The following is a 235,000-nucleotide window of genomic DNA, read 5'->3' on the forward strand; positions in this document are numbered from 1 at the left end:
CTCAGACAAATTAAATTATGATGGGGACTAGTAGTTGAAAAATGCTAGTTGACATCCTGGCCACTGCTGGGCAGACTTTGACATTGAGCGTGTGTGTGTGTGTGTGTAAAAAAAAAATTCCCCTTGTGGGATTATAAACTGTATATTTAAAAATAACAGATTTTTTATATTTGATCCTTAAGATTTCAACAATGTGCTACTGAGGCAGTTTTACTGTTCTGGATTGCTTTACATCCATCCATTACTGTACCTACACCAAAACTAAAACAAACAACAGACAATGACAAGATTTACTTTCAGATCAAAATGCTGTTTTCTGTGCAGTTGAAAAGCAGCTGAGGAACAACACAACAGCAGCTTAAAAATCATCTGTACACATTATTACTGTAAACTACTGACCACATTAACAGCTGGTAGTTACATTCAACAGTCATTCATTATCAAAGCTGCACTCACATGGCTAACTGAAGTTTCACTTTGACTCCCTGTTACATCACTTCCTTCTGCACATTTTATTCACAGAAACAGAAACAACTCTTCTGATTTACTGACTTTTAGCGAAGACACCGCTTCCAGTTTTCATCATTTCCATCAGTGGATTTTATAAAATGTTTCCATCCATCCTGAGGAAAAGCAAAATATTTTTACTTCAAACATTCAATGACTACATGAATAAATATATTAGGACAATGCTGTGACTCTTTCTTGTTGATGTATCACTTTTGACACTTGTCATCTCTAAACCGGGCAATTCTGGAGTCGATTATTTGTAGAGATTGCTTTAGTTTGGAAGATGGACACTGGATTAATGTGTGGCACATCAGGAGAATTCTTCAATGACAACAAAACATGGAAGAGGTGCCTTCTTTTTATGGACCCTGGATATTTCAAAAGTCCACATTAAATTTTTACAGAAATCAAACACATCATTAGGAACACTCTGATCAATCTTTAGTCTCTGCTAATCGATATTTAAATATTTCTTCACAGCTAAAAAATAAAAATTCATATCAACAACATCAAACAGTTTAAAAATATCAATGCTTCTGACTTTGAAAAAACAAACTTCAATATGTTTTTTTTTTTTAAGAAATCCACCCTTGAAGGGATGAGAGACTGACAAACTGACAGTTCTGCTTCCACCTTACAGAAGCCCCGCCCAACCACACACTGAGCCCGCCATCAGACCAAATCAAAATCCCCACCGTGATGACAAATAAGCCCTGCCCAACCCACTTTCGGAGCTGATCTGAATGCTTCAAACAGTGCACAATAGTTCATTTATTTATTATTACATGCATCTGCTGATTGAAGTTTTGTTCTGGTGAACTCGGCCTGCGTGATGATAAGGACTCATAATTAGAATACTGAGTAGATGGATTGTGCGAGAGCTGTCATTGACTTTATGTCCAGGCTTCCATCATTCAAATAATCATGTGCAGGAGGTGAAGATGTTGAGCTGAATGGAAAAGGAGAGTATGTGTGTGGCAGCACATACTCACTCCAGCCATTAATAAATATTAATAACATTAATAAATCTATACGAAGTGAAATCAAATTTGGAAGAGGCGTCATTAGGTGGAATGATGCCTCATTTGATTTATACCATCTCGGTCGCCACTTTCACCTGACTCAAGCTTGTATGTGTGGCTAACAGATTACATACAGGTGATCACATTCTCCCACCAGGTCAAACTGTCGTCCGAGTGTCGGCTGACAGTCGGCTCTTAACTCTGAAATAAAAACTTGTGTTGTCTTTTATGTAAAACTAGTCGATGTGAAGAGAAAACTTTTGTTTGTAGGTGATACTCTGCCGACACTACATCTTCATCTCCTGGTTCCCAACAGATGAACAACTTATTGACATCCAATAACAATAAACACAATAAAATAATTTATAACACCTGTTGAAATTCTCGGTGATAAATAGAATATACAAAGAAAACAGCTCACAGCTGTTTGTTGCAGATTTACAGTATATCTAGATGTATTAACAATATTACTGTAGTTTTTACAGTATTAGTATTTATTAACAGTATTACAGTATAGAGTCTGAGTGTACGGCACACACATGCAGAAGAGCTGCAACACACTTTCACAATAAAACAGTTTCTTTCTGTTTAAGCGAACATGGCCTCTCCTGCAGGCTGTTTATAATAAATATTACTGTACTGTAAATTAAGTACTATACTGCAGTAATCCTGGATCAGCTCCAAACAGATTATAAAGACTGTTAAACTCTGAAGAGCTGCAGGTTAAATAATTAAACATTCTTCATCAACACTCCTGTTAGTGTTGTGTGAAAAGCTACCTGTCTGTGTGCATCACTTCCTGTTTGCTGCAGGACTTCCTGTTTCTCTGCAGGATTTGCTGTTTGAACTGATGATAAATCTGTCAGCTATTTGTTGTTGTTCTTTTAAAATGAAACAATGTTCTGATTTAAAGAGTCCACTTTAACCACCTGACAGCATCACTGACGTGACACAGGCTTCAGGTGAACTAAAAGTGTTGCTGTCGCACAGGTTGTACTCACCATATCCAGGCGTTGACATGACAACAAAACCCAGGATACTTTCAAGTCCTTTGAAACTTGATATTTAGGTGAAAATGGAAGACAGAATTCTCTCCAAAATCTGCTTTGTTAGTAACAACGTGCTGTTCACTGATTGGTCATACAGCTGCTGTGATTGATTATTGCATCTGTTTGTCTGTCAGCAAGACGACATCTTCTTTTCTTCAGCTGATAAACAATCATGTCAGACTACACTTTGATTTCTTCTTCTTGTGTTTCACTTCCTGTACCTCAGCAGCAGTTTCTTGTCCACAGAAAAAAAAACACTTTCCTCCCTTTACCTTTCTCTGTCCTGGAGTAGTCTCCACTGATGATGTCAGATGAGCTGACTCTGCCTCCCTGGTAATGTAAGAGGACGAGTCACCGCCTACAGACTCTGCTTCCACAATGACATCAGATAAGAAGAGTCAGCCTCCATGATGATGTAGAAATAGTGGACTCCACCTCCATGATGATGTCAATAAAGCAGACTCCACCTCCACGATGATGTCAAAACAGCAGACTCCGCCTCCTGGATGGACTGTTTGCTGGAAAAAATATATATAAATATAAACCTACAAATTGACCAACCATAAGCTTTACTCAGTTGACTCTGAACTCCTTCTGTAGATTAAGGTCATATCATATGACTGTACACTCAAAGTAAAAACAATGGAGCTGTAGGTGATCAATAGCGAACACATCAAAAGCTCAGTAATAGCCACTGAATGGCCCATGTTGTTAAACTGCTGAGTTCCTGTTTGTCAATTTTGAACAAAACTCAATCAGTTAATATTATGTCAAGTTCTATGTAAAAATAATCAAATAGCCCACCAACAAATTCTCTGTTCCCACAGCTGTGTTCCCAGTTTAATGGTAGCCAAACAGATTTCCTGTACAAACAAGAGCCTGACTGGTGTGTTTGTTGTTTTTTCTTAGGCCAGTGCAATTCAGATTTAAGAGAATTAAACTATTGGAGTAAGAAGGCAGATGCTGAATATCTCTTCCGTTGCCTAGAAAGAAAGACCTTTTCTATGTGGATAACATGCTGGTGTTGCATATGCATATATATATATATATATATATATATATATATATATATATATATATATATATATATATATATATATATATATATATATATATATATATCCCTCGAATCACTACATCACTGTTGGAAATTATGCAGTTTTACAGGACAAACCTTTCTACTGCAACGGGAAAACTATCTTCTCTGTATAACACAAAGTCAGTTAAACTGTAGGGATCTGTCCATTCAGGAAACACAAGTGATTGTGAATTAGTTTCACCTGCTATGAAAGTGACAACATGTGCAGTGGAGACTCTGATCCGAGTCATTTAATATTTAGTATCTGTCAATACCGAGTCCCCCCAAATTTCCCCTCTTATACTATGGCGGCATGTAAAGCAGTTCTACCAGGCTAGTAAAAACTTACAGTGCTCAATTAAAAAGGTCCGGGCGAAAAAGTTAATTAACCTACATTCTGCACTAAATTGTGTAGAACAGCCGCACAACAACTACTACAGACAAAAAAATAAATAAAGGCTTTACGAATATTATATGCCATGAATAAAAATACACACAAAGGAATTTTGGAAGATATAATAGGAGATTGTATTCTCAGTCTGACGTTCATAAAGTAATAACAGAAGATTTGTTTAAAATATTGTGTCTACCTACACTGGCTAGTGAAGAAAAATGAAACATCCAATTTTAAATTTAAATTTATTCATTTTATTATCCTGTGGTGAATGTTTCTGATATGTTTCTTCTGTTATAAATTCTGGTTTACCACAAGTTAACCTCATATGTTCCACTTCTTATTCTTCTTGAAGAATAATCTGGACTATGTGTCTTAACTCAGCCTGATAACTTTCGGCTACACCTGTGACTTACAGAAGCCATTTATCTTAAAGATACTGAGTTATGTTTAAATTATAATATTGATTGTTTGGACGTCGTGGAAATTACATACAAAAGTACATTTCTAAAGGAAACCACACATGTATATAAAGAAAAACGTTTGTGTGTGTGTGTGTGTGTGTGTGTGTATGTGTGTTAGTTACCTGGATCAGGTGTAGCTGTTGGCCTCATTGTTTCTTTTTCCAGTTGAATCTCTGTCAGACTGAAGATGGACGTTGCTGAAACAATGACAGTGACTTTGTGATATCATAGTACAATGTGACGTTACTGATTAAAACAGATGTCAAAGGTCATGTTTAAACTCACTGTCAGGAAGTGACATCACTCTGTTTCCAAGGTTACTGAAGTAAGGATGATTCAGTGACATGTCTGCTGAGATCCTCTTCTTCCCCTCAAACTAAAGTTTTAATAAAGTTTCAAATAAAACTTTATTGTCAAGTTTCTGCTTTATTAACAATAAATAAATGAAATTATGATGTCATTTCTCATTATCTTTATTATTAATAGAACGTTAGAGTTCCAACCCATAATTATTAAGAGCTACTGGAGTGAAATATTTTCTTCATAATATTTTGAACTGGACAGAAAACACTAAGACAAAACTGATGAAATATTTACTGACCTGCAGGAACTTTGACAACAGCTCCACTCCTTCACTGCTGAGCCTGAATAACACACACACACACACAGTTACATGTGTAGTATACTTGTGTACCTGTGTGTAGTAAAGTTGTGTACCTGTGTGTAGTACAGTTGTGTACCTGGGAGTGTGATTACTCAGTCTCTCTGCGCTGTACTGAGGGTAGTTGTAAGTCACAAACTCTTCATTTGAATTGATCCCCGGCCAGCTTTGCTCTGTGGGGGTTCCTGCTCACAAAACACACAACAAACAAACACAAAATCAAATCGGATGCATTAAGTACACAGAAAATACACAATATCCAATAATAATGAATGAAGCTAATCTCAGTGATGATCAGAAGCTGATTGGTTCTCACCCAGCAGTTTAAAGATGAAGTGAAGCTCCTCCTCCACTGTGGAACCAGGAAACAGAGGTCGACCAGTCACCATCTCATAGAAGATACAACCAACACCCCTACAGACATACAAGTAGAGACACAATTGAACCCTAACCTTCACCACAGAAGTAAATGGTCATGGAGTCAACCTTTAATAGTAGTAGGACTACAGAAATACTACAGTAATACTACAGTACTGACCACATGTCGATGTGAGTGGAGTAGTCAGTGCTGCCCAGCAGGATGTCAGGTGGTCGATACCACAGCGTCACCACCTCGTTAGAGTACGTCTTGGTCGGGATTGACTTGGCTCGAGCCAAACCTGAAACACACACACACACACACACACACACACACACACACACACACACACACACCAACCACACCTGAGTAACATCATTAGACTATATTACATTAAACTCCTTTACATTACATTATAGCATATTACACTGTACCAGTCTCATTGTTTGAGACTTGCTGTCTCTCTTTGTTTTGGGCTGATTTTCAAATTGGAACGTAAACATTGAGGAAAGTTATATAAGGTAGACATGATAGCAAACTCCTACTGAGCTTTTTCGGAATCTGATGGCAGTGGGAAAGAAAGAGTTCTTTAGTCTGGTGAGATTGGACTTCACACTTCTGTACCTCCGGCCTGAGGTGGAGTCTTTGAGAATGAAGGCAGCTCTCCTGTGGACTCTGCAGTAGTAGATGCTCTGCCCTGTTGATCTTCTCAGCAGTCTTTATTGCTCTCTGCAGGTGTCTAAATTCCATAGCAGTAGTGCTGCTGGATCTCGGGTGACATGCCAAACGTCCGCAGCCTCCACAGAAAATACAGCCGCTTGTGGGCCTCTTTACTGGCTGTGTGGTGTTGAGTGACCAGGTGAGGTCATTACTGATGTGGACGCCCAGGTATTTAAAGCTGATCACTGTTTCTACATCAAGCTCCCAGATGTACAGTGGCCAATGACGTCTCCTCTTCTTCCTCATGTCCACCATATTCTCTTTTGTCTTGGCCGTGTTGAGGGTGAGATTGTTGTCTTATACCATGACACCAGACTGGCCATTTCCCTCCTGTATTTTGACTGATTGATTGATTTTATTGTTTTACGTCAATACCACACAGCTCAGTCGGACAAGAGGTAAGATCAGTGCAGGTTAATTGGACACAACATGCCAGCAGTGCAGCATAACATAATGTGCTGTTCAGGTCATTTGATGAAAATGCCTGTATTTTTTCATATCACAATATATATCCCACGGTAAAAAAAACTTCAGTTTTTTCCAATATCGTGCAGCCTTAGTGCATACCTGTGGAGTGCCAGTGTTTCTGATGATGCTGAATGAAGTCCTATTTCCAATCCTGACAGACCAGGGCCTGCCAGTCAAAGAGTCTAGGAGCCAGTCACAGAAGGTGGGGTGCAGAGCAAGTGTCACGATTGTGGGTGAGTTTGTGGTGGGTGACTGTATAGAAGGAGGAGGTGTAGACCACAAAGAGCATCCTGATGTAGGAGTCTTTATTTTCCAGGTGGAAGCGACAGCAGCGATAGCATCTGCGGTGGACATGTTGGGCCACCTCTGATCACCTGCGTTAAGGGTGGGTAGACTGACTACTGATGAGGAGTGGAAGCTGCTCATTCTGAATGTGTCCCTTACTCACTAGCCCCATTCACACTGCCGTTTGGATGCAGGAATCCTGTGCCAATTCTCTGCCTCTGTGTGAATGTCTGGGAGGCGGCGAGGGGTGAAATTTCGCTCCGGTGCTGATCAGCCTGTGGTGGAGGTATCAGAGGCACAGTACTGGTGAAACGACTGTGAATGGATACGCCGGCAGCATATCGAGGATGTGTCGGTCTGACAGTCTTATAACGGCACAGGTCCTTCACTCAACTAAATACAGAGAAACGTGAGCGACGTTACAGAACCAAACAACAGTAACGTAGTAACTGTAACTGTCTTTGGCAACTTGTGAGGAAAAAAATGCTGCAGTTATACATGAGGAAGTGTCTGTCCTCCTGTCTGTCCTCCTACCTGTCCTTCTGTCTGTTTTGCTGACTCTTTGTCAAATTTCTGCCTGAAAAACAGTGTCCGTCACCGGCAGAAAACTTAAACTCACAAGTGTTTGTCTCCTTCACTGTTGTGTTGTTGTAGTAAATGTTGTTCTGGTGACGGTCAGCCCTCCAGACCGAGACTTCTGTGAACTTTTCCCCAGAAAACAGCCTACCTCCATGCAAGTAACAGAGTCAGCCAGCATCCAGTTTACCGATGGTGATTATGCAATTATGTAATTTAGAGCAAAAAACATAACTTTGTAACTTGTTTGGTGGGTCAGGAACTCAATCACTACACTTTAGCATCCATATGATTATAAGCTATCAGAAAGTTTATATTGACAGGAGGACATCGGGGAAACATATTGAAAAGACACAGATGACATCATCATGGCGTGGACAATCACACCTCTTTAGGAGATGCAGCACCGGTTTTCTGTGTCAATTACACAGTGGTTATGCTGCAGCGATAATGGGGCTTCTCTGTGTGAAAGGGGCTACTGAGAACTTGATTCCCCCTTCGATTGCAAGCCAGACACTCTGGTCTGTTTGGCCCTGTTGTGTTTGCTTGGCTGCCAAACATCATTCTAGTGAGGAAACTGCATTTATTCTTGAACCCCTTGAAACCCAAAACCTTAAGCTTGACATTTTATTTCACTGGGGCTTGGAGGAGGACATTTCAGTTTGATTATCAAATGAATGGGCATTTGTTTATTGTTTTACTGTCCAAGTAGTGGACATTGGGAATTCCCCTTCGATTTACAGGTTTTTTGTTTATATTTTTATCTAGGTCAGGCTGCCTGTAATAATTTTTATGCCATGACACTACACTACACGTCACTACTTTACATTAAAGAAAATTACTCATTCTCAAGTAGTTATAAGCAAAAGCTGAAACTTTCTTCAACAAATGACTCATTTTCGTCTTCTATCATCGTGTGTGGGTGAACTGTGACTGCAAGTTTTTCCGCCAGTGGCACAAGATCTGCAGTGACTCTGCTGTTGTAGTGGTAGACATCTGGGGACTGGTGGCAAATGTCTGGCTCCATGTTAATATGTGTCTGTTGAAACCAGGTGGAAACAGGAAGTGCACTCACCAAAGTCTGCCAGTTTGAGCTCTCCTCGCTCGTTGATCAGCAGGTTCTGTGGTTTCAAGTCTCGATGGAGAACTTTTCGCCGATGACAGTATGACAAACCACGCAGCAACTGGAAAAGAAAGAGCTGGGGAGAGAGAAACCACATGTCACTGAAAAATGACAGGAAGTGGACAAACACAGATTCCAAAAATGTAAATGAAGGAGGATTCATTGATTTTTTTTATTCTTATGTAGCGAACAGGAACAAGTGAGCAACAGGTGTCAGGCAGTAACAGATACATGAATATTGTTCTCACTTTGACGTTGTGAACATGGATTATGTTTCCACAGTCGTCAAGATACTGTTTCAGATCCTTGTCCTGAAATGCAAACAAAATGTTTTAAAGGATCAATACACCAAATAATAAGTACCGTGTGTGTGTATGTGTGTGTGTGGGTGTGTGTGTCTCACCAGATACTCAAATACCAGTGTGAGGGATTTCTGCGTGTGAATGATGTCATGCAACGTGACGATGTTGGCGTGTTTAAGATCCTTCAAAAGTGACACTGAGGGAGAAAACACACATTAATAAACTCACACACAATGATACACATACTGTAGTACTACTGCTGATGCTGCAGTTAAATATCTCCTAACACATGGTGCTGTATCTCCATTCTCACAAGAGCCTCATGTAAAGACACTTGAGCTGTAATGACTTCGGCTCCTTAACAAACCTCAATCTTCAAATATCATCTATGAATATATTATTAGATGCAAAGTGAATGTCGCCATTGTGGGGTAAATGAAGCCCCTCTACCCTAAACAACAAGCTAGCTGTCTTTCAACAGTATGTTTTCCTGACATGTCACCTCCCCATTCAGACACCTGTAACTATTGTACGTCTGTAACTGCACCTTCTCTGATAGCAGTACACGGAGCTCCTTCTTCATGTTCCAGTCGAATTTCCTTCAGAGCCACAAGGTTATCAGTCAGTTTACTGCGACCTTTATACACTGTAGCATAGGTCCCCTACAGACAGACAGGGAGACAGACAGGTGGAGAGGGAGACAGGTGAGAGAGATATTCATTATCAGCATCTTATCCAGTTGTAAGTCCTGCTGGTCCAGGACCACAGCAGTGGACAAAGATAGTGATGTCACACCTCACTGTCAGTCCCTAGATAGTGAGGTGTGGAATCATCAGGCTTGTCCTCACCTCTCCCAGTTTGTCCAGTTTGACGTATGTCTCCAGTTTCCCAAAACCAATCTCTGACTGCAGACAGACAGGTAGACAGACAGAGGAGGATTAATATATCACAACAAACCTATGAAGCTCCTAAATAACAGAATACAATAGAAAACAGACGTACCAGAGACACTCTGCGTAGTCGCCTGCTGATTGGCTGCTCAAAGAGCGCTGGACCCATAAGATTAAACTTCTCCAGGTAACCATCTGGAAGACGAATGTCCGCCGGTAATGAGAGACGTTTGTTAATGTCCTGAAAGACGACAGAGACAGATACACAGAATGCAGAATATTACAATACAGAAAAGATAAAGTAGAATAAAGAACTATGTGATTGTTATGATTGTTGTTTTCCCTTAATGATTGCATTGAAACTACTTTCTCTATATCTTAACTCTACAAGTGATATCTCTAAAAATGTTCACAGCTGTGCAAAACTTTTTAGTAATAACAATAACAATAATAATCATCATCATCATCAAGATGAAATAACTGCTGTCGTATCAACTGATTAATGAAGTCTGCACTGTGATGAGGCAGAAGTGAAACTTTTGTTTCTTCAAATAAAACATAATTGAGGCTTTAAAATTTTACTCAAGCTGCTTGACTCTCTGGGTTTACAAGAAGCAGGTCATCAGTGATGCTTAGAACAAGGCAAGTATAAAAGTTTCCACAGAACAAACTCAATGCAACAAAAGTGATTTCCTCTGAATTTTCCAACTGGCACAAATACAACGAAGAAGCTTCTGAAAGAAAATCTAATTTCTCGAGATTTTGGCGTCGTTGGTTGTGTCTATTGCAACATAGCTCCACATGGTGAGGATCAGCTGCTGTCAGTGTGCAGCTGAACATCAGGTGAACAGCACCAGGTGTTCTGCATTGGTAAATACTGCTCACACCTGCAAAGACCAAAATAGGCTCAATAACAAGCTTCAATAAACAGAAAGTGTTCAGAGGACAGACATCACCTATAAAACACCTGAAACACCTCAGACACCTGAAACGCCTGGGAAATCTGAACCACCTGAAACACCGGGTGGAACAGCTGGGACCTGAAACACTTTGGAGACCTGCAAGATGGAGTCTGTTGTGCTTTACTGCTGGTGTAAGTAACTGTAACAAAAATGTGTGTGTGTGTGTGTGTGTGTGTGTGTGTGTGTGTGTGTGTGTGTACCTCAGTAGAGATCTTCTTGTTTCTCAGTCTCACTCTGACTGGACTCTGAACACCATCTGAAGAAGAAGCTGGATCACTTTCACCATCTGAACTCATCTTCACGTCCTCGTGGACGATCTCTGAAAACACACACACACACACACACAGCCACACTAATGACAGCAGACAGTGTGGTATTTATACGTATATGTGAAGTATTAATACCTAGTCATGCGGTTTCGTTGAGATATCGTGTTATTTGTGCGTGTATGTGAAATATTAGTACCTAGCCGTGCGGTGTGGTTCAGGTAGGAGCTCAGGCTCCGTCCAAGGCCTCGAGGTTTTCTCAGCGAGCTGCTGTACGACTGAAGGAGAGACTGAACTGAAGACGACGAACCTCGAACCTTCAAACTTCCAGAAGAACCACGTAGAGACACCACCTCTGATGGGAGGATGACCCAGGTGTGACGAAGAGACGAGAACAGATGAGGGGGAGATGAAAATTCACATTTAGGAGGAGGAGAAGGTTTCACAGGTTAATCAGCTGAACGCTACGCCTGTATGACTCATCACTTGATATTAGCTGACAGCTCACTGTGTCACAGGTAGATGTGACTCCTATAGCTGAAGTAAATCTGTGGTTAGCAATGTCACTTCAGGGTTTACTCAGGTTTTCAGTGTTATGAAGCTGGTTCACTTCTAACCATGGGAGATCGCCATGGTAACCGATGATGCACATCTGACCAACTCAGGCGCAGGTCATCTTCCAGATAACACCTATAAATCCACCTTCTGACTAATCAGTCTTCTGGGAAAGGACATCATCAGCTTGTTCTTCAGCTTTTTGATCATCTATATGAAAGCTCACCTGAGGCGGCTTCTTCAGTCGTATGGTGTCAGTGTGACAAGCGACTGTGTTCAGTCTGCAGTATGTGTTTAGCTCATATTACAGTTTATATATTCTGCCCTGCTGTTTGCAGACATGTCCACGTGTTCCTGAAGCCTGAAACTCCTCCCTTTGGGTTTACTTATTGAGTTGATAATCAGCCACAGGTGACTGTTGTGTGTTTCTTTGTCCCAGTTCAGGGTCTGCATCCTTCGAAGGAGCATTAAAAGGCCAATTACATCACAACGCCGCGTGAAGGCTGTTCCAATTCGAAGGCTCCTCCAGATGCTCTTTCTTTTCCCTGTTTTTGGAGGATGCACCGCTATGATCCTTCGTGGCCCCACGTATCCCAAGATTCTTTGGGCACTCAAAAAAGAAGAAAGAAAGAAAATGGCGGCATCACATGGTGTAGATCGTCACTTTTGTGGGCCTAGGCGGTAGGGCGGTCAACGAATATTCTAAATTCAAATTTATATTCTAAAATTTTTAAAAAACGATGATTTGATTTGACAGGTCAGGGAAAGGTCACAGGAGTTGCACAGCGTCACTCACTGCTGAAAGTGAGACGTGACAAAAACCGTGGCAGAGAGAAAGACAAATTGGCAGAAAGTTCAGAGCCCAACTCGGCAGCAGAGAGAGTGGTTTGGACTCCAAGAAACCTAAAAAGCCCTGTTTGGAAATACTTCTGATTTTGGTCAGTAGATGGCAAAAATGCAGAGCCTCAAGATAAAGTTGAACGCAAGCTGTGTAAGCTACAGTTAGCTTAGCATTCCACCACTAGCAACATGAGGGCACATCTCAAAAATGTGCACCCAAATGAGCATGCCATGATGTCTGGCACTCCAACTAAACAGCCACGTCTCCACTCATATTTTTCACTGCCCGCCACAAGCTCTTTGTCTGCAGCATGACAAGAGGCTGCATGAAGAAACTTGCTTCGTTAATATGCAAGGACGTGAGGCCGATCAGTATCGCTGATGGTACAGATTTCAGAGAGTTTTGTCAAGATTTGGAACCTGGGTTTCAATTTTCCGGTAATTACCAGACTTTGACTGGTACAATCTAAGTCCGGTATTTTTTGACTCCGCCGATCAAAATGTCCGGTGAAAATATTCCCTCCAAGCACTGATTAATTATCACTCCGTCCGTCAGAAATTACAAGTGAGGACGAGTTGGCTGTAGCTACAGCCCCGCTCATCGATGCCACTTGTGCATAACAAGACGCCATCGCTGTAATGACAGCGCTCCGCAGTTATGGAGGCTTGAACTTCTCAACAGCCTGCTAAGATCTCATCAGAGATTTCAGCAAACTCTACCACGAGTGGGTTTAACTGGCCAAGACAGCCTGTGTGATCTCCGTCTCCAGTGTGCCTGCAGAGAGAGGTTTCTCTCTGCAGAACCGAAGGACTCGCCTTCGAAGGCCGCAACGGTCGGGTCCTTTGAAGGATGCAGACCCTGAATTGATACACAGCATGTATCTTACCTGAGTCGCTGTGTGATGTCACTTCCTGGTTGATTGTGTCACTCAGCATCCTGTCCCCTCCCCCGGCCCCACCCCTCCCCAGAGTGAGTGACAGCTGCCGTTTGATCTTCCTCATCCTCTCCATCAGGGGGGGACGAGGGGGCAGAGGGGGATGTGATGCTGAGGAGGGCAGAGCAGCCAGCCTGGAGACCCCACCTGGACAGGTAAATAGGAAATGAAAACTAGAAATTCGTTTATCATCATCATCATTATTATCATCATTACCACCAGCATCATGTTAACTAACATGTTAATGCCTGATTCACACACAGGTTATCTACCTGACAGCTAACATATTAACACCTGACTGACACACAGGTTGTCTACCTGACAGCTAACATGTTAACACCTGACTGACAGTTGTATTCCATCACTGCCTGGTGTTTTGTGTTTAGGAGCTGGCAGCTAGTAACTAGTGTTGCCTGTGGTCTTGTCCTAGCGCCTTGATACCGTCTATGTTCTGAGTTTTCTCACCCCATGTTCCGTCAGTGTGAGGACGGGACCCGTCTATTTCCTGCAGTCTGATAAACAGCAGCGGAGGCGGAACGGGTTTATCTCTGCAGCAGCAGCTGCCCCGTCAACAGCTCCGTCACTTTGTCATAAAACGGTTTCTCGTTTTCACATTAAGCTCGGCAGTGTGTGTTACTCACCCGGAGGATTAGTCCCGGCCTGTCCCGGGTTATCTTTGGCTCGGTTCAGTGTGACAGAGTCTCGGGTCTTTCTGGCTCCCAGTAATCTGCAGCCATGTTGCTGCTCCGCTCCGCTCAGCTCCTCCGTTGCGTCATGACGGAGACGCTCACCGTCCTGACACTGACGTCACGCCGCCTCCGGCACGTTTCCCCGCCCCCTCGGATATAAACCACACGCACACTATCGTCCAGGTGATGTGTGTGTAGGCCTCGTGATGGTCGTGCATGCTGAGTAATCATGGCTCAGACACACCTGTCACCTGTCACAGTTCTGGTGTCATCACATCCACAGACAGAAGAACAGAACAGGTTCTGTGGCTGGTTAGTTCCCACGGTCACTGCCATGATGACACACACACAGACACACAATGAGAAAATTGGTCAGACTTCATGTTTCAGGCCCACTAGGTAAAGTTTTAAAGGCTGAGTATTTTGTTAATATTTGTGGCTATGAAAGTCAGAAATGTGTATTCAACATGTGATCGGTGAGAGACACAAAGTGAGGGAAAATACAAACACCAGCAGAAACTAGTGACACGGCCATGACCTCGGACTGTTTTAAAAACCATGCTGCTCTTATGTTTCATATTTTCTAGGATTATTGGTTTTATGTTTTGTAAGTTATTTTTGCCCCTTCAGTTGTTGTGGAGCTGCAGATCAAAAGACTCTGAGGACAAAAGACATTTCTCTTTACATATGTGTAATATATGTTCCATACATGTTACAGACATGTTACATATGTGTTCGGGTTCCATAGAGAGTGAAGACTCTTCATCCTCATACATCTCGTTCCTGTGAAGGAGCAGCTGTGTGACATGCAGGTAAAACAGGAGACAAAACATCAACTAATAAAAACACCTGAGTTGTTATAGTCACAGGATGTAGATTTATTTACAACATTTAATATAGAGAGATATAAATGTGATGGCAAGGACATCATGACAGAATAAAAATCTTGACGAGCTCATTGAGGTGGGTACAGAATTCTATGAAAACAGTCTGGTCCAACAGCCAATCAGAAGAGTCTTTACTCTGATTTGTTGGAGTTGAAAATCTTGGCCAGCAGAGAGACGTTTGATTGGCTCTTCTGCTGTATAAGGAGGGACTTCGCCAGGTGCTTCTGGGTAACAGAGTCATTCTTCTTTTTTTTCTTTATCTGAATTTCGTCCTCCGTCTGACGCTGAGTGAAGTCCCACGTCCTCTCGTCCACCTGACAGAGATAAACACAGTTAAACCTCAGAGCGATTCCAATTGTTTTCATGCAACAGGTGGACTCAGGTGAGTCAGTCACCCCAGTCAAACTCCCTTTTCAGGGCGGGAATAACTCGGCGATATTCCACCTTGCTGTCTGCATGGAATCGACCGCATCGACTAATTTGATGAAGTACCTGACCGTGCACGGAATCAATTTAAGAGCAGAAAGTTGCTCCGTGTTTGACTGCAAGAAGAGCGGACCGCAGCCATCCTCCTCTCAGCATTTAAGTCCGCCTGTGGGCGTTACAGAGCTCGAGCAGCATGATTCAAAATCTCCACCACCTGACTCCGGTGTGTAACGCTAACTGAAGATATTAGTGTGTAGCAGAAGTAGCTATATAGAGATTGACAGCTTGTAAAGATGTGATCGTCATTGGGTCGGCTGGTTAAACAGCTCACCTAACATTCACTGTTATGTTTATCTTCTCCTCACTGTAGACACCATCAGCCAGGAGCGGGCTTGTGTATGGATTTATACATTTTCATTATGACCCCCCAGAGTATTGCCTGTTCTGCTGACCACTTAGCATATGGCCCTATGACCCTGCACATCGCTCACTGCCCATTGGAATGTGAGGTCTGCCCCACCAAGACTCAATTACTATGATGCAATACTGATTGTCTTTACAAGGCCAAAGCCAGGGTGAACACATTCACTACATTCATTCAGATTTCACACATTCACTACAGAGGCATTAAGGCCAGAGATAGCAAGGCAGCCATAACAATAACACAAGGGCAGACATGCAGGGAGACAGGACAAGGACTTTCTCTCTCTCTCTCACTTTGTTTCTTGCTTTTTCCTCTAACAGAGTGATGTCACCAGGAGATCAGGTTTCATGTGCCAAGAAACTGGGACCAGTTTGCGCATCCCCGAAGGGAGGGCTAAAGTCTAAACCACAGGTGATCCCCACCTTTTTTACCTACTGGACCAATTGAAGCTATTCAACTTATCTATTCGTTAGACCAATGCCAATTCACATTTGTTTCAACTGGAACCATATAATGCATTGTAGACTGAAATTGTGCATCTTTTTTCTGGGAGATTGGTGGTAGTTAACTGCTTTACTGCTTAGGGCTCTGCTGCCTGTGTTTTTTCAAACAGAAAGGATCCTTGGTCGACCAAGCTATTGCTTTTGCTTAATCATACAATTCTTAATAAATAGTAGGGCTGGGACTTTAACGCGTTAATTAAGATTAATTAATTACACAAAAATTAACACGTTAAAAAAATTAACGCATTTTAATCGCAGTTATTTTTGCACCGCAGAACGTTTCTCACTGGATGAATTTCAGGCGTACCGATTATACTGGAGTACAATTAGTAAACGAGTTAAAAAGCCGCTGACACTGATTACTGCCCATGGATCTATAAAGTTTTAATGTAGCCTGAATGCAGCTCAAACTGACCCAGTGCCTCAGCATTGCGACCAAGCTTTGATAAACACACCGGATGTGCGCCGGTTTACAGTATCCTCCCGTAGGTTAGCCGGTCGCTACTGGAGCTTAATTGAAAAAAAAATAAATTAATTAAAAAGCGCTTGTCGCAGTGGAGCTGAGAATAGCAGAGTTTCCTCCGCTGCAGTTGAACAGCTGACATGTGGTCAAGACAGAGGTAGCCTACACCAACCTATCACCGTCTCACGGTGCAAAACTTCAACCTCAGAGCTCTCTGTCTTCAGACTGTCCTGACCTGTCCCTGAACATCACACAGGGAAAACATAGAGCTGCCTGTGTTTTATTAATATTTACATCAGGCTGAGTTCAACAAATCAGTTTAATCGGTTAAAAGTAAACTAACAAACTAGTGTAGAGTCCTGGATAAGTAATGTTCAGCTTAAATTTTCCCCTTAAATTTAGGTTCTCAGGAAAATCGCATCTCATCAGGTAATCGTTAATCGATCGATAAGGTCCATCAACTAACGTTTAATGAATTAATCGATAATTTGCATCCCTAGTCTGTTGGTCTTGGTTAAGTAACACCTTGAAAAAAAAATAAACAATGTTTTGTTGCTTAAGCTTAGGTATTCAGTCATTATTCAATGGTATACTAAAACCCATATGAAAAAAACTGCTTCTCACTGTTCTCAGGTAAAATATTTATATGCGATTAAAAATGCGATTAATTTTGATTAATTAATTACAAAGCCTCTAATTAATTAGATTAATTTTTTTAATCGAGTCCCGGCCCTAATAAATAGTTGACCGAACATCGTAGTCCGTCTTGTCTTATAGTCTGTTTATTCTCAAATCTAAAACAAACTAACACACCTGACACTTGTCTGTGTCCTGAGAAAGCAGACATGTTGATTTTTCTGAAGAAAAGCTGCCAAGTGAAAAGGTCCTCAGTATGTAGCAGTGAGAAATAGACGCTGACTTGTCACTTGTTTGCAAGTGTTCTTTTGCACTGGAAATTATTTGTTCATATTTTATGTAAGAAAACTTCTCTGAGTGGAAAAATACCAAAGCTGAAGAGTAAACTCAAGATTTGTGCTGTAATGTGTTATGTAATTTTCTTTTTGTTAGAATTGATATTATAAAATTGGTATTGAAAAAAGTAGCATTCAGGAACCGGTATGGAAGTGAAAGTATCATATTGGTACCAGTATCAAAATGTTTGATTGATGCCCAGCCCTATCCACAACAGAGGAAAAGTGTCTGTCTTCCTGTCTCTTCATCACATTTCTGACCAAAATGTTCAGTGTGAACAAACAAAGGCGGCGTGAGAGTGAGCCTTCTTTGCAGCAATAATGTGAAGTCTCTGTGTGAAAAGGGCTGGTGTGTAGTTTTTACCTGTTGGCCGTCTCTCCGTCTCTTCTTCCTCAGCTTGTCCAGGTGAGTACTTTTGTCCACATTGTTCAGGTAGAAGTTTGTTTCTCTCTTCGCCTGAGACACCTCAGTTCTGAGTCTCTGCTGCAGGACAGTCTGTTCATAGGCCAGCCGCTCACTTAGGTGAGTCCACTGGAACCTGTGCAGGTACTACAAAGACAGACAGGTAGAGAGACAGACAGGGGAGCCAGGTCACACAAAAGCCAGTCCAGTGTGGTCCAGTGTGGTCCAGTGTGGTCCAGTGCGGTTCAGCAGCCTTAACCAGTTTGGTTTTACAGCTCATCTGCAGTAACAAGAAGGTGAAGGTGGACTGTACCTTGATGGACCAGAGGTCGTGGAAGAATCGTTGGCGTTTCCTAGTTCCCATCGGCGTGTTGTGGAGAGATGCTGCTACTCTCTTGGCCACTCGTTTATCTCTGAACTCCACCCATCCTTCAGTGAAATCACACCTACTCAAACCAGACCTCCCCTTCCTTTTCCTCACCTGACCATCTGAGGACAAGAGGATATATTCAATACCACTTCCAGGGTGCATTTCACTAAACGAGGTCAAGCATCTGAAGTTTTCCTTCTCCATGAGACCAGCAGCTGAGCATCATGTGTTTTTTAGCATTTAATACGACGGAAATAAAGTCAAAATAATTCAATGTGATTTGATCACATTCAGCAGATCGTCTTTAGAGCTCATCAAACCCTGCGTGTTGCCACTCTACGTCCAGGTGTGATATATGTTATTTATTGTGCGTATACCTTCAGGCTGCAGGAAGATTCGTCCAATCTCTCCGTACACTGACATCAGGTTCCTCAGGTGTTTGGGGCGGAACCTCGGAGGAATGTGACCCAGGTAGATGATACCTGGAACACACTTCCTGTCTGGACAGGAAGTCACCCCTTCCTGTTTGTTCGTCTTCTTCTTCTTTATCCTGGCACTATCTGTATCGTCATCGTCCTCCTCCTCCTGCTCCTCCTCTTCCTCCTCCTCCTCCTCTCTCTCAGCCGCAGTCTTCATCTCCTCTTCCTCCTCTTCTCTTCTCTCCATCTCTCTGTAATCAGTAGGAACATTTTCCTTCAGATGACAGATTGACAAATGTATGTGGACAGGAGTGATTCCTGGCTCAGAGATGTAAACATGTTTATGACAAACGTTAGACACATCTGTTACTGACATCTGTTACTGAAACAAACTGACTACAGATCAGTTTATTGTGCGACAACAGGAAATATATTTAAATCATAAAGAACTAAAATGTTCATACACATTTTATATATTTACAGTGCAGTCCAAAGACTTCACTCAAAGTCTCTAACATTGTCACATAAACCTGTAAACACTGAGAATGTTTGAGAATTCACAGAGTAAATTAAATGTTTTTCTGATCAGCGTCTCTTCACGACAGAAACTAACATCTGGACCGGATCTTTAATGTGAATGCACATTATCAGGATTCAGTCCCGGGTCACGTGAGCCTGCAGCAGTCACAGATGATTCTGTCCTCAGCTCTGATTGGCCCTCTTCAGGTGCGATGCTGCGACATGTTTTGAAGTTGAGGCTTTGATAAGTGGTGGGATCAATGTTCAGTTACAGATATTAAAACACTAACTGTTGTTTGTGTCGTGTGGTCTGATCGCTACTGAGCATGTGCAGTTCATCGGAGGTCAGGGAGAAGCGAGATGTCTCACTCCTCAGCAACTTCATTTATTAGCTCTGGATAAAGCCATGTGTTTAATTCAGAATATTATTAAGACTTTTAAAACAACTTCAACGTCTTCTGGATGTGGTCTGATGAGGTTAATGATATGCTGTTTTCTGCTGCTCACCATTTTTCAAGTGTGTTTGTGATGATAAATGAGACACACAAGAAAATAAACACAAAGGCAGAGTGGTCCACTGGTAGTGTGAACACAGTTAACAGCTGATTATTAGTAGGTTAACCTGTTTAAACAAAACCTGCATACAGATGTTAATGGCCTGTAAATGGTCTGTAAGGGGGCAGAGCTGGAACTGTAAAACTCCACAGAAACTGGATCAGATGTATTAAAATGATCACATCATCAGACCAGTCCAATCAGCAGCCGACAAACCAGAATCTCACAGTTGAATGAATGATGAAAAAAGTGTTTTCACTGATGATGACTCTGTCACATACGTGTTATAAATATTCTAACATATTGATAAATTCTTGTCACTCTGTTGGAGAACTGGCAAGACCAGAGGACCAGTGAAGTTGAAGCTGCACACATTCAGCAACAGCTGTGACAAAACAAGCTTCAAAGATAAAAAGACGATTGAGATCAATATCCTGATTATCGATCGATAAACTACTGATGAACAGCGTTTGAGGGTTAGTTATTATCAATACCTTCGTGTTTAGTCTGACCGCTGATGAGACATTTATTGAATAATTACCTCCGGGTTTCTTTCTTCCACAATAAAATGTTTCTTTCTTTGGAAGAATGTCAGATTAAAGCTCACCTTCACTTTAAAAGCTTCATCGACATGAAACACAGCTTCTTCACGCTCTCACGTGCGGAACTCTGTCGCGTCTTTGTGACGAAACACAGCATCCGGCTGCTGCACAACCTCCGGTTATATCGTCAAAATAAGAGTTGAGAGAAAACCCAGTGAGCCCTTCTCTGCTGAGTTTGAAACTGATGTTTAAAGCACCAACAGTATAAGAGTAATGACTGAGAGCTCGCCGCTCTGCCTGGACTCTTTTCTGTCTTTGTGTTGCTGAAACAAACAAACTTCTTCTTTGGAGGGTCACTGTGGAATTATGAAATCTGATCTGATTTGAAATAAAATCAGATAATTATGTTATTATGGCATAACTGACATATCGGTTACAACAAGTCTGCTCATTTATCACTTTTGATTTCATATCAAATCAAAACACATTATTACTATATGTAACACATTTTAAAATGTTATTCCCATTATTCATATTTCCTTACATTTATATGAGACGCTGTCAAATTGATGATTACTAAGTACGAATCCAAATGACTGTAGAGACTAGAGTTTCAGAGACGTCAAACAATCAGTATTATCAACACAGCGCGAAGACTGACTGAACTCTTATTTTGAAAAGCTATCCCGGAACAATGTAGGTTTTGATTTTGGTCAAGCTGCTCTGAGGTGAAAAGCATGCTGGGATAGCTGTCATGGCGGGATGTTTAGAAGGGTGAGCTTACAGTAAGCTTAACAGTGGCGATGAGGCCAGTGTCCAGTCTGAGACTGAGCCCCAGCGTCAAAGTCAAACTGGTTTCTGCTGGTTTCCGGTTCACTTCAGACCTGCGGGGCCTCGAACCGCTGCAGCTCAGCAAAGGTACCGTTTACATTCACCGGCTCTTCCACCGAACTCCGTTTAAAACACCGCGACTTTCAGCTGTCAGCTGACAGGAAACCGAAACTTTTTCCTGATTTATAAATTGAGTTCCATCGACTAAAATATACAAACAAACAAACACATTGAATTATTCTGATACTGTTCAACTGCTGTTCAGCCGTCGTAATGTTTCAAAAACAAACAATAAGAGTAAATGATCACCAGGCGATGATCAGTCGACCGCAGGTGTGTAAATAACAGGTTACCACAATCTGCACAAAAGGTACAGCTTGACAGGTGGGGCTACATGGTTATAACGGAGAGCACACGACTGACCCAAAGAGTGTCATCAGCGAGAATATCACAACAGAGGAGTTCATGTTCAGATCAGAAGAAACACGAGAATGAATTTCCGCTGACCGTCGTCACTGCAGGTGACTGACATGATGTAGTTTACTGACATGAGGCAGGTCACTGACATGATGTAGTTTACTGACATGAGGCAGGTCACTGACATGATGTAGTTTACTGACATGTATGCAGGTCACTGACATGATGTAGGTCACACTTCTGCTGACAGTTTGTGGTTTGTAGCTGTGTCTTGATGGCCATCATAACATATTGCATGTAATTGTCTGTCTGACCTTCATGACAACACCTGACTGGAGAAAAGCTCCAGCTGATGACTTGATCACCTGCAGTGAGAGCACTTCTTCACTCTGTTGTTCAGTGTTGATGTTACTGTGGGTGAAATGTTCTGCTGCAGAGGCCAGTCTGTGCCAGCTGGAGGCGCTGGAGGTGCTGCAGGCTGTGAGGAGAGTGGGAGGAGGTGATGAAGGAGGAGGAGGAACGTCAGCCTCTCTGACAGCTCTTGAGCTTCTGCAGAAGGAGGACGAGGAGCTGAGGAGCATCGTGACTTTCTCCTCTCAGCTGGATGCCGCGCTCGGAGGAGGACTTCCTGTCGGAAAAATGATAGAAATCTGTGGAGCACCAGGAGTTGGAAAGACACAACTGTGGTCAGATACACACACACACACATACACACACACACATACACACAGCTCTGTCACAGTGAAGTAACAGTAACAGTAACTTTTTCTGAAGAAACTTTTAAACAAGCCCATCAAATGCCTTTAAGTGAATATTTTCAATTCTTTATTTATTCATGAAGCATATCTGTGTGTGTGTGTGTGTGTGTGTGTGTGTGCGTGTGCGTGTGCGTGTGTGTGTGTGTGTGTATGTGACATGATGTGTAATGTTTTCAAGTTTTTTTCAGCTTTAGTTAGGTGAAGGGTCCAGTGACGGGTCTAGTTCACCTGTCACAGATGTAGCAGCGGCAAGCTTTTTAAAAGCACTGTTAGTTTGAGGAAACTTGTGGATTTCTCTAGTTTAAACATTATCGAGATCTACACATCATGTAGAAACAGAGGTCAAGCAGTTTTTACACATTTTTAAGCAGAATTAATACCTTTTATACTTTTAAGCCACCCACTGTGTTTGTTTGTGTTTCTGTCCATGTGAATCATGTTTTCTATTTTTGTAATGAGGCTGAATATTATTACTGTCGTTATCAGTTGGTGATTTGTTAATTTGGGAGCACCACCCTGTCCCTATACACCTATGTACACCTCCCAAAGGATATTGTTGCAGGACGCCTTAACCATAACTGTGACATTTGTTTTTGTTTCAGTTTTTTTTATTAGGGACAAATTACATAGCACAGTACAGAAATACAGGTGTTGCGCTATTGTTTTTTATTTTAACATAACAGGAACAATGAACATTGTCTCTGCATTAGGAATAGTAAATAACCTGTCAAAAAAAAAGCATGGTAAATATCTTCCAACAAATAAGACAATACAATAGACTATCGTGTGGACACAGTCTGGTTGTAAGTAAAGGATTAAAGTACACTCTGCTAAAGAAAAGGAAAAGATAGGTAAAATAACACGCAAAAAATAAATAAATAAATAAAATAAATACGGACCTAATCCAATGAGACAGATAAGTGATTAGTGGAGAAATGAAATTAAAAAGCATAAAGGGGGGGTTAGACCGAAAGAAAAGTTGGCATTGAATTAAAATTTAAGAGTTTATGAAAGAATTCCATTCCCAGAAAAGTTTATTGGGACAGCCTTTCACTGTACAACGCATCTCCTCCACTTTGAGAAAGAACATAACATATTTGAGCCAGAGAGATATAGATGGGGGTTTAGGAGACTTCCAGAGGAGTCAAATGTGATGTCTTGCCAAAAGAGAAGTAAAGGATAAAACTTCTGATTGTAAGGAGTTAATACCAAGTTGTACCGGTGAGACCCCAAATATAGCAATAAGGGGTCTGTCTTTATTTGGGTTCCTAGAGCCTTTGTCAAAATTGTGAAGACATCAGCCCAGAATTTGTGTAACGTGGGACAGAAAAAAAAAATAGGACTTAAATTACAGGCAGAGGCATGGCATCTATCACACTGGTCTAGAATATTAGGGTATATTTCATATACAGATTGATTTGCTGAAATGGGTTCTGTGCAATACTGTGAACTGTATAAGCTGAAGCCTGGCACAAGGAGTAGTTGAGCGTACACAGTGTGCAACCTTATTCCAAAATTGATCTGTCAGATGTTTTCCAAGCTAACGCTCCCAAGCGTTTTTGGTTTTGACAATTGAATGAGTGTCAAGAGCCATGAGCATGTCATACATTTTGGATTTTTGCCATTTCTGAAGGGGTTACAATATCAGGAGGTTGTCCCATGGTTGATTAACAGGTAGGGAGAGGTAACAAGGAAAAAGAGAAGAAGCACAATGTCTAATCTGAAAATAGAGAAACAGATGGGATGTAGATAAGTTGAAATCTGAAGAAAGGGGTGAAAAAGTTGCAAAAGTTCCGTCTTTAAAGAGGTCTCTGAAAAACTTAACGCCTCGACCTTGCCATAAATTGCAGGAAGTATTCATAAGAGATGGAGGGAATAGATAATTATCCATTAAAGGCATCAGAGTGGATGCAAACAGAACGTTAAAGTGGCGCCTAAACTGGATCCAGATCTTTAGGGTAGAGAGTACCAGAGGATTCTTTGTGAAACTGGAAGGACTGATAGGCAATGAAGAGGTAAGTAAGGCAGGAAGTGAAGAGGATACACAGGACTGTGTCTCAAGCTTACACCATAAGAGCTGTGTAGATTGAAGCCAGTAAGTCAATTTGTGTATGTGTGCTGACCAATAATATAAAAGAGAGTTTGGTAAGGCAAGACCACCTTCAAAAGTACATTTTTCCAATAAGGACTTCTTCACTCTGGGGGTTTTACCGCCCCACAAGAAGGAAGTAATTGTCTGATCTAAAGATTTAAAAGCATGTTTGGGCAAAAATAAAGGAATGCACCGAAACAAAAAAAGGAATCTGGGCATGACATTCATTTTCACCACGTTAATTCTACCTACCAGTGTCAAAGGGAGAGGGTTCCACCTCTTGAAATCTACCCCAACCTGGGCAAGCAATGGAGAAAAGTTTGCAGAATAGAGAGAGGGTAAGGTGCGGGTCACATTGATCCCCAAATACTTAAACCCTGAGGGGCTGAGCTTGATGGGAATATCAGACTGTTTAACTGTGACATTTCTAATTCTACAATTCCATTTAATCCAGTTATCTTCCTTCTCTCACTACTGCAGTTCTCTTTTTATAACTGTATTAAAGTAATGAGTAAATACTTACATTGTATGCAGTGGACTGAGTTTAATCAGGCAGGTTTCCTCATGTTTCTCACAATACACTACGAGCAGGGTCATTTAAGTTACATGACCCTTTAGAATTTTTTACCACCTAAATTCCTTGATTAAACTATAAACTAGCACAACAATTACAATTACCAACATAACATAAGCCACCATGTTCTGAACAGACAGACTTAGAAATACTAACAAAAAGTAATATTTTAGTTTTAGAACATAAATAGCAAACGTTTGTTGATCTGGTCATTATTCGTTTTTATACAATTGAGAGTCTGCACAGGGTATTTTAATTTGAAGATTACCGGATGCTCTGTGCCGTTCCTGTGTCTCTGACCTCCTGCGCGATCTGCTCTGCAGCTTGTTGCGGCTTCTGTAAAAAATGGACCAGCCAGCCAAAATGCAAAGCAGCCATGCACAGCTTGACGACACTGTGCGGCCACCTGTGATTTGTAACACACTATCTGCCTCTAGCGGATGAAGAGTGATGGCAGGTTAACAAGGGGGATGCTTATTTGTAATTTTGCTAACAAGGGGGGTGGCATCCCCCTCATATCACATACTGGTCATTATTTTTATTATATAAAAAGTCAGAACTGAACAAAGTCAAGTGAAACCTCACACACTGACAGGTGGCATCAGCGCAGCAGTGACTGGTCCTCACAGATTACTGATGATGAGGCGCTTCTTATTAAGAGAATAACTCCCCCTAATTGGACGATTTAACGTGCTGAAATTGTTTCTTTTAAAAATGTTTCATGACTTTTACTTGTAATGGAGTATTTAACTTGTAATGGAGTATTTCAACATTCCGGTACTCTTACTTAATCCGAGTGCTTTGTGATGTCACAGTAAGGTTATAATAAAGAAACGAGGAGGGCGGCAGCAGTAGACCAATCAGAGTCAATGACCGACTGATCAGTAAAAGTTAATGATTGACAACATCATCTCTCAGCCTGCAGCTGGCGGTGGACGTTCAGGTGCCTCCTTGTTTTGGGGGAGTCGGAGGTCAGATGGTCTACATCGACACTGAGGGCAGCTTCCTGCTTCAGAGAGTCGTGGACATCGCAACTGCCGGCGTCCGACACTGCTCCCTATTGGCTGAGGATGACGAGCAACGAGTTGCTATGGAGACATTCACTGTGGAAACCATCCTGTCCAACATGTTCCTGGTAATGATTACTAGTTTTCATGGCTACAGACCTCTCACAGGTATTACAGTGATTTTGAGTGGTTGTCTGTCTCTCAGGTGCGTTGCCATGACTATGTGGAGCTCTTGGCTGAACTCCGACTGCTCCCTGGCTTCCTGTCTGCCAACCCAAGGGTCCGCCTCCTGGTGATTGACAGCTTGGCATTTGTCTTCCGACGGCACTTTGATGACCTGTCACAGAGGACTCGCCTCCTTAACAACCTTGCCCAACAGCTCATCAGTATGGCAACCAGACACGAAATGGCTGTGGTGATAACCAACCAGATGACCACCCGTCTGCGGGGTGGCCAATCACAGCTGGTCCCCGCCCTAGGGGAGAGTTGGGGCCACGCCCCCACCATCAGGCTGCTACTACATTGGGTGGGGCACCGGCGGATGGCTGCCATCTTTAAATCTCCAGGTCACATGGACTCGACCATCCAATACCAGATTACCTCTGAGGGGTTCAGAGACGCTGACCAATGCGAGCAGCTGCAGAGCAAACGGCCCCGAAGACACACCAACCAACCAGCTGCCAGCCAGGGAGTCAGCAGCTGCTGATTGGTCAGAGACTGTCAGTCCATCAGAGGATGAGCTGAGTTTGTTTTTTAAAACTTTTATCTTCAGTTTAAAACATAAAGTTAACATGTTTCAATAATAAAGTGCAAGTTATTCAACTGCTCAGTCTGACCAAATTCATCAATGATCACTACAGATCAGATTATTAAACATTTGATCAGTCTGATCATTATGCTCAGATTATTGATCCATCGCCTTGCGCTTCCCTTCACAGACTCGTTATAGTCATCAGACCTGATTAGTCCATGTTTTGTTGTTTTTGAAACAATGACAATAAACATCTGTTCAATTCTATTCTATTCTATTCTATTCTTGTCAAAACTGAGACTTGTTTCATGATGAAGGTAACAGACTGAAATACCTAAATGAGCATTCACAGAATATTTACAGTGTGTTTACAGTATAGTAAAGATGAATGGGATGAGTCCACAGACTGTCTGTCTTTATGTTGAGGACAGATTGATGATTATGTCAATGGTCATAAACATCTTTGTGGGATTTTGATGTTTCCAAAGACGTGAACTTGATCTGATCTTGACTTGGACAGATCACTGTCTCACCTGGAGAACCCTGGAAGCAATGTGAGGATCATGTTCTTTGATTTCTCCAGTGATTTCAACACCATACAGCCTGCAGACGTCTGGGATACAATCTGGGTCTTGCAGCGGTAAACCAACACCTCACATCCTGGATCCTGGATTACCTCACTAACTGGCCACAGTATGTGAGGACTCTGGACTACACGTCGGACACAGTAATCTGCAGTACGGTGACCCACAGGGAACAGTCCTGGCCCCTTTCCTGTTCACCCTGTACACCCCAGACTTCTACCACCAATCACCCCACTGCCGTCTACAAAAGTTCTCTGACGACTCTGCTATCGTCGGCCTCATCAGGGATGATGGAGCCTACAGAGAGCTCATTCAGGACTTGGTAGACTGGTGTCAGTGGAACCACCTCCAGCTCAATGCCAGGAAGACCAAAGGGTTAGGGTGGACTGATCACACTGCAGCTACATCTAAGAAAGGTCAGAACAGAGTCCACCTGCTGAGGAAGCTCAGGTCCTTTGGACTGCAGGGGTACCTCCTGACTTCTTTCTATGACTCTGTGGTGGCATTTGCCATTTTCTATGGAGTAGTCTGCTGGAGCAGCAGCATCTCAGCAGCAGACAAGAGGAGACTGGATAAACTCAAATCAAAAATCAAGAAGGCCCGGTCCATCCTGGGATCTTCTGGTGCAGGTGGTGAGAGAGAGCAGGATGATGGACAAGCTGTCATCGCTGCTGGTGAAGGAGTCCAGCCTGCAGGTCCAAATGTGTGAAAGGAGAGGTACCGCAAGTCCAAGTGTATGAAGGAGAGGTACCACAGGTCCAAGCGTGTGGACTGTAGAACCAGCTCTGCGCCCAGTGGACCTCACCCTGCGCTCTGCACTCTGCAGTGCCTCTATACAAAACTCATTTCTGGTTTACACTATCTGGTCAATTTTCTTAACACCCATATTTAATATTTGTATTTGTAAATAAAAATTCACTGCTGTTAGTTTTGTACAATATCATGTGTATATGTATATATAAGTCTATTCTACTTGGTACCTTTTTATGATTTGGTTTAATTTTTTTGCTGCTGTTATTGTTTTTTGTAATATTCTGTCCTTTAGCTGCTGTGATAAACACATTTCCCCGTTTGTGGGACAATAAAGGAATTCTGATACTCAACATGATGTGTGTGTGAGATTCTGCAGAAACTGTCTCACTGCAGAGATTCAAAGTGAATTTCAACATCAGGAGGAAAACACTGAACACCTGTCTGACACCTCGACAGGTAAACAGACAGACAGGTATACTGTTCAGACAGGCACACAGAGACAGGTAGACACAGTGGCCAGCAGAGGTCATCAAAGGAACGATGATCAGAGATGTTGTCTGACAGTGATGATCCACTGAGTGAATTCTAAGAACTGAAATGACATCGATGAGTCCTCTCTCACTCATGCACACACACACACACGTTGATGTGGGTGTTTTAATTAAACACAGAGAGAGAGAGAGAGAGAGAGAGGCTGCCGAAGTCCTCCACTGATTGGAGGAGCAGCTGTAGGTGCAGCGGAGTGTCACGTCTGACCGACTCAGAGCAGAGAGCAGACCTGCGGAGCTGAACGGCTTCAGGACTCACATCGGACCGGGACGAGACGGGATCCCGCTCCGGTAAGTTCTTTTCTGAACTAATCAAACATCAGACAATGAAACCAGTTCAAACAGCGGGTTTATCACAGCAGGGCTGATGGATGAAACCAGTTTGTGGTGCCAGAGAGAAGAATGAGTCATATAAATAATTTCTCACTGAATTCTTTATTTTTAAGATGTTCTTCAACCAAACAATCGATTGTTTAAGAGAAGAAATCATCTGCAGATAAATCAATAATAATAATCACAGTTTACTTTTGGTATTTTTACTTGATTTTGAACATTTTCTCCATGTTGTGTATTTAAAGTTTGTGAGAAGATTATCTGATATGACGCTACAAATATCGTTATTCATGTTTTAATATATGTAATATGTTTATACTATATTTAATATAAATGTATTTAATATTGCACTGTAGAGAGTGAGACAATTTCTGCAGCAGGAAGGCAGTTTCTGTAGAGAGAGAGACAGTTTCAGGTGATGATCAGGTGGTTTGATCAGGTGACATGAAATATGAGACTGTTTCTCTGCTAGAGCTAATCAGCTGCTTTCTCTGATGTGATGTCACTGGATTCACCAAAATCAAACTCTCCACTGATTGATTGACTGATTGAATTCTCTTCAGGTGTCCACAGCAGAATGAAAAGTCTCCCATGAACATCGCCTCAGCATGACATCATCAGGCCGCACCTCCTCCTCTCTCCCCCTCTACCACCACCATCACCCTCATCATCATCATGTCTCACTCTGGATCGGACAGACAGCCCATCAGTCCTCATTGTGGCCTTGTCTCCTGTTCTCTGTTTTGCTCTGGATGACTGGACAGGTTGTTCAGGTGAGTGCTTCCCACCAGCACTTCCATCCCCACTCCATAAAGATACCTGGTGACATCACTCTGGGGGGGCTGTTCCCGATCCACGCCCGTGGCCCACACGGTCTGCCCTGTGGTGAGCTGAAGAAGGAGAAGGGGATCCATCGTATGGAGGCCATGTTGTATGCTTTGGACCAGATCAACAGTGACCCTGAGCTACTGCCCAACATCACACTGGGAGCCCGCATCCTTGACACCTGCTCCAGAGACACCTACGCCCTGGAGCAGTCGCTTACCTTTGTACAGGCGCTGATCCAGAAAGACACGTCTGACATCCGCTGCTCCAATGGAGAGCCCCCCATCATCCGCAAACCGGAGAGGGTGGTAGGAGTGATCGGAGCGTCAGCCAGCTCAGTGTCCATCATGGTGGCCAACATCCTGAGACTGTTTGAGGTAAATAATGTACACCTAATGCACAGGTAACATGCTGCATATACAAATGACATTCATATAATATACCTGGGATAGACCAGTAATGCAGTCCTGTAAATATACAGGTAATACAGCTGTTGATATACAGGTAATACAGATGTTGATATACAGGTAAATCAGCTGTTGATATACAGGTAATACACATGTTGATATACAGATAAAACAGCTGCTGATATACAGGTAATACAGATGTTGATATATGGATAATACAGATGTTGATATACAGGTAATACAGCTGTTGATATACAGGTAATACAGATGTTAATATACAGGTAATTCAGCTGTTGATATACAGGTAGTACAGATGTTGATATACAGGTAATACAGCTGTTGATATACAGGTAATACAGATGTTAATATACAGGTAATTCAGCTGTTGATATACAGGTAATACAGATGTTAATATACAGGTAATACAGATGTTAATATACAGGTATACAGCTGTTTAAATACAGGTAATACAGCTGTTGAAATACAGGTAATACAGATGTTTATATACAGGTAATACAGCTGTTGATATACAGGTAATACAGATGTTTATATACAGGTAATACAGCTGTTGATATACAGGTAATACACCTGTTAATATACAGGCAATACAGCTGTTGATACACAGGTAATACAGCTGCTAATATACAGGTAATACAGATCTTGATATACAGGTAATACTACTGTTGATATACAGGTAATACAGCTGTTGATATACAGGTAATACAGCTGTTGATATACAGGTAATACAGCTGTTGATATACAGGTAATACACCTGTTAATATACAGGCAATACAGCTGTTGATACACAGGTAATACAGATCTTGATATACAGGTAATACTACTGTTGATATACAGGTAATACAGCTGTTGATATACAGGTAATACAGCTGTTGATATACAGGTAATACTACTGTTAATATACAGGTAATACAGCTGTTGATATACAGGCAATACAGCTGTTGATACACAGGTAATACAGCTGCTAATATACAGGTAATACAGATCTTGATATACAGGTAATACTACTGTTGATATACAGGTAATACAGCTGTTGATATACAGGTAATACAGCTGTTGATATACAGGTAATACACCTGTTAATATACAGGTAATACAGCTGTTGATATAGAGGTAATACACCTGTTAATATACAGGCAATACAGCTGTTGATACACAGGTAATACAGCTGCTAATATACAGGTAATACAGATCTTGATATACAGGTAATACTACTGTTGATATACAGGTAATACAGCTGTTGATATACAGGTAATACAGCTGTTGATATACAGGTAATACTACTGTTAATATACAGGTAATACAGCTGTTGATATACAGGTAACAGCTGTTGATAAACAGATAAAACAGCTGCTGATATACAGGTAATACAGATGTTGATATACGGATAATACAGATGTTGATATACAGGTAATACAGCTGTTGATATACAGGTAATACAGATGTTAATATACAGGTAATACAGATCTTGATATACAGGTAATACTACTGTTGATATACAGGTAATACAGCTGTTGATATACAGGTAATACAGCTGTTGATATACAGGTAATACACCTGTTAATATACAGGCAATACAGCTGTTGATACACAGGTAATACAGATCTTGATATACAGGTAATACTACTGTTGATATACAGGTAATACAGCTGTTGATATACAGGTAATACAGCTGTTGATATACAGGTAATACTACTGTTAATATACAGGTAATACAGCTGTTGATATACAGGCAATACAGCTGTTGATACACAGGTAATACAGCTGCTAATATACAGGTAATACAGATCTTGATATACAGGTAATACTACTGTTGATATACAGGTAATACAGCTGTTGATATACAGGTAATACAGCTGTTGATATACAGGTAATACACCTGTTAATATACAGGCAATACAGCTGTTGATACACAGGTAATACAGCTGCTAATATACAGGTAATACAGATCTTGATATACAGGCAATACTACTGTTGATATACAGGTAATACAGCTGTTGATATACAGGTAATACAGCTGTTGATATACAGGCAATACAGATGTTAATATACAGGCAATACAGCTGTTGATACACAGGTAATACAGCTGCTAATATACAGGTAATACAGATCTTGATATACGGGTAATACTACTGTTGATATACAGGTAATACAGCTGTTGATATACAGGTAATACAGCTGTTGATATACAGGTAATACACCTGTTAATATACAGGCAATACAGCTGTTGATACACAGGTAATACAGCTGCTAATATACAGGTAATACAGATCTTGATATACAGGTAATACTACTGTTGATATACAGGTAATACAGCTGTTGATATACAGGTAATACAGCTGTTGATATACAGGTAATACTACTGTTAATATACAGGTAATACAGCTGTTGATATACAGGTAACAGCTGTTGATATACAGGTAATACAGCTGTTGACATACAGGTAATACAGCTGTTGACATACAGGTAATACAGCTGTTGACAAACAGGTAATACAGATGTTTATATACAGGTAATACAGCTGTTGATATACAGGCAATACAGATGTTAATATACAGGTAATACAGCTGTTGACATACAGGTAATACAGCTGTTGACATACAGGTAATACAGCTGTTGATATACAGGTAATACAGATGTTAATAGACAGGTAATACAGATGTTAATATACAGGTAATACAGCTGTTTATATACAGGTAATACAGCTGTTGATATATTGGTGGACCTAAAAACAGGCAGGTGGACAGACAGGATGAAGCCGTCTGGTTTGTGGATTAATGTTTTAAAGAGTTTGTTCCTGATGACTGACTGTCTCTGATGAAAGCTTTTAATGACTGTGTGTGTAAATCACTAGGTCACAGATGCATCATGGGAAGTTTAGCGTTTGTTGCTGGGGTGATCCCTGCTGATCAATTTATGATCACAGAGTGAACTGTTGGTCTGTGTCAGACAGGTGAACAAAGGTGAGTCTACAGCTGCAGGAGGGGTCTCTGGGGGAAGCAGCTTTTTTATGTAGCGTGACATCACTCAAAATGAGCCAATCACGTGCAGGAGCTGCAATCCATCAGATCCGCTCCTCCTCCTAATTCACACCTGTTTTCTCACCTGCTGTCAGACAGCTGACCAATCACTGAGTGAGCTCAGTGTGATGTCACACATGAGTGTTAAAAGTTCTTGATAAAACCTGAACACACGGCGAGCTGATGGTTGCATTTGTTTCGCTCCACTGAAGCGTCATGATGATGATGATGATGATGATGATGATGACTGTTATAACAAGGTCTGCTTTTAGGAGGTCGTTAATGTGGATTCCTTCATTAATCTACACACACACACACACACACACACACACACACACACACACACACACACACACACACACACACACCATGTGTTAATGTGATTATTATTCAGTTTATTGAAGCTCTGACACACATTTTGCTGAGGCTGTTATACAACACTAATCCTGTGTGTGTGTGTGTGTGTGTGTGTGTGTGTGTGTCAGTACTTCCAGTTGAACCAGTGCTGTGATCTGATCTGGACCCGGTGTCCAGTTTATTAGGGACACTCAGTCCGAAGCGACCATCCTGTAATGAATCCTGTTTCTATCAATTGTCTATATCAGTGAGGTGGTCTGATTAATAGGAACACATCTCTGTGGACGAATGATGGACACTAACTTTTCATGCATATCATTTGGTAACCGTGACAACCTGTGAGTGACACATAGGGTTGATGATTCAGATCCCTCAGGTGAGCTATGCATCAACAGCTCCAGAACTCAGCGATAATAACCGGTACGACTTCTTCTCTCGGGTGGTTCCTCCGGACTCGTACCAAGCTCAGGCCATGCTGGACATCGTCAAAGCTCTGGGCTGGAACTACGTATCCACGCTCGCCTCCGAGGGAAACTATGGAGAGAGTGGAGTTGACGCCTTCATGCAGATCTCCAGAGAGGCGGGTACGTAACAGTTCTACGTTCTCTTGTTTGGTTCTTTGAACTTTGTCTCTCTGTTCTAGATTTTATCTGTGGATGTTTGTCAAAAGGCTCAAAGAGTTCCTAAAAGTCTTTTCTCTTTCCTTTGTTGCCAAATATTAAGTATAAAGTATAATAATATATAATGTAGTATAAAGTTTAATGGAAACCTCACAACATAGAGTCACATGTCAGCAGGAACATTGTCGCACATCTTCTGCTTCTTTCAGTAAAACAAATTTGAACTGTAAACTATGAAGATGTACTATTAAAAATAATTTCTGATCCTGTTACACTGTAAAAACATTGTAATGTCAAACAGTATTGAACAGGTTTATTTGAGTCTCCAGTCATAAAGCTTGAGAATTTCATATTCCAGTAAAAAATCAAAAGAAAATGTGAATGCATGCTGTTGTTATCATTACTGGTGTGTGGTTGGGTGGTGGATATGAGCTCAGGTGGAAACACTTTTGTCGTTTGTCATTAAACCTGTCTGTCTCTACTTGTACCTGTCTGTCTCTCTCAGGTGGGGTGTGTATTGCTCAGTCAGTGAAGATTCCCCGTGAGCCAACAGCTGGAGAGTTTGATAAGATCATCAAACGACTGATGGAGACGAGTAACGCCAGAGGAGTAATCATCTTTGCCAACGAGGACGACATTAAGTAAAAACACTAACCGACCACAGATCAGCTGGACTCCGTCTCATTGGGCCAGCTTTTAGAACTTGTTTCAGTTCTCTCTTTTAACTTTGTCCCTTGACTTCTCCCCTCTCTTTCTGGTAGGCGTGTCCTTGAGGCAGCAGAGCGTGCTAACCTGACAGGTCATTTCCTGTTTGTGGGGTCAGACAGCTGGGGAGCCAAGAGTTCACCTATTGCAGAACTGGAGGACGTTGCCGAGGGTGCTGTCACCATCCTACCTAAACGAGCATCAATAGATGGTATAAAAAAAAAAAAATACTACTCACTGACTACTCCACTACCCCACTACTCGCTACTATACTTACTGTACCATTCTATAATACTTAGCTTTCCTGCTAGATGCTACCAGAGAGCCTGTCATTAAGCTGGTCAGGTTGTGTGTGTGTTTCAGGGTTCGATCAGTACTTCACGTCTCGTTCTCTGGAGAACAACCGCAGGAACATCTGGTTCAATGAGTTCTGGGAAGATGATTTCAGGTGTAAACTGACCAGACCTGGAATCAAACTTGACCCTGACAAGAAGAAATGTACAGGTACACTCACACCTGAGGGGTGGGGGGGCAGCAGAATAGTGGTTGGAACGAGTAAACAGTGACCTGTGTGTGTGTCTGCAGGTGAGGAGAGAATTGGTCGGGACTCGTCCTACGAGCAGGAGGGGAAGGTTCAGTTTGTGATCGATGCAGTTTATGCTGTGGCTTACGCACTGCACAGCATGCACCTGGATCTGTGTCCCGGCAGCTTTGGAGTCTGCAGCAACATGGACCCTGTGGAGGGACGCCTCCTGCTGGACTACATCAGAGCAGTAAACTTCAACGGTAAGAAAACACAAATCTACATCAGAACAACACCTGTAACAGAGAGACAAGCTTGCTGATGAGTGTCTGCTAGAGTTCGAGCTCACGTGAGAGGAGAGTTTTAGTACAAGGACCATTACTGTGTGCTCCAGTTAAACAGAGACAGACTGACCGGATGACTTCCTTTCAGACAGACAAAAGTTTGGGATGAGGAGACATTCTCGGAGTAGCACAACAAAGTACAGCAGCTTCATCCTGTTAGACTTCAAATTCATATTTTATAAAGATGACACACTGCAGCAGCTGGAAGACTGGGAGGATTGAATCTGTAAGAGCCAGAGCTGCACGCCATGAGACCTGTCTGTCTGCCTGCCTGTCTCTCTCTACCTGAATCCTCTCAGTCTTCTGAATTTTTAATCAGCTCAAGAGAAGTGTCTTCTTATTCAGGATGTTGGCCTGATCAGGCAAAAATCTGGACCTGGATATCAGGACTGACACCTGCAGCCCTACACCTGGTAGTCAGGTGATCCTTGAGGTGACGGCTTGTTGGCTTTAAGGTCTTAGTCTCAAACTAAGTGTCTGACAGCTTCAACAGACAAATGTCTCAGAACATCTCCTCCAGTTCTCACCGTGAACTCAGAACAACAAACCAACAAGTGCAGCAACTTACTCCACTGAATATAAAGCATCCAATCATTTTCTCTTCCTGTGTTCTGAAGAAGGCCTCAATCAACCAATTTTGCTGAATAACATTAAGACATACATCCATCAATAAAACTTAAGTGGCACAGCGCTAAGCTTAGACAGTTAGCTAGCTGGCTCGTGCTTGGTTTCTATGGTTACTGTGGTGACAACCCTGTGGCTAGAATTTATTCCTGCTGAGGAGAGATTTAGTGTATCCCTGCTATCCCGTCACTACACGCCCGTGTTTGAATGTTCAAATCAAGCTCTGCCCTACACTATGTTCCACCTACTTCTTGTTTCACTCAGAAATATGTCATCAAATACTGAAGCTCGATACTCTTCAACGTTATGATGGATCTCCTTCTGGCGAGTGATGCTGCATGCTGACTTCCTATTAAGACTGTAGAACGCTTTCTGATTGGGTTCTTTAAGACTTCTGTCATGTTCTGACTGATGGAACACAAGTTGTCCTGTGTGGTTTAGGTTCTATGTTCTATTTGTTCTGTGTGGTTCAGGTTCTGGTGTGAGCAGCAGTTTGGTTTTCACAGCGGCTTTTTCTTTATTCAGAGAAATAATACGTTAAAAATAAGTTAATGCACTTTACATGTTTCCTCTAAGGACTCTGTGTGTGTGTGTGTGTGTGTGTGTGTGTGTGTGTGTGTGTGTGTGTGTGTGTGTGTGTGAGTGAGACTGTCTTAATAATTAAAGTGAGCAGCTGCTGGAGAAACTTGGCTGGATGAAGAGGAAACATCTGTGTGACCAGTCTGTCTGTCTGTCTGTGTGTCCTACAGGAAGTGCAGGTACCACTGTTCTGTTCAATGAGAACGGAGATGCTCCCGGTCGCTACGACATCTTCCAGTTCCAGATGACCAATCACAGTCATCCCGGTTACCGTGTCATTGGCCAATGGACCAATAATCTGAGACTCAACGTAAGAAACTGATTGAATCAAACGGACAACATCTGCAATTTTAATTCTGACTTACTCTCTTTATACTTGTGTGTGTCTCTCTCTCTCTCTCTCTCTCTCTCTCTCTCTCTCTCTCTCTCTCTCTCTCTCTCTCTCTCTCTCTCTCTCTCTCTCTCTCTCTCTCTCTCTCTCTCTCTCTCTCTCTCTCTGTCAGGTGGAGGAGATGCAGTGGTCAGGAGGAGATAAATCTCTTCCTGACTCCATCTGTAGTTTTCCTTGTAAACCAGGAGAGAGGAAGAAGATGGTGAAAGGAGTTCCGTGCTGTTGGCACTGTGAGGTAACGAGTTGTTTACAATAACACAACACGCTTACAACTACAATAACTATAACTGTATAATAATTATAACTCAGGTTTTATTGACTGGTTGCAACTCTTCAGCGTGAATGACAGAAGACATAAAACACAAAGAATGAAAAGTGCTCCCGAAGGAGGAATCCTACTCTGAACATAAAACTGTACCTATGAAACTTAAACAGAAAATAAAATCACTCCAAAGAGGTCAGCACACAGGCTATGAAAATCACTACTCTGAACACTACAAAAGGTACAACAAAAAGCGCTCTATGAGGAGGAAAACAAAAGGCTATCAAACAGCAAATCTATGAAATCAAACACTAACCAGAAAATTACGAAATCAAAATCACTCATCCAAAGAGGAACAATACAGAAAATAAAACTTGACAATACTTAACTGAGACAATGGCAAGACTGTGAAACAGGGCTTCAGTACACGACAGAGGACGAAATACTTTGGTGACGCAGACAGGGGAAGACAAAGACTTTATACACATGGGGGAGGGGAACACAGGTGAAAACAATCAAGGATTAGGGATGACATCAGACCAGGGACACAAGAGGAAGGGCAAGTGACCTGAAATGAGAGGAGAGTTACTTTTCAAAATAGAACATGAAATTCACAAGACAAAAACCCAAGACAGGACGTCCCTCACCGCGATGTGACACTCATTATATAACAACTGTATAAGAATTATAACTACAAACAGCCCTCAGACAAAACAGCACCGAGGTCTGTTAAGCCCAATAAGCCCAAATGTAACGCAACATTTGAAGCACGACCAACAGAAAACTGGTCTAAGGTCAAAGGTAACAGTCTGTTTCCAGTTATTTAAAGCTCATTATTCAGACAGACAGGTTGACAGAGGCGGGTTCACAGCAAGCCTCGGGTTCCGTAGGGCTTGGGTCAGGCTGCAGACCTCTAGAACAGATGTTTCCAGCTGTCAGCAGGCCCATTACATCGGCCCCTGATCTGTTTGATTGTTGAGAGTCAACAGATTCATCCAATGAGACAAATCAATGTTAAAGTTTATTTGACTGGCTACTGACTGCAAAACTGAATGTTGATTCTATAGAATGATGACATCATCAGTATTTTGATTGGTTCATTATAAAACTAATTCACACTGTAATACTATGCCACCAACCTGATCTGTCTGTCTCTCTGACCTTTCTGCAGCTCTGCGATGGGTACCAGTACCAGCTTGATGAGTTTAACTGTGAGACCTGTCCATCAGACATGCGTCCCGCCCCCAACAGAACCACCTGTCGCCCAACTCCAATCATCAAACTGGAGTGGAACTCCCCCTGGGCCCTAGTACCCGCCTCCCTTGCCTTGCTTGGTATACTAGCAACAAGTGGCGTGGTGATCACCTTCATCCGCTTCAATGACACACCAATTGTAAGGGCTTCGGGGAGGGAGCTCAGCTACGTACTACTAACAGGTATGTACTCCTACTCAGTCACTATGATGAGCGTTGTGGTCTGGACCAGATAACCAGTGGTGAGTCCAGTGCTTCACCTGCAGGATCTGGATCTAACCCCTAACCCTAAGAGAAAAACAGGCAAAGGAGGAGCACTCACAGATGAAAAGTCTAAAATGTAGGTTGGAGTTTACAACAGGCAAAAACTAATAGGCTGGAACAATGTGGCTGGTAAAGGGGGTACAAACATACTGATAATCGGGCTGATTTTGCTCAGATTTTACCCCTTCCTGACCACGTCAGATTATCTTCTGTCTTTTAAGATTATCCTATATTATTATCCTGTGGTCTGAGGTGTGTTAAGAGTCAATTTATCCCGATAATTTACCCGGAAACGGGTCGCGGCCGACAGTTGTAAATGTTGAACTTGTTGCACTGGTTACTGTAGATCACGTTTGATCATGCGACATTTCTGGCTCGGAGGACTAGATTCTAGATCGGCCATGAGACAGATAATCTTTATGTGTGTGGTGTCCTGTGCTGAGAATATCAGAGCACACCACACACACTGTACGATCGAAGCTGATTTTTGAATCTTCATGTGTGGGGGCTCTACAGATAAAAAAAATTTCTTAAGATTTATAATGTGCCCCCCTTTAGGCACACATATAATCTGGTGAAGAATTGGGGAATGGGCTGGTACAAATCCTGAGCTGAGGAGGGAATCAGAAAAAGGTGATCAGGTGGGAGTGGCTTAGGTGACAGAAAATGGTGGGAACACCAAATTTACTGCAGGATAGATAAAGTGGCTGGATATGAGATGATGGGAGATTTCCCAGGAATCTGTCTTCATCGAAGGTTATCCAAAGCGTTGACACCAGAGAGTCGGGATGGTAGGTAGACCTTGACCTGGCCAGGATCCATCTGGATGTTGCTGGCAGCCACCCTAAACCACAAACAAAATGAGTTTCACACTTCTGTGTTTTGAAGTGGTTCTCCTCCAGTCTGTGAAGAACATGTTGCTCATTCTACATGTGTTCCTATCTGGCTTCAGGGCCACTCTTCTACTAATCCCACCCCAACTGTTTTCTGATGATATAATTGAGGTCCCAGTGCTTGTTGAAGGGGCTGTAAAGCCTTCACATATCAACTTATTAACTTATTACATTACTATCAATATCTTGAGAATCAGATCAGGATATTGATCACATATCCAGCAGCAGATGGTCCATGTCAGACTTGTTCACACAATTCTCTATATGGTTTGGGTGGCTACAGACTGCTCTATAATGATGACCGTTTTTGTGTGATATCACTACTATATGTATTTTGATGTTTACGCAACATCAAAAAGAGTACAGAGTAATGTTCAGGCAAGCAGAGAAGAATACAAATCAGCTACAGTGAATGAACAAAGATCCTATAGTAGAAAGGAAAATGCAGCTTTGTGGATCTGTGTCCATGCAGCAGCAATGTGGATGAGTCATATTGAAGTGTGAGACCGAGCAGGGAAATGTTCTAGTCAGATGTTCTGCAGAACTTTGACAATGACCAGTTTAAAGCAATGTCCTGGAGTGCATTTGAGTGTGTGATACAACAGATGAAACCAGCACTGCCATTGAGGATTACATGGTGTCAACATCCCCATTCACTTGCTGTGAATTCACCCCAGATAGCTGTCTGCTCTGTTCACACATGTGGCTCCCCCGAGCTGAGGACTTGGCAGCTGGCAGAGTAAAGACCGCAGTAGACATTTGTGTTCCCACATACAGGTCTTCCTGGTAAACTCCAGTTTCCACTTGGCCCACCATGGCTGTATTAATGCCACAATACAGCCACAGCACTTGTAGTTGAATGTATGTGTTTGCACCAGCTGCACAGGCAGTTATATGCCCTGCTCTGCAGATAATTTATGCAGAGCCTGTTTTGACAGAAGTGGACCGAAGTCCACGTCAGTCTGCACAGAGCCGATCGAGCCACATGGGACGTAACACAGCCGAAAGGCTTAGTGCATCCAGTCAGTTTTCAAAACAAAACAACCTGTCCCAACTGGGGCTCTTGAGCGAAGTCGCGATTCCTCTTTGGGGCTGACTGAGAAGGGCTGGTTACAAGCGTGATGCAGAGGCAAGGGTGGGGACCACACCTTGTTGAAAATCTTCTTGAAAATCTAGCCTTTCAGACTGGACCCCTAAGAGAACTTAGCACTGTAGCACCTGAGCCACAGCCAACCATGATACACTGTCTGTCTCATAGCATATCCAGATATCCAGGTGACTAGCTACCTCCCTAATGGAATCAGTTTTCAGATGGACTGGATCTTCATGCTTCACTATGAGCTACAGGACATAGACAGATCCTGACTTCAACAGGATAAAAAGTTCATATTTCACCATGAAAACATAGCTCGCTTTCTCTAGTGTGTATCTGGTTATCTGATGATAATCAACAGTCAAGACAACATCATCAGCACTGAGGATGACATCACCTGTTTCTTTCTTTGCAGGTATCTTCCTGATCTACCTGATCACCTTCCTCATGATTGCAGAGCCAGGTGTGGTGGTTTGTGCCTTCCGGCGCCTGCTGCTAGGCCTTGGTATGGCCATCACCTACTCCGCCATGTTGACCAAAACCAACCGCATCTACCGCATCTTTGAACAAGGCAAGAGGTCGGTGACTCCGCCAAAATTCATCAGCCCCACCTCCCAGCTCATTATCACCTTCGTCCTCATTTCTGTCCAGGTGAGAATTTCAGATCACCTCCTGCTTATGTTTCAACAGTTTGTCACATGATTCAAGTTTATCTGTTTGTGTGTGTGTGTGTGTGTGTGTGTGTTAGGTCCTCGGTGTGTTTGTGTGGTTTGCCGTCGTCCCTCCTCACACCATCATTGATTATGAGGAACTCCGCCCTCCGAACCCCAACCTTGCCCGAGGCATCCTGAAGTGTGACATGTCTGACCTGTCAATCATCTGCTGCCTCAGCTACAGCATCGTACTCATGGTAACATATTGATCCAATATCGGTCCTGTAATGTTGTCATGATTTTGGTTTAGTTATTTCCTGTCTTATTTTGTAGTGTTTTTTTGTGACTGTCTATTTCCTGCTCACTTGTGTTCACAGTGTTCTGTTTCCCCCAGTGTTTATATGCTCTTGTGTTCATTTGTGTTCTTGTGTTCCTGTGTTTCTCCCTGGCCAGATTTTCCATCCTAACCCCCACCTTTCTCACATCAGCCACATCAGCCCTACCCTGTTCCGAGCTTGTCAGCTCCCTGCCTTCTCTCACTGCTTTCCTCTACTAATGTGTTTCTCAGCCTCTCTCTACCAGAACCTCATCCCCTCCTTAGTTTTGTTTGTTTAAGTTAGTTCAGTCTTTGTTTTTTTCCCCTTGCTTGCCTTTTTTTCCCTGGTTTTTATTTTTGCACTTAAGTATTTTGGATATCACCTCATTAAAGTTTGCATTTTATGTTAAACCATTTTATTTGTTTCCACTCATTGATCTGTCATTGATCTTTTATTGATCTGTTATTGATCATCTCATGTTGAATGTGTGAACGTCCCTCTTTATGTCACACTGATTGACCAATAAAGAGTATTAATTGTCTTGTTGCTATGTGACCTGCATAATTCTTGTTCCTAGGTAACATGTACGGTGTACGCGGTGAAGAGTCGTGGTGTTCCAGAGACGTTTAATGAAGCCAAACCAATTGGTTTCACCATGTACACCACCTGTATCATCTGGCTAGCCTTTGTACCAATCTTCTTTGGTACAGCCCAGTCCACCGAGAAGGTAAAAAACAGGACAAACCAGTACAGACTAGGTATCATGACTGACTCAACGGGGCATTGAAGATTAAAAGACAAAAGACCGAAAATGTACTTAAACGGGTGTGGGAGACTGACAGGCCGATGTAAGCAGCTCATAGACAGGCCTGGTCATGGTTAAGACCCTAACCCTAACCCTAACCCTATTTTATTTTGTAGGTTCTCTCCTGGTATGTCATGTATTACTTTCCACTTCCTATCTTTGTTTTCCCACCCTTTATCCTGCTCACCTGTGGTAACAGTGTACTTTTTCATTCATGAAATATGGGGGTTAATTCTGTCAGGTCCCTAAGCTAAACTGGAGCCAGTGTTTAGCACAGCAACCAGAAGCTAATTCTCTTTCTTAGAGAAAGTGAAAGAGAGAGTGAAATCTCCGTCTTGATATGAAATCAATGAGGAGTCCACATGAACAGTGTCCATGTGTTTCAGTTGAGACACCTGTCTGTACCGAGACTCACTGAGACAAATGAGGCATCTGTCCTAATTGAGACATCTGTCCATACTGAGACACCTGCTCATCTCTTCCTCTTCTCCTTTTTTCAGTCAACAGACAAAACTGTATCACAGCTTACAGACAGTGGTGAGAAAGACATGCAGGTCCTGAGACAGACAGACAGGTTAGGAAAGACTGAGTTTAGTTTCATCTGAGGAGAGAAGAATAAACTGACAGAAATCAGGCCGGCACATCAAACTAAAGCTGCTTTAGTGTTTGTGGTTCAGTGTGAGTTCAGGGAGGGACAGAGAGTCTTTAACTGAGAGATAAACAACTGCAGAATTAGACACAAAGTGGAGCAGCTGGATTAAACAGATTATAATCCAACACAGGATGTAATTATAGAATAATAACTGTTCAAACCAAAGTTACACAGAGCTTCTAAAAACAGATAAAAGAGACAATAAAGCTTTAAATAACATGACATAAACCAGCAATGTCAGACAGAAACAGACAGAAACACAGGCAGTAGAAAACACACACTGTGAATGTGAATGTCTAGTGTGGTTCTAGTGGTGAGGTTCTCTATAAGTGAATGTCTGTGGTTCTAGTAGTGAGGTTCTCTGTCAGCGAATGTCTGTGGTTCTACCACTGAGGTTCTCAGTCAGTGAATGTCTGTGGTTCTAGTACTGAGGTTCTCAGTCAGTGAATGTCTGTGGTTCTAGTACTGAGGTTCTCTGTCAGTGAATGTCTGTGGTTCTAGTGGTGAGGTTCTCTATAAGTGAATGTCTGTGGTTCTAGTACTGAGGTTCTCTGTCAGTGGATGCCTCTGGTTCTAGTGGTCGGGTTCTCTGTCTGTGAACTAGAGCAGCCAAAATAAAATACAACAGGGAGAACTACACCACCCAGAGGTGGAAGAGGATGTAACACCTCCACACCGAAATGGTGAATATAGTCTCCATAATTATATACAACAACAAGACAACAGTACATTTAGCCCATGTGCGGAGCACCATTTTACAAAGGAAAAAAAAAAATACAGCAATTCTGTAAAAATTGAAACACACACACACCCAAACACAATCAACCAGACACAACAGATCAAACACACATGCATTCATACTCAAAACATGCACACTGAACTCACACAGTCAAACGCTAACACTCTCACACAAAAAAACACCATGACATTCGGTTAATTCTAAACATAGAAATGAAAACAGGGACTATGGTACCCTCGACAGAGCGTCAACTGGATTCCAAGAACAAGGGCAAGCGTCTCCTTTCCGATGGTGGAATACCACTGCTGGTGGTGGTTAAACGTCTTAGAGAAGTAGCAGACGGGGTGATGGACATTTTCCAGCACCATCTTGCACAACGACAGCACCCGCCAGGCAACCGCCAGGTTTTGCTAATTCCGGTGCAGCCAACACAGGGGCAGAAATTAACAGTGCCTTGATGTTTTCAAAAGCCTTTTGGCACTGCTCAGTCCACTGTTACGGTACTTATGGGATTAGCAAGTCTGTCCGTGGTGCCACTACAGAGGAAAAGTTTTCACAAAACCCACGGTAGTAGCCCACCATACCAAAGAATCTCTGGAGCTCTTTGCAATCAGCAGGGGCAGGAAAGTTGCAATTTGCAGGCAATTTTGCATACAGTGGATGCACCTGACCCCCTCCCATGACTCGGCCTAAGTATGTAACAGTCACTTTACCAAATTTGCACTTCGCCAAATTGATGGCAAGGTTGGCAGAGGAAAAACATTGAAACAGCTGGCCACAACGCACTTCAGAGAACAACCTTATCTTACTAGGCATCACAACCTGGCATACCTGACAGTACAGTATTAATTAACCACTGGAATGTTGCGGGATCATTTCACATTCCAAAGGCCATTACACAATAGGAAAGAAAATCATCTGGTGTAACAAATACAGAGATCTCCTTAGCCCTTCTCATAAGCGGTATCTGCTACTAGCCTTTTAGCAAGTCAAACTTGCTCACATAAACAGCTGATTCCACGCAGTCAATGCAATCATCCAGTCTAAGCAATGGATAACTGTCAGGTTTACCTACTGGATTAACATGCCTGTAGTCAGTGCAGGAACGTAACATACCGTCGGACTTCCCAACAAGAATATATGGCAAGGGGCGCCGCTTGGCTCGGTTGGTGGCGCGTGCGACCCATGTGCTGAGGCTCTGTAGCGTACCCGGGGCCCCTGGCCCGGGTCCCTTTGCTGCGTGTCACTCCCCCTCTCTTGCCCTGTTTCCTGTCACACTCTTCAGTTGTCCTGTCAATGAAGCCAGAAAAGGCCAAAAAAAAAAAAAAAAAAAAGAATACATGGCAAACTCCATGCACTTGTGCTGGTTTCAGCAATGTTATTCAACAGCACGTCCTCAACTTCTTTCTTTAACACGGACTGTTTCACCAGATTGATGCGGTATGGGTGTTGTTTAATTGGGACTGAATTCCCAACATCAATGTCATGTTCGATAACCTGAGTCTGTCATGGCACATCACCAAAAAGTTCAGGAAATTGATGAACCACTTCCAGGATATAAGCCCTCTCAGAGACATAAAGGTGACGAAGGTGATCTCCTAAAACCTCACCATTCCCCTCCACTAAAGCAGACATCAGCACCACACCATCAGTGGACAGTGACGGATCTGACACCGGCACAGCCAGAATCGAATCCAAACAGTCAGAGGTTGAGCCTTGCTCAAATTACGGCTTCAGCAACATGACACAGACGCCTCTGCTGCGCCGGTCAGGATTGGCAATCATGTAATCACGATCAGAAACTTTGTGCTTTATCTTTTATGGACCAGTATATCGAGCTTGCAAAGCAGATCCGATGGGATCACAAGAACTTGATCACCCACTTTGAAATGATGGACAACAGCCTTACGGTCATACCACACCATCATTCTACCTTGGGCTCGCTCGAGATTTTCTCGAGCCAGGTCATGAGCCCGGTGCAGATGAGAATGGAAATCTGAAAGATAACTTAAGATGTCCGTTGCAGGGGAGTCACTTAAAAACTGATCTTTCAAGAGGGCCAAAGGACCTTGCGGAGTGTGTGCAAAAACAAAATCAGCGGGACTAAACCCAAGTAACTCCTGTGTCACTTCTCGATAAGCAAACGGTAACCAGGGAACAGCATCTAACCAAGCTTTACCAGACTCCAAGCAATATGCACACAACATGCTCTTCAGCGTTTGGTGATAACGCTCCAGCACACCCTGGCTTTCAGGATGATATGCACTGGACACATTGTGCTGTATACAAAACTGTTTCAGCACGTGAGTGAACACATGAGATATGAAGTTTGACCCATGGTCAGTCTGGACAATCTTAGGCAGACCGAACAGTGAGAAGAATTTAAGTGGTTCTCTCAGCACCACCTTGGCCAAAATCGTCCTCAGAGGGACAGCCTCTGGGAAACGGGTAGTGGCACACATCATCGTTAAAAGATATCGATATCCACCTGTTGAGCACAAAAGCAGGCCAGCAATATCAACAAGGACATGATCAGGGCTGGCCTGGCTGGTTGGGCTTGCCAGTAAGCTGACAAACACGACCGGTTTACAGAAACAATTCACATCCCGCTTAACGCCTGGCCAGAAACAAAAACATCATGAGCCACACTCAAAATCTCTATACCCAGATGGCACAATAATTTGTTCTACAGAGTTACAGTGGTCTGGAACATTATAAGGTCTCCAATTCCTCATCAAGATGCCATCTTGGAAAAGCAAGCACTGTGGCTCCTTATTCAGATCAACATGAGGCAAGCTGAAACACTGAGGCAAGGGACACATCAACTTTTTGAGCATCAATTAGTTTCTCACGAGACAGGCGCACAGTCTCCCTATTCACATTACTCGATATCTCAGACCCAGCACATGAAGCACTGGTAGAAGACTTAGGCATCTTCTTAAAATCATCAGGGGCGACAAGAAAGCAATCAGACAAATCACAGAAAAAATTGGAAGAATCCAGATCAACAAGAGAAGGCAAGAACTCTTTCCTCTCAGAGGAGCTGGAATGATTTGCGGATACCTCATCACTACTTGAGGCTTCAATTCAATTCGATGGAGAGGAACCACAGCTGAGCCCATCTCAAAGCCACAAACAAGAACACTGGTTCCGGTCTTTGACTCTTCGGACACCAGTAGAACTGGTGAATATGCGCACTGGGACGATATGTTCACCACCAGGCAAGGCCACAAAACCATCACTGAGAAAAGGCTCGTACCCAGACTTGGGACCGCAGCTTCACGCAGGGTGTTAACCTGAGGCTCATTATCAACACAGCCATAGGTATACAATTCTAAAACTCTTCTACCAACATTAATTCATGCATCTTTGCCTGACTATTCACCTCCTTCGCAGAGCACCAGCGATCAAAAAGCGTTTCTTTCTTGCATGCAAACTCCATATAGGTTTGATGCTCAGTTTTCTTATAATGCCTAAAGCACTGCCAGTATGCCTCTGGAACAAGCTGCTAGCAGCGGAGAATAGATACCTTAACTTGGTTGTAGTCTGCACTTTGTTCCACAGACAGTGCAGCATACACCTCCAAGCACGGCCAGTTAAAACAGACTGAAGCAACAGTGGCCATACATCCCTAGGCTACTTAAGAGTCAATGCCACCTTCTCAAAGTTCAGAAAATACTTTTCTACATCCTTCTCAACAAATGGTAAGAGACAGATGTTCATTGTGATGTCAAACGAGCCAGATTGAGCTAAATCGAAATTGTCCTCTCTCACCTTAATGTCTAGATGTCTCAACTCAAGATGATTTTCAGCACCCTTTAAACACAACAATTCTCTTTCATTATCAAGTTCCTTCTCTCAAATAGAGAGCTCTTTCAGCCGGATAGCTTCTGTCATATCTACAGGTGGCAACTTACCTTTTCAAACAAGAAAAGGAAGCATTATCAACTTAACTGTGTGTTTTAAACGTTTTTCCAAGCTACTAAGATCAATGTCAAACGCAGTTGCTACCTCCAACAGTTGATCCTTCATGAGGTGGTGGAATGCCTCCACCGATGGAATTTCAATGAAATATTCTGCCACTGATGTCATGGTGACAATCAATCAACAAACAAACAAACAAACTTGAATGGCTGCATCTAGAATGCAAAACACTAACGAGTGGTCATGAAATCCCCCCCAAATGACCACAGCTTTCTCAAAAGGCCCTTTAACCACATCACAACATTTAACAGGAGAATCAAAGATTTAGACCAACGAATATGGGTAAAACCCACAAAATCACAGCAGCCCAAAGCTTAATCCAAATACAGATCAGCCTGTTACAACACTGCACTCACAGTGCACAAGACTACAACTAAAGTGACATCTAGCGAGCACCTGTTGACTGGATGTTTCGCAATTACACCTCAACCTCGTGTCATGACTCCTGTTTTTTTTCTTCTTGTATTTGTTTTTTGGTTTCTTGTATTTGATTTACGTCATTGTATCATGTCTTGTGTTGTGTTTTTGTTTTTCCATGTCTTGGGTCATGTGTCCTTTAAGTTCTCCTATGTTCTCCCTCTGGCTCCCTCTGTCTGTTGTCTTGTTCCCTCCTGGTCTGCTCCTCTGTGCTCCTCCCCCTCATTATCACACCTGGCTTCCTTCCTCCTCTCTCCTCACCTGTTCCTCGTCATGTCATTATTGTCTGTGTATTTAGTCTCTGTGTTCTCCTCACTCCTTGCCCGGTCATTGTTTTCTGTTATCTGTTAGTCATTGCCTGTCCATGCCCCTGTCCCATTTGGTATGTCTTGGTTTTGAGTTTTCCATGTTTAAGTTGAACTTTGATTTGTACTTTGTCTAGCTGTTTTCTTTTGCTACTTTGTCTTGTTCTTGGTTGTTACTTTGCCTTTTGCCTGCTTTTGTTTTTGTAATCAGCTTTTTAATAAAGCTCGCCTTTTGTTTTCCTTATCTTGCCTCCCGTGTGTACTGCATTTGGGTCCACCTTCCCTTCCATAGTTTTCCCTTTTAAACCCCAACCTGACACCTCGAGCAAAACAAAAAAGCTAAACTCACCCTCTCTCTAGTCTTCTGTGGCTTCCCTACCCGGAATTAGCGTTTAGCTTGTGAGGGCACAGCAGACCAATTACACAGCCAACTGCAACCCACCGATAAAGAACCAAATAAGGATTACCACCAATAAAATAATAAACTAAAATAACAACGTGACGGAGTCTGTTTTCTGCCCAGCGGCTACTAATTGACGTGCAATCACTAACACCCAGCAAAACTTGAGGTACTCACCAAAAGTCATAATTAAAGCCTACAGCTTCGTACTTCATCAAAAAAGTTCAACAAAGGACAAGTTCCAATTAAGTTACAACCAGGTATCTTAACTGCAACATAACAATGACAAAAGTCACCAGAAGTTCGTGACTAGGGGTATTTATTCACAAAATGATATTTAACGGGGAATTTAAAGGAAATCAAGAATGTGAAAACATAACAAAAGCAGGAAAACAGCAGGTGCAACAGTTGGCGTGGAGGCACCTCTGGGATGAGAGAGAGCCCGAACACTGCAGGAAGACCTGCTCTTATAGGCAGTGGCTCCACCCCGTGGTTGAGATTCACACCTGGGAGATTCACACACATTAGGGATAGGCAGAGAACTAGAGCAGCCAAAAGAAAATACAAACAGGATGTAACAAGTGAATGTTTGTGGTTCTAGTAGTGAGGTTCCCTATCAGTGAATGTCTCTGGTTCTAGTGATGAGGTTCTCTGTCAGTGAATGTCTCTGGTTCTAGTACTGAGGTTCTCTGTAAATGAATGTCTGTGGTTCTGGTGGTTAAGTTCTGTCAGTGAATGTCTGTAGTTCTACTGGTGAGGTTCTCTGTGTCTCTCTGTCTCTGCAGATGTTCATCCAGACAGCCACTCTGACTGTTTCCATGTCGCTTAGTGCGTTCGTGTCTCTCGGGATGCTCTACATGCCAAAGGTCTATGTCATCATTTTTCACCCAGAAAGGAACGTCCAAAAGAGGAAGAGAAGCTTCAAGGTGTCTGTGTGCCGGTTTTGATAGATGCTCTGTTGCCTGTTCAGGTAGTTGCTGTGCTGCCTGTTCTGATATTGATGTGTTTTTGTGTTGCAGGCTGTTGCCCAGGCTGCCAGATTGTCTCAAAAATCATCAAATGAGAAACAGAATGGAGAGACAAAGATTGAGCCTGACAGATCGCAGTAGCACTGCAGTAAAATTACAAATTACAGGTAATGAAACATCACACTACAGACACACTATTCAACCCACAGCAGTTACACTTTTAGCCTCATCTTCAACCTGTCATCATCTTCAGCCAGTTATCATCTTCAGCCAGTTATCATCTTCAGCCAGTTATCATCAACCTGTGATCATCTTCAACCGGTTATCATCAACATGTGATCATCTTCAACGAGTTATCATCAACATGTGATCATCTTCAACGAGTTATCATCAACATGTGATCATCTTCAACGAGTTATCATCAGTCTTTCATCATCTTCAACGAGTTATCATCAACCTGTGATCATTTTCAACCAGTTATTATCAACATGTGATCATTTTCAACCAGTTATCATCAACCTGTGATCATCTTCAACCAGTTATCATCAGTCTGTCATCATCTTCAACCAGTTATCATCAGTCTTTCATCATCTTCAACCAGTTATCATCAACATGTGATCATCTTCAACCAGTTATTATCAACCTGTGATCATCTTCAACCAGTTATCATCAACCTGTGATCATCTTCAGCCAGTTATCATCAACCTGTGATCATCTTCAACCAGTTATCATCAGTCTTTCATCATCTTCAACCAGTTATCATCAACCTGTGATCATCTTCAACCAGTTATCATCAACCCGTGATCATCTTCAACCAGTTATCATCAGTCTGTAAACAGGGTTGGAATCTGAGCTGGATGGAGATGATTCCTGACAGGTGGAAGATATTTCTGGAGGAAGTGCTGAATATTTCAGCTGCGTGTTAAAGATTCATGTTAACAGCTTAGCTGCTGAGGGCTCTGGAGCAAGGCACTAACACGACAGGCGACTGTTCAATTCCCTGCAGAAGGAAATAAACTCTATTTCTTCTTTTGCTGTTTCGTCTGTGTAACACGCTGCCTCATTCCTCAACCACATCAGAAACAATATCCTGTCTGATCAATCCAACCCATCAGCCAATCAGATCTCATCTCTGAGAAAGCAAGTTGTGGTCAGAGGAAACAGTGTGTGTATGAAATTTCACAGAGGGGGCCACAGGGGGAACAGTGATAACAACAGTGAAAGATTGCTGACAATTAACATATTTAATCAATCGATGATTAATTATTTAACACATCTTTATGATCTTTCTGCTGAATTGTCCTGATCGGTCTCACTGATACTTAATGGTCAATACTTAATGATCAGTAATATTGTATTTGTATCTATAGGGGCAGTTTGTGATCAATAATGAGGACCCTACCCCTCACTGATGTTTTTATTCTCACCTCTCATGCAGCTGCTGACCAGTTCCTGTCCAGAGCCTGATGTCATCGTCTCCATGAAGGTCACCAGCTAGACACTCCTCTCAAACATACACACACACTGACACACACACACACACACACACACACACACACACACACACATACACACACACACACACACACACACTGACCAACAATACATTCATGTGTGTCAGGTCATTTCAAAACAAGACTCTCCGCAGGGCTTTGTTGTGAAAATCAGGGTTTCTGGGGTTCAGACAGGAAGTCCTCAGCAGGAAGTGTTGAATCAAATCAAATCAAATCAAATCAAATCAGTTTTATTTATACAGCCCAAAATCACAATCACATTGCCTCAAATGGCTTTGCAATCTGTACAATGAACGACATCCTCTGTCCTTAGACTTCAAACTTCACACTGATGGAAAAAAAAAAAAACTTTTAACAGGGTAAAAACAAAATGATGGAAGAAACCTCAGGAGGAGCCACAGAGGAGGGATCCTTCTCTGGACAGACAGACAAACATGCAATAGATGTTGCATGTACAGAACAGAACAACAGAATCACAGTTTACAAGTTGCATTGACAGAATATTTGATACAAAAGATAATATATGTAAAATTTGTGGATCAAGGCGACACCAAGTGGCGCCCGAGCCACTTCTGTGACTGCAGCTGCTCGTCTTTCATTTATTTATTGTTTGGCTCATGTTGAAGCGTCGTCTCTCTTCTTCGTCTCTTCAGTCTCGTTAAGCCACAAATTAATATTTCAGACATGAGGTGATGAAATATTCGTTTGCAGCTGCTTCAGGATCAGTTCGTGTTTCTGACTGATGCTGCAACTGTTTCAGATTTTATTTAACATGCACATGTTATTTAATTGGATTCATTGTCAATAATAATGATAATTATAATAATCATTTTATATACTGTATATATTAAAGAAAAAATATTCATATATTTCAACATACAGCCAGTCGGAGGATATCAGTCTGTCAGTCATGTGATCCAAACCTCTACAGGAAGAAATGCTAAAGTGTAAACTGATTTTCAAAGTAAAGTGTTATGAGTTATGTGGTTTTTAAGACAAATCCAGATTCTGCAATATCTTCAACACAATCGATAACTTTGACCACTCAAAGCCTCTCCTTTGTGGTTGGTTAGAAACCATCAGGTTGACTTTGACTTAATTTGTTTCTAACACAAACTGATCCAGTTCAGTTTGACTCAACGGGTCAGTTTAGTTGCTGTTGTGAACCACAATGTTCTAATGATTCTGTCACAGCTTACTTTCAGTCTGAAATGTTATTAAAGTCTGGATGATTGTTCTGTTGTCTTCTCTTTCCAGCTATCAAAAAGCAACTTTTATCTCCTTGTTTTTTATTTTTTGTGTCAGGTTCAGCAAACAAACTCTTAAAAAATTAGATTTGTTTTCTGACAAGGTTTAAATTACTGAAAATTCCTCAACCTCACTGAGAACAAACAGTGTCTGATATTAAAGCGAAACTCTCACCAAAATGCAACTTAGGCTTTTTTTTGTGAATGTATATGAGTAAAACCTTTGTGTAAAAGCATAATTACAACGAAAGAGGCACTTTTAAGATTGACCGTATTTTCGTTTTCAGGTCAAACTCATTTTCAATGGGAGTGCTATGGGCACTTTAAAGCTAGCATCAAAATTGCTATTTTTAAAACACTGAGAAGGCTCGACACAACATGAAACTTTGCTGGTAGTATCACCAGGGTCTCTACACATGAACACCAGCATTGAGAACATTATTTGTGTATACAGAGTTTACTAAAAAGAAAGTTTTTGAACAACTCAAGTTGTTTGCTCTGTCAATCCCGAGTATGTCTGGGCTGCCATGACGACGGCTAGTGGGACAAGCTACTGCTAACATGAGTTGTTCAAAAACTTTATTTTTAGTAACTCTGTGTACACAAACAGTGTTCTCAATGCTGGTGTTCATGTGTAGAGACCCTGGTGATGCTACCAGCAAAGTTTCATGTTGTGTCCAGACTTCTCAGTGTTTTAAAAATAGCAATTTTGATGCTAGCTTTAAAGTGCTCCTAGGTTGCATTTTTGCAAGAGTTTTGCTTTAAATGAAGAAGAAACAGTGTCTGATATTAACTCAGTAGAATGTGAGTTAGGATGGACAACTGTGTTTCCAGCATTTCCAACTATTAATGAGATCAGGAATCGATTTATCAAATATTTCAATTAAGTTAATTAAAGGAAATGTCCACATACTTTATATGCTGTATATATGTTTAATGTATTTATTGTGTATTTATACTTCTGATGTGAGTCTTTGATTCTGCTCTGAGAATAAAAAACTTTATATTAAATTGGATTAAACTTGGATGTTTCATTAAACTCTCTCCTTCATACAGACTATACAACACATATACACCACATATACAACATAAATACAACACATATACAACACATATAAAACATAAAAACAACAAATACCGAACTGAAAAATCAATCAATGACTGAAATCAAATTATTGATTTTTTTTCTAATAACGTGCCATGATATACGGATTATTACATCACTGTAAGAATTGATTTCAGGTCAGTTTGATCTATTGATCAGCCTCAGTCCTCTTGTAGTCACTGTGACGAGCTAGCAGTCTGATTGAACTGTCAGTTTCTGCCCCCTGTAGGCCAACAACAGAAAGTACACACAGACCACAAACACGATCACTTTGATGCACCAATCAGAGACAAACGTGAGAGCAAAAACAGACTGTGATTTCTTCTTCTTTTAATTGTTATTCTTGTATTTTAAAACCATTTGAACCAACATATCATCACTGATTCACAGTCTGTCACATCACCTTGTTAGTTACCTTGTTGCTATAGTTACCTCGTTAGTTAGCCATGTTTAAATAAAGTTTTGAATTAGTATTGTAAACACGTTTTATGAGAATGCTTCTCCGGCTTCATGAGAAACAGACATATCTCCAACAATATCAGATTAGTACTTGATTTAATTGATTATTCAGATTTATGCTTTGATGAAAGTTTCATTTTTACAAAGCTTTCAACACAATCGAACATAAATTCATGTTCCATGCCTTAGAAAAGTTTGGCTTTGGTTCATATTTTAGCATATTTAACGCAGATGGATCATTAATGACATATCAGGAATTTATCTCAAACTATAGTATCATGGGGGCCTTAGCTCAGTTGGTAGCACGCGCGACCCATGTGCCGAGGCTCTGCAGCGGCTATTAATGAATTTAATATTGTTATAAATGCAATCCCTGATGGAGTAATTACGTTATTCAAAAGTACAGCAGGACAGAATCCAACATTATTGCACATTGATCCAACCAAACTTGAAACTGGTCAAAACTGTTTCTCTTCAACATGCAATAGTAATCGACGTATACACTCGTTATTTCAACAAGATGTCATATCAATTCCATATGTGGTAACTTATTGGAACACCTTTATTATTAACCCTGACTGGAAAAATATTTGGAACTTGCCAGCTAGATATAGGATAAATAATAAAGATTTCACAGACCACATTTTTCCTTTTGTTTTGAACATATATTGTTTGGCTTCTTTGATTATCCATCTGCAAATAATAATAATAATAATAATAATAATAATAATAATAATAATAATAATTATAATTTATATCATCAATCTCATTATACTTTTAGCCAAATGGCATATCCACAAATGTCGATACACTAATCGGAAACCTCTCTTTTCTATCTTTGAAAATGAGGCCAAACAATATATTAAAACAATTAAACATTCCCTTAATATGAAAGGCATTAAGACTTTTGATTTATGTGCTCTCTTTAATGTATTTATGTAATTGTAATATGATAATCTGAAATATTGCCTCTGAATGTACGTAACCCCCTGGCGACTGTCTGTACTGTACTGCATTGTATTTCTTAATAAAGATTTATGAGAGAGAGAGACAGAGAGAGACAGAGAGAGAGAGAGAGAGAGACAGAGAGACAGAGAGACAGAGAGAGAGACAGAGAGAGAGAGAGAGAGACAGAGAGACAGAGAGAGAGACAGAGAGAGAGACAGAGAGAGAGAGAGAGAGAGAGAGAGAGACAGAGAGAGAGACAGAGAGAGAGACAGAGAGACAGAGAGAGAGACAGAGAGAGAGACAGAGAGAGAGACAGAGAGAGAGAGAGAGAGACAGAGAGACAGAGACAGACAGAGAGAGAGAGAGAGAGACAGACAGAGAGAGAGAGAGAGAGAGAGAGAGAGAGAGAGAGAGAGAGAGAGAGAGAGAGAGAGAGAGAGAGAGAGAGAGAGAGAGAACGCTTCTTCCGGTGCTCAATTGTTCCTGTCTGAGCAGACTCGACTTTTTCTGTCTGTAAGATCCAACATGGCGGCGTCTACAGCTTCACGTGAGCTCTTCACGGACGGAGTCAGAGCGGTTCTGCACACCTGGCCTGTTCTACAGGTAAATACACTGACAGGCTCAGGATTGTGCTACCAGACTAATGTTGATAGGGTAACGCTAACAGACTAAGGCTAACATGCTGAGGCCGGTAGGCTAACGCTAACAGGCTAATGCTGGTAGGCTAAGGCTATCAAAGCTAACTTCAAAGCGGTGCTGGGTAGAACACGCCTCCGGTCCGGATCCTCTGAGGTCCAGCTCCAAACCCTGATGCTCATATAAACGTAGACGTTTGCGCGTCCGCCATATTAGATGTGGCAGGTTAACCCTGCAAACAAGTGGACGTGAAAACTGTATAAAAAGCACTAAAGTTTACATTTAACTGGTTTCGATGAATCGTTTTTATGTCTGTCCAGAGGAAATGAAGGCTGCGACATGAAGACAGCTCACTGTCAGCACATTTATATGTATAATAATAGTTTCCTGCAAGTTTACTTTTATTTATGTTTGTATTTATTTTACATAAAATGTTGTTATATACAATATATAACTTGAGTATACTTTTCTGTCATGGAGTTTATTGTTTCACTGCCAGTTGCAGTGTCTAATTTTGATCTGCAGCCTTTGTTAGGGTTTGTCTAAATGTCATTATTAGAACTTCGATAAATATAAATCACTGAATATAAAAAGACTAATAAAAAACAATTAATGTCAACATTAATGCTATTTATTCAGAAAACTCCCAGTTTTCACACCTGCTTGTATTTGTTTACCGGGCAGACCTGCCACATCCAACATGACGTCGACGTTCATTCCATCAAGTCGATGCAGCGTCTACGTATGTTTGTCGACACAAACCTCGGCACACTTTGTGTCCATGTTGAACATTTCTCCTCCAGGTGTAATATTAACATTATAATATTGACATTATTACAATATTAACACTATAAAATTTGTCAGCACCAGTCAGTACACAAGCCAACGTGTGATGAGATGCAGATTTTAGCTCAAATCGACTGTAAGTCACTTAATTCTGAGCCGATGTTGATGAAGTTCGGTCCGTTTGAATTCAGTTCCTGTGGTGATGTAATGAGCTCAGAACCACACTGGGACATGCAGCTCCATCCTGTGAACAGGAAGCATCAAGTGGAACTTATTAGTTGTTGTGATTTTCTACAATAGTTGTAGATTTCTGTACATTATTATTAAACCCACCTGGTTCCTCATTATTTTATTAATAATCAAATCAACTCTTTGATAAAAACGAACAGACAAATGTTTTGAACTGACTGCTTTAACAATCTGTTCTATTTTAAAGCCTTGTTATTAACTATCTGTGGTTTTAAGCCCTCGATGTGTCTCGCAGACTGCTCGCCCCTCAGGTGCAGCGCTGCCTCGTGTCCGGACGAGGAAACGGAATCTTTAGATGACGCACACGACAGAATCAATGTTTTACTGTGTGAACATGCTGTTAAGAAAACTTTCTATGTGTTTTCTGCTACACTGGAACAAAAAACTTAACAGATCAAAAGCAAGTTTTTATGTATTGAATGACGCTGACGGTGAAATCAGAATCGGAAACAGGCGAATTTATTGAACCGAGGGGGGAAAACGGTTTGTTGTTCTACAGGGTATCAGAAGTATTGAAAAGGTATTAAATTCAGTGTTGTCAGAATAAGGCCTTCTGAGTGCCACGTTACATTTAATTTACAAAGGTCTTACAATTTTAGGACCATCATAAACAACTCATTAAAACTGGTGATCATAGACTACAAAGTGTTTGTGGGATTAATATGTGTGACAACAGCTCAGGCCTGTTTGAGTCACGTCACTGCTGGTGTCGTTGTCGCCGTTGTGTTTTGGTTGAGCCGCCTGCAGCTGAAGAAGTCGCAGCTGGTGAATTTGCAAGCTTGTTGTGGGTCGACACAACTCTTGGGACAGAGGGCTAATGGATCCTGAAAGTCTTCTCAGACCACCATTCATACATGTCAAATTATGAAGTTTGGACTCTGATATCACAGCTGCTCTTGATGGAGGAAACAAAACAGTGTTCATTATTAGACAATTGACAGACAATATCAAGGAGTTCAGAAGCTTTGTCAACATGTGGAGAGTTTTATTATGGTCACCCCATGAACTCCTCTTCATCCTCCTAAATATGTATTTGTATGTTTTAAATCATCACCTTGTTTTACTTGATAGTGTTCATACTGTTTTCAGAGTGGTCGTGAGCATAGTTTAAATTTCAGTGCAGATATGTGCGAATATGTGACAGTTCCTGTTTGGTTGAAGCTAACAACTGATCAACTGCTCAGAGTTGAACTCACTGTGTATTTACTTGTTTTGTTTTTTAATTCCCAGATTGCCGTGGACAACGGGTTTGGTGGGTTGTACGGGCAGCAGAAAGCAGATTGGATGGTTGATGTGGTCCAGCAGTATTTCCATGACAATGGTTGGTACCTATGGTAACTTGTCAGCTATGAATACATTATTTCCTTGAAGATTTACATGGTGTGTACTGCAGTACTGACCTTAAAGGAATACGCCACCCCTAGGTGAAATTGAGTCACTCCACGCAGTCCCTAGAGTTGGATGAGTGAGCGAAAGCGTTTTTTAGCCGACCCAGCCATTGTCCTAATCTAGAAATGCCGCGGTTAGCTTTAGCTTAGCATAGTCGCTGTAATCCGGCGTGTCCAGCTAGCATGTCATTGCAAAAGTGAATCAAATAACTCAAGATTTGTTTTGTAATTATTTCTCGTGACCTATACATTCATATCAAGTACACATATAAATGCAAATTAACACGAAGGGATTTACTAGACCAATTTATATCTGGAACTATTTGCGGCCGCAGCACAGGCAAAGCACCGCTACCACGCGCAAAGACCTGAAACCTGAGACCAGCACCTGAAAACCCTCAACTTCCGTCAATACACTGACAGCACGCAGCACCACAACTTCCAGCGTTAGTGTTAAAATGGTTATTTGCTGTGTGAAGGGCTGCGATAACAAGCAGAGGACGTACACGAACATAATGTTCAGTCTAATGTATGTAGAGCTTCACATAAAAAATAATAATGCATTTTTTTGTACTTACTCTGTGGACAGTTGTCCATTGGGTCCACTCGGTGTGTTGTTTCTTTTCCAGTTCACTTTATCGCGCCGAAAAAAAAAAACTGAGGACTGCAGGATGGATCATTGCTGAGAAGTCGTCGGTAGCAGTGACACAAGTGCGGTCACGCTCCTCTTCGGGAGCGTTGCTCACCATCGACGGCAGTATTTTATCCCACTCTGCACAGCACAAACACTCCATTTCAGTCGGCATGGGTTGGCACACTCCACAGTCACACCACCAGTTCGTGTTTGCTCTCGTTCTCTCGTCCGACTCGCCTTGACTCGTCGCAACGTCCTCTCTTCCCCGATCCAAAGCACGCAACTCCTCTTCAGTGAACTCAGGTTCGAACAGGTAGGGTCTCGGATTTTGGTAGTCAAAGTCATCTTCGTCTGTCGTGTAATCTTCCATATTCATCGGACTCGAGAAAGCACACCTGTCAGTGTCAGCCTAGAGGCAGAGAACGTAGTAGCCACGCTGGTGTATTGACGGAAGTTGAGGCTTTTCAGATGCCGAGTGGTGTCTTTGCGCGTGGTAGCGGTGCTTTGCCTGTGCTGCGGCCGCAAATAGTTCCAGATATAAATTGGTCTAGTAAATCCCTTCGTGTTAATTTGCATTTATATGTGTACTCGATATGAATGTATAGGTCACGAGAAATAATTACAAAACAAATCTTGAGTTATTTGATTCACTTTTGCAACGACATGCTAGCTGGACACGCCGGATTACAGCGACTATGCTAAGCTAAAGCTAACCGCGGCGTTTCTAGATTAGGACAATGGCTGGGTCGGCTAAAAAACGCTTTCGCTCACTCATCCAACTCTAGGGACTGCGTGGAGTGACTCAATTTCACCTAGGGGTGGCGTATTCCTTTAAGACCGCTTTGCATATATGCAGAATGCAAGTAATAGACACAATATACAGCTAAGAGGAAGTACTCTGAAGTTAATGGTGATGTGTGTGTGTGTGTGTGATCAGCTGACCTGCAGCAGTATGAGGTGGAGGACTTCATCGCTCAGCTGATGGATCAGGAATTTGACACAGTGGTGGATGATGGGAGTTTACCTCAGGTACACATACACACACACACTCTCTCTTCCTGTACCTGGGCAGGTGTATGATGATGTCAAATGTTTACCTCCTGTACCTGTGCAGGTGTCTGTCAGTCTGCTGCAGGTGTTCAGTCAGTGGCAGCAGGGGGCACTGCAGCAGCTCAAACATACCATCAACTCTCTGACACAGAAGACAAGTCAGAGGGCAAAGGTCACAGCTCCAGCCACACAGTCTGATGATGACAGTGATGATGAAACACAGGTACGTCTCAGGTCTTGTGTTCTTGTGCCTGATGTTTGTAAACAAACAGTCGATGGAGCTGAAACTGATTGTGAGCTGTTCAACACACCAGCCTCTTCAGTGGCCAGCAGCAGTGTCTCTGGGCTGGTAGGGGGACACGACAGCCTGTAGCCCTTTTCACACAGAGATGCTGCATTATCGCTGCAGCAAGCCAGTGCCATGGGACCTAAAGAGGCATGACGGTACACGTCATGACGATGACCTCTGTGTTTTTTTTCAAGATTTGTAATGTCGTTAATCCTGTTAATTTACACATGAACCTGCTGACAGTTTATAATCATAAGGATGCTGTTATAATGTGTAGTGATTGAGATCCTGACCCACCAGACATCCTGGTAAGTGTCAATGTTAGCGCCGGAGAGAAATTTCACCCCTGCCGCCTCCAAGACTTTCATACAGAGGCGAAGAATTGGATCAGGATCCCTGCATCCAAATAGCAGTGTGAATGGAGCAACTCCCTCTTGAGGATAGTAATCCTGAGAGGAACAACAGCAGTTCAGGACAGAAGTCTTTGTATTTACCTGGAAACTACAGCTCAATTACCACTGTATCAGAACCAGAGCTGCTGTGAGCTCTGTGCAACTTGTGTAGAGAAGACAGCCAATCAGAGGAGTAGGAATAGTACTAAGTAGGAGTAGTCTTGGTGGAAATTCAGTGTCTGTTTATTTCAGCAGGTGTTTAAATGAAACCGAAATAACGGAATTGTTTGTGCTTAGGTGATGGACTGCGAGTCATCCAGTCCATCAGTCAGCAGGACAGAACCTCGTCCTCCTTGTCAAGATGAAGAGGACGGCTGGACGGTGGTCCAGAAGAAGAAGTGATGAAGAGCACAGAGCGCAGAATGAACTGTTGACCTTTGACCCTCAACATGGGACTGTAAACAACTTTTCTAGTGGATGATGAACTGTTACCGTCGTCGTGGCGATCTGAGTGCAGAGGGGATGCCATCTTTCCAGAGGAGTCTGTTTTTATATTAAATGTGTTGAAGCTGCTGTGGTTTCCTGTCTGATCACTTTTATTAATCGCTGACAGTTTAACAGACGATTCAGTTATTGGTGAAGGCTGAGTCACCTCGAATTTCACTTTGATGAACTGTTCCTTTAATTGTGGATAACTGATCAATAATGAATTACCAATTGACCCTCTACGACGACGTTCAAGTGTCTCAACAGCAGCAGGCCGGGCCTCCTCTTCTGCCCAAGTTGCTGGTTTGATTCCCGACCTCCAGTCAAAGGAAACGTCTCAGACAAGTTTTCATTCATCTTTATTTTCACACAAGAAGATATTTTCACATGTAAAAAAAAAAAAAAAAACTCTTGATGTCACTGGTGATGTCACTATGACAGGCAGAAGGGGTCACGGTCATTTTCAAGGCACTATTTATTATATGAACATAGAAACAGGTGAGCGATCAGAGGTGCTCTGAGGACAACTCACTTTCACTTTGAGTTACAGAGCTCAGTGCTGTGATCAGTGTCAGTTAGAGGGTCAGCTACAGTATGCTTGTCTATCATCATCAGGGAGGTTTGGGAGTCTGTGATCAATAATCACTAGTCCCAATCACGCAGTTCGCAAATTCTCCGCTGATGGTGATTCACACAGAGTGTAGCATCTCCACCTTAAAGGCAAACCTCCATGAATTCACACAGAAAGCCGGTGCCGCGGCTCCTAAAGAGGCGTGACGGTGATGATGATGACGTCGGTGTGTCTTCAAAGTGTTCCTTGGTGTCCTCCTGTCAATCTGACTCCTTCACTCGCAGGATGGGAGGCTGTTTTCTGGGGTAAAGTTCCCTGAAGTCTTGGTCGGGAGGGCTGATCGTCGCAGTGATTTATTTTCATCACAAACATGCGGTGAGTTAAAGTTTTTTACCGGTGACAGACGCTGTTTTTAGGGCAGAAATGTGACGAAGAGTCGGTAGGACGGGCGGGAGGAAAGACACTTCTCTACGTATATCTGTGGTATTTTTTCCTCATAAGTTGCCAAAGACAGTTACTGTTGTTTGGTCATGTAACGTTAATGTTGCTTTGTGGGACATTTCTCTGTATTAAGTTGAGTGAAGGACCTGGGTAGTTAACTGACAGTCCGATCAACACGCCCCCTCTCCGTGCCACCGGCTTATCCATTCACACTGGTTCAGTGCTCCAATAATGCGGCCCTGATACTACCTCCAGAGGCGGTTTGGTGCAGGAGCCCCGTATCCAAACGGCAGTGTGAATGGGGCTACTGAGGGAAAGCAGGAAGTGAATCAGAAAAACACAAAATGTGTAAAATTGACAATAATCTGAAATGAGTACATAGAAAGAAAATAAGTAGTTAGACCAGAAACTGAAATTAAAGTTAAACTGAAAGAAACTAACGGACACATCATGGGATCTGTTGGAGGTCAAAGGTCACCAGGAAGGTAGTGAATGGGACTCAATCCAAACGTCTGTTTGTTTAGAATTCTATGTTACAAGCTCGGAGCTGTTTGTCGTTCTGTCGACCTGAACAGTGTTTCATTTCACAAAAATAGACTTGCGTGTATTTTACACACAGAAGCTTCTGAAACATACAAACAATCAATCAGTTGATGGATCTGCACAGACAGTCGAGGTGATAAATTCCTACTACACTTGAACTCAACACTGACATAATGAGACACTTCTAACACTCCTCAACCACGGTGTGTGTATCAGTGTGTGTTTATGTGTGAAGCCATGCATGCTGCAGACACTGCGCGGCCGTCGCTCTGCGTTCAGGCTGAAGCTCCAACATGGTCAACAGGAAGTCACTGAACTGAGCCGCCTGATCCAGCGGCCACTCATACTTCTCCAGAAGGACCTCGAACAGACCCCAAGGCTTCAAACTGGAGATGTGACGCAGCTCACCTGAGACAGGTACACACAGGTGAGACGGAGGTGAGCTGAATCCTTAGAGTCAAACTTAGCCAACTGGCTCCCATAGTTCATAGCAGGCTCTGCCCCCTTTTATCTTTATTTATGTTTCCAAAAGCAATTTATCAGAAAGGGACACATTTTTTATAAAAGTGAGTTTGAAGCTGCCTGTTCACACTGACAGGGCAAATGTGTATACAATAAAAGCATTGAAATGAAATCAATGCTTTCAATAATTCTTTGTCATTTGAAGTTTGTTTTTGAGAAGGAAAAAAAAAAAATCAAATAAAAATTGTAAATTAAGTTTGGTGTGAAAAAATGTACTACCACTTCCAGGGTGCATTTCACTGACAGAGAGCTTCACATTATTTAGCTTCAGCTTGCCTCACACCTGAGGGTCATGGGTATTGTAGTTTTTATAGAGTCCTGAGTTTATTTACATAACACTGTCTCACCTCTCCTGTTGAAGTACTCTCTGGAGTACCTGCCAGACAGAGCGAAGGGCAGAGGAATCGGACCAAGCAGCTCGATGATGTGAGCAATGTGATCTGAACAGAGTAAAAATATACAATGAAGTAGTATAGTACTAACATACTGCAGTAGTGTGTGCACAAAGTGCAGTACCTTCATCTCTGGTGTAATCTTCTCCTGAGTGAGGTTCAAACAGGTAATCTCCTGTCGCCAACTCAAACGCCTTTAAAAAAATTAAAACACACACAAAAAATTATTAGATCAATCAGTAGTGAACACATCAACAGATACGCCAGTAAATCAGTGTGTCAGTCACTAAACCAAACAAAGCATCAGAACGTCAAGCGATACGGGGTGAGGACAACTTCACTTCTTCATTAGCTCAACTCTACAACTCTTCCCTTGTAACATCTTCACCTCATGACAAACAAAAATGTGACAAGGTGAAGTGAAGGAGAGAAGGGGACACAAGAAGTGATGAAGAAGGGGAGAGGTAAAAAAGAAATGAAGCCATGATGAGTGAAGATGCGCTAAGGTGAAGCGCCTCGTCACTGCCGGAGTGATGTTGCACGCCATCGCTCCTTCCAAATTACCTTGTCACTGCTTAGTCGCGCAACAAGGTGACGTGGGAAGCATTGCGTCTTCAACTAGTTCCCTCGCAAGCTAAAGATGCGTCATGTCAGGCAACTGAGAGGTGACAAGTTGAAGACGGTCTAGTGTGTGTGTGTGTGTGTGTGTGTGTGTGTGTGTGTGTGTGTGTGTGTGTGTGTGTGTGTGTCAGTACCATGCAGGCAGTGCTCCAGATATCAGCAGGTGGTCCATACTCTGCTCCAATCAGAACCTCCAGAGCTCTGTACTGTCTGGTCTGAATGTCCTCAGTGAAGTGTTTGTGCTGGACAAAAGACAGAAAGAGAGAGAGGAGCCGTCTGATTGGTCTGTTCGTACTGACAGAGGAAGAGGAGGAGATGATGAAGCTGCCTCACCACCCAGCATGCATTTCCCAGATCAGCAATCTTCACTCTAAGTTTGTGTGCGTTGAGCGGATCGAGAGGACTGAGGACAAAGTCTGAAGCGCTGAAGACTGAAACACCAACAGGACAGAACACATGTCACATGATGCTGTCACATCCTGCTGTCTGTATTTTTATTTCAACACACTTATAAACATGCGTAGAAGTAACTGATTATATCTACTCAGTTGATGCTGGTACTTCAACAAGAATTTTTTCAAGTCTGTAATTTTACTCATAAATCGGCATTACATCGTGTAATCTACTCAGTTACTTTTCAAAGATTGACTACTGAGTACAATTTTAATTAATATCTGGCAGCAGACGAGACTGAATGCCACACACACACACACCATCTCGTCCGCTCGAATATCCCGACTGAGTAGAAAGTGCTGACTCAGATGTTGCTGACATCACAGAGCTGGAAAATCCTGATAGGCCGGAGGCGGGGCTGGAGAAGCGACCAGGGGCGTGGCCATTACACCTGTCCTCCAACCAGGAGCCGGTGGACTCTGGGCTCGCTTTGCTGTTAGCTGTGGAGCGGGAAGTGTTGCCATTGACGACCAGAGGACCTGAGAGCAGGAGGAGTTTAAATAAAGTTAATTTTAGTACACCGCACGTACACACACGCACACGATCTGTCATCATACAGTTTATAATTTAAACATAATGTATGCAATTAAACTACAAAGCAAATGAACACAGACTCATTTCATCATGGTTGTGTGTGTGTTGCTGTGTCTTAGTTCAGGGTCTGCATCCTCTGACGGACCCGGCCTTTGCGGTCTTTGAAGACGAGTCCTTCAGACTGTCTTTTTCGGGCTCAAAATGAATCTTGGGATATGTGAGGCCGCAAAGGATAGTAGCAGTGCATCCTCCAAAAACAGGGAGAAGAAGGAGCATCTGGAGGAGCTTTCAGACTGGGACAGACTTCACGCAGCACTGTGACGTAATTGGCCTTCAAATACTCCTCTGAAGGATGCAGACCTGAACTGAGACTCAGCGTGTGTGTGTGTGTGTGTGTGTGTGTGTGTGTGTGTGTGTGTGTGTGTGTGTGTGTGTGTGTGTGTGCTCACAGTTACTGTCAGTGTCGTCAGGTTGTAACAGTCCGTCTTCCTCCTCCATCCTCTGAACACATGACAAATGTGTTACATACAAAATAGAGATCCCAGTTTTCGACAGAAAACTGGGTTGAAATTGCATGAAAAAATACAATAATATATATCACCAGAAAAAGATTCTTGCCTATCCCATCAGGGCTTTTGTATTTTTGTCTTTACCCAAAGTTTTACTGTAGAACTACAAACGTGTCTGTTTACTACAGGTTAACACACATCAGACATCACACATCACCACTACTACAGTACCTGTATATCCACCAGCCTCTCCTCCAACAGTCTCTGCTGACGCTTCGCTTTCCTCTTCAACTTCTTCTTCTTATTCTTAGACAGCTTACCCGCCTACACACACACACACACACACACACACGAGAGAGAGAGAGAGCGAGAGAGAGAGAGAGAGAATCACAAAGTGAAGTTTCTACATCAACACTATAACACTGTTGTTTAAGTGCTCTCACACACACTTTGTGTTAGTGACACTACACACACCAGTCTATACCTGACAGCACAGGTAGAGGAAACATACAGGTCATTCCATATCAACTCAGGTTCTACCTGTGTGTGGTACCTGTTAGGAAAATATTAACCTTCGTTTTAAAATCATTCACATATTTTATTTCAGTTTTAAATTATGAATTTAATTTAATTATTTTTTCTGGTGTCATCATTGTCTGAAACATGTTTCAACAGGAGCAGACTTATTAAAGCAGTTCGACATCGTGAAGATCAAGTTTGGCTGCGTTGATGCCGTCAGTAATTTATATAGTGGTAAGTTCAGAAAAGTTTGAAATAATGAAATGATGTGTATTGAGCCAAAAGTCCACAGGATGACATCATCGATATGCAAAAAACTATTACCAGCTGTACATGAGGCGGTGACAAACTCAGCTCAACGGGTATCCAACAGATAGAAAACCATTCTATAACATCTTTTGTACATTTCTTATCTGCCTGCAATACATATTAACAATTTCACATGAAGAAGTTTGAATAAAAATAATCATTGTTGATTTACTCTCCATCAAAGACTCAGTGCCGAGTTGACAGAACTACATTAATACGACACAGAATCAACATCTGGATAAACACAGTGAAAACTAGTGGAGATACTAATGTTTGAAATTAAAAACTGCATTTTACTGTATTTAATGTGACAACTGTAAACATCCAGCAACAAATATTCAACACATTGATCCTCATGTAGATGTAGATCCTCAGTGTCTCAGGACAATGTTCAACACAGTCCAGTGTAAAACAAGATGTTGGTGATGCCGACTATACACAGAATCACTGACACAATGGGCTCCGGATCAAAAATAAGTCAAAGTTAATCCTCCAGCTGTAAAAGTGCTGCTGGAGGACAGAGGTCCATCAATTTTACAGAAGTCTGAACAAAGAAAACCAACAACTGATGTTAAATCAAACCACCTGACCTGTTTCATTTAATTTTATCCATCGGCTCATTTGATGAGCTTTTTTACTACAGGTTAAAGACACCTGACAAGTTCAGTAACCAGTGAGAACACAGCAGGCATCACAACTGGAAACTTACCTGTAGATCCCTGGGAGCCATGCTAACTAGAAAGAGAGAGACATGGAGGCAGACAGACAGGGAGAGAGACAGGAAGAAAACATCAGAAATAAAAACAAAGAGACAGAGACAGACAGGAGACAGGTAAGAAATGCAGAAAGAATGAACAGAGACAGGATCTTGTCCGTCTCAACAGAGTGGAAACCACAACCCGACCCTAAAACCCCAACACAGCTCCCAGTAACTCTGTTCAAGTTATGACTGACGATCATTACCTAACACCTAATGATAGCCAACTAATGATCATTAATGATCATTAACTAATCACTACCAACTAACAATCATTAACTGATAACTAGTGTTCATTAAGTAATGACTAACGATCATACATCACAGATCGATCTCACCACAGCTCTCTGATCACTGTTGATCAAACATATAAATCTATTTCCATTTTCCATCACAACTGCTGCCCTGGATCTGCTGGCCTGGTTCTACTCGGTTGGACTCAGGTGCTTAGTCAGTTATAAGCGCATTTTTTATTTTCTATAACTTCTCTTCACAATAAAAGCCGCCCCAATTTTCAGTCATTTAAAAGCTTTTATTATGAAGCAGCATTCCAAGAAAAGTTGTGTTTCAGCAACAGAACATGACTCCAGAACCAGCTGACGGTGAACATGTGAACCAGTGAAATACAGCAGAAGTCCTGAGAGCTGAACACACTGACTTTAAAAACCTCTTTTTCTCTCAGGTTTCCTGCACAGACATGAGTGCAGTATCAATTTTAGGGGGAGACGGTGCTTGTCATGGGTTGGCTCGACCTCGAGATGAAACTGCAGCTCACTTGCAGGCAGAGCGGCCATGGTTTGGACCTGCTCCAGAGCAGGACCATTGTCGGTATTGCTCAGCTCAATTTGGTTCAGTAAAACTGCTGATGGAAACGCAGCTCGGTTTGACTCGGAGCGGCCAAAAGTGCCGGTGGAAAACTGATCAGACATTTAATATCACACCTGGTTTCTCTTTTCCTCTGACCAATCATATGGCTTGCTCCTCACCTGATGACCCCGAGGGGGGTGGAGCCCCAGCCCTCTGCCAGATGGTCGCCTCAGCCGCCAATCTCCTGATGTAAATCTCATCGACATCCAATAAGATGTTCTCAGGTTTGATGTCAGTGTGGATGATCTTACACTTTGTGTGGAGGTAGTCGAGTCCCTGCAGCACCTGCAAGACCAGACAAGTCAGCGCCAACAAGTCTGAGTCTAAACTTAACTGCAGGTCTCATCAAAAGTCCCTGTGTGTACACAGAAATGTGTGTGAGAGTGTGTGTGTGTGTATCTGTGTGTTACCTGTCTGATGATGGTCTTGACACAGACCAGAGGAAGTCCCATATAGTTTGACTTTATGATCCATTTTAACAACTGATGACCCAAAACCTCCAGAACCATACAGACATCTGAGAGAGGCTGAGGAAACTACAGACAGACAGACAGACAGACAGACAGACAGACAGACAGGCAGGCAGGCAGGCAGGCAGGCAGGCAGGCAGGCTGGCGATAGTGAAGGATACGGACTCCATTGACTCCAGAGATCTTGAAGTCGTCAATCAGTTGGACAACAGTTTCTCTGTAGGGGTCAGACGGGTCACTGTCTCTCACCTGAACACAAACAGATTTGTTAGGTGGGTTCTGAAGATCTGCTTTAATCAATATCACCATGTTGCAGACGTGGGAGACCCAGAGGAGATTCAGAACTAGAGTCTCTAGCGTATCAGTCTTATCAATTCCTTACAGCCCTGTGGCAAATGGTCCATGGCCTGGTACCAGTCCATGGCCTGTCTGCATCAGGCAGGCTCAGAACCTGGAGTTGCAGATTCGCAGACTGAGTGTGTAAATGAGACTTACACATCGCAGCAGTTTGATCTCATCCAGAGCCGTCTCGGTGTAATGTGGAGCGCTCTTGACCACTTTCAACGCCACAAAACGCTTTTTCCTGAATACAGACGGATCCACGTGAGCCAACAGAACAGTAACAGAATCTGATAATAATAAAACACTGATAGAAGTGTGTCATGTGTCATACTGCAGGTCCCAGCAGAGCCAGACTGTAGAGAAATGTCCCCAGCCCAGTTTTCTGACCACATGGTACCTCCCATTGAACAGATCACCGATCGTCACTGGGTAGTAACCACCTGGAACACGAACAGAACAAACTGTAGAGCAGGTACCGGGAGATTCTGCAAATATTACTGTGAGAACAGGTACAGGCGAGGTATCAGAAAGCTGTCCAAAAAACACACCTTCAGGATTGTGTTCAACTGTCACAACAGCAGGTGAACTTGTTAATTATGTAGCCAATCAAAACCAGCGTGCACCAAACGGTATCGCAACGACCAGGTGCAGTGTGTAAATAAGAACCAAAAAATATTAATGAATAATCAATGCTGATCAATCAACCTGCATCTTCTTTGTCTCACCTTTGCAGTAATCTGAGGGGTCTTCCTGCTCTTCATCGTCAGAGCCAAGCAGCTGTGGAGGAGGCGGTGTTAACTCCGTAGGGGGTGGACTCATAGTTGGAGGAGGTGTGGTCAACTGAGGGGTAGCTGATGACATCATTGGAAGCAGGCCAATGGGAGGGGGTAGAGAGTCGAGGGAGCAGGGGACAGAGACGGTAGAGGAGCAGAGGTGGGAGGAGACACTGGAGGTGAAGGTCATCGAGGTCAATAAGAAGGGGTCAGGGTGGGAGGGGCTTAATGGAGGACTGGGAGGAGCTTTGTCAGGTTGCTGAGCAGAAACTGGCAGTAATCCGGAGGCATTGTGGGTAATATTGTGTGGTATGGCTGGAGGGGATTCAAAGTGATCTGATTGACTGTCAGGAAGACTGATACTTTGAAGAGTTCTGTGAGCCAATCTGGAGGAATTCTGGGTAACATTTAGGTAAACATTTGGCGGTGACTGGCTGGGACTGTGGGCTGCATGGTGAGATGTAGTGAAAATCTGAGGAGTCACTGGGACTGTCTGGGTTGGATGGGGCAGCGGGGCAGACTGGAGGGTACTTTCAGGAGGTATCAGGGCGGCTACAGGTAAATCTGCTGCATCTAGATCGGGTGGTGTGGTGTCAGGGGTCTTCTGAGGAGGAGGGGGTGAGCGGGTTGGGGGGATACTCTGGAGGGGGGGTGGGGCGGGTTCAGACAGTGAGGTGGTGGTCTGGAGGTGTGTCTGACAGGTAGTGGAGTCATGAGGGTTGTTGATACATGGTCCTGATGATGGAGGGGATGGTGTTTCAGGACTACTGGGGGGGGGCAGCCGGGTGGTGTGGTGGGCGTTGTTGTTGGCGTTCAGACTCTGAAGGTCACACGGAGCATCAAGCCTGAAACCCAGGGACACAAGATGACATCAAACCAAGCTCACTCAGTGATAGGTCACATGGTTTGAGCTGTTCTGTCAACTCCCTTTTTTCATTCTTCCATTTCTGTCACTTAACGTAAGCAGCTGACATCATCAATAGATCAGTCTGATCAGTTCTGATCGATCGAAAGTGTTAAAAAATGAGCATCATGTGAAGTTTGAGTATTTAAACATCGCCTCCGACAGTCGGACCGTCTTCAGCGTGGACAGTCATTCATCCTTCTGACAACGTCATGTCATTGTCCGTAACTGCTTATCCCTTTCCATGGGGTTACGGGGTGTTGCTGCTGGAGCCAATCCCAGCTTTGTCTCAGGGCGAGGGCAGGGTACTCCCTGGACAAGTCGCCAGCTCATCGCAGGGCCCTCACTGATGAGCAATGTGGGGTTCAGTATCTTGCTCAAGGACACTTCGACATGCAGCTCAGCCCCGCCCGGAGCCGGGATTTGAACTAGCGACCTTTCGATCACTAGTCGACCTGCTCTACCCGCTGAGCTACAGCCGCCCCCTTCTGAAAACGATGAAACTTAAAAGTGTGATGTCATGGCGACGTCACTGAAACTTTACTGATTAAAAGTTGAACCTGGCTAATTTCTGTGGCAACGCAGTTCATTGGCCAATCAGATAGGAGACTTGTACAACACACCAACACATCGTGTGGAGGTGTGTGTGTGTTTTACAATGGGTTAGTTTAAGTCTCAACACCTGGTGACGTCATTCTGACAATGTACACAGTCTGGTGTGTTTTTGCATCAAACAGCCAACATGGATCACATAACTGTGACACACACACACACACCAGTCTATTTCAGTGCAGCTCAGGCAACAATGTCTGTGACTCAGAGATGTCATGTAGCAGCTGTGTGTGTGTGTGTGTGTGTGTGTGTGTGTGTGTGTGTGCACGTGCGTGTGTGTGTGTGTGTGTGTGTGTTGTGGGATCATGATTCAGTCTCTGGTTCTATTATTGGAGCTGACTCTCTCCGGCCGAGTACCAATCCTGTTTCTGTCAGCAGACACCAGAACAGTTTCCAGAACCTCCGTTTCCTGGTTTGGAACCTGACAGTTCAACAACAACAACAACAACAACAACAACAACAATAATAATAATGAGGATGATGATTATGATAATAGTAAAAACCTACAGTTTCCTCATCAGCCACAGGAGAAGAGATGAGAACAGAAAAGGGATGGAACCCAGTGGAACTGTACGGGTTCTTTACAGCTCCTTGGGTCTGAGGTACCAGTTTAAACACCAGCACAATATATAATCCATGAATTTGATCAGTTAATCAAACATATTAAATCCAATGAAAACTAAAACATCTCAAATGTGTTGCTGTTTATACAAAATTAACAGTGAAGACACTGAAAGTCGTCTTTGTGACTCTCGTCTCCTTTATTCTGATATGTGATGAAACGGTAGAGTGCATACCTCAGCCGAGGCAGTCCCCTTCAACTGAACTGGACCCCAGATCTGTGTATTATTATATACTAAACTTCCTCTTTGTGAGGAACCATTCCAGGGTCATCTTTTTATCTAGATATCAAGGCGCCGACAAGACACGGTAGAGATTCTGTGTTGTGAGCATGAACCGGTTCTGTAAGCTGTGGAACTGAAAGAGGTGATTCTGATATTGAATCAGAGCTTTGAACTCTAATATTACGACAGTCTGAACACACAGTCTACATTCAGCTCTCCTCAATATCTGATCCACTTCATAAATCACTTCTATCTGGTTCTGATCCGTAAACAGCAGCTTAAAGTAATATTATCAAACCACCAAGTACAACATCCACAGAACCAAGACCATGATGATCAACAGAATCTGAACCAAGTCCTGGATGGAAAAAAACACGGAAGAACTGATGCAGAGATGATCGTTCAAACTGATCTGGAGTCAGTGAGAGAGAGTGAGTGTGTGGTGTGTGTGTGTGTGTGTGTGTGTGTGTGTGCGTGTGTGTGTGTGTGTGTGTGTGTGTATGTGTGTCTCACCGGTTCTCCTCTGGTCGAACTCTCCGGTGTTTTTTGCCTCTCCGTCGGTGTTTCTTGCTGGCGGAGGCGGTGTTTCCACTTCCGGCACCGACCGCTGCTGACAGGGGATAGTCAGAGTCAGAACCCGTCTCAGAACCCGTCTGAGGCTCACAGCTCGGCTTGCACAGTTTACTGATTTGATCCACAGTAACTCCAGACTCTAGAGCACCGAGGGTCTACTGGGACTTACAAACATTACTGGGCTTCATTCCGGACCAGACTTCATCACAGATCACACACCAATGAAAACAACAGAACCACCAACAGAACCACCCAGAAAACATTTACACAAACTTCATTTACAGTACCGAACTGGACCTGTTCGAACAGTCTGAGGCAGCGACCTCAGCTGATGTTCAGATTGTTGAGTGGAATCTGGCTGAAGCAGAACCTCTTCTCGGTGCCAGCAGCAGTCACAGGCTGGTACCGTTAGCTAACGCTAGCTAGTTTAGCATGTTAGCCCTGCAGTCACTGAATGGAGACACGAGCTGCATCGATAACACTAACAGCTGAATCGGAACTCCGGCCCGGCTCAGGGGTACTTTACCTATCAGCATCCTGACTCCCGGTCCTCAAACCGAACCGGGTCGGAGCGGTCCTGGCCGGCTGAGCCCACGGTATTCTGGAACTAGCTCGTAAGTCTCCGTTACCCGACAGAAGTCCACCAGGAACCGACGGTTAAACCTGGAGAAGGTCGAAGGATGTTCAGATAGTTCAGAACCTGATCCAGGTCAGAACAGGTCAGAACAGGTCAGTGCGAAGCAGCGTGGTGTCAGTTAGCCTGTTAGCTTCGTTCGATAACAGCTGACGGTCTGTTAGCACTATTAGCCCGGTTAGCTCCGGCTGCAGATCGGCGGCTTTCACTGCAGTCCGCCACTGTCTGTACCGGGTCTGTACCGGGTCAGCACTGGGTCTGTATCGCGTCCACGCTTATTCTGGGTGTGTTTTCTCTGCTGCTTCAGTCCGACCGTTCATGGTCTCAACAGCTGCTTGCAGGGTGACACCAGACACCGGTGTTTGCGCATGCGCAGTGACTGGCCACGCTGAGCCTGGACCCAAACTGGGCACAGTGGCGGATCTCCAGAATTTAAAGACGGTGGGGGGTTCTCTTCTGTTACATGACTCACTGTGGACGTGTGACCGTTCTGTTAATGAGACAGCAGTCAGAATTAAAGCTGCAGTCTGGAGTTTCAACAAAAAAGTGGTCTTTGTCAGAAGTTTGAATGATACAGCTCCCAGGTCAGTCCTCCTTCCTCTCTGCCTTCTAAGCCCCTAACCATAACCCAACCCACAGAGGAGGAGCCTGCTGTGCACGAGCAGGCTTGTAACCATGGTAACAGAGGACGCCAGATAACCAAGATGTCACATTCAAATTAACAACAACATGAGCCCTGATTGTTCTATTTCTGATCAATACAACTAAATTACAGTGACGAGCGTCTCATGCAGATCACTGTGAATATCCAGAGTAACAATCAATATTCCTCACATCGCTGTAGACGAGTTACCAGGTAATCATTCAGGAAATCATTATCACCATGGTGCCTTTCTGAAGCATGAGGAACGTTATTTCTCCAAACCAGTTCAACCAATACCAATCCACACCTGCAAACTTGTCGCTTTTCTGCTACAATTGCCGTTTTGGTCGATTGAGTCATTAATGTGAATCATGTGGAACAGGAGAGTTTTTTGGGGGTGGGGACGGAGGCTGCCCTGCACACTAGAATTGCAAAACATTATTGGATAATTCTTATAATGACCTGGAAGCAGTTGGCAGTAGAGATGTTCAAAGGAGAAGACCTGAAGTATAGGCCAGTGGACCAAAGGATGTGCCACAACATCATATCGGCCGGAACCAAAGACAAAGCTCTGAGGAAGCAGGCAACCCTAAAGGAGATGGAACGAAGGAGGGAGTGTGACTGCCAGCCATCCTCAAGTGCTGCTGCAGCAAGAAGAGCGAAGGCAGAAGAGGAGGCGCTGGCCAGAAAGCGGCATGCAGCCAAACAACACAAGAGAACTTGTGAAACACTCGTCTAGGCTAAGAGACCAAAAAAAAAAGTTTTTCATGTCTGTCTTTTGTTCTTTTGTTATTTTTTATTTCAGTGTCATGCGTCCTGGTATGACGCCCAACACTTCCTTGAGTTCCAGGCATTTCCATGAGTTGTAAATAAAATCATTTTAAAAATATTAAATGTGTCATCCTCCTTAAGCCTCAAGGATGTTTTGACATTGATTTTTGTATGCTGATTTTTGTTTAGCTACGCTCAGAAATTTGTAATTTGTATATTAAAATCCCCCCGTGACACTGTCACCTTTTTTACTCTGAGGAGTTTGCATATCTGCACTTCTGAGCGTCCTGAACACAAACTGACGTTATTATAACTGTCCGCTCACTTAAAGACACTTTTGCTAACCAGTAGCCATAAACACAGAGCTAAACACTGGACAGTGGCGGTTCTAGACAAATTTTACTGGGGGGGCCAAGGTGGGGCCAGTGTTTAATCAGAAGGGGTATATTAAAAAAAGGGAAACAAATGATATTTAAACATTAAATACTTTAATTTTGCTTTACTTTAAAATCATACAAAACTTTATTTTGTACATTAAGAGTGCATTGATTGAAACAATGAGGTAGGGCCATCAAAAAATAGAAATTAAATACAGTAGGACAATGCTGCAGAAGGTGAGCATGGACCCCCGACCCTTCATACCAGTCTGGCCTAGAGCTCCGCCTCCTGTCCTCCATCAGAGTGGTTGAGAATATATTCAGCTTGGGCTGCACTGCTACATCGTTCTTGGACTTGCTGATATCTGTGGAAAGATGCACAGTAAACATTGGGCACAACTACAAATAACATTTATTTTACTGTTGTATGTACTTATTCTAAAATGTAGGGAAAGTATTTGTTTATTTTTTTAACAAAAGAATCACATATCAACGATGCAAAAAAGAATTCATTTCAGAAAGCACCATTTTATGGACACACTGTACTATGATGTACAGAGGCTTTGTCCTCGCTGCAGCGGCCCTGGGTTCGAATCCCAGCCTGAGGACCATTTGCTGCATGTCACTCCACCTGTCTCTCGTCCTGTTTCCTGAGCCTGTTCTATCAATAAAGTCACATAAAGGCCAAAAAAATACTAAAAAAAATATTTTTTAATTTTATTATTCAGTCGGCTCAGGGGGGCCAGGGACATTTTTACAGTGGCACGGGCCCATTTAGGGTAACCGCCATCTTAGCCTTGTGGTTAAAACACAGAGTGAAACATATATCCAGCAGGTTCTTACCTGTCCAGCAGAAAAGTCCTGACAGACCCGCAGCTCCTCCACCTCAGATATTTATCCTTGTTTTCTCTCTGACTCGGTCCAACTCTTTGTCTTTACTCTGCTTTTCTTCGTCAGTCTTCTTATTTCTTCTCTGTGACGTGGGCGATGGTGGGACATGATTCTGCTCTGTTGTTGTTGCCATTGTTCACAGTTTGAGCGGGAACGTATCTAACCAGGTGACAGCAGGCACTGCGCCTGCATGGGGGAGGGGGCTGCCCACTTTTTTAACAGCTCCAGTTCCGGAAGTGAATTTGCCATTCATTCACTCTGTTGACATTTCATAAAATCCTTATATAAAGAGCTTTAAGCCCGAAACCAAGCCAATAAACTATGAGATGAATTGTGACCATAAAACATTTAATTCAGCGCAAATTTTTTTTGAAAACTGAGAAAAAAAGCAAAGGTACAAGACTGTGTACATAATTATCTTAAGAGTAAAGGGACTACTCATTCCATAAACCATTGTGAATGTAACAGCAACGTCTTGTGATTGGTGGAGCGCGCTGTTACCATGGAGATGTTTACCAAATCCAAAACTGTCATTTTCGGGTGAACCCTTTTGACACTCTTCTCCTCATCGCTAAAAAAAACGCAGTAGGTCAGAGAGTGACATCATGGTCGCTCTGTGGTAAACGATCATAGAGTTCAGTGGTAGCAGTAACTAGCAAACATGAAATTCACGGGTTCCGCCAATCAGATACGTCCCTGTGACACTATAGGATTGTGGGTAGTGTAGTACTTTTCCATGACATCATGAATAAAACATGTTTTTCTTAAAACAAGGTTGATATCATACAGACTTGTGACTTCTACAGGATCATATACCATCATTTCACAATCTCATAGCTCGTGGTAAGTCTACTTTGGATGGTTACGACATTATGGCCTATAATCAAAATCTATTCAGAATATGAATGGCATTTTCACTATTACAGCTGCTGGGTGGAACCACAGACCGCTGACCTGTATCTGATTCTGTTGTCAGATCATGACAGTTTCAGCAAATATAACAAAACAATAGTTACAGACTTCAGGTTTAACTGACGGCAGTCAGAGCAACGCTGTCGTTCTCTCTGATGTGTGTAGAAAAAGGTTGGTAGGTTAAACTGACTGTGATCTGGACTCAGAGCAGCAGCTGACAAACAGAACCAAACATCAAATACATTCTAGGCTGACAGTCATTCAGGTAAATGGAGAACAGGTGGGTCGGTGCTGGATACTGTACAGTATGTATGTTCAATATCAGTATGGCAGCAGTGTAATGTGACAGCTGTGGTCTTCGGAGCACACAGCTCAACAGTCTGATCACCTTCAGGATGAATCTGGTTCTGCTGGGTCTGGACCAGAGGCTGTGACACCAGGTTTCAGGATGTCCCGGGGTGGGTGTCAAAGTTTCTCTGACCAGAGTTCTTGAATGAAATCATCATCAGGCAGAAAACTGTTAAAATTATAATTTTATTTTTACATGATAAAAACTGTTTGGCCTCCTGCCTCTTACAATAAAAACACATTTCCATTGCAGACTGACTTGTCTTCTTCTTCATCATCATCATCATCATCATCATCATCATCATCATCATCATCATCATCATCATCATCAGACAGGTATTTACAGGCACATTTACACTGTTAGCAAACTGTACACCGTCAGCAGGAACGCTTCATTACGACTGATCCTGGATGCTTTTATACAAACCCTTTAAAGTTTTTATTCCCTTGTAGAAAAAAACGTTTCAGTAACAAACATAGCTCGACCAATCAGAGCTGAGAATCTGTTTCATCGTGTCCCAGATTAGAAAACTGTACAGAGATCAGGAGGTCAAAGGTCAGAGCTTCTTCCTCCATTTACATAGATCATCAGTGACACAGCAGAGTCAGAGCTCCGCCTCTCACCTTTATTTCAAAAACAAAACAAATACTGCCTGAAGAAGCACCAGAAATCTTCATCATCATCATCATCATCATCATCACATGCATGCAGAATTCTAATCTGATCAGAGAACTACAACTACAGGTCAAACACAGGCTCAGAAAACACACAAGGCAAAAACACTGAGGAGACGTTCAGATCAAACAGCAATAACCAGAAATATTAGAAGACAAAGAGGAAAAGATGAGTCAGCAGGAACATCATTCACCAACGTCTCCATTTAGAATAAAACCTGTCAACTGCAGCAGAAATGACAGCTGACAGCCTGAAGATTATTGCCTGATGGGCTCAGTCTCACTTAGAGTCCATTTAGACTGAATAACATACAGCAAGAGCCCAGGAAGTATCCAGTCCAGAATCAAGGAAGTGTCTTGTCAGGACAAACAACCATTCTGATAATGATCATTGCTGTATTTTACATCACAGGGTGATGTCCACACTGTCAACTCAGATATTTGTGACAGTGCAGCTGACAGTATGTGACATGCTTACTGTTGGCAGTCAAAGGTTTGTTTCTGTGAACAGCATCATTATGAAGGACAGCACGCAGGAAGCATCTTAGTGTTTACACACCTGAACTCAGCTGATGTGACGCTACATGTAGCACTTAGCATGCTTGCAGTTTGTAACTGTTCATTCAGTGGTTTTTAGTGGTTTATTTAGCATAATACTTTTAACACAAGGTTAAACAAAGAGCTAGCATATACCACTAGCTGTAGTTAGACAACCACAGACAGCTAGTCTTAAAGAACTACCACATTTTACAACTGTGTAATTTCAGACATTTGCCTGCAACAAACATCTGGTAAAGAACAGACAGCATAAATTTCAAAAAGCTACTATCTGATGTCATGCTATAAAGCAAGCTGTGTGTAGCTGTCTTTGTTCAAGGATATCGTGCACTGTAGCTAGCACAACATTCTGTACAAACACCTAGAGTGTCTGTAATGCTGTTTCTAGCTAGCATAGTAGCTGCAAACATGTTATGAAGTCTTTAAATTTTGAATTTCCCAGATAATTCTTGACACAACAGCAGATTACACAACAAACTCTACTAAGGTACGTGAGTGAGCAGCTGAGACTTATTTTCAACCTAGCATGATGTTATGCTAGTTGTTCTGCATTATAGCATGTTAGCTGTTAGCATGTAGGCCTCTGTATATGTAGTGATACTGTTAGAGTTAAGTCATATGTACATAAGTCGCTGTTGTTTTCCCTCCATAGTCCAGAGTTAAGATTTAAATTTATGTATCTTCCCATGATGCACTGGGACACATGATCAATATGGCTGCTGTCAGAACAGACAGACAGCGCCACCTAGCTGCAAGAGTGAAGGCACAGCTGGGATAAATAGGTTTAAATAGGACTTACAGTATGTACACATAAGTTAGTAACTACCTAACTAACACACACACACACACACACACACACACACACACACACACACACACACAGATTGTTTTATCTTCTTTCAGTTCTTTTCTCTGTCAGCAGTTTCACTTTAATGATAAACTTGATTTTCAGTGTGCTTCTAGTTTCTGTGTTTGTTCCTTTCAGGACCCTAACCCCCCAAAAGTGGATTCCTTCATCCACTGTTTAAGATGCTAGGTAGCATGTTAGCTAACTTGCAAAAGCAGCCGTTCAAACAGCCATTTTTTCCTGTCGATGACCAAGAGAGGGACGTCCTGACAGAGCTCAGCTACGAGTGTCCAAAATGGATGAAGCTAACGTAGCTAACTAGCTTTGTGTCAGTATAATGAATCCTCTTTGGTCGGAGCAGGTCAGCTTCATCACCTTAGTCAGCGTTTTCATTTGGCTTCTGTGAGTGCTAATATGAGCTCTAAAGTCACCACGTCACTCTGATCTCAGAGCAGCTGAGCCTGCTCACATTCACCTGCACACTGGGAGCAACGGGGTGAGTTGTCTCACATTGGAGCCAAATGCAACCAGACACGAATGAAGGCGGAGTCATTGTCGTCATAACTATAAAAATGTACCTGATTCAAAAAGGAACCTGTAAGTGGTGCTGCCTGGACCTGAGAGCACTGAGATGAGAACAACAAGGAACCAAAGGAAGGACTGTCGGACCTGATCACAGAGGAACTTGATCCAAGGTGATCCAAGTGGAACCATTCGGTTACTGGACCAGGATCAGAATGGTCTCTGGGTTCAGAACTGACTAGACCTGTGAAGTTCTGAAGACCCTCTTGTGTCGGCATTTTCAAAAACCAATTTCTAACCCAATGTGTCAGCAGATGGAATGAAATCATCAGTACAGTCTCCACGGCAACACCACCAGCTCGTGTTCCTTCATCACTCTCAAGCCGCTCATCTCCTGCATGCTGGTTGGCTGACAACATTCAGCATGATGTCGTCTCCAATGTACTGGGATCTGTAGAAACCCGAGGACCCGGTAGTCAATCTGGACTGGACCTGGCACTGAGGAAGACTTGGAACAGGTGTGGGACGGGTCAGGTCCTGAGGGTTACCTGGACCTGATTATTGCTTCAGTTCAGTGAAACTTTAAAGCTCCTGGGTCAGGGTGCAGAGTTCTGCTGGTTTCAGTAGAAAGGCAAGAAAAAGCATCCAGTGTGTCTGAGATCAGCAGTCAATAATCAATAATCAATACATGTGATCAGAATAGAAACTATTATTCAAATTGTGCTTTCTGACTCCAGACAGGTAGCAGAGCAGCAGGGAACTCTGGGAAATGTAGTGCAAGGCAGCAGGTGACGATCATGTTCCCTGATCTTATTGGTTAGATTGTCGTTCCTGAAGTTGGGTTGGTCTAGAAGCAGGTCCAGGTGTGAACCGGTTCTGAACTGGGTCTGATCCGGGTCTGGACTAGGTTCAGTTCAGGATTAAGTCTAGTTTGACTGCTGCAGAGTTAAGGAACCTCAAGAACTCCTGAGTCGGACTATAAAAAAAACACACACACACACACACACACACACACACACACACACACACACACACACACACACGCACACACACACAGCAGGAAGACAGTTAACAGCAGTCTTGTGGTTTCAGTCTCTCTGGGCTGCTGAAGATGTTCAACAGCAGGCGTCCTCTTCATCCTCCTCTTCATCCTCCTCTTTCTTAACAGGGGTCAGACTGACCTCTGGGTCACGGGGTCAGAGGTCATCAGAGGTCAGTGACCTTGTTCTCCACCAGGGCGGCGACCTGCTGCAACCGATAGGCTAACTGCATCTTCTGACCTGAACTGTCCTCCTCCAGGGACATGATGATCTGAAAGACAGGTGAGAGACAGACAGACAAGTGTCAGTACTTTGCTGTGGGTCAGCAGTCTGTAGTTTTAAGAATTTTAATATTTACAATATTAATGAGGTAAACTGAGAAATGTACAACTGAATAAACAATAAATAATAAACCAGAGTTTGTTTATGTGTGCATTTGTGTGTTTGTGTGTGTGTGTGTGTGTGTGTGTGTGTGTGTGTGAGTGAGTGAGTGAGTGAGTGAGTGAGTGTATGTGTGTGTGTGTTTGAGAGAGAGAGTGAGAAAGTGTGTGTTACCTGATCATAATATTTGTTGATGTACTTGTAGAGTTCGTGAAGAGCAACGAGACTGTTCATCTCTGAAGCAAAACTCTGAAGACAGACAGGTCAGAGAGACAGACAGGTCAGAGAGACAGACAGGTCAGAGAGACAGACAGGTCAGAGAGACAGACAGGTCAGTAGATATTTCAGCAGTCTGGTTCATGTTGCGTTCACTGACCCCAGATAGTTCAGTCAGAGTTGAGTTCATCTCCTGATAACAGCCTGATGCAGCGCTGTGGATATCACTGTAATACCTATACACACACACACACACACACACACACACACACACACACACACACACACACACACTGTAGTTAGTCAGTAAAGTGTTGCTATGGTAACAGTGATAAGGGACAGGAAGCTGTCTCACCTCTCCACCAGCTGTTTGTATCGGGGAATCTCTCTGGCGTACAGCAACTTGTTTACAGGAGAGTCCTGATTGGACAGAAAGTTACAGGACTAACTCACACACAGTTAATACCACAGACGCCTAACTCAATGTATACATGTTTATGGTTTATACTGCCACAGACAGGAAGGCAGCTGAGAGACAGACAGGCAGAGAGACAAACAGACAGGCAGACAGACAAATCGTACCCGTCCCACTTTGTGCTCGGAGGTGGTGCAGGAGTCGATGAAGGTCTGGGCGATGACAGACAGGACGGCGTCGATGCTGTCGCTCACCTGAACGTCCAGAACAAACTGAGGATTCTTCAGAATGTTCACCCAGAACCTGAGAGGGAGACTGCACAGAGACAGACAGGTAAGACACACAGACAGGCTGCAGGGATAGACAGGTGTCCAGGTGTGTTCTTCACCTGTTGGTCTTCCAGATGTGGACAGTCTCTGGGTCGTCGATGCCATGTTTCTCCGCCATGTCGTCCAGGAAGTCAAAGAAGAACCTGACAGCAATCGGAGGAGGACGCTTCGTACTGAGGATCGCCACGAAGACGTCGTCCACGAACTTCTGCAGGGTCCCCTACAGAGAGACAGGCAGGGAGAGAGAGACACACAGATGGAGAGAAAAAAAGACAGGTTACAGTTTTGTTCTGTGTGTTACCTTCAGGGACAGCAGCCTGGTCAGGTAAATATCAGGTGTGTTAGTGTGTGTGTGTTACCTTCATGGACAGCAGCCTGGTCAGGTAAATCTCAGGTATGGCCTTGGCCCTCTCTCGCTCCCTCATGCTGCTCTTTCTGTGTTTTGGGATCTCTGGATCTTCGCTGCTCTTCACCAGGTGCCACAGACGAAGCCCCTCCTCCTCCTCGCCCTCTAGCATCGGCGTTTCTAAGGTAACCACACACATGGTAAAACACACACTTCTCACAGAGCAGAACCTTCTGTCTGGTTCATGATGGTTTCCTGTTTTAGTTCCTGTTGTGGGTGTTCTGGGTGTTGCTTTGCACTGGGGTCTGGGTCCTGGTTTTGGCTCTGTTGTTATGGGCTCTACATGGTTCTCCTCACATTGGTTCTGGGTACTGATTCTAGGTTCTAGACCACATGTGTGGTCACGTCATTTTATGTTGCCTGCGAGAGCTTAAAAGGTGTATAAAAGTCTACACTGCTTTACAGCGTACGGTGACCATAAACTACATCTCCCACAATGCATGTCGATGCCCTGACATGCATGTGTGACCCGCAAAAAGACCGAGTGCTGCAGCTAGGTCGCAGTGTTTCCATATTGGTGTTTGACTAAAGCGGTTTTCTAACAAGTGATGGAGAAGATATACAAATAATCCAAACATGTCCAAGAAGAAAAAATCAATGCAAAGAGAAGGAAATTTACGAGATAGTGTCAGTGATGAAGGAGTAAGGAGACACCAAACACGGAGCTAAGAATCCCAAATTACGCTTCCAGGAAAAACACAAAGTTGTCCAAGAATTAAAAGGCAGACAGCAGCTGCAGCAGTTTGTTCACAAAAGCATCCACCAAAAGTGATGCAGCAGTGAAAGCTTGCTTTATTTTGGCCGAAGGAATCGCCCGAGTGTCCAAGTGCTTTTCAGAGGGCACATTCTTGAAGTAGTGCATGCTAAAGGTGTGTGAGCAGGTGTGCCCCGACCAGATACAGACTTTTCTTAACATCAGTTTGTCAAGAAACACCATCGCAGTCCAAGTTAAGGAACTAGCAGACAATCTGACAACGCAGCTGGCCGAAGAGTCACATGGTTAGCATTCATTAGCAGTTGATGAAAGCACTGACAACATGGATACAGCGCATCTGTCCACTTCATGAGACGTGTGACTTCACTGTCAGCGAGAAGCTCTTGGATGTAGCTGCCATGCGGGGGACAATGACGGGCAGGAACATTGTTGATGCGGTGGGTCTGTGAGTAAAACTAAATTACCCTGGAAAAGGTTGGTGGGGCTAACTACACACCTGCAATGTGCAGAGGACAAACAGACTTGGTTAGAATAGTGAAGGTAACTTCCACACACCTCTGATAACTTATCATTGCATTATCCACCGAGAAGCTCTGTGTGGGTGTGGAGCTGGATGATATCATAACCACGGTCATGAAAACAGAGAACTTAATTTGAATTGCCTGAATCACCGCCAGTTCCAGCTGTCTCTGAAGGAGGTGCTCCGAGCATGCAGATGTGCCGCACCACACAGAAGTGAGGTGGCTGAGTAGGAGTGCGGTGCTCAAACCATTTTTTGAGCTTAGGGAAGACATTGCTGTTTTCTTGCAAAGCAAAAGACAACCCTTTCCTGAACCGTCAGATCCAAACTGGATGTGTGATTTTGCCATGTTAACGGAGCATCTCGCCCACCTGAATCAGAGGCTGCAGGGATGCAAACAAATCATCATACAGATGTCAGACACGGTCACAGCTTTCCAGTAAAAACTGCACATGTGGAAGTCCCAGTTAGATCAGGACTGTGCAGGAATCTGCCAAAGCATCTCAGCCTCAGTTCCTTTTTTTTTTTCATGCGTTCGGTTGGCTTCCAAAGTCAGCCAGTTAATGAATGAATCTGACCGGAGCTTCTCTAACTTTAGAACACAGCACTCAGACTTTGCCATCTTTGCCATCGTATCACCGCCGATGTCAACAGTGTGCCCCAAACTTCAGATGGAATTAATTGAACTTCTCAGCGAACGTGGCCTGAGAGCAAAGTTCCAGGAGGACTTTTACCGTCAACTGCTTTCTGCTTTGATGCCGGATCTCCGATGTCATGCTGCTCATGTCCTGTCCATGTTTGGGAGTACCTTCCTGTGCCAACAGATGTTTTCAATAATGAATCTGAACAAGACCAAGCACAGATCACTCATCACCAATGACAACCTCCACGCTGCTTTGCAGACTGCTACAGCACAAGACCAAAGCTGGACACTGACGGACTGACTGCAGGACAACACGGTGTCAGACATCCGGCCAGAAAACACACAGGTGAGCATTTATAATAAAATGTATGTCAACAAAAAATATCTTGAGCGTAATATGTGTGCAATTTAATGGTCGTGCTTGCATTTATTTTGTGGTTGTTTCTATTTTCAGAACATGATCCATGGATGAAGACAGTGTGTGATCTGGTGTCCAAGGTGAGGAAGGATCCACTCAGCATCACCTCATCAACCTCACCCACAACTTGACCAACATAGCTGTGAACTGAAATGACTCTTATTGTTATTTAAAGTTAATTACATATACTAGTTGTATGTGTAGAAATGTATTCAGTGTGTTTCCAGGTGTGTGTGTTCAAATGTTTACTGTCTCCATCTCTCAGTAGCTGGATGTCTGCAGCTCCCACATGTTTTAGCAGCTAGAATAATTTGTTGTACCAAAGTTCTGCTAAACTGTGACAGAGACGTTTTGAAGTTGATGTAATAACTTGTGTTATTATTTGTCTTTGTTATTCACTTGAAAAGTTTGATCTTTGATTGATGGAGTAACGTGGGTTTCTTAAAGGGATTAGTTATAATATCAGATCAATAAATGCTTGTTCAATATTTGTACACTTGAATAAATACTATTCAAACGCAGAGACAGTTCTTTACAGTTTACGGTGTTCGGGAGTAGTTACACTGACACAGTCTCACAATTACAACTATAATGTTCATGTGGGGTGAAAATGAGTGTGACACTCCTGTTCTAGATGGTTAGTTATGTGTTTATCCTGGGTTGAATGTTGTCCTTGTGGTGTTGGTTCTGGGTTCTATGTGTTCTAAATTGCTCTATATGTTGTTAATTACAAGTGCTATATGGGATTCTTTGATTTGGTTCTGGTTTCTAGGTGTTCTAAATGTTTCTCTTTGTCTTGGGTTGTTGGTCTTCTACATGTTCTCAGTGTTCCAGGGGTTCTAGGTGTTGCGCTTGTCCTGGGTTCACTGTGTTCTAGATGGTTTGAACCAGATTCTATGAGCTATGTTTTCACATTGATTCTAGGATTCAAATGACTTTGATATTCCTCCTGTTCTAAGGTTCTGTTTGTGGATGTGCCACATGTTCTATGTGTTCTGGATGAATTGAGTTCTTACTCTCTCCAGTCTGGAAAACCTGGTTGACACCAACTCCACTTGAACTCTGCGAACGAGGAATCAGTGCAACGGTAGCGCCATCCGGAACCTGAAGAACCCGAGAGGACAGTTTGAGATCAAGATGGCGACGAAAAGACCTGAAGAAGAAGAGGAACTGAAGACGGGCTGTGATTGGTCGGTTCTTGTTACCTTGTAGTGCTGCAGAGTGTTCATTCGTTTCCAGCGACCTTGCACCACTGCTGTGACATCATCATCTGACAGGGTCAGGTGACCTGCCTGACCCGAACGCCACTCTGTCAATCAAACCAGGAGACACAGGTCAGAATGAGCTGTCAATCAAAACTCATAGGTGAGACAGGTGTGTGTGCGTACCAAGGTCCAGACTGTCTGCTGCTGGTCTCTGAGAGAACGGAGCTCCTCTGTATACCTGATCCAGGATCTTATCCTTCACCTGCACACAGACAGACATGTGAGATACAGACATGCAGACAAACAGGCAGGTGAGAGACAGATAAGCAGAGAGGTACCTACCTGTGTGATTGTGTCAGTGTCAAGCACTTTGACAGGGCAAGGTTGAACTTCAGCTCCATTCTTCACCAACACTGTCAGAGTCTGAGAGACAGCAAGATACAGAGAGAGACAGACAGGGACAGAGAGGTCAGATGAACACAAGGACTTGAACGCAGCATGGAGCTCTTTGTCACCACCTCGTCCATTGTCTGTCAGTTTTCAGGACACCTGTTGGAAACTTCTATTGTCCAGGTGTGTTATTGTTGATGTTTGTGTTGCCATGGTTACCACAGCGCAGTAGTCGATGTCCTCGCGCAGCAGGTGGCTGTCGTTCAGCGTCCGTTTGGCTTTTCCTGTCACAGCGTCGACTGGTCCTTTATCCACCTGATACTTTATGGCTCTGTAGAGCATATAGAGAGGCTCACCTGCCACCTCCTGAACCGCAGACAGACAGACAGGTGAGGGTGAGGGTGAGATGGCAGACACAGATTAGACTGTCTACAGACATACAGACACACAGACAGATAGTTACCTTGAGGAAGGAGTAGAGGCAGATTGACATCCAGTTAGTCAACATCTTCTCTACAACTGTCTCTGTCCTGAAAAACAGACAGGTCAGTTACACGCTCGAGGGTGACGAGCGATCAGTGTCTGAACTCATCCATCTCGTGTCGACACGTTCAAAGTCAATGCAACGACAACTTTGTGTTGATTCGAGCTGGACGGTTCAGATGACGTGGAATTCACACGAGTTGAAAACATTGAACTTGTCGCAGAGCTTTTCTGAGTGTCATGGTCTCAGCTCCAGATCCAGAACCTCTGGAGAAACACCTGGAGTCTCATCAGGTTCTGATCCGGAGCTGTTCAGCGACGGGAGCAGAGCTCAGACTTTGTAACATGTGGTATTAAAAATCTGATTTCTCTTCACTCTGTTTATCAGCCTGACCACAGCAGTGATCCGGAGCGGACCTCCAGGTTCTGTTCTGCTGACTGGAGCTGGAGCTGGAGGGGAAGTGGACTTCATGAACACAACGTTACAGAGAGGTGAGAACCAGAACCAGATTCTCTGCTGAGTGTTGACTTCACTCAGAGGTTCACCTGTGTGTGTGTGTGTGTGTGTGTGTGTGTGTGTGTCAGAGGGTGTGTGCTGTACCGGCGCAGCATCAGTTTGGGGTTCTTGGCGCCGTACTGTTGGACCAGGTCCTGCAGGAGACTCTTCATCACCTCGGTGAAGTACTCCAGCTTGTCGTGCAGAGCCATGGTGAGCAGACTGGCAACGTAACCCCGGTCTCTCTGAGAGAAGCCCTGCTGGGCCTCCAGAGTGTGGATGAACTGAGACACAGAGACAGAACAGAGCATCACCTGCAGGTTCAGGTGTTTCCTGATCTCACACCAGGTGACATCAAATGACCCCCTTCCTGCCGCCCCTCTGACACACCCTGGTGAGGAAGAGTCTGTTGTTCAGCAGGTTGTTGAGCTGTTGGAGACCCTGTTCCACAGTCTGCCTCCTGGACTCTGGCAGGTCCAGCTGGCGGCTTAGCGGTGCCACTTGCTGGCCCGGGAAGAAGACTCTCTCTGCATATGTCCTGTAGTCCAGCAGGGGGAGCCCTGGTCCTCCAACATCACTGCTCAGGTCCATCATCTCTGTCATCAGGTCTGCACACACCAAAATAAGTGCATGTTAGTTTCTGGATCCTGAACCCCTGCAGTCCACATACTGACAGGTCCACATGCAAGAACTGAACCCTGATTCACTCCTGATGACCAGACCAGTATCTCAATGTGAGACGGACCGAACTTGAGACGGTCTTGGTCCTCCTGATGTCAATAAACACTGGTGTGTTTGTTTGTGTGTGTGTGTGTGTGTGTGTGTGTGTGTGTGTGTGTGTGTGTGTGTGTGCGTGTGTGTACCAGTGAACTCTTTGCGACACTGGTCTCCCACGTTGATCTCCAGAGTTTCCAGCTGCAGCAAAACCTTTTTATAATCTCTGAGTGCCTGTTTACTTTTCCTCCTACACAAACACAACAAACACAACTGATTATCAATAATTCAATAAACAGGGTCAGAGACTCCTCACAATATTGATGCGCTGTGTTTATACTGAATATAAAGTGAATATAAACTGATTAATACAGTCGACAAACAACTGTGTGAGTCTGGGACTGAACTCTGAGAGACAGAGGTGTGAGGACAGAGGACTCACTACAGAGGTGATTTACAGTACAGAGGTGATTTACAGAGGATTCATTTGGACCGAACCAGAGGTGAATGAGAAGAACTGAACTGAACCAGAACTGTTCTGGTGACTGTGACTCAGTTTGAGTCCAGTCTGAATGAAGCGAGTCTGACGATGGTTTAACGAGCAGATTAAACTGGTCTGAGTTCAGTCAGAGACAGAAACTTGAGTTCAGACGGTGGACGGTTGGATTTTTCTATTTATAATAAAACTAGGAGTCAAAATATTTCCTTTCTTCACATTTATGAGTTTATGTTGTTGATTATTAGACTCAGTAGTGAACTGGCTGCTTTTCAACTACAGGCTGTCAGAATATCACCTCTGAGATATAGAAGGCTGTCAGGAGGCTAGCTGTTAGCATGTTCACTTCAGTAGAACACAGTTTGATAGAAGCACTGTAGTTTCTCCACACTGTTCAGGTTGTAAGTTCTATTTGTTCTGAACTGAACTCTGGACAGATCTGACAGACTGAAGGGGTAAATAAAAAAGGTTAAAGTCAGACAGACAGGTACCTGTACATGAGGATGACGACCAGCACTGACAGGATGATGACAGCAGCTCCAGCCCCCAAACCAATCTGAGCAGCCAATGGGACGGGAGGCAGCAGAGAGTCACTGTCGTACTGAACCAAGCCCAGGTCCACCTGCAGGTTCCCCATGAACACCTGAGAGAGAGACAGACAGACAGACAGAAGACAGGCAGGATGAGTTATATAGCTCAGCCAGTTTTTAACTGAAGAACATTTTCTTCTGCAGTTTCATTTGAGCGTGAAGTTTAACTGAAGCTGTATTTATTGTTCTGCCTCAGGCAGAACTCCCTCCAGCTATTTGTGGTAGTTGTACGCTGGCCGTGTACCTTGAGGCTGGGCAGCTCGTTGCTGTCGTCCACACTCATTGGTTGGATCTCTGGAGGTTCACAGTACAGGTGAGTGTTGTCCAGAGTTTTCACCTCACACTCCTGATCCCCAAGCCGAGCCGTCACTTCCTGTCTGGAGATGGCTCTGGTCAGATCCTGACCCTGGTGGTTGCCATGAAAACAGACAAAGAGATGTTTGACTGGGGCCTCCGGTTCTGCTCCACAGAAGATGACAGCCAAACTTCAGAGCTCCCCAACAGTTTTATCAAAGTAACCCCGAAAAACTGCATTTCTGTAAAACTGGTGAATACTGTTTAAATATTGGGAAGGGTTACCACCAGAAGCAGGACGACAGTCAACACAATAGAAATTACTCCTGAAATAAGCCAACACAGTCAAAGTGGATCTCCGAATCTGTACGCACATGGCGACAATGGACCTGCAGCCTGCTTGCAAAGTATCTTAAATGAACTTCGGGAGTTCAGAAGAGACAGCAGGGAGCAACTCTTGGACATTAAACACAAACTGAAAAGAGCAAATGACAGACTAGACGAGGCAGAGGGGAGAACTGCTGAAATGGAGAATGTACTTCAAGCAGCATCAATGCTAATAAATCAGCTAATGAAGCTCCAAGCTAACCTTGAAGATAAGCTGACAGACCAGGAGGGTCGTGCACGGAGGGATGACTTAAGGATCTATGGAATACCCAAAGGTAAAGAAGGCAGTGATATGGTTGGTTTTGTGGACAAACACTCTGGACGCACTCGACCTTCCTGCTGACAGAGACCTCGGAATTGACCAAGCTCATCACACGCTGTCACGGAGGCACAATGACCCACAAGCAAAGCCCCGGTCCATCATATTCAAGTTTGGAAGCTACCACACAAAAGAAGAGATACTCCGGAGTGCATGGCAGAAAAAACAAATCTTCTACAACGACACTCACTTCTATGTGGATCATGATTTTCCTCTCAAGGTGTTAAAGAAATGCAGCGAATACACTGAAGCCAAAAAAGTACTGAGAGAAAAACAAATCATGTTTCAGACACCGTATCCTGCAAGGATGCACGTCTTCTATGAGGACGGGTATTCCAGGATGTCTCAGAGGCAACGAGGGACATGGCTAAACGAGGGTTTCCTGTTAAGGTGGTGAGGTCTTCCACTGCTCAGGACCAGGAGACATGGCTTCTTTCTGCCTGGCAGGTGGCGAGGGGGCGGCGGGACAAGGGCGTAGATCAGGTGCCCGGCACGGCAGGAGGCTACACAAAATCTAAGAAAGACCACTATTCTCAATATGAAGAAAAACTTCAAGAAGATTGAGAGCTCAAAACTGTCTGGCCAAAGCAGATAAGTGTTGCTTGGTTTGAATAATATATCTATCTTATATAATATATATATATCTTCATCCAAAAGACTGTCAGCTTGTCTTACATATAGGTATGTTTCATTCCTACTCCATATTTTCTTCATAGTTAAAGAAGTTGGGGCTTACTAATTAACGAGTCACCTATGGTTTATTTTGTTTGGACTTGGTTTGGACACTGGCTAACATGCGACCACATGCAAGGGCCCCTCCACTTACCTGATGTGGGACACTCCCTTATGGGAGCTTTGACTTCGCAAAGGCCTGCAAGGCTCTTTTGAGTCATGTATCTTCATTGGAACCAACTGCTCTATTTTTTTCCATGAAGCTTTGTTAAATACTGTTCTCTGTTTGATGCTGCTGAGATTATCACTGTGCAGTCTTTATGTTACCAGGAATGCTGGGAGATACTTTGTTTTAAGAGAAGCACTCTCTCACACTTCTGCTAATAAACTAAAAAGAATGGGATTCTCAAGGGTATATTATTAATCAGGCCGACAGAGAGGCATAGCAATCTTAATCTCGCAGAAAATATTATTCAAGCAAATTTCAGACATAACGGACCAGGAAGGGAGATAAATAATAGTTTCTGCAAAAATTGATAATGTTACCACAACAATATGTAATATTCATGCCCCCCTGGAAGCAACTTTACATTTTATAGAAAGATGTTTGATTTAGATTTCCGGTTATGGCAGCAATCTAGGAAGATGTGTCTTCTACTAACAATACTCACAATTGCAACATAACTTAGCAATAAAGGGTGAGCATGGATATCGTAATGCCGAAAGGTGCCAATTTAAGTAAAGGAAAAAGCAAACCGTCAAAGCAGCTGAAGCTACCTGACGACCGTGTTTGCAGTGAAACACAGATAGCTAACAAGGACATGGCAGGGGATGAGGCCAGTGGAGGCAGACACTTGGAGGTGTGAGGGTGGATGCGATGCTGGCTACTATAAGCTCCATGAAAATTAAATTTGTCAAGATTTGATGGAGTTATGGCGGCGATAGAATATATGGGGAGGGAGATAAACAACTGTACGTAGCGAGTGGGGCAGGCACAGCTGCGGACGTCAGGCTAAAGTCCAGCTGGAGTCAAAAAATAAGATTTTGGAGGACAAGCTCTCGGACCTGGAAACCAGATAAATAACTTGAGACTGGTGGGTCTGCCGGAGGGTGCCTGGGGATGGGACCTGGAGGTACCGGATGCTGCGGCTCATACTGAAAGGGCAAACCGAATTGGACCAGTGAGGGACTCAAAGGCGCCACCGAGAACAATAATAATTAAAGCTGCAAGCAGCGATGAACGGGCCCTCGCAGGACGCACATGTCGGGCTGTGGCGCAGCCAGGCTTTGGCACAGTCGGACTGCGCAATCACCTGTTATTTGCATTTCACGATGGGGAGTCTGACTTCCTGTGTCCAGTGGGTGGTGCTATGGATATGACACAGGTTTTATGCACAGATATATGCAGGGCGCCTCTCTCTGCATTCCTGAGAGATTTGGCGCAGACAGGACATAGTATGGTGAAGTTACAAGGACTTCCTGGCGAAGGATTTAAATGGACGGCACCACCGCAGCCAGCAGTTACGTCAGGCTGCGGCACCGTCAGATTGTGTGCTCACCCTTTACTTTCATGTCATGCTGGGGTGAAAACAAGCAGTAAACGTCTTGTCAATCAGATGATGTTTGTAAGACTTCCTGTGTCCAGTAGGTGGCGCTATGGAAATGACACAGTATTGATGCACAGATCTATTCGGGGTGACTCCCTCTATATTCCTGCGAGATTTGGTGGATTTTAATGGCGGGCATCGTCACTGCTAGTAGGTATGACGCAGAATAAAGATTTCCCTAGCGTGTCATTGGCATGGTCCGAGGAGTATACTGACTGACTGTGAAGTCTGTGGTGTCTAATCTGTAGGAGGAAGACGTGAAAGTATGATGTACGGCAATATTTCAAAATGGCCAACAAATTCAAAATGACCGACTTTGTATGGCTATGTAGATGTAGTCAGGGCAAGACTGTCTACATGTATGAGGAATTTGGTGGAGATGGGGCATTGCATGTGGAAGTTATAAGGACTTGATGCTTGACAGCAAAGGGAAAAAATGGCGGCCGCCGTCACGCCAACCAGGTATGACACAGCTGATAGATTTCCATACCTTTAAGTCTTCAAGGCATGAAGATGCTGCTGAGTGAATGTGAAGACTGTGGTGTTTAAGCTCTAGGACAAGATAGTTTTCAAAGTAGGCGTGAATTCGTCAAAAACGCCACCACACATCAATATAGTGAACTTCCTGTTGGACTGAGAGTATGGGTCCAAATGGGTTCTTTGTGCGCCTGTGCATGATGAATGTGCCCACTGACTTTCGCTCATGTATGTGCAAGTAGGAGGCGGGGCATCACAATAGGGGCACCACAGAGCCTGCAGGTCACAACCACGCCCAATGACAACACAGATGTATTCAGGGCGACTCCCTCAACACACCTGAGAGATTTGGCCAAGATAAGAAATTGTATGACGTACAAATACAAGTTATGAGGATGAAAGATTGTAATGGCAGGCACCGCCACGGCCAGCAGGTATGATGTAGGATAAAGGTGTTCCTAGCATGTCATTGGCATAGTCCGAGAAGTATATTGACTGACTGTGAAGTATGTGGTGTCCAATCTGTAGGAGGAAGATGTGAAAGTATGATGTACGGCATTATTTCAAAATAGTGGCCAAAGTCATAGAAAAAAAGCTAGTTTTGATGCTGAGATGTGTTCATGGAGACAGGCTTCACACTTATGAGCAGTTTGGTGTGGATAGGACAGGGAAAAAAAATGGTTTCCACAGTCCCGCCCACTAGAGTATGACGTAGCCGAAAGAGTTCCTTAACTTTTGTTCTTCGGGGAAGATGATAATTGAGTTAATTTGAAGACTGTGGTATATATAATCTCTAGGACAAGGTAGTTTTCAAAGCAGGCATGAATTTGTCAAATTTGCCGCCACACATCAATATGGCTGACTTCCTGTTGGAGTGACAGTATCGGTCCCCGAGACTTTTTTGTGCATCTGCGCATGATGAATGTGGGTAACGAATTTCATGCATCTATGCGCACGTGGAAGGCAGGCAAGAACATTAGGGGGTGCTACAGAGCCTGCAGGTCACGGCCAATGACATGAAATTATTACATTTTTCACTGGATGTGACGTACATTCCAAATTTGGTAAGTTTTCGGGTATGTTCAGGCTTCCAAAACAGCAGTTAAACCGCAGAAGAATAATTCTTTCTCTTTCAATTACAATAGGCTAAAGTCAGAAATGCTTTGGTTGCCAACCTCTATGGCGTGGACTCTCAGGTGGTGGCAAGCCACCATGCTTTAGCCACAGCCAAGCTACCAGTCCATGCCTCAGCCACAGCCAAGCTCCCAGCCCAGGCCTCCGGCCGAGGCCCATGCCAAGTCTAGTTTCTGCACCTCGGTCGGAGGCCTGGCCGACGTCACCAGCCTCCAGGGGGTTCCAGCCCGCACCTACACCTTTGCCTTCGTCGCCGGCCTCCAGCGAGTTCCAGGCCGCACCTACGCCTTCGTCACCGGCCTCCAGCGGGTTTCAGCCTGCGCCTATGCCTTTGTCACTGGCCTCTAGTGGGTCCCAGTCCACGTCCCTGGCCTCCAGTGGGTCCCAGTCCTCGCCTCCACCCTCCTGTTTGTTTGGACCTTGGCCCTCCTCCTGACCCCCTCCACCCTCCAGGCTCTGACCCTGGTCATGGTCCTGTTCATGGTCTTCATGTCCCCATGGTATGTGTTCATTGGATTTTGATTTCTGGTTTTCTGACGTTTGATTTGAATTTTGATTTTTTCTTTGTACTTTGTCTTGCCTTTAAGTTGCTACTTTACCTTGCTGTTTTGGTTGCTACTTTGCTTCTTGCCCCCCTTTTGTCTGCCTTTGGTTTTGGTAATAAGCTTTTAAATAAAAGCTCGCCTTTTGTTCCCCTTGTTTTCCCCTTTAAAACCCCAACCTGACAATTAGTACTCTGAAAGAAATTTCAGTTAACAACATATTGTTCACATCATGCATGATAGGCAGCTAAGTGTACACTTCATGATGAGGCTGCATGTGGTACCAAGCCCTGGTACCGAGACCTGGTTTCAAGCATATACATGGACTCACAGACAGTCACATGAAAAAATGCACACACTAACATACGTTGGGTTTTTGAACATACACATAAACATAGGAGACATTTGATTTGTGAGGCATACTTGATTAATAAAACACATTATTGGTATAAACTAAAAACTCTCTGTTATCAGAAAACTTTGGATGGCCCTTATACAGACGATCAAAGACAAAATTCATGACAGCTTCTGTGACATTATCATGGTCTCAGAGTACATGTGGATAATAAAAATTGACAAAAGAGCCAGCTAGATGGCACTTTCAGCACAAATGGTTGCAGGATGAAGAATTTGTGAAATATATAGGAAAACAGATTGACACAACACTACACAAACTTCCTTTTAACAGGAGGAGCGTTCCTGTTCTGAGTGTATTTAAGTAAACGCTGATCTGACAGTATGAAAGTTGAAGGAAGATATACGAATGTATGTCAAGGTGTAATAAAAATATTGTGGGGAAAAAAGGAAGATGTTTGACTTAATGATAGAAGCCACAGGCACATTTGCCTCAACCCACAACTGGACTCAAAATAAAATGTAAATGTAGATTATAAATTATACACAGCCCACTTTGCCATGAGACTAAAAAAACATTTTAACATTTACACAATGATCAGACTGGATTCATCTCACAAACCCACCATAACACTGGACGGTCTCTGCACAGACTGAACCTTTTTCACCAAATCAAGCTTGGAGCTGTCCTCCTGAGTTTAGATGGTCATTGTGTTTAAGCTATTCTACAGCCCAAATAATATCAAAAATATATATATCAGCTTGAAAAATGTTTTATAGATATCTTCAGTCACTATGAACATAATGTTCGACAGACTTCAATGACCCAAAACTGAAAATATTTACAGCGCCTACAAAATCACTGGCATATATTTTAGGACTGTGCAGTGATAAAACCCTTTGGGTGGGGTTTCACTGAGCACTCAAAAACATATTAACACTGTCCTGCCTTTGGAATTCACTGTATCATTCCTAGGAAATGTTAATCTTCTGACATGGTGGTCGATAAATATACGTATGGTATTTTGGTATCAGCCTGCAAAAAAGCTATAGCCAGCGCTGGTTACAATACAGGAATGGACTGATATACTGAACAGGATCACTTTCTCCCTTCGCCTTCAGAAAGAAGTCTTCACAACATTCTGGACTAAAGGGATCAAATATGTAAAATCTTTACAGCCAGATTTCATGGAGGAATGAAAGACCCTGCTATGCTGCTTGTATCTAGCAAAAGTTCCTTGTTTTAGCTTCTCATAAATCTCCTCTTGTCTACACTTTTATTTATTTACTTTCAGTTTATATTGCCTTTTATTTTTTTTATGCACAGCTCCTCTCCCAACTTGTAAATAGTTTTTGCATAAAGAAAATATGTGGACTGCAGAAGAGTTTGAAATGGCTTTGTATACATATTTGACCTTCTTTACGAACTGCTGCTCCAGTAAAAAAGAAAAGAAAAGAAAAGAAATGTGGATCTTGAACACTTGTTTTTGTTTCTGATCGTGTCGTCAGTGTCCGACATGTGGGATCATTTTCCTTCTCACAATCTGTTATTGATTTGCTGAGAAGAAGGTTTAAACAAACTTTGTAACAAACTATTTCCATCTTTGGTTGTTTATTGTTGAACTCAAAAGTGCTGTTTGTTGTTTAACTCTGGAATTTTTAGTGTTGGTGAATATTACAATATCATTTGAACTTGCCAAAGTTAATGAAGCAAAGCTCTGTTGATGAAGAGATGTTTGTCAGAGGACATGAAGTATGTGTCACCATATTTACCTCCACAGCGATCACTCCTCCTGGTTTGAAGCGATACGGAGCGTCTCTATTCAGAGGGAAAAACTCCGGGTTGGAATAATACGTGAAGCTTTTACCCTGAGACACAGACAAGAAGACAGACAGGTAAACAGGCAGGTATTGATCAGTTTCACTGAATCAACATGAGTTCATGTCTTCACTCAATAAGCAAGAGACAGATTTCACACTCTGCAGCACCCCCTGAATATTACAGGGAGGCAGACAGACAAGTACCTTGATGCTCTCATAGTGGACTCTGACATTATCCAGTTGGAACCAGACTCCCTTCACTTTGACCTCTGGTGTCACTGTGGGGGTGAGACAGGTCATCTGAGAGGATGACAGGACAGTGCAGCGCTCCACAACCTGAGAGACAGACAGGTGGAGAGACAGATGGTTGGAGAGAGAGAGAGACAAGGGGGCAGGAAGTTATAAATTAAAATTAGTAGAACTTTTCAAATTAAAAGCTCAGAGACAGAATCAGAATCACAACCATTGACCCCCTATGACACTTCTAACTCTATCTCCTCTCTGATTGGCCAGTTGATCTCACCGTTGTCATGGTGCTGTTGAAGACCAGTTGCTGCTTGGCGGTGAGCAGAGCCAATCGTCTCCTGCGTTTCACCCTCTGTACCTCCAGAGGCTCCACCCAAACTGCTATGATTGGCTGCTGCACAACATCGAGGTTCCTGCCCGTCACTGTGATGACACGCCCACCTCTGAACACAGGAAGTCGTCACCTTATTAGGACATGGCTTTGACACATGAGCAGATTGATTATTGGCCTTGTTGATCAGGTTCTTACGCGTAGAAGCTCTCAGCAGGTTTGGCGTCGGTGATGACGGGGTCGTCAAGGTAATGAAAGGTAATGCCAGGAACAGTTCTCTCCGCCTTCCCAAACAGAACCTGAACTGGAACTCCACCAGTCTGATTACTGGAACCAGTCTGACACACCAACTGGCTGTCAGTGACCTCCTCCACGCTGAGAGGACAGGAGATGAGGAGACAAGGACAGGAGACAAGGAGGTGACAGGAGGACACGAGGAAGCAAGTAGGTGGAGACAAGGAGCCAAGGAGAGGAAAGGAGGAAACAAAGAGTCAAGGAAAGGAGGAGATGAGGAAACAAGGAGGAGAAAATGTGAGTCATTCAGATTTTCTTTGATTCAAGCAGCCAAAGGGTCTGTGCTCAAAGTACTTGAAGTACACTGAATACTGAATACTGAATACTGAATACTGCAGTAGGTGCAGGACAATCCAGGTGGCTGACAGCAGCCCAGCATCCCTCCTCAACTCCTTCTTTTCAAGAATTGACACAGACAACACCACCCGGTTAGAAGCAATCATCTCCTCCCTGAAGCCTGCAGCAGCTGAACTCTCCTTCAACACAGAGGAGGTGGTGAGAGCCCTCAGGAGGACCAAGGAGAACACAGTACTCTCCATCCACCTCCACCTGGACCACCAGTTGATCTTGTGAGTTACTGACGTACAGACTACCTAATGAACAGGTCACAGAGGGTGCTGGTCAGTAACACCTGCTCCGACCTCTCGGACACCTCTGCAGGCTCCCACAGTCTTTTTTTTTTTGATCAAAGTCTTTTTATTAGTATTTTCCAGTTTTCATTTATGCAAAACAATACAAACAATACAAAGATACATGAATAAACACAATGTAAACAGACATAACATAAACCCTTCCCCAAGATGCTAGACCAATTTAGAATACATATACCCATAGCCAGATATTTTAAAAAAAATAAATAAAAGTGAAAAAGTTAAGCATTGAGAGAGAAATATGACATCTGTTCCACAGCATTTCACAGGGTCACATATTTACTGTACGCAGTTACATTAATTATTCGGTAAAGTTGGCAGCAGCCACATCTCCAACGAAAGTCATAAAGGGTTGCCAAATAGAGTAGAATTTTCCAACAGATCCTCGAGTGGTATACCTAATTTTCTCTAGATGGATATGATACATGACCTCTCTAATCCAATGTCCATATGCGGGAGGTTGAGAGTCTTTCCATTTAGAGAGAATAAGCCTCCTGACCAGCAAAGAACAGAATGCAATCATGTTTATATTACACTTACTAAGAGAGATATCCACTGGGGTCACACCAAATAGTGAAATTAAAGGGGATGGGTGCACCGTTTTCCCACATATTTTAGAGAAGGCCTCAAATATAGATCGCCAAAATCCATACAGCCTTGGACAGGTCCAAAACATATGCAACAATGTAGCTGGAAATTGTTTACATCGGTCACAAGTTGTGTCCAAATCTGGTTTGAATCTAGACAATCTCTCCTTGGACCAATGAAGACGATGTACGATTTTGAACTGTACCACAGCATGCCTCCTGTACCACAGGAATAAATTCTCTGAATAATCTTTTGCCAGACCAGCTCTGAAATAGGTTCCTCCAAATCTGCTTCCCATGCGTGCTTAAGAGACTCTAGGCTGGTCACTTGATGTGAATTGATCAATTTATAAATTTTGCTGAATTTGCTTGGAGACTATAAAACATTTAAAGATTGAGTCTAGAAGTGACGTGGGAGGGCATAAGGGGAAACAGTCTGAGTTAGATGCAACAAAGCATCTGACTTGTAGATATCTGAAAAAATCTGACTTGTGAATACCAAATTTTTGTGATATCTGTTCAAAGGAAGCAAATTTATCTTCTATGTAGAGATCGTATAATGACTTAATTCCAATTTGTGACCAGGAGTCAAAGGCATTGTCGATTATCGATGGGGCAAACATGTGGTTTTTCGTCACTGGAGCGGCAAGCAACAGCTCTGTCATGTTAAGAGATCGTCTAAACTGATTCCAAATCTTCAATGTATGGATAACAGTTATGTTGGATGTAAAATTAGAAATGGGCTTATTGAAAGGCAATTTCGAGCACAACAAAGCTGCAGGCGAAGTACGTTCAATTGAAGCCTTCTCTAGCATTAACCAGCTGAGGTTATCAGCATCGCTCCTCATCCAATACATCAATGTCCTTATATTAGCAGCCCAGTAGTAATATCTGAAGTTTGGGAGTGACATGCCTCCCCATGTACGAGGCATCTGTAGCACATTTTTACCTATCCTTGGTTGCTTCTTATTCCATATAAAGGCTGATATCTGACTATCCAAATTGAGAAAAAAAGATTTTGTTAAAAAAATGGGAAGATTCTGAAATAAATATAGAAATTTGGGAAGCACATTCATTTTAATTGAATTTAGGCTCCCACAGTCTTCCCCGCGTCTTCTCACCTCAGCTCTTCATGCTCTGCACTGATGACTGCAGGTCCACCCACCCAGACTGTCATCTGGTAAAGTCTCCTGACATTCTGAACATTCTACAGACATTTTATCTCTCCTTCACAGAGAGAGTCATCACTTTCTCCATCACCTGCTGGTTTCACTCCTGCAAAACAGGACACTGCCTGCGGGGCAAATTCAAAGTCTGCTCTAAAAACACTGGACTGCCAGTCAGAGCACTTTCCACTTTCTGTGTGTGAGCAGCAAAAACTGAGGACAGCTCAGGATCCTTCAGAACCTCTCATAGTTCTGTTCACAGTGTTTCAGTGGCTCGTCTCAGGACGTCGGCTCTGCTGCTGGAGGAGAGCAACCTTTATTCCAAAGGCTGTTCAGCTCCTACACTTCCATCCAACCCTGCACCCCCTCCCTGTAATTGCCCTCTGGGACAAATAAAGTATTTTGAATTAAAAAAGTAGTACTCAAAGTATTCTACTACACTGCTACTACTGCAGTACTTTGATTTGTATAAACAGACTCTTTGATCTCTTAGTACTCACATGTAGCAGGGCCGGGGACCCAGGAAGGCACTCAGGTCTGACCTCTGTCCTGTCAGCAGCTGTCGTCCTCTGATGGTCAGTCTGGTTCCTCCAGAGACGGGACCTTTATCAGGAATCAGATCCAGAACCTGAGGGTCCTGAACAGCGGCACACACACACACACACACTAAATATTTGACGTAAAGACAGTGTGATGTTGTGATGACCTGTCTCACTCCTCCTGAAGCTGAACTGACTCAGAGGACATGAGCACCATCTCTGTGGTTGAGGAGAGCTGGAGGATTGATGGAGGCAGATCTGGAACCAAACTGTGTGTCAGACTTGTCCTCCTGCAAGATGTGGTCCAGAGACTGTGTCCCCTGGAGGACTGGGTAGTCTTACAGTCCTTAAGAGAGCGCTGTGTTGTCAGTGGGTGCCTGTTCTGATGGTTGCATGAGACTGGACCACCATTGAGCACTGGGACAGAGCTGTTCTGTCCATTCTGATGTCATACTGCTCTAGAGGAAACCAGTGTACTGGTTCACCAGTGAGGGTGAGACCAACAGGTGGACTGATGTGGACTGATGTGGACTCAGACTGAGGCGGTTCAGAGCTCCACGTGTCAAACAATATGTGGACAGGATGCAGACATGACATCACTCTCACCTGATAGGTGAAGATCTGTGTTGACATTCCAGCTGGAGCTGTTCCCATGGTAACCAGTACAGGCCCCTCCCTCTGCTTCCCACTGGGCTGCAGCTCACACACAACCCTACAAACACACACAGGTTAACCCAGGTGTGTGTGTGTGCACATGTGTGTGCATGTAGGCATGTGTCTGCACACATGTGTGTGCGTGTGTGCACACAAGTGTGTGCACGTGTGTGTGCGTGTGTGTGTGTGTGTGTGTGTGTGTGTGTGTGTGTGTATTACCTGGTGGAGATCTGGTATCCTTCAGGTTGGGGCAGACACAGAACACCTGCCACTGTGACTCTGCCCACCACATCCTGGTACCTCATGCCCAGATTAGAACCTGAGATTGTCACCAGGACTCCACCCTCCAGAGGACCAGAAACAGGTAACACCTGCAGACAGACAGGTAGTCAGACAGACAGGTTGAACGTGTCCTCGGTCATGAACAAGACTCATTAGACTCACCTGTGTGATCTGAGGAGGAGGGCAGGAGTCTGCAGGTACGCTGCTACAGGACTGGTTGTAAACACAACTGGGGGAGGGGCTTCCTGGACACCACACACAGCCGTACTCCTCAGGCACCGCCCTACACTGGGAGCAATCTGATTGGCCAGCTGAGCAGTCATACAGCTGCACTGAATAACGTAAGAGATGAACATGAGCCAATGAAACACACACACACACACAAAAGTGACGATCTACGCCACGCGATATTGCCATTTTCTTTCTTTCTTCTTTTTTGGGGATGCAAAGAATCTTGTGAGGCCACGAAGGATCGTAGCAGTGCATCCTCCAAAAACAGGGAGAAGAAGGAGCATCTGGAGGAGCCTTCAGACTGGGACAGACTTCATGCAGAGTTGTGACGTAACTGGCCTTCAAATGCTCCTCTGAAGGATGCAGACCTGAACTGAGACACAGCAACACACACACACACACAGTGTCCCAATTCAGGGTCTGCATCCCTTGAAGGAGCATTTGAAGGCCAATTACATCACAATGCCGCGTGGAGGCTCCTTCAGGTGCCAATTATGTCACGTCTTCTCCCTGTTTCTGGAGGACGCACTGCTACGATCCTTCATGGCCTCACATATCCCAAGATTTATTGTGCACCGGAAAAAGAAGAAAGAGAGAAAATGGTGACATCGCGTGGAGTAAATCAGGAATTCCTGTAGCTCAAACATAACATTGGGCCTGGGCAGCCGAAATCATGACGCATCCTTCAAAGGATGCCGCCCTTGACTTGGGACACAGCCACACTCTCGGGTAAGGTTCTTACATCGGAGGTCAGGTGAGGCATCGATGCGTCTGTCTCCTCTACGCAGATAGACAGGAGCTGAATACTGAAGCTGACTGACAGCAGATTGAAACTGTAGAGACAAACAGGTGGACAGACAGACAGGCAGACAGACAAGTCGATATCACATGTCTTCAGGTTCTGTGATGTTAGCATACTGTTAGCATTAGCACAGTGTGTGTGTGCGTGCGTGCGTGCGTGTGTGTGTGTGTGTGTGGTACCTGGTGAGGGTTGCAGGTGAACGTGTTCGTGTTGCTGTGCTTTTTCTCCACTGCAGCTGTCAGATTTAACTGAATGCCTTCGATTTCAACAACACACACATACTGAGCTTCATCCTGCATGCGCACACATGCGCACACACACACGCAAGCACACACACACACACACACACACACACACACACACACACACACAGGTCATTATCAAATGCAGAGATGACCAACAAAAAGATGATTTGATTCAGTCTATATACACTGGCTGAGACCAGCTGATATGATAAAGGGTCGTTCTCACCGTGTAGATGTCCAGGTTTCGTCCTCGCAGCACCACAGTGGTGCTCATGCCCAGCGGCACTAAAGCAGAACTCTGCAGGGCGAAGACCAGAGGACAGGAAGTGGGACCAGGAGAGTCCTGCTGACAGAGAGACAGACAGGTCAGAGAGAGAAAGAAAAAGACACATGAGATAGACAGGTTAGACAGAAGGACAGGCGGTCTCACTCTCTGGTTGAGGATGATGTGTTGGTTGGGACAGCTGTGGTTGTGAGTGCAGAGTTGATCCAGAGGACACCAGTTACACCTCCAAACACTGCTGACACAGGCCAGACACCTGAAACACACCGGCATCATCATCACCACATCATCACTGTTCCTGGATTTGTCATGGTCCTGTGTGTTACCGGGTCTTACTGGGAGCTCTGGTTCAGTCGGCTCACGGCTCCACAGTCGTAGAAGGTCATGTTGCCAGTAGTGATGGTGACGCGACCAAACACCAGTGAGACAGGCAGGATCACATGATCTGGAAGCAGAGATCCACAGGAGGTAAGAAATGGTCATCTGGTCCCAACAGCAACATCACAGCTGTTTACTCACCACTTCCTGTTGGCATGGTGGGGAGGAGCTCTGGTGCAGGTGACTGACAGGTAATGCTGGTTCCCATGACGATGGCAGGCTGTGGTGGGAGGAGCCCAAATACGCAGGACAGAGACTCAGCCTCAGTGAGAGCAGGAAGCTGGATAACTGACAGGGTTACCTTGGAGACAACGTATGAAACAGTCAGATAGTGCAGAGACACTGCAGGTGTTAAACAGGTATTGGACAGGTGTTAGACAGGTTTTGGACAGGTGTTAGTGAAGGAGTGAAGTCCTGACCAAGTTCTGCTGTTCAAAAACCTTCACATTTATTTCTCTCTGCAGGATCATTTCAAACAAACTCAAACCAGCATCAGTCCATGAAACAATAATCAGTATTCACTGATTAACATCAGCCCACCTGTGTCTGCTCATCTTTGCTCTGGTTGGCTGGCTGCAGACTCTGCACCGCCACACACTGATTGGTTGGTTCAAAGCTCCAAAGCCAATGGTTGGGCTGCGTGTGACGCTGACACAGATGTTTACGGGAACATCTGGATGAAAAACAAAAACAACAAACATCACATGAGACAGCTGATCAATGACACAACAAACAATCAATAACAAGAGAAATGCCAGCCAATCAGATAGGCAGGCAGGCAGGCAGACCCACCTCCCTTCAAGGACACACCAGCCACAGTACGGGTCTCTGACAGCGAGACACGACTGACAGTCTGTCTGTCTCTCGCATGAGGACACAGGAACCTTAGACAGCTGAGAGACAACCAGGAAACAGATCACAGGTCAGTTTGTCTTCTAGTATATCACTCAATAAAGAACAGGGAGAGAGAGACAGACAGGAGAACAGAGAGACGGAGAGACTGTCTCACCCTGCTGCTGGTTAAAACATAAACATGCCGCTGGTTCTCGTCCAATAGGAGGTCAGCACTGATGCTGCTGCCGTCACTGTCGACCAACAGAGTGCCATACAGATCACCTGACCAATCAGAGCGCACCAACACCTGCAATGCACGAACACACACACACAGGTGAATTATTCTGGACAAAGGTAAAGTGATGATGACTGTTACTGAACAGGTGAAATCACTGTTTGTTACAGAGAGCCATAAAGCCATAAAGTTTTTGATGTCAACAAACAAACCAGAGGAGCTTCAGTCATCACACCGGTCACCTTCTAACACCACAGAAGAAGAGCAGCGTGTGTTCACTGGTAGCTGCCACCAGGTGGAGCTGTTTCACCTCAAAAACACCAGAACTGCGCTGTGTGCATGTGTGAGTGTGTGTGTTTGTAAATGAGCACTAATCCTGCCTCAGAGCATCAGCGAGGTAAACAGCAGAGCTTTGATTCTCCCTGTTAATATTTAATCACACACACACACACACACACACACACACACACACACACACACACACACACACACACACACACACAGTAAATGTTTAGAGGCATCCTGCTGGATCGTTACCCAGAGTGCACCTGGGGGACCAATAACCAATCGACAACAAGAGGCTGAGCACGCTCCCCAGAACCCCCCCAACACAACCAATCACCCCCGAGCTAAACGGCTGTTAGTCATGACAAACTCACACACACACACATGCACACAGTGTATTATGGTGTGTGTTGCTTTGTTCACAAAGAGCTTCAGGCTACAAGCTTCTGTTCACTGTGTGTGTGTGTGTGTGTGTGTGTGTGTGTGTGTGTGTATGTGTGTCACCAGAAGCTCAGACAGAAACACACACACACACACACACACACTTTGTACTGACCAGTAAAACCAGTATGATGTGACTTGGGAATGACAAAAAAAAGTGATTAATCAATAACCAATAATAAGTTGATGCTGAGGAACAGAGGGAAGCAACTAGCTTAGCTTCTACCCCAGCAGCACACATAGGTGTGATGTGAGGAGTGTCTGCTGAGCGGGAACACAACATATCTGTGGCGTCCTCTCGTTTAGGAAACACTCGTCAGGTCACGTCTGCATGTTTTCTGCTGTTGGAGGAGCTCGATGGTGGACTTACCCAGGCTAACTGTTAGCTAGCTGCTAGCTGTAGCCTGACGTTTACAGACAGCAGGTCTGATCTTCTCACTCCATCATAAACAGACTGAATGTGTTTCCACAGTGTGACGCAGGTGTGATCACATGATCTGCTCAGGTGAGATATGTTGTCTCCTTAGAGCTCTCAAAGGTGACACAAGGCATCATGGGAGAAGGTGGATACACTGGCCTTACCATGCACTATATGTAGTACTGTATGAGTATACACTGTGTGTATATGTACACATACACAGAGCATGTACTGGGTGTTGATGGTGGTGTGATGATGTCACCTTGTGCAGGTGTCCCTCTCTGTTTCCCAGGAAGGCGATGGTGTGGCCCGCCTCTGTTGCTGTGGTGACAGCAGTCAGCTGGGTGGTTGAGGTGAAGGTGGGCGTGGCCGGGAGCGGTATGGCACTGGCGATGGGGCTGGGGGTGTGTTCACCCCCACAGGGGTACTCTGATAGAGAGTCCTTATACATGAATGGAGAGACAGACAGACAGACAGACAGACAGACAGACATGTTTAATATTAGTAAACACAGTAACAGTGTGTGGACAGCTGATGTTCTGGTGCCACTCAAGTCCATTCAGGATTCTACAGACCAGAATCATGTGTTACTGGAGCAGCTCAGTGGAAATGAAGTCCACCTATGGGGTCTGAGGGCCAAGATGGCGGCACTGTAAGATGCTACTATGCACTGCCGAAGCTGTTTTAATTCAAAGCTTGAATTTGCCTGCCTGACACCAAGAAACATGTAAATAGTTCTTCTAACATTATAAAAATGAGTTCTGAGGCCTGTTGGTGAAACTTTGACTTCACTCAGCAAGTCAGGGAGGTGAGAGAGAAGCTGTGGTGGCTAGAGGAGGCGAGGAGGCGAGGAGACGAGGAAGCAGAACCACCAGGGCTTCAGTCCTTTAAATCGGTAGTCCCAAACCACCGGGCCGTGGACTGGTACTGGTCCGTGGGTCTTTTGGTACCAGGCCGCAGAGAAAGAATAAATACGTTATTTTATTTCCGTTATATTGACGATCATACTTGGAAAGTTGTTTTATTTTGAAAAACAGATTCTCTTTTAATAACATCTGTCTGTTCCTCTTGGCACCCTTGACATGTACCTGTTTCAGTTACGGTATACCCTAAAAAATAAGCCCTCAAGCTAGCTGAAATTAGTGGAAAACAAACATCTTCAGAGAGCTACTTTGCAAAGAAGAAGGAAAAGGCCCAATGATGAGACAGAAGAAGAGGGAGATAGAAAACTGTATTCAAGTTAACTGATAAAGTGGCTGAACTGCAGCTGTGGGGACGGCAAGTGGACAGCTGCTGGAGACTGCAAATGACGGTGGTCTTAAAGTATGTTACCTTAGTAAGTTACAGAGTAGACTGGAGAAAGGAACACACTTCGGGTGTTCATGCACTTTGTTGTATAATGTTAGTTCATGCGTAATCAATCTTTGATTCTCCTGTTAAGTATTGTGGTGTGGTGTAAGGGCTTTATGAGAAAGCTGTTTTGGGGATTTAATGGCCACTCATTAGTGTTTTGCATTCTAGTTGCAGCCATTCAGGTTTGCTCGTTTGTTGACTGATTGTCACCATGACATCGGTGGCACAAGATTTCATTGAAAATCCATCGGTGGAGGCATTCCACCACCTCACAAAGGATCAACTGTTGGAGGTAGGAACTGCATTTGACATTGAACTTAGTAGCTCAGAAAAACATTTAAAACACACATTTGATAATGCTTCTTTTTCTTGTTGAAAAAGTTGCCACCTGTAGATATGACAGAAGCTATCCGACTGAAAGAGCTCTCTATCTGAGAGAAGGAACTTGATAATGAAAGATAAATGTTGTGTTTAAAGGGCGCTGAAAATCAGTTGAGACGTCTAGAGATCAAGGCGAAAGGAGATAACTTCGATTTAGCTCATTAGGCATTACAAGAAAACTCAGTGTCAAACCTATATGGAGTTTGTTCGCAAGAAAGAAACGCTTTTTGATCGCTGGTGCTCTGTGAAGGAGGTGAATAGTCAGGCAAAGATGCATGAATTAATGTTGGCAGAAGAGTTTTAGAATTGTATACCTATGGCTGTGTTGATAATGAGCCTCAGGTTAACACCCTGCGTGAAGCTGCGGTCTTGGCAGACGAGTTTGCCTTGACTCATCACGTTTTTTTTAAAGATAGGCACAAGTCCAACTCTTCCCAGTCTAGTCATACCGAGAAGTCAAATAATTCTTCCAGTAATTCTGAGCCAATCTGTTACTACTGTAAAAAGCCTCGGCACATAGTGGTGGAATGTCCCGTGCTTAAGAAGAAACAGGCAGCTAAGGCCATAGGTTTGATTAAAGCAACTCCACAGCCATCATCCGTTTTTGCATTTCCTAATGACTCCAAGTCTGGGTACGAGCCTTTTCTCAGTGACCATTTTGTAGCCGTGCCTGGTGGTGAACATCTCGTCCCAGTGCGCATATTCCGATACTGGCGCTGCATTTTCATTGCTGTTGGAAGGGGTTCTACTGGTGTCTAAAGAGTCAAAGACCGGAACCAGTGTTCTTGTTTGTGGCTTTGAGATGGGCTCAGCTGTGGTTCCTCTCCATCGAATTGAATTGAAGCCTCAAGTAGTGATTAAGTATCCGCAAATCTTTGCCAATTCCAGATGTAACTTTTATTCTTGGGGATGACATTGGTGGGGGAAATGTGTGGAAAAGTGATGCTGAAGTGTTGCCTCATGTTGCTGTTCCAGACAAGCCGCTAGTCCATCAGTGCGTACAGCAACATCCCGATGTTTTGCCTGCCTGCGTGGTTACAAGTGCTATGGCGATGCATTCCAGCTCCTCTGAGAGGAAAGATGATGATTTTAAGAAGATGCCTAAGTCTTCTACCAGTGCTTCATGTGCTGGGTCTGAGATATCGAGTAATGTGAATAGGGAGACTGTGCACCTGTCTCGTGAGAAACTAATTGATGCTCAAAAAGTTGATGTGTCCCTTGCCTCAGTGTTTCAGCTTGCCTCATGCTGATCTGAATAAGGAGCCACAGTGCTTGCTTTTCCAAGACGGCATCTTGATGAGGAATTGGAGACCTTATAATGTTCCAGACCACTGTAACTTTGTAGAACAGATTGTTGTGCCATCTGGGTATAGAGATGAGATTTTGAGTGTGGCTCATGATGTTTTAGCCAGTCACTTAGGTATTTTAAAATACTCAATCGCATTAGTCAGCATTTTTTCTGGCCAGGCGTTAAGCAGGATGTGGATTGATTCTGTAAACCGGTCGTGTTTGTCAGCTTACTGGCAAGCCCAACCAGCCAGGCCAGCCCTGATCATGTCCTTGTTGATATTGTTGGCCCGCTTTTGTGCTCAAGGGGCGGATATCAATATCTTTTAACGATGATGTGTGCCACTACCCGTTTCCCAGAGGCTGTTCCTCTGAGGATGATTTCGGCCAAGGTGGTGCTAAAAAAACTACTCAAATTCTAAGTTCAGATTTGTCTCTGGCTATGCTGGTGTCGGATCCGTTGCTGTACACCGATGGTGTGGTGCTAATGTCTGCTTTAGTGGAGGGGAATGAGGAGGTTGAGAGTAGCCCGTCTTACGCTGTAATTGAGGGGAGATGCTCTATGTTTTAGCCAATCACGTTCCTCACCGACAGACTCAGGTTATGGAACATGACATTGTCGTTGGGAATTCAGTCCCAATTAAACATCAACACCCATACCGTCAATCAGGTGATAGGGCCGTGTTAAAGAAAGAAGTTGAGTACATGCTGGGGATGTTATTGGTTTTCCCATTAGTTTCATGCTTTCTATTCCTTCCATCCTGCTGTGCATGTTGGTGAATAAAGGCAAACAACTCGTCACAGCTGTACTAAGTGGTATTTTAACTGGCAGACACTGAAAAAGGAAAAGCATTTGTGGAGGAACATCAGTCCTAACTGAGTCAGTCCTGGAGCTTAAACTCAGAAAGGGGAGAACGTTCCGACTTTAAATGTCTGATTTTATTATTGGATTTAAGGGTCCTTGGTTTAAATCGAACATTTTTGAATAGTCCTTTGGCAATGTGACACCCAGATATTTTATATAATTTGCATCCCAATTCCATTTGTATAGTTTCCTGATCTCCGTCAGTGTGTCATAATTAAATGCCATTACTGGGTCTTACGTTCATGCTAATTTTGTATCCAGACAGTAAACCATATTCCTTTAACAGCTCCATCAGTTGTGTAGGTTGTAATAAAATTATCAATAAGTCATCTGCCAACAGAGCCATGTTCTGTTCCTCAAATGACCTTGTCCCCCTGTTACATCAGGCCTCTGCCTGGTCCACGGGCTCAGGGGTTCTATGATCAGGGTAAAGAGGAGTGGCCTCGTCTCGTTCCTCTTTCCAGAACGCACGACTCAGTAAGGTCACTGTTACTTTTAATTCTGGCTGTTGGTTCATTGTAGAGTGCGGCAAATGTTTCAGTTATGGTCATATGAAAACCAAATTTGAATAATACTTTACATAAAAAGGACCATCTCACTGAGTCAAATGCTTTCTCTGCTCTAAACTTATAATAAGGGTCTCCTGTCTGTTTCGTAACTTGTGTATTGTTTTCCGGATGTTGACTTGAGTCTGTCCACGTTTAATGAAACCCATCTGGCCATATGTATTATTTCTGGTGGGATCAGTTTCAATCTTTTCGATAATATGGAGGTGAACAGTTGATCATCAACATTTAATATTTTGTCCTTTCTTATCTAATGATTATATAAATTTGTTTTTTTCTAATTGTGTCTAATCCTCCCTGTACATCTGTTGTTCCATGATGTTTATATTTTGTCTTTAATATGCTAATAAAGTTTGATTACATTTTTTTTCAAAGTCCACCCATAGCAGTTCCACTCAGGAAGTCTCTACTGAGCATGCTCAGTGGCCTACAGACGTGAGATGAAACACACAGAAACACTTTGTCAAATGTGTCCAGAGACACAGCATGAATGCATGAAGCCCACTGGCTGTGTGTGTGTGTGTGTGTGTGTGTGTGTGTGTGTGTGTGTGTGTGTGTGTGTGTGTGTGTGTGTGTGTGAGAGTGTGTTATATGTGGGTCAGATCAGTCCAACCAGCTGTGTGTTTGAGTGACAGCTGTCTGATGATAAATCCAGCTGCTGAGATAACTGCCCTAATCCCCCCCCAACACACACACACACACACACACACACACACACAGTATTAAGGTCAGCAGTGAAACAGATGTGACCATCGACAGGTTCTTACCAAACCAGCCAATAACCTGCGATATCATCAGATGTCCAATTGGCTGCTGACTGATCAATCGATGTGATCAGGACTTGTAACGTGTTGTGTGTTTACCTTTGGTAGTTTTAGACATTTTGATGACACAGCATATTCGATGTAGGCCTCCTCCTGTCCGCTGCTGCCTCGTCCTCCTTCCGTGTAACACACTTCCTGTGCTCTCAGTAACATGGCGTCCAGCTTTGCCATCCCATAAACACACAGTGCTGAGCGACCAGTGGCCACAGGCGTGGACGCTTGGCCCGCTGCCATGATGACGAAAAGGGCGGGTTCACCTGAGTGGTTACCTAACCACGCCGCCTGAGCCAGGTTGTATCCGCCGCTGCACATCAGCGGCACCTCCACATATGAGTAAAAGCTGCGGTCGGAGACGCAGAGTCGAGAGGCGTAGGTCCGGTACTCCTTCTTGTGCCACATGTCCCGCCGAGAGAACAGGAAGTAGATGTGGTTGCCGTAGGCCACAGCCTTCACAAAGTGGTTATTGTACTCGGAGTAACTACCTACGACCAGTTTCCCCAGCTCCTCCTCCTGAGAGAATGCCCGGCGAGGTGGGACCACCGGGGAAAGCCGCCGCGTCGTGATTGGTGGGATGTCACCAGGACCTTTACTGGTATAGCCTCGTCCAACCAGCATCAAACTCATGATACCACCAGCCCCGCCCCCCTCCTGTTTGTTCTCTGTGGTTATCACTAGGGCAACGGTGGAGACTCGAGGGTCATTGGCAGCAACGTACTGAGTGTCGACAGGGTTGGAGGTCTGATAGATGAGCTGAGAAATGTTGGTCAGACTCCTGCAGGAGCAGAGAAGAAGAAGTTGGTCTTTAACCTAGGCCAACAGGATGCTAACAGGTTAATATGATGTTATCAGGCCAACACTATCAGGCTAACATGATGCTATCAGTCTAACACCATCAGGCTAACATGATAATAATATTCAGCTTGGCTCATTATCTGTTGATCTCAGGTGAAGTTGTCATTTTGAGCCATGTGAAATCGTGTGATGATCGGCTGGCGCCCATCAGTACCTCTTGTCACAGATGCCTTGAAAGAGTGAACCACAGACAATCAGACTCCCTGGCTGCACCCCCTGTCCCGCCTCCATCAGCAGCAGTTTGTTGTGGTTGTGAGTGGGCGTGGCTGAGGGGCAGTCCTGGGGGACGATCGGGGGGAGGCAGTCTGGGGAGTCCAGGTGAGGGCCAGTCCTCACGTGTGACATCACCTCCAGGTCAGAGGTTAGCTGGTAAAGGTGGTCAACCCCGCCCACATAAAGATGTCCTACCCCTGGTTCCAGAACCAGGTGAGAGAGGGGGGCGCCATTGAGCTCCACCCATCGCACTGAGGGATCAGAGTTTGCGATGACATCAGCTGGGTGACAGGGAGGGGGGAGGAGTAAGGGGAGGAGGAGGAAGAGGAGTGATGAGGGGATGGAGGAGGCCAACATGGCAGCTCCTCTTTACCTGCCACAGATGAGAGAGAGAGAGAGAGAGAGAGAGAGAGAGACAGAGAGACATTAAAACTTCAGCAGCAGCTCAGTGTTTCCATTTCATTCATTCAGTAAACTACAGTTTAGGTTCAGTTTCCTTCCTCTAGGTGGAAGTTAATAAATCACTCCAGCTCCTGAACCAGAGTCATAGATCATCCTCCATCACTCTTTTACTGACATACATTTAAAAAGCCTGAATTAAACAATGACAAACATCTGAAGTCAGCGAAATAGGAATATTAAATATTACACATTGCACGTTCAATCTTTTTCAGTCAGTATCGACTAAATGTCGACTAGTGTCTGGCACCAGAGTTCTCAGCAGGAACCAGGTCAGGTCCACATGTGGCCGCAGGTTTGATGTTCCTGATCCTGCTGAAGCTTCAGCCCACACTCAGACTCTCAGACCAGAACAGGAGAGCAGACACAGCTGGTCGGTCTCACTGATCCAGTCAAGTCAAGTGTCTCTGTCCGAGGACACAGCTGAATGTTACTGTTCTCATATCAGTCCAGTTTGATGATTCACAGGTGAAAGAGACATTGTGCCAGTACAAAACATCAGCAAACAGTCAAACTTGTCCGTCAGTTTCCTTCTAAGTCTCCTCAGCCCTGATGGCTGGTCGTCCGTCTGTGAGTCCACCTGAGCAGGTGAAGCTGTTTCTCTATCTTTCCTCTTCCTCTATGAAGTTATTAATACAATATTTTGCAGCTTCACACTTCTCATCTGACGGTCAAACCGTAGTTGCCTGTAGAAGCGTTGCCATGGCAACACACCCGTATCCACGGCAACGCAGTGAAATGAGTTAAACCTCTGGTGGGTTGGTTCATGACAGAGAAGAGACTGACTGGGTTTCTTTCAGACTCAGGTCTCCAGAGGATGAACCTTCAGATGTTCTGGTGTTTCTTCTGGCACCCCCTCAGGACACACATCACACTCACACTCATATAATCCAGTTACACCATTCTGTTAATCTGGCAGCATGTGTGTCTCCTCTCATGACCTGAACACACAGAGCGCCTCAGGGTTTCGCTCTGGGACCAGTCCCTCCGTCTTCTTCATCACCAGTTTACAGCCGCCTGCTCACAGGCGTGAATGAGGTCATCACATGTAGTGAGGACTGATTCTAAGACCTGCTTCAAGTCTCCTCTGAGTTCACCTGAAGTCATCAGACAGAAACCAGCTGACCTGTTCTCATGTCCGGGTTCAGTGAGTCCAAACATGAAGGTCTGTTGACCATCTGACCTCAGCTGTGATGTTGCTGCAGCACAAACTGACCATCGGAACCATCACGATTCGGCAAAACACGTTGTTTATGTTGACGATGTTTTTTTATGTTGTATATCTCATAGCGACATGTTGGATTATATGGAATAACTGTGTAGGTGTTTGTGATCTGATGATGACCTTTAATCATAAGAATTAATAAAATGGGTCCAGCTCATTAGTTCCCGAAGGGCCGATGAAAAAAGTCTTCATCAAAAATCCTGGCCGATGTTTATTGTGCCTGCAGGGGGCGCCGGCAGCACTCAGCCCGCCTCACATACTTCAACTCTCTCTCTCCAGTTGGACTCTCGCTCGCTCTACACTCGCTCCTGCTGTGTCGATTCAGAATGAACACTCAGCCCAGTGCATGCTGGGAAACACCCAGAGAGGCCTCAGGACACACACTCACACACACACACACACACACAGTGTAACACATTCATGTTTCATCATTTCCATGGCGATACTGAACATTGTCACACACAAATTCTGTCTGCCTGTGAGAGAGAGACAGAGAGAAACAGACAGTTTTTGGCTGTGAGGAGGTAAAATGAGCGTTTAAAGTTAAAAGAAGGAAAACAGAGTGAGGTTTTGAGAAGGATGGGGGAGGAGGGGGAGGAGGGGGTGTGCAGAGAGAGAGTGCTAGAGGCAACAGAGCGTTAAAGTCAAAAATGAGGTAGAAGAAAATAAATTCATGTTTCATCTGCTGAATCCAGACCAGCTGCCTGCCTGTGACTCTGAGGAGGCCGAGCCACACCCAACCATTCTTTGGTATGATGCGTGTGTGTGTGCGTGCATGTGTGTGCGTGCATGTACATGAGCGTCTGTGTGTGTGTGTGCGCGCGCATCTGTGTATGTGTGCATCTGTGTGTGTGTGCGCGCGTGTGCATCTGTGCATGTGTGTGTGTGTGTGTGTGCGTGTGTGTGTGCGTGCAGCAGCTGGTGTATTAACAGACAACAGAGCAGTGGAGGTCAAAGGTCAAACATCCATTGTTGGAGCTCCGTCTGAGTCTGCAGGAAACAAAGGTCATGTGACTGCCACACATCTCTGATCTGTGGTCAGTGGCTACCGAGGTCCCGCCCACACACCCAGCTGTCAATCATGATGTCACACGCCCTTTTATGGGAAAACCAAATCAGAATAATGGTCAAACATCAACGCCATGATAACGAGCTGAACGACATTTCAGTGAAAGTCTTCTAACATGGGGGTGGGGCTTCTCACCTGGGGGGGGTGGCAGCTCGCTGCAGGTGCTTGAATGTAGGCATTTTGGATACCAGGAATAAAGACCTTTTGAACCCTTGAATTTGCTTGTGGTTGAATGGAACCTCCTCCATTAACCCTGAAATGGACGGGTTTAAGGATGGAACATCCCCATGGACCTCTTCAGTCACCTGAGAACAATCAGCTGCTCTGTGATTGGCTGTCAGGTGTCAGTCACAGGTCACATCTACAGGTGTACTAACCTGCAGGTAACCATGGCAACAGGACTGATGTTGCAGGTGTGACTGCAGTGAACCCCCCGTATGTAAATGAAGGACAGGCTGCTTTCAACACATCAAGCTGATGATTACAGGCTGCCTCACCTCAGGCTCCCACACACACGCACAAACACACGCACACACACACACACACACACACACACACACACACACACACACACACACACACACACACACACACACACACACACACCTCCAACCCCATATTATCTCTGTGGTTTGCTGCTGACTCTCACACTCTGTCTTCAAAGAGACGACAGAATCCGACACACACAGCTGTGAGTGTGTGTGTGTGTGAGTGTGTAGTTAAATTTCTTCTCTTTGTTCATTTCCTCTTCTTCACTCTCGGGGACTCTCCCTCCGTCTCTCTTCACTCAGTTGTCCTACTTTCTCTCTGCTGAGGACCCTCTGAGCCAGGCAGCCACAGACTGACCTCCCCACACCAGGCAACCATGACAACAGCTCAGGTGTCATCAGAACCCTGACTTGGTGCTGAGTGCAGCCAGCTGGGCGTGGTCTTTTTTTTTGTTTGTTTTTTTCATTCAATCAACAAACTCATAGAAAAAATAATAATAATGAACTAATGAATAATGAACAAAGTCACACAGACCAGAACCAGCCTATTAGAGTGTAGTACCTGCGGCTCCCTCAGACCGGTTCTATCGGTTCGGTGCTGTGATCAAGGACCACCTAAAACCCTGTGACCACCATTTTTAAACCCAATCTGACTTATCCACGAGAGAATTAACAAGGTGGATCCAATCCAAGGCCAGGATTGACACTAGCCCAGAACCAGCACCAACACCATCCCAGAACCAGCACTAACACCAGCCCAGAACCAGAACTAACACCAGCCCAGAAGCAGTATTGACACCAGCCCAGAAGCAGTACTAACACCAGTCCAGAACAAGTGCTAACACCAGCCCAGAACAAGTGCTAACACCAGCCCAGAACCAGCACTGACACCAGCCCAGAACCAGCACTAACACCAGCCCAGAACCAGTACTAACACCAGCCCAGAACCAGTCGTGACACCAGCCCAAAACCAATACTAACACCAGCCCAGAACCAGTAGTGACACCAGCCCAGAACCAGCACTAACACCAGCCCCGAGCCAGGATTGACACCAGCCCAGAACCAGTACTGACACCAGCCCAGAACCAGTACTGACACCAGCCCAGAACAAGAACTAACACCAGCCCAGAACCAGTACTAACACCAGCCCAGAACCAGAACTAACACCAGCCCAGAACCAGTATTGACACCAGTCCAGGACCAGTACTAACACCAGCCCAGAACCAGTACTGACACCAGTCCAGGACCAGTACTAACACCAGCCCAGAACCAGTACTAACACCAGCCCAGAACCAGAACTAACACCAGCCCAGAACCAGTATTGACACCAGTCCAGGACCAGTACTAACACCAGCTCAGAAGCAGTACTAACACCAGCCCAGAACCAGTACTGACACCAGCCCAGAACCAGAACTAACACCAGCCCAGAACCAGCACTAACACCAGCCCAGAACAAGAACTAACACCAGCCCAGAACCTGTACTAACACCAGCCCAGAACCAGAACTAACACCAGCCCAGAACCAGTATTGACACCAGCCCAGAACCAGAACATGAGATCACTAACACAAAAGACAGCAGAACTTCCTGTTTGTTTCTTTTTCCTTCTTTGTCTTTTTTTCTGCCTCAGGATTATTTTGTCATCTGATCTGCACACACACACACACACACACACACACACGCATACACACGCACACGCACATCACATTCACATGCACACACACACACACACACGCACACACACACACACACACACACACACACACACACACACGCACACGCACATCACATTCACATGCACACACACACACACACACACACACACACACACACACACACACACACACATCACACACCCTACCCCGGTGAGCTCATGAATATTTTTCATCGCTTGTAGAGACGATAGTTTGATGTCATTGTGTGTGTGTGATAACCATTTCACACACACACACACTCACATAATGTGTGTGTGTGAGTCACAGGGTTGACTGTAAACACACCTTTACCATCATGATCATCATTGTCCCCACAGGAAGTCAATTTGTTGCCGTGGTGATGCAGCTCGTTTGCTGTAGGGTCGAGATGAGCTGCTTAAACACACAGTGTTCCTCTGTCATTAACATGGTTGCCATGGAGATGGCGGGCGGAGTCAAAGTTGCAGGTGCTCTGGACACCTCAGAAGAAGAATTGTTTGGAGCACTTCCTCCTGCCACAAGGGGCAGCAGATCACCAGTCACATGACTGCTGCTCTTTATTAGCTAACATTAGCTGATTAGCTCAGGGCTCAGTTACCAGGAGATGGGGGGGCTGGGGCTAGCTGGTTAGCATGCTAACTTCAGACTTCTTTGACGTCAACACCAGAATCAGAATTGATTCTTTTCTTTTCTTTTGTTTTTTGTTTCTTTTGATTCTTTTGATTCTTCGTTCGACTCTCTGCCAGTCCAGTCCAAAGGAGAACCCGGTGCTGATTGGTTGAACAGATGTGACATCACATTACAACACAGATGATGTTTCCAACCTCCAAGTCTTCAGATGAGACGACAGAACAGCTTCAAACATTTCACACCACAAAAGTTCGACTTCATCTGGAAACACTGATACAGACTGAGCTTTTTGTCTGATTCTGGGCCATTGTGTTCTGATCCAAGCTGAATAGATCTAATTCCTCTTTGAGTGGTTTGTGGTATTGATGACGTGGCCATGGAGGTGCTATTCCTGTCGGTCTTTAATCTGGATTAAATCCTGTTTGTATTGACAGCAGATGTAAACACACAGCACTGTGTTTGACAGCAGGATCAGATCAGAAGAAGAATTAGAGATTTTCCTCGGCGTAATCCCGAACAGAAGATCAGAATAATGAGAGAATGAGAGCAGATTAACAGCAGAGGCTCAGTTCTGCCTGCAGGATGGGAACAACGACTTCACATCCTCAAAATATCTGAAACTGAAGGAGGGATTGATCCATCTGATGTCGCTCATCACTGACCACCACTGACAGCCTGATGTTCTCAGGGACGAGGTGGAGCCCGGACATGAGAACCGGCAGAGTTCTAGTTCTGACTGTGTTTTACAATCAAGAGAGGAAAAAGAGTTACTGACAGGAACCAGAGAGAAACTCTGACTGAAGGAACGTAACACGAATGAAAACTGAGTTTAATTCACGATAATTAGAAACAACCAACCGTTTGTGATTCAGACTCAGATGTGTTCTTCAGACAACGAGACAGATGGACCTCTGGACTGTCTCTATGATACAGCAGACACCTCCACTGTACTCTACTGTGTCTCTACTGTATTTTACTGCAGGAGGACTCTGCAGCAGCATCTGAACCAAACCTCCACAAACTGAATACTGATCACTGTTAGTATGAAATATTAATAACTACAAGACTTTGATACTCAAACACTACAACACACACACACACACACACACACACACACACACACACACACACACACACACACAGTGATGGAATTACCATCAATATCATTAACACCCATCACCTCTCACACCCCCCCCCCCCTCTCTCTCTCACACACACACACACACACGCACACACACACACACACACACACACAAACACTCTCAGACACACACACCCACACAGTCTCTGTGAGTATGTGATGATATCACAGCTGCAGCCTCCTCTCCAATTAACATAGTGTATAAGTGGTTCTGATCAGCAGGAGATCACATGGTGGGTTTACCTGCACCTCCACTCGCAGGTTCCCCACAGTGACACCCACGTTAACACTCCGACATGTTGACACACCTTGAACAGGCTTGACTGTATGAAACACGGCTCACTGTTTGAAACAGTGATAACCACATTAGATTTTCAGGATTTGATTCTGCAGCTGATTGATTGATTGCTTGATGATTTGTGTTCACTTCACAGTAATCAATATGAGTCACATTCTGATGAGGAGCTGGGAAAAGTCCACTCAGGACCTGAACTGTGCAGAGAACACATTTAACTGACCTCACTCTGTACATTATATGTTCTATGGTATATACAACATGTCTTCCAGCAGAATCCTCCTCTCTCTGCTGTTGGGGGTCCACTGGGACTGGCTGACCCTGAGGCTATTAGCCCCTCCTGGACCTGACTCCAGCTGAGGACCAGGTGTTCATGTCAGTCTCTGCTCAAATAAGAATGTTGGTGTAAACTATACTTAATACCAACACTGGCTTCCTGTTAGAGAGGGTGAGGGTTCAAATCCTCCTGTAGGTATCAGAACCTCTGAGTGGTGTATGTGTGATGTGCTGCTCCAGTCTGAAGAGTCCAGCCCTCTATGCTGGTCTGGGTTTTAGGTTCACTGAGTTCAGTCCAAACAACTAGACCTGGAGGAGCAGCATTCAGATTTTTGATGGACAATATTCATGTTGGTACATGAGTACTCTTAAATGATATGGTTGTAATTGTCTTCCCATCCAGCATCAGCTTGTAGCGAAGAGGAGCGAGCTGATCAACTGAACTTAAAGAGTGGCCACAGGTAAAGGATGAAGCCAGAGATCCACCTGAGACCAGCTGACCCTGAGAGACCTGCCTGCAGCTGCATCATCATGTTATCTATTCAGGTATCATAACTGCTGCTGCTGCTGCACTGAGACCCTCCATTAAATCACATGTTTGGTTTTGATTCAGTCGTCATGACAACAAACACAAAGACGAGTCAAAAACAACCGGACTGAACGACGAGCAGGAAGTCGACCTCTGCACGCCGTGCTGACATGAGATAATCCGCCGAGACAACGACAAAGACACGTCAGCGCTTTGAAACCCGAGGAAACAGAAAAAGGAGGAGAAGAGATGATTTTTAATTTTACTGCACCAGGGTGGAGATGCAGAGTCGAGGAGGAACAGGAGGAGGTGCGGTTCTATTTAAACAAATCAAGCTTTTAACAGGCGTGAACCAAAAACATCATGTGAGAGATTTAAACAAGGCTTTGAAGAGGAGACGGGGAGGAGGTGGTGGTTGGGGGTGGTTGGGGGGGGCGAGGAGGAGAAAGATGACAAGGAGGAGGAGGGGGAGGGGGAAGCAATAAACGACAGAAATACAGTAATAACTGGGCTGAAGTTTAATCACACAGAGAGATAGTTTGCTGATGAAGAATCAGATGGTAGAAGATGCTGAGGTGTTCTGTAGGAGTGTCTGTGACATCATCAGATCACATGATGCTTCAGTCTGTTTGCTCAGGACGACTGAAGGTATCCCGGCCAACACAGCTCACAGTATTAAACACAGTTCACAGTGTATCCTGATGACCTGGCAGCAGCCTGGCTGGTTCTGATAGACCTGATCTATCACAACAATATCAACTTATGATCTGATCTATAAAATAAATGAGTGTTAAGACACAATGATCACGATGTCAGATTCCTACATATTGTGTCTGTATTTGCTTTATTTTATCTAATACAGACAAGATGAAGAACTACAATGGCACTCAGTAGAGTGCATACCTCCACCAAGGACCAACAGTCCCCTTTAATTCAATCAAGTCTAAATCAATATCACATTAAACATATTTAAATCTCCTAGATCTGGATTTTTATTTGGATCTGCATCAAATTGTCCTCATTCACAGACACCCTAACCCTAACCCATGAATTCCCTGAAAAACTAACCAAAATGTGGAATAATGCTTCATCTGGAAAAGCTAACGAGATCTTTTCTTTTTCAACCGTCCATCCATCGATCCAACCACCCATCCAACCTTCCACCCATTCAACCAACCATCCATCTAACCATAAATCCAAACAACCATCCAACCACCCATCCAACCATAAATCCAAACAACCATCCAAACAACCATCCAAACAACCATCCAACCATAAATCCAACCAACCATCCATCCAACCATCCATCCATCCATCAAACCAACCATCCATCCATCCAACCACCCATCCAACCTTCCACCCATTCAACCAACCATCCATCTAACCATCTAACCATCCATCCAACCATAAATCCAAACAACCATCCAAAAACCCATCCAACCAATCCAACCATTCAACCATAAATCCAAACAACCATCCAACCACCCATTCAACCATAAATCCAAACAACCACCCCAAAACCCATCCAAACAATCCAACCATCCAACCATTCATCCAACCAACCATCCATCCAACCATCCATCCATCAAACCAACCATCCATCCAACCACTCATCCATCAAACCAACCATCCATCCAACCACTCATCCATCCAACCAACTTTTTGACTTTTCTTGCTCAGCTGTCATTTTACATACAGTCCATCTGATTGAACCTCACTTTGTGTGACTGAAGGTTTTGTTGTTTGTGAGTAACATGAAGGCTCTGCACCAACAGCAAACCAGCTAAAGAGCTAAAGAACTCTGTGGATTAAGTTCTTTTACAGCAGGAGAGAACTCCAATCTGTACCTTCACTATGTATTATAATAACTACAATGAGTCGGAACTATAGTGGCTCAAAGGTAGAGTCCTAAGATAAAACAAGCTACTGGAAACATAAAACACATGATGACACATCAGCTGGTAACTGGAGTTGTATTTCTTCAGTGTTGTTCAGTTTCACAACACTTGTCACATTCACACACTTCTGTCTGAAGCTGCCAAGTGAGATATCAGCTGCTCATGAGGAGCAGTTTGGGGTCCAGTATCTTGCTCAAGGATACTTCAACATGCAGTCGGGGGAGCCAGGGATTGGAACCAGCAACCGTCCAAATACTGGAGAACCTGCTCTAACTCCTGAGCTACAGCTGCCTGTTCTATTCCAATATTCATGTAATCTAAAGTATTGATACCTATGATCGCCTCCCTGATATTCATTCTATAACTCAAAGCTCTTTATGATCAGGAGACATTTCAGTCGGTCTCATTTCTTTAACATAGTTTTCATCTTCTCTCACACTGAAAACACCACTGCGTTTCACGTTTCACACGTTTCACATGTTACAGTTGTGTGTCTGCCGCAGGATCAGTAACATGTGATGATGTTGAGCAGCAGAGTAAAGAGCAGCAGCGAGACATTTGTGTGCTGCAGGAAACTGAAGAGTCTTTCTTTCTCTGTGAGGGAACTTAGTCACAGAAAGAGAGAGTCAGAGTCTATGTCTCTCTACCACTGATCTGATTGCTGCCCCTCTAATTAGATCACAGCACAATTAATGAGAGTCAGCTGTCAATCAAAGCCTCATCACTGAGAGAGAGAGAGAAACATGCATCACACATGAGAGAGAGAGAGAGAGAGAGAGAGAGAGAGAGAGAGAGAGAGAGAGAGAGAGAGAGAGACTTACTTCATTCAGGGAACAGTCCGTCTTTCTTTCATTCCTCCAAAAAACAGACGACAAGAACTGAAAGAACCTGCTCACTGGGCGCGAGAGAGAGAAAGAGAGAGAGAGGAACGACTACCAACACACAGATGAAAAGAGAGAGAAGGGAGATGACAGGAGGGAGAGGGAGGGCAACCGAGCAGCCGGCTGGATGGCTGTAATCCCATTATTGTGAACGACACATTGTTCTGAGGGAGAGAGGGCGAGAGACATTCACACACACAGGGGGAAAGAGAGAGAGAGGGCGAGAGACATTCACACACAGTAAGAGAGAGAGAGAGACAGAGAGACAGAGAGAGAGAGACGTTTAGACTGAGAGAGCAAGTCTCAGTGGAAACTGAGAGGGCGGGGCTCAGCTGCACACATTATATGTGGGCGGAGTCAACTCATGAATATTTAATCAGTGGTTTGAGGCATGAAGTTGGAGAGAGGGAGAGTGGTAAAACGAGGCAGTAAATTGTTATACGGGTTTGATCTTAAAGAGAGAGACCACAACCCTCTAACCGAGTCTATAGACCATTGAGTCTATAGAGCACCAAGTCTATAGAACCCCGAGTCTGTGGAACCCCGAGTCTGTAGAACCCAGAGTCCACCCAGACGTCCAACTGCCAACTCCTCTGTTGCCTCTTGTCTGACCTGTTTGGCAGAAAGAGCAGGTGGCGCTTGTGTTGTGAGCTGTAAATGAGGCTTATGCACGCAACTCTATTTACTTTTGATCAAAACGAAACTTAACTATTTCAGATAAAAACAGCTGCATACTAAACATGCAGCAAGGCATTACCAAACGAACACAGATTAATTCGTCCCTAACGGACATAAAAACTAGTCTCATGCCAGGACTGCACAGCATGAATGACGGAACGGAGTGTGTAGAAAACCAAAGTGCACACAGTATTCCGCCCCTCCCACACATCGCGCTGATTCACTAGCACACCGCCAATCAGAATGGCCATTCAGCTGGCACACAACCAATCAGAGAATCCAATGGCTCAACCGTCTGACGGCCCTCCTTCTCAGACTTCGTATGCTGAATCGGAGCCGACAACGTCCACGCGGCTCCGAAAACGTATGACGCAGCTGAACACACCAAACATATTTGTTCCCGACCTCATCAGAGTCTCTGCAAACGCTTCAGACGTCCAACGGTTGGGCTGGTGTGTTCCTGCCTTATAGAACATTGAATCTATGGAACATTGGGTCTATAGAACACCGAGGTTATAGAACACAGAGTCTATAGAACATTGAGTTTATAGAACACGCAGTTGGCAGTATTCTGACTCAGATGGAGCTTTGGTCTCGACAGAACTCTGAGGAGTGGTGATGAACTGAAGGTCACATGGCTTCATGTTCAGTTTGAGCTCCTTGGTTATTGGCTCTGGTTCACTCTCAGCACCGTCTTCAGAGATGACGCTGTATAAAGTCGGCATACACTGCAAACAGCAGACAGACGCAGTTCATTTATCAGCAAAAGAATCTGCAGATGAGTGAAGAATGAAGAGGATCATTAGCTGCAGCTCCACGTTACCACACAATGACAACCTGTCTCAGCTGACCTGTAGCAGCTTCATATCCTCAGAGTGCTGCAGTCCCACAGCTGATCGGTCTCTTTGATTCTCCTCCATCAGCTGCTGCTGTGGGTGGTTCAATAATCCCTCTGTGAGCCCCAGTGCATGATGGGAAGCAGCTGCTAGTTATTAAACTGCAGGTTGTTCAAGTGACAATGCTGCTGTCCAATTTTCTCCATCCTCATCTTCTTCCACTTCACAAAATCAAACACAGTGTTTCCAACCCTGACAGGAGAGCCACACTCCCTGTGTGTTTGTGGTGATTTGATTTGATTGTCTTATTTTTCTTCTTTTGGTTGTCATTTCTTCTCTTTCTTCATGTTTGTATCTTGATGCCAAAATAAAACATCCTCTTCCTGCTCTCCACAACAAGAGCAAGAATAAAACATCATCATGGTCTGTCTGCACGCACTGTTTCTGCTCAGGTGAGCTCACTTGTGTTTAGTGTTTTCTGCCATCTGATTGGTTCACAGCTGACAGGTCACAGCAGGTGAGAATCATAAAGTGTTTATGTTGTCACGGTTACCAGAGACAGTTTAATGCAAAGTGTGCGTGTGTGTGTGCGCGTGTATTATCAGCAGCTTCTTATCTGTGACACAACACTCTGCTGGTAAGACGTGTGTGTGTGTGTGTGTGTGTGTGTGTGTGTGTGTGTGTGTGTGTGTGTGTTTGACCTCATGTGACTGAGTGTGTGTGACAATACATTCATGCATTCATTCATGTGTGTGTGTGTGTGTGTGTGTGTGTGTGTGTGTGTGTGTGTGTGTGTTAGAGCTCAGCTGGGAGTGTTTGTCCATTTCTCATCAGGACCCTCATGCAATATTAATCACACACACACACACACACACACACACACACACTTACCCAGGGTCACATGCACCGCTGCACACACACACACACACACACACACACACACATCAATCAAACACACAAAGAGAAAACACACACAGCCTGAGGTCTTAAAATGTGGCTTGGGTAAGGGTGTGTGTATGTGTGTGTGTGTGTGTGTGTGTGTGTGTGTGTGTGTGTGTGTGTGCGTGGACAGCTGGTGTAGCGTGTATGATGTGACTTTATATCTCTGTATTAACAGCTCTTCTCACAAACACTCATTAACTCTGTCACATAAAAATACACCATAATCACATCTGACCAATCAGAAAAGAGCTCAGGATGAGATTTTACTCATCAAGTTTAAAGAAAAGACAAAGAATAAATAAAACGAGAGAAAGAACAAGATCACTGGGAAGACAATTATGCCATAAAATACAAATACACAGAAGCGAGCGGACTCAGTGAAACAAACTGACCCACAAAACTTTTCACACAGAACCGAGCAGCTCCGACCTAAATATGAACCAGTGTTTCATTCACATGGAAAGCCGGTGCTTCGATCCTAAAGAGGTGCGGCGGTGACATCGTGATGATGACATCTGTGTGTTTCCAATGTGTTTCCCAGGTGTCCTCCTGTTAATCTAAACCTGCTGACAGTTCATAATCATATGGATGCTGCTGTAAAGTGCAGTGATTGAGATCCTGACCTGCCAAACATCCTGGAAAGTGTTGAAGTTACGTTTTTCTCTCATAATGACATAATTACATAATCGGCATCAGTAAACAGAGGACCGGTCTGACTCTGTCACTGCGGGGAGGGCTGACCCTCACCTTGACAACAGTAACTACAACAACAGTGAAAGAGACTAAAGTAAATGTTTTTTGACGGAGACAGACACTTTTTTCGGCAGAAACGTGACCAAGAGTCGGGAGGACAGGCAAGATGACAGGCAGGATGACAGACACTTCTCCACATATAACTGTAGTATTTTTTTCTCATAAGTTGCCAAAGACAGTTGTAGTTATTACGTTACTGTTGTTTAGTCCTGTAACTTTGCTTTGTGGGACATTTCTCTGTATTTAGTTGAGTGAACGACCTGTGCAGTTATAAGACTGTCTGACCGACACGCCCTCGATATGCGCTGCTGGCTTATCCATTCACACTCGGTTCGGTTCGCCAATGATGCTCCTCTGACACTTCCTCTGATTCTACCTCCAGTGGCACATCAAAATTTCACCCCTCACCGCATCTGAGACTTTCACACAGAGGAGGATGTGGAGAATGGGCGCAGGGGGGTGAGGACAAGGTAAGACAGACTCAGTGGTTTATGAATTTTGTCTTGATAAATAAAACAGACGAGAGGCGCCGTTTAGCTCAGTGGGTAGAGCAGCGTTCCATGTGCAGAGGCTGTGTCCTCGCTGCAGTGGACCCGGGTTCGACTCCTGGCCCGGGTCCCTTTGCTGCGCGTCACTCACCCTCCTCTCTCATCCTGTTTGCTGTCCTATCAATAAAAAGGCTAACCCTAACCCAAAAAAATAAATAAATAAAAATAAAACAGACGGCAATCAGCATCACATCAGTGCTGATGTCGTCACGTCCTTTAGGACCTCATTAATAAATGTTCAGATTCAAACATGGTATTTAATGCACCCATTCACAGACTGTAGATCAGTCTGATATGTCTCAGTCAAATTCACATACATTACATACGATACATTTTAATGACCAATAAAAACTCAAAGTGGAGCCACAGATCTGATCTGAGCGCTGGGTGTGGCTGCACCGAGTATTCATTGTGTGTGCATGTTGTTTATCAGGTGTGTGAGGCCTTCCAGCAGAAACAAAAGATGAAGGACGAGTGAAGAGGCTTTAAAGGGGAAGGAGGGGAGGAGAAGAGGGAGGGTGATGGGGGGAGTGATGGGGGGGTTATGGGGGGTTATGGGGGGTGATGGGGGGGTAGAGAGCATGAAAAGCAGCTTGTAGGGAGATGAACCAACCAGGCGGAGTAATGAATGGAGGGGGAGGGGAGGAGGTGAAAGGTGACATGCAGTAATTGGGAGGAAATGTGTGTGTGTGTGTGTGTGTGTGTGTGTGTGTGTGTGTGTGTGTGTGTGTGTGTGTGTGTGTGTGTGTGTGTGTGTTGCAGGGACACTACAGAAAACATCCGACTCAACTTTATATCACTCCTAACCCTAACCCTAACCCAGAACTGCTGAGTGTTGATTTAAGACAGACAGACTGTATTCAATCACAGACACCTGAACACACCTGATGTATTCAATCCAGTTCTGAGTATTGAATGATGACATTTAAATCTTTTGAAAAGCCGCTCTGGATTTATCTGTTTTTCTCTTTTCAAAGCTCATGTGTATAGAGTGTGATCTGATTGGACAGAGATCTGACTCATGATGACCCTCGGCACCTCCACGCTTTAACTTTTGGATCCAATATGTGAAAATGAATTCGGTTAAATTTTTCCAATTGTATTTGGGAAATAAAAACAATTTTTACATAAGGTGAAACATCAGTGACCACACCCAGCAGTGATGTCACAATGTCCTCAGTGACCACACCCAGCAGTGATGTCACAATGTCCTCAGTGACCACACCCAGCAGTGATGTCACAATGTCCTCAGTGACCACACCCAGCAGTGATGTCACAATGTCCTCAGTGACCACACCCAGCAGTGATGTCACAGTGTCCTCAGTGACCACACCCAGCAGTGATGTCACAATGTCCTCAGTGACCACACCCAGCAGTGATGTCACAATGTCCTCAGTGACCACACCCAGCAGTGATGTCACAGTGTCCTCAGTGACCCCGAGTTTAGCATGTTAACTGTTCACTGAGGTCATCAGGTTTTAACGATGCAGTGATGAACTGATTCAGAATGAGTCTGTTAATGAGCGAGAGACACAGACAGCAAACAGGAAACTACAGAGAGAGAACAATGGCCGCTCTGTAACACGCACACTCATCATATTTGGGTCAATGAGGCTCAGTCTGAATCAACCAATCAGATCACTGAACACTGAGCAACTTCAACCAGAAACTCCAACAACACACGGAGCAACCTCTGACCATGATGATGACATCATCGGTCGCCATGTTGCAGCCCTCTCAGAGGTCAGCGGTTGCTATGGTTACAGCTGGACGCCCTCACTGAGCAGACAGTGACTAGAGTTGCACCAACCTGTTGAGGCAACCTGCTGCGTGTGTGATGTGAGGAGGAGGAGGAACCTTCTTCATCAGGAGGATGATTCCTGTGGGAACACAAAAACAGACGCATGTCCGATCAGATTCTGTATGGCTGCGTCCGAAACTCCATACTAACATAATACCGAGTACATGAAAACAGTATGCAAGACTTTTTAGTATGTCCGAAACCTTCGTATGAACCAAATAGTACGTGAGGTGCATATTGTTTCCGGTAAATATAACAGTATGCACTGGACACTACGCCGGCATAAATATCCCACAATGCAATGCAGCGGTGACAACAACAACACAACAGACAATGCAGACCGCGACACCGTGGTAACCCGTGCCAACCTCACCTCTACCGGCTCCTCTACAATAATATAACTTTAATATAATGCTGTCCAGTACAACAACATCACTTAACGAGTTCGCCTGCAGTTCACATTTATTATTGTGTGGCTTCTTATTGGCTGGCTAACAAAGATTTGTTATTAGATTATTATTATTAGATGCGTTAAAAGAGTATTAATGCAGATTGTCGGTAGAGGTGGGTTACCATGGTTACGCATCTCAACTGGCAAGAGGCTCTCAGGAAGTGCATCACTTCTGCGCTAAACAGTGCTTCTGAAAAGATGCATACTACTGTTATTCACTCAAAAGGATGTTGAACGATAGTACACATATTGAGTATGTAGTGTATAGTATGGAATTTCGGAAGCAACCTACGTCAGTAAGCCTCGACCTGTCCTGTAGTTTGTAGAATCAAGAAGCGATGCAGCAGCAGCGCCGTGGATGGCAGCAGAAACTTCCTGTCCTGGCTCTCTGCCCACACCAGGAGTGTTTTGGGTGGATCGTTCCTTTATTCGCTCCTCATCAACCATCTGCCTTCAAGGCCAACAGTGAGGTCAAGCAATGAATCACTTCCTGTTTGTCTGCTGGAGCATATAATGAGTTAATGAGCAGTGTGGAGTGTACAGCTAATCAATCACTGCAGGTATTGATGGATGATCTATAGACTGAGCAGCTCACAGTCATCTGTCCTTGTCAATACAGCTGCTGTGCCTTCCTCTTACCACAGCTTAATGATCACGCTGCTTCCATTCAGAACCTCACTGCAAAAACAGTTGATTTTACTGACGGACCTTCATCCTTCAGATGAGTTCTGACCCAGACACATTTCAGACACAGTCAGAACAGAGAGGTGATGATGAACACACACTCATCACAGCTGTTTTTATCCTGGGCAGCAAGCCGCCAATTTGCCCGTCCTTTTGGCGGCTCGGTCCGCGGTTTTAGACAGAGGCCAGCAAATTGGGGGTCTGTTTTGGTCCGCCTATTTTCCACCTCAGAGGGTACACTTATTTCCGCCTCACCTGCTATATAAAAATGAGGCATCAATGTGCCGGCCTCTGTGTGGGATGGGTGAGGTCTCATCTGCACTGTTGTGCGACCCTCAGCCGGGGAGTTTTAAAACCAGGAAACAGCTGATCACAGCAGTCAGTCCGTCACTTCATCTACGGACATTAAGATGAACAGCTGGACAGCTGCAGAGAGCCAGGACATGCAGCGTCGCCTCGGTCTCTGTAGCTGTTTGGTTGTGTTAGCTTGTTGTTGTAGCAGCAAGCTAAGGACGGTCACTACTTTCAAATTAAAAGCCCCCTGATAAGAACCCAGCTCTAAACTTCAATGGGGTGCAATGTAAAGCTCTTATTTTGAAGACAAATTTGTTGTCACAGCTCAACTTTGAGCTTCACATCACATTACATGTTTATGCCTACCTCAGAGGCGGCTTTTGGAAAAGGAGGAATATTACACCTTGATTTTAGAAAGACAGGCCAGCACATTGCCGCTCTTATCTTGGAGCAATTGTGCCACCTTTTCTATCTAAAAAGGGCTGATAATTCACTGATACAAAACTAAATGTTTCCTCAAATGAAACTGTCTGAATTTAATCAGCTTGTTTACATCATGTGGTCAGTGACATCACTGTGACATCACTGTTTATCAACATAACTTAACATGAAGACGGGTTAATGCCTGAGTGTGTGTGTCACTGTGTGTGTGTCACTATTTCTCAGCATTGCGTCATCACAGACTCGTCAGTAAACACTAGAATAACGAACAGCTGTGATCTGTGTTCACGCCTTCACTGCTCCACGTTTCCTTCCGTCACTCCACTCTGCACAACATCTCTGTTTGGTCTGTTTTATCTCAGGTGAACCTGAATGCACCATAACCTCCTGTTGGCAGGAATTAAACAGGAGGAGCACATGAACATGGGTCAGAACCACGTCCGAGCACGGAACAGTTTGAATCTACACATGTATTATAACTCTTAATGTGTACTGTGTGTTAGTTTCCCTCTCACTGACAACAGACTGTTGGGCAAGGCTCCTAGTAACCTTGTAACCATGGTAACGGAGCTGGGCGGGGCAAGGAGAGTTGGAAGTTTTCCCACTCTTTGGAGTGGCTTTTTGGTTCTGGTGAATAATCGGCTGATAAAGCAGTCAAAGAGAGAAGTTGTTTGTTTCCTATTTTCCACGACTTCTTCATACGTATGTTTTGTGTTCACGCTGTGTTTTGTATGCAAACACTCACTGACAGAAACAACCAATCAGGAGCCAGAACTTCATCTGAAGTCATCTGAACTCACTCTGCAAAAAAATTAAAACCGAAGCTTCCAAATAGGCCACAAGGCATCTAATCCCCATTAAACCTGACCCTGCGCGCACACACACACACACACACACACACACACACACACACACACACACACACACACACACACACACACACACACACACACACACACACACACACACACACTCACACACACACAAAGAGTACATAGATTAGGCTGCCTGCCTTCATTCACTAATCTGTGGAGTTAATCTGATGGTTGTAACTCTGCAAACTGAGACATTACATATAATCTGCATATATGAAACACACACACACACACACACACTCACACACACACAGCCATATGTGCAGCAGTCTGATGCAGATTCAAACAGACTCTAACTGGTCAGCAGATTTATAATGAAACCAGATTCTGAACACAAACATGGCATCTGTTCCGGTGGGCCCGCTGCTCACCGGCACTGTTACAACGGTTACAACATGATGAGATGCACATGGACTCACACTGTGACACAAGAGTATGTGTCACAGTGGATCATTTTATTGGAGCATCACAACCTCAGAGAAAAAAATCTGCACTGTCACAATCTGATCTGTTCGGACTGAGAACATCTGGAACCACACCAACATTTAAGCTAGTGGAGAGTTAAACAGGAAGTTAGCCACTCAGCTGGTAGAAGTGTTGTGAGCATGCTCTGTTGTTCGTACAGTCAGGACACTCGCGTGTCCACCAGAGGCTGCAGCACTAGCCTGAGGAGATGATACGATCCAGAGAGGTGGAAAAGATGGAGGAGGCTCAGGTGGAGGTCAGTAAAGTTCTGCTGATCATGTGTCTCCAAAAGAAGCTGGAGCTCACCTGATAAATTGCTGATGTCACTCAGTGTCTCAGTTGCACTGTGGATAATGCAGGCAGCAGGTTTTCCTAAACATAACCTGGTAGTTTATGAGCTTTTATTTTGAAAGTGTAACCGGATGTTGATTTTTTATTATCAACTTGAGACAGAAAGAGTTACTGTGTGTGTGTGTTCCACTGTGTGTGTGTGTGTGTGTGTGTGTGTGTGTGTGTGTGTGTGTGTGTGTGTGCACGTGTGTGTGTGTTTCTAAGTTGGGGGTGTAACTGATGCCAGTGGTTGAAGACAGCTGCACTCCAAGATACCAATTATAGCCCCCCCCCCACACACACACACACACTGAGCAGCAGTGTGTGTGATGCAGTGACAACACATAATTCAACAGTCTGTAATCTGAACATGGGGGGGGGGTTCTTAAAGGAACAGCCTGAAACTCTATCAGAGAAGAGGAGAGAGTCTACACTGATACACTGATCAGTGATCAGTGATCAGTGATTGAACACAAACAGGTGGAGGACGCCAGGTGACAAGACACTTTCAACATAAGACAACTGTCCACAGTAAAATATCAGTCAACAGGGAGTAACTGCAACTAAGCAATGGAGTAACTTCATTACTACTTTACTTCTCAAGTTACATCAACTGATGAACATTAAACCAAAAACACAATGACTCCTGAACAGAACCAAGTGGACCCGCATGCTGCTGATATATGAACCTGACCGACAGGAAGGAAGAGTGAGACCCAGCAGAGGAAATGGAAACAGTGAGACAGTAAATTCAGCTCATTCTTCCACACAGGAGGAACTTCCTCCTTCATTACAAACAGCAGGACACACACACACACACACACACACACACACACACACACACACACACAGTTCCATAAACACACAGCAGAGAGTCTAAGGAGTTGTTGTGATTGACTCATTGGCAGATCCAGGGTCAGTTTCCTGTGACAGATTATTGATGATAAATGTTCGATCAATAATCAGCTCGACAACATTTCACAAACTTTTTAACTAGTTGTTAGAATTATTGATCATACTTCAGTTAAGCTCTAAATGATTGTATGACTGACTGGCTGACTGACTGTAAACACTACAGCTCTGTGTGTCAATAAAGCTTTTTGAATTGCTCTTTTCATCAGACCTCATCCTGTCGTTTTGTTCCTCTTTGTCCACAGACCGTGTTTAAATAAAGCCTCTCTGTTGGAGTCTGACTCTTCCTTAACGCTGTTCACCATCAGTCTTTTAATAAAGTTAATTTAAATTCATTCCTTTTGTTCAGGCGCTCTTTGTTAGCTGAGCTCATTTCAATAAAGACTCTGTCAAAGCCTGGAGTCTCAATAAAGACTGTTCAAACTGCTCAGTAAAGTTTATGTGCAGCTGATCTTTAAATCCCAGCAGGCCCTGAACGCATCACATCAGCAGATGTCAGTCACAGTTCATCACAGGACAAACATGGTTGAAACATTCATGGTCATAACAACACAAAAGCTTCATACGGCAGAAAACTACAACAGAAGCAACTAAATGGCGGCCCTCACTTTTCTGTTTCCTCCTGCATTGATTCACTGAGCTCAACTGTCAATCACAGTGACCTCTCTCACAGATCAGCCACAGATTCAACACGTCAGTAGGGCTGCAACGATTAGTTGACATAATCAATTACGTTGACAATAAAAATTTGTCGACGCAAAATGTTTGCATTGATGCATCGTATTTATTATTGTTATCATCATTTTTTTTAAAAACATCTGAGCCGAAGCAAATCGCTTTAGAACCGCTACTAGAATGCACACCACAGTGTGGCGTAGAAGAAGGAGACAGTTCTACAGAAGAAGAAACAGAAGTAGCAGCAGCAGAAGAAGAATATGAATGATGTACCTGCACCAGAACCAAAGATCATCACCCAAAACACTTCAACAACTACAGACCAGCTGCTCTCACTTCACACCTGATAAAGACCCTGGAGCGACTGGTCCTCGTCCATCTCCGCCCTCTGGTGGGTCCTTTTATGGACCCTCTCCAGTTTGCATATCAACCCTGCATCAGAGTGGACGACGCCATCATCTTCCTCCTGGACGGATCACTGTCTCACCTGGAGAAGCCTGGAAGCACTGTGAGGATCATGTTCTTTGATTTCTCCAGTGTTTTCAACACTATACAGCCTGCAGTGCTGGGGGACAAGCTGGAGCTGGCAGGGGTGAACCAACACCTCACATCCTGGATCCTGGATCACCTCACTGACCGGCCACAGTATGTGAGGACTCAGGACTACGTGTCGGACACGATAACCTGCAGTACAGTGGCCCACAGGGAACATGCTTATGTGTCCGGCCCGGCCCGGCCCGGCCAGACACATAAGATGGAATTATGAGCTGACCACTTTTCTCAGTTACAAGTAATCTACCATGTTACTATTTCCAAACCAATAATCAGATTAAAGTTACTTATTCAAGTCACTGTGCATTTTTGTCATTTTCCTCAGTAAAAATATATATTTTTGTTTCTTGCATCTTGGGGAGTGATGTCACGACAAGTCACGTATTCAGCATGAGGACACTCACCTGGAACGCCATGCAGCGACACAAACAACAATGGGGGGAGGACAGAGATGTGCATTTTGTAGCTGGAAATAGTCATTATTTTGAGTTATTAAAAAAAATTAATGAACAAAAAAAACCAACAAAAAACAAAAAAACAGGCTGGAGGGGCGGCTGTAGCTCAGCGGGTAGAGCAGGTTGACTAGTGATCAGAAGGTCGCTGATTCAAATCCCGGCCCTGGGCAGGGCTGAGCTGAGCTGCATGTCAAAGTGTCCTTGAGCGAGATACTGAACCCCACATTGCTCACTAGTGAGGCCCTGCGATGAGCTGGCGACTTGTCCAGGGAGTACCCTGCCCTCACCCTGTGACAAGGCTGGGATTGGCTCCAGCAGCAACACCCCGCGACCTCATGGAAAGGGATAAGCAGCTATGGACAATGACATGACATGGCAAAACAGGCTGGGGCAGAGTCTAAACTCTACTCTGTAGCAGCCTACAAACCTAGAAGCAAACCAAACTGAAACAGATTTGCATTTTTTTAGACATTCATCCATTAGTGTGCAACCAAAAAGTGATTTATTAAAATTTGCAGTTATTAAAAATGCAACAGATCTTGAATGACAACAAGAAGTGTGGTTGTTGTGAACCCATGCTTCCCTGTGTATCATCACACAAGAGGCCAGCTGGAGACGAGCTCTTTGAATACATTCATTGGTTAATAATGTGTACAAACGTGAAGGGTGGCCAGTAAAATCGATTATGAAAAAATAAGTCAAATTTGCAAATAAGAAGTTTCTGTCTGACAGCAGATATCAGTAATAATTCATATGTAGGATATTAAATCAGTACAAAACAGTAATAATATAAATTGGATAAAACACTGAATAGTAAACCTCCACTTACTGCAATGATTTGTAACAAAATAATAATTCATCTATAAGATATGTAATCAATTAAAAAATAATAATTTGTATTAATTAGTTCAATTGGTAAATTAAAAATCCAGCTGTTTCAAAATATTATGTTTTCAAATGTTTGTTTCATGGGTTTTTCATTTGCTCTGAGAATATGAGGTAAAACCAAAGTCGAAACAGATGCTGCCAAAATAATTGTGACTAACTGGAAAAATAATTGATAGATTAGTCGACAACCAAAACAATCGTTAGTTTCAGCCCTACACATCAGCCGAACAGCCCACAGTGCTGATGGTGCGACGTACTGTCCGTTTCTGGCTGGGCGCTTCTGACTGGCTGCTTCTGACTGGCTGTTTCTGACTGGCTGTTTCTGACTGGCTGCTTCTGACTGGCTGTTTCTGACTGGCCGTTCCTGGCTGGGCGCTTCTGATTGGCTGCTTCTGACTGGCTGTTTCAGGCTCTTCAGGCATTCTCACTTCAACATCAAAGAGAATTTTTCATCACAGCCAATTATTAACACACACATACACACACACACGTTGGTATTACTATCATTCTGAGGTCCCGCTCTGCTTGCCGTCAGCTACACTCCTCATCACCACGGTTACCACAACCGTCTCCATGGAAACCTCGACCATCACAGGGACACGCCTGACTTTAACATGAAGATGGTTTTATTCAGTTCTGCCGTCTGCACTCACAGTGAGCTGATGTCAAAACTGACTAAACCTGGTCCTGAGACTAAACCTGGTCCATGGTAATATCGATTAATTTGAGTTTGTGGTTTAGGATGATTTAAGAAATGGGTTAGGGTTAGGGTTAGCACGTCCAGCCGGTGTGTTCAATGCAACTTTTCAGCTGAACAGGTCAGACGAGAGGCAACGGAGTGGTCTGATAAAGGCAGTTGGCTGTTGGTTTGAGACTGGGCGGTGTGTGGGGGCCTTAAATCTGGTCCTGACCAAATTTGAATATCATGAAAAAATTCAATATTTTTGGTCACTCATTTCAGAGAGTGAAACCCATACATAATATAGATTCATTACACAGAGGACTATAGCGCCCCCTGGATTATCAACAATCCCAACCCCGCCCCCTACATGCACATACATGAACAAAATTCGGTATGCATATGTATCATGACCAGTCGCACAAAAAACTTAAACTGTACCAAACTGTCACTCCAACAGGAAGTCAGCCATTTTGATTCAAAGTTCCCATTTCACTCCCACTTTGATCAATTTCCTGCCTCGTACTTTAACAAACCCCCCCTGCAGCTTGAACACCACAGACTTCCAATTCACTCATTATCATCCTCAGACCTTGAGAATGAAAAGTTATCAAAAGCTTTCGCCTACGTCAAACAAGGTGGGTGTCATGGTGCGGTCCATTTTCATGCTTCACCATAAAGCATGAAGTCCTTATAACTTCAACATACAATTTCCCATCTTCATCAAATTCATCACATATGTTTACAGTGTCGCCCTGAATACCTCCATGAATCAATACTGTGTCATATCCATAGTACCACCTACTGGTCACAGGAATTCAGACAAACATCCTATTTACATGACATTTATGGATTTTTCCTCCATATCATACACTACAAGATGACATGCAACTAAAAGGTGAGCACACCCTCCAACAGCGTCTCCGCCAATCAATAATCAAAACACAACTGACCATAAATGAGCTTGAGGGATTTTTCACCTGTACATTTTGTTTTTATGTAGATTGCAGAGAGTTCTTCTGACTTCAGCGTACATTATTTAATACTGCCAGCAGCAGGCCATCACATCATTAAGGAAGAACTTCCTCATTCCTATCTCAACCAAACTTCACATGTTTGATAAGAGTCCAGCCCTGAACACAATATACAGTCATAGTCACAGCGCAACATGTTGGACACAGGAAATGACATTTAACCCCTTCCTGCACTGTCCGGAATACAGACAGTTAACTGATGGTGTACACAATAATCCGGCAATAGAGCCAGGAATGCCCCGACAGCAGCATGCCCACAACACACGTGGACTGCGAGGGCCCATTCATCGCTGCTTGCATCTTTAATTATTTTTATTTTCCATCCATCCATCCATCCATTTTCTTCCGCTTATCTGGGGCCGGGTCGCGGGGGCAGCTGCCTGAGCAGGGACCCTAACCCCCTAACCCTAACCCAGACTTCCCTCTCCCTGGACACTTCCTCCAGCTCCGGGAGGATCCCAAGGCGTTCCCAGGCCAGCCGAGCGACATAGTCACTCCAGCGTGTCCTGGGTCTTCCTCGGGGTCTCCTCCCAGTGGGGCAGGACCCAGATATTTTTATTTTCATTTAGTTTATTATCATTTGTTAGAACGAGCAGAGAATTCAGTGCATCTGTAACCTGATAGTTCTTGTTGTGGCAGAAACATTGCGCGGCCTACAGTAACAGAACAAATACACAAAGTCAAAGTATTTCAAACAAAATGAACTTCAGGTATTAAACATCAACACTTTCTGTTGTACAATTAATTATTTCAGCACCAATAATATCTTATTATTACAATCGTCATCATTGTTGTTGTTATTGTTATCATTAGTATTTTTATTATTATCCTGTTATCTTCTCAGGCCACTGCAGTAATCATACACTCTGCTCTGATCCTGGATCAGCACTTAAACTCCAACAACACATAAAGTGATGACTCCACCATCCTGTCTGTCTGTCAGGCAGTGAGACAGCTGGTTAGCAGTGTGTGTGTGTGTGTGTGTGTGTGTGTGTGTGTGTGTGTGTGTGTGTGTGTGTGTGTGTGTGTGTGACTCCACAGGGAGCGATCGGGAGAAACCAGCTTCTTTATGGATTATTAATAACACCTCCAGCTACACACACAGTTGGTGTGTGTGTGATCTGATACACACACTGGGGAGGAGGGGGAGGTGTGTGTGTTGGGGGAACTTCGAGGGATGGGTGGGTGAGGAGTATCTGTTGGGGCCCAGCAGGGGCCCTTCATTCACACTCCACTCAACAGCGCGTGTGTGTGTGTAATCTTCTCTGAGGCCACGCCCTAATCCTGGATCAACAATAGACCCCACCCCCAACCCCCCGTCTTTGTGAGTTTCTTGTTTGTTTCAGCTCGTCCTCCGGTCACCCCCCCCCCCCCCCCCCCCCCCCCCCGCGTCCTGTCGGTTCTGGTTCAGGGCGTCAAAACACATCAAACAGCTTAAAACTAAAGACAGGAAGTATGTTTGCTCTCATTCTACCGACAAAGCCTCCTGACAACTGTACCGCACCAAGACTCGGTGAATAATCTTCACAGTTAACTATTTTGTGTCTCAGTCTGTCCTGAAGACGTAAATGAAGGAAACTGGACTTCAGATTCAGGACCAGCGCCTCCATCGACAGCAGCTGCCCTTCACTTTGCCCTTCTGCTCATTCTTTGATGTCTTTGAGCAAAAATACCAGAAACGCTCTGACTCCAGCTCCTCAAATGAGAAGATTTCAGGCTTCTGACTGAGTAAAGAACGTGCAGTGAATGTCAGAAGCTGTGAGACTCAACACAAGGTCAGTGAGGAAGAAACTGAAAGTGAGGCTGATGTAAAACCTCAGAAATGTTACACTATAAAATAGTTAATCAGCATGTCGACACATACAGATCACACCACATAACCTTAAATATATACACTTCCTACAGACCACCAAACTGATGACTCTCAAGGACCTGATCAGAACCAGGGCACTCCTAAGACCTGATCATAACCAGTGAAGATGTCTCACTCTGATCGAACTACAAAGACTTTTTCACTGAAACTACAAGTTGAGGTTAAAACTGTGTGTGCACATGAACTGTAAATCAAACACGAGATGAGATAAAATGAGGCGAGCTGGTTAATGACTGGTTCTGTTCTGTTTCACTCAGAGTAATAACTTCTATAGAACCGCACTTTAAATCCATCACATGAGCAGTGAATCTAAAACAAAGAGAAGATGATGACATCTTCAGTCCGACGTGTGCACGACTCACCTGTCAAACACAACCAGCAGCACCTGTGAACAGGTATGTGAACATACATAATACATGTGACAACACACTCCCAGGAGCCACACACACACGCAGAACAGAGTGTAAAGTTGAGTTAAACAGATGGAGGAGCAGATTGTATTAGAAACTGACTGCTAATCATTCTCTCTCTCTCACACACACACACACACACACACACACACACACACACACACACACACACACACACTCCCAAACACACACACAGTCTTGTTAGACTGTTAAAGGAAACTTCTTTTCAAAGTCTCCATCTGCTGTATACAACAACCAGCTTGCTCTGATCTCAGGTCAGTTTGAAACAAACTGAAGACGATCAGCTGATTCAGGATCTGTACTGACGAGCTTTTATTGAGCTGCGGGACTCAGATGTGATTGCAAACATCAGCTCGTCCTCCTGAAGACGTGTGACAAGTTGCAAACCTGGAGGCCGAACCATCGCCGACATGTTGCCTGAAAACAGCCACAGATCAGATGGTCGGCCTGTTCGGTGCCGTCTCAGTATGAAACGGACCTGTGATGACACTCAACACCGTGTCACTGTTGGGAGGGTACAAAGACTGAACACACTGTCTGGGCTCAGTCACATGGGGCTTTCAAGATCTTTTATTGAAGATACAGTGTCAAAATTATTGTGGTGGTTGTAAGAGATGGACGTCCGGCCTGTGTCGGGCTTTATGTCCTGGTACTGCACTCTGAACACAACACAGAGGCTGTTTGTAAGCTGCAGAACCGCGGCTATGACATATAATATGTATGGTTTGTATTTTACATCTGTGTGCAGAGCAAAGCCTCCTCACCGCCATCCACACTGCTGTTATCAGGGTGACCATGGTAACCAGTATGTGACAGGGGAACACACAGAGTCCAGTTCAGGTTGGAGTCAGTTACGACTCTCTCGTCTCAGCCCGGAGCTGAACCGGACCTTCATCCAAACACAGCTGAGAACAGGACAGCAGCGAATTCTGATAAAAGCTTACAGCTTCAGTTCAGAGGTCATAAATCATTTCTTATTAGTTTTACATCTTAAGGATTTAAATAAACTGGCCATTTTGTATATTTTGTATATATCATAATAATGCTTAATTTTAAAAAGACCCATGATGAGCCTCCACCTCCTGCACCTCCTGCACCTCCTCCACCTCCTGCACCTCCTGCACCTCCTCCACCTCCTCCACCTCCTCCATCTCCTCCACCTCCTCCACCTCCTCCACCTCCACCTCCGCACATTCAGCACTACAAGCTTACTGGTGGTCCTGGTGTGAGTCCAGTTCAGTGCGACCATGAAAATGTTCAGTTAAACCTGCAGATTACAGCACATTAACACAGTGTGTGCGTGTGTGTGTGCGTGTGTGTGTAGATTAGAGGTGATTAAACAGTAATCTGAATGTGGACTCAGACTAAATCCTTCAGATTAGTCAAATGGACGTTTCAGTTAAATAATCTTCATCATGCAGATGATGATGATGCTTCAACAGATCACATGACCTGTGTGTGTGTGTGTGTGTGTGTGCGTGCGTGTGCGTGTGTGTGTGTGGCAGTCACACTGACACACTGTTTTCACCAAATTTCATTGAGAAAACAACAGAAGATGTTTGTTATCTGTGACCCTGAACAGTGACTGTCAGGAGGAACCAGCCTGCAGCCGCAACAAAGAAACACATGAAGAAGAAAACAGGCGCTGCAGTCACACAGATGCAGTCAGACGACACGATTCATCTCAAACCAAACTCCATTCACTTTTTTTGTGATTGTAAATCATTTATATCCTATTGAATCCACAACAACCAACGACATAACCAACCATCAGCTCTCAGAAGCTGTTGAGCGAGCATCCGCCATGACAGACAAACATCAACATCATATCTATTAACTCCCCTCTGAACTGTCGACAGCTGTTCATGCACAGGTGAGGACCACCTGAACCTGTGTGACATCATCACATGTTGTGACCAACACACATGAAGGAAACACAAACCAAACATGGTTTCCTACAAAATGATATGAAGACACTGAGACATGAACACACACAGCAGCAGGACACACACACATGCACACACACACACACACACCAAACAACTGTGCTGAACCACTTTAGTAACACACAGGGCATGTTCTGTTGATCCAGTTCAGACCTGAGATTCAGGCTCAACAACTTCCTCTGTGTGTGTGTGCGTGAGCGTGTGTTGTTTTTGTTTGTTGTTTGTGGGTCACGTGACGAAAACTTTCCTGAGGCTGTGCAACGTCATCAAAGGTGACTTCTAAACTCACTTCTGTCATAAAAAAAAAAAAAAAACACAGCAGTGTGTGTGCGTGTGTGTGTGTTGGAATGTGAGCTATTCAGTATGCGGCTGCGGGCTGAGCCGTGCCGTGCCAGGACAGGCTGGGAACACCCGACACACAGACACACACACAGACACACACACTCTACAGCAGATTTGAAATCGTCTCTGCTGTTCAGTTCGGTTCGGTCACTGTCCACCGGCCAGACTTCGCCACAAAAACCTCAACTTTTAAACTGGCCCATGTTCCGCCTCCGCCACTGTTTGTTTAACGTCTGTGTGAATTCATCTCGCAGAACCGACACAGAGGACGACGGTTTCATTAACAGTCGGAGCCGGATCACAGACTGACTTGTCCCGTTTCTGACACACGTTCACTTTTTTTCTTTCCGGAGCAAGGAGATAAAGATAAGCGGCAACATTTAAAACGGTCAGATTTGTGAACGGAGTCTGGTGCGTCGCTGTCAGACACGCCTGACTCACACGCGCCTTCCTTCCTGCAGCAGCTGCGGCTCTGGACAAGTTTGGGACGTGAAAAGGGAGACAGAGTGATCCGGGTCAGACTAACCTGATCTCAGCGGGCTGCTCCACTCCGCCGAGGTCCAACCGGCCCGGGAGAACTTCCAGAGACCCGCAGCGAGTCCAGCAGAGACGCAAACGTACACGATCCGGGCCGAGAGCCTCACAACAGGTTCGACACAGACCCCGCCCCGCTCCGCGCGCCGCCGGGAGGCTTTTCTGACGCTCCTCTGCAGGGAGGAGAACCAAGAACCTGCCGTGCCGTGCCGCTGCCTGGCTCACAGGCTCACTGATCAATATTCACTCAGAGTGATCAGAAGTGATCATTGATTTTAACTTATTGACGGTTTGTTGAAGTGAGACTGCTCGTGTTGAAGCCACAGACCACTGTTCATGTCTGTGGTTAAAGGAGCAGTCTGTAATTTGAGGAAATGTTGATGAGCAGACAAAGATCTTCAAACAAACAACACCATTTAAACTGTATTACTTCGTTTATATGTGGCGGACCCTGCCAGCTCATCAGGCTCTTCTTCTTCTTCAGCTGCAGTTTCTGACAGGGATCAGGACTCTGATCCATTTCAGTCTCACTGTCTCACTGAGCTTCATCATGTCTCATGTTCCATTTGTCTGCTCGAGTCATCAAACCCCCAAGAGACCAATCAAACCCAGATTATTGATCCAGACTGCAGCTGAGGATTATTGACATTATTATTTGTCAAACGCTGTCTGGATTAATCAATTAGTAGTTGGATTATATAACATGATCTCAAGTTTAAAAACACCTCAAAGATCTTCAGTTTTTATAAAAGGATGACTCAAACTGATGATTGATTATTAAAACTGGACTCAGTGCAGGAAGTATTCTGGTTTATCTCAGCCAATCAATATTGATAATTAACTTGTGAGCATCACATCTTTTTATCTTCAGATCATCAGTTTAACTCTTAATTTGAAAGGTCAGCAGGAAATAAGGCAGCAAAAGTATCAAGTAGCATAAAAAGTACAAAAAGTACAAATACTCAAAATAGTGCTTGAGTACAACACTGGAGTAAATGTACTTAATTACTGTCAGATGAAATGTAATCTGATTTCAGTCACTGCAGCGTCAACAGAACAAAACAGCTGACAACAAACAAAAGCTTTTTGATTTGACCAAATTATTTCTGAACTCTACCTTTATTTTGAAAAGTACCTTTATTTTGAAAAATGCCGGACAATGGGTTAGCAGATGGTTATAATTTTTATTTTCTACTAAAGTTCATCATCAGTACAAACAAGAAACATCTTCAACTGTTTCCTCTAAAATAAACTCTGTTTCCTTATCAAACAGTGGCACATGTATTGATGTACTGATCAGCTGAGCTGCTGGACGACTGATTGATTGATCCGATCAGATGAAGCAGCTCCACTAAAAACAAACAATAAAAGAATCAAATTGGCAAAAATGAAAATGACTTCACAGTCACAATGTTACCATGACCTCAGAGTCATGTTAACAGCCAATCAAATGACAGGAAACACAGTGACATCATTCATACAGGTCGAACGAGGACAATAACATGAATAAATGTGTTGGACCAAGTCAAGTTCTACTGTCAGAAGAACTGAACAGCTGATTGGACAGACGATCAGATGAGTCGTCATCTGTCAGTAAATTATCAATAACATTGATAAACAGACGTGATCAGAAACTTTTCATCTGCAGCTCATCAGACACTGACACTCTCTCAGTATTAATCAGCTGCTTCTTCTTCCTCTCTCCTCCTCCTCCTCCTCCTCCCCCTCTTTTTCTTCTTCTGTGGTTCATGCTCATTACAACTTCAGCTCCGGAAGATCAGGTCATAAAAAAAAAAGTTTCAATCACATGATCAGCCTCCTCTGTCGCCATGGTAACCAGTTAAAACAGGCTCCTCTTCATCTCCTCCTCCTCCTCCTCTCTCTCCCCCAGCAGCACACACAGCTCGGCCAAGCGCTGTTGCATCTTGGGAATTCCTGACAGCTGACTCTCCAGTCGTTGCTTCTCCTCCTGACACACACACACACACACACACGCACACATCGTCAATGAGTCCCATCTCAATAAAGTTTTACACTGATCATTTCAAACCTGGCCAACTACACCAGCCTGCAGGCACCACCCACCCACATGACCTCACAGAGACAGTTGATTCGCTGATGTTTCTCACCCTGTTTACACACACACACACACGCGCACACACACACCATGTGCCGCAGGCATGTTGTTGTGCTGCTGCTGCTCGTTACCATGGTAACCAAAGCTTAGAGCTGGAACTGGTCCCAGCTGACATGGGGGGGGGGGGAATTACACCTGGACAGGTAACGAGCCAATCGTAGGGCCAACACACAGAGACCAGCCATACACAAACATTAAAACTTGCAAACAGGGTCAACCTGAAAGAGAACAGAACCAGGACCAGGACCAGGACCAGGACCGAGACTGACAGTAAACTGGAATTGTGTGTGGACTAGGGACAGACCTGCAGAGACAGACGGGTGGAGGCGTCCAGACGTTCAAACCTCCACCCTCCCTCTCCATCAAACTGCAGCAGGTGAGAGTGGTACTTCCTGTCAGGAGAAGAAGACAGAGATGTGAGGAGGGCGTGGCAGCTGAGAGCTGCTCAGAGCTCTGCTGCCCCCTGCAGGTTCACCACACTACTACATCCAAACTACACCTGACTGAACTGTACAACACACCTGGCAGATGAGAGAGATGACAACACACACTCTGTCGTCTCTCTCTCGCACACGCACACACACACACACACACACACACACACACAAGCATATTCCCAGCTGATGATGTTTAAAATAGTGCGTGTGTGTGTCTGTGTGTGAGAGTGGGTGCGCACTGACCACAGGGAGGGTCTGTGTGTGATTGACAGCAGGGCTATCCCAGCATCCTTTGCAGCCTGGAAGATGTTTCCCTCCACGTCAATGCTGACGGCGCTGGTACACTCGTCCAACAGAGCGTAGCGAGGGCTGGGCGAGAGACATTCACACAACAGAGAGAGAGAGTCAGTGAACCGTGAACAGTCAGCTAACAGTGAACAGTCAGCTAATGGCGAACAGTCAGCTAACGGCGAACAGTCAGCGAACAGGGAACAGTCAGCGAACAGTGAATAGTCAGCTAACGGCGAACAGTCAGCGAACAGGGAACAGTCAGCGAACAGTCAGCGAACAGGGAACAGTCAGCGAACAGTGAACAGTCAGTGATCAGTGAACAGTCAGCTAACAGCCAACAGTCAGCGAACAGGGAACAGTCAGCGAACAGTGAACAGTCAGCGAACAGTGAACAGTCAGTAATCAGTGAACAGTCAGCTAACAGTGAACAGTCAGTGATCAGTGAACAGTCAGCTAACAGCAAACAGTCAGCTAACAGGGAACAGTCAGTGAACAGAAAACAGTCAGCTAACAGTGAACAGTCAGTAAACAGTCAGCTAACAGTGAACAGTCAGTGAACAGTAAACAGTCAGCTAACAGTGGATAGTCAGTGAACAATAAACAGTCAGCTAACAGTGAACAGTCAGTGAACAGAAAACAGTCAGCTAACAGTGAACAGTCAGTGAACAGTATACAGTCAGCTAACAGTGAACAGTCAGTGAACAGTCAGTATACAGTCAGCTAACAGTGAACAGTCAGTGAACGGTCAGTGAACAGTACACAGTCAGCTAACAGTGAACAGTCAGTGAACAATAAACAGTCAGCTAACAGGGAACAGTCAGTGAACAGAAAACAGTCAGCTAACAGTGAACAGTCAGTAAACAGTCAGCTAACAGTGAACAGTCAGTGAACAGTAAACAGTCAGCTAACAGTGGATAGTCAGTGAACAATAAACAGTCAGCTAACAGTGAACAGTCAGTGAACAGAAAACAGTCAGCTAACAGTGAACAGTCAGTGAACAGTATACAGTCAGCTAACAGTGAACAGTCAGTGAACAGTCAGTATACAGTCAGCTAACAGTGAACAGTCAGTGAACAGTCAGTGAACAGTACACAGTCAGCTAACAGTGAACAGTCAGTGAACAATAAACAGTCAGCTAACAGTGAACAGTCAGAGAACAGTGAACAGTCAGTGAACAATAAACAGTTAACAGTAAACAGTCAGTGAACAGTCAGTGAACAGTAAACAGTCAGCTACCAGTGAATAGTCAGCTAACAGTGAACAGTCAGTGAACAGTAAACAGTCAGCGAACAGTGAACAGTCAGCTAACGGCGAACAGTCAGCGAACAGGGAACAGTCAGCGAACAGTGAACAGTCAGCTAACGGCGAACAGTCAGCTAACGGCGAACAGTCAGCTAACGGCGAACAGTCAGCGAACAGGGAACAGTCAGCGAACAGTGAACAGTCAGCGAACAGGGAACAGTCAGCGAACAGGGAACAGTCAGCGAACAGTGAACAGTCAGTGATCAGTGAACAGTCAGCTAACAGTGAACAGTCAGTGATCAGTGAACAGTCAGCTAACAGCCAACAGTCAGCGAACAGGGAACAGTCAGCGAACAGTGAACAGTCAGCGAACAGTGAACAGTCAGCTAACAGTGAACAGTCAGTGATCAGTGAACAGTCAGCTAACAGCAAACAGTCAGCTAACAGGGAACAGTCAGTGAACAGAAAACAGTCAGCTAACAGTGAACAGTCAGTAAACAGTCAGCTAACAGTGAACAGTCAGTGAACAGTAAACAGTCAGCTAACAGTGGATAGTCAGTGAACAATAAACAGTCAGCTAACAGTGAACAGTCAGTGAACAGAAAACAGTCAGCTAACAGTGAACAGTCAGTGAACAGTCAGTGAACAGTATACAGTCAGCTAACAGTGAACAGTCAGTGAACAATAAACAGTCAGCTAACAGTGAACAGTCAGAGAACAGTGAACAGTCAGTGAACAATAAACAGTTAACAGTAAACAGTCAGTGAACAGTCAGTGAACAGTAAACAGTCAGCTACCAGTGAATAGTCAGCTAACAGTGAACAGTCAGTGAACAGTAAACAGTCAGCGAACAGTGAACAGTCAGCTAACGGCGAACAGTCAGCGAACAGGGAACAGTCAGCGAACAGTGAACAGTCAGCTAACGGCGAACAGTCAGCTAACGGCGAACAGTCAGCTAACGGCGAACAGTCAGCGAACAGGGAACAGTCAGCGAACAGTGAACAGTCAGCGAACAGGGAACAGTCAGCGAACAGGGAACAGTCAGCGAACAGTGAACAGTCAGTGATCAGTGAACAGTCAGCTAACAGTGAACAGTCAGTGATCAGTGAACAGTCAGCTAACAGCCAACAGTCAGCGAACAGGGAACAGTCAGCGAACAGTGAACAGTCAGCGAACAGTGAACAGTCAGCTAACAGTGAACAGTCAGTGATCAGTGAACAGTCAGCTAACAGCAAACAGTCAGCTAACAGGGAACAGTCAGTGAACAGAAAACAGTCAGCTAACAGTGAACAGTCAGTAAACAGTCAGCTAACAGTGAACAGTCAGTGAACAGTAAACAGTCAGCTAACAGTGGATAGTCAGTGAACAATAAACAGTCAGCTAACAGTGAACAGTCAGTGAACAGAAAACAGTCAGCTAACAGTGAACAGTCAGTGAACAGTCAGTATACAGTCAGCTAACAGTGAACAGTCAGTGAACGGTCAGTGAACAGTATACAGTCAGCTAACAGTGAACAGTCAGTGAACAATAAACAGTCAGCTAACAGTGAACAGTCAGAGAACAGTGAACAGTCAGTGAACAATAAACAGTTAACAGTAAACAGTCAGTGAACAGTCAGTGAACAGTAAACAGTCAGCTACCAGTGAACAGTCAGCTAACAGTGAACAGTCAGTGAACAGTAAACAGTCAGTTAACAGTAAACAGTCAGTGAACAGTCAGCTACCAGTGAGCAGTCAGTTAACAGTAAACAGTCAGTGAACAGTCAGCTAACAGTGAGCAGTCAGTTAACAGTAAACAGTCAGTGAACAGTGAACAGTCAGTGAATATTTACCGGTGGTAGAACATGCGAGCCATCCCCATCCTCTGTTTCTCTCCTCCAGACAGAACGTCTTTCCAGTCACTGACAGACTCCCAACCTGCCACACAGATACTGTGTTACACATGTAGTACTGAGTGTAGTACTCTGTGTAGTGCTGTGTGTAGTACTGATTGTAGTACTGTGTGTAGTACTGTGTGTAGTGCTGTGTGTAGTACTGATTGTAGTACTGTGTGTAGTACTGTGTGTAGTACTGTGTGTAGTACTGAGTGAAAGTGATGTCATGACATTAACACACTTTATGTGTTTACAGGACCATGAAGTCACTGAGCTCGTTCTGATTGGATCAGATTATTTACCGGCAGATCAGCTGCTGGATTGACTCTTTAATCCTGAACACACAGACACACAGACACAGACACACACACACACACAGACCTCCCTCTCTGTCCAAAATGTAGAGCAGGTGGACGGTCCGGAGGATCTGCTCCAGATCTGAAACTGAGACTCCTCTCTGAACCATCTCCTCCACAGAGTCTGGATAGATCACCTGGTCCCTCAGGGTCCCCTCAGACATGTAGGGCCTGTACAGACAATACTGCATCAGTGCCATATTACTACACTTCTACAGTGCCACTGGATGGCCGGTTAGTTGACAGGTGTAATTCCACCTGCAGGTGTTTATGACCACTGACAGGACACCTGCAGAGGCTCCACGATGTCACTGAGTGACAATGACGCAGTTGTAGTATTTGTAGTAATCGTAGTACTAGTACCTCTGTGGGATGTAGAACATGTGCTGTGGTTCTGGTCGGTACAGAACTCCTCCATAAACGGGCCACAGTCCACTGAGGATCCTGAACAGAGAACTCTTCCCACAGCCGTTTGGACCTGTGATCAACACGTTCATCCCTTCATCCACCTGACACACACACACACACACACACACACACACACACACACACACACACACACACACACACACACACACACACCAGGTCTGATGCCAGACTGCAATGCTGTCTCTGATCTATTTGAGGTTTCATCACAGTGAGGTAAGAATTAAGGATATCATGAGGTACTTTAGGATAGACAGACAGATATATTGTGTATATAGTAATATATAGCAATCTACGTATGTATATCTGTGTGTGTAAGTGAGCATATGTATATGTACATGTGTTCAGTACTTATATATACATGCATATATGGGTGTGTATGTAAATATATCTATTTTCAATATGTGATTATAATTGTACACATAGTATTTGGAATTGTATATAGTTAGATGGGAGCGTATGAAGGAACACAGGTTGAGGACTTAAGTTAACTGATTATGATTGATTAGATTAATAAGAGGCAGATTAAAGAAGTGTAGCTTCTTCCTGCTCCTTTTCAGGTGTGTCAGTGTCTCTTTTAATTTAACACATTTAACTTTTTGTTTTGTTTTTACATATTTGAAACAAATTTGCATTCATTCATTCATTCATGAGGAAGTCCAAATCTTTGTGAATATTTCCAAGTATGGATGGAGTTTCTGGCTGACAGCATTTGAAATGTTGACATTCTCACTGAGAAGTTTGTCTGGTGATGAATGTGGAGGAAGTCATGAATCATGAAACATGCAGAAGAATAAGCAGATTATTGAAAGAGGAGCAGCAAGAGAACAACAGAGTATCTGCACCAGAGTGATAAAGAAAACAGAGTGGTGACACTCCCATAGACCTCCGGCTCTTTTTACCGCCTACTTCCGGGTTATGGAGCTCAGATTAGTTCCAAACACTGTCATTTGAGCGCTGGACCTCATTCACTTACATTGCTGCGCATCACATAGTTCCAGAGGTAAGTTGCTGAAATACTGACTTCTTTTGAGTTGTCAACTGTCTATATTGTATCAGAGGCCCTTTGTGATGCTTACAGTGGGGCAAATCAGTATTTAGTCAACCACTAATTGTGCAAAATCACATTGTTTGATTTTTAAAGAATTTATTTGCAAATCATGGTGGAAAATAAGTATTTGGTCAATACCAAAAGTTCATCTCAATACTTTGTTATGTACCCTTTGTTGGCAATAACGGAGGCCAAACGTTTTCTGTAACTCTTCACAAGCTTTTCACACACTGTTGCTGGTATTTTGGCCCATTCCTCCATGCAGATCTCCTCTAGAGCAGTGATGTTTTGGGGCTGTCGTTGGGCAACACGGACTTTCAACTCCCTCCACAGATTTTCTATGGGGTTGAGATCTGGAGACTGGCTAGGCCACTCCAGGACCTTGAAATGCTTCTTACGAAGCCACTCCTTTGTTGCCCTGGCTGTGTGTTTGGGATCATTGTCATGCTGAAAGACCCAGCCACATCTCATCTTCAATGGCCTTGCTGATGGAAGGAGATTTTCACTCAAAATCTCTCGATACATGGCCCCATTCATTCTTTCCTTTACACAGATCAGTCGTCCTGGTGCCTTTGCAGAAAAACAGCCCCAAAGCATGATGTTTCCACCCCCATGCTTCACAGTGGGTATGGTGTTCTTCGGATGCAATTCAGTATTCTTTCTCCTCCAAACACGAGAACCTGTGTTTCTACCAAAAAGTTCTATTTTGGTTTCATCTGACCATAACACATTCTCCCAGTCCTCTTCTGGATCATCCAAATGCTCTCTAGCGAACCGCAGACGGGCCTGGACCTGTACTGGCTTCAGCAGGGGGACACGTCTGGCAGTGCAGGATTTGAGTCCCTGGCGGCGCATTGTGTTACTGATAGTAGCCTTTGTTACTGTGGTCCCAGCTCTCTGTAGGTCATTCACTAGGTCCCCCCGTGTGGTTCTGGGATTTTTGCTCACCGTTCTTGTTATCATTTTGACGCCACGGGGTGAGATCTTGCATGGAGCCCCAGATCGAGGGAGATTATCAGTGGTCTTGTATGTCTTCCATTTTCTAATAATTGCTCCCACAGTTGATTTCTTTACACCAAGCGTTTTACCTATTGCAGATTCAGTCTTCCCAGCCTGGTGCAGGTCTACAATTTTGTCTCTGGTGTCCTTCGACAGCTCTTTGGTCTTGGCCATAGTGGAGTTTGGAGTGTGACTGACTGAGGTTGTGGACAGGTGTCTTTTATACCGATAATGAGTTAAAACAGGTGCCATTAATACAGGTAACGAGTGGAGCCTCGTTAGACCTCATTAGAAGAAGTTAGACCTCTTTGACAGCCAGAAATCTTGCTTCTTTGTAGCTGACCAAATACTTACTTTCCACTCTTTTTCCACATTCTGTCTCTCATGGTTGAGGTTTACCCATGTTGACAATTACAGGCCTCTCTAATCTTTTCAAGTAGGAGAACTTGCACAATTGGTGGTTGACTAAATACTTATTTGCCCCACTGTATATTGGTCTTCATTTGTATATGCACAGCGTAATTATCTATATTTTATCTTGGTTGTTACAACTGTTTCATGTTGTGGTCCTGGAGGTGGCCACTTTCATCAGAAGAAGTGAGCTAGCTCCTAGGTGAATGCTGAATAGACCACACCTGACCACTTAGTCCTACTACCAAGGTAAGCTAGTGGCTTAATCAGAATTTATAAGCCAAATCACAGGAATCAATAATACAGCCCAGTTGCACTAAAATGAAAATCATGAGACGTCTATCATCAGATGAATGATATTGAAAAGAAAAGTTAAACATGAACACTAAGCTTGGTCAACATTAAGTGTGATGTTCTGTGACATCAGATAAATTAGAAAGCTGCAGTATTTACAGGTCTGTGAGAAGTTGACTGTCTGCTGATGAACCTGGTCACATTTAATGGAGCTGATGATGATGATGATGATGATGTCGTCATCAGTGACAAGATATTTGCTAACAGGTAAAGCTCCTGCAGTCATATGATCAGCTCTACATCCTGAAAACATTGTCCTCAGACTGCTGGCTGTGCTGTCAGGAGCTCTAAGATGAAACTTTTGTGCTCAGTGAGAAAAACCCTGCATGGGCGTCCCGTCTCTATGACAACAATATGTTGACAGCTGCCACTGTATGTAGGGTGACCAGATATCACGCTTTGTGTGGGACTGCACAGCATTTTAATCACTTCTCACACAATTTAACTGAATCTAGTTTTCAAAAAGGACAGATGCTTCCTCTAAAATTGGTAATTTATTCAGTGGCTGTGAAGTAAGGAGGGACGGCTGTCATCACCGGTCTGTGTCAGCATCCGTCAATAATAATAATAACTAGACAATTCCCCTGTGGAAAATCGCGAGAGTGGTGCTGTGGTGGTGCCCCGTGACGAAAAAGAGAGAGAGAGAGAGAGACAGAGAGAGAGAGAGACAGAGAGACAGAGAGAGACAGAGAGAGACAGAGAGAGAGAGACAGAGACAGAGAGAGAGAGAGAGACAGAGACAGAGAGAGACAGAGAGAGACAGAGAGAGAGACAGAGAGAGAGAGAGAGAGAGAGAGAGAGAGAGAGAGAGAGAGAGAGAGACAGAGAGAGAGAGAGAGAGAGAGAGAGAGAGAGAGAGAGAGAGAGAGAGACAGAGAGACAGAGAGAGAGACAGAGAGAGAGAGAGAGAGAGACAGAGAGACAGAGATAGAGAGAGAGAGAGAGAGACAGAGAGACAGAGAGAGAGACAGAGAGAGAGACAGAGAGAGAGACAGAGAGAGAGAGAGAGACAGAGAGAGAGAGACAGAGAGAGAGAGAGACAGAGAGAGAGAGAGAGAGAGAGAGAGCAGACCCTCCCCTCTCTCTGCCTGCCCACCTGTTCTTAACTGACTCTCAGATTGCACCTGCCTCCGGGGAAAGTTGTTTGAGAGAATTAAAAAAACCAACAGTTCCCCCTATGAAGTAAAACACACACACGCCATTTTTTTCAGTGGCTTCAGATGCTTCTAAAACAGGGATCACCAACCTTTTTGAAACTGAAAGCTACTTCATGGCTACCGAGTCATACGAAGGTCTACCAGTTTGATACACTCTTCTGAAATAACAAATTTGCTCAGTTTGCCTTTAGTTACATATGATTATTAATGATTAATGATACTCATCTATGTGAAGACACAGATCACGCTAATGATTTCTCACAATAATTATCAACAATGACTTAACAACCTGGGAGACAAATAATATCAATATTCAGTTTTCATTTTTAGAACAGGCCTGAGGGCTACTCATGTGGTCCTTGGGGGCTACCTGGTGCCCACGGGCACCACGTTGGTGACCCCTGTTCTAAAACATACAAAGGACTGTTTAACATCTAATAATTGTTCCTCACACGGTAAATGAAGGTCTTATCTTTAACCTGTATGGTCTATTGTGTGCTACTAACTCATCCAGAAGATGATGAAAGCATGATGTTATGAGCTACCAGGCAGTATAGAAATATTTATTTTTGACTACATCCACACATTTGGCTTATTGATATCTGGTCACCCGAGCTGTATCATGGACACTGATCCTCTGTGGTTTACAATCTGTTTGTGTTATATTTGACATCAGGACATCGGAGCGAGGAGGATGTGGGTGATGACATCATCCATAGGAGACAAAGATACAGTGAATATTATGGCTGAGGCCACGAGAAAGAAGAAAAGCCACGGTGATGTCACCAGAACCTTTCTGAAGAGTTCACAGACTTTCAACTGGAAGTGCTCAGAGCGACCGAAGGAAAGAGACAAAGCGCTCAGATAAAACATTATACGGACACATATCTGAATATATGAAGATCTCAGCATCTAAACTCTTCCTCACAATCGGAACGTGAAGAAGAACGGACCAATCACACAGCAAAGAGGTCAAAGGTCAAGAATCAGAGGACAGAGAGGAGTTTCTGTCTCCATCAATGTTCCTCTTCTTCTTCTTCTTCTGTTTCCTCCACACTCTTCCTCTCTATGAAATGTCACTCTATAATCCCTCTATTGTCTGCACAAACACATACACACACACACACACACACACAGTGTTTCAGTAAATGCTAATGAGCTGAGGCTGTGCTCTGACCTTTGACCTCAGAGGAGAAGAGATTAAAGCAGTGGAGTGAACTGAGTGCGCTCAGAACAGGAGTGACATCATCACCATCCAATGTGAGTTGATGACAGAAACACAGGAAGTCATCTTCAGTGTCTCCTGTTGTTGCAGTGTCATATCAATATTGATCACTACAGATTATTTAATTATCAATCAATCAGTCTCCAGGTGAGGGTCACCACGGTGTGTGTGAGGGTCACCACGGTGTGTGTGAGGGTACAGTTAACACGTCCTGACCAACACAGTGTCAGTGCTTCTGAAAGTTCACAGCTTCCATCTTATTGATCTTCACTGTGAACATTCGGAGGCACTGACACTGTGTTGTCAAGACATGTAAACTGTACTGATCCAGACTCACCTGTTCTGCTCGCAGGTGGATTTAGACTCAGGATGATCCTGATGACAGTAGTATAGAATGAGTCTCTGTGATGGAGCTGCTTTCTGTCTCCTATGGGCTGATTTTACACGATTTATTCTATAAGCTAAAGCTGAAACAACACTGACACCATGTGGTCAGCAGATCACACTGCACCACTGGCAGCCCTGTGTGTGTGTGTGTGTGTGTGTGTGTGTGCATGCGTGTGTGTGTGAGTTACCTGGATGTTGAGGCTGGACACAACCACGTCTCCAGTCGGAGTGATGATTGGCAGGTTCTCACAGTGAATTCCTTTCTCCACACTGATCACCTGACCTGTGAGACACAGACACACACACACACACAGACACACACACACACACACACACACACACGACTCAAACTGGAGCTCCAAACTTTCCCACTTCCTGTTTACTGTCCTACATGCTACCATGGTAAAGCTTCATGCATCAATCACGTTGTAAGAAACAGACCTCAGCACTCATGTTCTGGGGGGGAACTCCAGAAAGCAGATTCAACAAACTCTGAGTCTAACCCTGAACTCTGAGCTGACTTACCCTGTGAGGTGAAACTGAGTTTTCAGTTCCAGAACAGCTGATCTGAGTTAGATAAGTCGACTCTGAGTATGTTAACTCTGAGTTGAGCTTGTGCCTGACAAATAGTAAAAAGCCATCATCAATGGAGCTCCGATACTGTGATTAACCATGGTAACAGGGAAGACAACAGGAAGCAGACATTTTCTGGGGAAAAAAAGTAACACAGCTGTGGCTGTAATAAAAATCACTGACAGAGTTTTAGATGTGGCCGTCTTTTCATTTTGGATTTAACATCACTTTCATTTATATTAGCCTTTAAGGAAGTTGTTGAATGTTGTTCAGTGTTTTGTTTTATTTCAATTTAGGCTGTTTTATTTAATTGAAATCGGCTGAAAATGAAATATGAAAACAGTCTCACGATGGCTCCTCATTTTGGTTTTATTTCACATATTAAACAAAGTAAAAGTTTATTCAGTGGATATTTTAACTTGTAGTAGCTTTTACCACCAACAGAAAATGTTTAACACAAATAACACAACCAGAGGAGCTGATCCTGAGTCAGGTCGCTGGGCGACCAGAGGAGCTGATCCTGAGTCAGGTCGCTGGGCGACCAGAGGAGCTGATCCTGAGGGCGTCACACACCCCCAGCACCAACATTAGAGGCAGACACACACTGACTGTCTACAGACTGAACTAGAAGTCATTTCATCTTATACTCAATATGGCAGCAAACTAGAAACGCGGACTTTGAAATGACGTTGTTGGAAAAAATACAATAGACTATACTGATGGTTACTTTTGTAGTTATCTGTGGGGAACTAAAGAAAGCCAAATGAAATGTGAGTTAATTCTCTTTTTCTGGCTGCTGGAAGGTGATTGATTAACCTGCAAAGTGATTCAAATTTTTTTTTTTTTTTTTTTAACAGAGAGGATTGTTCAGATCTGAGACGTCAGTGGTGACGTGCAGCCTGATATTCGTTGTGCGGCTGGAGAATATAAATGACGGACTGCTGTTCGGTTCAGTCCTCGTCAGGGAGTGAGAGCTCATGTAAATGAATCTAAATTCTCCTCCTGGTGTAAAACTTTGTGAATTATTTCTGCTTCAACATGATCAGACTGAGAAGGAAAGGACAGCCGCTGTCAGACAGCTCCGTCAGACTCAGGGTTTCTTCAGGTAAACCTGCCAACAGGTTATGTTCACAGAGGAAGTTACAGCAGTAACAGACCCAGAGTTTAACTTACCTCTCTTTCTGGAACTGAAAACTCAGAGTTTCTCTCATCTCAGGGTTAACAAACTCAAGAGTTTTCACAAAACCCGCTTTCTGGAATACATCCCTGCTGACTGTTCATGTTTGTTGTAATGTAATGAAATTATAAAGACGACCTGACACAGGTGAGCTGCTTTATAACTGAGCAGTGTTCAGATCCACCAGACTACAGAACAGGAGCTGCTTCCGTCCATCACTTTGTTTGTAACTTGTTTTAACATGTTAATACATGATTACAGAGCGGAGCGGAGCAGGACAGTCAGCTGAGACAGGTGAATGTGACCTGCCTACCTATCAGTGAGCCATCAGAGCTGCAGTGACATCACACTCAGCAGGATCTGTTTCTCCTCCAGTCCCTGTCCTGCTCGCCTGTGTTTCATTCTAATGTAATAAAACACCTGTGTCACCTCTAATGTGACGCAACACCTGTTTCATGATGTTTTGTAGAGACATATTCAAAGGTGAGTATTTCACATATTTGTATGATTAATTCGTCCCAGATGTGTCTGAACTCTCAGCTCCTACCTCTGATCTCCAGATGCCCACAGACTCTCTGACCGTGCTGAACCACAGCTCCTTCTGCTCCTGCTCCTCCTGCTGCTCCTCCTCCTGCTGACTCCTCCTTTCTGACTGCAGAGCGTCGGTAGATTCCCTTGTTCACATCTTCAAACACATCCAACATCTCAGACACTCGAGCAGCGTAACCTGCCAGCTCTGTCACCTGTACACACACACACACACACACACACACACACAGGTAGTTTGTTGGACCAATAATGCTGCACAAACTGTAAAAGACCTCAGAGGAAACAAGGAGGTGAAAAATGTTTCACAGAAATAAGAAAAGTGGTAGCAAAATGTAGGAGAGGAGGTAGAGGAGGTGCAGTATGGGGTGCAGAGGAGCAGGATGTGCACCTCCTTGTAGGAGCTCATGATCCTCTCCACAGCGTCCGCTCCAGCGTTGAGGAGGTTTCTGGCAGTGGTGAAGGCCTGCGTTCTCTCGCTCACTAGCTCCTCCTCCTTCATCACCATGGCAGCCTGTTTCACCTCCTCAGAATCTGATGATGTCACAGGTCAAAGGTCACTCTCATTCCTTTCAGAGTGTGTGTATGTTTGAGTGTGTGGTGTCTGTTACCATATTTGGAGTATCCGGTGGCGGTGATGATGGGCACGGCCACCATGACGAGGCCGGAGGCGCTCCAGACGTACTTCATAAGGAACTGCTCCAACATGACGTACCACAGACGCTTCAGCAGGATCTGATGGATCTGAGAGGACAGAGACCTGTAGCTCCTCTGCAGCTGCTTCATCTCCACCTGCCGGTCACACACACTGTCAGCATGATGTCATCAGCATTCACAGCTACAGTCCTCTCTCTGTCCACCAGAGGGCGTGCTCATGGTGTCATCGCCTCCTGTTCAGGGGGCGTGTACCTTGTGTCCTCCGTAGAAGGCGATCTCCTCAGAGTTGGCGATGATGCGAGAGTGCATGTATCTCAGGTCGCCTTTCCTCCTCGCCTCCTCGGCCACCAGCTTCCCAAATCGAGGCGAGCAGGAGCGCAGGACTTTGGCGGTGAGCGCCACCACCAGGCCAGCGATGATGGAAGGCCATGTTGTGTTCGCTCCTGTGTGGAGGAAGATCACAGAGGTCGGGTGTGAAATGACAGTTGAAAAATGAGGCAACATCTTTTGGAACAATGTCGATTTGTCCCACACATGAATAAACACATCAACCAATCAGGTTGAGTCACAGCTCAAACTGACAAGGACGGAGCTGCTGATTGGTTCCTATGAATCTCACAGACAGACTGTGTCCCTCAGGTTGTCTTAAAGTGACACAGCAGGACACTCGGGGGGACACGGGGGGGACACAGGGGGACACGGGGGATGCCAGGTGTACCTTTGGACTGAGCGGTGCGCAGCAGGGTATAACAGGTGACGACCACGTCCAGGATGGGTTTAGTGAGGTTGGAGTAGAGATGAGCGATGGAGGCTGAAAACATGACGATGTCTTCAGTGAGAGACTGATCGGGATTGGACAGACGCCCGTCCATGTTACTGACACGATAGTATGTCTGCAGAGTCAGAGACAGAGTCAGTCAGAGACAGAGACAGAACCTGATAACGTCCGACCCAACAGTCTCACCAGGGAACTGTAACGAGCTCTGGACCATGAGGGACTAACATGAGTTCTGGACGGTTTAAATGAGCATTAGGGAATGTAAAAAACAACGACTCACACACAACACTGGGAAAACTGACTGAACACAAACAGATATTAAGTGTCTCATGTGTTCAGCTGGTCTGTGCGTCTGTGCACATACACACATTCTGATTTGATTTCTTATGTTTTTAACAGTTGTGTTTTGTTACAGTTTATGTTCCGTCTACTAGTAACAACAAATTAAATCAAATGTGAACAGAAAGGATCGCTGCACAGCTAAACAGTGCTTTAGGTGTGTGTGTGTGTGTGTGTTACCTGGTTGGTGAAGTACAGGTTGTAGGCATGGTCGACCAATCGGCTTCTGAACCTGAGGCTCAGCTGACCCTCCAGGAATCTGATGGCACTGTTGATGAAAGTTGCAGGAACGGCAACGAGGAGCCACTTAGAGAGCTGCAGCATGAAGGCCTGAGGGTCTTTCTGAACGATACACCTCACTATCACACCTGAGGGATCAAGACTACTGATCAGTACTGAGGTTCTAGACATTGGGAACAACTAAAACTCTGAACTATAAAGGAACATTTGGGCTGTCAGCAGACAGACAGACTCTATAGAAGGGGAGAACTCCCTCCATCACTGAGACCTGCAACGATAACCTTAATTCTAAAACTGAACGAACCACCAGACATGATGTTTAGGGTGGATAAAGCTCTTATACAAACCCAACTGTTAAAATATTGACTTAATAATAATGTTTCTGAATCATTAACTGTCAAATGATCCACTAGACAGGGTGGCACTGTCACCTTTCTGTTTGTCGGCTATAAGAGCTCATGAGGGCATCAACCTTGAATATAATGTAAACCGTTGGGAATATATTAGGGCAAGAAATGAATCATTCCAAACTGGCCCTATTGTTTTTGATTGAAAACGAAAATAAAAGGCCAGACTGAGGCGAAGGCTAATATATTCACCATCTGAAAGAGGAAGGCTTAACAACTGGACCGCCCAGCTGAGGTCAGCAATGTACTATTTTTCACTGGCAATCCTTCTAGCTTGGGGGACTACAGAACAGACATCAACATCAGGATTTCCTCTCAACCTTTATTTACACTCAGACTAAGAATCCCTTTCTTCAAAATACCATCTCAGTCTGGTCCTCTGCACACCAACATGTTGGAGGCACACCTGCATTATTATTAGTTTAGCAAAGGTGTTGAGAAAATATCAGACGTATATGTAGAAGACAATTTGATGTCCTATAATCAGCTGTGTGAGAGATGTGGTATTCCAACACAATATTTCTTTAAACACTTAAACACTGCTGAAACATTTCATCTCATCAGAGCACAAACAATCGTTATTTGCACCTCCTCTGTGTATGACTGAGGGATTAATGCTGAAAAAAAGACAGACCATCCAGAGCAGCAACGTAGATGGACAGGAAGGTTCTGGACATCAGGGTCAGAGAGTGCAGAGCCAGCAGCCCGATCTCTGGACACAGTAACCGTGGAAACAATAGCTTCAAGAGACGGGACAGTCTGAGGACAAACTCCCTATTCACTGAAGGAGACCTGAAGACAGACAGACACACACCTGTGAGACGGGTCTGATAGACCACAAGTCTGGATCATGAAACCAGATTCATTCAGTTTTCTTACAGTTTAGCTGCTTTAGCTGGTTTAACTCTGGTTTACTAAGATGAAGCTATCATGATGTTGGTGGATATTTGTTGGTCCGTAGAAAAAAAAAAAAATCAACATCTGCATTTTGTACACTGACACACACACAATAACACACACACACACTAAACAGAACCAAGCAGCTCCAGCATATAGCTGTACCAGTGTGTAATTAACAAAGAAAGCCGGGGAATCGTGCACTGTGGGGTTGAGGTGAACTCTGAACAAATGAGTCCTGAGTCTCCTGCTGCAGACACAGAGACTCTGCTGTCCTGATGCTGGTCGGGAGTTCGTTCCACCTCTGAGGCTCCAGAACAGAGAAGAGTCATGACTTCTCTGAGCAGCTTTGTTTGCGCTCAGTGATGGCGGAACCAGCCGGCCCGCTGATGTAGAAGAGTGCAGTGCTCTAACTGGAGTGTGTGGTCTGACCAGGGTTTGGAGGTAGACGAGTTCAGTTCTGTTGACGGCCTTGAAGACCAGCACCATCATCTGGAATCGGGATACGCTGCAACAGTTTAGTTGCAGAGGCTGGGAGTCAGGCCAAGCGGGAGTTGCAGTAGTTCAGGAGGGAGATGACTAGAGCTTGGACCAGGAGTTGGGCTGCGTCCCTCCTGAGGAAAGACCGGATCCTGCAGATGTTGTAGAGGACAAATCTGCAGGATCAGGCCACAGCAGTGATGATGAGGGGGCAGGACAGTCCCTCGTCGAGGATTACGCCCAGGATCCTCAGTCAATGAAGGTGATACTGTGACGTCCTGGACAGTGACTGACAGGTCCATGTGAGGGCAGTCTGTCCCGGGATGAAGAGGAGTTCAGGTTTACTCAGGTTGAGTTTGAGGTGATGAGCAGCTGTCCAAGCAGAGATGATGCAGACATTCAGAGATCTTCAACCGAGTAGATAGGAGGAATTTATGGTTGACTGTGCCAAACACAGAAGATAAGTTGAGGAGAACGAGGACTGACAAGTGGGACGAGGTTCTGGAGGCACCGAGTGACTCAGTCACTGTGAGGAGGCCCGTCTCAGAGCAGTGAGCAGTCCTGAAGTCTGATTTGGGTCAAAGAGGTCATTTTGTGAAAGATAGGAGGACAGCTGGTTGTAGATGGCATGTTCCAGGGTTTAGAGAGGAATGAAGAAGAGATGAAGGTCTGTAGTTTCAGATGTCAGCTGAGTCCAGGGTGGGTTTCTGTAGGAGCGGCTTTACTGTAGAAGATGTAGAATACAGAATCACACACACACACACACACACACACACCTGCTGCCTTTCTTCTTCTTCTTCTCTCCACTGTTTTCCACAGAGTCAGAGGAGGTGCTGACCACGCCCACATGTATATTAGCTCCGCCCAGGTGTTTACCAGCTGCACTCCTCTGAAAAACAACAGTTAATATACAGGTAACTGCAGTGTGTTTTTGTGTACGTTCATGTGTGTGTGTGTCTCACCTGTATCTTCCTCCAGACGTACGGTGACAGTTTTTTGATGGCATAGGCGGCGAGCAGCACAGCCGTCAGCTTCCTGAGTCTGGAGCTCCGCCTCAGCTGGACTGGCAGCTTCTGATAGGTCAGCTGCATGCTGACAGGCAGGCGATAGGTGACCAATCAGAGGACGGTAACAGCAGCGAGTTACAGGAGTCCAAACTGCAGCTGGTCCCAGCCTTGTCTTCAAGGTAAAAACATGATGACCTCAGATCTGATCCCCCACCTGTAAAAACGCAACATGATCACCTGTCAATATATCTGATCAGGTACAAATTTATCAAAATCATCAAATCTGAGACTTTAGCCACATTCTCTGATCCATTCTGTGGTCTTACTGATCAATTCTGTTCAATCGTATTATTGAAGTTCTGAGAGATTAAGGGTTCATCTTTTAAAAACAGCTCAGTAAAATAATTAGAACTTTACCAGAACAGGAAATCAATATCTTTGTTTACTGACTTTTAGCATCATAGTAAAATAAAATAAATCAAACGTTTATCTACATCGTCTAAATAAATATATGAGTCATAGTCAGCTGACAGAAACATCAATTTGTTGAAATGTGATTTAAAATTAATATTTCATCTCTAATCGCTTTGTGTATTGATCCAGTTCAATTCAAAACACTCAGAACTGTCTCGGGGACATTTCAACGTGGACGACGTGAACGTAAAATTCCTCAGTTGTACTTGAACCTGTCAGGGATCGATCAGGGTGATCAGACATTGTGACACACACACACACACACACACACACACACACACACACACACACATACACTGTGGTTGAGCTGCTCAAATGGAGGTGACGTCACAGACCTGTTCACCGCAGCTCCGATTAGCGTTAGCTTCTCACTAGCCGGTGGCTCACAGCACTGAGCTAACTGCTGCTGTTCACTGAGTTCACTCTCACACGGACTGTTTACATATCTGAGAACTACAGGTGCCGGTACCGCCACCGCTCGACTGGTACCAAACCGAACTAAAGCTTTAGCCCGAGTTAAAAAAAACAACAACAAAAAAACAACTCGGCAGCTAACTGAGCGATGCTAACTGAAGCTAACCGCCGCTAACAGAAGAGGAACTTTGTTTCTGTGATGTGAACATGAAAAGAGGTCAAAGTTTACCGCTTTAATCTGCTTCATCTGACGTCACATGTGACCAAGACACAGAGTACTCACCTGTGAACATGTCATCTATCAAAACACACACTAAGATTAATCATTTAACACGTTAAAGCTGTTTAATGTCGCCGTACGGAGGAGAAAGTTCTGCTCTGTTTACCTGACAGGATGGGCCGCGTCCTAATGCGGACAACAGCCCCCTCCTTCCCTCCTTCCCTCCTTTCCTACACAAATCCTACGTTCTTCCTCTTCTGCTGGCTTTACCTTCCCTTCCTTCCTACAGAGACGTGTCCTCATCCAGACTGACATGAATGTATTCATGTTGAACACAGTCACCAGCAAGACCAGCATATGTTGTGTTTTGCTGGTTTTAGTGCTGGTCTATGCTGGTTTTTCCTGCAGGGAAACAGACTGACTTCACTTCAGACTCTGTGTTTACGTTCATCAGCTGATCATTTCTAAACTCTTCAGTGGACCTTTAAACAGCTCAGAGTCTCATCACACTTGCTGCTTCTTTAAAGCTTCATTAATGACAGTTTACACACCGTTGAGTGCAGGTTCATACATCCCCATCACACCTGCGCAGACATGAATCTGTCAATAGAAATACTGTGTGTCTTAATTTAATAACGGGCAGGTTCATTTGAATCAGTGAAGAGAAAACTTTATTTAAAAACAGCATGTTGACAGTGTGTCATTCATTATTTACATGAAGCTTTTTCATTGTCTAACATCAAACAGCAGAAAGAGTGAAAAAAGTACAAATGACAACGTGTAGAAAAAGATAGAAAATTATTTTTACACAAAGTTCAGACTGTACAGCTCAAAGTATAAAGGAACACCGCTGTACAGAATGCACCTGAACGCATCATAGCAGAGACAGCTGTGATGTCACACTGACAGACTAGACAACAGCTGGTCCTGGACCTGAAGGGGGACAGGAGTCCAGTGTTGAGGTCACGTCCTTTGTTTGTTCTGAGAATAAGAACATTCCAAAGAATTCTCATGTTTAACTTCATTAAAGGGGCACTATTATAATATTTACAACATTAATAAAGTAGTAATACAAACTGTGATATATTTTCATATATAGAAGGCATCCTCGAGGGGAAGTAAGTCCTAACAAGCGTCCTGCCGACACAAACCCAGTCCAACACTTGAAACTGTGATTTCTTTTGAGGACACTTTGTGTTTTTGTTTTTTCAGTTTATTCAATCAAGGAAATCATTAAGTGAAGATGTTTCTCTTCCTCAAAATGACATAGTGTATTTGCAATCAAATCAAAATAGTTTAGTGTTCCTCAGCAGAATGAACATCTGACACGCTAAAACAAGGACAGAGAAAACTGTCATGAAATAACAAGCTTTATGAAAACACTGAGTTTGGTTGGAGGCTGCTGGAGGGTTTGGACCTCTGACCTCTGACCTCAGTCGTTCATCTTGATGACGTCTCTCCATATTTGTACTGCACAGGACCAGATGAAGCCGATGCAGTTGTTATTCATCTCCTACAGTTCAACATTTCAACATTTAGTTAATCAAGTTTCATATTGAAGCTGCTGTGTGTAAATGAGCCAGCAGGGGGGTCAGAACCAGCCAGCAGGGGGCGGGTCAGAACCAGCCTGCTGTGAGCTCAACTGAACCACAAAACGTTGTAAACTAGTTTATTAATGTTGTCATTTCGATTTAAAAGTTGAATTTCTTCAAAACTTTGAGACGATGACTATAACTTTGACCTCATCCACCTTCCATACACCTGTGAGGTACCACAGAGTCCATGAGAGTACTACATGGTACTGCTGCAGTAGTCAGGTGAAACAGTCGGCGGTTTGTTTCCGGGTCCAGAGGTTGAAGCAGTGCATGCTGGGGACTCTTTCTGCTCCTCTGAAGCTACGGTCACATGACAGCAGCTGCAGCCAATTGCAGGATGATCAATGACGTCATCAGTCATCCCAGTCTGTGTCCAATCAGGTGGTTTGATCTATGAACGTCAGAATCCACCAACAGACATTTGAACCCCTGAAGAAGGTCAGCTTCATGTGACATCATCACAGCTGAGCGCACCTCGTCCAGGTGTCCACTGGTTCTTTGATGATGTCATCAGTGGTTACTCCTTCACGTTTGAAGAGGCTGCAGGTGTGTCATGTGACCATAGCTTCCTGTGGGAGGAGCCGAGGTCAGGCTGGTTTCTCTGAACTGATAATTAAAAGACAAACTGATCAATAAGAATCAATACTGTCGATCAGAAGTTGGAACTCTGATGTCAAGTTTATTTTTAACAGTTCATGAACAGCTGATAAAAGTCCATTCAGTTGATCAACCAGTAGATCAACATTGTGACATCATCATCGGATTGTCGCTGCAGATGATCCTGAAAAGTTGAAGAAGTTCAACAATTCCTCCGTCCTCTTATTGCTCTCACGCCACCAACAGTCTCTACCCATGTTCTCACATTCTCCTCACAAGGAACCACCATTCTCTTCAAATCGATCAGTTGAACTCAGACAAGTTCACTTGTCACACAGCTGTCATCAGTTCAGTCGGATCAACAGTCTGCAGCACTAGGAGCCTATTTAGAACCTGATCATAAATAATGGATGTATACAGACAGTTGTCACAGGTGAGTGAGGCGTGGACGTCTGTGGAGGCGGAGCTTCATTTATTTTCATTAAAGCTGCTCAGTGTCACAAGCGGATCCTTACAGAGCACCAGAGAGTGACACCCGACCTCCATGAAGAGCTCCAGGCTTTGAAGCCAGTTGTCTTAGTGTTCAAACTGTAATGACATCATCACGGGACGCACTGGGGCCCAAAAACACTTTGAACCAACACGTGAAAGAAGAGACAAATGACATCCCCCAAGAGATCAGTCAGAGTTTGATCCATTCAGTTCAATAGCATTTAAGTCTGTTAGTTAGCCGGGGACTAAACAGGAAGTTAGCCAGCTCGGTCGGTGGAAGTCTCTTGTGCTCGCGCTCTGTGAGCCACACAAAATGGATGATCTCCGTAATTTTAGACCAGGAAGTCAAACAACACTGAGCAGCTCTCAGAGCAATGAACAAGGCCCCGCCTCCAACACTGAGTCCAGGTTTAATGTAACGTCAATTGTTAGACCTGCCAAGTAGTTAACTTTCTGTTTAGCTTTCTGATCAAACAGGGAAACCGGTCGCTCGTATCCTGTGATTAACTGACGCGTCGTCAACACAGCGTGCAGATGGAGGTGTCACGTCACACTGTAGTTACACCGTTTGACCACCAGGACCAACATGCTGCAGCAGCCTGATGCTGCTCCAACAGCTGCTGGTGCTGTTCAATCGTCCTGAGCATGTTAGACATGATCGATATGATTATTACTGATAGCTTTGGTGTGTTTGGTTTAACTGACTCCCGATGCTGCTGATACCACAGACCTTACTGGTTCTTCACTGGTGTTGCTGGAGCAGGAAGACGAAGCTTCCTGGTGTGGTTGTGAGAAGGAATCCTGTGACTGGCAATCTGTTCTTTCTGTTTCCTGCTGCATCCGCTGTTGAACTTTAGTGCAGAGACGTTGAGTCAAGACTGTAAGAATACCTGAAGAGTCTCACCTGACAGTTTAAGTCTGGACTCACCTGAGGGATAGAACATGTCACCTGATCTGATCAGAGTTCATCTGTACAGACTGCTGGTCTGCTGGACAGAGCTGGTGACATCAGCTGGTGATTGTGTGCAACAGTTTCATCATCATCATCATCATCTTCATCTTCCGTACATCAGTCGTACAAAAGCTTGTTCAGTCTTGATTGTCTGAGCAGATTAAAGACTGTCATCATGGAAACGACAGTAAAACACCAACTCGTCAGCTGGGGTTTTTACCAAGAATCCTTTTGATGTTCTGAACTTGAGGAAGTTGTTTCATCCCTGATCAAATCAACGGTCCATCACAGCTGAGCAGCGCTCCCATTAGTCAACAGGAGGTCAGCTGACATGTGTCAACCCACTTACTGATGACATCACCATTCTCTGTGTGACGTGGTGGGTGGAGTTTTGGGAAGTCCTCTTGAACAAGCATCAGGACACGCTGATCCCAGGAAGCCAGCCTGGGATTGGTCTGTCTGCGCCCTCACTGTCAGTGAGTCAGACAAGAGTTCCAGGAGACGGCTGGTCTAGAGTCAGATCTCTGAGAAGGACTTCCTGTTTGTGAGGAGGGAAGGAGTCATGGTGGAGAGAGCTGTCCACAGACCTGAGAGAGAGAGAGAGAGAGAGACAGACAGACAGACAGACAGACAGACAGACAGACAGACAGACAGACAGAGAGAGGGTCATGACTGGAGCTCAGGTGTGCCTGCTATACCTGCACAGGTGAGCTGACTCTACCTGCCGTGCAGCGGGTGTCCATGGAAAGTGGCTGAATGTGGCAGCGTCTGTTTGTGTTGCGGCGGAGCGTGATGATGACTTGTTTCTGTCTGGATGACAACGGTTGTCCTCCGTCTGCCCTGCAGAGCTCCACCCCCTCCATTCTGACCTTTGACCCCGTCATTCACCTTAGCGTTGACCCCTGCGTTGACCTTTCCGCTGGCCTGGTTTTGGTGGGTGGAGCCTATTGTGTTCCTCAGGTACCAGTCCCTCAGACCTGTGGACCACAGAGAGATCAGATCACCTCCACCTGCCCCGTCAGCACTGCTCACCTGCAGCATGTTGTTACAAACTGTCAGCAACCGTGGGTACCTCAGCCTCCTGCTGAGGATCCAAGATGTCAGTGTAACTCAGCAACCAGATGTGCTGTTGATTCACAGCATGTCTGAGTAAAGACTTTAAATACAGGTGATCAGGTGTGATTGACTCCTAACAGGGGGCAGCCCACAGAAGGCTCTCAGGGGTCCTAGACAGTGTTGACATGAAGAACAGACCCAGGTGACAAGAGGACAGGAAGTGGCTGTGATATAACAGGAAGTGTCTGTGATCTAACAGGAAGTGGCTAGGATGTAACAGGAAGTGTCTGTGATCTAACAGGAAGTGGCTGTGATATAACAGGAAGTGTCTGTGATCTAACAGGAAGTGACCATGATGCAACTGTAAGTGGCTGTGATCTAACAGCAAGTGTGTGCTCCATACCTTCCAGGGCGAGGGCCTTGTGCAGGCTCCTGGTGGCCTCCTCCAGCTGTGCGTCCTGGGTGGGAGGCAGGTGTGGTGGGCGGGGGGGAAGCAGGTGGGGGTGGGGGTCAGGCTGGATGGCGGACAGAGGGGGATTGTGGGTATCGGTCTGGCTCTGCTGCACTGGGAGGAAGGGGCCGCAGGATTTGGTGCGGGTCACTTTGATCCGCCGCTGGTCACCCGGGTGACTGCGGCAGGTGGGCGGGGCTCCCAGGGGCTGCTGTAAGGAGAGGCCATTGTAGAGCAGCTGGTGCTGTGATGTGATTGGCTTCCTGTTGTTGGTCTGGGACTGCTGCCACTGCAGCTTCTGTTGTTTCCCCCAGACATAGTCCAGCAGCACCTCGCTGTACCCGCCTCCTCTCCCTCGCCCCGCCCCTCCTCCCTCGCTCAGTGCATTATTCATCCTTGTGCGTCCGTCCATCAGCGTCTCAGAGCTCATGAACGCTCCAGCTGTGTTTTTTCCTCGGGACCCCAGCAAACCGTTTACCCACAATCCCCCCTCCTCCTCTGGGGGGTTGATGTGGTCGAGGAGAGCATCTGAGCTGTGACTGTGGCGAGTGCCATTCACCCTGACTCCGCCCTCCACTGCACTGGGATCAGAGGGGCCTGAGGAAAAGGAGGAGTCCTGAGAGCGAGGCAGTGGAGGGGGGGGGTGGAGGGGGTTGGTAGAGGCCTGAGAGGGAGGGGGGGGGAGGGGCCTGTGGGCCTGAAGGTCATCTGGATGGTCGCACCTGAGAGAGGAGATGAAAAGTCTTCAGGTAGACTGACTGTTGTCATACAGGTGTGTACGTGTGTGTGTGTGTGTGTGTGTGTGTGTGTGTGTACCTGTTGTGCAGTGAGGTCTTCCTGGTTTTGTTCTGGTAGAGAACCTCACCTGGAGAACCAGCAGAGACCAGCGGGGGGCGACACTGAGACACCCCGTCATCTGACGGACAGACAGACAGGTTGGTGTATAATCACAGAATAGATGAAGAAGGATGTTTTAAAGTCTCTGATGGAGATCATTGTGAGCAAACTGTCAAAATAAGAGCTGTTGGCCAGCAGGTGGAGCTGTGTGTGTGTGTGTGCGTGTGTGTGTGCGCGCGTGTGTGCGTGCGTGTGTGTGTGTTACCATTGTCGTGTCCTGTTGAGTCTGATGTCGAGCTGCTCTCTGATCTCACTGTGTCATCTGGAAGAACACACACAAACACATGCACACACACAAGTAAGTTTCCTCATCTTCTTCAAAGAATAACTTCTCATCTGCTGCCAGCTGTGTGTGTGTGTGTGTGTGTGTGCGTGTGTGTTACCTGTGTGGCAGCCTCTGTGCACAGTCCTCTTGCCGTGGTGTGTGTGTGTCTGAGTGTGTGTGTTGTGTTCAGAGTCGCTGTGTTTCCTCAGAGCTCCACTGAATAAAGTTTTCTTTGGTTTTGAACGCTGACAGTCGATGTCATCCTGCAGAGGAAGAGAATCAACTTCATCATCTTCAGTATCATGATCAAACTGATCTCAGGTCAGTCAGTTTTACTCGTTCTGATCAGTTTCCACCCGTCTGACGTTATCAGGGTAGCTGCAGCTTTCAGGTAAATTTAAGATTGCCGTGGTTGATGGCGAGACATCAGATACCTGTGACAAGGTCACGTAGTGGAGGCAGGAAACTCCAAATATCAGCGCACTGAACAGGAAACATTCATTTATTAGTTATTAAATAAACTGCACCATTTTAAATTACCATTCCTTAAAAATCAAGTGAGATAATGACTGTTTGTGGTGTTTAATTTTGAAAGGTCAACAACCAAAGAGGACAGAGTAGAGACTGTGTGGCCAGACAGCTGCTTGCCTCACACGTTCTGTCGCTCAGTGGCTCCTGCAGTCCAGCAAAAAATACTTCTCTTCCCACGTCACGAGTTTCAAGACTCTGTTAGGGTCCACAGGGAACTTCTTCATTTATCAATTATTTGTTAAACTATAAAACTCTTAGGCCATCAGCACTTCCTGTTCCCGGCCCCTTCACAATAAATCCAGTAATCCTCCTCACCTCTGCTCGACATTTCCTGTTTCCTTGGCGAGACGTCCCACCTCTCCGTCGGACACAGGGCAGTCTCTCCCCCGCCTCCAGGGGGTAGTCGCTGGGCACAGACCCCGTCAGCTCCTGGCCAATGAAAACACAGGAAAAACTTCCTTTGATGACATCATATTAACCTCCTGCAGTCAATCAAAGCGAGTCCAGGAGAACAATCAGCTGTTAGAGGGAGAAGTCTAATGATGTCATAACTCACTGCCTCCTGCAGACAGATGCATCTCAGCTCAGCCAATCGAGTGCTGAGGAGTGCCTGTAGGCCCCGCCTCCTCTCCTGCAGCTCTGCCATTCGCTCCCTCTGCTTCCTGTCCGGACAGGTGAGAGGGTCTGCACACACACACACACACACACACACACACATACACAGAGTAACACATGATGGTGAACATGTCTCCATGTTATTGTTTGATGTTTGTTATTTGTTGTTCTTTGTTGTCATTGTTGTTGTTTGTCCTCACCAGGTGCTGAGATGAGTTGACCTTTGACCTCCATGGCTTGTGTGTCCCATGTGACTTCGCCTCCTCCCTCCTCGCTGCTCAACTCCTGTTCGCTGCCCCACACACACTCACTCACCTGCACCACGCATTCAAATCAGTTCAAACTTTATTGTCCCCGTCCACATGATGACATCATCACGTGATGATCATCAGGTGGCCCCAGGTGAACACATGAGGGATGTCCTGATGATGATGAGACTTGAGATTATTATCAGAATTTTGGTTTGAATTATTGATCAGAACTGAGTTAATTTTGTTCTGTTGGTGAACTTCTCTGTGCTCAGCACCAGTCCAGCCTCCAGTTTATACACAGTCACTCACTCACCTTGTTACTGGGTTCATAAGAGCTCCAGTAGTTCACTCCTGTGGCCATCCAGCAGCCTGAACATCGACCACAGCACGGCTGTGGAGTTGATTAGCGGTTAGCTGTTAGCAGTTAGCAGGCAGTGTAGTTGTAGTTCCCTGGTCGGCCTGCAGAGGGAGTTAAGCAGTCTTCAGCACCTCTGACCTGCAAAAAGAAGAAGAGAAGAAGAAGAGGCGGTCAGAGTGACGGCCAATCAGAAGTCAGGAACAACAACATGTGACAGAAGGTGAGTTCAGTGCAGCCATAGACATAATATACGTAGACGCCTCTTAGACTGATGCTGCCTATTGGAGCTAACGTATCAGCGCGGCCGCCATCTTGGATGGGTCTCCAATGTGACCCCCCTGCATTTATTTGTACTGAGGAAGGTGTATCCTCAACTACAATAATCATAAACTCCCAAATTTTTACCAGATTTTCACACGGTTACAAACGGCAGAGATTTAGTTATGACACAGGGCGCTGTCACAAAAATTATGAAAAAAAAAAAAAAAAAAAAAAACTTACTTGTGAAAGGTAATCCTCCACGATCTGGTAACAACACTGCGCCGGTTATTGCAACCATAAACTGCACAAAATATGGTCATAGTTGCTCCTTCTCCGTTAATTCTGATTGACTCTGGTGCTAGCCTACAGTGAGGAGACCCAACCAAGATGGCGGCGACGCAGGATTATTTTCCAGCACGCCATGAGGCGTCTACGTATATTATGTCTACGAGCGGAGCGCTGCCTAAATCATGATACATGCTGATTAAAATGTGTCCATGATGACCTGGATGGTTTCTGCTCCACATCTGATGTCACATGACCTTAAGTTATCGTGGGTTAGGGTTTGGGCGGCTGCAGAGCAGGTGAGCAGTTGCTCTCCAGGTGCTGTGAGAGTCTAGACCCACCTTCATGACGTCAGGACTTTGTCCTAATTGGCTTTTATCTACACTGACGTGTATGACGTGTGTTTCGATGAATTTCCAAATCCATAAGCACCTCTTTTCTACTCAGACATCACACACTGTCAGATAAGTAGCAGCTGTGTGGGACAGTCAACACGAATAAACCTATAAAATCCTTCATGTAACGCAGCAACCCTGAAGATCAGAATCAGAATCAGAATCATTTTATTGTCATTGCACAGTGTACAATGACATTTTAGCAGCATCCAGTTATTCACACAACACAAATAGAGTAAGAAGAACAAGTAAAAAGTACAAGGCATTAGTGCAAAGTAAGTATATGAAAAAAGTAAAAATAAATAGATAATATGTGATGATGATGTCATCAAGAAATTGCTCAGTTCTGTCACCCTACTTGTGGTGCTGACAGAGAAGTGGCTAACTGCTGTGTTTTGCATGCAGACAACAGGTTCAACTGAAGTGTTTCTGTACGATCCACTCTTATCAGCCCTTTCTGTTCCCGTCACGTAGAGAGTGTCATAGCAGCGTTTGTAGCCCCGCCCTGCAGTCGCCAGCAGATCTGGCTGCTGCAGGCGGTCAGCAGGAGTTCAACTTGAACGCGCCTCCCATCATCAACAGTCGTAGCGTCTGAACTGATTAATGTTCAACCAACCACTGCAGTCACTGATCAATTGTAGAACAGATGTGATGATGTCACAGGTCCTCAATGGATGAGAACAAACTGAGATCAATATGAAATATGTGTGTCTGTGTGTGTGTCTGTGTTCTCTCTAATGTCCAGTGAAGAAGCCTCCTCCACTCTGTTATCCTCCCTCTCCTCCTCTCACCTCCCGACCCGCTGATCATCTCTCCTCCTCCCACCACCTCCTCTCTGACTTCACCTCGATGGTATCAGCAGCCAGATCTGCCTTCTACCTGTCAACGATCGACTCCTCGGCCTCCAACCCCAGGAAACTATTCTCCCTGTTCTCTTCTCGCCTCACCCCTCCTCCCCCTCCCCCTCCTTCCTCCCTCACTGCTGATGACTTTGCACCTTAGCAAAGAAAGTCAAAGACATCAGCTCCTCATTTACTCCTATGCTCATCCAGAAAGCACCTCCTCCGGCCCTCACCTCCGATGGCCTCACCTGCTTCAGTCCTCTCTCCTCTGAAGATGTTCTCCCACTAGTGACATCTAACCGAACCACCACCTGTTCCCTGGATCCGATTCCCTCCTCTCTCCTCCAAAACATCTCTCATGACATCCTGCCATTCCTCATCACTCTGATCAACTCCTCCCTCACTTCAGGCCTCCAGCTCCTCAACACAGCCACAAAATGACCTCTTTGACCCAAATCAGTCAGGACCGCTCACTGCACTGAGACGGGCCTCCTCACTGCCTCCAGAACCTCATCCCACTTGTCAGTCCTTGTTCTCCTCGACCTCTCCTCTCTATTGACATTACATGGATCCTCTTACCACTGTTCAGAATCAGAATCAGAATCAGAATACTTTATTGATACCCATGGAGAAACTGTTTTTGTTACAGGTGCTCCGTGCAAAGTAAAAATGGAAATACAGCATGAATGGAAACAAGAGATAAAGATAAAGATATATATATAAATATAAAATATTAAAGTCGACAATAATAGAATAAAATAAAATAACACAATAAAATAGACAATAAAATAAAATATTAAATAATAAAGTAGACAGTCTGGAAATATATACACAATACAATATATAGTGAGATAATATATACACTGTACAGAGAAATAGCTGTATTATTAAATTACAGTTTTGCTTTGTCTTTTGTTTTGTTTTTTATGTAAAAAGTCCAGTCATCAGAGGGAGGAGTTGTACAGTTTGATGGCTGCAGGCAGGAATGACTTCCTGTGGCGCTCAGTGGTGCATTCAGGAGCAATCAGTCTCTGGCTGAAGGTGCTGCGACCAGAGTTTGACCAGAGCGTTGTGGAGAGGTGAGAGCCGTGCAGCAGTATCACCTGCACCTTCGACAGCCTCCTGCTGCTGCTCCACAACCTCACTGTCCTTCCTGATCAGCTTGTTGAGTCTCTTGGCATCGGCTACTCTCAGTCTCTCGCCAGTGAAGTAATCCACAATCCAGGACACCAGGGGGGATCCACCAGCATCACCGTCAGCTTATCACCCAGTAGAGCAGGCCTGATGGTATTAAAAGCACTGGAGAAGTCAAAAGACGTGACCCTCACAGTGCTACCTGGCTTGTCCAGGTGAACGTAGACACAGCACAGTTCAGCAGGTAGATGATGGCATCCTGAACTCCAATCCAGCGCTGGTAGGCGAACTGGAGGGGATCCAGGTGCGGCCTGACCATAGGCCTGAGCTGATCCAGGACAAGTCTCTCCAGGGTCTTCATGATGTGTGACGTCAGTGCCATCAGTGGGCTGGGGGAGGTCACATGAACAAGACCAAGATGGCATCTTAGTGAGGGGGCTCTGAGCACAATTTAATCAAAATTCCTAATATGTACTGACAACTTTTTTAACCAGACCTCAGCGTTTATATGCCAAAGCCTTTGGCAAACAAACAGTGTGAGGGTGTGACTGTACAGTTATTTTTTCATTTTGACATACTATATTAGCACTATGGACCTAAATCAGAGGAGGAAAAAGTTAGATTTTTTACTGTGAAAACCACAAATATGTTTAATGAACCAATTGGATTAGTTATAATGCAAATCTAAGTTGCTGTTTGCTAAAGTTGTGCATACGTTTTTGAAATTTACAAAGTTATATGTAACTATTTACATTTAAATGCAGGTGATGCCTCAGGCTCAGGGCTCCTCAGCTCATTCCTGCCTGCTCCACATTCAGCATCTCCTCCTTGTTCTGACCCACAACACAAAAAGACGACTCCACTACACACTAAACACACTACACTAAACAGTACATTACACACTAACTATACACTCCAAACACGCTAAATGTCACAAATCTCTCAACTCTCAAAACTCGCTGTCTCTGTCGCTGTCTGTATCACCGCCTCCGTCACTCCCACAACTTCCTGTTCCTCAACAACCAAACTTGCTGCTTGGACACTTTCGTGAGCCTGTTTTTACCATTTCTTCCTGCACCAGACACAAAGCAAACATGACGGCAATGTTCGAGAAAAAGCATGGCAGACATTATTTACCCTAAGTCCGGTTTTAGACGTGCCAGTGGATCCAAGTCAAATCTATATCAAGAGATTTAAGAAACACAAACATGCAGGTGATACACAGTATTGTCTCACTTTGCTCCTAATTGGGGAAATGAATAGTTTCACCTGGTAAAAAAGATGGAGGATTCAGGTCAGGGAATATAAAAGGAAATTTATGGATCTTTATGTGGCCGGAGTTTTGCTCTCTTTTGATCAATTATGTCAAAGACATCAAATCCCTAAAAAACATTTCTTTAAATGTTTTACATTTAAAAAGCTATACGTCATCAAAATATGGTCAGGTAATATGTGTACCACCTTTATCAAAACATGAGGAAACACCACTTAAAAACTTAGAGGGGAGGGCCAAACATCAGCGGGCCGGCTGGCACCGCCATCGCTGAGAGCAAACAAAGCTGCTCAGAGAAGTCACGACTCTTCTCTGTTCTGGAGCCTCAGAGGTGGAACCAAGTCCGGACCAGCGTCAGGACAGCAGAGTCTCTGTGTCTGCAGCAGGACACTGATTGTTCAGACTCACCTCGACACTGCTGAACACGACTCATGTACTTATTGTAAGTCACTTTGGACAAAAGCGTCTGCTAAATGTAAATTTGAATGTGTGTGTGATCTCAGGTGTGACTCTGAAGGTAAACACAGTATGTACAGGTGAGATCCTTCGCTGTGATTGGCTGCATGACAATATGTCACATCCCAGGATACTGCTACAGTTTATCTGCTGCCTGATGCCCCTCACAGTCCAAACTTAATTTCAGGCTTCATATTTCATCATTTGTTGTTCAAATTCAGGTTCAGAACTTTAAAGACACAACTAACATCACATCTGTCCTCTCTGTCTTCTCTGTCTTGTCTGTCCTGTCTGTCCTCTATGCCCACTGACTGCAGGACACTCTCCCTGAGAACAGGAAGTAGAGCCCAACAGGAAACAGGAAGAAGGAAATGAGCAATGAAAAGAAGGAAATGAGAGCAGGAGAGAGAGAGGGAGACATAGACACATGTTACAGAGAGAGAATAATACTGATACTCTGAAGACGTGCAGAGACGTGCAGAGACCAGACTCAGAGTCCAACAGCTCTGAATCTGGATCTCACATTTATCAGAAGCTTCTGTCCAAAGCCACTTACAGTAATTCATTCATACAGTCACACATTGATGGTGCTGACCAGCACACCAGGAGCAGTCTGGGGTTCAGTATCTTGCTCAAGGACACTTCGACATGCAGACCAGGGGAACTGAACCAGCAACCTTCTGATGACAAGACGCTGGCTCAACCCCTGATCCACAGCCATCACCTGAGCCCAGTGTTGTCCAGTGAGAGGTCAAAGAAAGAGAGAGCTCAGCTTCACATTAAAACCACAAAGGCTGAAGTGATCCACCCCGAGACCAGCAAAGACCACATCAGTCCAGACCTGTCGGCTGCTCTGGGTTCAGGTCTGCTTCCTGTCCCCCGAGTCCAGACTGAACCTGGACCAGATCTGAACCAAGGACTCCACATACCTGCACAGGGATCAATAAAGTATTCTGATTCTGATTCTGATTCTAAACTCACCTGAACTCACATCTGTATATTGTTACTCTCCATCAGCCCACAAACAACAAAGTAGAAGAAACATGAGCAGACGAGCAGCTGAAATACCTGCAGAGGTGGAGCCAGGTGTCCTTTGTGTCTCCATGGAGACATGAAGACACGTCAGTACGCTTTACATCCAGAAGAAGAAGAGAACAAAGAAGAGACGCTCAGAGGAGTGAAGCAGAGCTCCGACACGTTCACACTGACACTCTGCTCCGCCTGCACTGTCAGCTCACACACAGACACACACACACACACACACACAGTTTACCACACCACTTCAAAGTAAAAGTACAGGAAGCAAAGGCTCCCGCAGGAAATTCTCTCAGATGTCCGGTCCACTCGATTTGGTTCTGATAAACTTGTCTTGTGAGTTAAAGACTTGAAGCACTTGTTGTTTGTTTCCTTCAGTGTTTGTGTGTCTGTGTGTGAACATGACAAGACGTTTCTGATTGAAGGATTTCAGAATAATTCAGCTGTAGTAGAATCATCTCACACACACACACACACACACACACACACACACACACACAATAAGAGAGGACATGAAGACAATCTGTCTTCATCTTTATATTTTCTTCTTCTCTTCCTGCCCGTCTCTTTGCTGAGCTCTTATTGTGAAAGAGGCTGCATCCTGCTCACTCTCAGCAACTTCAGTGCCTCCGTGTGTGTGTGTGTGTGATGTCACAGATGATGTCACAGATGATGTGACCTGTTGTTTCTGTGTTTTCACATCAGTGATGTCCTGCATGTTCCAGAGCTCCATGAAGCTAGCATGCTTCATTAACCTACCATGCTACATCATGTTAAGAAGCTGCAGTGTGTTAGCATGCTTCATGCTAACATCCAGTGTTTGAGTGTGGTCTACTGGGACAGACACTGATGGACCAGTTTAATGACAGTCCAACAACCTCCACTCATCAGCACCCAGCCTGAGAGGCAAGACTGAGGGTGTCCTCAGCTACGTGTCCTCAGCTACATGTCCTCAGCTACATGTCCTCAGATACGTGTCCTCAGCTACGTGTCCTCAGCTACATGTCCTCAGCTACATGTCCTCAGATACGTGTCCTCAGCTACGTGTCCTCAGCTACATGTCCTCAGATACGTGTCCTCAGCTTCGTGTCCTCAGCTATAAGTCCCACAGTGTGAGCAGTAAAATGTCTCTCTCTATCACACACACACACAGCTGCAGGCCTTCAAGCAAACCATCAACTGTTTGAAGTTCTCTCTCTCTCCCTGTGTGTGTGTGTGTGTGTGTGTGTGTGTGTGTGTGTGTGTGTGTGTGTGTGTGTGTGTGTCCCTGCTCTTGTTTTCTCTCCCCAGTAGCAGCAGACACAACAGAACAAAGAGCATCATGGGAAAGAAATCAGGATCAGAGTCCTGATCTGGATCAGACTGGATCCAGTTCAGACCCATCAGGCTCACACTGTGTGTGTCTGTGTGTGTGTCAGACAGTTACAGTGCTACAATCACTAACACAAACACAGATACAAATACAACACAACAACAACAACACAACTATAATAACAACAACAACACCATGACTTCAACAACAACATAACTATAACAACAACACAATTACAACAACACAACAAACAGACAACTGTAACAACAACAACCAGCTGTTCTGTTCCTCTGTGGTTCAGTTTTTCTCTGGATCCAGTCTCTGGTGCTGTATCTTCATCCTGCTCTCTGATTGGCTCAACACAGATGTGTTCACAGTGTAAACTGAAATATTAAAAATAAATCAGGGGAGCAAGGGATGAGAGGAGTTGAAGGACGGAGAACAGCTGTACAGAGGGGTGAGCAGGAGGTCACAGCTGAATATTATTAAATCTGATCCATTTGTTCATCTTTTAACTCTTCTGAGTCCTCTTCAAAACCAGGTGCCAGACTCTGGCCTTAAAACCAGGTCTGATGAGGACCGTGTCTGTGACAGACAGACAGACGGACACACAATGAAAGAGGACATGAGGACAGACTTGTTCACATTCAGGTCAGTTGTCATTTCCTCTGTCTCGGATTGGTCCGTCAGTGTGGCATCACAGAGGCTGCAGGTACCTGAGAGCTCAGGTGTTAGAAGACATCCTGACTGAAGGTGCTTATTCCACACACACACACACACACACACACACACACGCACAGTCTCCAGAGAGGAAGCACATTAAGAATTGATGAAGCTGCCTCTGTGCCTTTGAGCCAAACACACAGATATATACATCTACCTGCCTGTGTCTGTGTTACTGTGTGTGTGTTACTGTGTGTGTGTGTGTGTGTGTGTGTGTGTGGAGGATGAATGTAGGTCAGGCAGCAGATTCTCCGCATGGCAACAATGTAGAAAATCCCAACTCTGAATACAGCCTTCTGATTCGCTGAGAGCTCCAACCAGGCAGCCAATAACCTTTCAACCCTCAGGATGCTCTGTGTGTGTGTGTGTGTGTGTGTGTGTGTGTGTGCGTGTGTGTGTGTGTGCGTGTGTGTGTGTGCGTGTGTGTGTGTGTGTGAGTGAGAGTGTGTTACAGTGTGTGGCATTAAGGTGACATCACAGTTGTAGCAGCTCAGTGGGCGGAGTCACGGACAGGTTCCAGAGGTGACAGACTGAAGGACTTCATGTCCCAGGGATAATTGCTGTAAAAACTGTCCAATAAGAGAGCTCTGGACTCTGTTGCTGTGCAACTGATCAGTTTTTGATCTGAAGATGATGCAACTGTGATGTCACTGCTCTGGATGGAGGTGTTTCCATAGCAACAGCTGCTGAGGCTCATGGGTACTGGAGTGTTTTCTACATTCAGGGTCAATATACTTTTTTCATCAGTGAGCTAGTTATTGATTATCAATCAAAACATCACATGACTGCTCAGATTCAGATCAACAGACCAGGAGGCAGTCAGTAGAGCGCACACCTCCGCCACAGTCCAACAGTCCTCTTCTGTACTCACACGTAGATAACAGCCGTCTTCATACACCTGATGGTTTTCATCCAAACCCATGAAGAAACAATCCAAAATGGTGGGAAATGTCCTGTCTCACAATGTCTCTTTATGTGGATCAGCATCATAAGTTAATGAGGTCTTTTCTGGGCCGAGACCCGTCCTCCATCCAAGTTTTGTGGAAATCCGTCCAGCAGTTTTTGTCTAATCCTGCTGACAAACCAAGCAAGCAACAAAACAACCAGCCAGCAGGTGACATCAGACCTCAGCTGTCACCTGACTGACAGCACCTGAACGCCTCACCTGTAGACTGCAGGGCTTCTTCGCAGTTTAGTCCTGAAACAAGGGTCAGGACACAGAATCTGGATCTTGCTGTTCACAGTCAACTGCACTGGATTAGAACATGTTTGTGAAGAGGTGATGGAGGACAAACACACTGTTTCAAATCAGAATCCATCTGTGTTTCAGCACTGACACTAATAAAGACCCGATCAGCTCTGATTATAAATCAATATCAACAATCAATATTTCAACTTATAGGCATTATTCTTTGAATCTCTGTCTGGCTGAATATCGGACTCTGATTGGCTGCAGGTTGTCATCAGCTCATCAGCCTCTCGCTACCACAGGGTGGTGCTATAACACACCAGCTGCAGGAAGTAACCCGCACCGTCACATCTCATTGGCTGTTCAGCTCTCTACTTCAGACAGAGCAACAGCAACACGGACGATCAGCTGTCCTGATCATCCTATTGATCTCTGAGTCACATGACCGTCAGCTCACAACACACTTTCACACTGTCTTGCCTTTGAGTCATGCTAGCATTATGTTAGCACACTGGCTAACAGCATCACTGGAGCAGAGAACCACGTTTCCATTACAGAGGAACCTGATGGGTCTGTACTGATTGTTCCAGGAGTTAGTCACCACCTGACGGAAGCAGGACAGTCCCAATGAATACTCTGTGCCGCAACTCAGCTTCTTATTGATCATCATTTTATGAAGAGGTGACAGAGGCTCAGCACAGACCCAATATATCAATAATCAATCGACAATCAGAGTCATGTGACAGCTGTCTGTTCTCTGATTGGCTGGATTCTGTCTATGTTCAGACAGACAGAATGATCTTGTTTCACTTCTGGATCATATAAAATCTGTACATCTCCATGGAAACAGCAGTGGATCAGATCATATGATCTGTTGTCAACAGTTGGCTAGTCATCACGGAAATTACGCTGTTTGTAAACAAAAACACAATGAGTGTTTTTCACCTGAGGAGGAACACAATCACACACCTGGAAAAATGCGTAATCAGTAGAATCACTAGCATGCGTGTGTGTGTTGTACACACAGTTCATCATGATCAACTGATGTCAGAACAGTTTGATCAAGTGAACAGATGAGAAAGTTTCACCTGTGAAACTGATCACTGATCAATGCTGACTCAAAGCCTTTACAATAAAGTACTCGAGTAAAAGTCTCAGTGTATCTGATGTTAAATGTTGTTCAGTATCAAAGTACCAGTAAAGTAACTGGTCCATAAAGTAACTTGTTTGTATAAATGAGTCAGCTGATTTTATCTGACTGATGAGAAAATCAGTTAATTAAAACATGTAATCTGTGAAGTAACTAGTTACTAAAGTAATCAGATAAATGTCGTGGAGTAACAAAAATACACACACACCCATGCACACCACACACACATGCACATCTCACACACATACACACCACACACACACATGTACATCTCACACACATACACACAAACGCAGCGGACACGTGGCTCTGGGTGGGGACAGCCATAATATAAAATATAAAAACGTCGTTTCTTCATCATCAAACATTATGATGACGTCACGTCACAAATTAAATGTTGAGTCAAAGTGAAGTGACACGTGAGCCGCTTCCTGCTGCTGCATGCACACTTAGAATTTCACACATTTCACTGTGGCACGTGACTCCTCTGTTTGATAACTGTGAGCCGAATTACAGACGAGCTCGTGCGTGTTCAGATGACACGCTCACCTTTGTTCTCGCCCTGCACACCGCTGCGCACGAGCGAAACATTCTTAAAATGACCAACTTTCAGATGGAGTCTGACGCTTTGTGCTGCGTGCGGGAGGGGCCACCGTGCCCTGCTGGTGGTGGTTCCTACCTGGACCTCCTGCGGCTCCGGACGTCCTGTGGGTTCCCACCTGCAACCCCTCGGTCACATGATCCAGAGATGGTCCGCTCCAGAACCTCCGCTCAGCTGATTGTCTCCGCTGCGTCAGGCGCTCCACACATCAGGTGTGATCGAAGAAGCTCATTGATTGATTGATGACGCTGATTGTGGCCTCGTGCAGCCGCTCCGGGATGAAAACAGCTGATCACAGGTCATCGATCGATCATCGCGGATCGATGATGTGATCAGATGAAGGGTCCTGCTCCTCCTCCTCCTCCTGCAGCGTCTGTTCACACTGAATCAGCCTCCATCAGCACCGCCAGCGCGCTCACAACGCCGCGGGCACGCGCCCGTTCGTGCGCACGCAGGCTCACAACTGAGAGTGATGCGATCTACAAATGGATGACATGATCATTAGTTATTGATTCAGTGAGATCTGATTGGATTTAACTTTAACTTGAACATTTTTTTTTTTAAAAAAAGCAAATAATCTTAAGTTTGAATATTAATGTAATTTTGAATGAAGCTGCCCCCCCCCCCCCAACACACACAGGTGCAAGTGTGCCCTCACCTTTCCACGACCCCATACACAACTTTCAGAGATCAAAGTTCAAACAGTTTCAGCCAGAACCATCAAAGTGTTGTTTACCAACACGTCCACATTCAGAGTGTAAACAGGTGACAGAACCCTCAGGTCTGTCTGTGCTGCAGAACACAGGTCTGGGATCAGTGGGTGGAGCGGCTGCTTGTTCTCCTGTAGCAGAACACAGGTCTAGGATCAGTGGGTCCAGTAGTGGTTGTGGTCCTCTCAGGTCGCTTTGTTGGTTTATATTGTTTACATCTGACTATTATTGAAAGCGCCTTCACTAAATTGCATTCAAAACTACTTTTCGCACAATTGTGATGATTTCTTGGGCTATACAAGTACTATCTCTTGATAAAAATTAAAACATATTGTTTACCACCTTTATAGTTCCTTAAGAAATAGTATTTACTTTACTACTACTACTACTATACTTAATAATCTGCTTCAGTAAAGAAAACATATAACACAGCTTTGTTGAAATAAAAATGCTAAATGGATTTGGCATTTATGATGAAATGAAATTATTTATTTTAGGTCTTCAGTGAGGGGTGGGTCCTTTCTGACCCGGAGGACCAGGGCGTGTACAGAAAGTGAGAACAACAGGGGGGTTAATGCCAAGGTAGGAAATGCTGTGTTAGCATTAGCATTAAGCTAACCCAGCTGTGTCATTGGATCAGACTGCAGTGTTTTCAGAACAGAGTCAAAATCAGGCTGTGATTCAAAGAAAAACTGACAGAATTTAACTTCACTGTGTAAGTTTGACGTCAGGAAGTGGACTCCACACAGAGGGTAGAAAAATGCTCTAAAAATCTTTATTGTTCCAGAGAATATTCACAAACAACAACATCAACAACAGAAGAACAAATGATTATTTTCTTACAGATGTTCTTAAAAAAAGAAAAAACTAATATTTTGACGCTCCAGGAAGAAAATTATTTACAACAGAGCAGGTAAACCCCGCCTCCATGGCAGAGGCTCCACCTCCAGGCAACACCATGACCTCAGAGAGAGCGAGAGACACTGACGGATGTATATGAGAGAGCGAGAGAGAGAGAGAGCGAGAGCGCGCTCCGTCTCCTCCTCCTCCTCCTGACATGGTCATCAGCTGTGGGGTGGAACTTAAGACCACAGTCACCAATCACAGTCTTCAGCAGAACGCTGGCTCCTCCTATTGGTGGGTTTTGAACTTCTTTGGTCCAACAGGTTTACTGAAGAAACAAAACAGTGATGAGAGTTAAAGAAGGGCTTCCTGTAACATCACCACTCACTTGTGGAGTCCATGCAGCTGGAGGTGATGAACAAGGACAAACTGAGATGTTGTGACATTCAGGGACGTTTGATGATGTTTTTTCATGTGTAATGAATCCGATGAATATGATCAGGCTGGTGCTGCGTGCTGCTCTCACACTGCTGGACTGTGAGTTCTTCTTCATGTCAATACAATCATTCTTACACATCAGGAGGAGCGCCGCCTCTCTTCACAGCTGCCTTACTCGACTCTTTTTCTACAGGAGACAAACACACATCGTTCAGAAGAATATCAGAAACTCATCTTATTTGAGTTCTGTCTCCTGGTTCATGTTCCTGGCCCGTCATCCTTCTTTAGTTCATTATTCTCACCTTGTAGCCACCGGACCTGCGTGGCCGGCCCGTAACCCTTCTGATTGCGAGCAGCGATGCGGAAGATGATGGCAGGCTTGGTGGTGTAGTCAATGTGGGCGTTAGTGAGGCTGCAGGCCTGGACCAGGCAGGATGGGTTGGGACCGCAGTAGACCCTCATGAAAGCCAGCTGGGCCGGACCAGAACCTGAACCAGAGGTGGCCTGGCTGGACTGGATGGCCAGGTAAACGGAGTACTCGGTGATCTTCCCCGATGTGACGGCAGGAGGCTCCCAAGTGAGCTGAGCCCCATCTTGGTTCTGCAGAGCCAGAGTCAGAGGGGAAGAGTTCAAAGGTCATGAAACCAGCTGCTGTTCATCATCAGACCACATGAGACCAGATCAATACTGAGGATCAGCTGACCCATCAGACCCAAGGCTGCAGTGAGACTGGCACTGATCATCACAGAGAGAACAACTGATGAGCTCAAGCAGCAGAAAACAAATGAAGGTGAACATGCTCCCTCTGCTGGTCTCTGCTGGTCTCTGATCAACAACACATCCTGCTGGTCTCTGCTGGTCTCTGATCAACAACACATCCTGCTGGTCTCTGCTGGTCTCTGATCAACAACACATCCTGCTGGTCTCTGCTGGTCTCTGATCAACAACACATCCTGCTGGTCTCTGCTGGTCTCTGATCAACAACACATCCTGCTGGTCTCTGCTGGTCTCTGATCAACAACACATCCTACTGGTTCTGACTCGACTTACAAACAGGAAATAACTCTTACCTTGCTGATCTTGATGGCACATGGCGCTCCAGGGAAACCAGGAAGACACGTTTTAAATGCCGACACGTCCGAGAAGTTTCCACGGCCACAGATATTGATCCCTGCCACCCGAAACTTATAGGCAGTCCCCGGCTGCAGCTCCACCTTCCTCATCTGACTGTAGTCCGGCATCACACCCGAGTCATCCTGTAGGTGGAGACAACATCATTATCACCTCCAATCACCTGATCAATCACCTGTTGATGTGATGATGTTTAGCAGATTGATGATTAAGCAGGTGAAGTTAATTTTGAAGGTCAATAATGCTTTTATTTTGAAAATCTAGCTGTGGTTCCTGTTGAATGAGAATCTTTAATGAAGGTCCTGTAAGACCTGAACCCTGTTAGACCAGGACCAGGAACAGGACCCTGTTCCTGAATGCACCCCGCCACATTAAGAGTTTTGTATATTCTATATTTTTGTATAATTATTTTATTATGTTACGCGCGTCCGTCCTTTCTCCTCTTCTCACCAGGTGTGTCTGACGAGGGTGATTATCCTGTGGTCTATTTAAGAGACGCTGGAGGTTCTGTTCGCTCTCTGCTCGTCTCAGCCCTCTCAGGCTCCCGTGCTGTCGGGTTCAAGACTGTCGGAGCAGCTTTTGTTTTGTTTTGTACTTTGAGGATGGAGGTCTGGTAGTTCTGTTTTCAGGGGATTAGTTTGGTAACTTATTTTTTTCTTTAGGGAGGGAAGTCCAGGTCCTACAGCCCATGGTGCAGCTGGTCTGGACTCCCTTCGCTCTTGTGTTTCTTTTTTGCCAGACCTCCAGACTCTGGTAGTGTTAATCATTAGTTGATTTATTTTCAATAATAAAATCTCAGACTTTAATATTTTTTTGGGGGGGTTGTGAATCTTTAATATGTTTTGAGCCATCTTTTAGTTGGGGCCGTAACAATCTGGTTTTTTTCCATTTTTTTACCATTATCAGTGTTCATTGTTTAATTTCCGTCCTTCAGCTGCTGTGACACAGAAATGTCCCCATTTGTGGGACAAATAAAGGAATTCTGATTCTGATCATCAGTGAATTGATTTTCAGCTCTTACGTCGGCCATGTTGTCTTCATAGGGGACGTAATAATGTGACACCACCATGTTGGTCACTTTGACTATTCCAACGTCGTACCACTGACTGTCCCTCACCGCCGGCTTCACTTGGACGCCCTGCTCTCTCACACATAACACACACACACACATACACACAAACACACACACACGTTGTTAACATGCTGTTAGCATTAAACTGTTGTTGCTCTGCAGCACTGTGTCTCACCCCTGCAGTTGCTGCGATGCCATTGGTCCCCTCACTGAGCATGGCGGTGGTTTTACTTTTAGCTGGGCTCGCTGTCAGAGAAGGGCCGGGGCCAAATGTACTGGCCAATCGGGCCACAGCGCTTGTCACTGCCGATGATGTCAGCTCGTGTCCATTACTCTCTGCTGCCGGGTCATTCAGGCTGTCTGCTGGAGCAAGGCCCTCTGGGAAACAGAGGAGGATTCAAAAAATTGTATTGAATCCTATCAGTGGACAGTAATGACATCACAGAACTAGAGCGTGTAGCAATGATCAGCACGTGATGTCTGCAGGTGGTCTTATATTGTCTTATGAACCTTTGGATTAGCTCCCACAGGAGGTGGGACAGACACTGTGACATCACCATGACATCACTGCAGGTGTACCTGTGGGCACACTGCTGTGCTGTGGTTCTGGTTCTGGTTCTGCTGGTTCTGGTTGGTTGTGGGCATCCTGCAGGTGCTGCTGCTGGACCAAAGCTGCCAGCTCCTGCTGGGTTAGGACGATGGGAAAGGACTGATCTACCAAGCCATCTGCACACACACACACACACACACACACACACACACACACACACACACACACGAATGTGTGTGAGATGTTTTGTGCACCACCTGACATCTGGTGCCCGGTGAACAAACACAACAACAGTAACAGACAGATGGCAACATCATCATACAGATGCGTGTGTGTATGCGTGTGTGCGTGTACCCATGTGTCCTGCTGCCTGTAGGACTGCCTGTATTGTCGCCTGCTGAACTGCCTCCTCCGTTGCGCTAGCCAGCTGATCTGGGTTCAGTCCTGTCACCATCAGGGCTGTTGACCCGGCAACCACTTCGCCCCTGTCCCCTTCTGATGACATCAGCTCCTGAGGAAGTCCGCTGTCTGAGGACTCCATCTGACAGAGGGACAAACTGATTGGTCATCTGTGTGTGTGTGTGCATGTGTGTGTGTGTGTGTGTGTGTACCTGTGCTGCTGCCTCACTGCCCTCCACCTGAACCTGCAATACAGACACTGCTGATGACATCACACTCTCTGATTGGCTGTCTGTCTGCATAGGCTCCTCCCTCTCTGCTGCCATCAGCATGGCAACAGCTTCCACCTCCGAGGACTCCGCCCTGCTCTCTCCGACCAATGATGTGATCTCCTGCGCAAACAGACAGATGGAGGGAATCAAGGAACATGAGCAATGACATTTGTGATGGTGTGTGTGTGTGTGTGTGTGTGTGTGTGTATGTGTGTGTGTGTGTGTGTGTGTGTGTGTGTGTATGCATGCATGTGTCACTTACAGGTATGGATGGTCCGGGTGTGGGTGTGGCCTGGGTAACTGTGGTAACAGCTCTGCTCTGACTGGCTGTGGTGGAGGAGGCAGGGTCAGAAGATGTGGAGGAGGGGTCTGTGGAGTCTCCCTGCAGACTGTCTCCACCTTGCTGGGCTGGAAACAAAGGACAGGAAGTGATGTCACTTGAATGGTAGATTTGACTGAACGCTGAGAAGAGGACTGGTGTGTCAGCAGCTCACCTGTAGCTGTGGTGGCAGTGTTGGTGGTTCCTGTCTCGTGAGTCTCACACGGTGGGTTGGAGCACACCTGAAGCACAAACAGAGCTGGTTTTAACCAATCACTGATCATCAGCACACCTGTGTGCGGTCCGGTGAGATGGGCCCATACTGTTTTTTAATGCCAGATATCCGACATCAGTTCAATGCGGCCTTTCCCTTCTCTTAAACAACAAAGCAATCAATAACACATCTGTAAAGAAACACTTTGTTTAACCTTTAAAACTTCAACATGTTTGGGGTACTGTTAAGCTCAGATGGTAGGACAGGCCTCCCATGTACAGAGGCTTTGTCCTCACTGCAGCAGCCCCGGGTTCAATTCCCAGCCTGGGGACCATTTACTGGGTGTCACTCCCCTCTCTGTCACCCTGTTTCCTGTCATATCTTCAGCTGTGCTATAAATAAAGCCATAGAGGCCAAAAAAATACTTTAAAAAAAGTATTTTTAAAACTTAAACATGTTTAAACTGTAGGAAACACTCAAGCTCGCTCCAGCTGGTCATGTGACACATGCACATACAATTTATGGGGCCTCCAAGCTGATGAATAGGACTGGATTATATATTTCCCTCTCTCAGATAGCCGATCCAGTCATTTTGGGCAAAATCAGACCAACCGATACTGAACATCAGATCGGCAGATCCTTAGTGTATTCTGGGAAGTGAAGCTTGTGATGAAATAAATACAAATTTGTCAATAAAACTCAAGCGCTGGACTCAAACTGTCAGCCTCGCAGCCTGCCATCAGACACAATGCATTAAATATGTGCAGGAGTCTCATGGCATAGCCTCTGAAATTGTGCCAGTGCAGTAAACACCAGGGTATTTCTCAAGTACACAAATCTGCATCCTGCACAATCACAAAGAAACTTCATCCTCAACTACACGTCAACCTGAGTGTGAGCGTCATTCAGACACACCTGTACAGTTCTCTCACCTGTCGGAGTCCTCCAGCTCCAGCTGTGGTCATGGTGTTGGTGGTTCCTGTCTCATGGGTCTCACACGGCGGGTTAGAGCAGGTGTTCCCTCCGTTCAGACTGACAGGATGTGGAGACTGCACCCGCACACATATACACACACAGAGTTGCAGTACTGATACGGAGTATTGATGGCGTATCGTGCGTGGAGCAGCTGCTCACCTGCAGAGCCTGGCTCATGTTAGCGGAGGCTACGGTGGCGGTGTTGGTGGTGCCGGTTTCGTGCGTCTCACAGGGCGGGTTAGAGCAGACCAGTGTCACTGCAGCATCATCAGCATCACAGTGACATCAACAACACACCTGGTTATGTCTGCAACAGTTATCTGCAGTACTACTCCTCTCTGTATCCTGCACACTGACTGAAACTCGTACTAGTGTCCGCAGCAGTAGTTTGTGTACCTGTAGCAGTAACTGCAGTGTCTCCGGCCTCTTCCCCTGCAGCAGTACTTCCAGGTTCCTCTGAAGTAGGAGAAGCCATGATGGTGACGGGCAGATCCTGGACCAGCGGCTGAGCCTCGGCACCACTCGGAGTCGTGATCAGAGTCACCTGACGGGACAAAACAGCAGTATTACAAGTATTACTACAGTGCTACTACAGTAGAACTTCAATACTACCACAGTACTACATCAGTACCTGTTTATGACCTGTTGCCGCTGCGGCTGTTGTGGATACCTGGCTGGACAGATTAGCGATAGATGCCAGGGTGGTGATGGGCGTGGCCAGGGAGGCACTTCCTGTTACGGTCCCGAGCGTGGACACACCTGCAGAGACAGAGACAGACTGATGGAGGCCGGCTCAGTGCAGTACAGTTCCAGCTGACGGGCATCTGACCTGTGCTTACCTGTTGTTCCCTTGACAACCAGTGTGGTGACGGTGGGTTTGTTGACCACAGGTGACACCAGTCTGACTCCACCCATTGGGACAGTCCTGAGGATGGTGCCAGGCATCCCTGGAACTCCTTTCAGCACCACCTGGACACATGAGCACGAGAGCTTAGAACACATGAGCCTACACACAAGGGGATTATGGGTAACACACACACATACACCTGTCTATGTAAGCGTCACCTGTGTGAGGCCCTGCTGGCCAGCGGCACCAATTTTGGGGACAGTGCTGATGATTTTGCTGCCACTTCCTGCTGTGACCATTTTGGTGGTCAGGAGGGTGATTGGACTGTTGGCACCTGTAGGGGGCGGAGTTTCACTTGGTCAGTCATGAAGCGTTAAAGAAAAAGCAGCCAAGGTGTTCAGGTGTGTGTTGTCGTGGTACCTGCCCCCCCCTGCAGTGCAGACACTGGGATGGTCTTGATTATGGTGGTCCCCGGTTTGGAGGTAGCCGGGGCAACGCCCAGGATGGTGGATTTGTTGGATGTGGATCCAGCCTGCACGGTGCTGAGGAGTGTCGTCTGTTTACCGTCTGCTGATGTCACCAACTTCAGGATGGTTCCTGCTGGGAGAGCGCCCTTCGTCTGAGAGAGAGGCAGACAGACAGACAGGTGTTAGCGTCTCTGCTGTCAGCTGGTATCACCCTCTCCTCCGCATTTCTTGTCAGTGACTGGTACCTGGAGGATCTGGGTGACTGGGCTGCTCCCAGCCTGAACAGTAATAGCTCCACTCTGAACTGGTTTGGTCTGAACCACTGACACCACCTTCCCCAAGTTACCAAGGTTACCGATCTGAAACAGAGAAATTATTTAATTCTTAACCAAAGTTTGAATCAGTGATTTAAGCACCAATCATCTGCTAAAGAGACAAGTCTGTGACGAAGACAATGTTAAACATGACTGATGAATAAATCCCCGTTGTCACACAGAGACCCTTTATGAGGGAGTCGGCCATGTTTCTACAGGAGCCCAGACAAGTCAAGCCAAACACCAGCTCGAGGAGATGAGGGGTGTTCAGTTGGTTGTAATCTGCAGCCTCACCAGAAGATGGCACTAAATCCCCGACACTGGACCTCTGAGTGTTGAGCTGCCGACTGCGGATGTTGCTGATTAATCATATTCTCCATTATTAACTTGAAGTGACAGCTTCCTGTTTGTTTCCGTCTCTCTACAGCAACTTGATATGAAAATGAGACAAATGACATCACTCACCAGAGCTCTGCCTCCTCCCACACTGAGTGGACTGTTGACCAGAGTGATGGTCTTTGTAACTCCGCCCACCACCGTGGTGACCACCTGAGCCTGCTGGGAGACCGTCACCGTGCCTGACTTATGGACCGTGATGATTGGTCGGCTGGGGGTGCCGGGGGTGGAGACAACTGAAGCCGCACCCACCTGAGCTGCAGCAGTCTTCAGCATGCGCGTGGCAGGGTTACTCACCTGAGACACACAGAGACGACTTTCTCTTCAACATGCTGATACTTTCAGTCATCAGTGCGTTCATGTATTGATCCAGTGGTCACTGCATCTACTCTGGGCTGCGTACACTTCATCACTGCTTCTTTAGTGGTTTTTGGTTATAGTTTTAGAAACATTTCATTTAAAAAGGAGCTGAAGATTAATTCTGATTATTTCTGATGTTCCTCTGCTGAGAACTGGGTCACCGCTGACACTGGAACCTCTCCTGGGATCTTTTCCATCACTTTGCTGCAGCAATAACAACATTTTAGATTGAACAGCAACAGCAGATAAGACGTATCTAAAGCTGCTCTCCTCAGCAGCTCAGGTACACACAGGATAACATCTGATGTGTAATGACAGTAATAGTATTCAATAATAGTACTCTGTGTACTCTGCAGTGTGTACTGAGTATCACAGCTGTGTACTGTATATACCATCGTCAGTGGAGCAGCCACTGTGACCGGCAGACTGCTCGATCCTGAACTCACAGCCACCGTCTTCACAATTGTTGCTCCTGCCGGGACGTTCAGCATCGTCGCTGAGGACGGAGTTATCTTCTGAGTTGCTGCAGCCGCCGCCGCCAACGCCGCCATACCGCTCATCTGAGGACTGCTTCCTATTGGCTGAGAGCAGACAGAAAGCAGGAGGGAAGTGTGAGATGGGACAGCACGATGCCTGAACTGTTCCTGAGTTGTCATGGTGATTGTTTGTTACCAAATGACTTTTATTAAATTCAGTCACATGACGACAGGAAGTGATGTCACTCTATAGCTGAGTTGACTGAGTTAACAAGTAGAATTCAGAAAGATCTCTTTACCGTCCCCTGACCGGCCTGAACAGGTACGACCTTGCGAACACCTGCAGGAAGTGTTGTCACAGCGACTGGTGATTTGGGCGTGGCCTGTCTCACTGTGATGGAGGCTCCACCTGCTGTACTTGGAGCTGCTGCCACCTTCAGGGCAGCTGCAGAAATACAGAAGACAGGTGAGGAACAGTCACATCTACCTGCTCTGTCACCTGGGGCCAGTTGTTCAAAGGTATTCTGATCGGATTTTGGATTGGATTCGGATTGGATCAAATCTTGAAAATGGGTTGTTCAAAAGGGAAAGAAGGATTCTGAAATCGGATGAGATCATGGAATCCAATCCTAGTTTTGATATGGATCAAACCTTCAGTTTGTGTTGTTCAAAACGTTTCAATAGAATTTGGATAACTTTGATCCAAAAAAAACAGGATTATCCTGATCCCAACAGGAAGTACGATTTCAAGGTAAATTTCAGGAAGAAAATGTAGTAAAACTTTACAATTGGTCAAATATTACATTTGTATCATTTAGTATATATACTTTTACTTTCATTTTGCACTTGGCTTGTTTAACTGTGATAAAGTAGACATAGGCTACCAATTAAGCCTTTCAGTATAGTAAAGTAAAAATAAAATAAAAATAAAAATGATAACCCTAACCCTAACCCGAGCAGACAGCGCCGCCAGGAAGACAGGAAGTCAAGCACAGAAATAACCATATAACATCTGGTTACTTTTCAAAATAAAATACTCGTGTTGACACCAGCACACAAATCTCAAAAAAGAGACAAACACAAGTTCTTCTAATGTCCTTCAGTCGGGAACACTTCCTATTGTTGTTTTTAAAACACATACAGTGGGGCAAATAAGTATTTAGTCAACCACCAATTGTGCAAGTTCTCCTACTTGAAAAGATTAGAGAGGCCTGTAATTGTCAACATGGGTAAACCTCAACCATGAGAGACAGAATGTGGAAAAAAAAAACAGAAAATCACATTGTTTGATTTTTAAAGAATTTATTTCCAAATTAGAGTGGAAAATAAGTATTTGGTCAGCTACAAAGAAGCAAGATTTCTGGCTGTCAAAGAGGTCTAACTTCTTCTAATGAGGTCTAACGAGGCTCCACTCGTTACCTGTATTAATGGCACCTGTTTTAACTCATTATCGGTATAAAAGACACCTGTCCACAACCTCAGTCAGTCACACTCCAAACTCCACTATGGCCAAGACCAAAGAGCTGTCGAAGGACACCAGAGACAAAATTGTAGACCTGCACCAGGCTGGGAAGACTGAATCTGCAATAGGTAAAACGCTTGGTGTAAAGAAATCAACTGTGGGAGCAATTATTAGAAAATGGAAGACATACAAGACCACTGATAATCTCCCTCGATCTGGGGCTCCATGCAAGATCTCACCCCGTGGCGTCAAAATGATAACAAGAACGGTGAGCAAAAATCCCAGAACCACACGGGGGGACCTAGTGAATGACCTACAGAGAGCTGGGATCACAGTAACAAAGGCTACTATCAGTAACACAATGCGCCGCCAGGGACTCAAATCCTGCACTGCCAGACGTGTCCCCCTGCTGAAGCCAGTACAGGTCCAGGCCCGTCTGCGGTTCGCTAGAGAGCATTTGGATGATCCAGAAGAGGACTGGGAGAATGTGTTATGGTCAGATGAAACCAAAATAGAACTTTTTGGTAGAAACACAGGTTCTCGTGTTTGGAGGAGAAAGAATACTGAATTGCATCCGAAGAACACCATACCCACTGTGAAGCATGGGGGTGGAAACATCATGCTTTGGGGCTGTTTTTCTGCAAAGGCACCAGGACGACTGATCTGTGTAAAGGAAAGAATGAATGGGGCCATGTATCGAGAGATTTTGAGTGAAAATCTCCTTCCATCAGCAAGGCCATTGAAGATGAGATGTGGCTGGGTCTTTCAGCATGACAATGATCCCAAACACACAGCCAGGGCAACAAAGGAGTGGCTTCGTAAGAAGCATTTCAAGGTCCTGGAGTGGCCTAGCCAGTCTCCAGATCTCAACCCCATAGAAAATCTGTGGAGGGAGTTGAAAGTCCGTGTTGCCCAACGACAGCCCCAAAACATCACTGCTCTAGAGGAGATCTGCATGGAGGAATGGGCCAAAATACCAGCAACAGTGTGTGAAAAGCTTGTGAAGAGTTACAGAAAACGTTTGGCCTCCGTTATTGCCAACAAAGGGTACATAACAAAGTATTGAGATGAACTTTTGGTTTTGACCAAATACTTATTTTCCACCATGATTTGCAAATAAATTCTTTAAAAATCAAACAATGTGATTTTCTGGGTTTTTTTTCCACATTCTGTCTCTCATGGTTGAGGTTTACCCATGTTGACAATTACAGGCCTCTCTAATCTTTTCAAGTGGGAGAAATTGCACAATTAGTGGTTGACAAAATACTGATTTGCCCCACTGTACCTATAACTGCGGTTGCAAGTGATTATGAGATTATTGCGGAATCTCCTCGGCCTCGACAGCAGCTGTCTGCCGTGATGTTACTGCGGTATAAAAACCAACAGTGGGGTTAAGCAGACAGCGGAGCAAAGCTGGATCGGAGCTGTAATGCAGCGGACAGTATCCAGTGGAAATTCAGGGTAAGCAACATCACCAAACACTTGGAGCGCGTGCGTAGCTTAAAGCTAAAGGAGTGCAGTGTGTTTGATTGCTGTAACAAAGCCAGTAAAGTTAGCAGCCCAGCTAATGCTAAAGACTGCAGAGCTGAAGCAGCGGCACCCAGTTTCCGATAACAGTACCGTTTGTCCAGAATCTTAAAGGTACCCTGGTACCGACCCAATTAGGAGCTGGTACCAAAAAGTACCGGTCCACGGTATACATCCCTACACGGAAGTAGTTAAGACATGCAAAGCCTCTCTTCAAACTCCATTTAAACGCTCAATTGCACTTGTGGTTGCTGCAAGAAAGGAGTCATCAGACATGGCGCCATCCGATCGGTTGGCACTGGTAATCTGGATTTGTTAATCTTGAAAATCAGGGTGATCCAATCCAATGTTGCTTTGAAAAACCGGCAATAAATAAAAAAAAAAAAGAAATAAAAAAAGAAAGACGGATTAACTGATCCTGAATAGCAAAAAATAGGATTTCCAAATCCGGATCATTTTGATCCCGATTAAATGTTTTGAAAAACTGGCCCCTGTAGATCTACCTGTACAGGTATGTGAACCTACCTGGTGCTTTAGTCCCAGCAGCCAATGGACTTCCCAGTGGTAGGGAGGCAGTGGGGCAGGGGACCAGCGTGATGCCGGACAGTGGGAGAGCTTGGTTTGCTCGCGTCATGGCGACGGGGTTCTTGACAGAGCTGACTCCAGGTGTGACGGTGGGGATGGGGTTGGACATAAAGGCAGGAGAGGCTGCTGCAGGCGTGCTGGGAATGTCGTACTTCTGCAGCTGGAGCAAGTAGGTGTCGGCGGTCTGCGACGGTCCCCAGCTCACCTCCAGAGACGACGTGTTGGCCCTGACCAGCTGCACCCGAGAGGGAGCGCAGGGACGCTCTGAGGACAGACAGGTGAGACAGGGTGAGACAGAAAGATCAAGCAGACAGTCATCCTCACCTGTCTCCAGGTGTTACAGTAGTAAACAGTTGTCCTCACCTGTCTCCAGGTACCACAGGTCCTTGCAGCACACCTGGTTGTTCCAGGCTTTCCTGTATCCGTCTCTGCCACTCCAGATGTAAAGTCTGGAGTTGATGGCGACGCTGCAGTGACCTGCTCGAGCTCTGGGGACGTTCTCCTCCAGACCGTCCATCAGGACCGTCTCCCAACACATCGTGTCTACACACACACGCACACACAGTCATTATCATCCTGATGTTTCTACTTGTTGAACTCTGTGTGTGGGTGTGTGTGTGTACCCAGGTTGAGGCAGGCCAGTGTGTTGGTGCACTTCCACTCCTTCTCATGAGTTGCCACTTTGACATCATCCATCACCAGAGGAACCCAGCCTCCAAACACATACATCCTGCAGACAGACAGACAGACAGATGGAGGCAGGGTTGGGGCTGCAGTAGTGCAGTGCCTATGTGTGTGCAGTGTGTGTGTGTGCAGTATGTGTGTAGTGTGTGCGTGTGCGTGTGTGTAGTGTGTGTGTGCAGTATGTGTGTAGTGTGTGTGTGCGCATGTGCGTAGTGTGTATGTGTGTAGTGTATAGTGTTACTTATTGTTGATGGTGGTGGCAGAGTGCAGGCTGCGGGGGAGGGGGGCAGTTCCATTGAGGACAGGTTTACTCCAAGTCAGAGAGTCTGTGACATCACCAGAACAGGAACCAATCAGAAGTCCGAACAGTTTAGCATCACGTGTGAAGACGACTTAATTCTATATTCATGAAGGAACAACTGACTCATGTGAGGCGGTCAGATATATCCAGTCGGTCTCACCACCTGCCTCACCTACAGCCAGCCTGTCTCACCACCTGCCTCACCTATGTCAAGCACCCACAAGTCTCCAAGCCTGCAGCCGCTCATCCCTCCGTAGATGATGAGTCTGTTGGCTCTGCGGCCGCTCGTCGCCACAGCCGTGTGACTCTCTCTGGGAGGTGGCGGTTGACCCGATGTCAGCGGGATCTCCCAGCCGACCACGCTGGAGCCGGGCCGCAGCGACAGACAGTACAGGTCGTTCAGATACCTGGCGGGGACAGGTGGCATTAATGCCATCATACATGACATGTTCAGGATGTTTCTGTGGAGGTGCTGCAGGTCCCTGAAAACAGTCTGAAGCTCCCTACCTGGGGATGTTGTTCTTGGGGTCTTCACTGTCATTGGCCAGTCCTCCAAACAGATAGCAGGAATTACCAATCAGAGAGAAGCTGTGTCCAAGGCGGGGGCAGGGGGGCGGGCCATTCTTTGGAGCCTTGGCCTTCAGACGTTTCCACTCCCAACGACTCGCCTGGACGAGACAAGAGTAAAATACAACAGGACCTGTCTCTCATGTGTGACATCACTTCCTCCTGCATACGTCGACAGTGACGGCGTGGTAAAGTTTATCTGAGCAACAGCAGCTAGCAGAGCCACAAGGTCAAATAATACATATCATTAAGTCATATCTGTTGGACTAACAGCTGCTAGTTCAATGAAACCCAACATCTGGTGCCAACTCAGCAGCAGCGTGGATGCCAGACGGAGACGCAGCACCAGAGTCACATGAAAACATACCAGTGTGGATGGAGATGCCAGATGTGAGACCGTGATCAGATCTGAGACCATAATGCAGCAACACTCAGTGTCATTTGTGTAATGAGGCCCCGCCCCCTCCATTGACATCACTGACCTGCAACTCGTACAGGTCACTGCTGTATTTGCCGTACTCCACCATCCCGCCAAAGACCAGCAGCCTCGTCCCGTCACACACAAAGCCGTAGGCGGCGCAGCCAGGGGGGACGTCGCCTCGCACTGCAGGGATAAACCACTGATTGGTCGCTGCGGGGGGGGGGGGAGACACCAGAGGAGACATGTTACAGGTAAACTTCATTCAACAACACACAGGTGTACTGCTAACTCTGCTCCTCCTCCCTCTAACCCACACACAGATGGAGGTCAATCACAGAGGTTCTGATCACTGACGCGTCATGAGTACAAGGAGACTCAGGTATTTTACCTTCGACCAGAAAGTGTTCATTGATCTGATCAGCTGACATTAACGGTTCATGACTGTGAGACTGAAGATAAACTAGCTGTGGACACAGCAGCTCTGCATTTACAAATGAAGTCATCACATGTACCAGGAATACAACTGCTGTGGCCTGAACCGGTCTCTAATTAAACATATTGTAATAAATAAAACTGACCTCCTTTATTTGATTTTCGTATTTCAGTGTAACTTCTGTTTGTTCTCATCTGCTGTGCTGCAGCAACAGGGGGCGTGTCCTGGTGACGTCGGCGTGTCCTGGTGACGTCGGCAATGTTTTCACTAAAGACGCGCCATTTTTCTCTGCTACTGCCAAAGCATTCTCAGCATCGGCTAGCTCGTTAGCTTTAATTAGCTGAAGCTAACCTAGCCTAGCAAGCTAGCACGCCAATCTGACTCAAACAGTCCGCATCAGTTTCAGTCACACCTACTGAATAAAACCAAAACAGTAAACCTTTAGCTCATCGGCTTAAGTTAGCTTATTACAATTAGCATTGAGAGGCAGGAGCAGCACGGGCAGCACCTCGTCATGGAGCTTCATCATGGCCCCAAACATTCATTTCTCATAGATATTTCGAGTTAAACCGGAACCTGTATTGTAGACGTGCAGCTCGTCCACGATCCCCTCGTTCCCTCCGCCGAACACCACCATTAGCTCCTTGATCGTCACGGCTCGGTGTCCGTGCCGGGGCCGCGGCACCGGCCCAGTCCAGCCCACGACGCGCTTCCAGCGAGGTTGCAGCACCGCGGGGCTCGGCGATTCGGATGCCATGATGCTGGTGTCAGGGTTGACGGTTCCCGGTCCTCGGCGAATGAGAAAAATCTAAATTCAGCCACGAATTGTGTAAAAAGATTTAAAATCGTCTCTGGCCCGCTAATAGCTCGGGATTATCATTAGCTGCTAACTAGCTGGCTAACTTAACAGAAGCTGTGCTGCTAGCTGGCCTTGTTAGTTCTCTGCGAGGAGAGATCAACAACAGATTCAGTAACTCTTATTTAACTACGTGAATAAACATCCTCCTCTGCTGATACAGTCTATGTTAGTTAGGGATCGATATGATGTTTGCTAGCCTAGACATAGGAGTTGACAGTCCGCCATTTTGGCCCGGTGAACGCTGTGCAGAGTCGGTAGGAAGCCGCCGGTAGCTGCTCAGGCTACAACAGCAACCAGAAACTAGCAGGAACAAAAATGCATATCCAGCTGCGGATGACTGCAAAGCACGGCTACTCCATGTATCAGTGTGAGGGGACACTGTGGGGGCTAAAAGCTGCTGTTAAATATGCAGAGCAGGAAATCTGTGCGCCGGGATGGGAGCCGCCATCTTGCTGCTAACAGCAACCAACAAAACATACAGAGCTGCTGGAAATGGCTGCGAGGCCAGACGGCTAGTTGGCTAACTGCTAACAGACAGCCGATCCACCTCAGCTTCACAGACCATCATGATGCACTGTTCAATGATAGTTCCACTGTTAATACTGACGGACATGTCCCGCTATAATACATCTATCAGCAAGCTAACATTAGCCTCAGATAGCCTGCAGGGTCTATTTCTTAAACAATCAATCTTTTTAACATCAGTGAAATTATGTGACAGGACAAGTTAATTCAATTTGACACACGGGTGAGAAAATATACCAAGAGGACACAGAGTCCAACTTCAGTATGATGACCTCAAGCTTTATTTGAAACAGTGTGTTGTGTCCATGGTGTCAGCTGAACATCGTTACACTGGATATAATCATTCAGAGATTCAAGATTTATTGCAAGTCTGTTAAATTATGTTTAAAAATCGCAGGCCCGTTACAGAAAACTCTAAAAACATTAAGTTAAAATCTGCTGTCAGTACAGTTGGTGAACATGTCTGTTGTCTCGCATGATGATGTTCGTCCTCAGCCGACCAGCAGGTGATAAACACACCGGGGTCAGGGTTAGCAAGCCGACACAGTCACAGCAAAACACTTTCCACAGTCACTTCGTTCATGCAGTTTAATGAACAGAGTGAATTAATGAGAAACACAGAGAGATCCTGGTGAGTCTGCCTCTGCTCATGCTACTCATATGGACTAACTAGCGAGTAGTTCATGCTAAACACAACGAGTAGTGTTGCGGCTTTGCTAATGCTAATGTGCCGTTGTTGTGGACGTTGTGTTCTGCTGAATGAAAACATGTAACATCGGTATCTCAATTAGTTTTGTAACTCCGCATTAACAAGACCCACTTCAGCAATATCCAAAAGCAGCTCCTCAAACAGCTACTTAGCTCTTTAGATTAGCAAGCACTGTTGGCTTCAGCTAGCGGCTAATTGATGGGAAACGAAGCTTCAAAACTAATCTAACGTCACATGTTCTGTATGAAACAGTCTTAGAGGACGACTTTGAATCAAACTAAAGAGTCTGGACGGATTAGAAAAGAGAGCAAATCTGATTTAGGTTTGTTAAAAAATATATACGGTCAATGCTAATTTGTAAATAGCTTTGGGGAAGCTAACGACCTCTTCCCTCAGCAAACATGGCGGCGCTGCCGTTAACCGCTCCAGTAAGCTGCGAAATAACGACAGTGGTTTTATTTGAACTCGATACTCACTCGTTCATAGATGTTAGTTATGTTAAAGTCTGAGAATCGATGCAACGCTAACAGGAATGTGTCACACACACAATGGATACATGTTTATTAAGGAGGACGCCATGTTGTCTTGTGAGGGCAGAGCGCGCCACCTGCAGGGCACGCACGCACACGCACACACGAGGATTTCTGTTCCAGATTATTGATTTGCAAAATAAAATGTTTGACTCTTCAACTCTGATGTTTGACTGACTGACAGTGGTTCAGGTGACTCTCCGGTTCGCTTCAGAACACAACCATGAAGACATGATGACACACGAGGAGCCCCAGAACCAACAGTTCCACGTGTTTGAGTATTTATACCTTCAGTCTGTTGACACAGGAGTGTGAGACAGGTGAGCAGCACAGTAATGTTTGAGCTGTCGGTCACACTGTGCAGGTGTGGATGGACACGTTCTGGACCTGCTGCGCTCGTTCAGTCAGCAGAAACAGTTTTGGCTTCATGTGCTCAGATTTCACTAGTCAATAATGTAAATGTCCCAGTGTTGGTGTGATATTGATCGTTGCTCTCAGAAACTACCACAAAGAGCGATAGTTGATTTTTGTTAATTCACCTTCTGAGACTCAGAGATGTGTTTGATGGAGAATAACTGTTTACATGAGTCAACAAATAAAACAATAATTGCCTGTTTCTATATAAAATAATGTTCTGCTGACATCTCAAATCTAAAGCAAACAACCAAAACATTAAAAGAATTAATATAAATCAGCTGGACTGGAAAATAAAATATTTATATTTCAACACTTCAGGACAAATAATAAAATGTTCATTTCAGATCCAACAAACACACCAGATGGCGCCGCAGCTCTGCATGCATCTGTAGTTTCTGTTATGTTAACATGATGTAGTGGAGCACGACCCCTGGGTCCAGTCACACTGAACCTGTTCCTCTCTAAAGGACCAGCAGAACCTCTCAGAACCTGAGAACGGGTCAGTGTGACGCTGAACGACTCAGACGTTTAATTTAACATTATGATATAAATGTTGAGCTCGTGAGATGAAGCTCCGTCCATCAGTCATGTTTAGCAGGCAGATAATCGAGCTCGTCGCTCTCCTCCGGTCCTCTGAAGTCCAAACCACCTCCATCACCTCCATCTGAGGACACACACAACGCAGGAGATGAGACAAAATAAGACAACCGAGCAGAAAAGACCCGATGAGATGAGATGGGAGTCAGAATATTCTGTTGGACCTACAGAGGTCATCACATGACAGCAGCTCCTGAGTGTCGATCTTCCCCTCGTCGTACATAATCTTCTTCTTCAGGAACCGCTGCTTACTGGAGTTCATCTGGACTGAACACACACACACACACACACACACACACAGATAATTTCTTGATGGTAACAGGTTAGTTTTGTGCCAAAAGAAATGTGACAGAAAAACCAGAACCACAACAATTTAGAACTGATGTTCTGACATAATCTGACAGACAGTTTCAGGTCAGATGCGTCGACTCTACTCAGGTGTTAGCATGCTAACATTAGCATGCAGTTCAAGGGTGTGGGTGGAGCTTTTCAGCGAGATGCCCTGCTGTGCAGTGATTGGCTGGTGATTCTGCCTGATGCCAGCTGAGCGTGAGAGTGCAGGTAAAGCCCGATGGGACACTGCACTGGTGACGTCGTATGTGATCTACCAACTCAGCACTGACCGATCTGAACATCACACTCTGATCACGGTCAGCCTGAAGTCTTCCACCAGACTTTGTTTAAAGATTATCAGTGCTGATTTCTGCTGACAGGAAGCTAAACTGGGTCAGGACACCAGAGAAGAAGAACTGAGTGGAGGTGTGTACAGACGTACCTGAGGACCCCGGGGACGACGAGTGCAGGGACCCCACAGGAGAGAGGGATTCTGGGACCCCATGGAGCCCTGCAGCGGCTCCGGCTCTGGTCGGTCCTCTGGGGGCCTCGGCTCCTGTAACATCACTGGTGCTGCTGGGCTGGGGAGGGAAACTGTACTGGTCCTCAGTGGGGACAGAAGGCTGGCTGAACTGGGAGTGCGCAGGCCCAGTTTGACTGTGATAATGGTTTCCGGTGGATGCAGACAGAGACCTGCAGCTGGTCTCGCTGGATCTGAACCGGGAGCGAAGGTCATACTGGGAAAAGCCTCGACTCTCATCAGTTTCACACGGACCAGCAAATGAGGAGGGGGAGACAGGGAGGGAGGAGGAGGAGAGTAGTGGGTGAGGATGTGTTAGGGAGCAGAAAGAGGAAGAAGATGAGGAGGACTGAGATGGCTGATAGGTGTCCTCCAGTGGTCCCAGTGTGGACAGGCCTTGGGATAGAACTCCCACACTGGAGTCCAGTGGGCAGGGGGGTGTAGACAGGGACTGTGAGGGGGGCTGAAGATGGAGGTGAGGAGGGTGAAGGTGGGGGGAGGAGGAGCTGGTCTCCCCCACCATGCTGTGGACGTCTTGAAGTTTGTCAAACACCTGAGAGAGAAAAACATTCATGGAACTGAGCTGAAGTGTCAAAGGTGAGACAGAAAGGAGGGACAGAGGACAGATGTCTGACCTGTTTCATGGCCGGCCGCTTCTTCCTCTTTCTGTCCAGACACCTGCATGCCAGAGCCACAATCTCCATAGACCCGACAGGCTCTGCAGCGCCCCCTGCACAACCAACATGAACACACAGCTGCAGATAACTGGACTCAGTCACCACCAGCAGACAAACACCCACACTGACCTGAGACCAGCCGCTGGTCCAGCTGTTTCCTCCAGAACACTGCAGACGAACCATTCGGACTTTCCTCCACCTCCTTGACCAGGTCTTTCTACACAACCAGGACCAGAACCACAACCAGACCCCAGAACACATCAGGAAACCAAACATCACAAGGACATTTAAAGAACGTTTTAAAATTGTATTTTGTGTGTGTGTGTTCTGACCAGGTATCTCTCTTTGGACTCCCGGTTCTCCAGAGCTCGACGACCAGTCAGAACCTCCAGCAGCACCTGAAAGATGTGACATCACACTGAACGCGATGACATCATCATCCCAAAATCACAATCACATATTGTCAGTGGGGCTGGTCAGTACTCAGTGACGGCTTCTGTTCTTGGTTCTTCTCTTTATTTCACCCCTTGAGTTATGAAATCATCCCTTTGAACAGAACCACAGAGCTTCTGGTCACTGCTCGGTGATCAGGTGACCAGAACTCTAGACCACCGTGTTATTTTTCAGTTCAGCTGTTAAACCTCCTTCCTGTCCCGGGCCGTTCAGAGCTCCTGATTCAGGCCTTCGTTTGGTCTCTAGACCATCTGTTGGAGTTCAGTTCATGCTGAGGGACTCAGTGAGCCCCCTCCTGTTCTCCTGTTCTGGCCTTGTTCTGAGTACCAGTGACGTCAGTTCTCGTCTTCTGGTCTCAGAAGCTGTTTTTATTCTGGGCAACAAGCCTCCAATTTGCCTGTCCTTTTGCGGCTAGATCCACAGATTTAGAGGGCGGCAAATTGGGGGTCTGTTTTGGTCCGCCAATTTGCCGCCTCGGGGGGTACACTTTCTTCCACCTCCACTGCTATGTAAATCCGGTCCTTCAATGTGCCGGCACCAGCGTGAGATGGGTGGAGGTGTCAATGACCTGCACTGTTGTGCGACCTACAGCCGGGGAGTTTTAAAACCAGGAAACAGCTGATCACAGCAGTCAGTCCATCACTTCATCTGTAGACATTAAGATGAACAACTGGACAGCTGCAGAGATCCAGGAGATGCAGCGTCTCCTCGGTCTCTGTAGCTGTTTGGTTGTGTCAACTTGTTGTTGTAGCAGCAAGCTGCTAACGGTCACTACTTTCAAATTAAAAGCCCCCTGCTAAGAACCCAGTTCTACACTTCAATGGGGTGCAATGTAAAGCTCTTATTTTGAAAACAAATTTGACCTGCTTGTTGTTAGCTGTCTGGTGCTTGAGGCAGCTAAAGCGAGGCGCTCCTCTGCACGCTTCCTTTAATAGTGGGGGTTTAACATTAGCGTGTGTTTTACTGAGGAGGTGAGAATATGGGCCACAGGTCTATAATTATGTAAATCAACCAAGTGTCGCCACATTTAATACCACGGCAGGGGGAAGCACCCGTGACGAGGCAGTGGCCATTCATGATTATGTTGCATCCCGCCAGCCATGAGCGGGCAGCTCCGTTTCACATAGACAAGGCAGCAGATTTTCTATCTAAAAGGGACCAGAGTCCCCTCTGGATATCCAGCTCAGAACAAGACCAGCAGGGCCATGAGGAACCACTGAGTGAAGATTCTGTCGTCTAACACAATGTTTTTAATGTATTCAGAAGAAATGTTCAGTTGACTCTGTATGTGTGTGTGTGTGTGTGTAATTAATAAACAGTAAACACTGAACTCAAAGCACTGAGTGTTCAACAGGTCTGAGGTCAGAACACAGAGCTCCAGCTCCAACAGGTGACCGACTCTCAGCCCACAGAACCAGCTGCAGAGGAGAGAAACAGACCTGATGAAACCTGTAAACAGACTGACAGCCTGCAGGAGGCAGGAGGCAGGAGGCAGGAGACATGCCGTGAGGACGAAGCCTCTGTACATGATGGACGCAGCTCTGCCAGCTGAGCTAATCACGGTTAGGTTGTTATTTTAAGTCATTATCACCACGAGACACCAAACAGTTTGACAAAACTTAAAGGAGTACGCCACCCCCAGGTGAAATTGAGTCACTCCCCGCAGTCCCTAGAGTTGGATGAGTGAGCCAAAGCGTTTTTTAGCCGACCCAGCCATTGTCCTAATCTAGAAACGCCGCGGTTAGCTTTAGCTTAGCGTAGTCGCTGTAATCCGGAGTGTCCAGCTAGCATGTTGTTGCAAAAGTGAATCAAATAACTCAAGATTTTTTGTAATTATTTCTCGTGACCTATACATTCATATCGAGTACACATATAAATGCAAATTAACACGAAGGGATTTACTAGACCAATTTATATCTGGAACTATTTGCGGCCACAACACAGGCAAAGCACTGCTACCACGAGCAAAGACCTGAAACCTGAGACCAGCACCTGATAACCCTCAACTTCCGTCAATACACTGACAGCACGCAGCACCACAACTTCCAGTGTTACCTGCATGTAGTTGCAGTAAGAGAAGAAGTTGTTGCAGTAAGGTTGTTACGTTAGTAGTTTGAAGTTAGTTTCACATCTACTGAGGAAAAATGGTTATTTGCTGTGTGAAGGGCTGCGATAACAAGCAGAGGACATACACGAACATAATGTTTCACAGAATTCCAAAACCAGTGGAACGAAGAAATCTTTAGCTTGCTGTCCTCGACATTCCTGCAACAACACCAGTGGATAAAATCAATCAATATCGTGTTTGCGATGAGCATTTTAAACCGGAGGACTACGAAGAGAAAATGCAGTATGCTACGAGAAAGATGCTGCTACATCTGAAGGATACGGCCGTCCCATCCATTTTCAGGCAGAACAGAGTTCATCATCCATGCCTGTAAGTAACGTTATAATTTTTACCCTTCCTTGGTTTATACATTGCTAATATTATCATGGAAACTTCACGTTAATCCGACTCGCATTGTCGTTTCCTAGAGGCAGAGAACTTAGTAGCCACGCTGGTGTATTGACGGAAGTTGAGGGTTTTCAGGTGCTGAGTGGTGTCTTTGCGCGTGGTAGCAGTGCTTTGCCTGTGTTGTGGCCGCAAATAGTTCCAGATATAAATTGGTCTAGTAAATCCCTTTGTGTTAATTTGCATTTATATGTGTACTCGATATGAATGTATAGGTCACGAGAGATAATTACAAAAAATCTTGAGTTATTTGATTCACTTTTGCAACGACATGCTAGCTGGACACTCCGGATTACAGCGACTACGCTAAGCTAAAGCTAACCGCGGCGTTTCTAGATTAGGACAATTGCTTGGTCGGCTAAAAAACGCTTTGGCTCACTCATCCAACTCTAGGGACTGCGGGGAGTGACTCAATTTCACCTAGGGGTGGCGTACTCCTTTAACAGACCGTAGAACCTCCGTATCCCTACGCATTAGCGCAACTGTGTAGGGATACGGAGGTTCTACAGTTGAGAAAATGTAGTACCAAATGAAAAGCCGGTCTGACGGCGATGTAAAGCGGTGTGAATTTTCCCTTTACAATGTACACTTGAACTGATATAGATTTTTTAAGGTGAGCCTTGTTTTAGGTGGTTTATTTCTCTTTTTCTCTGGACTCTGTTCACTGCAGTACAAAGCTGAGTGTCTGGGCTGGAGCGGCTCTCTGCTTCTCTAAACTGAGGCTGCGCTGATCGTGATTACAGTAGGAAACAGATCGACTATAGATATGTACTTTACATGAACCCACTTAAAAAAACACAAACTATCCCTTTAACCATCAACACTGATAAAACATGGCCAGTGTTTCTTCTAAGCTCTTCAGTCAGAACTAACAGACTACATTTCCCATCAGCCCTTGCGGTGTCTCACCACTCCGAAGCTGTAGACATCGACGGCAGTCCCCAGCTCGCCGTCCCTCACGTATTCATCGGGCAGGTATGCCAGTGTTCCTCTAACCGTCGCCGTTTTACCAACGGACACCGTCTGAACCGCAGAGTGTACAGAGTGTTCAGGGGCGCCGCGAGATGCAAACCGGGCCAGACCGAAGTCCGCCAGCTTCGCCACCAGGTGACGGTCTAACAGGATGTTGGAGCTGCAGAGACACGTGGAGATAGAGACATCTATATTCAGACCAGGTCACATGGGTGTGCTACGATGTCATGCAGGTGTGCTGTGATGTCATGCTGACCTCTTGACGTCTCCGTGGATCAGCGGTCGGTTTCCTGCAGGAGGAAAGTGAAGGAACTGGAGAGCTGTTGCTGCTCCTTCAACAATACTGACTCTCTGAGACCAGGACAGGCACACACACTCCTGAACACACACACACACAATTATATACACACACACGCACAGTATTTACATAAATGTATGAGTATATCTGTGTGTGTTACACTGTGCAGCTGGTCCTCCAGGGATCTGTTGTCCATGTAGCTGTAGATGAGACACTTGGATCCTGGTCCTTCACTGAAGCCCAGCAGGTCCACGATGTTTGGATGTCTGAACCTGAACGACATCATCAGTTAGTCTTCACTGTGTTTGTGTTCTCTCTCTCTCTTTGTGTGTCTGTTATTCAGCCTGATCACACTCTAGCCCTTTTTAGATAGAAAAGGCGGCACATTTGCTCCGAGGTAAAGGTGGCAATGTGCCGGCCTGTCTTTCTAAAACCGAGGCGTAATATTCCTCCCTTTCCAAAATCCTCTGAGGTAGGCGTAAACATGTGACGTGACGTGAAGCTCGGAGTCGGGCTGTGAACAGTGACAACAAATTAGTCTTCAAAATAAGAGCTTTACATTGCACCCCATTGGAGTTTAAAAACTACATTCTTAGCGGCGGGCTTTTAATTTGAAAGTACTGACCGTCCTTAGCTTGCCGCTACAACAACAAGTTAACACACAGCTACAGAGACCGAGGAGACGCTGCATCTCCTGGATCTCTGCAGCTGTCCAGCTGTTCATCTTAATGTCTACAGATGAAGTGATGGACTGACTGCTGTGATCAGCTGTTCCCTGGTTTTAAAACTCCCCGGCTGTGGGTCGCACAACAGTGCAGGTCATCGATACCTTCGCCCACCTCACTCAGAGGCCGGCACACTGACGCCTCATATTTAGATAGTAGGCGAGGCAGAAATAAGTGTTCCCTCCGAGGACGAAAATCGGTGGACCAAAACAGACCCACAATTTGCCGGCCTCTGTCTAAAACCTCGGACCGAGCCACAAGAAGGATGGGCACATTGGCGGCTTGGTGCCCAGGATAAAAATGGCTACAGACTCGTCCTGTGTTATTGACTCACTTTGTCAGCTGGTCCACTTCAGTCTGAAAGCTCTCCTTCAGCAGAGTCCAGTCCAACAGGCAATCCTACAACAACAACATAGACCAATCAGTGTCCACTTCCTGTCAATGACACAGTCTTTGTACCTACAGAGGGGGTCGGCCATGTTTTTACAGGAGCCCAGAGTGGACAAACTGAACCCCGGCTCTACAGAGGGCCAGTGGGGATGCAGAGACGAGGGGTGTTCAGCTGGTCACAGCCTCACCAGCAGAAAGAACCACCATAAGTCATGTCTGTTCTGTGGTTTGATTGGCTGACCTGTTTGAGTCTCTTGACAGCACAGGAAGTGTTCCTCAGGGTCGCTCTGTACACAACGCCAAACCCCCCCTCGCCCACCTGCAGGGAGGGAGAGAACCCCTCCGTCCCAGCATGCACCTCTTCATATGCCCAGCACATGACACCACAGCTGCTGCTGGACTCCACCTTCACTGTAAGGACCTGAGGGATGACATCATCATCATCATCATCATCATCATCATCAGGCTGTGTGTGTGTGTGTGTGTGTGTGTGTGTGTGTTACCTTAGAGGCTTGGAGGAGGTCAGAGTGCATATTGGGAGGGGGCGGGGCCGGTCTGGGGAGAGCTCCTCCTCCTGAAGACAAGAAGAACACACGCACACACAGTTTAATGATTAAATCTAAATTGGCAGCCATGATCATAAGGAGGAGGAGAAGGATGATTGTGTGTGTATGTGTGTGTGTGTTACCTGTCATGTTTAGTGTGCAGGTGCTCGATGTGGCCGTGGTCTCAGACTGTTTGTTAGGGGGGTCAAACTGAGAGAGAGAGACAGGAGGTGGAGGTGGAGGAGGTGGAGGAGGAGGAGGAGGAGGAGGAGGAGGGAATGAAGGCTTCAGACTGGACGCCCCTGCAGACAGAGAGAGAGAGAACGCCATATTGTAGTGCTGTCCGAATGTCTGGTGGGAGTTATTATACACTACATAGTGGACTCACAGTGTCCCACTATGCATCAGGAAGATGTAGTGTACAAACGATGGTCACTAGCAATATGACATGTTTCTGTAGCTAACTGCAGTTAGCATCTCTCTGGTTCCTCTCAGATTATTGAAATATTCTGGATTATTACAGAAAATAATCTGTGTGTCAGACACAAGGTTCTGATCCGTCCAGGTTCTGTTGATCCAGTTAATCTCCACAGATGAATTCCACTGTGATGTTTGAAGCTAAACTGTGTAGCAGTAAGAAGCTAATGTTAGGCTACAAACAGATGACATCACGGTCACATGACTGAAATGTCTCCACCACTAAGAGTCTTGCTGCACAATTACTATCCAGGTTTTCTATAAACTGATCAGTGTACAAGTTGTAAAGTCAGAGTTAGAACAGTGTGGAACTAAAGTGGCCTGTAAAGACGGACTAGTGAGTAGATGAGTCTCCGTGTTGCTGTGAGGACGTTTAATGTCCCCGACAACCTCTGTAGTCTCATTCAGACACTTGTTAGCAACCGCTAACTGTTGTTAGCACATGAAGAGCTTCAGGATTAAACTGTGGGACATTAAATGTCCAACAGAATGACCGTGAACTCACAGGTCAGGATGACATCACGAGGACGGAGCAGCTGCAGACGCTCCAGCAGGTCAATCAGCTCCCTGATGCGACCGTTCCTGTTCTCCCATTGGTTCATCACCCAGTCAGTCCGCCTCTCCCGCCTCTCAGCCAATCGCACAGCGGTTTGATCACCGAGGACCTCTGAGGCTTCAGAGTGACAGACAGACAGGTACAGAGAGACAGACAGACAGGTACAGAGAGACAGACAGGTACAGAGAGACAGACAGACAGATACAGAGAGACAGACAGGTACAGAGAGACAGACAGACAGATACAGAGAGACAGACAGGTACAGAGAGACAGACAGGTACAGAGAGACAGACAGACAGGTACAGAGAGACAGACAGGTACAGAGAGACAGACAGACAGATACAGAGTGACAGACAGGTACAGAGTGACAGACAGACAGATACAGAGTGACAGACAGACAGGTACAGAGAGACAGACAGACAGATACAGAGAGACAGACAGACAGATACAGAGAGACAGACAGGTACAGAGTGACAGATACAGAGAGACAGACAGGTACAGAGAGACAGATACAGAGAGACAGACAGGTACAGAGAGACAGACAGGTACAGAGAGACAGACAGGTACAGAGAGACAGACAGACAGGTACAGAGAGACAGACAGACAGACAGATGAACTTCCTCATTTCATGTAAAGCATCAGACAGGAACTTTTACTTCAACAAGTTTAAAATAACTTTAAATGTAAAAACTCATATTAAATCCATGCAGGAGAAGAAGACAGGACCTGTCTCACTGCTCAGGGCTGTTTAATAGAATTCAAATTAAGATAATTGATTTACGTGTCTGTGATCAGGTAGACAGACGTTCCTGGTTCCGACTCACCGAAGCGGGTCCAGTCCAGGTCTGACAGTCCGTCCATGACCCGACAGAAGTCCCAGGAGACGGATGGCGGCAGTTTGTAGAGAAATTCGTCTCTCAGGTCTCCTGCCGACATGTTCTCATGGAAACTGACAGACTCTCAAGCTAACAAGCTAACAGGCTAACAGCGACACGCCGCCGGGGGCAGAGGGGGCGTTCACACCAGGACCCGGATCACTCCGTCTCACCAGAACAGTCCGGAACAAACCCGATTCAACTTTATAAAACTTTCAGTCACTCTGGAGTCCACACTCATCCGCTGCTTCCGCTCCTGCGCCTTAAAGCTTGCTGCAATAAGAGTCGTTTCCGGTTAGTAGTCCTCAAAAATAAAAGCCGCCGTATGTCTTTTTTTTGTTTGTTTTTTGTTGCGGTTGTTGACAAACAAAACATAAACATATGGAGTGAGGGTGTTACAGATGAAAACAGGGTGATGTCAGCAAGTTGAAGTTACATGTCATCATAGAGTGCAGGGTTAGGGACAAAAATAAAAACATTTCAGGTTCGGCAAACTCAAAGTCATTTCAATAACATGAAAACAAGGAAAATAATACTAGAGTCTTTATGGCTTTCTTATTTTCAGACTGACTAATTATGTTGATTTATTGTTTGATTTCCTTTTTGAGATGGTGAGTACAAAGTTTTTGATTAGTGAATTTGCAGTTATGGATATGAGCTTTAGCTTAAAATAACGAACAATACATTTTGATAGTCCAAAACAAAATTTTTGTCAGTCTGTTGATGGATGAAAGTAGTCACATTTTCCCAAAAAATCTGCAGGTAAGGACATGACCAAAGAGATGGTGAAGATCTTCTGCAGCCTGTTAGAAGGAGCAGAGTTCACTGATGTCTTTACAGGTCATTCACTGGCTACACCTGGGAGTGAGAACAGAAAACTGTGTTAAACACAGGAAGTTCACCACAGAACAGCTAACAACAAACAAACAGTACAAGTAAGAAGCAAGATGTGATGAAGTGATTGACACAAGTTCAGTGTGAGTGTAGTGACGACTGCTTCATCTCTAACAGACCCGACAGGAAGTATTGTAATACTGAAAACCACAGTGACATCATGTCAGGCTGTTGTGACTCATTTTGATGTCACTGGCCTTACATGTCATCTCAGCTTGAAGTCCAAACATCCATCACGTACACAGATTTCACAACAAAGGGTTTAACGTAATGACGCCACCACAGGAAGTCAACATAAACAGGAAGTTAACTTAAATTCACAAACAGATCAGCTGTTCTCTAAATGTCTGTTTCCATCATCACTTCTTCTTCCCCTTCTCCTTCCTCTCCTTCTTCTTCTCCTTCTTCTTCTTCTTCTTCTTCCCCTTCTCCTTCCTCTCCTTCTTCTTCTCCTTCTTCTTCTTCCTCTCCTTCTTCTTCTCCTTCTTCTTCTTCTTCTTCTCCTTCTTCTTTTTCTTCTTCTCCTTCGTCTCCTTCTTCTACTCCTTCTTCCTTACATTAGGTTAGTTGTTTCACGTTTTCATAAGAAAAAAATCTTAATAACCATTCAAGTATTTAATTGATTAATGTTCAGCCACTGAAAGACCTTAGTCTGCAGGTCACGTTCCACACGATTAACATCCCAGCATCCTCAGACAGAGAGACAGACACATCAGGCCATCACAGTGGGCTGTGTGTGTTTAAGGGACTTTTATTTTTTTAAAGGAAGTGAAGACTTTCCACTCACTCACTTCCCTGTTTGAAGTTCAGCCAGTGAGATCTGACAGGAATCTGACATCTGTGTGTGTGTGTGTGTGTGTGTGTGTGAGGTGAGTTGAGGTCAGTTGTTAACACACAGACTTCTTACTGTTGTTGTTTATGAGGAAGATGTAAATTAGCTGATAGCTAATTGAATCTCTGTGTGTTGCAGCTGATCAAAATGTCTTCAACATGTTTCTTTATTTTCCATCTCTTGTAATAACTTCAGTTTGTTTGATCTCACTGAACTCATATGACAACAAATCGTTTCTTCTTTACGTTACTGATTTGTATTTATGCATGTTTGTAAGTATTTACAGTCATTTAATGACTTCAATCTTCTGCAGCTCGTCCTGTTCTTGTGTTTTTACTGCTTCTTATCTTTGCTGAAGCCACACTGAGTGAACATGATGATGAAGTCAGATTCTGAAGGAAGAACTTCAGTCTTTATAGAGTGAACATGATCTGTGTCACACTACAAAGATAACTCTGAATCAATATAAGAGGCACATAACAAATTATAAAGAAAATGTTTCATAATGTCCGAGTGGCCACTGTGATGTACAGGCAATGGAATCATAAATACATATAAATATATACAGTCTATACAGAACAACACTGTTCATGCTCAAGTGCTCCTGTATGTGAAGGACAATGTGAACAGAGGTCAACACTCTGACACCTGACAGCACAGAGAGACATCAGGATGAATTTTTTAGACAAATATTTTAGATACATTAATATATTGTGTGTTTCAAACTATTCATTGTCTGATGATGTATCTTCAGTGTTTATACATAAACACATCATCAGAGCTTTAGTCCAAAGTGACTTACAGTAATTCACACATTCACACACTGATGGTGGCAGCTGCTGTGCAAGCTGCCACCAGCACATCAGGAGCAGTCTGGGGTTCAGTATATTGCCCAAAGACACCTCGGCATGCAGACCAGGGGAATAGAACCAGCGACCCTCTGATAACAAGACGCTGGCTCGACCCGAGTGACAGCCACCCATATTTTCTACTATAAGCAATCTTATTTTATTGTTTGTTTGTTTGTTTTTTTTAGCATTAAGTTTCATTAATTCTTTGTCGTCTCTGTATTGATGAGCTCACGTTAACTCGGTTGCTTTCAGTATTGTTCGTGTTCAATAAAACTGATTTCGTTCGTTTTTACAGATTTCAGAGCGTCACCTGAACGCGTCAGTCTGACCGATGACAATTCACATCTCGCGGGACTACACCGCCCCTGCGCTGTGTCGACCTCATCTCCTCTCAGATCTCGCGGTGTTTGTTCACTGACGGCGCTTGAAAATGGAGTCGGAGGGGGCGGGGTACAGCAGGACGGAGCAGAGATGTTTGGAGGCTTTTTTTTAATATAAAATTATTTATTTAAATAAAAATGGCCGCCGTGGAGAGCGGAGAGGAGAGACTGTAAGTGCGGTTTTTACATTTTATCCTCCGTTAAAGCGCCGCCGCTGCCGCCGCTCCGGCCGCCGCAGACTGTTTTCTGTCGTGTGTTTTATTGAAGTAAAAGTGCGCTGTTTTTTACCCCGGCCTGTCTCGGCGGAGCGGGGTTAGCGGGAATACGTCACCAACTTACTGCTAAGTCTGTACTTTAGCTGCTGCTGTAGCCGGAGCGCAGGGACGGACGTCAGCTCGAGCTTAGCCCGCTCTCCGTGCGCCGCCGGGCCGTTCAGACGTCCACACAACTACCCGGGAAGTCGGGCCGGGGGTCGGCAGCGGTGTGTCCGTCACAAACATCACAGCCCCGGTCACCGGCGGTGTGTCCACCCGCCTCCGTCAGGCAGGTGGCTAACAGGCTGCTAGCTCGTTAGCAAACACTGAGTGTGTTTTGATGTGAGGAGGAGAAAACAACCCGGAGTCTGGCTGTCGGAGTGTTTACACGGCTTCAACAATCCGGGTTAACCACGCCACTGCTCACACGCCTGACACACGCACATACATCCCTCTACATGGCCCGTTATAACCCCCCCGCCCCCAATGCTAGCTTAAACTGATAGTTACCCTCATTAGCAGGCAGCTGTGAGTGAGTGAGTGAGTGAGTGTGTGTGTGTGTGTGTGTGTGTGTGTGTGTGTGTGTGTGTGTGTGTGTCAGGGTTTCAGGCTGGACTCGAACCTGTGACTCAGTGTTTACAGGACTGTGTTGGTGTGTGCGTCTGTGTGTATGATGGTGATGAAGCTGCAGGTAGACACACACACACACACACACACACACACACACACACACACTAACTAACAGGGGTTCCCAACCTGCGGGTCGAGACCTCACCGGGTCACATGATGAATGTGAGACTCAGCAGGAGGAAACAGACCGTGGTTGTAATGATTCCTCTTCAAAATGACAGCAGCAACTTTCCTTATTGAGCAATCTGCTGATCATTTTCTCGATTAAGTAATCAATAATGTCTATAGAGGCGACTCGTCCTGCTGGATGTTCACAAGAAAACTTACGAGATGTTGGAAACGTTTTTTTTATTTTTTATTTTTATTTTTGGTGCTTTTACAAAAAAATGACTCAAATAATGAGTTTAGTGAAGAAGACTGATGCTGCAGGTCCAGTTTCAGCTCACTGGTACTGCAGCTGGTCTGGACCGGGTCTTCACTGGAAGCTGTTAGTTTTGATTTGGCCTCTGAGCTGTGTAACTTCTCTTCCTGTCTGCTGTGACCTGAAACACATTTCTAACGAAGAAAATATCAGTTATTCAACATGAAAATGTAAAAAAATTGACAAGTTTTAAAACGAAAATAAGTAATTTAGATTGGTAGATTAAAATGGGTCAAACATCTTTGTAATCAATCAGTTTGAACAGAAACAGAAGGATTAAAACAAATCAATAGTATTGATCTGATGTGATCATTAACATCTGATTCATAAGTTCATGTAAAACTGAAATAACTTTCACTCAACAATTTAATTTATATTAATGAATTTATCATTTATTCTTCCAGCAGTTTGACAAACACAAGGCTGAAATGCTGAAATGTCTTTGATTCATCTATTGATTGTTTTCTGATTAATCAGTTTATCTTCAACTGTCACATTTAATCCAGCCATCTGTAAAATATTCTAAATAAGCATTTGAAGTTAATATTTGTGATAACTGATTGTTGCAGATTAATTTACTAATAAATTAACTGAGGAACTTTGAGTTAATGAGTGAGTCGCAGGATGAACCCAGCCCAACAATATATCTGAGATGATGCACCTCTTATTTTATCAGTGAATAAGTGAATCAATCAGTAATGAAAATAAACAGAAGAACAAAGCAAAGCTTAGAAAACACATCAAGTCAGAAAAAATATACTGAAGAATTTGTGTTTGTGAATTAAATGTTGAAGCAGAAGCAGACGTGACATCACTTCCTGTTTACCACCTGGACCGACTTCCTGCTGTTCTCAGAAACGTTCGAGTGTCACGGCGTCGCCACGCAACCACTGAAGTCAGAGCAGAACCGTGAGGAACAGCTGATCTTTACATCAGAGCCTGAAACTGAAGTGTGTCACACGACACCATGCACACTCGCTGCTCGCCATGTTCCTGCTTTACGTCATCATGATGTTCAGTGTTTTCTTACGTGTGATGAAACGCGGCGATGTTTGATTCTGTGAAACTGCCTGAAAACAAAATATAAACATTTCACTGAGATGTCGTGTCGAAGCCTCCCAGGACGCTGCTTCCCCCCCCGCAGTGTGTGTGTGTGTGTCTGATTGTGTGTTGAACTCTGTTGTTCACGTGAAAAGATCAGCGCCCCAGCGAGAGCTCTTGGCTTCACTAGTGGAACGAACTCCTGACCAACATCAGGACCACAGAGTCACTCTCTGTCTTTCACGAAAGACTCAAGACTCATTTGTTCAGGCTTCACTTCGGCCTCATGACTGCCTCTCACAAAAAAACAACGTAGATGCACTTGTATGTTCGTATCGCTAGCACTTACGTCACAGCAGTTATGTACTTAAGTTCTCCTTGATAAATAAGTTACGATCCTCAGATGACGGCTTGCCAAATGTTTCTATATTCTTTTTACCCCATCAACAGTGATGTCGTGTTTCTCTCTCGTGACAAGTGTACTTATTGTAAGTTGCTAATTGTAAATGTAAATGACCATGTGATGTCATCAGTGATGTCATGTCTTTCTTCAGGGAGGAGGGTCAAGAGGGGGAGGAGGGACCTGTCGCCCCCCAGCCCACAGCCAGAGAGAGAGACAGGTCCCACAGCAAGACAAAGAAAACTCGCCGGGAGCGTCGCCATGCTGACCGGGGTGCAGACACCGCAGCATCAACCACGTCCCCAACAGCTGCGCTGCAGTCACAGATGGGGGCGGAGCCACAAACACAGGTAAGATAGAACAGGTGGTTTCAAAATACACCTGTCTGTGATTAGAAGCTGGTTTCATGTCATTTCCTTCCTACAGGCGTTGGAGCCAGTGGCGGGCCCATCAGAGGAGCCGGCGTCGGAGTCGGCTGGCGGCAGTGAATCTGCAGGCTCACCCAGGCAGCGGCGCTCCATCATCCGGGACCGTGGGCCGCTGTACGACGACCCATCACTGCCCGAGGGCTGGACCCGCAAACTGAAACAGAGGAAGTCTGGACGCTCAGCAGGGAAGTTCGACGTCTACCTGATCAAGTAAGCCACGCCTATTACTGATGCTGTGTCTGTTTACTGTGACGAGGAGGAGCCACATCACCATGACCACTGTTGTTTTTATCTTCCTCAGCTCAGAGGGAAAAGCATTTCGTTCCAAGGTGGAACTTATCGCTTACTTTCAGAAGGTCGGCGACACAACCACCGACCCAAATGACTTTGATTTTACTGTTACTGGACGTGGAAGCCCCTCACGCCGCGAGAAACGTCCACCTAAGAAACCAAAGGTGGTGAAACCATCGGGGCGAGGGCGTGGGCGGCCCAAAGGTACCTGGCCTTTTGAAATAAACAGGAGTTCAGAGTGTTTTATGATTTCTTCAGTTGTTTGATGGATGTGTTGACATTTTTGTGTTTGTTCAGGCAGTGGGAAGATGCGGCAGGCTACAGAGGGCGTGGCCATGAAGCGTGTGGTTGAGAAAACTCCAGGCAAACTGCTGGTCAAGATGCCTTTTGGCAAGGCAGAGTCATCTACTGGCACCACCTCCACTGCCTCAAAGGTCTGATCAATCAATCAATAAAACATCCATAAACTTCAGACTGTTATCGTTTAAGGATCACAGCTGTAACCTGTGTGGCAAATATTCTTTTCCCTGCAACTTCCTCTGATTCGTCCACATAGAGATGCTTAGAACGAAAAGTAAAACAAAACTTAAGGTAATCCAGGTCCTGGCACTGTATCATAGTCAGCTGGACTTGTTTAAATTTGTTGAAGACATTCCACCTCTCAGAGAGTTCTTCAGTTCTAACTACCTGGAGCAGCTGCAGGGTTTTAAACTATGCATGGAAGTGTCCTGACATGGTGTGACAGTGCCCTTATATAGTGTGGGAATGTCCTTTTATAATGTGGGAGTGTCCTTACATATTGTAGGAGTGTCCTTACACATTAATAGTGATCAGTGTTCTTCACTCCATCTGTCATGTTGATGCAGAAAGTACAGATTGTGATTTAAGACCCGTTGTGACAGTCTTGATGCTAAAGCTTCCTGTTGGTGTGGTCTCTCCCTGCAGGTCGTGTCTCCTGCACTGGTGCCCAGGTCCCGCCCCGGCAGAAAGAGGAAATCAGAACAGGAACTTCCGGCCCCAACACAGACCGCCCCCAAGAAACGGGGCAGGAAACCAGCCTCGGCCTCGGCAACATCACCGGCTGCCACAGCATCCACCTCCTCGGCATCGGCCTCCGGTAGCCCCACAGCTGGGAGTTACACTGCAGCTGCCATTATAGCTGCTGAAGCCAAACGGAGAGCTGCCAAGGAGTCTTCCACCAAACCTGTCGTCCAGGAAACAGCCCTGCCAATCAAAAAACGCAAAACGAGAGAGACGGTGGAGGAGAGGGAGAGTGGTCAAACTCCAATGGCCACAACAACTGAAACTGAGCGAAGGGCTGCTGCAGAGATGGAGGGAGGTAAAGGCGAGGGAGCTCCGACTGCAGAGCCTCAGCCCGCCCCCTCTGAGCAGGGCCATTCACAATCACAGAAGCAGCCCACTGCTTCAGATGAAAGCCAATCACATGGACAGAAATTGCATAAAGGGAGGAAGCACAAGGAGAAAACAGGAGTAGCAGGAGATGGAGGAAGCAGAGTAGATGAAGCAGATGAAGATGTAGGTGACAAAGGTGGAGACGGAGGAGGAAGGAGTAGCAGCAGCAGCAGTAGCATTAGCCCATCAAAAAGCCACAAAAGAAAGGACCGGCCGCCTCACAAACATCACCATCATCATCACCACCACCATCATCATCATCGCCACCAACATTCCCCCGCCTCCACACTGGATCAGCTTGCTCCTCCTCCTCCTGCTCCAGCCTCTGGACACCCAGCACCCTCCAGCCAGTCCAGGCCTGAAGTTGAGCCCGAGGCGGTACCTCAGTTTGCCCCCCAACACTCCCAGCACACCCAGCAAGCTCCTCCCAGACCACAGTCCAAGCCCACGACTCAGTCCCCATCTGAACCTCGTCATCCTCCCCCTCAGCCACGCCACCAGCCCCAGCCCCGTCCCCAGCAGCATACTCAGACTCAGTCTCCCAGTCAGCCCCAAGCCCAGCCTCGATACCCAGCACCCCAGCCCTCCCCAACCAGGCATGTGATACCCCAGCTGCGGCCACAGCAGCCCCCATCCCAAACCCACAGTCAGCCACAGGTCTCTCCCCAAAAACCTCAGTCACAGTCTGTCCACTCCCCGGCCCAGCACCGAACCCAGCTTCAAGCTCCACATCCGCCTCAGTCCCCATCCATCCTGCACATTCATCCACCCCAAACAAGGCATCCACACCCGCAGGCTCAGTCCCCCACGGCTCTCCAACCTCAAACCCAGCCCAGGCACCCCTCTCAACCTCAAACCCAGCTCAAGCAACAATCTCAAACCCAGACCCGGCAGTCACTGCAGCCACAGCCCCAAACCAGGGCCCCAGCCCAGCTTCAGACTCAATCTCAGTCCAGAATCCCGGCCCAGTCTCAGGCCCAACTGCAGCCCAGAACTCCTTCCCAAATTCAACCCCAGTCCAGGACCTCAGGCCAGCCTCAATCTCAACCCCAGCCCAGAACGTCCTCCCAAATTCAGCCTCAACCCCAGTCCAGGACCTCAGGCCAGCCTCAGTCTCAACCCCAGCCCAGAACCTCTTCACAAATCCAGCCTCAACCCCAGTCCAGAACCTCAGCCCAGCCTCAACCTCACCTGCAACAAAGACATCAAGCGCAGCCTCAGCAGCAGACGAGGCATCCATCACAACATCAACAACAGACTCAATACAGACCACAACCCAGACAATCTCCCTCCCAGCCGAGGCCACCACAGTCCCAGTCCCAAGCACAACCACACTTCCAGCGGATTCAAACACAGCCGCGCCCCCAACCCCACCTTCAGCTCACCAGGCCCAATGTGCAGCACCTTTCATCCCACCGGCCATCCCCTAGCCTGTCCAGGACCAATCTGGTCCCAGCTCAGCAGAACCAGAGCGAACTGCCCCAGGATCTGAGTACCACACGACCTGGCAGAGGGAGCCTGCTGCCAAGCCGAGAGGCCAGCGTGGAAGGCGTCAGAGCAGAAGGCAGAGGGGAGCCAGTCGTGGCATCAGAAAGCAGAGAGGTCACAGGAGGCGATAGAGGGTCAAACAGCACCTCGAGGGCTCCTGGATCCACAGGAATAGCTGGGGTCGGACTTGTCCCCGGGGCAGATAGCAGGGGTCGGCTCCGGGCAGAGCCAGAGGCAGCAGGTGAGGGCAGGGAGCTCAGAGACATCGTACCCCAGTCTGCCGTCCCCTGCCCCAGCCGAGAAGAAACGGTAGAGTCACGGACGGTCGTCAGCGAAAGAGTCAGCTGATTGGTCGGCTGATGGACAGACTGGCTGATCGGTAGACTGACGGACGGTGTCGGCACCAGGTGGAGGAGGAGTGTGACAGAGCTGCTCGCTGAGGTTTAGTGATTTTACACTGTTTTCAGATGGAAGGAGCGCCGTGGACTGTTGCAGCTTCAACTCCGTCTGATTCTGTCTGGAGACTCTGTAAAGTTCTGGATGTGGGAGCCGACCTGGCGCTGAGGGACAGCTGAGGGAGGACGGATTGTGTCTTTTTCTAGGAAAAACAAACAAAAAGGAAAAACGATAAACAAGTGTGTGTATATATAATCAAAAGGCAGCTGTTGTGTCCCGCTAGTCTCCGTGGGGAGGGGGGGGAGTAGTTTGGAACTAAAAACCAACGCTTAACAACACATTACTCTGAACGAAACGTTGCTTCCGGAATATAACCTCTTTTTTTATTTTGTATTTTGATAGTTTATTGTTTTGTCTCTGTTATACAGCTTTAAACTCTGATATTATCGACTGACGGCCCCTTACTCATCGTCGTGCTGCTGACTGACAGTCTTTTATTTAAGTCCTGCTCTTTGTCACTAAAGCTCCTCGTGTTGACTGACAGTCTCTTACTGAAACTGGTCCTGAAGTGATGTGGGGCGGCGGTTTGCACCTTAAAGTCTTTGGTTTCTTTCTCGTTTTCTCTGAAGCCCCTGAAGATGAGGGTCAGTCCTGTTTCATTCCTCTTCCAGACTGCCCCCTGCTGGTAGCCAATCTGATGATAGAGTAGAACTCTACACAGACCTCATTGTGTATTTGAAACCCGTTATCATAACTGAAGGAGTCCTTGATTCCTCCTATCAGACGCTGAAACTATCAGTTGTTTGATAAGAAAACCTCAAGTCCTTCTCAGTCTTCTTATTTCAAACGCAGCCAGTTGTTCTTCCGAGTTAGAGATTCTTCCACGCTCGTCTTCATTCAGTCTGTTAGTTTTAGAGTCTTTTTGTTTCCAAAGGAAGCTTTTAATATCAAACCAAACCCACTTTTACAGTAGCTTTATTTTAGTTCTTAGTCTTAATGAAAGAGTGGGATATGGAGTCATTTTTATCGTGTCCTCGTGTTGAATGTCTGGAACAGTTTGCACTCCTCCAGTTTGTACAATCAGCCGCCTGCATGTCGCTCAGTGAAGCTGCAGGCCTTCACCCGCAGCAGCAGGTACGCAGAGGTCGACCTCGTCAGGGTTCACTGACGGTCTGCAGGAGTCAAACCCTGAACGAGCTCTGGTTCGGCTTCATGTGGAGTCAGATGTGCCGGAGATGGAGAGACGCAACAGTGAGCAGAAACTTCTGTGAGGCCACATGTGAGAGCTGAGGGCAGAACAGAACCAGAACAGACGTTCAGAACGTCTGAAAACGCGTTCAAGAAATTGGTTATTGTTGTTTAATGAAAAGGTTCCAGTCTTGTAAAGTTTGTGATCCTCATGAAACGTTGCTTCTTTTCATTTCAGTGTGATGAGATTAAGATTCAGTTTGGCCTGAATGTAAAGCGTCACCTGTTGGGCCCCGCCCTCTGAATAATGTCCGTGTGCCTTGTCAGCGTTCTCATTGGTCCAAACGATTGAGGTTTCACCAATTTTGATTTTAGTTGAACAGTCCGATGCTGGACAGAGGTGTCAACTGGACATTTCTGACTTCACACGTCGGACCTGAGAATGTTTGTTCATTTTAAAGCTACAAATTAAAACGGAGCACTGTCACTTCCTCCTGCTTTATAGGCTCATTACAGTGAAGTGATGTCATCTCTGAACCTACAGACTGTTCTGCTCGTTCGGACTCATTACATCCACAGTACTGAGGATTATTGATCAGATTTTAGAGCCCCAGCAATGTTTGACATTGTGGCTCAGCCCTGTCATTGATTTAAAACAGATATAAATCACGTTAGAGATCAGACCCTCCATATGACCCCTCTCAGCTCTCAGTCATGTGACCTCACGGACACTGTTTGAACACCGCTGCCTCCTCAGCACACCTGACATCAGTAATCTTCAGTCTTTGCACCTTGGCGGTCACACAACTCTTCGGGGAAGCTCCAGCACTTTAGCACTGACGTTGGAACAATGAGCTTTTTGCCCCTCGACCAGAAAATAATTAACAAGTGAATGTCTTCATCCCGGATCAAATTAATGTGCCTCATTCTGAACAGTGCTTGTCCACTCACCTGATGACGTTGCGTCACGGTGACCTCACAATGGTGACCTCACAATGGTGACCTCATACTGGTGACCTCTGCGTACTTGCTGCTCCGCCGGTCTGCTCAGAGCAGTGACCCTGTTAGCAATCAAACGTCCCTCTGTGAACGGACTCACTCCACAGGACTCGACCCGGCACAAACTACAGTAACCAGCCACCATATTGCATGTTCCAGAGTTTAGTGCCTATAATATTGTGCGTCTTGCCAGAAGCCACCATGTCAGCCAAGCCATGTTGTGTTTCTAGACTTAGTAGTGATGTGTGTGGTGACTTCATAGTTGCTAATATTGAGGATGAATATTCTGCTTTTACTCTGGTTGGAATTCAGTGGAAACTCCAATACACTGTCGCTGTAGACAAAACTAGTTTTTACCTGTTTTCTTATTTTTCTTTCTAACTAAAAGCGTTTGTTGTCCCTGATGTGTGCTCGTCTGACTGATTGTAGCTCGTCTGACTGATTGTAGCTCTCACACAAAAACACCTCCACACTGAGGCAGCCAATCACAGAGCTGTTTACCATCAGCTGTTTCGGAGTTCAAGGTAGAAACCAGGCCTGGATCAACAACCTGGCAGTGGCCCCAGAGGGCCCTGCTGGCTCCGTCAGATGCAGGTCCACTATAAGTCAGTTTCTTCAGGACATCTGAACGGAGACACATTTGTAAAAAGAGTAAAACATGAAAGCTGCTTCTTGGTTATAATAAACTGCATATAATCAATAGTTAGATCAATTAATATCAATATGTCCCACCACCCCTAACCCACACACACACTCTCTTTTTCTCTGATGTTGATTCCACTGCCATGTCTGTGCACTACAGTAGCTTAGCATACTGACAGCAAATAGGGGAAATAGGCACCATGGGGGGTTAGCTTAGCTTAGCATAAAGACTTGAGTTTTACAGCTAGCCTGGCTGCTGCTGTAAAACTGAAAAAACTTTTTTTTTGGGGGGGGGGGGGTTCTTTACAAACTTCACAAACAGGAAGTCCTCGTCTCACTGTTTCCTGTCGTGTTGCTAGGCAACAGAGAGATCTGAACCTCAGTAATCGAGTGTTCTTTATAAAATATTGAACTTGTTCTTTGTAACTAACACATGATTAATTATTATCACCCTACAAAACACCTGGTCAGGTCACATGATCACACCTCCCATGATGCACTGCTGCCACCTGCTGGTGTCACTGAGTCTGTGCAGCTGTTCAGACTGAAGTCACGTGGATGTGACGTCACTTGTCTCATCTTTAAAGATCAGAAACGTTTTTTATTTACAGTTCAACAAACAGGAAGTCACATTTTATTTATTTTTTGTAATTTTAAACTTAATTAGTGGAGACAAATCTGACAACCAGAATAATTTCCAGCACAAATTCACATTGTGACAGAGTGAAACAGTTCAGAACAAGATAACAATATAACTAAAGAAAAAGAAAAGGTGGAAAGCCACAGGAAGGAAAACTAACAAACAAACAACAGAAAGAATTGTAATTTTCGGGGCAGATTCAGAAGAAGAGAAAGTGACAGATGTTTGTTCAGACACTTTTAGATTTGAAAAGTTTCAATGAGTCAAAAAATATTGAAAGCTCTTTCACAAAAATCAGGAAATGTTAATTTACACCAGTGTCTAAAATATTTAACAAGTATCATTAGATTGTTAACAGAAATTCTAGTCTTAAGTCCTCCAGAATAGTAACAAGTCTGATATTATTATGGACGGTTCTGATCCAGTGATGGAATATTTTCCAAAACAAATCAGAAACGTAAAAAGAAAAGGTGCTCCTTCAGTTACGTTGTGACAGAATGTAAATTAATTTAAATCGATATTAAACTTCGGTTCTCTGCATGATCTCACTCAGTGTTTTACAGAACCGGAACAGAACCGTGATTCTCTGAGAGACAGAAGCTTCAGCAGAATATCTGTTTAACACAAACTCTCTTTTTAAGGGGAAGGAAACATAAAGATCTCAGAATCTTGTTTTTGCTCAACTGTCATCTGAGTACAGACAGTTTGAATAAAGGTTCCTGTCGAGGTTCTGCTGATCATAGAGTGAATGTCCTCTGTAGCTATGAGAGTTTGTGGTTTTACATTAACAATCGTTAGATTCTTTTCAATTTAAATTGTACTTATTTCTGAATGCTGTCAAATCAAATATTTTTCCTCTGTCGTCCATTAAATGTTGAACAGACCAGACGGTCCGAGCGTTCTTCAAAATAAAAGGATTTCTTTTTTATTAATATAAATCTGTTGTTCTATTGGTGCTGTGAGGAGAGAAACTGTGTTTAAAGATTAATGTGACGGAGGACCTCTTGGTGGAAGTTAGATCATCTGACTGGTAGTTTATTCATTTCAAAATCACATTTTAGTAAAACTTCTACATCCCCAAAATCCAAAAAACCGTCAGTATGAATAGACGAAAACAAACTTTCACTCCAGCTTTCAGAACCGTCATGGATCAAAATCTATCAAACCTCCTTCTGATGACGTCTGATGACCTCACAACTTTTAACATAAGAGCAGCCGAACTGTCAGCAGCCGTGATGAAGAGAAGTGAGCGACAACACTGAGCGGTTTCTGTCATCACAGAACATGTTGATGATTATAAAGGTTCACCAGAACCAACGTGTTGCAGAGTCCAAAATAAAAGTGTGTTCAACTCCAACAGACGCCTGACAGAGATCAACCCATCATCACGGTTCTGTCACAGTGATCCAGTGATCCAACACCGACCTGAGGGTTCACTGACTCAGCGACCTTTGAAGTGTCACTGATCATTTCTTCTTTTAGTCCGTCAGCAGATTTAACAATATAAATATTAATAAACATGAAGCCGCGTCACAGCGCTCACACTCAGTTCTTTAACTTCTAGAAGTGTCAGGATGACCCGTCCCGACCTGGAGCTGGTACCACCTGGTATCTGGTACCACCCTAAAGAAAGTCTTTGACTGCATTATGAAGATCATGCATTTATATTTTAGAGTCACTCAGATTGTTAAAGTCAGAACTTGTTGAGAGATCTGAGGAGCAGGTTCTCTTTAGAACCGGATGAGGAGGAAAGATCTGCGGATCTGTATGTTCAACATTATTTACCATCAGACCAGACAGACACACTGACTGTGTTTCTCCCTCTCTTCGGTCCACTTGGTTCTGGTTCTGACATCAGATCCACGAGCTCTCTTCAGATACATCTCGTCCAGTTGAGATTGAAGATCGATGAATATACTTCTGTGTGACCAATGAAGGAGTCCAGTGTTCTCCATGTACCTGAGCTGAACCTTCACCTGCCACACTGCTCACCTGTTACAGCAGCTTCCTGTCGTCCAATCACATTTGATTTGTAGCATCAAATCCTTGATCAAGCTGCAGTTCTCATCGCTCTTCAGCAGGTCAGCACTGAACCTCCAGTGTGTATTCTTGTTATCACTTAGTGAAGGTTGCGGCACAACAGACACAATAAGTGAAGTTGGTTACTGTTGAGTTTAGATGGACACCTGTCATCCAATCATCAGGTGCCACGTTTACACCTCCCCCCAACAAGACCCGGCCCGTGTAAACAGTTCTGTACTCAGTGACACATCAGAGAGTTCTGATGACATGAGCTAATTTTGGTTGATGTTATTACAACAATAAATATGAATTAGAATAACAAATCAGTGTTTAACACACCTGCCAGTCAGTGTCCGTCTTCACTCGCTTCATGTGTTGTCACATCACCAGGACATCTATCGAAAACCTGCAGATTTATTGGACTGACAGTACCGACCCGTCCAGAAGGTGGCGTCTGAGCCACAGGAATCTGTTTCTTGTAAGAAGACACAGTGAGCTTTTTGTGCTTTCCAGTATAAAACATAGCTTTTCTTTTTAAACTGATGCTGAGACTCTTCGTGTTCAGAGAAATAAAACATGAGTCGACCTCGCAGCCAAACAGCAAATTAACAGTTCTACAGAAAAATAAAGTGTTCTTCTGAGAACAGGACGGACTTCCTCTTTAAACGCTCCACCACTCACCTTTCAGTTATCTGTGTCTGGCGAATCGGGATCACTTAAAATGTGAACTCAGTCCTGGACACGACACCGCTGATGAAGCCAAACGGACCTGGACGGTGCGTCGTCCTCGGCCTGCTGATCTGTGGTCACGGTGCCGCTCTCTCTCAACCTTCTCTCCGGCTTCTCGGCATCTCTCGAGTCTTTGTCAGCTTCCAGAACGCGTCTCTGCTGCCCTCTAGTCAACTGGATAATAATGTCCTCTGTTCTCACTGTGGTTCTATCTCACAGAGGAGGTGGCTCACTTCAGTTCTTGTGCCTGCATTTATTCCTTCGATTCTTAGGTCCCACCTAATCCGTTTGGATCAGTCTCATTCTCTCGACTGTATTTTCAGCTCTTTCTCCGCCGACACTCGAGCTGTAAAGTCTTTCATCTCTGCTGCGATGAACTTGGTCCAGTCGAGTCTCCCTGAAGTCCAGCCGAGCAGAGTCCAGCTCGTTCTTTCGTTTGTGAGGGGAAATGTCATGTTTCAGGCCGGACTCGTTACTGGCATTAGCCATTTTTATCCTGGGCACCAAGCCGCCAATACACCCGTACTTTTGCGGCTCGGTCCGCGGTTTTAGACAGAGGCGGCAAATTGTGGGTCTGTTTTGGTCCACTAATTTTCCTCCTCAGAGGGAACACTTATTTCCGCCTCGCCTGCTATCTAAAAACGAGGGAGAAATGTGCTGGAGGTGTCGATGACCTGCACTGTTGTGCGACCTACAGCCGGGGAGTTTTAAAACCAGGAAACAGCTGATCACAGCAGTCAGTCCATCACTTCATCTGTAGACATTAAGATGAACAGCTGGACAGCTGCAGAGATCCAGGAGATGCAGCGTCTCCTCGGTCTCTGTAGCTGTTTGGTTGTGTTAGCTTGTTGTTGTAGCGGCAAGCTAAGGACGGTCACTACTTTCAAATTAAAAGCCCCCCGCTTAGAACCCAGTTCTAAACTCCAGTGGGGTGCAAAGTAAAGCTCTTATTTTAAGACTAATTCTTTGTCACTGTTCACAGTCCGACTTCGAGCTTCACGTCACGTCACATGTTTACGCCTCAGAGGCTTTTGGAAAAGGAGGGATATTACACCTCGGTTTTAGAAAGACAGGCCGGCACATTGCCGCCTTTACCTCGGAGCAAATGTGCTGCCTTTTTATCTAAAAAGGGCTACTGTTGATTCATGGGCAAAAGTAATTTATAAACTTCAAAAACAACGTTCAGGTGGAGATAAGAAGTTAATTTCCTTAGAGAGACTCTCCAGCACGTCTGCTCAGTCCGCCATCTTGCTGGAACCCGACACAGGAAGTCACGTAGATAAACAGGAAGTCGTCTTCTTCTTCTTCTTCTGGTTCTTCTTCTTCTTCTTCTTCTTCTTCTTCTTCTTCTTCTTCTTCTTCTTCTTGATGTGTTATGGTGGTTGACAAACAACTTTTTGTTGCGTCAGTGCCACCTACTGGTATGGAGTGTGGATTGGGACTTTATACATTCTATTAATAAAAAAAATAAAAAAGATAAAAAGTAAATAAATAAAAAATAAATAAACAAAATTATATTCTCTCTGTCAATTTTGTTCTCCTTAGATACTGAAACAAAAAGTGATAACACTTCTCAGAACATCTCTGTAAAAGATCCTGTAAATCATAATTCACCTTAATTTCTTTAAGATTCAAAATCATTTCTGTTCTCTCAGCATCATATTTTTGACAGTAAAGCACAACATGCTCTAAAGTTTCTTCTTGCTAATAAAACTCACATCTTCCTGAACTGTGTTTTCCTACTTTAAATAATGTGCTGTTTAATGTTGTATGACCAAAGCGGAACCCTCTCTGGGTTCTGCAGAACCATCTTCCTGTTCTTTCTTCTTCCCACTGCTTTTGCCACCTTTCTTTCAATTTATACTTGAGTGTAGTTTTCATTTTCCGTTTAACTAAAAAGGAACTTCGATGTCAGTATGATTCCCTAACCCTAACCCAAACTATCCCACAAAGAGCCGATGTGGCGGCAGGTTTTCTTTCCAGCCCAGCAGCAGCACACCTGACCTCACTCATTTAATCAACTGATCAAATGGTTTTAATACTTTTCTGAATCCGAACTTCTGCTGAACGGTTCCCTTAGATATTAAAGTGACTGAAGCCGAACAGAGTCGTGACCTCTCGGTGACCTCTGACGTGAAAATGTGGCTCTGTGATTGGCTGAGCGGGCTTACTTGCGGACATGTGAAGATGGCGGCAACGGTGCTGCTGCTCGTGCTCCTGCTCTCTGGGTTCGGGTCCGGGTCCGGGTCCGGGCCGGACTCTGAGCGTGGCAGGATGGAGCTGCGGCGCGTGCAGAGCCTCGCCGCTCAGCCCAGGTATGGAGAGTGTTGGGCGCGAGCTCTGGAGCACCTGGACACGCGCTGCAGGGACCTGACGTCAGAGAGCCAGAGCCGGATCGCGTTGGGCTTCACCATGTGCCACCTGAGCAGGTAATTCAGAGCCAGCAGTCAATAAGTCACGAGATGCCGCAAGTAATCCAACAGTTACTTCAGTAATCCACCGTGAAAATATTCCGTTACAAGTAACGATGCTGCTCTCAGAGCGTTACTCCAGTAAAGTACCGGCAGGACAGTGGCTCCAATATTAAGACTTTATGTACTGATTGAACTGAGTGAGACGTTCAATTAACTCCTGTTAAAACCAGTTTCCAGCCTGAAAGAGAAGCAGGATGATTGATTGATGAGTGATGATCAGTTACTGATCACCTGACTCTCGCGATGTTCAGTGTGAGAAACGTCCCGATGTCTCAACAACGTCATCAGTGAGCTGCTGCTGACATCAGATCAATATGAAAGATTATTTAATACCTGAAGCTGAGACGCAGTGTACACCTGTACTGTACCTGTTGGCTGATAACCTGTATAGATCATGTGACAACATTTTATGATGCTGTGATTGTAAAATGTATCAATAAATGAAATAAGATGATAAAGAAGAAGCCTGTGGTTCAGTTCTGCTCTCTGCCAGCTCAGGCAGGGATTTCCCATCATGCCCTGAGGGGTCAGAGGTCAGCAGGTGTACAGGCGCTATGGACGCCATCGCCTTTAACGCCTACACCGAGTTCTTCACCCACACGCACTCCATCTGCCACCACTTGCAGTCTGAAGCCTGGCAGAGCCAAGCGGAGGACACCATGTACAGGTGAGGCACACACAGGTGAGGCACATGTTGACTGACAGGCTGAACAACAGGACAGAGTTATACATAATGGTGTGTGTGTGTGTGTGTGTGTGTGTGTGTGTGTGTGTGTGTGTGTGTCAGGTTAACAGAGAGTTCAGCAGGTGTCGCTGAGCAGCTTCAGTCCACCAGGCAGATGGCTGCGGAGCTCATTGATGCCCAGAGTGCTGCCTTACAGGCCCAACAGGAGATCCTGAACAATGGCGAGGAGCTGCGAGTCACCCTGAGAGACTCGACCCAGGGTAAATATCTGGTCTCCTCTCAGGACCGTACATACAGCAACAGAGCGCCTGAGGTGACCAACACCAGTTCAGACACACAACCTGACAGACACCACCCAGGGAACTAAACACTCAACACCTGAAGCACTGTATGCTGGGGGAAAAACCCTCAGGGAGAAACATCTTTTTAATATGTCAAGTGATTTCTGTCCTCCACCTGTCTGTCTCCCTCTCCACCTGTCTGTCAGGTCTGCGGGCGGTGTTCTCGGAGCTCAGCAGTGTCTCCAGGGCGCAGCAGGTGGCGCTGTCTGAACTCTTCAACAGAGTTTCCTTCCTGCAGAGTTTCCTGCTGACGGAGGCGACGTGTCTGAGCTCCATCTGCTACAACGCTGCTGCTCTGTGCACTTCCTACCTGCTCACCTCCACCCAACGCTCCTCCAGAGCCAGGTGACTCCTCCCCCTGCAGCCAGCCAGGTGGAGTTCTTGGTGCTGTCAGTCTTTGAGTTACTTATTTATTCTGTGTGTGTGTGTGTGTGTGTGTGTGTGTGTGTGTGTAGGTTGGGCTTGTTGGCTCAGGTGTGTTTGAACTTCTACCTGGAGAGGAGGATCTGTCAGTTTGTGCTGAGCTCTGATCATCCTGACCACAAACATGCAGTGAGTCTGATCCTGACTGAAGGACGTGTGTTGTTGTCGTTCTGTGGATGTTTTGTAGTTTGTTGTTTGTGTGTTCTCTGTGTGTGCAGGAGCTCATCAGTGTGTACGTGAGTGTGTTGCGGAGGTTCATGGTGTGTGTCGGAGTGTGTGTTTTGCTGTGTGTGTGTGTTCGGTACAGAGATCCAGTGCAGCAGAACCTGGAGGTCCTGCAGCAGCTCAGAGAGACTCAGAGAGGCCTGCAGGAGGCGCTGCAGCACACAGGTGACCTTTAGTCTGATGAAGAAGCTCAGGGAGCCAGCTGAGAGCTGAACACTCACTGAACCTGATCACAGCAGCACCTGGTGGAGATCACAGGAACTGCAGCCTAACACACTGCTGTCTGTCTGTCTGTCTGTCTGTCTGTCTGTCTGTCTGTCTGTCTGTCTGTCTGCAGAGCGTTTCAGGCAGCAGACAGAGAATCAGCTGCGTGTGAAGGTGAGAACAACTATGAATCTGTAATCCTGTGATGTCACTCCCTGTCACATCAGCCTGACCAATCAAATCTTCCAGAGGAAATCAGAGTGCAGAAGAAGAGTGGAGACACCCAGACGGAGGAGGGAGAGAACCAGAGAAGAACAACAACAAGAGGCAGAGGAGTCTTCACCCACAGACGGCTCAAACCTGTCTCACCTCTCCCAGATCGCTCAAGACCTGTCTGACCTGTCACACGCCGGTCAGCACCTGTCTGACCTGTCACACGTTGCTCAGCACCTGTCTGACCTGTCACACGCCGGTCAGCACCTGTCTGACCTGTCACACGCCGGTCAGCACCTGTCTGACCTGTCACACGTTGCTCAGCACCTGTCTGACCTGTCACACGTTGCTCAGCACCTGTCTGACCTGTCACACGCCGGTCAGCACCTGTCTGACCTGTCACACGCCGGTCAGCACCTGTCTGACCTGTCACACGCCGGTCAGCACCTGTCTCACCCCTCTGACCACCTGTACCTGTCTGTCTGCAGGCTGGAGATCAGACAGTCTTCTCAGCAGCACAGTGATGAGCTCCTCAGCTGACATCACCCTGCGGTCCGGCATTACCCACAATGCCTCAGTGCAAACCACGCCAGGCGGGCGTCCCCGTGGCTCCTCCCCCTCCCCTCTGGTCTACAGCGTCCTGGTGGAGGACAAACAGGTAAATGTAACGTGATTACAGAACGCTAACAACTTCACCTGTTCAGCTCTGACATCAAGGTGGTGATGTCACAGGGAACAGTCACCCGATTGGTCAACAGCTGTAGCCATTCAAAAACACAAGGTGAACTAGAGTCAGACTAACCAATCAACTGCTCTCTCCCCTGTATGTGTCCATCATCATCATCATCATCACCTCCTCCTGATTGGTCAGCCTCGTTACAGCCTGCGGAGCAGAAGATCAGAGACTCATTGATCATCTTCATCTTCCTGTTTGTTTTAAACAAATTTGAATATCAATAAAACTGAATTTTACCTTGAAACTGAGAAACGTGATGACACACACACACACACACACACACACACACACACACACACAGAGGACATGTATCAGACTTACAGTAATTCACACACTGATGGTGCCGACCAGCACATCAGAAGCAGTCTGGGCTTCAGTATCTTGCCCAAAGACACTTTGACTTGCAGACCAGGGTAATCAAACCAGCAACCTCCCAATTACAAGACGCTTTCTCGATAACCACTGTGGCTATATTGGTTTCTAAACAGGAACAATATAGGCGACTTCTTTGTCCCCGTGGAGAAAGTCCCCAGAAACTCTGTCTCTGACTCATTCTGCATTATTTGGACCTTCTTGTTAATTCAGCAAATGTTCTACATGAACTTCTTTCTGTCTTTGAGTAGAAACATGGAGTCTGTTTGTCTCAGTGATGGACAGGTTTGTTTCATACAGAGCAGGAAGTGACATCACAGGTTTATGATGCTGTGAGCCGGGCCTCGTGGACAGATGTGGACAGATGTTGAGCTGCATCAGGACGCCACACTCAGACTGTGTGTCCTGTGTCAGTGACAGTCAGGTGTTGATGATTTTGGTCCTCATCAGAACTGGATGAGCATGTCCAGCAGAACTCTGTAAGTGTTTCAGAGAGTGAGTCTGAAGCGTTGCATGTGGAGCCCCCTGCTGGACGACACTCCACTCAGAGGAGTGTGAAACTTTGATTGTTTTTAACTGAGAAGTGTTGAAACAAAGGAAGTGGAGTGGAGACACAGCAGCAGTCACATGTTCTGAGGGACACTGAGAGGCAGACACAAGCATGAAGGAATCTTTTCTGCTCAGTTTTCTTTGTGCTTCAAATTTCAGCCTCAAAAAACGGAAAGAGAGCCGGAGAGAAAATGAGAAACAGACCAGAGAGGAGGAGGAGGAGGAGGAGGAGGAGGAGGAGGAGGAGGAGGGAGCTGCTCTGGGATCAGATGTCTGGGTGGAGGAGGAGTTGTGGTGTCGGTCTGCAGCTCAGATCAGATTTTATCACAAAAGCTTGAAGCTGCAGAGACGACCAACTACTGTCTGTCTCTCTGACCGTCTGTCTGTTGGGACAAACTGAGGCTGAAATGACAGAAAGACGATGTGCGGAGGACGTCCAGTGAAGCAGCAGCAGGACGAGGGAAAGTAAAGTTGAACTGGAGCTGAGTCGGCACATTCAGTGGGAAGATCAGCTGAGACCAGAACTTTGTCTGTCTGACGGGTCCGAAGATGGATTCTCTTGGATTCTGTTGACTGATCGAGAGAAGACGAGATGGAGATGACTAAGTTTACTTAAAGAAGGACAGAGGGGAGGAGATGGGAGAGAGAGGGGGAGGATGAAGGGGGGAGACAATGACCTCCTCATGACTTCAGCTGGCAGAAACATGAAGGAGATCCTTTGAGTCTATCAGAGGAGAAGAAGGAGAAGAAAAAGGAGAAAAAGGAGGAGAAGGAGAAAAGGGAGAAGAAGTAGGAACAGAAGGAGGAGGAGGAGTAAAGGGAGAAGGAGGAGAAGAAGGAGAACAGTCCGACCTGCTGATGAACTGAGTCCGGACAAACAGGAAGTGACTCAGTTTATTTCACATTAAGAGTCTTTTTTTCACTTGTTTCAGTGAAACAAGAAGATGAACTGAAGTTGAGTCTGACCTCTGACCTTGTCCAGGTGTGGGCTGACTCACCTTTGCAGGTGTTGGGATGCAGCTGAACCGACCTCACAGCGCCCTGCTCAGGTTCAGCTTCCCACCTCCACCACCACCTCCTCCTCCCTCCTTCTCTAGTCAGTTCAGCACCATGAGGTTCTCCTACCACCTGAGCTCCACCTCCACACCTACAGCACACAGCAGCACCCACAGGACAGGTGAGTGAGCTGTGTGTGTGTGTGTGTGTGTGGTGTGGTGGAAATTTCTGTCAATCAAAGAGTAAAGTCAGATCTGTCTTTTCGGTAAGTTTAATCCAACCATCTGCAGATGGACTCACCACACAGTCAGATTCATGAGCTGAGTGAATGAGCCCCGAGTAAAGGAGTGTTCACAATTTTATACACAGATATCAACAAGGTCAGGGGAAGAGACAAGCACTCTCGGTGCCAGCAGTGATTAAGCTACACACACACGTACATATGACTATCCCAACCAGACAGGCTTCTCATCGACACAAGACGTAAAGTTAAAACTTCATGACGCATGACCTGGGACTCTGTGTGAAGCATAAAATTATCAGACATAAAACATAAGACAAGAAGACGACTTTCTATCTGAGTTTTGGCTGGTTCGTGACTCTGTTACAATCATATAGGGCAGAGGTTAGGTGTTCATGCATTTGCATAAGATATCAGTCACATGAAGCAAGTTAGATAAATGTTTTTAAGAAATCATATTCAACAAAATAGTTCAAAATTCATCAACCCATAATGAAAAGGAATTTTTCCATCACAGTGGTCATCTGCCTATTACTATTTTATTATTCCTTGTTGTTATGGTAACAACAACCACCTTCACCTGCAGCCAGCCAACATTAACAAAGTCAGTATTCAGAGTGAATATTTCAGCTTTGAGACAAACGCGGTGCAGGAGGTGAGAGGAGGCCCAGCAGAC

At 45.0% G+C, this 235,000-nt stretch overlaps 14 protein-coding genes and 4 long non-coding RNA genes across 40 annotated transcripts in view; 9 read left to right on the forward strand and 9 right to left on the reverse strand.

The window, feature by feature from the left end:
• cdk16 (cyclin-dependent kinase 16) overlaps positions 1-14,251 on the reverse strand; it is a 15,534-nt gene extending 1,283 nt beyond the window's left edge. The window contains exons 1-17 of the mRNA XM_037103990.1: positions 14,100-14,251; positions 13,411-13,605; positions 11,328-11,483; positions 11,063-11,181; positions 10,013-10,141; positions 9,859-9,915; positions 9,558-9,672; positions 9,112-9,206; positions 8,957-9,019; positions 8,661-8,784; positions 5,717-5,837; positions 5,495-5,592; positions 5,258-5,363; positions 5,119-5,161; positions 4,803-4,893; positions 4,640-4,714; positions 1-3,099 (exon numbers count right to left, since the gene is read on the reverse strand). The exon at positions 1-3,099 is cut by the window's left edge and continues 1,283 nt beyond it. Coding sequence (XP_036959885.1) covers positions 3,062-3,099; positions 4,640-4,714; positions 4,803-4,893; positions 5,119-5,161; positions 5,258-5,363; positions 5,495-5,592; positions 5,717-5,837; positions 8,661-8,784; positions 8,957-9,019; positions 9,112-9,206; positions 9,558-9,672; positions 9,859-9,915; positions 10,013-10,141; positions 11,063-11,181; positions 11,328-11,483; positions 13,411-13,534 — 1,554 coding nt within the window. The 5' untranslated portion in view covers positions 13,535-13,605; positions 14,100-14,251 and the 3' untranslated portion in view covers positions 1-3,061. The remainder of the gene's footprint in view (positions 3,100-4,639; positions 4,715-4,802; positions 4,894-5,118; positions 5,162-5,257; positions 5,364-5,494; positions 5,593-5,716; positions 5,838-8,660; positions 8,785-8,956; positions 9,020-9,111; positions 9,207-9,557; positions 9,673-9,858; positions 9,916-10,012; positions 10,142-11,062; positions 11,182-11,327; positions 11,484-13,410; positions 13,606-14,099) is intronic.
• Positions 13,543-18,169, forward strand: LOC119022752. The gene is made up of 3 exons (XR_005076065.1): positions 13,543-13,613; positions 14,866-14,959; positions 16,205-18,169. It is a non-coding gene; the product is annotated as an uncharacterized LOC119022752 (long non-coding RNA).
• abt1 (activator of basal transcription 1) lies at positions 15,006-20,833 on the reverse strand. The gene is made up of 5 exons (XM_037103991.1): positions 20,695-20,833; positions 18,972-19,264; positions 18,538-18,713; positions 18,186-18,371; positions 15,006-15,348 (listed from the first exon to the last, which is right to left on the reverse strand). The coding sequence occupies exons 2-5, from the start codon at positions 19,258-19,260 to the stop codon at positions 15,166-15,168; spliced, it is 834 nt and encodes a 277-aa protein (XP_036959886.1). The 5' UTR covers positions 19,261-19,264; positions 20,695-20,833; the 3' UTR covers positions 15,006-15,165.
• Positions 20,834-21,326: 493 nt separating this feature from the next.
• On the forward strand, positions 21,327-27,326 carry rad51c (RAD51 paralog C). 2 transcript variants are annotated; one of them, XM_037105267.1, is made up of 4 exons: positions 21,327-21,547; positions 22,314-22,563; positions 26,220-26,436; positions 26,514-27,326. In XM_037105267.1, the coding sequence occupies exons 1-4, from the start codon at positions 21,433-21,435 to the stop codon at positions 27,012-27,014; spliced, it is 1,083 nt and encodes a 360-aa protein (XP_036961162.1). In that variant the 5' UTR covers positions 21,327-21,432; the 3' UTR covers positions 27,015-27,326. The 2 variants fall into 2 exon arrangements, with proteins under 2 accessions (XP_036961162.1, XP_036961161.1); XM_037105266.1 differs by lacking the exon at positions 21,327-21,547 and adding an exon at positions 21,783-21,981.
• Positions 27,327-29,184: 1,858 nt separating this feature from the next.
• Positions 29,185-52,546, forward strand: grm6a (glutamate receptor, metabotropic 6a). Its single transcript, XM_037104445.1, has 16 exons — positions 29,185-29,235; positions 29,841-30,479; positions 34,272-34,488; positions 35,030-35,165; positions 35,286-35,440; positions 35,593-35,733; positions 35,815-36,015; positions 37,470-37,609; positions 37,803-37,925; positions 39,124-39,388; positions 41,871-42,106; positions 42,204-42,365; positions 43,003-43,152; positions 50,513-50,653; positions 50,747-50,862; positions 52,134-52,546. Exons 2-15 carry the CDS (start codon positions 29,886-29,888, stop codon positions 50,834-50,836), a joined length of 2,751 nt encoding a protein of 916 aa, XP_036960340.1. The 5' UTR covers positions 29,185-29,235; positions 29,841-29,885; the 3' UTR covers positions 50,837-50,862; positions 52,134-52,546.
• Positions 52,547-56,413: 3,867 nt separating this feature from the next.
• Positions 56,414-61,965, forward strand: tsr2 (TSR2 ribosome maturation factor). The gene is made up of 5 exons (XM_037104505.1): positions 56,414-56,571; positions 58,870-58,960; positions 60,599-60,690; positions 60,776-60,934; positions 61,690-61,965. The coding sequence occupies exons 1-5, from the start codon at positions 56,494-56,496 to the stop codon at positions 61,792-61,794; spliced, it is 525 nt and encodes a 174-aa protein (XP_036960400.1). The 5' UTR covers positions 56,414-56,493; the 3' UTR covers positions 61,795-61,965.
• A 256-nt stretch (positions 61,966-62,221) lies between these two features.
• Positions 62,222-75,536, reverse strand: srpk3 (SRSF protein kinase 3). 2 transcript variants are annotated; one of them, XM_037104503.1, is made up of 17 exons: positions 73,962-75,536; positions 73,376-73,472; positions 70,454-71,346; positions 70,060-70,168; positions 69,882-69,969; positions 69,548-69,635; positions 69,327-69,433; positions 69,036-69,201; positions 68,002-68,027; positions 66,696-66,788; positions 66,405-66,456; positions 65,682-65,900; positions 65,302-65,399; positions 65,103-65,210; positions 64,472-64,541; positions 64,303-64,395; positions 62,222-63,841 (listed from the first exon to the last, which is right to left on the reverse strand). In XM_037104503.1, exons 1-17 carry the CDS (start codon positions 73,969-73,971, stop codon positions 63,657-63,659), a joined length of 2,502 nt encoding a protein of 833 aa, XP_036960398.1. In that variant the 5' UTR covers positions 73,972-75,536; the 3' UTR covers positions 62,222-63,656. The 2 variants fall into 2 exon arrangements, with proteins under 2 accessions (XP_036960398.1, XP_036960399.1); XM_037104504.1 differs by having other exon boundaries at positions 73,376-73,469; positions 73,962-75,535.
• A 2,642-nt stretch (positions 75,537-78,178) lies between these two features.
• plxnb3 (plexin B3) lies at positions 78,179-143,068 on the reverse strand. Of its 8 annotated transcripts, none has more exons than XM_037104238.1 (42): positions 142,915-143,063; positions 129,805-130,013; positions 129,071-129,140; positions 112,861-113,292; positions 111,894-112,626; positions 106,841-107,020; positions 105,375-105,506; positions 105,158-105,258; positions 104,906-105,038; positions 104,507-104,666; positions 104,324-104,432; positions 104,135-104,243; positions 103,931-104,050; positions 103,639-103,752; positions 103,400-103,490; positions 102,589-102,758; positions 102,364-102,515; positions 102,097-102,202; positions 101,452-101,588; positions 98,453-98,629; positions 98,201-98,366; positions 97,882-98,013; positions 97,630-97,725; positions 90,315-90,476; positions 89,972-90,123; positions 89,134-89,234; positions 88,661-88,878; positions 88,376-88,554; positions 87,755-87,821; positions 87,511-87,657; positions 87,244-87,324; positions 87,085-87,163; positions 86,902-87,005; positions 86,713-86,800; positions 85,370-85,447; positions 83,354-83,520; positions 83,054-83,214; positions 82,833-82,980; positions 82,606-82,670; positions 82,411-82,486; positions 82,209-82,283; positions 78,179-81,924 (listed from the first exon to the last, which is right to left on the reverse strand). In XM_037104238.1, the coding sequence occupies exons 4-42, from the start codon at positions 113,274-113,276 to the stop codon at positions 81,820-81,822; spliced, it is 5,787 nt and encodes a 1,928-aa protein (XP_036960133.1). In that variant the 5' UTR covers positions 113,277-113,292; positions 129,071-129,140; positions 129,805-130,013; positions 142,915-143,063; the 3' UTR covers positions 78,179-81,819. The 8 variants fall into 8 exon arrangements, with proteins under 8 accessions (XP_036960133.1, XP_036960135.1, XP_036960138.1 ...); XM_037104240.1 differs by having other exon boundaries at positions 129,805-129,963; positions 142,915-143,038; XM_037104243.1 differs by lacking the exon at positions 129,805-130,013 and having other exon boundaries at positions 103,931-104,047; positions 142,915-143,068.
• On the forward strand, positions 81,795-82,852 carry LOC119022857. The gene is made up of 3 exons (XR_005076086.1): positions 81,795-81,935; positions 82,240-82,348; positions 82,767-82,852. It is a non-coding gene; the product is annotated as an uncharacterized LOC119022857 (long non-coding RNA).
• Positions 83,391-86,704, forward strand: LOC119022858. The gene is made up of 3 exons (XR_005076087.1): positions 83,391-83,525; positions 85,538-85,624; positions 85,733-86,704. It is a non-coding gene; the product is annotated as an uncharacterized LOC119022858 (long non-coding RNA).
• Positions 143,069-144,086: 1,018 nt separating the features above from the next.
• abcd1 (ATP-binding cassette, sub-family D (ALD), member 1) lies at positions 144,087-163,786 on the reverse strand. 3 transcript variants are annotated; one of them, XM_037103843.1, is made up of 17 exons: positions 163,644-163,786; positions 162,325-162,583; positions 162,139-162,251; positions 160,620-160,777; positions 159,519-159,706; positions 158,940-159,114; positions 158,474-158,664; positions 158,176-158,356; positions 157,956-158,098; positions 157,566-157,761; positions 155,457-155,551; positions 149,622-149,767; positions 149,284-149,429; positions 148,861-148,945; positions 145,740-145,865; positions 145,364-145,451; positions 144,087-144,891 (listed from the first exon to the last, which is right to left on the reverse strand). In XM_037103843.1, the coding sequence occupies exons 2-17, from the start codon at positions 162,451-162,453 to the stop codon at positions 144,763-144,765; spliced, it is 2,289 nt and encodes a 762-aa protein (XP_036959738.1). In that variant the 5' UTR covers positions 162,454-162,583; positions 163,644-163,786; the 3' UTR covers positions 144,087-144,762. The 3 variants fall into 3 exon arrangements, with proteins under 3 accessions (XP_036959738.1, XP_036959737.1, XP_036959739.1); XM_037103842.1 differs by having other exon boundaries at positions 163,541-163,674; XM_037103844.1 differs by lacking the exon at positions 163,644-163,786 and adding an exon at positions 163,179-163,466.
• A 345-nt stretch (positions 163,787-164,131) lies between these two features.
• Positions 164,132-182,678, reverse strand: si:ch211-169p10.1. 3 transcript variants are annotated; one of them, XM_037103845.1, is made up of 11 exons: positions 182,272-182,678; positions 171,493-171,675; positions 171,129-171,243; positions 170,870-170,997; positions 170,629-170,742; positions 169,901-170,045; positions 169,723-169,779; positions 169,437-169,536; positions 168,573-169,342; positions 167,835-168,090; positions 164,132-167,700 (listed from the first exon to the last, which is right to left on the reverse strand). In XM_037103845.1, the coding sequence occupies exons 2-11, from the start codon at positions 171,538-171,540 to the stop codon at positions 167,595-167,597; spliced, it is 1,839 nt and encodes a 612-aa protein (XP_036959740.1). In that variant the 5' UTR covers positions 171,541-171,675; positions 182,272-182,678; the 3' UTR covers positions 164,132-167,594. The 3 variants fall into 3 exon arrangements, with proteins under 3 accessions (XP_036959740.1, XP_036959743.1, XP_036959741.1); XM_037103848.1 differs by having other exon boundaries at positions 171,129-171,350; XM_037103846.1 differs by lacking the exon at positions 182,272-182,678 and adding an exon at positions 177,252-177,409.
• Positions 182,679-183,655: 977 nt separating this feature from the next.
• Positions 183,656-199,367, reverse strand: LOC119023057 (host cell factor 1-like). Its single transcript, XM_037104682.1, has 30 exons — positions 198,533-199,367; positions 197,585-197,733; positions 197,043-197,203; positions 196,740-196,942; positions 196,476-196,560; positions 196,174-196,280; positions 195,914-196,093; positions 195,491-195,814; positions 192,276-192,421; positions 191,893-192,081; positions 191,210-191,437; positions 190,676-190,789; positions 190,384-190,582; positions 190,182-190,297; positions 189,956-190,085; positions 189,748-189,875; positions 189,513-189,660; positions 189,276-189,373; positions 189,074-189,190; positions 188,103-188,169; positions 187,871-188,016; positions 187,549-187,728; positions 187,292-187,478; positions 186,967-187,113; positions 186,563-186,765; positions 186,337-186,453; positions 185,255-185,440; positions 184,487-184,784; positions 184,320-184,371; positions 183,656-184,074 (listed from the first exon to the last, which is right to left on the reverse strand). The coding sequence occupies exons 1-30, from the start codon at positions 198,711-198,713 to the stop codon at positions 184,035-184,037; spliced, it is 4,626 nt and encodes a 1,541-aa protein (XP_036960577.1). The 5' UTR covers positions 198,714-199,367; the 3' UTR covers positions 183,656-184,034.
• Positions 199,368-200,595: 1,228 nt separating this feature from the next.
• irak1 (interleukin-1 receptor-associated kinase 1) lies at positions 200,596-211,173 on the reverse strand. 3 transcript variants are annotated; one of them, XR_005076153.1, is made up of 15 exons: positions 210,876-211,173; positions 210,001-210,168; positions 209,162-209,320; positions 208,977-209,047; positions 208,715-208,894; positions 208,418-208,482; positions 207,519-207,630; positions 207,317-207,438; positions 206,998-207,220; positions 203,456-203,521; positions 203,253-203,340; positions 203,082-203,176; positions 202,369-202,999; positions 201,762-201,855; positions 200,596-201,660 (listed from the first exon to the last, which is right to left on the reverse strand). XR_005076153.1 is itself a non-coding variant. In XM_037104684.1 (15 exons), exons 1-15 carry the CDS (start codon positions 210,985-210,987, stop codon positions 201,578-201,580), a joined length of 2,274 nt encoding a protein of 757 aa, XP_036960579.1. In that variant the 5' UTR covers positions 210,988-211,173; the 3' UTR covers positions 200,596-201,577. The 3 variants fall into 3 exon arrangements, 2 of the variants coding, with proteins under 2 accessions (XP_036960579.1, XP_036960581.1); XM_037104684.1 differs by having other exon boundaries at positions 201,762-201,860; XM_037104686.1 differs by having other exon boundaries at positions 201,762-201,860; positions 210,833-210,972.
• A 171-nt stretch (positions 211,174-211,344) lies between these two features.
• On the reverse strand, positions 211,345-214,802 carry LOC119023060. Its single transcript, XR_005076154.1, has 2 exons — positions 214,223-214,802; positions 211,345-211,784 (listed from the first exon to the last, which is right to left on the reverse strand). It is a non-coding gene; the product is annotated as an uncharacterized LOC119023060 (long non-coding RNA).
• On the forward strand, positions 213,898-223,236 carry mecp2 (methyl CpG binding protein 2). The gene is made up of 6 exons (XM_037104683.1): positions 213,898-214,053; positions 216,784-216,979; positions 217,056-217,267; positions 217,359-217,552; positions 217,646-217,782; positions 218,294-223,236. Exons 1-6 carry the CDS (start codon positions 214,022-214,024, stop codon positions 220,595-220,597), a joined length of 3,075 nt encoding a protein of 1,024 aa, XP_036960578.1. The 5' UTR covers positions 213,898-214,021; the 3' UTR covers positions 220,598-223,236.
• A 5,708-nt stretch (positions 223,237-228,944) lies between these two features.
• On the forward strand, positions 228,945-232,410 carry LOC119022121. Of its 8 annotated transcripts, none has more exons than XM_037102683.1 (10): positions 228,945-229,294; positions 229,817-230,006; positions 230,127-230,284; positions 230,512-230,710; positions 230,821-230,917; positions 231,007-231,178; positions 231,351-231,391; positions 231,467-231,809; positions 231,919-232,088; positions 232,302-232,410. In XM_037102683.1, exons 2-10 carry the CDS (start codon positions 229,894-229,896, stop codon positions 232,341-232,343), a joined length of 1,335 nt encoding a protein of 444 aa, XP_036958578.1. In that variant the 5' UTR covers positions 228,945-229,294; positions 229,817-229,893; the 3' UTR covers positions 232,344-232,410. The 8 variants fall into 8 exon arrangements, with proteins under 8 accessions (XP_036958578.1, XP_036958577.1, XP_036958573.1 ...); XM_037102682.1 differs by having other exon boundaries at positions 228,946-229,294; positions 229,838-230,006; XM_037102678.1 differs by having other exon boundaries at positions 228,948-229,294; positions 229,833-230,006.
• Positions 232,411-233,351: 941 nt separating this feature from the next.
• The window catches only part of fgd1 (FYVE, RhoGEF and PH domain containing 1), a 20,530-nt gene continuing 18,881 nt past the window's right edge, over positions 233,352-235,000 (forward strand). Inside the window, exon 1 of the mRNA XM_037103939.1 lies at positions 233,352-234,264. Coding sequence (XP_036959834.1) covers positions 234,102-234,264 — 163 coding nt within the window. The 5' untranslated portion in view covers positions 233,352-234,101. The remainder of the gene's footprint in view (positions 234,265-235,000) is intronic.

The sequence above is a fragment of the Acanthopagrus latus genome, chromosome 7, assembly GCF_904848185.1.
Source record: "Acanthopagrus latus isolate v.2019 chromosome 7, fAcaLat1.1, whole genome shotgun sequence".
Lineage (NCBI taxonomy): Eukaryota > Metazoa > Chordata > Actinopteri > Spariformes > Sparidae > Acanthopagrus > Acanthopagrus latus.

Coding starts and splice junctions, on each gene's coding strand:
- abt1 (XM_037103991.1), bottom strand. CDS start 19,260: ATGGAGAGAAGAGAAGAGGAGGAAGAGGAGATGAAGACTGCGGCTGAG. Junction 18,372..18,537: donor ACGACCTCTGGTCCATCAAG/GTACAGTCCACC, acceptor CTGTCTTTGTAG/TACCTGCACAGGTTCCAGTG. Junction 15,349..18,185: donor GACGGAGAGACGGCCAACAG/GTAAAAACTACA, acceptor TATCTCTGTCAG/GTGGACGAGAGGACGTGGGA.
- rad51c (XM_037105266.1), top strand. CDS start 21,855: ATGGTTATAACGGAGAGCACACGACTGACCCAAAGAGTGTCATCAGCG. Junction 21,982..22,313: donor GCTGACCGTCGTCACTGCAG/GTGACTGACATG, acceptor GTTCTGCTGCAG/AGGCCAGTCTGTGCCAGCTG. Junction 22,564..26,219: donor GTTGGAAAGACACAACTGTG/GTCAGATACACA, acceptor ATCATCTCTCAG/CCTGCAGCTGGCGGTGGACG.
- grm6a (XM_037104445.1), top strand. CDS start 29,886: ATGACATCATCAGGCCGCACCTCCTCCTCTCTCCCCCTCTACCACCAC. Junction 35,734..35,814: donor TGACAAGAAGAAATGTACAG/GTACACTCACAC, acceptor GTGTGTCTGCAG/GTGAGGAGAGAATTGGTCGG. Junction 50,654..50,746: donor AGAGGAAGAGAAGCTTCAAG/GTGTCTGTGTGC, acceptor TTTGTGTTGCAG/GCTGTTGCCCAGGCTGCCAG.
- tsr2 (XM_037104505.1), top strand. CDS start 56,494: ATGGCGGCGTCTACAGCTTCACGTGAGCTCTTCACGGACGGAGTCAGA. Junction 56,572..58,869: donor ACACCTGGCCTGTTCTACAG/GTAAATACACTG, acceptor TTTAATTCCCAG/ATTGCCGTGGACAACGGGTT. Junction 60,935..61,689: donor ACAGTGATGATGAAACACAG/GTACGTCTCAGG, acceptor GTTTGTGCTTAG/GTGATGGACTGCGAGTCATC.
- srpk3 (XM_037104503.1), bottom strand. Junction 66,789..68,001: donor TGGCTCCCAGGGATCTACAG/GTAAGTTTCCAG, acceptor GTGTGTGTGTAG/GCGGGTAAGCTGTCTAAGAA. Junction 65,211..65,301: donor TGGGAAATGCATGCTGGGTG/GTGAGGCAGCTT, acceptor TCTTTTGTCCAG/CACAAACACTTCACTGAGGA.
- plxnb3 (XM_037104237.1), bottom strand. CDS start 113,276: ATGTTGGCCTCCTCCATCCCCTCATCACTCCTCTTCCTCCTCCTCCCC. Junction 104,244..104,323: donor CGACTGAACCAGAGCTCCCA/GTAAGACCCGGT, acceptor GGTGTGTTTCAG/GTGTCTGGCCTGTGTCAGCA. Junction 81,925..82,208: donor TCAACAAATATTATGATCAG/GTAACACACACT, acceptor CCTGTCTTTCAG/ATCATCATGTCCCTGGAGGA.
- abcd1 (XM_037103843.1), bottom strand. CDS start 162,453: ATGCAGCTGACCTATCAGAAGCTGCCAGTCCAGCTGAGGCGGAGCTCC. Junction 162,252..162,324: donor ACGTCTGGAGGAAGATACAG/GTGAGACACACA, acceptor GTTGTTTTTCAG/AGGAGTGCAGCTGGTAAACA. Junction 159,115..159,518: donor ACCTGTACTTCACCAACCAG/GTAACACACACA, acceptor CTGACTCTGCAG/ACATACTATCGTGTCAGTAA.
- si:ch211-169p10.1 (XM_037103845.1), bottom strand. CDS start 171,540: ATGGCCACAGGAGTGAACTACTGGAGCTCTTATGAACCCAGTAACAAG. Junction 170,046..170,628: donor ACAGGAAATGTCGAGCAGAG/GTGAGGAGGATT, acceptor CTTCCTCTGCAG/GATGACATCGACTGTCAGCG. Junction 168,091..168,572: donor CAAGGCCCTCGCCCTGGAAG/GTATGGAGCACA, acceptor TGTGGTCCACAG/GTCTGAGGGACTGGTACCTG.
- LOC119023057 (XM_037104682.1), bottom strand. CDS start 198,713: ATGGCATCCGAATCGCCGAGCCCCGCGGTGCTGCAACCTCGCTGGAAG. Junction 189,191..189,275: donor ACATGAGCCAGGCTCTGCAG/GTGAGCAGCTGC, acceptor GTGCGGGTGCAG/TCTCCACATCCTGTCAGTCT. Junction 184,785..185,254: donor GTGCCATCAAGATCAGCAAG/GTAAGAGTTATT, acceptor CTGGCTCTGCAG/AACCAAGATGGGGCTCAGCT.
- irak1 (XM_037104684.1), bottom strand. CDS start 210,987: ATGTCGGCAGGAGACCTGAGAGACGAATTTCTCTACAAACTGCCGCCA. Junction 208,483..208,714: donor CTGTCAAGAGACTCAAACAG/GTCAGCCAATCA, acceptor TTGTTGTTGTAG/GATTGCCTGTTGGACTGGAC. Junction 203,522..206,997: donor ATGTCTACAGCTTCGGAGTG/GTGAGACACCGC, acceptor CACATCTTTCAG/GTGCTGCTGGAGGTTCTGAC.
- mecp2 (XM_037104683.1), top strand. CDS start 214,022: ATGGCCGCCGTGGAGAGCGGAGAGGAGAGACT. Junction 214,054..216,783: donor GAGAGCGGAGAGGAGAGACT/GTAAGTGCGGTT, acceptor GTCTTTCTTCAG/GGAGGAGGGTCAAGAGGGGG. Junction 217,553..217,645: donor AGGGCGTGGGCGGCCCAAAG/GTACCTGGCCTT, acceptor GTGTTTGTTCAG/GCAGTGGGAAGATGCGGCAG.
- LOC119022121 (XM_037102678.1), top strand. CDS start 229,005: ATGTGGCTCTGTGATTGGCTGAGCGGGCTTACTTGCGGACATGTGAAG. Junction 230,285..230,511: donor CCTGAGAGACTCGACCCAGG/GTAAATATCTGG, acceptor CCTGTCTGTCAG/GTCTGCGGGCGGTGTTCTCG. Junction 231,810..231,918: donor GTCTGACCTGTCACACGCCG/GTCAGCACCTGT, acceptor GTCTGTCTGCAG/GCTGGAGATCAGACAGTCTT.